This window comes from Mesocricetus auratus, unplaced genomic scaffold (assembly GCF_017639785.1).
Source record: "Mesocricetus auratus isolate SY011 unplaced genomic scaffold, BCM_Maur_2.0 Super-Scaffold_6730, whole genome shotgun sequence".
In the NCBI taxonomy this organism is placed as follows: Eukaryota; Metazoa; Chordata; class Mammalia; order Rodentia; family Cricetidae; genus Mesocricetus; species Mesocricetus auratus.
Genome location: NW_024429184.1, coordinates 32,148,423 through 32,436,780, shown reverse-complemented (window position 1 = coordinate 32,436,780; position 288,358 = coordinate 32,148,423). Strand labels below are relative to the sequence as shown.

Genomic DNA, 288,358 nt, shown 5'->3' with positions numbered 1-288,358 from the left:
AAAAGCCAGTTTTGTTCCTTTTTACTCAGACTTATATAAAAAATAACAATTTCAGCCGGGCGGTGGTGGTGCACGCCTTTAATCCTAGCACTCGGGAGGCAGAGGCAGGCAGATCTCTGTGAGTTCGAGGCCAGGCTGGACTGACAGCCTCAAAAACAATACAGAGAAACCCTGTCTCGTAAAACCAAAAAAAAAAAAATAACAATTTCTCCTCGCTCTAATAGAAACTGCACAAAATTAGCTCACTTTTACCTCAGAGCAGGTGCAAACTTGACTAAAGGTGTTTTGTAAACAAATCATGACTTAAATCTTACAGCTATGTATAAGGTCAGAGCCACATATGTTAACAGGCTTGCCAGTCTGTTAACATTAGAACTGTGTCTCAAAGATATAATTAGGCACCACTTCTCTCTAGTCTCACTTCTGTAACCTTGGACCCTTATGTTGCAATAGTAATGGCTCAACTCCCTATGGCTTATCCTGGGACTGTGTTCTTGATCAATGAGAAACAACTTTTGTAGTTTTTTATTTCTTCAAGACACCTGAGGGAGAACAGTTGTCAGAATAGTAGTAGAAGAAGCTAGGAGGAATTAGAAGTAGGATGGGAGAATTAAAATAGAAGCAGATAAAAGAATTATAAAATGAGAGATTCATTTTTGCCCTCTGATTTTCTAGTCCCCTGCTTGCTGTAGTGTGGCAAGTCCAAAGTATCAGGAAAAGAAAAACCAGAAGTCCCGCTGTTTGTACTAAGAAGGGTCTTTATTTTGCAAGTGCAAAGAAGTCTCTCTCTTGTAGGAGGGATCAGTCTCATCTATAGTCTTAAAACACAGTATAAAAATGCCAGGTGGAAGAGAGCATGTTTTCCTCCTGCTAGATGTTGATGTCAGTGGGGCAATGCGGGGGCAGTAAACCAGGACTAGAAAACAGGATGCACCTGTGGCTATCAGCTGACAAACAACTCAGGGACCCTGTGGGGCCTAGGCCCCAGCACTATAGCATTCTTTCTGAACCCTGAGAGGGCATTGAGACTGGTAATCAAAGGCCCTCATTTCTGAGCAAACTCTCTAGCTCCTAGACACTCATGTATATTTGCATGAATTAGTGCTATCTTCAGTATTCATCAGAGAAACTCCCTACTGTCATGTGGAGTGGTTGATGCAGAAACACAAAACTAAACCGAGTGTTAAAAATGAAGATTGTGTTCAATATTAAATGGAATAGCTACAGTAACTCCTTAAAGGCTCTTGGATCATTCTAGAAAAAGAGTTGGGAAGAATGTAAGAGCCAGTATACAGATAGATGGGTTGCAAAAAGACATATTTTTGTCTCTTGGGCATACCACTTACTGTACATTCAGGAACTTAATGTGTTTGTCATTATCAGTGCAAGAGCTGTACAAAATTCAACCACCAACATTTCATTATGCATGCGAAAGGGCCTCATGAGGCCCCACTAGTCCACAAGAATCTAGTGGAAGTAATGACTGTTGGAGCAGGAAGTGTCACGTTTTTCACTGGTGTAGGCACCAATATCACACATGATCCACTTAATGACCTTTCACCCACACACTCAGTGGGCCATATACAGAAAGTAGAAAGGGGACTAGTTTGAAATAAAGGATGCTATTGTAAGAGAAAGGGACTTGAGAGAGCATATATTCTTCCCAGAAGGTAGAAGGTCACGTTAACGGGCTTATCAATCTGAGGCAAGTCATACATAAGGCTGGGAAAACTCTACAAAGGAATATTAGCCAAGGGGTAAAGGATAGATATGCTTACAGGTGTGTTGCAATAGAATCACCTGTTCTGCTTTCAGGGGAGATTTATTAGGATACTTTCATGGTTTTCACATATTACCTGAAAGTTTGGGGGCTTCATACCAGGCACCATGTGTTCTTAGGAAAAATTTGGGGGAGGTCACACCCACAGTGCCATATACTACCAGTAAAACCAGTGTTTAATTTTATGCTTTTTGTTTAATTTAGTTTTAGAGCTGTAAAAACAATTAAATGGACTTGGAAAGAAACTTGAAGACAGTTTTATAAGAGTTTAAGAGAAAAACAACAGGACAGGCAAGCTGTAAGTTTTAGCAGCTCCCAATAGGAGGAAGATGAACAGAAGAGAAGGCCATGCTATTTATAAGTAGTCACACGGGTGAAGCAGAGACAAGAGAGTATAGTGGACTCTTGCCTGTGAACCTGTAATGGTGGCCACACACCTTTGGGTGTTGCTTCAGGTGGATGGAAGCAGAAAGATGAAAGCGAGAGATGTGTCTGTCTCTCTCACCGACACTTTCTCTTGGGTCAGCAGATCCAATTGGAAGGGCAGAGAAACATTGTGGTGGTTCTTTATTATTATCTCTGCAAGTGTTCCCCCAATAAACACCCATTTATCATTTATGTTTTGTCTAGTAAAATCATTGCCATCACCTTCATTGGAGTTAGCTGCAGAGAAAAAGACTGAGAAAACCATAGAGGAAAATGAAAGATTATGCTTTTTTGAGTAGCTCAGAAAAGTGGAATGGCTTACTAGAGCTATGCTCTGTAAGCAACTTCACCAAGGGAGAGGCTTTAGAAGAAACAAATGCCTCACCTCTGTGGAGATTATTGCTACTTCCATCTCCTTAGCATAGCTTTAAGTATCTCATACTTCATGAGGAGGCATGGTTTGATGACTGACAGTGCACCTGAATTAACTCTTAAGTGATGAGTATGTAATAGTCCCATCTTTGGAGAAGATAAGCATGCCATGTTGATACTCAGGATCAGAACTGACTTTCTTAGGAATGGACCCATCCTTAATTCCATTTAAGGCTACTGATCCATACCTATCTATCTATCAGTAAGATAAGTCAGGTATATATGGACTTGGAATAAAATTAGATGAAGAAAATTAAAAGTGTGTGTCTGAAAATAGTCATCCACATACATTGCTGTTGTACAAAATTCTTTTTCCTATAATGATGCCACCTTGGACTTGGGGCCTGGTAGCCATGGCAACCAGAGCACAATGATACATCAGTAGTTAGGTCTATGGTAACTTTAGCAACTGTACTGACATTTCCTAGTGGGAAGTGGAAGGGCTTTAGATGATCATCATCCAGCTACTGTACCTCCCTGTCTCTGGGTGAAAGTGATCATCAGAGATGCTAGAGAATTAAGAAATAAAAGGTGATGTAAAAGTAGGACTGTCTGATACAGCTCCCATGAGGTCATCATTCATGATGGTCTAGACAAAGGTATTTTGAGGGTCATTCATGATTCAATACATAACCACTCTTCACCTGTGTAGTGTGAAAAATCTCTATAATCTCTTTGGTGTCACTGAGTTGGACTTTGATCAAATTTTGCTTTGGTTCATTGTCAGTACCTATCTGGGATTAATAGATATTTTTCATATCTCCCTAGCAGAAGTTAATGCAACAACAGTGAACAAACTGATTCATCATATTAACTTAGACTAATGGAAAGTGCAATACTGAGGCTTCTATAATAGGGTAGGACTGACATTTTAACAGAAAAACATGCTAGTTGTATCTATAGTTAAATATCTGTAATGTATTTCTCTGGATAATCATACTATTTTTCTCATGACTTCGTTCTATATCATACACAGAATGACATAAACAATGGTATTTTATGTGGTATTAGTCATTATGATAATAAGGAAAAGAACAAACTAGCCCACATATGTATCAACAGGTACATATAGAAGAAAACTGGAAAGTATATGAGGGGGTCGATACAGGATGTAGAGGTGAATAAATTTAAAGATCAAGGTTTGTGCACTTTTACTATATAGGGCTCAATGCATCACAATCTTAAGAGTTTGTGGGTAAAGTCCCTTGGAGGGGATACTGCAGGTTTTCTGGAACTGAAATGCTTTAGTTATGTGTGCTTCATTTTAGGGTCATTGCCAGAATGTAGCTGATGACTATTCTCATTTTTCATTTGTTTCAGGACTTTTGTGTGTGGTCATTTTCATCGTAGTGAACTCCAACTATAAAATTATTTTTACTACTTCATAACTCTATTTTTTTACTGTTATGTGTTGCAATGTAAATATCTGATATACAAGATATTCGATATGTGATCCCTAAAGGTTTTGAGACAGATGGATTGAGAACTGCTGATTTATGTTAATTTTGTATGTTTAAAACTTGCACAAAAACTGCATGCTTTCTTATTTTGAGTACATTAGGAAAAATGAGAGGGTCATTGGCTACTTTGAGACTGGGTTTGCTTAATCCTTCTGGACATTGAAATCATAAAAGAAAACATAAGCATATTTAGCTAATCATAACTAAAATGAGTGATTTGCTGTTTTTCTCTCAAAGTAATTAAGAACCACCAGACATAGCAGGGATGATGTCTGGTACAAGACTGTCCTTATGTGCCCTGTCTATCTTTCTTAGTTGGGCAATGTGGAAACAGTGGTTACTGCTTTCTTTCAGTATCTTCACAATCATTTCTGCACTGAACAATAGCATATAAGGCTCCATTTTAGAGGCAAACATGCTTTTCTGGAAGAACTGAAGCTTCTCGGGGGTCTCTGGGAGAACTGCAGGCATTAATATTTCCTTTTCATACAGTTATGATAATTGGAGGGCCAGGAAGATCACTCAAATATTTATAAACTACCTGCCCATGGTAGTGCCTAGACTCATCAGACTTACGGGAAGGCACAGATCTTGTCATCAAAGACCAGTGCATTCAAAAGAAGAAGCAACACACAGTCTCATACATCTTTAATTGTAAAAAACAAACCTTCACACTTCTGCTGAAGTTGTTTGTCTACAATATAGTAATATATTCTCTATTCAAATAAATGAGGTTGAAACGTATTTTTATTTGTGAAATTTTTTTCCCACTTCAGGAAAAATGACTCTGGGCTTTACTAAGGTATGAGTTTGACTGTGCTCACTAGCTAGACTGACCTCACTGACTAGCATGACACTGGAGCTGTTCAGATACCAGTATCCAAACACACACTGAATATGCCAAATGAACTCAATAGTTTTAGTGCTTAGATTCCAATAGGCATCAGCACTAAGACTGGATAATTCTATCTGTAATTGTGAGCACCTAATGCTTGCTCCCAAACTTTTCAGATCATTTTAATTTATAAACAGTTAGATGAGTATAAGCAAAATTACTAATAAATGTTAATATATACTTTAATTCTCTGGAGTGCTAAATTCATGCATTTAGAACAACAAAACCATTTTGTTTATAATCTTCATATTCTCACATCTCTATTTCAGACTTTATTCATATCTTGAATTTATTCAACATTCTTTCATGTTGTTCTGAGAAATAGAAAAATAATCAACATATGTGATCCTGATTATTGTCATCTGATATTTAAATATAGCATTTTGCATGATTATTTGACATATGTGTAAAATGTGAAGATACTTAATCAAACTAATTGGATAGGCAATGGGCTGGGCAAAGCCCTGTCTTTAGTTCATCCAGTCTATTACTTACTGACATTGTTTCTGTCTCTGTTTTATGCTGTTCAACATTTCCATTTTATACAGTCCTTATCACTCTCATACATAGGATGGAATGACTTCTTAATCTGTAATGATACCTCAAGATATATTTGTATACTATGAGTATAGCTCAGGGGTAGACATCTTGTGTACTATTATAGCTAAGATCCATATGCCAGTGCAACTATCTTGTGATAGCTAATTCTTATGATAAATCTCAATGAATTTAAAATGATCCTCCTAACTAAACTAATATCTGAGAAATCCCTTGTTTCCTTGGAAAGTTCAACACCACCACTCTATGATGTTCTGAATGTTTGGCAAGTCATCAGTTTCAGATTTATGTGAATATTTTTATGTTGACATATTTTTCTAAAATAAAGTTTTGATTGCTGCATAAATAAAAATATTGTACTGGTAATACAATGAACATTTTTATTAATGATGTAATTCTCTCATTTCTTTCATTGATTAAAATTGTTGGGAATCTTGATATTTTTGGCTACTAAAGTGACTTAGTTCTTTAAATATTGGCTTTAAATTTTAATATTTAGAAATTATTATTGCAAGCACAGCTATAATTTAAGATTCTCAAGTTTCATCACATTTTAAGTCATTTATTCAGATGGTTAAGCATAGCTGTTGTGTCTTTTAGGTTATCACTGAATTGCAAGTGTCTAATATGTTGAACTCTGGTTCAGAAGGATTTGCAAGGACAAATTGTCATCATGCTTTCTTTTAAACATGGAATGTCTGTGATCCTAAAGGCCTGAAACTTTTCATCTTATTATATTAGTCATATATGTGGTTAAAGATAATATGTGTGGTCTTTTAAAGCCCTTGATGAATTTCCTGTTATTATTTTTTGGTAATCTTGTTCTAAGTTTCAAATGTTTTTTAAGGAGTTCTTGAGATGTGCACTGTTGAGGAATATTTGTTTATATATGCAAAGATGTGGTGTATTTGTTTAACTATGTAAAGATGTGTTGCTGGTTTGCCTTGACTGTCTATGGCACATGATTGATCTAATGAAAAGATGAATGACCAATAGTGGGGGAGGAAGTATAGGAGGGACTTCTGGGCAGGGAGCATAAGTAGGAGGAATAGTTTACACTCAGGGGATAAAGAAGAAGAGACAACATAGAGATGCCAGGAATCAGTCAGCCAGACACAAAGGAAGCAGGAAAGTAGGACATATAGAATGAAAAAAAGGTAAAAGCCCAGGGGCAAAACATAAATGAATAGAAACAGATTAAATAAAGTTAAAAGAGTTAGTGGGACAAGTTCAAGCTAATACTGAACAATCATAATAATAAGTCTCCGTGTCCTTATTTGGGAGCTAGTTGGTGGCCCAAAGGAAAGTCCAGCCAACAGAGCCCTTCATGGTTAAAGTCTTTAGGATGCTACTTAAGACATATCTTTTCAACTCCCAGATTTGAAGAAGTACACAGAAGTAAGAGAAAGGAGCAGAAGGTGTAAATCCATGACCCTGCAAAGCTGATTATTGATCAAATTCTGCTTTCAAATGCCCTGACATAGGATGGGGGTTTCACAGAGCATGCCAATGTCTTCAAATCTTTCCCCACTGAGTTCTTGAGATTCACATGGCATTGTAAATATAGAAGTCTCACAGACACAAAATGGTTAGATAAACACTGAATGTGTCTCAGAAAAATTAATCAGGATTTGAAAGAATTACACACAAACTTCAGATTCATATTTGGTATGAATGTAATATATAAAAAGCAAAAACAGCACTGAATGATCTCAACTGAAATAATGTTTACTATTTTTTTGTGTGTCTCACTTGGGAAAATTTGTTCAAGACATGTAATTTTAAAGTCTATATAAAATAGTATGAAATCATAGGTTTGCTTCCATCACCATTATTTCAGACGTTTGAGTTAAAAGTTCTGGGCTCTGCTCTAAAATATACCTGCCATTTATTTTCCATCTGAATTTTTTGCTTTGGTGATATATAATTTTTAAACAGGATAGGCAGAATGCATTAACACTCTTCAAAAGGAAAACGGAGAAAACCATTGTTTCCTGATATACTGATCCCAAGAACTTGAAAATATCTTACTAATAACAACACCACCAAGTGTACAGGAAGATGCTTTCTGGCTTGCTAAAGATTACTTCCTGTTTTTCTAGGATATTTAGCAACTTGCTGAATGAAAATTGTTTAATATTTTGTGTCCTATTCCCACTTGAAATAAAGTTGCATTTGTATGTTCAGTGGTGAAATAGTTTTAAAGAGACCTTGCTAAGTTTAGCATTTGTATATTCTGATTTATATTTGTACTAAAAATGACAATTAAGAAATTTTTAGCTCTATAAAGCAACAGAAAATTTACAAAATAATTAATGTAGTACTCAACATTCAAGACAATTGTCATGCACACTGCATAAAAACTAGGAATCACAAGTGATTTAAAATTTATTTGGATCAATAATGGAGGCTTTACATTTCTAAACATTATATCTATGACATATGTTTACAGTATTATAAACAAAAAAAGAAAACTCTGGTCATTAACATTTGTGTAAGTGAAATCGGTATCTTTAAGCTGATAGCCAAAAATTACTGAGTCAAATAAAACATCCAGTCAAAGGAAAAACCACTGTTAGGACTGTTCTCATTTTCTTTTGGTAATTGGTTTTCTTTCTTTATGATTTTGGAGTTAGAGACTGGACAGTAGAAGAAATAGGCACACAGAGAAAATGAGTACATATGGATGGTTGGGGTTAGCGTTGTGCTTTTTCTAGATCTGTTAATGACAGGTATGTTTTCCATGCCCACACTCTGGGAGGTCTATCTCCCTGGCCACTCACCTTTCCTCTTCCTTCTGTTTATGTAGGTCATGTATCTGTCTTGTTTTGCTCACTTGCATTTTCCTTTTCATGTTATTGGGGGAATATTAGTTTTGATTTACAAGTGTTTAAATCATCATTGTTAATGTAGAAGTTGTCTTCTCCTTAGATCAGTTCTTAAACCTGAGAAAATTTACAATGAGGGTAGAGCTATGTCCTTCCTGTCACAATGCTCAGTGTGTTTTTCTGTTGTTTGTTTCCAGTCAAGAATGCCTTGCTCTTTGCAGGAGAGTTTGCAGGAGATATACTCGTTAGAAGACCCCCAGTGTGTGCCTTGAACCACAGATAGCACCCTACTCTACATGCACTGTATTTGCCCACATTCATATGTATTTAAAGCTACATTATGTATTATATTCAATAAAAGATTAAAAACAATAACATAATAAAAAGAAAATGAAGCAATATCAGTCAATATGACTTATGTGAATGTGGTCTTGCTTTTTTTAAGAATCAGAAACATTAACATTTTCAGACAATGGTTAACTGGGTCACTGAAACCATAGAAAATTATGTAAAAGGGGAAGATGTAGTATTCTACAATAGACCCTAATACCTGGAGCCCCTAAAGGAAAATCCTGGGCCTCAAACATGGGAGTAAGGAGTAAGGGAGGTCTGTATCAGGAGCATGACTAAAATCCTTAATTTTAGTGTAAAGGTACTTTTTCATTTTTCTTCGGTAAAGCAACCCATCACCCATGCATCCCAATAGAAATTTGTATTTGATAGTTCTTGAAAATTTGTAATTGAGATTTACTGTAATTTACTTCTAAAATTAAATATTACATTAGCACTGTGTTATTAACATGCTTGATCGTCAAAATAAAATATTTTGGAGAAAATGTGATGTTTGTGTATTCATGTGTGTGTATATATAGGTGTGTATGAGACAGCCAGGCACAAGAATTCTCATCTAAAGATGGGGCAATGCCTCTCTCTCTCTCTCTCTCTCTCTCTCTCTCTCTCTATATATATATATATATATATATATATATGTATGTATATATATATGTTCATACAATTAGTATATAAATATTATTTAGTGTGAAATTTAGAAGCATATTTTGTTTATATAATATCACCTCATAAGACAATACATTGTGGAATTTCTTTTTAAACATGCCATTTGGCAGCTTCCATAATTTGCCTGATTAGTTTCCTCTTCTTGGATTTTTTATTTTTACTGTGAATAACACTACAGAAAATTACTGTAGTTCAATTTGTGGACATCTCCAATTATTACAAGTTGGTTTCTGTAAGTGTGGTTTAAATAAATAGCACACCTGTGTGTTCCTTCACAGGCTGCAAAATGGATTAACAAAGCTGTGGCAAACAGCTTATCTCTTGAAACAGCAGCAAATATTATTTCCCTAGTATCCTAGTCCATGTTGTCACTGGCAAAGCCTTGCTGGTGTTCACTCTATGACTTTACAAGTATTTATTTTTACCAATATAACAGATAAAAAATAATCTTAATTTTTATAATTGTAATATCATTGACAATAAGGCTGAAAATATCAATATTTAATAAATACTTGTGTTTCATCTGATGAATTTGGTACTGTTTAGCTATGTTTTTCTCTGTTCTCATATCTGTAAAAGATTTTTTAAAATAAATTTTCTTTCATATTCGTACATACCAAATGTATCACTGTGTACTTTGCATATTAATTGTATAAGTGACATTTTAAAGGCAAATATCATTTCTTGTAATTAAACTTTTATTACTTATTTATATATTTTACTTCAAGGTTAAAAAATTCACATGGGAAACAAGGAATCATGTAACGTCTGAAAATTTTTCTCTAGGTAACAACTTCTTCCAAAGTACATTAATCAGTTGTGTTTGTTGATTATCACAATCTTCATGTAATTTATCTCATAACGCTTGTCAAAATACTCCAATATTGTCTTTAGGACCTGAATTCATTAATTTTGAGTCAGTTTCTTGGTTCATTTAATTTGCTAAACTTTAGTACTTTCTTAACATTTGTCCAATATTTTCTTTTTTATTAAATTACATTTGTTTTATTATTTTATTTTTTCCTTCTTAATCATATTGGTTTGTTAGCTTCCCAAATTATTCAATATTTCATTTCCTTAATTCACATGAATCTCTGCAATTCTTGCATTCTCTGACTCGAATGTTCATCTGGATACTGGAATTTCAGAGAACAGAGGAGGTTTTGTTCCTCATTCGTTATAGCGTTTCTCACCTCGATGTCAATGCATAAAACAAAACAATTGATGCTTAAGGAAGTTTACTAAATGAATCATTGAAAATAGAAGTCAAGATTCAACAAGAAGTTTAATGGTACAGAGTGAATGTAATAAGAAAAGATGTAAGGAAATGAATGGAGAGGAATGTGAGGCCATCATACATGCCTACACACAATTCCCTAAGTCACACTCAGAACATTTACTTTAGTGATCATAGATTATTTTTGTCTAACATCTAATCATGAAATGTATGGGAAATGCACAACTAGACTTCTTTTCTCTGTGGACATTTTGTGAGGAGTGAGAGCCCCACTTCTGTCCACATACTGCATATGAACACATGTTATCCTCTTGTCCTGTGCTCGCTTCTCACAATTCTCTCACTTTGTGGAGCAATAGAATCTCAGGGGATGGTTTAGAAAGTCAAACAGAATTGTTTAGGGTACTTAAAGAAAGGTTGAAGTCTTTAAATTGGGCTTCATAGAGGGATACATAATTTTTAAGTCTTTGTTTTTCCTTTCCTTTCCTATCCTTCCTTCCTTCCTTCCTTCTTTCCTTCCTTCCTTCATTCCTCTCTCCCTCCCTCCCTTCTTTCTTTCATTTATTTTTGAGACAGGATCTCTCTATGCAGCCCAGGCTGTCCTAGAACTGATTACATAGGCAAGGCTGTTCTTGAATTCATAGAGGTCCACCTGCCTCTCCCTGTGCTATCATACCTGTCTCCCTTTTTTTAATATCATTTTTATTTTAATTTTAAATAGCTTGTTTTACATGTCAATCCCAGTTCCCTCTCCCTCCCCTCCTCCCGCACTCCCCTTCCCCCCCCAGCCTCCCACCCTATTGCCAATTCCTTCCACATAGGGGATATCTAGAGTCTGTCATTTCACTCCGGGTAGGGTCCAGGCATTCCCCTAAGAGTCCAGGCTGAGAGAGCATCCCTCTTTGTGCTATGGACACACAATGACTGTTTGTATTCCAGGGATAGACACTGATCCACAGCTCAGGGCCCCATAGGTTGCCCAGGCCTTCTCGCTGACACTCACATTTGGGGGGGGTCCAGATCAGTACCATGTTAGCCTCCCCGCTGTTAGTCTGGGGTCCAAGAGCTCTTCCCTGTTCAGATCAGCTGTCTCTGCTGTTTTTGCCAGCCCATTCTTTGCCAATTTGCTCATCACTCCTCTCTCTCTGCCACTGGGTTCCTTGGGTTCAGTTCAGTGCTTAATTTTGTGTTTGCCTCTGCTTCCATCAGCCACTGGATGAAGGCTCCCAGATGGTTATAGACATCAAGTTCATTATCAGGAATGCACATTCAAGGTGGTCTCTCCACTATTGCTTAGCTTGCCAATTGGTGTTATCCCTTTAGATCACTAGAGGTCACTCTGGTGCCTGATCCGTCTTCTAACCTATGATTCCCTCTTCCCTCTATTCTACCCCCACCCACTCAACTTCCTGTTCCCCCATGACCTACTCTGTCTTTCTCTTCTCCCCCTCTCTTCTTCCCAGCTCCCACTCCCCCTTACCCCTCACCATGTTCCCCATCCATTCTCAATCCTCTTCTCTTGGGTACTATGCATATATGTATATCTTTTAGGTTCTTTCCTGTTTCCCAGATTCTCTAGAAACCATATATGAGTGAGTACATACCATGTTTGTCTTTTTGCAACTGGGTTACCTCACTCAGGATGGCTTCCTCCAGTGCCATCCATTTACCTGCGAATTTTAAGATTCCATTGTTTTTTTCTGCTGAGTAATACTCCATTGTGTAAATGTACCATATTTTCTCCACCCACTCTTCAGTTGAGGGGCATCTAGGTTGCTTCCAGGTTCTGGCTATTACAAATAATGCTGCTATGAACATAGTGGAGCAGATGCCCTGCCCTTCTTGTATGAATTTGCCTCATTTGGATATATGCCCAAGAGTGCAATTGCTGGGTCATGCGGTAGATTAATTCCCATTTTCCTGAGGAATCTCCACACTGATTTCCAAAGAGGCTGTATGAGTTGGCACTCCCACCAGCAGTGGAGTAGAGTTCCCCTCTCTCCACATCCTCTCCAGCATAAATTGTCTTCAGTGTTTTTGATTTTAGCCATTCTGACAGGAGTAAGATGGTATCTCAGAGTTGTTTTGATTTGCATTTCCCTGATGGCTAAGGATGTTGAGCACTTTCTTAAGTGTCTCTTGGCCATTTTAGCCTCCTCTGTTGAGAATTCTCTATTTAGATCTGTACCCCACCTTTTAATTGGATCCTTTGGTGTTTTGGAGACTTGTTTCTTGAGTTCTTTGTAAATTTTGGAGATTAGCCCTCTGTCAGATGTGGGGTTAGTGAATATCTTTTCCAATTCTGTGGACTGCCTTTTTGTCTTTTTGACTATGTCCTTTGCCTTACAGAAGCTTTTTAGTTTCAGGAGGTCCCATTTGTTAATTGTCGATCTCAGTGTTTGCGCCACTGGTGTTATGTTTAGGAAGTGGTCTCCTGTACCAACTCGTTGAAGAGTATATCCCACTTTCTCTTCTAAAAGTTTCAGTGTGGCTGGATTTATGTTGAGATCTTTGATCCATTTGGACTTAAGTTTTGTACAAGGCGATAAACATGGATCTATCTGCGAAGCAGCGGTTCTTCCAGCAGCATCAGGTAAACAGGCCGGCTTCCCGGCCTGTGCTCCAGTGCCTGCAGATCCCCTGGGAACTGCACAGAGCTCCCAATCCCGGCGGGAGCCAAGCACCCAGACCCCAGGTCTTCTCTCCCACCAATGAGACCAGGAAACCAGAGGACCCAGGGAGACCAGGGGAGTAGCTGTTCTGGATCAAGTACAACAGGACCCAGCATAGGGTCCAGGGGACCAGGTAAGAGGATAAGCGCCCCAGATTCCTGTTCTTCTTCTCCACCCACAGGACCAGCATTCGGACAAGGAATAGAAGAACCACCAGATTATTGGACTTGCTAGCACCCACCAAAAGGGAACGCTGGTCCCCAGACCAGTAAGGGGCTCTTTCTGTACCCACTAGAAGAAGAGATGGGAAAGAGACAATACAAAAACACAGTCAGCAACAGAAAAACAAATATGACACCGCCAGATTCTAGAGACTCCACACCAGCAAGACCCCAACATTCCAATGCGGACGAAGCAGAAGAGAACGACCTTAAAAGCACTTTCATGAAAATGATAGAGGCCCTAAAAGAGGATATTGGAAAATCCCTCAAAGAAATGGAAGAAAAAACAAACCAAAAAATGCAAGAATTGGAAGAAAAAACAAACCACAAAAGGCAGAAAATGGAAGAAGAAATGAAGCAAAAAATGCAAGAAATGGAAGAAAAAACAAAGCAAAAAATGCAAGAATTGGAAGAAGAATCATACCAAAAAAGGCAGGAAATGGAAGAAGAAACAAAGCAAAAAATGCAAGAAATGGTAGAAAAAACAAAGCAAAAAATGAAAAAAATGGAAGAAGAAACAAACCAAAAAAGGCAGGAAATGGAAGAAGAAACAAAGCACAAAATGCGAGAAATGGAACAAAAAACAAACCAAAAAATGCAAGAAATGGAAGAAAGAACAAACCAAAAAATTCATAAAAGGCAACAAACGGACGCACAGATAAACAGAAAATTGCAAGAAGCAATGCAAACACTGCAAGGGTTGAAAACTGAAATAGAGTCATTAAAAAAACACAATCTGAAGAAAGGCAGAAAATAGAAAAGCTGGACAAACAGGCAGGCACTACCAATACAAGCATTACCAACAGAATTGAAGAGATGGAAGAGAGAATCTCAAGTGTTGAAGATACGCTAGGAGAAATGGATTTATCAACCAAAGAAAACCTTAAATCCAACAAATCCTTAACACAAAACATCCAGGAAATATGGGACACCATGAAAAGACCAAACCTAAGAATAATAGGTATAGAAGAAGGAGAAGAAATCCAGCTCAAAGGGGCAGAAGGCATATTCAACAAAATCATAGAAGAAAACTTTCCCAACCTTAAGAAAGACATGCCAATGAAGGTACAAGAAGCCTACAGGACACCAAATAGAGTGGACCACAAAAAAAAATCCCCTCGCCACATAATAATCAAGACCCCAAACATACAGAATAAAGAAAGAATATTAAGAGCAGCTAAGGAAAAAGGTCAAGTAACATATAAAGGCAGACCTATCAGAATTACACCTGATTTCTCCATGGAAACGCTGAAAGCCAGAAGGTCCTGGATAGATATTCTACCTACACTAAGAAACCACGGATGCCAGCCCAGACTACTATACCCAGCAAAGCTCTCAATCACTATAGACGGAGAAAACAAGATATTTCATGACAAAACTAGATTCAAGCAATATGTGTCCACGAACCCAGCCCTACAGAAAATTTTGGAAGGAAAACTCCAACCCAAGGAAGCTAACTACGACCAGAAAAACATAAGCATTAGAGAATCCCTCTCTACCAACAGCCAAAAGAACAAAGGGGTGAAATTCCACACATAATTCCACCAACAACAACCATCGCAAATCGAAGAAGGATGAGCAATCATTGGGCATTAATATCCCTCAATATTAATGGCCTTAACTCACCCATAAAAAGACACAGACTAGCAGATTGGATTCGAAGACAGAACCCTTCCTTCTGCTGCATACAGGAAACACACCTCATCCTTAAAGACAGACATTACCTGAGAATTAAAGGTTGGGAAAAATTTTTCAATCGAATGGACCCAAGAAACAAGCCGGGTAGCAATCCTAATATCTAACAAACTAGACTTTAAAATAAAATCAATCAAAAGAGATGAAGGAGGTCATTACATACTCATCACAGGTGAAACCCACCAAGAGGAAGTGTCTATTCTGAACATCTATGCCCCAAATACAAAGGCATCCACATTCGTTAAAAAAACATTATTAGAACTTAAATCTCATCTAAAGCCCCACACAGTTATAGTGGGAGATTTCAACACACCACTCTCACCACTAGACAGGAATTCCAAACAGAAACTCAACAAAGAAGCAAAAGGGCTAATAGAAGTAATGACCCAACTGGGATTAACAGATATCTATAGAACATTTCATCCACATAAAAAAGAATATACCTTCTTCTCACCACCACATGGAACCTTCTCAAAAATCGACCACATACTTGGCAACATATCAAACCTCAGCAGCTACAAAAAAATTGGAATAACTCCATGCATCTTATCAGACCACCATGCTTTAAAATTAGAATTCAACAACAACACAAATTGCAGAAAACCTACAAACTCATGGAAATTGAATAATGCTCAACTGCACCATCCCTGGGTCAAAGAGGAAATAAAAAAGAAATTAAAGACTTCCTCGAATTCAATGAGAATGAAGACACAACATACCCAAACCTATGGGACACTTTGAAAGCAGTGCTACGGGGGAAGTTCATTGCTCACATGAAGAAACAGGAGAACAGTTATACCAGAGAATTAACATCACAGCTGAAAGCTCTAGAACACAAAGAAGCACACTCCCCAGGAGGAGTAGACGCCAGGAAATAATCAAATTGAGGGCTGAAATCAATAAAGTAGAAACCAGGAAAACAATACAAAGAATCAACGCAACGAAGAGTTGGTTCTTTGAGAAAATCAACAAGATAGACAAACCTTTGTCCAAACTTACCAAACAGCAGAGAGTGAACACGCAAATTAACAAAATTAGAAATGAAAAGGGGGACATAACAACAGACTCTGAGGAAATCCAGAGAATCATTAGGTCATACTTTGAAAACCTGTACTCCACAAAATTCGAAAATTTAAAGGAAATGGATGACTTCCTGGACAGCTATCAATTGCCAAAACTAAATCAAGAACAGGTAAGCAATTTAAATAGGCCTATAACCCCTATGGAAATAGAAGCTGTCATCAAAAGTCTCCCAACCAAAAAAAGCCCAGGTCCAGATGGGCTCAGTGCAGAATTCTACCAGAAATTCAAAGAACAGCTTATACCAATTCTTCTCAAAGTGTTCCACACAATAGAAGCAGAAGGGTCTTTGCCAAACTCTTTCTATGAGGCTTCAATAACCTTGATCCCCAAGCCACACAAAGATACAACTAAGAAAGAGAACTTCAGACCAATATCCCTCATGAACATTGATGCAAAAATACTCAATAAAATACTGGCAAATCGGATCCAAGAACACATCAAAACAATCATTCACCACGATCAAGTAGGTTTCATCCCAGGAATGCAGGGATGGTTCAACATACGAAAATCCATCAACGTAATCCACCATATAAACAAGCTGAAAAACAAAAATCACATGATCATCTCACTAGATGCTGAAAAAGCCTTTGACAAAATCCAACACCCCTTCATGATAAAGGTCTTGGAAAGATCTGGGATAACAGGGACATACTTAAACATAATAAAAGCTATATACAGTAAACCAACAGCCAACATCAAACTAAATGGACAGAAACTCAACTCAATTCCTCTAAAATCAGGAACAAAACAAGGCTGTCCACTCTCTCCATACCTTTTCAACATGGTACTTGAAGTCCTAGCTATTGCCATACGACAACAAAGGGGGATCAAGGGGATACAAATTGGGAAGGAAGAGGTCAAACTTTCACTGTTTGCAGACGATATGATAGTTTACATCAATGACCCAAAGAACTCTACCAGGGAACTCTTACAGCTGATTAACACCTTCAGCAAAGTGGCAGGCTATAAGATCAACTCAAGAAAATCAGTAGCCCTACTATATACAGATGATAAAAGGGCTGAAAGAGAAATCAGAGAAACATCACCCTTTACAATTGCCACAAACAACATAAAATACCTTGGGGTAACGCTAACCAAACAAGTGAAAGACCTGTATCGTAAGAACTTTGAATCTTTAAAGAAAGAAATTAAAGAAGCCCTCAGAAAATGGAAAGATCTCCCATGCTCTTGGATAGGTAGGATCAATGTAGTAAAAATGGCAATCCTGCCAAAAGCAATCTACAGATTCAATGCAATCCCCATTAAAATCCCAGCACAGTTCTTCACAGACCTTGAAAGAACAATAATCAATTTTGTATGGAAAAACAAAAGACCCAGGATAGCCAAAGCAACCCTGTTCAACAAGGCAACGTCCGGAGGCATCACCATCCCTGACCTCAAGCTCTATTATAGAGCTATAGTCCTGAAAACAGCTTGGTATTGGCACAAAAATAGACAGGTAGACCAATGGAATCGAATTGAAAACCCGGGTATTAACCCACACACGTACGAACATCTGATCTTTGACAAAGAAGCTAAAAATATACAATGGAATAAAGAAAGCATCTTCAACAAATGGTGCTGGCATAATTGGAGACTGGCATGTAGAAGAATGCAGATCGATCCATGTCTATCGCCATGCACAAAACTTAAGTCCAAATGGATCAAAGACCTCAACATAAATCCAGCCACACTGAACCTCTTAGAAGAGAAAGTGGGTGGTACCCTTGAACGAATTGGTACAGGAGACAGCTTCCTGAACATAACACCAGTAGCACAGGCACTAAGATCAACAATTAATAAATGGGACCTACTGAAACTGAGAAGCTTCTGTAAGGCAAAGGACACAGTCAGCAAGACAAAAAGGCAGCCCACAGAATGGGAAAAAATATTCACTAATCCCACATCTGACAGAGGGTTGATCTCCAAAATTTACAAAGAACTCAAGAAGCAAGTCTCCAAAACACCAAAGGACCCTATTAAAAAGTGGGCTGCAGAACTAAATAGAGAGTTTTCAATAGAGGAGTCTAAAATGGCTGAGAGGCACTTGAGAAAGTGCTCAACATCCTTAGCCATCCGGGAAATGCAAATCAAAACAACTCTCAGATACCATCTCACCCCTGTCAGAATGGCTAAAATCAAAAACACCAATGACAATTTATGCTGGAGAGGATGTGGTGAAAGGGGGACACTCCTCCATTGCTGGTGGGAGTGCCAACTGGTTCAGCCACTTTGGAAATCAGTGTGGAGATTCCTCAGAAAAATGGGAATAAACCTACCACAAGACCCAGCAACTCCACTCTTAGGCATATATCCAAAAGATGCCCATTCATACAACAAAGAGGTCTGTTCCACTATGTTCATAGCAGCTTTATTTGTAATTGCCAGAACGTGGAAGCAACCTAGATGTCCCTCACCTGAAGAGTGGATAGAGAAAATGTGGTACATCTACACAATGGAGTACTATTCAGCAGAAAAAATAATGGAATCATGAGATTCGCAGGCAAATGGATGACACTAGAAGAAACCATCCCGAGTGAGGTAACCCAGTCACAAAAAGAGAAACATGGCATGTACTCTCTCATATATGGGATTTTAGACATAGATCTTGGGAGTGCCAGCCTACAATCCCATGGCCAGACAGTCTGGGAAACAGAAACTTTATTTAGTGGCTGATCGAAGAAGAGGCAGACTCCCTTGGTTAAGTACTGAGCTGAACTCAAGAAAGCCAGTAACAGAGAGGGAGGACTGATGATCAAAGGGATTAAGACTGGGCTGGTTTAACCCCTAGAAACAGCTGACCAGACAAAGGTTAACTCTTGAATCCCAGGCATTAGCCTGGGAAGCCAGCATGGGACTGACAAGACCCCCTGAATCTGGGTGTCAGTGAAGAGGCCTAGGGAATCTATTGAGCCTTGGGCAGGAGATCAGTACCCATCCCAAGTATACACACGGACTTTCGACTCCAATAGAACAATGTGAGGTGCACTCTCACCCAGAACTCTTGGGAAAGGGTCTAGGCCCTGCCCTATATGAAATGACAGACTATGGACACCCCCATGGAGGGCCTCACCCTCCCTGGAGAAATGAGAGGATAACGGGGGGGAGGGGAGGGTAAAAGAAATACTGTAGAATAGGCTTTCTTTACAAACTCTCTTAAGCCCATTTTTATTAAAGTTTTAAGACCAACAGCAGTTAAGTTTACATGGGAGCAAAATCATTCCAATATGGCAAAACAGTTTGTGACTAATTTCTTCTGTTGTGCTTTATTTAATACAAATTCCTGATCACACCCTGTGAGCCAATGCTAAAGTTGCAAACTAAAAGGCACACACTTTGTGTCAAAAGAGATGGTGTTGCACTGCAAAAGTTTACATTAAACCAGTCTTTATATACAGGTTTCAGTTAGTCAAAAAGTGGTTACAAAGGCCAGTGAAAAGTCAAAAGTTTTAAGTTAGCTAAATTTCTGTTTCTGTTTGCTAGCTTATTTATTTATTTATTCTGAGTGATGGCTTCACTACGTGGCCCTGGCCTGACTGGAATTTTTTGTTAAACCAGGTTGGACTTGATCTTTTCATGGCTTTGCCTTGCAAGTGCTGGGCTTAAACAGACATACACCACCACATCCAGCCCTCAGCCTCCATCATTTTACAGATGCCTTTTCAGGTCAATTTGATGTTTGAATTTTTTAAAAGATTGTTGTCTTCTCAGTGTGTCTCTCTATGATTCTGTTTGTTTAGCAAAAAACTCCAGAATAGCAGGGTGTGCCTTCTTCTCTTGCTGTCCTCTAGTCTGGCAGGTCCTATTTTTCTTTTGCTTATTTTAAATTAGCATACATTGGTTATATATAACAATGCATTGCATTATGGCATTTCCTTACAATTGTGTAATGTATTTTGGTCACCATCTTCCCTATTACCATACCTCTCACTCCTACGGATCACCTTCATTGTGCCATCTTGTTCCTCTTCTATTTGTTGTCTTTTTCCTTGGTGACCCAATGAGTTTCTTTCGGTTTGCTTAAAAGAATATGAATGAGGTGTTATTTACAGAAGCATGATCACCTTGTTAGTGTCTATGCCACTGAAGAAAACGTTACTGTAAGCGTTTTGTTGGGATGGGTCAGGACAGGATGGAACAGGAGTGGGTCAGGTATTCTGGCACTCGGGAGTCACAGAATACTCAGTGTTATACAGCTCAGGTGGAAAGGTATCCTGGAGCTCGGGAGCCAAGGACCACCACAGGTTGCAGTAAGGCTTCTCCGGTGTATCAGCTCCGCTCCAGCAGGACAGGGTCTTCCAGGTGGGGATGTTCACCTAGTGTAGCAGTTTTGCTCCGCAGGAGGTTTCTCGGGCAAAGTTGCTACAGTTCAGCTCTGCTCCTGGAGAGCCAAGAGCAGAGAGCAGGGAGCCGAGAGCAGAGTGTAACAACTCTGCTCTGCCAAGGAAAGTTTCCCGGGCAAGTGTTACAGCGCTGCTCGCTCTGCTCGGCTCTGCCCAGGGTTGCCTCTGCTCTGTCGCCGCTGCAAAAGAAGATCTTCACCCGAAGCTCATCCAAAGGGGTTTATTGGAAGGCTGCTGGACCAGCCAAGCTGAACATACACAGGGTTTATATAGGGATTCCTGGGGTTGGGGAAGTTTTTCCAGAGTAGGGATTGGTCTGATTTCAGTGCTGAGCTCAGATTGGCTAGAGCTCTGCTCCGGGATTAGTTACTTTTTTACACAGGATTAGGGTCAGATTTGGCTCTGGTTTCAGGGCCAAAGTGTGTTTCTTTCTCTGGTCCTTTTTAGCCTTTTGCCTCCAATTTTAGGGCCAGGGAACATTTCTTTCACGGACTCTGATTCCAGGGACAAAGTGTGTTCCCTTGGCACTGGTTTTAGGGTCAGGGTACATTTCTTTGGTTGTGGTTGCAGGGCCAAAGTGTGTTTCTTTGGCTCTGCTCAGGGTGTGTTTCTTTGACTGGTCCCTTTTCCCTACAGTTACTTTCTCTACCAACATTTATTTACTGACTTTTGATTCTGCGGTGGATTGGGGTATAATGTGCTCCCCTCCCTTATCTACCATTGGTTATCTAAAAATGCCCTGAGGAATGATTGTTCTTATAAGTCTATTCCTCCTCCATGTTGTGTTATTGGTAAGTCCAGTCTTGAGCAGGCAATCACAGCTGCTAAAACTTCACGAGTGCACTGGCACTGCATTACTGTTCTACAACATGTTTCCCCACCCTCTGGCTCTTATAGTCGTTCTGGTCTCCATTATATTTTATGAGAGGATGATACACAAGTTCCACTTGTGGATAGACATTCAGTCTTTGGCTATTTTCCTCACTTTGACCAATATGAATGATTATAGTTATTTCTGCTGACTGAAAAGAGAAACATCCTGAAAAAAGCTGATAGAGCTATTAACCCATGAAAATAAAAATAACTATTTAAAATTTTTGTTTGCATTGATTTTTTTCTGGGAATTTCACACATTAGTACTGTACTTACATTATTTCTATCCCACACACTTGCTACCACTTTCTCCTTTGTCACTACTCAACCTCATGAATTTGTCTTCTTTGTTTTACACACACACACACACACACACACACACACACACACACACACACCTCCTACCTCTCTGAGTCCATTTGTGTTCCTCATATTCTTAGAGCTGAACATTTGGATTTGGATAACCTACCAGGGGCTTCTACCTAGAGAAGACATTCTCCCTTTTTGAGAAGTCATTAATCACCTGTAGCTCTTCGTCTAGGGGTAGGTCCTCCTGAGATTTCCATGCTTGGTTGGCAACTGGTGTTATTATACAGGCCTTGTTTAGGCAACCATATTGTAAGGATTTCATGTATCATATGTAGAAGATACTGTATCTCACACTCGGTAACTTGGTTCTCTGGCTCTTACAATTCCCACTTTTGTGCTGTTCTCTGACTCCATTCCTAATCTAACTATTTTAAAGAGAATTTTCTGGGCACATCTTATCTATTTAGCAAAACAATAGTTGTGGCTTGCACCATTGGTCCTATTAACTCTGCAGTTACAAACTTTTGAATGGATTCACAATATTAGAGATGATTTTCCTCCCATGAAATGGGACTCAGTACCTGTCAAAAAGCAGTTGGTTACCTTCATTATAGACTTACTACTATTATGCCAGTGGATGTATCATGTGTGACTGGTTTGTCATGTGGCACACAGTTCAGAGTTGAGAATGACTATTGATGACAATTCTCTTCCAGCAGCCTGCATAACCTCTTCCACGGCTATGAAGGCTAGCTAACATGGATAAAACTTTCCTATCAGTTCCACTGTGATTTGTATATGTCCCGTTACCAGATTTATAAAGTCTTACTTTATATTTCTGGTGGGCAACCAATTATAGTGGCAGTTGCCCATATTGCTTTAGGGGTCTTCTGTGTATGGAGATAGTCTACTCCCAGCACTTAGTTAGATTTTAATTTAATAGCTTGTTTATGGATGTAGCACTATTCACTTACAAAAGATATCTCAACTCAAACTCTTTCACAAATTTTATTATGTGTTTGACTTATGGCACATTAGGCTTTCTTACAGTATTTCATATATCATTCCACCTAGATCCCTTCTCTGCCCATCTCTTTCCCCCAACTGCTTAAGGCTTTATAGCCCATGTATAAAGTACTTTCACATCACATGCATTCTAACCTGCAATGTACTATTAAACCATCTCTCATGTGTTCTTTTCTAGTTTCCAGTTCTCTATACATACTCTCATATAAGTACATGTAAGTAAACCCACACATAGGATAGAACAGGCAGGCCCTGTGTATGTTGCATCAGAGACTTGCATACTTTGTAAATGGAGGGAGGATAGTTCATGGAGAAAACAAAATAAAACAAACAAAAAAATTGAGTGAGATCTGTTCAAGACTATAACCTAGCTATCCACATCATATTCAGAAGACAATCATCAATTGTCAGAGCTACAATGGAATTATGGAACATTGTAGCCAGCTGCTGGTATGTTCGCAGCTACAGTGCTACCATACTTCACAAGAATCTGAAGCTAAGGGCTAAGGATGTAAATGAAGACAAAGACAGCAGCTCATTCTTACAAGGAGAATGGCGTTTATTTTAACAAGAGTGGAGCCTTATACACCAAAGGCAGGTATGGTGGAAAAACACCAAAGTCAGAAGCCTATGTTCCCAGAGCCCTCTAGCAAAAGGGTGGGCCAAAAGTAGGAATTAGAATTTAGACGATAAACAGGGACTTGCATGCAGGCCTTACTGGGAGGAGGGGATGAGAAGTGTTTTGCTAAAAGCTCCTAGTAACAAGCAGTCATCAGACCCCCATAGGGGAAGGGTGCAACAGAACATGGCATTGAAAAGACAATTTGGGATGAGATACTATAAAATGTGAAATAGTTTTAGTGTCTTCTCCTTTGTTTTTTTTTCTTAAGTGAACCCAATGTTACATTTTGCTATCATTAAGACTAAATAAGTTGAGTTTTATAATAGGTGGTTAGCATCTAATCATTCTCCACCCACTCTAGTCAGTTCAACCCATTAGCATAATTCACTTAGATTATTATCTCTCTCTTTTTCTTTTAGTTGGACTCTTTTTTCTTTTCACTTTCTTTTAAAACCAATCATCTACATAACAGCCAGCGTGGCTGCTTCAAAAGGTTGACTAGATCACACGTTTTCTGTGCTTAGCTATCTATGAATATTTCACTTGGAAAAAACCTACAAATGCATTCTTCAATCTTTTCTGACATCCTTCTTTGAGTACATATCTGGCTTTGTTCCCTATCTAGTCATCATTCTTATTCTCAATTACTGGGTTGCTACCACATCGGCTAATCTATGGTCCCTCACTCACCACAAGTCTCCATTTAAGTACATTAAGAAGACTCAATCATTGTTTACAAAACAAAAATTGGATGTTCCCTAAATCTCTGGTGTGCTCTCTCTTTTAATATCATGAATACCCCAATTCATTTCGTTAAATTAATGAAGTCTTCTCTGTTCTCTTTGAGTATAATCAGTCATCTTGTCTTCTTCAGTTTATCCGTGTGATGATTCAATTCTCTTCCTGATGCTTACTGCTAATTAACAATGTTGTACATCTTATCATTTATTATCTACTTTCCCCAGTAGACTTTATATTCTTTAGGGATTTTTTTATTAAAAATATTTGAGATTTTGATAAAAATTTTGAAATGATCAAGACTGAAATCTGATCTTTAGAAATAAATTTTGTCTGCGATAACTAATTATAATATAAAGTCAACACTAGTTTCAGGGTTCTGAAAAAAGTAATCATTTGGAGAAAAATAACCATGTTGTAAATGATATTTTGGGCAGTATTAGACTATAGTACTTTATACCACTTAGTCAAATAAAACAAGTGATGAGTTGAGGTTTCCTAAGAGTTCTGAAAAACCAAACACCATTTTTTTCCATTATAGAATGTTTTGTTGATTTAGTTGTCATTTCTTGGTGAAGATTAGTTGAAATACTACATGGAATTAATTTGTGACATTAGCAGATAGAGACATTGATAGAGAATAAAGAAACATGTGTTATGACCTTATCGTTTTAGGAAGTTTGTCAAACTGGTGTGTGAATGCACATGTTTTGCTACCTGCTAGGTTAGAATTACCTCTAATTATGTATTGTCAATATAAATGACTTCATTTAATGAATAATATTTTATGGTGTGTGTGCGTATAAGAATTGATAAAACTTGCTTACTCAAGAAGGTCATTGATACTAGAAGGAAACATACTATTTTATTAGATGGTCATGGTGACATATTGTCTTCTAAAAGCTTATTTATTAAAAACTAGTGCTGCTTTATGCCTTGATCAGAAAACTTTTTGTTAGCAGTGGACAACAGTCATTGCTTGGAGCTGTAAATTAAATTTCTTTTCATGGTTGTATATATATCATCACAACTGAAATGCTGTGTAAAAAAACAATTGGCAAACAGAGTATCATTTATAGCTGTTTTGAATATAAGTTAAACTGAGAACTAATACTTACAGAAGAACTGAATTATCTCTCAACATAAAAGAAGCAGACATGAACACTCTTCCGTAACTCAGGCTGGTTACTATTATATTATGTAAACATTTACAAATTTGACAGCTTCAAAGAAACTATTTTACAAAAGGCGTGATAAATAATCTTTGTTGTCGTCTTCACTGGGTTTAGAACAAGCCAATGGCATATTTCTGGCCATGTTTAGGACAGTGTTTCCAGAGAAGTTGAAGAACAGGGAAAAACCCACCCTAAATGTGGGCAGCAGCTTCCAAAGACTGAAGTCTTAAGCCAAGCACAAAGGGAACAATGGAGAGTGCAAACTGAACATCAGCATTCATGATGTTCTGATTCTTCCCTGTAGACACAGTACAATCTGTCTCCTCATATGCTTATTGCTATTATTCGCTGTCATGATGAACTGTGTTCCTTCAACTGTGAGCCCAAATGAAGCTATCCTTCTTCAATTTGTTTCTACTGTTTTACTTTTTTTCCCACAGAAACAGGAAAAGTAGCTAACACAGAAGGCAATAATTTTACATTTTTTCAACCTTTCTGAAGCTGAGAAGGCAAAATACATAAGACTATTTTTTAAAGTCAAAATGTTATATTCAAGAAAAATGCATAATTTTGACATAGAGATAATCAATTCTTGTTCAGTTAACTTTATCCCATGACAAGAGAATTTGTAAAATATATAATTCAAAATGTCCTGATCTTCATGTGGTTTGATTGACAAAAGCAATAGCAGATAAATCACTCGACATTATGAAGTCTGTATATGTGTACACAGACCTGATAATATCCTTTAAATTTTCTCAGAGAAGAGTGACAAATACCCCAAATGCACATATCTATCAAACCAAAAAATATATATGTATATATATTTTGTAAATGTGCTTTCTATTAAAAGGCCTGATTAACATTAAGAAAGGTAAAATTTTATCAGCTCAATTTTATATTGATGAATAAAATGAAACTGTGTATCATGATTTAGTAGACATAGTGATATAATTTTTCTTTTGGATCATTTTTTCTGTTTACACTGTTTATTTTATTTATTTATTTTGGTTTTGGTTTTACTAGACATTTATTAAAACACAAGCATTATCTAAAATTTAATATTGTAACATATTTCATAATTTAGTAGCAATGTGAGCAGACCCTAAAAGGATTAGACAGTTACATCTAAAGTGTTCATTATTGCTTATAGGTCCAGACAGAAGTAACAGTTACAAAAAGCCTTGAAATGAAAAGGATCTCTAAGATTGCTACACATTCTTTGGGTATATGACCAAGAGTGGAACGCTGGATCCTGAGGTAGATTGATTCCCATTTTCCTGAGAAACCACCATACTGATTTCCAAAGTGGTCGTAAAAGTTTGCAATCCCATCAGCAATGGAGGAGTGTTCATCTTTCTCCGCATCCTCTTCAGCATAGACTGTCATTGGTGTTTTTTATTTTAGCCATTCTGGCTAGTGTAAGATGGCATCACAGAGTTGTTTTGAGTTGCATTCTCCTGATGGCTAAGGATGCTGAGCACTAAAATGTCTTTCAGCCATTTTCGATTCCTCTATTAAGAATTTTCTATTTAGCTCTGTATCCCACTTTTTTCTCAATATATGTTTTTTATTTAAATTAGAAACATGAATACTTCACATGTCAATCCCAGCTTCCTCTCCCATCGCTCCTTCCTTGTCCCTCCACCAGACCCCCAGACCCCTGCCCTTTCCCTACAACATTCCCCAGGGAAGATGATCTCCAAAGTCTATCATTTCATTCAGGGCAAGACCTAGTCCCTTCCCCATGTGTCCAGGCTGAGAGAGCATCCCTCTATTTGGAATGGGGTACCAAAGATCATTCATACACCATGGTCAAACTGATCTACTACCCAAGGCCCCAGTGATTTCTGTGGCCTCCTCACTGGCACTACATTCATGGAGTCTGGATCAGTCCCCTGTTGGCCTCTCAACCATTAGTCTGGGATTCAAGAGCTTGCCCTTATCCAGTCAGCTGTCTTTGTGGGTTTCACCATCATGGTCTTGACCCCTTTGCTCATCACTTCTCCATCTCTGTCACTAGGTTCCAGGAGTAAAGTTCAGTGTTTAGCTGTGGGTATCTGTCTCTGCTTCCATCAATCAGTGGATGAAGGTTCTAGGATGGCATATAAGGTAGTCATCAACCTTATCATCAAGGAGGGACTATTAATGTAGTCTCTCCACTCTTGCTTAGTTTGCCAGTTGGTGTTATTCTTGTAGATCTCTGGAGATCTCAATAGTGTCAGCTCTCTCCCCAACCCTATAATGACTTGATCTATTATGGTATCTCTCATCTATTCTTACCTTGACTCAATCTTCCTGCCCCCCATGCCTTCTTCTCCCCTCCTCTTATCCCTCTCTCTTTTTCCTGGTTGCCTCTCCCCTCCGCTGATGTTCCCAATCTGCTCAGGAGATCTTGCCACATTCCACTTTTCTGGAGTATCATGCATCTCTCTTGGGAACCTCCCTGTTTCCCAGACTCACTGGTACTGGGATTGTAGGCTGATACTCCCCTGATCCATATCTAAAATCCATATATGAGTGAGTACATGCGATGTTTATCTTTTTGTGTCTGGGTTACCTCACTCAGGATGGTTTCCTCTAGTGCCTTCCATTTGCCTGCAAATTTCAAGATTCCATTTTTTTCTGCTGAGTAGTACTCCATTGTGTAAATGTACCACATTTTCTCTATCCACTCTTCAGTTGTGGGGCATCTAGGTTGCTTCCAGGATCTAGCTATTACATATAATGCTGCTATGAACATAGTGGAACAGACATCATTGTTGTGTGAATGGGCATCTTTTGGGTATATGCCTAAGAGTGGAATTGCTGAGTCTTATGGTAGACTGAGACCCATTTTTCTGAGGAATCTCCACACTAATTTCCAAAGTGGCTGTACAAGTTGGCACTCCCAACAGTAGTGGAGCAGTGTTCCCCTTTCTCCACATCCTCTCCAGCACAAATTGTCATTGATGTTTCTGATTTTAGCCATTCTGACAGGGTATCTCAGAGTTGCTTTGATTTGCATTTCCCTAATGGCTAATGATGTTGAGCACTTTCTCAAGTATCTCTCAGCCATTTTATAATCCTCTATTGAGAATTCTCTATTTAGTTCAGTCCCCCACTTTTTACTTGGATCCTTTGGTGTTTTGAAGACTTGCATCTTGAGTTCTTTATAAATTTTGGATATCAGCCCTCTGTCAGATGTGGGGTTAGTGAATATCTTTTTCCAATCTGTGGGGTGCCTTTTTGTCTTGCTGACTGTGCCCTTTGCCTTAGCCATTGTCCTGAAAACAGCTTGGTATTGGCACAAAAATAGACAGGTAGACCAATGGAATCGAATTGAAAACCATGGGATTAATTCATAAACCTATGAACACTTGATTTTCGACAAAGAATCTAAAATTATACAGTGGAAAAAAGATAGCATCTTCAACAAATGGTGCTGACATAACTGGATATTGGCATGTAGAAGACTGCAGATAGATCCATGCACAAAACTTAAGTCTAAATGGATCAAAGACCTCAACATAAATCCAGCCACACTGACACACTGAACCTGTTAGAAGAGAAAGTGGGAAGTACCCTTGAACGAATTGGTACAGAAGACAGCTTCCTGAACATAACACCACTAGCACAGACAGTGAGATCAACAATTAATAAATGGGACCTCCTGTACCCCACTTTTTAATTGGATTGTTTGGAGTATTGGTGGCTAGTCTCTTGAGTTCATTGTAAATTTTGGAGATCAACCCTCTGTCGGATGTGGGGTTGGTGATGATCTTTTCCCATTCTGTGGTTTGCCATTTTGTTTTACAGGAACTTCTCAGTTTCAGGAGGTCCCATTTATTAATTGTTGATCTCAGTGTCTGTGCTACTGGTGCTGTGTTCCAGAATCAGTCTTCTGTACCAATTCATTCAAGGGTACCTCTCACTTTCTCTTCCAAGAAGTTCAGTGTGGCTAGATTTATTTTGAGATCTTTGATCTATTAGGACTTAAGTTTTGTGCATGGCAATAGATATGGATCTATCTTCAAATCTTCTACACGTCAGCTAGTCATAATGCTGGGGAACAAGCATTGAACCAAACCAAGACTTCTGAATGTAGGTGTCAGCCAGGAGTCCTGGGCAGTCTATGGGAGCTGTAACAGTGGAGCCAGTGTTTATACCTAGTGCACAAATGGACTTTGGTAGTCCATTCCCTATGAAGGAATACTATTGCAGCCCAGATACAAGAAAGAGGGCTAGGCATTCCCCCAAATGATGTGATGGACTTTGATTGTCCCCCGTGGAGAGCCTCACTATCCTTGGGGAGTGTGTGGCGGGTGGGTTGGGTGGGTAAGTGGGGGACATGGGAGGATGGGAGGGTGAAGGTATGGGGCATTGATATGTAAAATGCGATTGTTTCTAAAATAAAAAGATTTTGCATCATATTTATCCAGAATGAGTTCATGCCAGTCAATCAAGTATGAAAACAATGAAGGTATAAAACATACATTGGTATTGGTATGCCTTAGGATGTTACATAAACATCAACAAAATATATTATAAGCACAATGGCATTTTAGATTATGCTCGTGTGTTCTTTTAACCATTGGAGTTCAGGGCATTAATTCCTCTCCACTCACGTCTAACTCCAAGATTCTCTGGCATTTAGCTGCCTTTCAAGGTAGGAATTAGTCTCAGTCTAAAGTTCTCACAGCACAGAACTTTCCTGGTATTGCTTTTATTATGAAATTTAAAATGTTTCTTTCTGATATGAATTCCCCATCTTTTAGAAGAAAGTGTTTATTGTCATTTACAATTGTGAAAGATCACACATCGAGTGTGACTTCGTTTTCTTCTCACAGTCAAATTCTCTGCCTTCATGTGAGTCCTGGCTTCAGTGGAAGCTGGGCACCCTCACCCCTTTCTCCCACTTTATGTCATCTCACCATTTTCCCTAAGGTTTGTCCTTAGTTCCCTCATGTTTTCATTTAAAACAACAGCTTCAAAGCACAAACAAATTTTCCCTACACTCTATTTGTAGTTTGTTTTGAAACATCAGAAATTTAGGAGTCCATTTTTTTGAATTTCCCTATGCACTTCTTTTTCCAAATGTAAAAATGAACCATTTCTTATATATTTTCATTCCTTTGAATAATTTTATACAATGTATTTTGATGACGTTCTTTCTTCTCTTCCACCTCCTCCTCTCAGACTATCTTGTGCCTATCCACCAAATTCATGTCCATTCTGTCTCTCCCAAACATACACACACACACATACACACACACACACACACACACACACACACACACACATAGAGGGGGGAGAGAGAGAAGAGGAAAATAAAAATTAACAAGTTAAAAACAACAACAAAACAATAAAGACAAAAAATTACAAAACAGAACAAAAAGCACACAATAAAATCATGGGGTTCATTTTGGGTTTCAACTACTCCTGGGCATGGTGTCTACCTTGGAGTGTTCTTGATACATATATACCCAGTGACATTCTATTCGCCCTTCTTAGTGCTGGGATCTTGCTGGTTTGAATCTGTGCTGACCTTATGTGTGCTATCACCGTTTCTGAGTTCATATGTGCACTAGTCCTTTAGAGCTTAGAAGAAGAGTATGGGAAACTTTGGACACTCAGCACTGAATTGGATGTCCTTATGAACCCCCTTTTCTCCATACTCAGGTACCTATATGAAAGAGGAAGCATACCTGCCAGTGCCAGTGGTGGGAGATGGCTACAAAGATTTCTCTTTCGAAGTCATACTCAATTGGTGATTAGATGTCCGCTTTTTATTCTGCTCCATAATCTTTCTAAGCATTGTATACCTAAAGTGTGTATTCTTCATTTTGTTTTATGATATCATCGTATTTCCTCAACAATTCTCACTGATCTTTTACAAGTCCCCAAATTACTAAGAATTTATATTAATCCATATATATTCCCTGACTCTATAGATTAAACTATCTGTCTTTCATATAGATGTTTCATTGTATTTATCTCCCATCTTCCCTTATACAATTATGAAATGTAAAATGAGAAACTTAAAAGGATTACACAGGAGTGATCAAGTTAAGGACTCATGTCTTGGGTAGTGTGTCACTGAGAACATCGTGGTTAAACATTAGCAATCTGAATGTGGAAAACTGAATATTCCAAAACAAGTCTATTGAGCACAGACATTATAACATATGCTGAAATTTTCTTATGACCACATATAATGTGCCACAATCAAAAGGCAGGTGTCTGAGAATGCTTCATTATATTAGCTTTAGATTAAATGTATGAAGTATATATGAAACATAACTTGAGAGATGGGCATTGTTGTGTACACCTGTAATTCTGACAGTCAGAAGGATCAAGAATTTGAGGTCAGAGTAAACCATGTAATTAGACAATACCTTAAGTCTCAACTATGCTTATATGTATATAGAGAAATATATGCACATATATATATATGTAATTGGGAGTCCTATCCTCTAGATGTTTCCTAATGTGTGTGCCCATTTACTAGAACAATCCTTGTTTCCTTCTGAAACATCATGAAGTAGACATCCACTGTCTGTTTTTTTTTCTTGTTGTTCCTACTTCCTAACAGAATGGCCCATGAATCTTTGGTGACAGCATTTTAGGACCTTTGTAACCCAAAGTCCCGTATATTCATTCTGAAAACCAGTTCCAAAGATTGCAAACTACAGTGTAACGTGTATGACAACAGAGGCTCTACTTATCAGCACCAGTCCTCTATAATGCCTTCCTTATTACTGTGACAGAGTGCCAGACAAACAACTTAAGGAAGAAGGAAAAGGAAGGTTTGTTTTGACTCACAGTTCTTGGGTACAGCCAATCATAATGAGGAAGTCAGAATAGCAGACACTTGGGGCAGCTTCTCACATTCCTTCACAAACATACTCATATTTTTTTCCTGAAAAGATTAAAAATCCCATTAAGCAGGCAACCGCCACCCTCATCACAGCAGAGAACACCATTCTGAAGCCACTGTAACACCTTGTTCTGTGCCACAGTCAGAACAAAATGGAGGACACTAGACCAACTCTCCTTTTATTGTTTCTCAAGCATATTTCCCATCTTACGTGTTTTATTTACTTCAGCAACAAGAGAGAGTTGCACTTAGACCTGAGACGGATGGATGCATAGTAATTCTCACTTTGGTTAATGTGTTCCTAGGTAGACATCACAAAGGGGAGGGGGGATTCTGATAAAAGACATTTGTTCAAAGACTGTGACACTAACACAAAGAATCTCTCCTCTCTTTGACAAAACATGCAGAGCAAAGAAGAGTTGTTTGTGTAGTCTTTAAAATAAACAGTGTTGATCTTTCCTGCCTACTCGTACTCCCCTCTCATGAGTCTGAGATGTAAAGATAATACATCATACAAGGTTCTCCACTATTGTGCCTAATTCAGAGAAACGAATTGTGAAATCTTTCAAAGAATGACATAAAGCCATATAAATGTTGCCCCGTTAGGGGAGTTAGCTCAGCAAACTTGTTTCTAATATTGCACATAAAATACTAAAGTCATTTTCCACGGTTCTCTGTGTTGCTTTGCTTCCATTTATCAGCATTGTCTGTGAGCAGGAGAAGGTCTCAAAGATGAATATGCTTGGATCACTCTATATGCCAGTGTTAGAGACAATGAATCCTTCTTGCTCTAGTTTAGAGTAAGCTATACCATGCCCATGACAAATGAAAGGTAAGACAAAGCAGTATATATTCATCTCAGCCAAAGTGAACGTTCAAAGATTCGGAGATTGATGACTACCTTATATGCCATCCTAGAGTCTTCATCGAGTAGCTGATGCAAGCAGAAGCAGACACCTACAGTTAAACACTGAGCTAAACTCCTGGAATCCAGTTGTAGAAAAGGAAAAGTGATGAGCAAATAGGTCAAGACCAGGCTGGAGACACCCACAGAAACAGCTGACCTGAACAAGGGGGACTTCATGGACCCCAGACTGATAGCTGAGAAACCAGCATAGGATCAATGCAGACCCCCTGAATGTGGGTGCCAATTAGGAGGCCTGGACAATTTTGGAGTCTGTGGTAGTGGATCGGTATTTATCCCTAGTTTATAAATGGAGTTTGAAAAAATAAAAAAGGTACTACTATGTTGTAAATTTCCATTTCCCCTGTCATTAGTTTTGTAATACTGCTTTCCAATTTCATACTGAAAATAGTGCAAAATAGTGAAAGATTTTCTCATGTCCCCTCTCTGTCAAGATAAAGAAAATAGACAATTTAAGAGGGGGGAATGAAAGAAAACCAGTTATGAACAGTATTTAAGATCAAATTTTAAATAAGATTTTCTTATATTCTGATACTGAAAAGATTTTTAGTTGAAGATGAAATCACAAGCCTTTGTCCATAGTCTATTAAAAATCCCGCATTCTTTTGCAAACATCTCCTGTGTTTTACATGCTAGCATAAAAAATTTCTCCTGATTTTGGGACTAGAAATGATCTGTGTTCTTGATATTTGGAGGTGTTAAATGTGTTTGTTATTTTTCATAGGACCTGAGTTCAGTTTCCAGAACTCAAATCAGGTGGCTGACAATTGCTCCTTACTCTTGCTCCTTCCAGGGTATCTCATGACCTCCATAGTCACATTCCTGTGTGTGAACATGTGTGTGTGAGCACACACTCACACAAAGAAATATACAGATACACAGACACACAGGCATACAGACTCAGGCATGGACATACACACATGGACCAATGTTACAGGATTCCTGCCTGGGTCCCATCGCCGTTTCAGCCCCCAATTAACACATGAGACACTATATTAATTATAAGCTGAAGCCATGTGACTAGGAATTTTTACTGGCTAGTTCTGTTTTAAGTATTAACCCATAACTACTAATATACGTATTTCTACAAGGCTTTACCTTACCGAGAATGCCAGTCTCATGTGTTCTCTCCTCCCAGGATCACATGGTGACTTCCTACTACATTTCTCATAATTCTCCTTCTCTCCTAGGTCACCGATTGCTTCTCTATTGGACAATAGTGTTTTATTCATCAACCAATAAGGTAGACATATTTACAGAATTATATCTCCCATTAGGCAATCATGCATATACTCAAAAACAAAATCTTTAAAAAGTTCTTACTTGTGTTTGAAACACTAGAACAATGATATTTTGAGCAACTTTTTAGAAAAAAATCCTGTTCATTATCCTCAAAGAACACTTTCTATCTGACCTTTGTACTATGTTCATTGAATTGTATATTTCTTAAATTCATAGTTAGAGGGAGAGTATATGCCTGGGATGTACTGTAACACTGTATATACACTAAGTAATAATTTAGGTGTCCTGAGTGGCCATTCTCTGTATTGAGGTGAACTAAATATTCAAAATACCTTTTAGATTTTTAAATTGTTTTTATTTTAATTGTGTGTGTGTGTGCATGTGTGTGCACATAGGCATTTGGGCATGTGAACATAAATGCAGGTGAGTGTGGCTTCTAGAAATCTGAAAACACAAGTTCTAGGAAATGAGTTCATGTCCTCTAGAAAAAGAATATGTGGTATTACATGCTATGTGATCTCTTCAGACCCCAAATAATTTTTGAGGTAGGATCTGGTGTGTTGCTAATTCTGGAATCAAACTCTTAAAAGCATGTGCCACCATACTTGGAGCTCAAAATAACTTTAAAAGTGAAGCAAAACTCATTTTCCCCCTGTGGATTAATGTATAAGCCATTTCAGAATTTTACAGTTGCTGTGGTGATTTTGATTCATATTTCTTCTATGCAGATTATGATATAAGCACCTTTTGTACAAGGGCTCTTAATTTACAAGCAGAAGTTTTACCCTTTTCCCTTGTATTTTCAAGACTTTTTTAAGGGAGATTATTTTCAAAAGTACTTGATCTTAACAGCCTCACTGATGCTCCTGAGGAAAAAAAAAGCTGTATTTGAGCTCATGCTTTTTTCAGCTGTGGTAGCTGTGTTAATTCATCATTTCACCATTCTATTTCCACTCAGTAGGGTGCTGAAAGTGGACATTTGTAAGATATGTTTGTGTCTCCTATTCCTATTCACATACATTCCAGCCACACCCTCAGAGCAGGTTTGGGATTCACCCATTATCCTGTGGCCTACAACTGCTTAAGCCCCTATGCCTACCACGTACTGTCTGCCTCTACTATGTGCACTTTGAAATACCTTCTGCTAGCCACAGATGGTAGAGTCATTCTAACTTTATGAGAAATGCTGAAATGGTATAAATGTAGCTACATAGAGTACTTTAAAGTTAACAGAATTACACCTTTAAATTTCAAATTTTTATTGACATAACCGTAAGATTTAAAGCTTGCCTATGACGTTATTGATGTTCAACTTTTGGAAGGAGGTTTAGGAGGCGAGTATTACTCTCACCACAAACTCAAACAAAATTTTTCTTTGTATTTATTTTTAATATTTTTTTCTGCTGAAATATTCTTTCAGAGAAACCTGGAGCCTTACCTGGTGATTAAGACATCAATTAGAACAATCCATTTTCATCTTTGTTCTTTATTTTTAACATAGGTAATACATAACTGTTGGTGACACTTAGATTATAAGAAAATGTACATTTGCTATAAAAATTCTGGGACTATCTGCTATGGAATATGAAGTGAATAAATACATTCACAAACATCTTATGAAGTGTGTCTTCACAAAAGTTTGTTCAGTTCAGAGTAGCATAAGCAGGAAATCAGTCATACTTTTTATTACATGATTTTTGCGGAGAGGAAAACTATTTTTTGGATGAAAAATATGGAAAAGTGAGGGATATATGTTTATATTAAAATCTAATGAGGTCACATTGAAATTCCTGTTTGTAACCTTGCTTACTTTCTGTAGGACCATGTCCTTACAGAATCAGCTGTGAAAGTTCATATGACTTGAAGGACTTCAACTTGTCCTCAGCCCATGTTTATTTAAAAATGAAATGTTATCTTTGAAGAGTCTATTCTTTAGAGAAAAAGCAGAAATGAAGGAGATGTAGATATCAATATGATTGGGAAGTACTGTATTTTTGTTTCTGGACCAGAAATTTAAACTTTAGTATAGGTCCTTTCCTCTCAGTTCCAGACTTCTTACCCATTCAGGACTTGCAGTGAACCTGGGAAAAATTTTAACATTCTCTGATCTCCCCTCATTTTTCTGGAAGTCTCTCTTTTTGTAACATAAACAATGGAGCTTCAATATATGCAAATCAATACATGTGACACTCCATGTGATTGTTGATTTTACTTGTCAACTTGACATGATCGAGAATATAGGGTTAGTCTCAAATGAGACTTTCAAATAAAAGAACCATCATCAAAAGATAGAGATAACATCATTAAATCAGTTGTTCACAACAGTCAGCATAAAGCACCTGGGAAAATTGAAGTGTCATCCAGGGCTACCAAATGATATTTCTCTCTTTTTATTAATGGTCTTTCAGAGTTTTGTTTATTAGCATCTCTATGTTATAAGTCGCCTATTATATTCTTGGTCTATTTTGCTACTGAGATTGCTGCTTTCCTTGTTAATCAGGAAATACTTTTTTTTAATTTTTATTTTTAAATTTAAATTTAAATTAGAAACAAGGTTGCTTCACATGTCAATCCCAGGTCACTCTCCCTTTCCCTCCCCTCCTCACACGCCCTCCCACCAATCCCTCCAATATCCCCTCATTTCCCAGGGACGATGAGGCCCTCCTTGGGGGGTGTCCATAGTCCGTCATTTCATCCAGGGCAGGGCCTAGACCCTCCCCCAAGAGTCCAGGGTGAGAGTGCATCTCTCATTATTGGATGGGCACCCAATGTCCAGTTGTATATCCAGGCTAAATACTGATCTACTACCCAAGGCCCAGTAGATTACCTAGGATATTTCTCTTTATGAATGAATTTTCTATGGATTAAAATTTGACTTCCTTTTCTCACGTTCAGGCACATTTCTAACCAGGTGCAAACAATAGAAACTTCTGTTGAAATTAAGTTACCATCTAGCTATTCTGAAGACAGTGTTTTTGTTCTTGGGCCGTTTTTGATTTTCTCTTCTATACCTGTGACAGAGTTAGGGGAAGACAACCTATTGTCAGACAAAACCCCCTTTTTTTTTTCGGTTTTTGCGAGACAGGGTTTCTCTATATTGTTTTGGACTCTGTCCTGAAACTCGCTCGGTAGACCAGGCTGGTCTGGAACTCACAGAGGTCTGCCTGCCTCTGCCTCCTGAGTGCTGGGATTAAAGGCATGGGCCACCAACGCCCTGCCCAGACAAAATCCTTAAAGGACACTTTGAGACTACCTTGGGTCTGGAATGAAGTTGATAACTGTCTTCCTGAGCCAGTTTCTCAGTGAGTTCAAAAGCATGCAACAATTTGCTAGTATAATATGTTACACCAAGTTCAGTCTAAATGGAGAAAACTGAGAAAGAGTATTTCCTCTCAAACTGGAAAAAGCCAACGGTTCCTAAATATAGTATTCAGAATTTTAGTTACAGTAATAACATAGGTAAAAAGGAGCAACAAGATTGCAAATAGGTAAGAAAAAATTCTACATGTTTTGTTTATAGATGATATGTTACTATACTTTAAAAACTTTCTGGACTCCACTAGAAAACTCACAAAGCTGATGCTTTCATAAAAATGTAATATACAAAAATTAATATATAAAAATTTGAGTAACTTTTGTACATATCAATAACAAACTTACTAAGAAGAAATATCTCACTCATGATAATTTCCAAAATAATATACCTAAGAATAAATTAAACAAGAGAAAAAATGTATTTCACAAGAAAACACTGAACATATAAACTGAAGAAGACAGTAGCACATTCTTTGACTATGGAATGGCATAATTAATTTGTAGATCAATATGACATACAGATTCAGTGCAATCCCCCATAAATATTCTAGTAATGTTCTTCAAATAACTAGAAAATACAATTCTAACATTCACTTAGAAAATGAAAAGATACGTAATAGACAAAATTATCATAAGCAGAAAGAACAATCGTGGAGGGAACATAATACCTACCCCAAATTACAAAAGTACAGAGATACAAAGCTATAGCTACAGAAACAGCAGAAAAGTAACACAAAAACTGACATGTAAACCAAGAATATATAGTACAGGACCCAGAAATAAACCTACACAGCTACATTCACCTATTTTTTCACAAAATGTCAAGAGTATACATTGTATAAAAAAACATTCTATTCCATTTAGGGCTAGGAAAACTTGACATCCGCATGCAGAATTAAATTGGATATATTGACCTTACCCTGAGCAATAACCAGTTTAAAATACATAACAAAGATTTGAATTAATATAGTGGCAAACTCCTTTAACTCTAGCACTAGGGAGGCAGAGGCAAGTAGATCTCCCATGTCAAGGTCAGTCTGTTATTCAGAGGAAGTTGTAGGATAGTCAGGGCTACACTAGAAACCCTGTCTTGAACAACCAAAATGAAAATGAGGAGAGAAAAAAATGAAGAGAGAGACAGAGCACATGAAATAGCAAAATTTCTAGAAAAAAATAAGGAAATCACTACAAGATTTGAGATAGTGAAGAATGCACTGAAAACAATTCTAACTATACAGTAAATAATAAAGTTATACAAATCCAATTCGACAAAATTAAAAAAATCTGTACAGCCAAAGAAACTACCAACAGAGTAAAGAGAAAAATCTACAGAACAGGAGTAAGTCTTCAGCAATTTACTTTCTACAAGGAGCTAATATCTAATGTATACTAAGAACTATACAAGTTATGAACACCTGATTTTTGACAAAGAAGCTAAAACTATACAATAGAAAAAGGAAGGTGTCTTCAACAAATGGTGCTGGCATAACTGGATGCTGGCATGTAGAAGACTGCAGATAGATCCATATCTATCACCATGCACAAAACTTAAGTCCAAATGCATCAAAGGCTTCAACAAAATCTAGTCATATTGAACCTCTTAGAAAGAGAAGATGGGAGGTAACCTTGGACAGATTGGTACAGGAGATCACTTCCTGAACATAAAGCAAGTAGCACGGGCACTGATATTGACAATTAATAAATGGGACCTCCTGAAACTGAGACTCTTCTGTAAAGCAAAGGACTTTGTAAATCAGACAAAATGGCAGCACACAGAATGGGAAAAGATTTTCACCAACCCTACATCTGACAGAGGACTAATTTCTAAAATACACAAAGAACTCAAGAAGCTCGTCCTCAAAACACCAAGTAATTCAATTAAAAAGTGGAGTACAGAACTAAAAAGACATTTCTCAATAGAGGAATGTAAAGTGACTGGAAGACACTTAAGAAATTGCTCAACATCCTTAGCCATCAGGGAAATGTAAATCAAAACAACTCTGAAATACCGTCTTTCTCCTGCAAGAATGGCTAAAATAAAAAGCATCAATGACAGCATATGCTTGAAAGGATGTGGAGAAAGAGGATCACTCTTCCATTGATGGTGGGAGTGCCAACTTGTACAGCCACGGTGGAAATTAGTATGGTGATTTCTCAAGAAGAAAAGCATGGTATGTACTCACTCAGTGATTTTAGACATGGAGCAAAGGATTACCAGGCTACAACCCACACCTCCAGAGAAGCTAGAAAACATGGAGGAAAGTAATACAGACATACATGGTTCCATGGTGAAGGGGAAAGGGACAAGAGCTCCTGAACAAATTTGGAGAATGGGTGAGGGAGGAGGGAGGTAGGAGAAGGGGGATGAGAAAAGAGGAGGTGGGAGGAGAACTTGAGGGATCAGGAAGATTGAGTTGGGAGATGGTAGAGAACAGTAAGAAAAGAGACAGATAAATTAAGGGAGTCATTATAGGTTTAAAGAGAAATCTGGCACTAGGGGATTGTACAGAAATCCACAAGGATGACTCCAACTAGGATTCTAAGCAATAGCAGAGAGGATACCTTAAATGCCCTTCCCCTATTATGAGAATGATGACTAAATTAAATGCAATCCTAGAGCCTTCATCCAGTAGCTGATGGAAGAAGAAGCAGAGATCCACAGCTAAGAACTGAGCCTTACTCTTGAAATCCAGTTTCAGAGAGGGAGGAGTGATGGCCATCCTGGGAAAACCCACAGAAATAGCTGACTTGAGCAAGTGGGAACTCATGAACCTCAGTCCATCAGCTGGGGAATCACTATAGGACCAAACCAGGACCCTGAATGTGTGTGTCAACTAGGAGGTATGGTCAACATCAGTAAAACCAAGGAAAGCAATGATCAGGATGTGTGGGAAGAGGAGCCCCTTTCACTACTGGCTGTAGTATTTCCTGGGGCAGTCTCTGTGAAAATCAGTAGGTAGATTCTGAAAAAACCTGAAAATATAACTACCATGTGACCCAGATATATGAATCTTTGTATTTTCAGGAAAATGGATGAAACTTGAAATTATGTTAAGTATTCAAGATTCAGAAAGACAAATTTCACATTTTCTTTTATATGTAGATCGTTTTCTTACACCAATACAGACAAACAGACACATACATACACAGGGAGATATATATATATATATATATATATATATATATATATAGAGAGAGAGAGAGAGAGAGAGAGGGAGAGAGGTGATGAAACTAGAAATGCTATCATAAAAGGTGGTGGGGTTTAAATGTGACTTAAGACTAGAAGGAAGGCTACAGATATTCAGTAGGCTATCAAAAGTGAAATGTGTACATCAACCTAGCCACAAAACCTTTGCTCTACAAAGCTTTCATGCCTTTAAAATATGCTAGGGAAATGGGGGTACAAAACCAATGGATGATTTGACTCCAGGTACACTCCATGAGACTGAACCTACAGTCAATACTGCTTGGGTGACCAAGAACCAGAGACTAGAGAGCCCAGATACCTAAGGTAAAAACAAATACGACAGGTCAAAAAAAAAGTAGGGATAAAATGAGTCTAATAATATTCTGGTATGATCACAGCTAAGCATTATCTTATTCAGCCATCATCAGAGAATCTTCCTCCTGTAGCAGATAGGAACAAACAGAGACCCATAGCCAGACATTATACAGTGAGAGACCTTGGAACACAAAATTCTAAATAGGATGACTCCATAAATTTCCTCCCCTCAGAGCTTAGAGAACCCCATGGATAAGAAGGTGTTAAAAGTATGAGTCAGCATAGGGGATATCTAGAGTCTATCATTTCATTCAGGGTAGGGTCCAGGCACTTCCCTAAGAGTCCAGGCAGAGAGAGAACCCCTCTTTGTGTTATGGACACACGATGTCTGTTAGTATTCGAGGGATAAGCACTGACCCACTGCTCAGGCCCCCTTGGTAGCCCAGACCTCCTCACTGACACTCACATTTGGGGGGTCCAGATCAGTCCCATGCTGGCCTCCCAGCTGTCAGTCTGGGGTCCAAGAGCTCTCCCCTGTTCAGATCAGCTGTCTCTGCTGGTTTTGCCAGCCCATTTTTTGCCAATTTGCTCCTCTCTCTCTGTCGCTGGGTTCCTTGGGTTCTGTTCAGTATTTAACTGTGGGTGTTTGCCTCTGCTTCCGTCAGTCACTGGATGAAGACTCCAGGATTGTTATAGACATCAAGTTCACTATCAGGAATAGGCATTCCAGGTGGTCTCTACACTATTGCTTAGCTTGTCAATTGGTGTCATCCATTTAGATCACTAGAGGTCACAATGGTGCCTGATCTGTCTTCTAACTTATGATTCCCTCCTCCCCCTATCCTACCCCCCCAGTCAACCTTCCTGTTCCTCCAAGTCCTACTCTCTCTTCAACTTCTCCCCCTCTCTATTTCCCGGGTCCCCCTCTCCCCCACCCCATGCCGTGTTCCCCATCTGTTCAGAGGACCTTGCCTCATTTCTCTTCTCTTGGGTCCATGTATGTCTTTTAGGTTCTTTCCTGTTTCCCAGACTCTCTATCAGTGAAAGTGCAGACTGGCACTCTCCTGATCCATGTTTAAAATCCATATATGAGTGAGTACATACCATGTTTGTCTTTTGTGACTAGATTACCTCACTTAGGATGGTTTCTTCCAGTGCTGTCCATTTACCTGCGAATTTCAAGATTCCACTGTTTTTTTTTCTGCTGAGTAATACTCCATTGTGTAAATGTACCACATTTTCTCTATCCACTGTTCAGTTGAGGGGCATCTAGGTTGCTTCCAGGTTCTGGCTATTACAAATAAAGCTGCTATGAACATAGTGGAGCAGATGCCCTTGTTGTATGAATTTGCCTCCTTTGGATATATGCCTAAGAGTGGAATTGCTGGGTCTTGTGGTAGATTGAGTCCCATTTTCCTGAGGAATCTCCATACTGATTTCCAAAGTGGCTGTACGAGTTGACACTCCCACCAGCAGTGGAGGAATACATTTTCAATAAAAGGGGGAAATTTGTATCTTAATACTTAGCATAGTTTTTCATTCTCTTACTTTTTTATTGAATTTTGAGATTTAAAAATTTGATCAGTAGATCAGTGATATGGCTCAATGTGTAAAGACATTCACCACAAATTTTGACTACCTGAGTTCAAAACCAACAATCTACACGGTGAAAATAGAGAACCAACTCTTATTGCCACCTACAAACTTGACAGTTGAAACAACCCTCAAGTACACTGAACCACAATAAAGAAAATAAAAGAACATAAAGGTAAAGTTATCTTTATATACTTTTTATGTCCTTTCATTCCAGGTTTTTATTTTATCTTACTTAATCATGTGTTGCTGAGAGCAACAATGCATGAAAAGTTTGAAGCTTATGGGAAGATTGCTAATCAGGTTTAAGTTTAGACAATATGGTGATAACATAGTTTAAAAGAGTTAATTTCATCTTTATCAACATTTTCTGCTTTTTCAGACTTTCTATATGCTTTTAAATAAATAAAATGTCCTGGTGATATACTATTGCAATTTACTCAGACTTCCACTCTTTTTACAAATAAACATGCAAAGCCTAGATGTTTATATATAATTTTCCATGCAATTTAACGCAGATTATTTTTCCTGGTTGGTAGTCCATGCATTTTCTTCTTTGTATCACTTCTGTTTAATGGGAAAAATTGTTACTGCCACCAAAAGAGAAGGCAATCAACAGCCTGCTTCATTTCTATTTTCAAAGATTTTTTGTGAGAATGGAATTAAATTCTCCTGGGATGATACTGCTATGTAAAATGTGAGGCTCTTGAAGGCCAGGGAAATGAAGAGCTTTCTTGGGGAGAAAGTGAAGGAAATTTACAGGGTAGATTCAAATGGAGCTGACGGAGATATTTGGCAGGAAAAAAAGAAGAAGTTAACTGTTGAAGAAGATACCAAGGCTCATATCTAAAGAACTGGCTGGGAAATATATAATTTTTACTTGTGGGTTTATTTATTGCATTGCCTATATCAGAATTTAATGTAGCAAGACTTTAGTTGGGAATTCCTTACACAGCACATTGCGTAGTTTTGAAATGCTACTCGTGTTTGAAAAGTGCAAGTAAAACTTTTGTTAAGGAGTGAAGGGCTGTCAAACCATGCTCTATGAATCTGCTTCACTTCTGCAGATTTCATATCCTTGCTAAGAAATGGAGCATGGCAAAAATCCAGCTCATTTTCAGGAAAACACCAGCCTCCCTTCTGTTGCCATTTCCCGTAGAAGAAAATATGACCAGCCTATTCCAGCCACAGTTGTCCTGTCCCCGGTGCCGAGGCCAGCAGAGTCAGCACCTGAGCCAATAGGACCTTGGGAGGGGGTATAAAGGTAGGTATAAATTCCCTAATAAATGAGTCTGCAGCATGCTCTGCTACTCACTGACTCCCAGTGCCTCAGTCATTGGTGCTGCGTCTTCTCACCCCCTCTGCCAAGGGAAGTTCAAGCACGGTAACACACAATTTTCCCATGTCTTATAATAGTACTATATGCTTTTAAATCCTAGTGCATTTTAATATGTAGCAGTAATTTATTTTCCTGTCCTTACTTAGTTCAGTGAAATAGTGATAGTTTCCTCTGTGCAAATAAATGTCTAATGTGGTATTTGAAGAACATGGAGATGAAAATATAATGTGACACTTTCCCATAATTGGAAAACCTTAAAATTAACATTTGAACTAGAATAAAATTCATGAAGATTGTTAGATTTTACAGGAGAAGGAAATGGGGCTTAGCCATGTTATCAGTGGGCTGATAATACTGAAACATGAAAGACATTTATTAAAGGGGAAAATTCCTTTAGTTATATACAGGTAAGCCCAAATAAGAGTGCAGAGGGAGAACATAGGATAAATAGATAAGACATTCTCCTACATCTATGCCACTGTACTGGGTTGCATACATTATCCCATATGATTTTCATTTCGTCATCTGGAAAATTCTGAAAGCTATGCCTGACCGATGTACTGCCTATTGTTGCCTAGAAAAGCACATAGATGAAGATTATGTGAGATTGTATTCATGACTTAAAGACGATACATCTATGCTTACTTGGTTCACACAGTGGTAGGAAAATGGTCTAGATGTGGGCTTTTTTGTTGTTGTTTTGTATTGAAATGGACTTCATAAAGTCTATGACTCACAAAGTGTCACACTTCAATAATATTTATTTCCTTTTAGCATACTGTCTATAGCTCTTTAAAAATCACATTTAAGGATAGGGAAAGGTTTTTTGTTGTTAATTAGTTGCTAAGCTTCTTGATTGATAGTTATATATAGGTTAATTGGTACATTGTTAGGTTAGGCAGTATTTTGGTTTCAGTGTGGAAAACAAAATTGAAGCAGTTTAGGAGAAATAATTAAAAGGAATGTATGTGTATTCATCCATCTGCACTAGTTTGCCTAGAAATTGTTTCAATGATACCTACTTCTTGATAACCAGACTTTTTATATTGTTCCCTCCCTCATTATATCATAGTTGATTTGTGTGACCAACAAATTATAGTAAAATAATGGCACTAACTTGTGGATATAATCTATAAGGGACTCTGTAGCTCTCACTTCCTCTCGCAGATTGCACAATAGTGGGAGAGTTCTTTCTGATTTGCCATGAAGGCCCTCAAGCAGCATATTGTAGAGTCTATGTTGTGAGATCTGAGCCTTCCACATAAGTTAATGATGATCTGGGGCTTCTCGGTAAAAAAAAAAAAATCATCTGTCCTGATCTCATTACTCAGCTGCTGTTCTCAAGAGACATCTTGTCTTCATTAAGGGAGATTCCAAGAGAGAATTTCCATTTAATCTACTCCTACTTTCCTGACTCTTGAATCAAATGCAAAATAACACACTTTATCCTATTTTAATAAGCAATGTTTAGGAATAATTTGTTACACAGATATGTATTCCCAATAAAACAATTGAGAAATCTCATGTTCCTATGTTACTTCTGCACAAATTTCAGTGCCTTGTTCAGATTTCTGCTCAAGCAACTATGGAATGCCTGGTTTGATAAATAAATAAGATTATATAGTCTAATAAAGTTTACACAGTCACCATGCAGCTTATTATTTAAGGTGATATGGGACCCTTAATAAAGCAGTACATTAAAAGTAGTGATTATGCGTGTCATTATGCAGCAACGTTTACATAAACAATTGAAATTTTTAAATTAAAAACAATTTCATAATTTTTCCCTTACTTCTTCTCCTTCTTGTTGCTCCAAATGCACCTCTTCATTTTCTCCCTTTCAGGATAATGGCATCTTTTTCTTTGAGTATATATGTAGAAGTGGTAAAATTATACCTTTAAGATAAAAAAATTTAGGCAAACAAAAGCAGTCTTATTACACTATTCCATGGGAGAAAAAGTTAAACAACAACATAGTTTTGGGGGATTTACCATATAGAAAGTGGAAGAGATAAGAAACATGTGTAACATTTCATGTTAGATAAATCTAATATCAAAGCAAAAGCCTAGCTCATTGCAAAATACAATGGACAAAATAATTCTAAGTATATCTGAGAAAATCCCAAAATTATTCATTATTTGCTGTGACTTTGAGAAATATGGACCATGTTCCAGAAATTATGATAGGAGAGTTATTTCTGCAAAATAATCATCTTAACCTTGGCTGGTTGGGATTTAAATAAGTGAAACACATTACAGAACAATTCAAACATGCACAGAATTCCTTTCTGACAAGGAAGTTGGCAAAGACATAGGCTACACATTTGTAGAAACACCTCTACTTTAGTTTTAGAATACATAGACATTTTCATGGAAGCATGCTTCATTTCGTTGCTCAGTGTTGTGTGCTTTGCAGGAAGAGATGAATTTCTTTCAACAGCAGCAGAGTGGCATCATCTCACATGAGACCTGTGGTTGTATTTCTTGCTATTCACATTGCCATACTGCAATGCTTAGATTTCAGGTCTGCAGTAGTTTTCTAGAATTCTGGTAAACTAATCAGTATTCCTTAGGACTGAAGTGGTTCTAAGTGATTTAAGTTAAATAGAGTTTGTCAAGACAAAAGAACTAAAGATTGGTCGTGTTTTTTTTTTTGTTGTTGTTTTTCTTACTTGTTTTTGTTCTGCTTTTTACTTTGCAATTTATATTAATATATTTTTGATGAATTCCAAAAATGACTTATCTTTTTAATAGACTCTGTATTTTTTGGTCCCTGTTAATACAAATGGTAAACTCTGACACATAAATTCTTGCTAGGCTTTGGAATATTTCTTATGATGGCTACCCCTGGGTGCTTTTACAAAACAGTTACATAGCAGCCAAATCTTAAGACAGGGTTGTAATGTTAAGAAAGTTTGTAACTTTCAGATGAGTGAGCAACAAATTAAACTCTCAGGCACCCTTCTTTGTGGTTATGTACCTGCCTGGTCATAAAATTTTGGTTCCTACCTGTGAGGATGACTGTGCAGGTCAAGGCTTGAAACCAGAGGAAACAATTGGTTTCCTCCCGTCCATGACTGTACACATGCATAGCTTGTCTCAGTCTCACCTCATCTCAACCTAGTGTTGGTCAATGAACCCTTTCCCACCTTTGGAAAATGTCTTTACCCCAATACCCCTGGAGAGTTGACACACCCATCTTTCTGAATCCCCACTCCTGATAGTATGTGAAACAGCTGACTATGTCTCTGTTCTTAAGTGACTGACTTGTAAACTCCGGGCAGCTTGGAGTTGGTGTTGTTTTCCGTTGTGCCACTAGTCTCCACCTTTTGGCTGGAACTAATAGTCTCAGACATATTTACTGAATCTAAGACTAAATTATGTGACAAAGCAGACACTGTTTTGTTTGTTTTCTGATATAAGACACTTCTGAACTCATGGAAAAAATCAACATTGGTGAACAGATAGAGCCATATATGTGGATTCCTCTTTATTGGTCAGGTAGAAAAGTCTCTTTAGATAAGTTAACATTTTTGATACTCAGTTTACACCTCTAAAATAGTGTTAAATATTCACACAGGTGCAGCCTAGAACAGTCATGTAGTCCTTCATTCTTAGCTGCACAGAGAGAGAATCAAGCTCAAATTCTACCAGTTTGGGTAATCAAGTGAGACCCCATGTGAACAACAGACAACACTGAAACTACAGATAGAATTTTTCATTTAAGCCTTCAGTTACAGAACATAAGTAAAACACATATCACAGTGTGCACATGCAGTATTCACAAAGTAAACTGCAGGCTTATTAGTAAACACGAATGACAATCCATAATAACAAAATCAGGCTATAAGTAAATGGTGTCTCCTACTTTTTGTGAAAGCCTAATTGTCTGTTAATAATTTTTTAAAAAGCTTCCAATGTTCAGTAAAGTGTATTATAGGGCAACATTTTTGTTTGCTCATTTGTTTTGAAGATCTGGACAACTTAAGAGAGCAAATCCCAGGAGTATGTGCTGTATCAGTCGCCAGTGTTATAAAAGATGAAATAGTTCAGTATGGTAAGAGTGTGATGTCTTAATCTTTGTGGGCAAAGAATATTTTGAAAAAAAAAGAAACAAGCTATTAATTCATAGTGAAAGACAACTATTAACTCCGTTTTTTTCTGCAGATGCCTCTGAGGAATGAAAAGGAAAATTGCAAATGCATTTGGGAACTGAAGACAGACTGCTTTTCTCCACACAATTTGGCTTTATGAAGTATTCTAAACTTCATGTGATGAGAAAGGCTTAATCTACTGGTTGCTTTTGTCTTGACATCAGAGTCTCCTGAACAAAGAGAGCTATTGAACAATATTTTCTGCTGACTACTGTCATCATCTCTGTCAGGTGGACTTTTCTGGCTGACAAAGAAGCCCTTTGAGGGCTGATAAATAAGTTCATGGCAGTCTTAATATCAGAATGTTTGTGTGCTGGGTGAGATGCTACTAGTGAAGCATTGTTTAAAAGGCACATGGGAAATTTGTGGGATAAATCTGAAAACATTATGGCTTTGGATGAGTCATACAAGGGTAGGAACATTAATGGAACCCAAGTAAGTTACAAACTCATTGCTAAAGAACAAACACTCATTGTAGGAAGGCATCGGACCACGTAACATGCTGATACTACTTGCTATGTAGCAACACCTGCCATTTTCCAATGGCAGAGGAGCCACTGCTGAATTTATTATATACATTAATTTGATTACATAGTGATATATTCGTTAGACAGATTACCACATTTCTAATTGAAGGGTAGGCTTAAAACCACCTGATTACTGATTTATATTTCATTTATTCTATTCCAATGTATTTGTGTAGATAAATTATATGTAATTTCCTAGCAATAAAGCTTAAGTGGTGTAAAATCTCAAGGTTACTTAACCTCAAGGTTAAGGATACTTAACCACACCATTGAGAGCTGTGAGTTGAAGGAAGCAGTGTATATTAGTATCAAAAGTACAGTAGAAGAACTGCGATAACGATATTTTATGTCTTTGTTTTGTGAGGTTCACATACATTCAAATACCAAAGGACCCCTATGCTTCAACCCAGGGTGAATTTATTTTCATATAGTATCCAGGGTTGTTTTTAAGAAAACTATCAAGATGGGAAGACTGACTATTTGGTGATAGATAATCATAGACTATGACAACTACATCATTTGGTGTGTAAAAAGCCAAGGAAGGCTTTTTATCCCCTGATCTTTCTAGCCTAATCCAAGACCATAAAATGTGACTAGATCAAGTTTGCTTACTTCTGTCACCTGTATATGGAGGTAGTTTGAAGTTTAAAAAAATTTTATTTACCTTAGCATCAATGAACATCTGATCAAAATAGCATAGTATCAATGAACACCTGGTCAAAATACATATTTATTAATTCCAAGAAAATGATTAAAATTGGAATAAAATAATGTATTGTTATGAAACTTAAATTATTTTCTAGTAGCTTCAAATGCAGTAGTATTTGAATTATGAACTTAAATACTCTTTGTAGAAGGAGAGATGGAGGAGAACATGAGGGATCAGGAAATTGAGTCAGTGGAAGAATAGAGAAGGAGAGCAAGAAAACAGATACCTCAATAGAGGGAGCTATAATAGGTTTAGAGAGAAATCTGGCACTAGGGAAATCTCCAGGAATCTACAAGGATGACCCCAACTAAGAATCTAAGCAATAGTCGAGAGGCTACCTTAAATGCCCTTTTCATATAATGAGATTCATGATTACCTTAAATGCCATCCTAGAGCCTTCATCCAGTAGCTGATGGAAACAGAAGCAGTGATCCATAGCTTAGCATTGAGCAGAACTCCTGGAATTTAGTTGTAGAGAAGGAGGAGAGATGGGCAATGGGATACATGTTGGGGAAAGCCACAGAAACAGTTGAACTGAGCAAGTGGAAGTTCACAGATTCCAGTCTGACAAACCAGGCCCCCTGAATGTGGGTGCAGTTGGGTGTCTGTGCAGTCTATGGGACCTCTGGCAGTAGAACCAGTATTTATTCCTAGTGCATGGATGGACTTTGGGAGCCCATTCCCCATGGAGGGATGCTCTCTCAGCCTAGATACAGGGGTGAGGGCCTAGGTCCTGCCCTAAATGATGTGACAAGACTTTGATGATCTCCCACAGGAGGTCTCACCCTCCCTGGGGAGTAGATAAGGGGTGGGATGGGGGGTTGGTGGGTGGGCATGAGAGGACAGGAAGGAGAGGGAGCTGCGATTAGTATGTAAAATAAGACAGTTTTTATTTAAATAAAAATTTACTTAAAAAAGAAATAAGACATGAACAGAAGACTGTCATTCTGGGTTTGATATAGTCCTTTTATTGTGGGTCATTAATGAAGTTCACTACTTTTAATGGTTTGGCCCTAATAGGTTTGAAGTAATCTACTGGAATATGGACAGGCTTCTAGAGTTCTGAACTATTAATTCATGAGGAGTAGATAAGATGGAATGTGGGAGAGGCCAGATGAGAAGGCTGCTGGTGATTGTTCCATGCTCTAGAAAGTGATCGTTCTAGGAACACACCCTACTGTTAGCAAGGAGAATGTGTGCAGGAGTGTGTCCTTTATTGCTTTCCCAGTCAGTCATGTGTGTCTCTATGTTGTATATATGTGTGCGTGTGTGTGTATCCTGTGTACGTGTGTGTTTGTGTGCTGTGTGTATATGTGTGTGTGTGTGTGTGTGTGTGTGTGTGCTTACAGAGAGAGACAGAGACAGTTTAATGTCGAACCTGAGGCATCTGCTGTAAGACATCATTTAAAGCTCCATTTCTCTTCCCTGCCAGAATCTCAAGGCTAACTGTGAAAGTGGTAGCAGCTTCTTGCTTCCTCTGTTTACACTCCACTTCACAATCTTGTTTCCAGCAAGCCCTACTGATTCTGTGTGTCTATAATCCTGTACAGTCACCAGTCTTCATGATAAATTTGTTCATTCCCAAAAATGGTACTTTTATGTTTTTTAAATCACATTACTTCTAAAAGATTCATTTAGATATTGTCACTCTTTTTATTCATGTTATATGCCTTATTTTATCAATTTAATTCTGTTTTCCCAGGTGGCAAGTGCCTTGTGATATATATTAGTAAGTTCAGTAAATGTAGCTTAAAGTAAGAAACTGAGATAAGCCCAACCGCAAGTTTTTGTAAGATGCAGTTTTATTTATTGTCCTTTCGGAAGTTATACTTAATTATTTCCAGTTGAAAATGTTATTAGTAAAATGAATAGAGTTTTTAATTAAGTGGAATTCAATATCCATCAAAGTTAACTGTTCCAAAAACTGGGAAAAAAGAATAGAAAAGAAAAGAAGTTTGGGCTTAATGAAGTATTTCCTCCAAAAGAAAATTTAATAATGTTGATGACTCAAGCTTAAATTTTGCAACACACCATCATATGCCATATTACTACATAAAATATTCACCTCTTAAAGTTTTGGGGTTTTGATATACATCTTTTCTCTTTATATATCGCGAGATACGTATTTTGCTATGATATATGCTACAGAAGAAATGGTCCCATGTAAATCATAGAGGAGAAGTCATAAATGTTTTCTAGATTTAAAGCTAAGACAATATAGGAATGCTGAATGAGATCTGTAAGAGAGCATTTTGATTCAAAGTATTGAGATGAACCAGTAGAGTAGCAATGTTTCCTAGAGCACAATAAGTTTGGAAGCTCATAGAAACACATTTTCATAGAGTTAAACACAAAATTTTAGCAACATGCAAAAGTAATAGATGATTTTTGCTTTACTGAACTAAATATTTTCCAAATGTAATTTTTGATTCTTCCGTGAGTACAAAGAAAGAACTTTGATTAGTAATAGAGAGGATAGGGGGAAGGGAGAAGGCAAAAGAGGGAAGTGAGGGAAGAGAACAGGTATGCACACAAAAGCAAACACAGACAGAGAGACAGAGACAGAAAAGCAGAGAGAGAGACAGAGAGTTAGAGAGACAGAGAGGTGGGGAGAAGGGAAGAGAGGTATGGAGGAAGGGAGACATTATTTTGGTGTTTTTAGGTTAATGTTTCTTTTAGTCAAAAAACATTCTAAATGGAAGCATTTACATTCAAGAGTTATGCTGACAGCATACTAGCTTCTGTGGATATATGTGCCAAATTTTTCTATATTGTTTTTGTTAGTTTTTGATAATCTTGTTTTTGTTTGGCAAACAATACCATATGCAACCATTCTACTCACTGTCTCAATTATATATATATATATGTGTATATATATATACATATATATATATATATATATATGGCCAATTAACACAAGACATCACATACCTGATGGGAGATGTCATTCTGTAAATCTGTCTCTTAATGTTTGTTAAATAAAGCAGCATTGGACAATAGGGACTCATGATAGGTGGGGCTAGGAGTCAAGGAGAATTCTGGGAAAGAGAGACACAGCCAGACACAATGTATCCCGCCAGAGGAGTAAGGGGTCCAGACCCTGTTCTCCAGTAAGAGAAATACTTAGATTAACAATTATGGGTTAAATACTTCAGTCAGAGCTAGCCAGTAAGAAACAAGCAAATGGCCAACAGCTTCATAATTAACATAGTGTCTTGTTTGTTATTTGGAGACTGCAACTGTGGCAGGGCCCAGGCGGCGGGGGGGGGGGATCTTCTATATATTAACTTTTTGACATAATTAACAGAAATTAAACTATAAGGTAGGAATTAATCTCCATCAACACACATCTATACCACCCTTGGGCATATACCCTAAGGATGCTCCATCCTGCCACAGAGTCACTTGCTCAACCATGTTCTTTACTGCTCTATTCAAAATAACCAGAAAATTAAAACCACCTAGATGTTCCTCAACAGCAGAGTGGATAAAGAAAATGTAGTGAATTTATATAACAGAGTATACCTCAGCCATTAAAAAGAACAAAATCATGAAATTCATAGGTAAATGGATAGAAATTAAAATTATCATCCTTAAAACCAGACCCAGAAAGTCCAATATGGTATGTGTTTGCTTGCCGTTAAGTTGCTGATAATCATGGTACAATCTGTAGAAACACAGATATGTGATACAGAGTAAGGTACCAGAGGAGGTAAAGATAAACCACTCTAGGAAATGGAAAGATTAATAGATAGTTATGAATGGATGAGGGGTTGGGAAGAGAGGATCAAGAGGGTAAAAGGAGGCTGTTGGGGGTCAAGTAAGGAAGTACGTTGAAAGAGAACTAAAACTAAGTGGTATTTGACAAGTATGGAAATATAAACAAGTATGGAAATATAATACAGTAGAACATTCTTTAAATATATATAAATGAAGGACATTTAAATAAAGTTGTCGAGTAGTGGAGGAGGCCGAGCCCCAACTGGCCATCTGTTGTCACCAAATGCAGCTTCCAGTACTGGTATTGGCTTAAATCTAATTGAGTTGTTGGTCAAAATTGTCCCATGGGAGTCCTCAAACAATACAGGCTGTTGCTGGGAATATAGGGTATTCTTCACATACTGACAGCAAGGACCATTAATGCAAAAACACCACTACATTAGCACATTGAACATGGAAAAGTTGAGCTGGTTCTCACTTAGAGCCTTCACCTCTACACAGCAGTGCCTTTGGTAAAGGTAGGTACTCTGCACGCTACCAAAAGAGAAACATAAACACCATGCCAGCCACAAAACTTTTGATCTTAAGTGCTGTCCTGCCTGCAAGATATACTAGGGCAATGGTGGCACAAAGTCTATAGGAGCAACCAAAGAATATATGATTTGACTAAGGGTTCACTCTACAGGATGGAATCTATACTTGACACTGCATGGGTGATTATGAACCTGAGAGTAGATAGCCTAGCATGCTAGGGTAAAACCAAATATACTTGTCTAGAATAATAAGAGGAAGAAGACAGCTATAAAGTGACTTAGACTGATATTTGCTATACTCTTAGGTCAGTGCCTTGTTTAACTTTCATCAGAGAAGCTTCCTTCTGCAACAGATGAGAACAAATACAGAGACCCACAGGCAAACATTATACAGAGAGTGAAAGACCTTGGAACACTCCTTTAAATCCCTGTTCTCAGGGCTTAGGAACCCTATGGAAGAGGAGCCAGAATGAGTGTAAGAGCCAGAGAGGGTAGAAGACATCCAGAAAACAAAGCCCACTAAATCAATATAATTGTCTTAGTGGCGGTTACTATTGCTGTGATAAATCACCATGACCAAAGCAATCCTGGGTGGACAGGGTTTATTTGACTTACATTTCCATGTCACGGTTTGCCATCCAAGGGAGTCAGGACAGGAGCTCAAACGGGGAGGGAACTTGGAGGCAAGAACCGATGAGGCCATGGGTTGGTGCCATTTACTCGCTGGATAGTCATGGCTTGCTCACTGCTCCTACTGTTAGAAGTCTCACAAGAAGAGAAAGCTACACAACTGTCACATAATGCAGAGTATCAGGGCCATTCAGGCTCCCTGACTGCTAGTTCATTGTCTGTGAGCCCTTATGAGACCATGTTAGTGATTTTGTGGATTTTCTGGTGATGTCTTTGATCCCTTTGACTCCTGCAATCCTTCCTCTCTTCAGCAGAATTCCCCTATTTCTGCCTAATGATTGGCAGTGGGTGTCTGCATCTATTTCCATCTGTTGCTGGATGAAGTCTCTCCAATGACAATTGGGCTAAGCACCAACCAATCTATGAGTATAGCAGAAAGTCATTAGGCATCATTAAATCAAGTTTCTTTTTTCTTTTGGCCAGTGGTGTTCAGCTCTATCCTAGGTCTCTGGGATAGCCAGTCTCTGGGTGCTGGCACTCCATGCAGTGTCAGGGGTGTGCTCAATTTCAGGACCTCAGGATAGACCAGGCTTTGGTTAACCACTCCCATAATTTCTGGGCCATTTTTATCCTAGCACATCACACCGGCAGGACAGAATGTAGGTCGAAGGTTATGTGGCTAGGTTGGTGTCCCAATCCCTCCCCTGGAAGTTTTGCCTGGTAATATGAAATGGCCAGTTCACAGTATGCATCTGCTATTGCTAGGATTCTTAGCTGGGAGCATCCTTGAAGATTCCTGGTAGTTTTCCTTGTAATAGTTTTCTACTTTACACAAAAATGTCACCCTTTCCAGTATTTCTTTCAGTACTCCCATCCCACCCCCACATGATTCCTCATGTTCCCATCCCCACTTGTTCTTTAGTCCACCTACAAAGTCTCTTCTATTTCCCCTTCTCAGTGAGATCTAAGAGTCACTCCCCCAGCCTCTCTGGGGATGCAGATTGTAGCACGGTTATTGTTTACTTTACAGCTAATATCCACTTACAAGTGAGTACATACTGTGTTTGTCTTTTGGAGTCTGGGTTACCTCACTCAGGATGGTTTTTTTTTCTAGTTCTATCCATTTGTCTTTGAATTTCATGATGTCATTATTTTTTAACAGCAGAGTAGTACTCCATTGTGTAAATGAATGATATGTTCTTTAACCATTTCTCACTTGAGAGACATCTAGGTTGTCGCCAGGTTCTGACTATTACAAATAAAGCTGTTGCAAATATAGTTGCACAAGTGTCCTGGTGATATGATAGAGAATCATTTGGATATATGATGAAGAATGATATAGCTGGGTATTGAGGAAGGCTGATTTTCCAATTTTCTGAGAAACTATCATTGTGATTTCTAAAGTGGCTGTACAAATTTTCACTCCCACCAGCAATGAAGGAGTGGTCCCTTACTCAGCATCCTTTCCAATTTGAGCTGTCACGCATGTTTTTGATCTTAGCCATTCTGAATAAGGTAAAATGGAATCTCAAAGTCATTTTTATTTGCGTTTCTCTGATGGATAAGGATGTTAAACATTTCTTTAAGTGTTTCTCTGCTATATGATATTCTTCTGGTGAGAATTCTGTTTAGATGTGTACCTCTTTTTTAATTGCATTATTTTGTTTATTGATGTCTAGTTTTTTGTGTTCTTTATATATTTTGGAAATTACCCCTCTGTTTGGTTGTTAATCTTTCCCATTCTCTAAGCTGCCTTTTTGTCTTATTCACAGTGTTATTTGCCTTACAGAAGCTTTTCAGTTTCATTAGGTTCCATTTGTTTACTGTTGATTTGAGTGTCTGTGCTATTGGTGTTCTGTCCATGAAGTTGTCTCTTGTTTCAATTCACTCGACATTATTCCCAACTCTTTCTATTAGGTTCAGTGTATCTGGATTCATGTTGAGGTATTTGATTCACTTGGTCTTGCATTTTAAATAGGGTAATAGATACGGATCTACTTGCATTTTTCTACATGCCTACATCCAGTTATGCCAGAACTGTTTCTTGAAGATGCTTTCTTTTTTCTATTATATAATTTTGGATTCTTTGCCAAGAATCAGTTGTCCACAGGTATGTGTCTTTATGTCTATGTCTTCAATTTTGATTGCATTTTTCCTTTGGTCTGTTTTTATAGCTATACGACATGACTTTTATTACTAAAGCTTTTTAGTAGATCTTAAATCAGGGATAGTGATATTTCCAGAAGATCTTTTGTTGTTCAGATTGTATTATCTATCCCAGGTTTTGTTTTTCCATATGAAGTTGAGTATTGTTCTTTCAAGGTCTGTAAAGAATTATGTTGTGATTTTAATAGGGACTGTGTTTCACCTGCAGATTGCTTTTGGTAAGATGCACATTTTTTAATCTTACTAACTCATGAGCATGGGAAATCGTTCCATCTTTTGATATCTTCTATTTCTTTCTTAAGAGACCCAAAGTTCTTGGCACACAGTTTTTTATTGCTTATTTAGAGTTACACAAAGCTGTTTTATATTATTTATATCTATTGTGAAGGATGTTGCTTCCCTGATTTCTTCCTCAGCCCATTTATTATTTGTATCTAGAAAGGCTTCTATTTTTTTAAAGTTAATCTTGTACCCAGCCACTTGATTAAAGGTGTTCTGATGGAATATATGGGATCACTTATACATACTATCATATCATCTATGAATAATGATACTTTGAATTCTTCCTTGACCTCCCTTAGTTCCCTCATTGCTCTAGTTAGAACTTCAAATACTATATTGAATAAGTATGGAGAGAGTAGACAGCCTTGTTTTATTCATGATTTTAGTGGAATTCCTTTGAGTTTCTCTCTGCTTAATTTGATGGTGTCTCTGTTAGTCCTACTGGTGTGACTTGCTTTTTTTTCTGACTGCTGTCCTCTGAACCTCTTCTTTTGACTGATATGGTCTCTACATAAGATGCTCAAGTCCATTATTCAGACTTGTGTGGTCTGTACTAGAGCAGTGGAATCCTTCTGGAGTTTGGGTCAGAGCCTAGCAGAGGTGCTGTTGATGAGGTGGGAGGTGGACGGCCTTGCTGGGGATGAGAATCTGGGGAGTGGGACCCCTCAGTTGGCAGGCAGGCAGGTCACTCACCTGTTCTGACTTCAAACAACTTTGAAATTATTCATTTAATTTTTTATTGATAAATGTTCTACTTTGCCTATGAAAATTTATTGTCTAGTCATTTGGACTAATATTCATAAAAGGTTTTCTAAGCACTTTGTTGTGAAATAACTATGTTTTATGGATATTGTTTTTAAAAAGATTGTGTAGAACTTTTGTGTAAGACATTAAAACTTTTTGTTGTTTTGTTTTTGTCTTTTGAGACAGGGTCTCACTGTTATATAACCCTGGCTGTTTAGGAATTCGATATGTATACAAGGTTGGCCTCGAACTCTTAGAGATCCACCTCTGCCTCCAAATGCTGGAACTAAAGTCATCCATCCATGTTCCAAATCCTGGCTCATGTGCCATTCATCACACCTGGACTTACACTGTCAAATTTTGTGGGAAGTTTTTGAACAATAAATTGAAGCTCTAAAGTGCATTTTCATGCTGTAGATTATTTTTTTTGGCAAGAATTTTTACTATATTTACCTTTCAAGAAATTTATCTATTTCATCTAAGTACAAAACTTGATTGATACAAATTTGTTTACTATATCCTATCAGCAATTTACTGATGCCTCTGGAGTCTGTTATCCAATTTCCCTTATTCCTAAATTTCACATTGTTTTGGGATTACATCCATGAGAACTGTAATTATATCATTGTCACCTCACGACACTCTCTGATGCTACAAGTTCTTTCTGTGACCTTCTCAAATGTATGACTTCTTGTTATTTAATTGTTATCATTACCTTTATATTTAACTACATATATGTATATATATACAATATGATAATTACATATCTCCTAAGTACATTTAGTGTTGTATTTTTAAAATATGTGTTGAGGGCTAACCACTTGGGATTGGGTGTCCTATCAGGAGGCTCAACCCTGTAGAAAATTCTCTTTTATTTAGTAGCCATTAATTGTTTATAGACATTCAACTAGGGGTGGAGCCATATGAATACACCTACTCCATGCACATTTGGATGTCAACTGAAATGTCATTGTGGAGTTCTTCTTTAGGTGATGATATGGAAGATAATATATCATAGCAGTTGTGTTGGTTTCTGGCAATTAGAATCATCTGCCTCCCTATCCACATTGTTTTCTGAGACTTAGGTTTACTTGTGTTTCAGAATTATCAACTAGAGTTAAAATAATATGTTTTCATATAATTTCTTCAGTCGTTTTGGTGTTCTTAACTCCCATTTCCTTCCTGTACCTTAGTGTTGTCCTCTCTTACTCTCTCCAGATACCCACAACCTAGTTTTTACAGGTTCCCTTTCATATCAACTGTGTCATATTATCCCCCATCTCTAGAGATACTTCTTCCCATGCCAATGGTCTCTTTTTCCTTTTATAATTTCTGTAATTGCTCCAGGATATATATATATACATTCAGAGGTAGGTTCTCAAGACAGTAGAATATGCAGTGTTTGTCTTCTAAATTTGGATTACATAACTTTTCTGGTTTGAATTATTTACCTGAAAAATTTATGAATTTATTTTACTTTACAACTAAATAGCATTTCATTGTGTATATGCATAGCATTTTCATTATCCACCCATCAACTGAAGAATATTTAGGTTGTGTCTGTGTCCTAACCTTTGGGCATAGAGTGTCAGTGATCAGTGATCATGGCTGAGAAAGTTAACTGTGGTATATAATGCTGAGTCTTCTGAGTATTTGGCAGGGTGTGGTATAGCTGCTCAAATAGAAGATCTACTTTTAGCTTTTTAAGAAACTTTCAAATTGATTTCCATAGGGGCTGTCTGGATTTGTAATCTCACCAACAATGAATGTGGGCTCCCCTTCACCCACATTTTCAACAGCAGTTGGTGTTGCTTGTTTCCTTAATGTTGGCTGTTCTGTCCTGGGTGGGTAGAACTCACTAAGAAGTTTTAATGAACATTTCTTAGATTACTTGGTAACTTGTTTCTTCTCTTTTTTTCTGTCCCCCATGATCGGTGTAAAAGATATTTTAAGATAATCTCTCTCTCTTTCTCCGAATCTCTCTTCTTTTATTCTCTTCTCCTTCACTCTTCTTTATCCTGTTCCTTCTTACTGCCTGTTATTTGGCATCCTTTCTGAAACACAGTTTATCTTTTTTGCTTATCTAGACTAGAAACTATGCCCTTTCTGAAGATCTCTGGGGTCTTCAGTATCTGTTTCTATGGAATTGGCTATGATTTGCTTCATGTGCCTTTTTATTTGCACGTAATGGCCATTCTGTCAGGAAGATTATTGAATGAACAATGGGTAATGAGTGAGAATGTGGCTTCTAATAATATCTGTTGTTTCTGCTGATCCCTGGTGTTTCTTAGCTGCAGAACTTAAATTGGGCTTTGATATGAAGTAGAATGATTTGTTCAGGTGATTGAATTATAGTCCTTGCACATTGTTCTTTATGACCAGATAATCTGCTTATCGGATTTTATGGATTTCTTCCTAAAATGAACAGTAAAGTATGTAGGAATTTCGCTGTAAATGCTGCTTAGAATTGATTTTTGTCATCCCCAAATTTGATGACATCCAAAGTGCATTAAACAAAAAGTGGTTTTGTTCATGGTGACAGGCACTTTAATAACTATATAATTCCTCAGTAGAATTCTCTCAACTATCATGCTAAAAGCACTAGATTTATGTCCTTTTTTACCTTATCTTAACTATTAAAATTTATTGTGAACCACCTAATGATTTTGAAATTATCTTTATGGTTTATCCATATTTTAACTTTCCTCAGAAGAAATTTTTAGCATAATATTAAGTACATGATTTCAGAAACTGAGATCACAGTATTCTCCCTGAATCTGTTAATAAGCAGTGCATTGTATCAGTGATATTATTCTTAAATCTTAAATGAACTGTTAGTGTAAAACTTTAAATTATTGTAAATGATACATTAAAAAGCTATTGAAATGTCACAGAGATTTGCCAGGTTACCTATAGGCACAAAATCTCCTATGGCTGAGCACCGTAGCTGCAGAAGAGATGAAGATATTTCTGGTTTGCAGGCCACCGCATCCCCCCAGGGAGGGAGACCTTCCATGGGGGATCTCTAAAGTCTGTCATATCATATCCAGGCAGGGCCTAGGCCCTCCCCCATGTGTCCAGGCTGAGAAAGCATGCCTCCATGTGGGATGGGCTGCCAAAGTCCATTTATACACCAGGGATAAATACTGATCTACTACCCAAGGCCCCAGAGATTGCTGAGGCCTCCTAATTGACACCCACATTCAGGAAGTCTGAATCAGTCCAATTCTTGCCTCTCAGTCACCATTCTGGGGTTTATGAGCTCACTCTTGTTCAGCTCAATTGCCTCTGCGGGTTTCACTAGCATGGTGCTGACCCCTTTGCTCATCACTCCTCCCTCTCTGCCACTGGGTTCCAGGAGTTCAGTTCAGTGTTTAGCAGTGGGTGTCTGCCTCTGCTTCCATGAATGTTCCATGAACACTCTAGGATAGCACATAAGGTAGTCATCAATCTCATTATCGGGGAAGGGCATTTAAGATTGCCTCTCCAGTATTGCTTGGATTGCCAGTTCATGTCTTCCTTGTAGGTCTCTGAAAATCTCATTAGTGCCAGATCTCTTCTCAAATCTATAATGACTCCCTCTATTATGCTATCTTTCATCCTGCTCTCCTATATTCTTCCCCTGAGTCAACTTTCCTGTTTCCCCATGTCCTCCTCTCCCCTCTTCTTCTCCTTCTCTCTTTCTTCCAGCTCCCTATTCCCTCCCCTCCACCAATGCTCCCAATCCCCCAAGGAGATCCCATCCTATTGCCTTTCTCGAGGGTACCATGCACATCTCTCCTCCATGTTTCCCAGAATCTTTGGCAGTGGGATTGTAGGCTCCAATAGTCTGTTCCATGAATAAAATTCATATATGAATGAGTACATACCATGTTTGTCTTTTTGTGACTAGGTTACCTCACACAGGATGATGTTTTCTAGTGTCATCCATTTGTCTGTGAATTTCAAGAGTCCATTGTTTTTTCCACTGAGTAGTAATCCATTCTGTAAATATACCATATTTTCTCTATCCACTCTTCAGTTGAGGGGCATCTAGGTTGCTTCCAGGTTGTGTCTATTACAAATAACTCTGCTGTAAACATAGTATCTCAGAATTCTTTTGATTTGCATTTCCCTGATGACTAAGGATGTTGATCACTTTCTTAAGTGTATATCAGTCATTTTAGATTCCTCTATTGAGAATTTAATTCTGTACCCCACATTTTAATTGAATAATTTGGTGTTTGGAGACTAGCTTCTTGTGTTCTTTGTAAATTTTGGAGATAAGAACTCTGTCGAATGTGTGGTTGGTGAATATATTTCCCATTCTGTGGGCTGCATTTTTGTCTTGTTGATTGTGTCCTTTGCCTTACAAAAGGTTCTCAGTTTCAGGAGGTCCCATTTATTAATTGTCGATCTTAGTGTTTGTGCTACTGGAGTTATGTTCAGGAAGTGCTCTCCTGTACCAATTTGTTCAAGGGTATTTCGTACTTTCTCTACTAAGAGGGTCCATGTGGCTGGATTTATGTTGAGGTCTTTGATCCATTAGGACTTAGGTTTTGTGCATGGCGATAAACATGGATCGATCTGCATTCTTTTACATGCCAGCCTCCAGTTATGCCAGCACCATTTGTTGAAGATGCTTTCTTTTTTCCATTGTATATTTTTAGCTTCTTTGTCAAAGATCAGATATTCATACGTGTGTGGGTTAATATCAGGGTTTTCAATTCGATTCCATTGGTCTACCTGTCTATATATGTGCCAATACCAAGCAGTTTTCAGGACTATAGCTCTATAATAGAGCTTGAAGTCAGGGATGGTGATGCCTCCAGACGTTGCCTTGTTGAACAGGGTTGTTTTGGCTACCCTGGGTCTTTTGTTTTTCCATACAAAACTGATTATTGTTCTTTCAATGTCTGTGAAGAATTGTCCTGGGATGTTAATGGGGATTGCATTGAATCTGTAGATTGCTTTTGGCAGGATTGCCATTTTTACTACATTGATCCTACCTATCCAAGAGCATGGGAGATCTTTCCATTTTCTGAGGGCTTCTTTAATTTCTTTCTTTAAAGATTCAAAGTTCTTGCAATACAGGTCTTTCACTTGTTTGGTTAGTGTTACCCCAAGGTATTTTATGTTGATTGTGGCAATTGTAAAGGATGATGTTTCTCTGATTTCTTTCTCAGCCCTTTTATCATCTGTATATGGTAGGGCTACTGATTTTCTTGAGTTGATCTTGTAGCCTGCCACATTGCTGAAGGTATTAATCAGCTGTAAAAGTTCCCTGGTAGAGTTCTTAGGGTCATTCATGTAAACTATCATATCATCTGCAAATAGTGAAAGTTTGACCTCTTCCTTCCCAATTTGGATCCCCTTGATCCTCTTTTGTTGTCATATGGCTCTAGCTAGAACTTCAAGTACAATGTTGAAAAGGTATGGAGAGATTGGACAGCCTTGTCTTGTTCCTGATTTCAGAGGAATTGCGTTGAGTTTCTGTCCATTTAGTTTGATGTTGGCTGTTGGTTTACTGTATATAGCTTTTATTATGTTTAAGTATGTTCCTTTTATCCCAGATCTCTCCAAGACCTTTATCATGAAGGGGTGTTGGATTTTGTTAAAGGCTTTTTTGGCATCTAGTGAGATGATCGTGTAATTTTTCAGCTTGTTTATATGGTGGATTACATAGATGGATTTTCATATGTTGAACCATCCCTGCATCCCTGGGATGACCCCTACTTGATCCTGGTGAATGATTGTTTGATGTGTTCTTGGATCCAATTTGCCAGTATTTTATTGAGTATTTTTGCATCAATGTTCATGAGGGATATTGGTCTGAAGTTCTCTTTCCTAGTTGTGTCTTTGTGTGGCTTGGGGATCAAAGTTATTGAAGCCTCATAGAAAGAGTTTGGCAAAGACCCTTCTGCTTCTATTGCATGGAATACTTTGATAAGAATTGGTATAAGCTGTTCTTTGAATTTCTGGTATAATTCTGCACTGAGACCATCTGGACCCGGGCTCTTTTGTGCTGGGAGACTTTTGATGACTGCTTCTATTTCTATAGGGATTATGGGTCCAAAATTTACAAAGAACTTAAGCAAGTGTTCTGGATTTCCCCAGTGGTTGTTGTTAAGGCCCCTTTTCATTTCTGATTTTGTTAATTTGCATAGTCTCTCTCTGCCTTTTCATTAGGTTGGATAAAGGTTTGTGTATCATGTTGATTTTCTCAAAGAACCAACTGTTTGTTTCATTGATTCTTTGTATTGTTTTCTTTGTTTCTACTTTATTGATTTCAGCTCTCAATTTGATTATTTCCTGGTGTTTACTCCTCCTGGGTGAGTTTGCATGTTTTTGTTTTAGAGCTTTCAGGTGTTCTGTTAATTCTCTAGTGTGGCTATTCTCCAGTTTTTTCATGTGGGAACTTAGTGCTATGAACTTTCCTCTTAGAACTGCTTTCAGAGTATCCCAAAGTTTTGGGTTGTTGTGCCTTCATTTTCATTAAATTCTAGGAAGTCTTTGATTTCTTTATTTATTTCTTTCTTTATCCTGGAATTCATAGAGCACTATGCCTCATATTAAAACAGACTACTTAATATTTTGTCTCCACATATTTTCCTGAAAACAAGCTGTTTTCCATGTGCATTGCTGACATTTTAAAAATTATTTGAGGATTTTTTTCATTTATGTAATTTGATTTGTATACTCATGGTGATATTTTTATTACTTTTATAATCTATATTATGAAATATAACCAGTGTTTTAGTCCATTGTTTGTTGCTGTTAACTGACTAATTGGGACTACAAATCTTTTGAAGAAGCTCCAATCATGTAAACTACTATACATTTATTACTTTGTATGTCAAGCTCTTCAAATTTTCATATTTATATATATATATATACCAATACTTATTTTCATTAACATGCCATAAAAATTACAAAGCTTGTTTACTGTATTTGTCTAAGAGTTTGGTCAGATATCCATTGAAGTGCTTATCTAACTTGCTGAGTAAATTCTCACTTATGCAAAAATGACAGCTACTTTTCTGATGTCTTTTGCTTTAGAATAATTTGAAATATTTTATGTTTGGAATATATTTTGAGTCATAGTATGCCTTTCTTTGAATGTAATGTGAGGACTTCACCAGGGAGAGAAAGTATCTGGGAAGGGAATTACATTGAAGGTGCCAATGGCAAGACTGCCTAGGAAGTGGGTGATATGGAAAACTTCCGTTACAGGATGAGTTAGAAGCAAAGAAGAGTACAGAAAAATTGTGAGGAAGTCAAATATCAAAGAACAAAATGACCTGCTACCAAATGAGGAGTTTACCTACAAATGGACAAATCCGTGAAGGACCTTAGTAAGTGTGGGAGTTTGAGGGGCAGGGGAATGGGGATTGCTGTTTAGATACACTGTAGCTGAATTTTTCCTCTGACATATTTTGTTATTTATTTATTTCTATTATTCGTGATAATGTCAAACCTGGATTTTGAAACTTTGAGGAGTTGGTCAGTGCAGGTAAAAATTCTTTGAAGTTATGTCAACTTAATGAAGCCAATGGCAGCAAAACAGAATTTAGTTGTCATATTTAAGAGAATTCAATGTAAGGAAAAATAATCAGATTTGCAATTTATATCAACACCATTGCATAAAGAATGGCAGAAGGGAGATGTGCTGTAGTGGTGTTTACATTATTAGATGATGGAGGGAAATCAGAAGATAGAATCGGGTGGTTGGAAGATAGCCACAATGGATAAGTATTGAGATTGTAGCTATTTTTGACTCTGCAGGACTAAATTAGAAGACTTAGTTGAGGATGTAGAGAACCAGAGAATGCAGGAAACAAATAACAAAGACTTTAAAGTTAGGATTAGGACAGAATGAGGTTGTCCTGATCTCCATGCACAGAAATCCAGTTATGAATCCATCTAATTGCAGCATTGTACCCATTAAAACAATGATTAAAGAATTTCTGTGTGTACATTACTTGTTGATGCTTAGTTTGATATCTATAATGAATGTGTAGTCTGATAAGTATATTTTTAATTCAATATCAGCATATCTAGATTTGCATGTGAGTGAAAATAAAGTCTGGGGAGATAAATTGAATGTAGTCATTGTAAATAACCAAAACTAACTAATGTATTTTTAAATTGAATTTTTTATTTTAAATATTCACATTACAGGAATCCATTAGGCCCAAATAGAACATCATTATTTACACATCTAATAACTCCAGTGTCAAATCAGTGAGGTATTTACATTGAATAGAGTAAATGTGACATAAGGAAGAGACTCCTTACATACAGGTTCAAATTCTTCACACATTTGCTTCTGCATTAGAATCTTTATGCAGATTGTAAAAACAATTCATTGCTAAACAAAATTTCACAAAAGTGTAGCAGTTGCATCAAATAGATGCAAGCCTCATAAGACATCAATGAACAGCAACATACATTGTAATGGCATATTTTTAAGGGAAGGAAATTTCAAGTGGCAACGCAACTCCAGATTAATTTATGAACAGTAAAATTTCTCCAAATAGATGAAAGTACAGATTTCTTATGACATCTTGCCTTTCATGGCTTATTAAAATATTTGCTTAGCTGCCACAAGGTTTGTTGTTTACAGGTAAATTCAATGAAGGGATGCATGCAGTATCAAATTACAAGACCAGACCAGATGTTTGCTGAGTGTTACACACCTACAGTATCATGAATTGTATTGTCATCCTTTCACACACCTGTAATGCTGTGAACGAATGGTTCTTCCATCCTTTCTGTGGCAGGCCAGGCTGGTCACACTTGTGATAACATTACTGCTGTAGTCATCCTCTCTGACTGGACTAGCAGCCTGTTCATTATTTCAATCAATGCTTTACTTTTGTATTATAGCAGGATTCAGCTTCAGAATTTTGACTTAGAATAGTAAGTCAATAGAGTCAATTTTCTTAGCATTATATTAATTTCACTTTTTCTGTTAAAATTAGACTCCAAAGAAGCAATATTTTGTAAATAAATAAATAAGCAAATAAATAGATAACTAGGGTTTCCATTGCTTTGATAACATAACAGTGAAATCATCTTACAGTCTTGTGAATGTTTTTACTGGTGATTTGAATTCCTGAATGCTATTTTCTACCCTTATGTGTTAAGATATGGATAGGGAGAGGTTGGTCTACACATATCACCTGCTTGAAATTAGGTCTTTCAAAAACACAATTATATTTCTGAAACAAATCAGAACAAACAAACAAAATGCCTAGACACATCCTTCCCAGAATGGCATGAGTTTTATTTTCAGAGATTTCTGTGAATTATCAGCATGTAAAGTCATGTCTCTGTTGGCAAAATTCATACTCCTTCTACATTTTGCAAATTAACAAGAAAGAAAAGATTCAGTCTACTATTTCTCTATCTCTGCTGTACCAATCAGCTGTGATCTGGATAGTCTGTTATTGCTGAAGTTATTGTAATGGAGGTGCAACTTAGTGTTTCTCCCTTTTGGCAGTAGTACTGATTTGGCAGTGTTTCAAAAAATGATAAGCTGTTTTTTGATTATACAAAAAGCTGCCAGAATATTGTATTCATATAATGGAACTTGGAAAATGACTCTGTCACTTCTTCTTACTCTGAAACATTAACTTGCTCTGTAGTCAGCTGTAAGATTTACCAGCAAATTATTTTGTTGTTAATTGTCAGCAACTTCAAGAAAATGTTTTCTGGGAAAATGTATAACACTATGATGCAACGTTGGAAGAAAACCTAAAGCAGAACAGTATTGCACCTTGTCTCAGGGGCTCATCAGCACTGAGAGTCACATATCATTTTGTAAATATTGAAAAGGGACTTGTGAATCATGCACACAGATTAAGAAAAAGCTTGCATGTAAGGTGGCCATGGAAAAGTACACCCCAAAGCTGCAAGATTCATCACAGCATGCATATTTTTCACTTACAAATACGATCTTAATATTATCATATACTATATAACATCTTATTTCAAGCATGCGTTGGCTACTAAAATAAGATTATAAAGAAAAGCTGATGTTTGATATAAAATAATCATGTTTTTTTCAAGTGTGGAAAAATACTCTACAAAAAAATAAGTAGAAAAGTGATTTCTGATCAATGTATGATTTTATCTATAAAACCCTAGATGACTAATTAGTGTGCTTACAACAACCCTGTTGGATCTGAATATAATAACACACCCAGGGAAAGTTAAGAGCATTAAACAACTGGCACAATGCAATGTCATTCTTATAAGAAATAACATGAACCTATGAACTCTACATTTGGCATTAGAGAGCATTTTAAATTTGCTTGAACATGACAATATCATAGTGCAAATTACATTACAATAGTAGAACATACAGTTGATTTAGAAGTAGTTTATGGATTACTGATCCTTACAATTTACATACTGGAAGAATTGGCACATTTTGTTTTACTGTATTTTCTCTGACCTCCATTCCTTGAGGATTAGTTCCTTTATGAAAATAACTTGAATTACTCAAGACAAGCGTTGGCTAGGGTCTACATGGCTACCTTGGACAGAGTCAAGGTGGTAGGCACATTCAATGTTCTTCCTTTGTGGATCTTCACTACAACTTTCTTCTGTAGCAACTTCTTATTCCAAGCTTTAAATGAAATGGTCTGAGTCTTTTTCACTAGTTACAGAACATAGTCACCTGGAAGAAGGCATGGAGAGAAAGTCTAGAATATATGGTAGCCCATATTTCTGATCAGGATTTCTGATCAATGTCCATATTTATCAAGAGTTTCTTAGGTGAATATAACAGCAGTCTATCACCTTTGGATAATAGATGAGAAATCTGTGGCTCAGAAATGCTAACAAATTACACTACAGGTACTAAAAGCTAAAATGGACTTTGATCAAGAGTTTACTTCACATTTTCTTGTTCCTTCTTGATGCTTTCTTCTTTCTGCACACTTAAACCTGGGTCTAAATTTAAACTTGTTACATCTTTATCTTGTGTTCAAAAAAAGCACTCCTTCATCCCATGCTGGTATAGATACAGAATAAACCACATTACTACTGAGAAGATAATAGAGTTTAAAAAATATGGATATTTATGAAAGAGAGTGTTGCCTTTTACCATTATTCTCCACACATGCTTTGATTGTTAGGGACTCTACAAAACAATATATATATATATATATATATATATATATTTGTATTGTCACACTCTATTATCCATGACATGTGATTTTAAGGGACAGAAAAAGAAGACAAACATTGTTTTTTAAACCAATGCATTAGAATCCGTGATAAATCACATGTTTTCTTATAAAGTAGATGGCTTCCAGTTTTATGTAGACAATCTGGCTGTCTGGACTCTAATCTCATTATAGTCCATGGAAATTCAAAATATACTAACCCACATGAGCACTCCTTTGGTGATCTCACATTGACAATAATGTCATCTCCAGGATTGTCGCAACTATGAGCTCAAGGGATTTATGAAGTCAGTTTGAGAAAGGGGGATGAACTTTAACTTTCATATATTGTTTACATAGTAAGTATTCCCAGGTACTTGATATTAATTGAATCTTTGTGAACCATTTTTGCCACACCTGAATATTTATCTTCTACACCTTCATTAATCTAAATGGAATTCATGTGTAGAAAAGTTGACAACATGCTTCTCCAATTTTAGATTATATAGAAATCATCTGTAACACTTTTTTCTCACTTTTTATGCTTTTCACAATTAAAACTATAGTAGTAGTCTCTTAATGTCCATGACATAGTCAACTAATTCAAAATTATTAAGTTGCCTGAGGTTTCAGCAAACCAACTCAAATTTTGAGGTTATCTAATAAGATATAGCATTTCTAATATCTTTTAAAGAAACAGTTAAAAATAGATAACATGCTATTTCAAATATCTTTCCTTTTTACATGTGAAAAATTTCCTCAAGAGTATCTCTTTGGGTCATTCAGTTTAAAAACTATATATATGCATGGTTGAGATTGTTTATGTCAAAACCCTATTTATCATGCAATTTGGAGAATCTTAATCACAGCCTGGCTAAATCATTGCACGTCTATATCACTGAACAAATTAATTTTTGTTTAATGAGTTTACATCTCAACATTTTGACTTTCTCACTTTCTGCAATCTTTAGGAAAGGTAAAGGGAGGCTGGGTTCTCTTGCAAATTAAATTACCCTTAACTAGTTCTGTGCCTGAGCCTGCAACAGTTGATGTGGAGTATTCAGTCAGGTTGTTGGATGTTTCTAAGAGTGACTTCCTCTTCAGAAACTGATCTCTAAGAATATTTCTGCGATTCTATTCTTGAATTTTAGCTGTCTGAACTGCTAGAAAGCTAAATTAATACTAACTTATTTGTTTCTCATAACAGTGTGGAAAAAGTAGGCATGCTTATTATAGGAGATGGTATACTTGCTTAGTGAGACAAGTGATGTCTCTCCATCGCTGCTATCACCCACCACCCCTCCCAATACTCTCCAAAATTTCAGAGATGTCATTGCATGCTTCCACACTATGTTTGTTTATGTCCCTTCTATTGAGTATTTGCCCTTTGACTTGTTTAAATTTTCAGTAATTTTTATGAGCTGCCATCTTAGCATCAACAGGTGATACAGCTGAATTTTTGGTATGTTCCATATTTCTCTTATTCTCTTTTACAACCAAGGGTTTATGTTAGTGGTAGAACACTCACACATGTACACATACCTATTTGGATATATCATTGTCTATTATTTTAGAGATGCATTCATTTTCAAAATAGGCTACCCCTTTTATATACATATACAAAACCTGATACTAACACAGATGAAGAGTTCAAGCACAGCTAGTGAATAGCGTAGCTCATACTTAATTGTAAATACATGATTGTGGAAATCTACAGCGCTATAACTTGTTGCCATGTCCTAACTATCACACAGATTGCTGAAACCCAGAAAAGCAATTGGTCAAAAATGTATGATGCTTTGATGGCTACAAAAGATCCTAATAACTGTCTACCTTTGTTTTTGTGCTGAAAAATTTTTTAAAGTGCATTTAAAAACTAAGGGAGAGAATGAAAGAAAAATTTCCCAGACAAACAGATGGAAATGGTAAATAGTTTGTCCTAAATCATAGGAATAGCTGAAGAAAAGCATAACTGTTCAAAAACAAGTAGGCATGAGGAACATCTTGAGTTATGAAATACGGTAATACTTATCAATATATTTAAGAAGAATTCAAGTGAGCCAAAATAGGGCAGTATCTCATGCCTGTGTTATTTGAATATAGAATTATTTCTAGTTAATAAGCAGGACACAGACTACCAAAGTAGCAACGTTTCAGAATTGTCTAGGGAACCCCTAAAATACAGACCAAGGGCATCAATGGTATATATTATAACAATATTAAAATGATGTAAATAATTCTTATACCATTGATCTAGGGAGTCCCCAAGGCAAATGTGGGTCTGAGAAACTCTGTCAAGCACAGGATAACTTGTACTAATAGCATGGCTTCTTCCTTCCTTTTTTTCTTTTTCATTCATAATTGAAGAGGTTCCAATTGCATGGAACAAGAACCACTTGTCAGTATTATTAGTTATTAGTAAACATCTATTGGAAACTCTAGATCACATGGCTTTGGGCAATGTTTTAAAAGATTAGTGATAGGGAATTTCATTTTAAATTAAAATACATTCGAATGATGTTCAATGAATGGAAATTAGTTAGTCAAATGTTAAAAGAATGAAATTTCTAAATATACACTATCTTATGCCCTCAAACCATATATTACTGTTGGTAAAGAACTGCCTGACTTGATTCCACTGGCTTCCTAAGTTTTCCATCAATAAATAGTTTTATTGTTGTAGGAATTTCAATATTGCAGAAATATCTATCTGAATACTCTAGAATAGGTTACAATATATGGTTAATTTTTACAGGCAATCAAGTTCTCAGAGAGCTCTGTATTACAAAAGACATAAGAGAAGAATATGAAGGGAATAATTGAGCACTTGCTACATTGTAAGTTTCAGGAAAGAAACAAGATTATGTTTTTCTGTCATTAAAGCAATCAGTTTAATACTTTAATTTTTTATATATTGTAGAGAAATGAGAAGCAATTCTGTTTGCAGTATTAACTTCCAAAAATATTTTTAGATGGCCAAGGAAATTTGAAATTTAAATTTAAGGACATATCAATTTAGGCCTTATATTAAACAGCAAGGTGTCAAAGGAATCCTTATGAATGTAGTCTTCCAGAGAGGTTAAGTGACTTTCTCTAGGCTACAATTTGTTGCAGTGATAGCCTAGGGTAGAATTACTTATATTTCTAGTTTAACAGTGTGTCCCATTTAGATTCTATTAACTGCTTGTGAATATGGATGGGTTGAATATGCATTACAAAGAGGGACCATACTTTGGATAGTAGTGGAGCTTACCTATTTTCAAAGTGCCATACAATCTCTAAAGGGGAGATATCCACAATAGAAAAATCACCTGGCTCACTGATATTTGCAGTACCTTCACAATACAACAAATTTAATTAACAAGGAACGAAAGGTAAAACTGTTTTCCCTTCTCACATTTGGCAATACACATTTACTTATTATAGAACTTCATTCTGCATCCTCTTTACATAATATTTTCATTTCTATTAGAAACAATCAGTGAATGATCAATATTAAAATAGAACACCAACAAGTTTCAAGTTTAATCTTTCTTAATATTTTAGTTTCTTGGCTCTTTTTAAAATGTTATATATTTATATTTTATGTATGAGTACTCTGTATGTGTACCTGCATGCCAGAGAGAGCATCAGATCGTATTATAGATAATGGTGAACTACGTTGGCACTGGGAATTAAACTCAGGACCTTTGAAAGAGCAGAAAATGGTCTAAATCACTGAGCCATCTCTCCAGCCCCTCCTGGATTCTTAAAGCATGGTAAGAAGAATTTATCCTGACTGCCCTTTGTACCTAGGAAGCAATGTTAATAGTAAAGCTAATATTTCCATTTGACCCAAAGAAGATGATATTTTGATTACATTAAAATTATTTGCATGTCCACAAATTTCATTGATGTAACCATTTACTATCATTTATTAGCAACCCTCATTTATCAGGAACTACTTATCTTTTATCTTTTAATGTCTTTTATATTCAGTAGTTTGCCTACACATTTTAAGATCCCCTTCTCTTGAGGTTAGGGTTCAGGAGAGTCAACAAACATGATCAAGTATGAAGTAAAAACATGTGGAGCTTAACTTTATGAAAGATTAATGCACACCAAACACTTTCTGGGTAAATGGCCACCATTTGATTTAGTCTGAACGTAGACAAGTATACAAAAACTCAGTTATTTATATCCTGTTATATTATATTTTGTTCCTCCATTTTTATCTCTAATTAGAAGAAAGAATTTAAAGGCTCAGAAAATGATAGCCAAATAATCTGTCATTTTACATCTCAATGGTTTTGGACTAGGCTCCATACATTCTAGGGCTATGCTTTTTACAATAAATATGAACCTTGTAAGCTGTTGCTATTCTCCCACTAAGATTTTTTATATGTTTACTTTATATCAAGTCATGACCATTCTAAAAATATGGCTGTCATAGCCTTCCTTCTTTAAATATGTATATGGATAGATATGGATAATAAAGTACATGTTCTCATCAGTAAGGCTTAAAATAATTATTGACATATGCTTACTAATAAGGCCTGCAATAATTGACAATTAATATTCAGAGCACTGGTGATAATGACTTTCTGCACTTTGAAGGAAAGTTTATCCATGACCTTTTTAGAGCCATTGTTCATTCCCAGGCATATTATCTGTCTTTATTATAATCAACAGCAAGCCAAATTGGCTGCATCAATTTATCTTCCACATGAGTTATCCTTAAAGAAATTGTGAGTCATAGTACTTATTAAAAGAGTAGTCACTGGCATAACTTTTCAGTGGTTATGTCTCAGTTACACATAGCAAAGCTCATTCGTTCTGCTAAAGTTCAACTGCTAAATCGGAAAGACTGCCAACATTAAAATTTTTGTTTACTACATATGTAAAAGTTGAAGTCCCAGAACCTATCATCCTACATGCTAATGTGATATTCACATTCTAGGAATTGGGTCATATTTGTCCAGTACGATGTAGAGGAAGCAGAGACAAACATGAGATTAATAGCAATAGGACCATTAATTTCTAATCTCTACTATCGCTATGTGTGGGGTTCACATGCCTGTCTTTCAGCATGTGTCAAGGATAAATAATGGCTTTATATCTAATTAACTCACAGATTGGAAGAAGTGTTTAACTTCCAAATATGGCTGTGATTTCTTCTAGTTAAAAAGCTGGCTCATTCACTGTTCACTTGAAATTTGGACCCCCATTTTTATGGCTTGGAATTAGGCTCTCAATGGACAGATACACTAGCAGAATACTTGTTGCTGTGGTTTGGCTTATATTACTGGCATTTATTTTTTGTTTCAGTCCAAGAATGAGGTCACACTCTTTGTCAACAGAAGAGACAAATACCTTAGCATCCAGTTTAGTAATGGTGGATGGAAACAATGACAAATACTTTTCAGGCTCTAGAAAAAATACTTCCTAAGCTTGGCTTTGCATCTTTAGGTACCTACATTTTGTGGATCAAAAACATAACGAACAAATGTAAAAGTATGGGATTGACTGTTAAACAAATAAATGCATTACAGAGCTTTTAAAGAAAGTTATCTATGTATGTGCACCATATATATGTATGGACAGAACAAATAAAATCTATGTTGGGTCAAATGAAGAGAAAGAGCTTGAAGTTCCAGCACAGGTTGAGTAGCTAAGCAATTGAATACATTTTCTAGAGGGTTTTTTTCAATTAAATTAGCAATGATTCATACAATCTCCATTGCGAGTCATACAAGATGGAACTTACAGGAATCTCTATGTAACAAGCCCTTTAAAGGCAGTAACAGCATCTTTTCATTTTTTTTCTGTGTTAGTTTTGGGCTGACTACATTACCTGTGCAGTTATGTCTAAAAGAAAAATGAATGTGGGATCAAAGCTTCTGTTTAATTATGGAGATTTTCTTTACTCAAATCATTCCCATGACAGGGAAACTCATTTTCAAATGGGGCACACAGTTCCTGCTTGCTGAACTGACCTCTACCCTCCCTCTAATCTAGAGGGAGTATATGTTCTGTTGATTGTAACAGGTAATAGGAAAATTAGAATGAGCCAAGATCTGATTACAATTGGATGTAATGAGAACATTACGTTTTCTGTAGATATGGACCAGAGTAGAAGACAAGCATTAGGAATGCTTTAGAGAATAATTCTCTCTGAGAGTCTTCAGTATTTTTTTTCTAATCCACTGTATCTGTATATGCCCATCTAACTCCTCTAAACTTACAGAATTTCTTCAGGCAGGTGAAAGTTCATGGATAACATGCCCCCAAATTCAGTGCAATAATAAGTTTATATTGGTTCTGTAAAGCCCTGAATATTATAGCAACATGTGCTATGTATGAACAATTTTTAAAATGGAATAAAAAGATAATTTTCAATTAATAGTCACAGGCTAGAACTGTTCCTTTTTTGAAACAAAAATTATCCCTGACTTTTCAATGCTGTTAATTAATTTATGTAATAAACACATATTGAAATCCTACTCTGTGTCAGTATTGTCTGTTCCTTGAAGGTTTCCACTTTATTATATTAGATACATTGGTAATACATTTTAAATGAAATGATAGACATTTCAAGTTTTATATCTATTCATTATCAAATATGGAAAAGTAAAACTTTTAAATATAGATGCTTTGGAAAATACTACAAATGGATGAAGTAATTAAAATTATGTAAATGGCACAATTTACATATTTTATTTATATTTCCAGATATCTTTTTTGTTATATAAAGAAATTCTTAATTTTTACAACAATGACTATGCTCAAGATTTGAATGGGAATAATCAAATCTTCTTTTAGGTGTTATTAGGCATTAAGAATATCATATAAAATTGTGTGTCTCCAAATTCTTGGATACTTTTTAACTTACAACATTGAGAGTCTTAATTTGCAAAACAACTTAATGAAAATGAATGTGAAGTCTAATAACATTTCTACTTCATATCTTTCTTATTTACTACATGAATAAATGTCTTCATAAATGTGGTAAACAATTAAATACTACATCAGTTACACACAGTGTCAACTCTGAACTCAAAGAGGTTAAGAATTAAGTGATACTCTAATCCTTCTTTGTTACCATTATGCAAGCTAGAATCTAGACATTATAATACTTTGTAAAAATCTTTCATATTTTAGGATACCCATTTCCCAAACAGATCAAAGATCTGATCAATGTAGAAACAACTGAACCATAAACTTACTATAAAATACGAAAAAATAATGTGTACATATGAAAGTGGAGAATAAATTATTTTCAGTGTTCATTATCACATATATACAGGATAATTTAAAACCAAATTGAGTTATTTCTAATTCTGAGCTCTTAAAATTTTTCCATCAAAATATACATGTTACTCAAGGGAGGACAATAAAAATAAACTGTGACACGAAAGCAAAGTGTTTCTCTTCTTATCCTCACAACTTGTATAATGTCACATTAATACATTTCCTTAAATTTCAAAGTGATGGAAACTTTAATTCCAAAACCATTTCTCTAAATTACCAACAGACTTATACTCTTGGTGCCTTTTTACATGATCACAAGCCAAGCAGGCATGTGATTCCCAAAATCGTGGGAGGTTGACAGTGAAATCCTTCCTCCAGTTAAAGTAACTAAGGTACAACTTGTTGTTTTTGTCAAGTTCCTTCAGATATTTTGCCAACTCACTGGGAGAGTTATAATCTTCCACATGAATGAACGAATCAGCTGGAATATAATTCTCATAGTTTTCCCTAGATGGTCCTAGGACAACAGGTACTGAGCCAGCCAAAAATGCATTGTAGAGCTTTTCTGTGATGTAATCTTTGTGAATTGAGTTTTCAAAAGAAAGATAAAATTTACAAGTAGATATGGTGGGGATCAGGTTTTTATCATTCACGTATTCTCCAAAGGCTTGCCCATAGGTGTGGATTTCAACACTCTTGCTGAGTTCGTTATAATACTTGACCCTGGCATGCTCGGGGTTCCAGTTACTCACGACCCAGCACACCAGCTTCTCTTTACTTGGCACTTCAAACACAAATGGTTTTGTGCTCACCGTCAAGAAGCCATAAGGCACTTGGATATCTGAATCACGGCGATAAGTTAGAGTCAGGTTGAACAAGTGCTCAATGCCACTCTTTTGAGGGGTATGAGTGGGTGACTCTAAGTTCATCCAAATCCATTTCTGAAAGGGTGGCCTAGCCTGCTGAGGTAAATTAGCCAGATCCCAGCTAATGTCTCTGTGGTGTATCAGGACCGCATGGGATTTGTTGTACAGTGAGCGGTCTGTAGTGAGATGGCACCCTTGGATGTTGAACATGGCTTGGCAGGATGTAAGGTCAAAAGTCTGCCCAAACGGCCACACCCAAACCAGAATAGTGGTTTCATTAAAATAATCAGTTTTTGTGGAGAAGAAATTTTTCATTTTCAACACAGAACTGGCAGACTCCATTGGACTGAACACCCAGCTGTTGGTGGGCTTGATGTAAATAAGTAGACATGCCATGAAGCAGGCCAGGATAATGCAGACGATTAGAAATGGACGAAGAATGCCTTTGGATGTTGATGTCATAATTTTTTCTGCAGAAAAGAGAAAGACATGGGAAGGTAAAGGCAGGAACAGAAGAGGAAACTATAAATACAATTTAAGAGAAAGAGTAAGAGTAATGTAATCATGAAATCAACTGTAATTTCTTTCACTGTTAACAACCACTGTGAGAAACAAGTTTCATTTCGGCACAAAACTGCTTTAAATGGAAGCTTCCCAGAAACTCTGGTCTGGATAAATAAATTAGAATTCACTCTCACACATATCTTGAAGTCAGATTAACTACTGCTTCAGAGACCTCTACACCTATTCTGGTTTTGTTTGTAAAAACTCTAAGAAAATAGACCACCATTATTAAAACCGTGACTGAGTGCATCAGTAAGTGTAACTCCACACAATTTATAAACACTTCCTAGTTGACACATTTGCATGTTCACAACTATGCTGAAAAACTTCTTTTTAAGGAAGAGAAATAGCATGAAGTTGTGTGGGAAGGGAGGGGGATATAAAAGTTGTTGGAAGATTGAAAAGACTGTGGTAAAATATTTTGCATGAAATTCTCATAGGAAGCATAAAAAGTAAAAAAAAAAAAGAAAGTAACATTCTTTTTTTTCCAGGAAAGTAACATTCTTTTGCCACTAGAGTCAAGCTAAGAGAATATTAAAGTTTGTGACAGAAATGTAATCCTTGATATTTTCCTTTTGTATATAAGTGCATTAATAAATCTACTGTTTTTTTTCTTTATACATTTCACATTTATCTGACAATTTTGTTTCAATATCTTAGTAGTTAGCAGTATTTAATAATCAAGCCCACTGTTGTTGTTAGAACAAACTCTCATTTGTCAGACATTAGAGCTCCAAGCTTATCATTTGGAATTAAATAATATCATAAATAAGATTTTTAAAATAAAGACAGAATTCATGGAGAAAAACAGTAATTCATTGAATTTTAATTGCTTGTGACTAAAACAGTGAGCGATTTGGCTTTTTGTATGTGTCCTTAGAGTTTTCTTTTACATTTGTGTCTCTGTAGGAATACGGACATATGAATGTAACATACATTTACAAGATTATTATTATTATTATTTCTTAGTAGAATCCTTGCTGGTTCTTTGAAATTAATATTGATTTTCCTGAAGTGACATCACCTATCAATCTTGAAATCTTGATCAAATATAGGGTATTATATAAAGATAGTCTTACCTAAATTAGGTGAACATTTGAAAAAAAATCACACACACACACATTTTCTTCACAACCTTTTAAAGAATATGATTTTGTGTAAACTATGAAGTTTGATATAAACGTTGTGAACATTGAATTCTAGAGAATTCCCTGCACAGAATTAGTGGAAAAAATTATAATTTTCTCTCAATGATAGATTCAGTCTCAAAGTCAGTAATCAAAGAAATTGAATGAAAAGCTCATATATAATATATCTAAGACATATTAGTTCGAATGTAGACTACAGAGAGAATTGGGAAGGAATTAAAAAGGAAATCTCAATATTTATGATAAAGTGATATTGCAGAGGCTATGTTCCCAAATTTATAGTTATTGAAAAGAAAACAGTACTTAGAAGAAAGTTACAGGTTTGACAGTTTCCAGGGAATTGATTATTTGAACAACCCAAGAATTCCAACAAAGAATAATGGAACAAAGCTTAAGAAAAACAAAATAAAACAATAATAACAAAAAGAAAATAAATATATGAACTCACTAACATTAGGAGTTTAAATTTGAGGTGACTAGTATAACACCACAGTATCTGAAATATCAGTAGAAAGGCTAAGATAGAAACGAAGAAATCTAGGTTAAATAGCAAAAGGGTAAAGAATGACTGACTTAATTTAGATTAAAATTAGGAATGGTTACTGAGTTAATATATACTAATATATTTAAAGAACTTGATAAAATAAATGACTGTGATTTGAGCCAGTTGAGAAGAACAAATTTGGCATAAGAAAACAAATTTTATTGAAAATGGAATTTGTTAAAGAAGGGAATTTACAAATAACAGACAGCAATTAATTGACCTAGACAGCATTAAAGGACTGAGACCAGTAATTCCTTAGATAGGGATTGTTACCATATTTTTAAAAAGGAAATCTCTTTAGGAAACATAAACTTAAGGATAAGTGATTTAATCCTCATAAGTATCCAATTACAATCTTGTTAACATAATATATCAGAGAAGATATTTTAAATGGTCAATTTCAGTTAAAAATACAGATTAAAAATTACAAAATTTAGCAAAAGAGAGGTTGGTAAATGTAACAGAATTCCACTACAGAATAGATTTATGGAAGTCCACTTACATTGGCTCTTGGACTCATGGAGTCAACACACATTTAACTGTTTGAAGAAATCTTCGTGACAGTCATGCCAAGATACACTGACTTGTTCTCCTACGATGAGCTTGCTGCTCCCTCTATATGATCAGGTTACAGTGACAACCGCCACCATTCAGTAACTGCCTATTCATCCGGGACTGCTGCAGCTTGGCATGGGCCATTTCTGCCAGTCCTCATAGAACTGCTGTAGAGAAGGCCACTGTTTGTCCCCTCTTTACAGGAGAGTAAGTGGGGGCAGAGAAACACATTACAAGTCAGTCACTAGCTTAACCCCTGAGTTGCTTTTTATAATCCAAACCAAGCAAAGTAATACATCAATAATCTGTTCTTATTCAACCTTGGGTTTCGTTTTCTATGCCTTTTAACTTACAGCTACTTGTTAACAGGTTAAATGTGGATCTGTTTGTCTTATCAAACAGTGCCCTACACTTACACTGTGCTTATTACTGCAGAGACTACTCTAAGAGCCAACACTCTTACACATATCAGCAATCTATTACCGCCTATTACCATTTTACTGAGAAATAAACTGAGGCACAAAATAGCTAATAAGTAGCTTGCCTAAGGTTAGTCAGTCAAGAATGTGCAGAGTCCATTTTCCAATGCAGGTTGCTGGCTGCTGGCTGTAGGGTACAAACAACTTGATAACTTGGTTTGATGATCTAAAAGTTTTCTCACTGCAAGCAGAATTTGCAACCCTTTTAGTGATACCAGAGTCAGCCCCTTGATAGGCACTGCTTTCTTCACAGCTGTACCATTAGCACCTGGGCAGGGTAGGTGTTTAATAAATGCTCTCTGTGTTATGTGAATGAATGAGTGAACTGTGTAGCTTCACAAAAGGGTAAGGTGCCATGTCAGAAGTTGCAAATGCAACTGAGTGGAAAGGATCTGGGCGAAATTTGTTTTGGATTTTTCTCCTGTTTCATTATTATTATGCATGCAGTTGATTTTTTCCCCTCATCTGCCTTTTTTCAGTTCAATGCATACAATTTGGCCACTAGGAAGAAAATAACAATGCAGTTGTTTTATCTTCTTTGACTTCTCTGTTTCCTGGGCTTTTTGTATTGCTTGTTCATCTCTTTAAACCCTCTATCTCTAATTTTTCACTGCTGTCAGAGTCAATTACCAAACAATGGGGTAGTGTCTAGTAGCAGTCTCTCCCATGCACAGATGTTGCCAAAAAGTTTGCTTCCTAGAGCCAAGTCGATCTTCCTTTGACAGGAAGTTTCACTTACTCCTCATAACGGACATTCAGGTGAAAATCCTGCTTTGATCTGTCAATCAAGCGAACCCACTTTTTTTAAAAGCCTTTAAGCAGAGTTTCTATATAGCTCTCTCCTGCAACAGCAATGAAAGTGTAGAATATGGAAAAGTGTAGCTTAATGGAGTGTGAGAGATGAGAAAGGCTCGTGATTAAAGAAAAAACCAGAATCTTTGGTAAAAATAAAGCTTGCTAAGATTTGGTGTAGGAAAATATTGTACATTGAGAACCTAATCTGATTTTTCAATACTTTTATAATGCATAATTTTATAAAAACGGAAGGAGCTGGGTGGTGGTAGCTCACAACATTAATCCCAGGATTTGGGAGGCAGAGGCAGGTGGATTTTTGTTGAGTGTGAAGCTACCCTGGTTTCCAAAGCTACACAGAGAAACCCTGTCTTGAAAGAGGAAAAAACAGGAAGGAAACTTAAAATACGAAACATTGGGATTTGCAAATGATAGTGATATGTGGATATTGAGAGGATAACTGAGAAAGAAAGGGAGATGGGAGCTTCTTCAGACCCTGGTGGTTCTACAGAAAGCTTCTATGTGTGAGTTGTTTGCTTGTTTTAGCAAATATTCATCCTTATTTTAAAATGGAAAGGACATGGACTCAAATATATAACAGAATTCAACAATTGCCTAAAACCGTTATGATAAAATCAACGTTTCAGCTTGTAGCTTACCACTTGGGCTTTTTCCCAGGTGATGGCATCTGCATTTTATTTATTTATTTATTATTTTTTTGGTTTTACGAGACAGGGTTTTCTATATTGTTTTGGAGGCTGTCGGTCCAGCCTGGCCTCGAACTCACAGAGATCTGCCTTCCTCTGCCACTCGAGTGCTGGGATTAAAGGCATGCGCCACCACCGCCCGGCGGCGTCTGCATTTTATTATCTTGCCTGCATTACACATAGTGATATCATGTTGGAAGAGATCATTACTATATATATCAGTAGGAGGTTATTCAGTCAACATATTTTATCATCACTGTGAAGTCATAGTTACTTTTATAGTGTGTGTGTGTGTGTGTGTGTGTGTGTGTGTGTGTGAGAGAGAGAGAGAGAGAGAGAGAGAGAGAGACAGAGAGAGAGAGACAGAGAGAGAGAGAGAGACCTTTTTATCCTTGGTTAAAAGAAAAAAGTTGATCAATGAGTACCAGGAGTAAACTACTGGTGGGGGGATGATAGTGGTTTGAGTAGTTATGGCCCGTAAAGACTCATTTGTTTGAATACTTGTTTCAGTACTTGGTCCATAGGAAGTGGCATTACAGGAGGTGTGGCCTTGTTGAAGTAGGTGTGGTCTTGTTGGAAGAAGCTTGTTACTGTGGAGGTGGGCTCTGAGTTATTTGTTATAAGCTTAAGTCTTGCCAGTGTGACCAGACTCCTACTGCCGCCTGTGGATCAATATTTAGAACTCTTATCTCCTTCTCCAGCACCATGTCTGCCTGCACACTGCCATATTCCACCATGATGATAATGTACTACACCCCTGAAACTGTAAGCCTCTCCCATTTAAATGTTTTCCTTTATAAGAGTTACCTTTGGCATGGTTTCTCTCACAGCAATAGAAACCCTAGTTAAAACAGGGGCTACATTAGAAATAGTTTAAACAATGGTTGTCATCAGATGATTCTTTAAATTATTCTTTCTGAAATAAATCGTGTGATGTGTGAAAATTACATATCAGTTTTTATGCTATTATTCTATGGTGACAAATCAGGAGTTAAGTTCTTAGTCAAAACTCACACAATAATAAATCTTTTGTAACTTTTCTGTAGATTATTGACAATTTTAGTTAACTATACATACACACAAAATTCTTCTGTAAGTTCAAAGTATAACTAATGAATTATGACTAATAATATCTAGATAAATTATATTCCTAATAAATATAAAATAATACAAATAAGTTCCTAATATATGAAATTTCTGAATATAATTAGGGTCATTTTATAGTTTATGTAAACTTCTTTAAGGAACAACATTCTAAATATTTGTTGACTTTATCCATGCGGATATAACCCTTGTCGCCCCCACCCTCTGTGGTAAAATGCATTGAGCAATCCAGGCTCTCATGCCTTGTGTATGCTATAGAAGTTCTCACTTCCTGGTTTTCTATTGGACGATTGCTTCTGCTGGGCAAACTTGTAGTGACTACAGAAAAAAAAACTCCTCTTTTTACAAGCAGAGTTGAATGGGGAGTCAGATTGTGCATGAAGACATCTGGGTCTGAGGATGACAATAGGGCCTTCAAAGGTCTGGATTAATGGAGCTACTCTGGGCTCACTTTCTTTGTTATTCTTCAGTCCTAAGAGTTATAGTATCACAATCCAACACTATCGCTTGTGTTATATTAATTATAATTTTTAATTGCTTGAAATTGACAAACCAGAATAAACAATGAACAGAATAACCTCCATTTCAAACAATCAGAAAAATCAATTTATATAAACTAACCTGTAAACCAATTTACTTCTTTTTCCCTCAAGATACAAAGTATATATTTGGAACCTTCCAGAAAACATACAAAAATATCTTGATTAAAAATTTGAAAAGTATAAAATATATACATTGTTAATATTGGAATAAGTCACATCACTTTGTATAAATACATGTATTGACCCTAGGTAGAACTTAGGAATTTGGCAGTGCTACCAAGAGTGAAACTATTATGTGTATGATGAACTCAGAGACCAACTCTCTTCCAATATAAATATGATCTATTAATAGCATCATATAACTTTGGGGTTACCCAAAGTCCAAATAATACCAGTATTCAGGATGTTTTTGCTTGTTTGGTTTTTCTTATTTTGCTTATTTCACAACTTATTTTTTGCATTAAAGCACTTAGACATTTTCAAATGAATACCCTTATTTTATTATATCCCAAGTTATACTCTCCCTTATATTACATAGCTGTAGTATACAGCTGTAGTATTACTTCCCTTGCAAGGTCCTTTGGAATTTAGGGTGTCTTGAGCCTTCCTCATGGACTTACTGACTTTAGTTCCCTCAGTTCTCTATATTTGCCTGGAAGCAGCATACCTCCTTTCTTCAAAGAGATGCTATATATTTTCTGGCAAGAAGACACTGGTTACTTTCTGGAATGCTCTCAGATTTGTGTCTCTGAACCTTTGACAAAGACCCTTAAATATAATCTCTAGTGTTTCCTTGAGAAAACCTTTGTCATGTTTCCTTGGACTCTGGAGAACTTTCCATTAAACTACTCCAGAAAGGACAGGTCACTCAGCTTCCTCCAGTGTCACCAGTGTTTTCCAGAGTCTTCTTCAGAGTGGTTTCTATAGGAGTTTTGTCCTTCTCAGCCTAATGAATGGCTTTCTTTTACCCTGTCTCCTTTCCTTTTTGTCTTCAGATATTTGTTGCTAATAGTAATGTGCTACCAGAAACCATTTTTTTTTCTGCACTGTCAACTCCTTTATTTGGGGTGCTAACAATATTCATTCCCTTTGAATTTCTCTTTCAATTAAGGTATTAGCCTCTTTTCTTTTGCTCTCTCTCCTCTATCACTAGTTTTTTTTATTAATTTTAAATAGTTTGCTTCACATGTCAATCCCAGTTCCCTCTCCCTCCACTCCTCCTGCACCCCCACCATCCCCCCAGCCTCCCACCCTATCATCACTTCCTTCCACATAGGGGATATCTAGAGTCTATCATTTCACTCAGGGTAGGGTCCAGGCACTCCCCTAAGAGTCCAGGCTGAGAGAGCATCCCTCTTTGTGTTTGGACATACAAAGACTGTTTGTATGCCAGGATGAACACTGATCCACTGCCCAGGGCCCCATAGGTTGCCCAGGCCTCCTCACTCACTCTCACACTCAGGGGGTGTGGATCATTCCCATGCTGGCCTCCCAGTTGTCGGCCTGGGGTCTAAGAGCTCCCCATTGTTCAGATCAGCTGTCTCTGTTGGTTTTGCTCATTGCTCCTCTCTCTCTGTCACTGGGTTCCATGTGCTCAGTTCAGTGTTTAACTGTGGGTGTTTGCCTCTGCTTCCATAAGTCACTGGATGAAGGCTCCAGGATGGTTATAGACATCAAGTTCATTATCAGGAATGGGCATTCATGGTGGTCTCTCCACTATTGCTTATCTTGCCAGTTGGTGTCATCCCTTTAGATCACTAGAGGTCTCACTGGTGCCCTATCTGTCTTCTAACCTATGATTCCCTCTTCCCCCTATTCTACTCCCTACTCAACCTTCTTGTTCCCCCGTGATCTACTCTCTCTTCCTCTTCTCCAGCTCTCTTCATCCCAGCTCCCACTCCCCCAACTCCTCGCCGTGTTCCCCATCTGTTCAGAAGATCTTGCTTCACTCCTCTTCTCTGGGGTACCATGTATATCTCTCTTAGTTTCTTTTCTTAGTTTCCCAGACTCTCTGTCAGTGGAAGTGCAGACTGGCACTATCCTGATCCATTTCTAAAATCCATATATGACTGAGTATATACCATGTTTGTCTTTTTGTGACTGGGTTACCTCACTCAGGATGGTTTCTTCTAGTACCATCCATTTACCTGTGAATTTCAAGACCACTCTGTTTACTTAGTAAGAAGCTCTACTTACCAGCTTGAGCTACAGTCACAGCCATCAGATATGACACAGAATGTAAGTGTAGTCTGGCTCACACTCCCAAGAAGATGCTGTAGAGAAGACCAGAGGTTCCTTAATTAAAAAAAAAATTCTCCCTAGAATATGCTTTTCAGTGCCACTGGAGGCGAGTGGTTCTTCATAACTTCTCTGTCATTACCAACTTTCATTATAGTCATGTTTTAGATCAGATAATATAGTCATTAAACACAAGGAAATATTACACACGCGCGTGTGCACACATACCTCATTTTGCTTCGGGATATTCATATTCCTACAGATTTTGAAGATGAAACTCCATTTTATCCTAATGATATGACAGAACAACTAACTCAGTCAATTCTGTTTGGGTGTCCTGAATCCTTTATATCTATACCAGTCCCACACCAAATATTATCTTCTAGGTATTTATTGCATTATTTGATTATTCTTCATTCGTTTAAGTAAACACTTCTTATTTCTTGGCTGGAATACTGGCATTTCTTATAAGTTACCAATTTGGCATTGACTCTTTAAAATTTTATTTTAAATGATTTATAAAAACAAAACATGGTAATGGAATACTTACTGTGTAGTATTCAATAAATCATGCCATGTTTCAATCAGATCAAAATATTTATATATACAAACATTAACCATCTCTTCATGGTGAAAGCTTTCTAAATCTTTTCTTCCTGTTAATATCAACCAATAAGAGAAACACATACAGAAGGACATCCCCCATCAATGCACAGCTGTTGATTTCAAGCCTCTACCATACTTCTCTGCTAGTCAAGCTCTCTTCTGACAACACATTCCCTGCCACTGTCTTCATGCAACTTTAAATAGTAACTAATTTCAGGTTGACTGTACATATGTATGTAGCAAAATGAAAGAGGTCAAATAAAAGTTTCAGTTATTTATCAGTTTTCCACACAGTGCCATCAGACAATACTTAAAAGATTTACATGTCTGAAGTGTAATAATTACTTAGAGCAACAAAAATCCTTTCCTAAAAAAAAGAAATAAATCCTGTGGAATTTCTTCATTTTCACCTGGATTTTATCATAAAAGTTCATGTACTTTAAAAGACAATATCATGGTGGCTGGGTCCTCAGCAGGCTGGCTAAATGTAGTTTTCTTGTATGTTCCTCAGTTGTTGCATTGTTTATTGTTTGGCTGCCAGTAATTTGTGAGTTCATATCTTCAGCCTTACCCTTTCCCATATCCTCTGAATGTGTGGACCCTGAGTTTTAAATCCAACTGTCCCCTGAAGTCTAACCTTCTAGTGGGTAGGCTCATAGGTTTCTGTTGCTCTTGCAGAATCTGCCACCTAAGTCAAACATGACATTGATAAAGCAGCTTTGAGTTCACTGAAATGATTGCATTTCTCTCAGACTTTCCCCCCTAATTTCTCATCCTCTATCCACTGATAGAGACTTTGGCCCTGTTTATATTGGACAGTGAAACCACAGGAAATGAACTGCTTGACCTTCCAATTCTTCCTCACCCTGCCTCTGTCCCTCTTTTTGATACAGGTCCTTGCTATGTAGGACAAGCTGGCCAGAAATTTGTGATTCTTCTAATTCAGCTTCAAAATGCCAGGGTTGAAAGCATACATTACCATCCATGACTTGCTATAAATGATTACAAAGTACAGGTGGGAGCTAAACCATCTACTCCTTGATTCATCCTTGTGACTAAGAAAGTTCTGGATAACATGGAAGAGAATTTGTGACATGGTTTAATCTACCTGTAAACTCAGTAAAACATGGAGTTCCAGGCCAACAAACTAATAAAGTTTGTGGGAAGGATGCTTCTCATCTATGAAACACTTTGCAGAAGTTTTTGGTTTAGGTCTGCTTCCTGAAGAGAAAGCTGAAGTTCCAGAGATTAATGATGTATGGCTTCCTGGAGGGTGCCACATAGTCATTCACATACCCTCACCTAGAAGTCTGGATGAAAAAAATCACAGCGGGATTTTTGTTTTCCTGCAACAGAGATGGTACTTATTCTGGATATCTATTTTTTTTGCCCCTTTTGTCTCTTTAAGTGACTAGAGGCTAATTTCTGACTGAAATGAATCTGATATGATGCTACAGTTTTATACTACTATTCTCAACTGCCATTATGGTGATTATTTTCAATTTCTCCCTAATATAAATGTTTCCACAAATGCAATTTATGCAAAAATTTCCTAGTTGCATTGTTGAGTTTGTTAACAACATCTTAATTCTAGCTTGAGTTCTCTTTAATCTTTCATTTTACTGAATTCAGTTCTCTAATTCTGAAATGTCTGCCATTTCGTTTTTATATATAAAGTTTTATTTAAATTAGAAACAATCTTATTTTATATATCAGTTCCAGCTCCCTCTCCCTACTGATCTCCCATGCCCACTGTCTATTCATTTCCTTCAGCTCCATGTTTGTTTTTCCTTGGCCCTTGCTCAGGCATTCATTGCTATTCCCTTTAAGTTCACTGAGCTCTTTGTTTATGTCTTTTAAACTGTTATTTGACTATACTTAGGATTGTTATTTCAATTTTGTGTCCTGGAATTTGTCAAAGAAATTTCCATTGAAGAACATTTCTATAATCCTAGTAGGGTTTCTTTTTATTTTTTATTATTTAATTGATTTTTTTTACATCCCCAGTGAAGTTTGTCCTCCCTCCTCCCTCCCACATTTCCTCCTTCTTTTTTATCTTTTTTTAATTATAAATAGCTTGTTTTACATGTCAATCCCAGTTCCCTCTCTCTCCCCTCCTCCCGCACCCCCCATCCCCCCATCCTAGCACCCTATTGCCAATTCCTTCAGCATAGGGGATATCTAGAGTCTATCATTTCACTCAGGGTAGGGTCCAGGCACTTCCCTAAGAGTCCAGGCAGAGAGAGCAACCCTCTTTGTGTTATGGACACACATGGACACACGATGTCTGTTAGTATTCAAGGGATAAACCCTGATCCACTGCTCAGGACCCCATAGGTAGCCCAGGCCTCCTCACTGACTCTCACATTCAGGGGGTCTGGATCGGTCCCATGCTGGCCTCCCAGCTGTCCATCTAGGGTCGAAGAACTCTCCCCTGTTTGGATCAGCTGTCTCTGTGGATGTGAGGGCGATCTGGCTGCCACATCTGTCACCCCATTGATTGCCAGGGCTGATTAGGCTGATCTGGCTGGCTAGGCAGGTATCCCCTTCCTCCCTCACGGCTGGACGTGCATCCCTCCCGAAGCTGTGTGCTCGAAGAGGACGACCTTCCCCGAATAGAGGAGGACCGGTCTTCGGTAAAGGGTATAAGAGTAGCTGAGCTCCCCTGCTAGAAACTCCAAACAAGCTCTCAAGGTCCATTTCCTCCTTCTTGCCTCCTCTCATGCACTCCTGTTCTGTGTCTCTTCAGAAAAGAGCAGGTCCCCTATGGCTATCAATAAATCATGGCATATCACTTTGCACAAAGACTAAGAACCTCTCCTGGTATTAAGGCTGGACAAGTCAATTCAGTATGAGGGATACATTCCTTTTTATTGTGGTGGGGGGCACACTTGTGGTGATATCTTTCTTGCACAAATAAAGCCTGTCTTGGGGTCAGAGAATGAAACTTGCCATTATCTAACCATAAAAGTTTGGATGTCTGTACAGACAGACAGGAAGTGATTTAGGTCGGCAGAAACAGATTATAAGCAGGGAGAAACAGGAAATGACTCTCTTCTCTGCTGATATGCTTAGGAGGTAAGGTGTGCTATGGCTTGCTCCTTCTCTCTGATGTCTCAGCGTTTTCCTCTATATCTGACTCCAGCCTTTTATTATCTAGACCAGTTGGAACTCTGTTTACACACACTTTCATAATATCTGTGAACTGATTATGTCAGCTTCTTACTGTGCTTGTGTATCTGATGTGAGATTCTAAATTACCTGAGGAAAGGCTGTTGAGAAAGCAGAGAAGCTGGTGGGTAAGCTGTATGATTAGAGATCTTAAGGTCTGGGGTATGGTAGAAATGACAAATGTAGACTTCCAGTCTTTTCTTGAAGTGTGGACATAAAAACTTTGAACAACTTAGTGCCAATTATTAATTTAGGTATAGGAATTTTGACATACATGCTAATAGTGATATAGATATGCAATTTGCTATAGAAGCTCCCTTAGTTTTTTTCTGTTATTGCTAAGACACCCACATAGAGATTTATATGAAGTAATACAGACATCATAATGGTTTTAACAAATTGGAAGTACAACACAAATGCTAATATTGTTTTAGTGTCCATTTTATGTATTAGGCAGCATTTCAAAAACTTTTGTTGTTAGCCGGGCGGTGGTGGAGCACACCTTTAATCTCAGCACTCGGGAGGCAGAGGCAGGCGGATCTCTGTGAGTTTAAGGCCAGGCTCGACCGACAGCCTCCAAAACAATACAGAGAAACCCTGTCTCGTAAAGCCAAAAAAATTTTTTTTTGTTGCATAAGGACCACCTTTCCTTAAGAAAAATCTTGATTGGACCACATCTCCAATTTCTTTTTTTATTTTTTTTTTATTTTTTTATTTTTGGTTTTTACTAGACAGGGTTTCTCTGTATTGTTTTGAAGGCTGTCGGTCCAACCTGGCCTCGAACTCACAGAGATCCACCTGCCTCTGCCTCCCGAGTGCTGGGATTAAAGGCGTGCGCCACCACCGCCCGGCTCCACATCTCCAATTTCTAATATATTTTATTTATGTATTATCACTTGAGTGAGCTTTAACAACTTGTCTTTCTGACAATTGCTATAGCATCAATTTCTAAACTTTTATAACTTTTTATATTTGCCTGTATATAGTACTTCCTATAAACTAACAACAAAAACCAACATCAGTGATGTATTGTAATTTTGTTCTTATGTCACTTCTTTTAGATTCAAATTTATCTGTCATTCTAAAGATACCAGTTTTAGTCTTACTTTTTTTTTATCATACAGAGGACGAGTGCACTTCATGCATTCATACATTAAAAATCAAATTCCATCAATCCTGTATTTGTGGATTGGCTTTCAAAGAAGTAATTACGGTTAAATGAAGTCTTAATGATGGAGCTCTGATTCAAAAGAAATAGATTTTTTACTACTCCAATATCAGTTGTTCGTTGAAAACTTAAGACAAAGATGAACCTGTTAAACCTGTGTATGTAAAATAAAAGTATACAATGACTTGCCTTGGACAGTTCCCAGCTCAAATCAAGTATTCACTACATATGGACATTATCAGAGTTACAAATGTGTGAGGAGCTTTAAAAATTGTGTCATTTTAATTGATTTCTTATTAAATTTATTATTACATTTCATTTTACATTCTAATCAAAGTTCTCCCTCCTCTCTTCCTGCCTCCTCCCTGTCCCACATTCCACTCCCCATACACTATTCCCAGCAGGTAAGGGCTTCCATGGGCAGTCAACAATGTCTGGCACATTAAGTTGGGACATGACCAAGTCCCCTTCCCCTCTTTAAGACTGAGCATGGCATTCCCTCATAGTGAATGGGCTCCAACAAGCTAGCTCATGCACCAGGGATAGATCCTGGTCCTACTGCCAGTGGCCGCTCAGATAAACCAAGCTACACAACTGTCCTTTTTTAAATCTAAAATTACAACACATTGCAGTAGCAATTTAAAAATGCACCTCTCCTGAGACAGAGCTACAAGAAATTTTACAACAGTTGAACTTGTCACTTAACTCTGCAGCATTATGTCCCTCTGTCAAATACATGACACTACTTGCGCCATTGAGGTGTTGTTGGACACAAGCAAAATTTATTCTGCTCAATTTGAATTTAATTTTATTTAATCTTTTAGAATAATTGCTAGTCAATTATTTTTTCATAAACTTTGTGTTCAATAGTCAAATTGGGCTCCATGAGATTTTAAAAACTAATTTCCACTGATGTGGTTTTCTCAGCTTGGACTCCCAGTTCATGAAAACATATCTTTTCAGATGTTCCCTTTGGAAGTAAGTAAATTTCCACTTATTTTTACTCTCTTAACTTTGAGTGTTCTTAAACACTTAAATTCTATTTTCCTCTTTTACCCAACAAACTAACTTAGTAAGGTTTTGTACATAAGAGAAATATTTATTAGTTCTTTTCACATGCTCATATCTAGTATTACAAATGGCTATCACACTTGCTGTAAGAAAAATCCCTTAAGGAATTCATAAACACAAGTAATACATGTAGTAAATACACAAATTTGGGTGAATAACTCATTCATTTAAAAATGTTCCTCTTAATGATGCTATATTCTATTCTTCCTTTCTTGGAAGATCCCTCTGCCGGACCCTCCAACCCTGTCAGTCCTTTATTAGCTACCTAAAGTATGTGGTTATTCAAATTGAAACTCAAGTATCTAAAGCTTAAAAGCTAACATGCACATAGTATACAAAACATACAACATTCACCGTTTGTGGTCTGAAATACCTCACTAAGGATAACTAACTCCACCCATTTACCCCAAAATTTCAGAACTTAATTTGTCCTAACAACTGAACAATATTTCAATATGTGAATGTAGCATATTTTAATTGCCCATTCATGAGTGATGGATACCTAGTTTAGGTTAGGACTGAAAAAAGTTCTTTAGTTTTGTTAAGTTGCATGCCTACAAACTCATATACTGAATATTTGGTTTCCATTCAAGGAAATTTTGAGACAGTCTGGACTTGGGGAGAAGTCTGGAAATGTAACTAAGGATTGTCTCCATCTTGGAGGGCCAAGGGTAGAAAAGGAGGAACCTCAGCAGATAATACAGTGCTTGCCCCATTTAGTGATGATAGATTTACTTCTTGCTTCATTTAAATCTCTCCCAGGTGCATGAACACAGGTATTTAAAAGAAATAATGCTTTCCACCTATGAGCATATTATTCAACCCTATCAATTTGATAGGTAAGTTTAATCATCAAATTAAGTTGTATGCAAGCCTAAATACTTGTTATGATAAATATAAAATGCTTACAATAATCTTAGTTTAAAACACCAGGTTGAATTTTATTTTAAAGTTAATTCTTTTTTTATTTATTGATCTATTTATTCTGGCTGGCTGACTACTAATGTATGGGATGAGAGTAGTTTTAAAAAACACATTCAACATTTTATCTTCCTATGGGAGCAAATACACATCTAAGATAGGTGCTCTAAAGTATTTGCATGCACATGACTGTCTTACATAAATATGGAGTGATTACCTCATTTGATAACTGAATTTGTATATTTATCAATTATAACGTTAATTTTTCTCTGTTTTAAAAAGACTATATTTACCATATATTGCTTAGCAGACAATGCAAATGGCAATACACGCAGTTGAAACAAAAAGGAAAGTGCTATAGATTGCCTTCTTAAAAACAGCAGAGTCAAATGGTCTAGTCTAGGGGGAAGTAAGAATGATGAAGTGGGGTCTTCAAGAGGCACCCTGTATTTGCCCTTGATGAACTCCAGGGTTTATCTCCTTCACTGTAGCATCTAAGATACAAAGTGGCTTTCTTCAGTTCTAAATACTCCCCAAAGGAATCAATATAATTTCTAAGTGTGGTACCAGGAAGCAAGACACCACTCAAATTCTATTTTTGTAGGCAGCATTATGTTTAACAATTCAGTGGTCCATAGCAGTATGTAGCCTACATTAGAAATATTATATAGGTAGCTATTCTTTTACAATGGGTGAATGACTTAGAGTCTTATAACAAGAAAATGCTTATATATGAAATAGTTTTCATTATTTTAGAGGACTTTGTTTGAGGGTGTGCTAGGTCATTTCCTTTGGAAACTAGAACAGTTAAGCATAAAGAAGGTCTTGTGTCCATGACTGTTCTCAAGTTACTTATTACTTGTGAGTTCTCTTGTCTTTTCTCTTACTTCCATTGTTCCTCACATACCTTACTCTGGATACTTGATTTTTTAAGTTTACTAGATTTTTTTACCACAGGGTTCCATATTGAAGCATGGTGATGGAGAAAAATTGAAATCCCTTCATTCTTTGTCTCCTATTTCTTACTTAACATGGGTTTGCTTCTTCAAGACAAAGTCGTACCTTGCATTTGTCACTGACCTAAACTCCTTCTCTATCAATAACTGACATGTTTGTCTGTGTGTGTCCCTTTAGTTTCTTAATATACATCATTTATATTGTAATATGCAGCTATCTATTTTTGTTGTGTCCCATGTAGATGGAAAACATATGGATGCCTCTAAAAAGAGCATTTTGTATGCTTAAAAACAATTATAAGCAACTGTTAACTTTCTTTAACAGAGGCATAAGTGTCTCTGAAACCTGTGTATATTAGTGGACTGCCCTTTAACTATAAAGCTGTGAATATTGGGATATTGGTTTTGGCTTTTTTAGGGACCAATGAAGAGATTTTCCCTTAGTCACATCTCTGTTACTCACATATGTCATGTGCTGTATGTAGATTTCAAAGTGGTGAGTGATGTTATTTCTATGCACACATAAGTGACAGAAATATGGGCCTTTGGAACTTTGTATGTTCTATCTTATCCTGTGTAAAATATCCTTAGTTTAGAACCCCCATTAGGTATTGATTTCTTTTAATCTTAGTTCACAGAATGAAATTTCACATCTGTGTTTAGGAAATGTAAACTAAGTTTGGGATGTATTATTAACCATTTTGCTATGCAAAAGATTTCTTAAAAATGTTTAATCACAACCATCTGGCAATCACATTCATTTGAAGACTCTTACCAGTGTTATAACAAGACAGTAACTACTGTGAAATGCTAAAGAATACAAAACAAAATCTGTAGGATTTTTCTTTAAACAACCACAGTACATGTTAAATTATATTGTGCATGTAAAAATCCAGGTGCAACATTTGCCAAATTTATAGGATACATGAGAGACTACTTACTCTACACAAGAAACATTCAGTAATATTATCTTTTTTTAAAAATGGACTTTTTTTTGGTTTTTCGAGACAGAGTTTCTTTGTATTGTTTTGGAAGCTGTCCTGAAACTCACTCTGTAGACCAGGCTGGGCTCTGCCTCCCAAGTGTTGCGATTAAAACAAGTGGACTTTAAATGAAGCAAGAATATGAATCAAGAACAACTTTAGTGAATTGATGGAAGAACATGCTCAAGTCTAATGTGCCGTGAAAGGACAGCCATTGTCATACATGGTAATATGTCAATATGTTCAATAAATGATTGGCTATGAAGATCATCTCAAACACATTACACATTGCTGCCAATACAGCAGGTGAGGAAGAAAATCAGGATCTTATTTCTCACACAGCTAATTTCTTAGTGTGCGATAGGATAAATGTAAGAAGTGCATAGACGAGACAGCATTAGCTCAGGTATATTCTACCAAAAAACAAAACAAAACCACCAAAGCATAGTGTGTCTGTCTGCCTGTCTGCTTGTCTGTCTGTCTGTCTGTCTGTCTGTCTGTCTCTCTCTCTCTCTCTCTCTCTCTCTCTCTGTGTGTGTTTGAAAGAGAGTCAGAGAGACATATATATATATATATATATATATATATATATATATATATAGAGAGAGAGAGAGAGAGAGCCATGTTACCATAAACATCACGATAGAGGGTATTTAAGACAAAACATTGAGTCTGCTTCATAACATCTAAGAAAGAGGCAACAAGGGAAACTGAAGGAAATGAGAAACATTTGTGTATATCTTTGCAAGTCCTTGTTTATATTTTTCCCCCAAGAAATGATGCTTTTCCTAACCCCCTTTTCTACAACTTAAAGTTAAACTCCCCACATTCTGAGTCCTCTAAATTCATTCATTTTAACATATTCGTTAAAATAGACTCTTCAATTAAAAACAATGTTTCAATAGTAGTAGGAAATTTCACATCTAATTATGTTTATGAGTCTTCTATTCTAAAATGAGGATTGTGTTCTTTATTTTGCTTTCTGTCATGTCAGTCCCTATGGACAAATGATAGTGACAAAATAGAAATCTTAAGCATTGAAAAACCTAGGAATCAGAAAGCATTTTTATAGGCATATAGGGAAAAGAACATCTAGGAAGATTAATGCCTTTTTCATCTTAACATTTAAGAAAGAGGCTTGGTTACTTCCAACCTCCCAGGAATTCCTAGACTAAACTTTCAAATCTCTCACTAGAGACTTATGGAGCAACCAATCAACTCCTCCATTTTTGTCTGGTTGTCCAAACCCCTCTTATAGTTCAAAGCATCCAGTTCTGAGGGAGAAAATGAATTTATCCCTATGTCAAATATATAAAAGGCTGACTGTCAGAAAAAGAGAGCAAAAAGTCACCTGAAATGGTTTTGGGATTCATACACAATAAGTAGCAGGCATTTCAGAAGGAGTAAAATAGACGAAAATGTTCTGGCTGAATGTGAAGCCAGCTCTATTAGACAGAATTCAAAACTGGCTCTACAAACCTGATGAAGAGCTTTTAGCTGGGGAGGTCATAGGCTATACCTGGGGACCTAATGCTGCTGTTTTTGATAAATGCTCATGCTTTCCAACTGACTTCTAACCCTCATGTTTTTGTTCATAGATAGGGAGGTGTAAAATTTTCATCAGGGAAGTTTTTGACTGCAGTGGGTTGTGGTCAATGTGGACTGGGAGAAATGCAGAGATAAGAGAGTGCTCTGTCATAAATGGGACAGATATTTCATCCATAAGGAAGAAGACTGTGAAAAGAATACAAGAGTGAGAAGATGAGGAGATGTATGTCATAACAATGTCTTCTGGACGTGATATAAATATTGCGCTAGTGAATGTCATCAGCTATGATTATGTGCCAAGACTTCTTGGAAAGATGGGTGTTTGACTCTAGTGTCTGTTCACTCCATGCCATGAACACCACCTCCAATCCTAACTCCTGACTTAGTAAGTTGGCAGGCTCCTACTATGGACTTCAGGGTGAATTTTTGGGGCAATGAGCCAGCTATTTACTCTCTGGAGTCTTCTCTGACTGGTGAATAAGGACTAGTCTTGGAATCCTCCCAAGTATTCATTCATGAGCAAAAAAAAATGCTGGAGAGTTAATACCTGCTTCCTTAGCCTTGTCTAAACACATATGTGAAAAGACAGCTTTTGTCTTTCATCCAGTTTCTTAAAAGCCTCTTAGAAAGTACCACAGGCTTGAATGCTACTTAACAGTGTGTTGATCAGCTTAATAATATGTCCTAGAAGTAGTTACCCCCGGCCCGCCTTTCCCTGTTCTCTTATAGGATTATATCCACCTGCACTCCAACCGAAACCAAAGCAGTAAGGATTTAAACAATAAAACTGCCCAGAAAAATGCATCATATTTAACATCCAACCCTCACAAACGAAAAAGTTACTTCATTTCTGTGTTCATTCACTTCTTTGAGTTGCAAGGATGTGTGGTGATATCTTGTTTATGCTTTAACAAATAGAGACAACAGTACTTAACCATAGTGGTCTGGAGGCCTGTAGAGAAGTGATATGGCTGGGTGGAGAGAGGAATATAAGGAGGAGAAGATAGGAGTTTGCCCTCTTTTCAACCAAGTATGTTGGTGAAGTAAGGTGATCTGCAGCTGGCTCCTTTGTCTCTCTGATCTTTCAGCATTTACTCTTATATCTGACTCTGGGTTTCTATTATTAAGACCAATTAGAACTCCTGTGACAGGAATGATCATAAACTTTTCAGATCACTGGAATATTTTCTCTTTTCATTTGACTTGGGCCAATTACACCATTTTCCAATGTTTTAAATGTACTGTATGAACAGACTACTAGAAACAAATTCCATTTTATCTAACAACTATGACTCTTTTGCAATTATTAGATTTTATTGACTTTTAGTGATTCATAAAAATATTGCCAGAAACATAAAGATTCCAAATGATAATAATATCACCACATATACATGTGAATGGACCTGTATGTATGTGTGAAAACATTTAAAGCTTGAAAATTTGACTTCTGTATAGACTATTCTTTCAAAAACAATAAACAAGACAGTTTGATTTGTACATAGTGTAGCTCTGATCTTGATGTGTTAAGCTGGATTTCTGTTTATAGGCATGTGGTTAGTACAAATAACTGCTCTTAATATTAAATATTACATACAACATCTTTTAATTCAAAACTTGAGTTTTTATATTTATCAAATAAAACATTTATCTCTCAGGGATCATAATATTTATTTGATTTTCAGTGCACACAGTAAGATATTTATATTCAATTCCCTTGTAACCCATTAATCCTGTAAGATTTGGGTGTAAACTTGATTATCCTGCATGATTTCACACCACTGCCTTATGAATAAAAGAAACTTCAAGTGCAAAGTGAGTTTGTTATGCTATAGACATAAATTTTCTTTTCTGAAACAGTTTGTAATCCCATTAGACACCCAGAAATCTATCTCAATGTAAGTGTTTTCCAATATTGAACTTAGATTGAAGAGCAAATGAGTCCTATTTGTATTCAGGGATGATTTTATCTCATTAAGTCAAGGGTATTTGTTTTATGATTGTGTGCAGAAGTAAATAGCCTTTCACAGACTGATGCAAAAATATTGAAACATTTTCAATGTATTTGGTTGTCAGGAAAAAATGTTTCACCCATTTTTACTCTATAATATTATTTTCCTTTTCTTGCACAGTAAAAATTTGACTTGAATTTCCCTATATGTGATTAAATTAAAAATGATCTTGAAAACCAATGAATAAATGGTAGAGAACACATTATATTTTAGAAGAGAAGTGAATAGGTGAATGAAAAGTCTGGGTTATAATAGCTAGACACTTTAAAAAAGTTCTTCAGTTAAACACTCAAAAAAGGAGTTTATTTTCTGAGTTTGAAATGATTGTGCTTATCTGAAATAAGTAGATGTAGTGAAAGAATATATCATAGTTCTGATTTTGAATAAAAAACTCAAGCAAAACGGAGAAATAAAAGCAAATTGACAATAACATGACTATCTGAAAAGGAGTTATGCTTTAATTCCATTTAGCTTGTAACTGCAGCTGCCACTCATTGTTAATTGCACATGTGCCTTTAATATATGTATGCCTAATAATATAATGATGTACCTATATGTACATCATAACATTATTTCATCGAATGCTCAAGTAACTGTCTTCCATGATAATGAAATTATGCTATCCTGTTTTACTGAGGATGGATTTACAAGTGAAATCATCAAAGAGCTCAACTTGAAGCTAAATATATATGCCAGGAATACCTAAATTCAGAACCTCAATGCGTACATAAAAAGAAAGTATAGTCATATATGTTTATAATCCAAGTGATGATGAAGCAGAAGCAGGCAGGTGCCTGGAACTTGCTGACCAGTAAGCAATGGCGACTTAATAAGCACCATATTAATGAACATCATGTGAAGGAGAGACATAGTAACAGGATGACTGAAGATACCCAGTAATAACCTCTGGCTTCTACACACTGATGTACACATACATATATACAATACATACAAATAGAGGTAAAAATGAATTGAAATTTTTATATTTACTCCATAGTCTTCATAGTTTCCATAATCACATTATTTGGTTATTATTTGATGAGTCTATGACAAACACAATAGGGACACCATAAGACTGCTATGGCTGTGAGATTAATTTTTTTCTCCATTGCTATATATTACACAGGTTTTCCTGGTGGGATTTGAAATCTTATTATTCATCCCATGTTAGAAAACCAATGGCAAACCAAATAAACAACTCCATACAAGAAGTCTAATATAGTGAACCAACGAGCTTTCGGGAATTACTTAGCAGGAACATGGACAACTAACAGCTGAATCATTGGAAAACTGAGAGATCACATCTTTACCTGCCAGCATGAAGCAGAGAGCACAAACTGGAATTAGGAGACTAGGGTATATACTCTCAAAGCATACCCTCAAGTGACACTTTTTCAAACAAGGCTATACCTCCTATGCCTTTCCAAACCCAATTACCAACTGGAAACCAAGTGATATAATGTCTGAAACTCTGAGAGGCATTTCTCATCCACACCTATCATGTTTGTACTATAATATCTAGAATCTATAAATTAGCAGAGCTGTCAGTGGCAACCCTTCTCCAGCAGACTGCATATTGCTAATCAGTACTAGGAAAACCACACAAAAGGGACCTACCTTCCAGTACATTCCCTTCTTGGTTTTCCCATGTCCTATAGCCAAATATGTCATGTGCCTAGGATCAGGGTATTATCATCCATCTCTGGCATGCAAACAATATCAAGGCATTATCTGTATGGTTTCTGAGGTACTGGAAGTGACCCTGGCTATAAAGTATTAGAAAAGATTTCCAATTGTGGTACAATCAACAACCTAATGACTTCTGGGAGTTTTATTTTCCACTATCACAGGAAGCTTTCCTTTAAGCTTTTTATAGATCTGTAAAACATTCAAGGCTTGACATTACCTACCTTTTTTACAGAGGATCACTGAAGCACCCTTTGTCTACTCTAAGTAGGCTAAGTAGGTGCCAACTATTCTTATAGCTAAGAAGATACTCTAAAAGACATGTTAGTGAAGTACAACACAGTGAAAAAGAATCTCCTCGCTTATGTCAATTTAGACTGTAATACCCCATGCTAAGAGGCAGCAGGACCATGATATTATCCTTGTACTTGAGCTAGCTTGTTGAAACCCATTCCCTATGGTGGGATACCTTGCTCAGCCTTAATGCATAGGAGAAGAGCCTGGCCCTTCCCCAACCTACTGTACTAGCCTATGTTGACTTCATGGGAGTCCTTACCTGTGAAAAGTGAACAGGGGGTGGGCTACAGGGGAGGCAATGAAGAGTGAGAGGAGGTGAGGGGGAGGAGGAGGAGGAGTGGAAGGGAGAACTGTGATTGGAATGAAATTAAGGTATCCTCTCCACTATTGCTAATATTCTTAGTTGGGGGTCATCCTTGTGGATTCCTGGGAATTTTTCTAGTGCTCGGTTTCTCATTAAGTTCATAATGGCTCGCTCTAACAAAGTATCTCTTTCCTTACTTTCCCTCTCTGTCTTTCCCCCAATTGCACCTTGCTGATCCCTCATGTTCTCCCCACTTTCTCTCCTCCTCTCTCTCCTACCCCTCCATACTCCCAATATACTCAGGAGATCTTGTCTCTTTCCCCTTCTCAGGGAGAAATTTAAAAAAAGAACTATGCTGACACAGTAACATGGAAACATGGGTAGGAGGTATTGCTCCCTGTCATTTCATTATCCAGAGTTATTTTCCCATGAGCCATTCTGCCTCTTCATTTTAATGTTGATGCACTTCAACACCACTGTTCATCTTTCCAACCCTGATAGTCTTGGCACAGCTTGTCCCAACTCAGGTTCCGGGGAGAACAAGGTTGTGACAGAGCCTTCCATGCTTCTACTGCAGACTACTCTCCATTTTGGACAACTCCTAATCAGCATTGTGGGCCTTGTTTTTCACTGGCCACACCTGTCAACTGAAAGACTTCTGGCTGTATGAATAATCTCCACACATGGTGTGTGTGTGTGTGTGTGTGTGTGTGTGTGTGTGTGTGTCCACAACAAATTCTGGAGGATCTCTGTTGACTCCGAGAACAAACTTAATTTTTTGAACTTGAACAGCTTCATCACTTATGACTTCCTTTTTAAAATTTACATGCTGTTCAAAATTATGCAGACCCTCCATAACTTCTCATAGATTGTGTCCCACCATGAAGCTCAGAGAACCCATCAAAACCTTATATAAGTACCATGGGCCCTGCCAAACCAATTTCATTTTGGGTTCTTCTCTTATGCCCAGTTCCTAAAAAATTCCTGGCTCTTCTCTATTTTCTTCCAGGTTACAGTATTCACAAGGGCCAGCCTCAGTAAGTGATGAACAGGTCCTTAATTTCTCACAGGAATCAGTCCATTAGGAATAATTTCTCTCATACTCCTTCAAGTTTTTCAGCCTTTACCTCAAAGAGGGATGAGAAGTTTTATTATCCAGTTTTTAAACTTTCACAAATCCCTTCTCCCCATGCTCTATAGCCTCCGGAGCCATTGTTTGAGTAGCTCTTTTACTACTTAAAGTTTTTCCCAGCCCAATCAGATATGACATGCAGTATTCCCTCATTGTCATAGCTTCCTATAATGAGACTTTATTAGAGACCCCTATATAACTATACTTACTCTCACTCATGGATTCTTGCTTTTTCTATATTAGAGGTTAGACATGGGAGATATCGTTTATCACTTCTATTATTCATTTTATCTCCTCATACCTGGGCTTTCTGCCACATGGATTCGAAGGTTTGGGATCCCATGAAAGGACCTTTGCAGGACTATTTTACACTCTCTTTTGCTTGAATCCAGATAACATTCAGAAACAGTAGCAAATGAACTTTTTTTATCTCATCCTTGCATTCACTTGTCCTGCTGAATCAGAGGCTAATGCAGTAGATGGAATCTGGATTTTCTTTCTTGAATTTTGTTCCCCTCATATGGGTATTTTTTGGAAGATAGCTGAGCCTAAATCTCTTGTTGTATTGTCCTCAACAAAAACCACACAATTGATTCTATAGCCTGCTTATGATTGAGTCCTAAACATGTAACTTTCAGGACTAGCAGTATATACTTTCAAGCCATCAACTATGGAATCCATCTCATTCTCCATGAATATATGCCTCCCTACCACCACTACATAGAGAAGAATGGCTCACTTTGTAATTCCCCTCAAAGACATTCGGATTTCAGATACACTGGCCTTAACCACATATATTAGCACCCATTGAAGGGAACATGAGACTTCCACTGAAGCATGACATTGTGCGATTGCCTTCATGGGAGGCTCTGTACACAGTCATCCTCAGTGGCAGGTCTCATCACTCTTGTAGGTGACATGCAACTACAACTTCCCATTAATCTTTGGTTCTATAGGTAGGAGTTTGGGTACTAACTGTACCATGTAGCTTTTCCTAGGCAGAAATAAACTCACTCTGCATAGGGTGCTGATGAGAGACCAAAGACATAATTCCACCCACATGTAACTTGGTGAATGAATATGCCCAGTGTGGTTACTTATAAGAGTAAGAGTGACTCAAAGGCAGATACATCACTCCTACATGGGTGATGACTCACACAAGTTGTATTCTCAAACCCTGTACCAGCTGCAGGCAGATTGTTTAGTTGGTTTCTCACTGCATCTATTGTTTACTGCTTTTATGTTCTTGGATGGTGCTTCCCACATCTTGTAAAGTTTAACAGCCTTCCAGAGCCTTATGATTTCATTTACTTTCAGAGTTTGATGAACCTACTCTGACCACAGGTGAATGTTTCAGTTCAAAGCAAACAGCCACAATGCTGGCTCGAAAAAGAGAAGTCAACACAGCAGCCTGCTAGCATATTCTGCCTTTAAGCATGTTTACCTAAGTGAACTTTATTCTTATAAATACCAATTATTTAATTAAAAAGTGATTTCCCTCCCCTTTTATTTATCTCATTGCTAATATCACTCAATTTTTATTTTCTATACTATTTTAATGCAGAGGTCTCCCATTTACAGTAATCAAACATGTCTATCCTGTTTGCTGATTTATTCTTGTATTGCAGAATGCCCTCAAATCAGAACTATTCTGCATTTTCACATTCTTCCCTTGTCTGTTCCTAATTCTACTAAATCCATTATAACCTTGCATTTACTTTGCTGCTTGATAAAAACTCTTCTCTGCTTTGCTAAATCCAGTGATCATTCTCCATCATCATTTTCATATATTTTAATTAAAAGAAATATTGATATCTTTACTTATAACCTCAAACATAAACTTTCCTTCAACAAACCATATCTTATTACCTTTTTTACTAGTCACTCCTATTCTATCCGTCCTTAAGATCTCAAGGCTCCAGTATCCCGAAACTAGTACCTAGCTCCAATTTATTTTGTTAAATCAATATATGCACAGGAATAACATGTACGTCTCCAGATCAGATAATTCCTGAATGTCATCTAGTCTCAGGAACGAAGATAACTACTAGGCCTTTCCATTTATCTATTCCACAGATATAGCTCAAATTCTTTCTGAGATCAATCAGAATACATCAAATGAAGAGAAAAAAATAAGTCAAGTCAGGCAGTGGTGGCACATGCCTTTAATCCCAGCACTTGCGAGGCAGTGGCAGGGGGATCTCTGTGATTTCAAGGCTAGCCTGGTCTTCAAAGCAAGCTTCAGGAGGGCCAAGGCTACAAATTGAAAGCTTATCTTGAAATAATTTTTAAATGTAAAAATTAAATAAAAATGAGTTAATTACTGACTTTGCTTAGAGATGGAAGAAAATGTGAAATCCTCATGTACCCATCACTCCTCCATCTTGGTGTCTAATAATTTCATCCTTTCAGACTAGATAGAAGCATCTACTGTTTATTTCCCACAAACACCCAGTTCACTACAAACTCTTGTTGGCTGTATATGTATATGATATTTCAATGATTTCTAGAAACTTTTCTTTACTAGTTCCTAAATCCTTTTGGCTTTCTTTTTTAATACCATATCGAATTCCAAGCACTAACCTGCTCACAGTGGTACTCAGTCCTTCATGCATTACACAGATCATTACCTTACCTGGAAGAGTCTTTCACTCTGCCCCTATGCTTCCAGCCACTCTGCTACATAGTGTTAGGAACTAACTAGATTCTTATCCAACTCACTAACAAAACTCATTGACACTGCAGGCATCACAAATTAATGTTAGAATACTTATAAGGGGCTAGAACTTGTCCAAAACATTTAACATAGACACTTCCCCTAATTCTGATGCCTATTCTACTGCCGTAGAAGTTAACTCATTGGACAACAGCAGTATAACCAAGACTCTGCGACTACATGGTGGGCATATACTAAGGGTTTCACTAAATGTCATATAATATATATCTTGTACTACAAAATAAAAGTTGTACCTGTCCTCATTTTCTTAATTAATAACTAATGTGGGAGGGCTTACTCCAATGTGGTGGTTCTATCCCTGAGCAGGTGATCCTGAATTTAAGAAAGCAAGTTGAGTAGGCCATGAGGAACAAGCATGTTGCCATCTTTTCTCCAAGGTCTCTCCTTCAATTCCAGCCTACATTTCCCTGTCCTCTCATGACTTTCTTTCACAATTAAGTACAAAGTGAAAAATGATATCAATGTTTCTTACCCAAGTTACATTTGCTCATGGTCCTTCATATATCAATAGAAAGCAAACTTGGAGAGAGATTCATATCAAAGTGACTACTGCTATGGTAATCTTGCCTATGTAGATGTTGGAAGAATCATGGAAGTTATTTGCAAATTTAAAGCCACAGCAAAATGTTGTTTGGGATCTGTAATTAGGAAGAGACAAAATCTGGGAATTGTTTCCTCTGGGTCAGCACACCGAAGCTCTAGTTCAGATGGAGGCTGAGGTTATTTTACATTAATCTGGTAGCCAATCTTGATCATGTGTACGAGTCTCCCAGGGGGCAGTGGTTTTAATATGAAAGCTATATGTTTAAACAGGTAGTTGATAGAAGCTGAGACATGTCACTATGAAATGCTAGGAGAGACCACTGGTGAAAGTACAGCCTTAATTGAAGTGAAGATGCCAGGACTGTGGGGAGATTACCCAAGGATGATAGCAAGTCTGCAACTGAGGAAGCCTGTAATAGAAACCAGGCTATGTGTGTTGTAGATGTCAAAAAGCAGAAGAATGGAGCTGTGAAACCTCTTGACACACTAAATATCATGATTCCAAGGTACCAGACATTTTATTTGCAGAGTTTAATTTACACTGCTTGAGTTTTGGTTTGCTTTGAGTTTATCATATCCATGTCCAGATTTATCCCTCTTGGGAAAATAAGTATGTGACTTATTTTCCATTTTACAGAAAGACTTTAAACTTTGAAAGTGATATTGGATACTGTAAAGAAACAACTTTTAAAGTATATGAGAATTTAAAGTATGTGGAACTTTTAAAGTTATACTGTGTTTTATACTGTGATATTAAGAAGATCTTGGGGGACAAACAAGCAGGGTGGGTTATACATTGAAGTGATATGTCTTAGAATCAAGTTGAAAGGACATCAAGTTTGCTAGTTATTACTAATATTCATTTTTTGTTACTTCAGCAAAGGCTAAGATCAAATTAGAGCCTGACATTAGGGTCATACCTATAATCATAACAATGGAAAGTAGAGCTGTATGGATGATGTATTTGAGGCCTCAGATACTGTAGTATTGACTTTTCTTGTTTCCGTAGCAAAATATCTGAAAAAAGCAACTTAAAAAGGGATAGCTGTGACTGGAGTGATGTATCAGCAGTTAAGAGCACTGATTGCCATTGTAGAGACCCTTGGTTCATTTCCAGCACCAACATGGTGATTCACAACCATTCCTGATTCCAGATAAAAGTTGTAGGGGATCTTTTCCCCTCTCGCCATCTCTTGAGGTACAAGACACTCATGTATAATCATGTAGAAAAATATATTAACACTAAATAAATAAATAAATGTGATTTTTTTTGTTCACAGTTCTAAGAGTTCCAAATGGTGAAGAATCCAGGGTATCAGGAGCTTGATACAATTAGTCACCCTGAATACACAGTCAGGAAGTAGAGAGATGAATGCCAGTGCTCAATGCACATTTTTCATTCATGGAGTCTTAGGCCTAATTGACAAAATCAAGTAATTCACATTTGTGGTGGGTCTTCTCATTACCATGAACCTGATATAGAAATATGCCCTCAATATTCTCAGAGGCTTGTGGTCATAATGATTCTAAATCCCATCAAATAGACAAGATCAACCATCAGAGATACAAAACAAATTCACATCCATTCTGGGAAAAATGAGATATCTCAAAAAGAAACTGTAATTTCTGAAATTCAGATGTTAGTGTCATGGTGCATGCCTGCAATTATAGTACTTAGGAGGCTGACGCAACAAGACAGGAAATTTGAGGACAAGTAACGGACAAATGCACACATGCACATACGTTGAAACTTTTCCTAAAGTGAAAATCAAAGAAAAGAAAGTAAAGAAAAAAAGAATAGAAATTCAAGAACTCGGGAGGAGTTTCATTAAATGGAGTAGGAGGTAAATTAAGAAACATTATAAGATAAGAAATTTAATAATAATTAACAAGTTCATGAAAACAGCTTACGAGGGTATTGGAAATATACTTTGAACTAAAGAGAGGAATCTTTAATATCTAAACTAATAATATCAAATAGATCACAGAAAGAAAATAAATGAAGCTATAACACTAAAACACAAATTGTGACCATGAACAAAATAAAAATATAGCAATCACTTCAGTCCTTTCAATAATAACTAATCAAAGTTACTTGCATAGATTTAGAAATGAAATTTATATTTCTGCTACCTACAAAAATGTCATCTTACTTTCACAGATAAGAACCACTTTATAGTGAAAAGAGTGGGAAAAAAGTAGTCTAAGTACCTGAGGCCATAAGATTACCAGGTGCCACTATCATAACATCTGGAAAAGAGTTTTATTTCAAGCTAAAATTAATTAAAACAGATAAAACACTCCATTCTGATTATTGTAATGATTAGGCATAAAGACCCTACAATGTTAAATATATATACACTAATTTCTAGTGCACCCAGTTTCATAAAAACACACTATATGTAAATGTGTACATAACAATAATGATTGTAGAAGAAGAGGTCACAACTTGAGTGGCAGTTGCGGGCAACACAGGAATAGTTGTAGGGAGGAAGTGAGTAGAAATAATGTGGTTACAATACTCATGTTTGTTTTTTCCTATATTCCCAACAACTGTTGCCTTATGTACTTTGATGATATGTTGTCACTTATGTGTGTGATAAACATTTCCCTTTAAATTGAGTTCGTCCCTGTATTATTGTGTGATGTTAATTTAATTTTTTACATTCTAATATAAATATAAATATGCCAGTGGTTATAAATTAAAAGTATAAATACATAGTATGTTCATTGTGAATAATATGAGGCCAAAACTGCTATGTTTATGTTAAACACAATATGATTCATAAAGCCCAGAAATATATGAAGCACAATATTAACATTACACAATAATACAGGGATCAACTCAATTTAAAGTGAAATGTTTATCACACATGTAAGTGACAACATATCATCAAAGTACATAAGGCAACAGTTGCTGGGGATATAGGAAAAACAGACATGTCCAATCATGCAGGGGGAGACCTTAGCATTCTGCTTCAATAACAGGTGAGCAAACAAGCAGAAGCTGGTAGAGGATCTAATTAGCCCGAATAGCATCATAAGTAACACCTGTGGCTAGTGCCTTCTGTATTGAGCAACAGGGTCTTAGTTACTCGCTGATCAAAATGTGGTACTGGAATTGAATCTCATTCCATATTATACATCTACTGAACTACATTTATATGTTGTGCAACACCAAGGTCATTTCCATGGATAATAAACTGAAAACTCATATACTATAGTAGGAAACCTAAAAACCCTCCATGATTTCTCTAGGGTATGTATTGCTGTTAACTTTTGTCTTTAATCATTCACATTTCATACTGCTAAGTGTCACTGGATTATATTTGGATAAGCAAAATCACATCATTTATACTGACATTCCCTGGAGGTTGAGTGGCAATCCCTGTTCACTCTCATGGACAGATACACTTCCAAGTTTCTAAGCCTACCTCTCATCAAATGGCCCCATATAGCTGTGTGTACAATAGATTATGCACATAATTTGTAAAAAGCATCATTATATTCACAGATTCCACACTGAACCAATCAGGATTAGGAAATCTCTGGAAAACATTACATGTTCTTTTCATTGTTGCAAAACATAAGCATTGTGTTTGCTATAAATAATCCAGGCATAATGAAGATATAAAAGACAATGTGCATGGATTGTATTCAAATACTATGACACATTATATAAGAGAGGTGAGCATTAGATGTTATTATCAGAGAGATGGTCCTGAACCTGATTCTTGAGAACAGTTAGAGCAACTGTTCCAGTTTAGATAGACAATGTCTCCTGAAGCCTCTTGGCTAGGTATCCAGCTACTAGGGGTATTGTGAAAGGATTGGATCCTGAAGGTTTGAATTAATCAATGAGTTAATCTTCTGGTGATCTCTGATTTGCTTTCTTTGCCAAATATATCTAGGTCCTTTTCTTTTTGTTTTTACTTAATTAATTTTTATTTAAATTAAAACAACCTTATTTTACATACCAATCCCAGTTTCCTCTCCTTTCTATCCTCCCATTGCCCATCCTCCCATCCCACCCACTATCCACTCATTAGGGAGGGTGAGGCCTGAGTCCTTTTCAGAAATCACAGAACTTTGAACTGAGTGTTCCATTTCTTAAGGGATCTTCTCTGCACCATCAGGGCAGTTTCTCTACTATGGATTTTAGCAAATTTTCTCATAATCCCTTGGAGTTATCTTTCTTTGTTGTGTACTGCCCATGCTGTTCTTTTCTATCAAAGGCAAAAAACTCGTCTCTTCTAATGAGTCCATTCTTTTTGGGTGTCACTGAAGGGTTGTGTGTTTCAGTCAGAGGCAGTTAGTTTGGAGAATGCAAGTTGTTCACTGATAGCAAAGTGCGATACCATATGGGGCATTTGGTCTTACACAACTTTTAATTTTTGATGTCTCTGATGCCATTCTGCATATTAGAAATGGTCGAAAATATACACAAAGGCCATGTTGAAGGTTGTTCTCATGACCTTGCAAACTGCATGTCACTGCATGACGGCCCTGGGAGACTATTCTAAAGTGTCCTCCTGCTCTGGTCTCTCTCACAACACAAAGGTTTCAAAATTACTACTCTTAAGTGAAATATACTAATATTAGACACATCATTAGCAATTCTGTCACACCTTTTAATAAACAAGAGTCTGTGACAATTACAAACAATATTCCATGAGCCTGTTCTGGGAAGGCTCAACAGTTCTTACATTTCATATTGATACTATTGATTGTTAAAAGCATATAACCAATAGCATGGCGCTGCAGAATTACAATAGGGGTGCTAGGGCAAAATATTTCTAAAGGAAAACCTGGAATACAATGGCAAATAATAAAATCTTGAAATACACCTTGAAGCTTTCTATTTTAGTAAGACGTGTGTAGGAATTTCACATGTAATCAAAAAGAGTACCCTAAGATTCTTCACATGTACGGCTCTCCTTTATCAAAGAAAACACCTATTCATGGAAAACATTTTGTCATGCAGAATTCCTGGTATATGTTTTTTTCTTTATATGAGGGGTAGTGGATACAAGCAGACAGGTAGAAAAATAAAGATACTGTTTTACAGCTGGTACTGTGAATGGCTTATACCACAAAATAAGATTCTGTCAGTTGAATTTCTGTTCAGAAACCTTGATGGGCATACCCTAAGGAAGTCAAGCTAGTACAGTGGACATTTCACTATCATAATTTATCCTTGTTCTTCAAATAACTGTAGAGATCACTGAGATCATATGGTGACAATACCAAAGAGGTGTAAAGAAAATTGAAACTCATTAGGGACAAAAGAGACACTTATTTGCATGAAGTTATCTTGCTCAAATGCTTGTTTCAAACCCCAAAACAATTTGGGATTGTTTAAAGTCAAATGTCAAATGCTCAGAGAAGCATGTGATGTCTTAAACTGTCAAGTGAATTATCGCTTTTATGACCAAGAGGGAAAAAGGCCTTACAGACCAAATAAAAAGATACAGAACCTTAACAGATAAGCCAGGCGGTGGTGGCGCACGTCTTTAATCCCAGCACTCGGGAGGCAGAGGCAGGTGGATCCGGGCTGGACAGGACAGCCTCCAAAACAATACAGAGAAACCCTGTCTCGTAAAACCAAAAAAATAGATAGATATTATGAAAATTAACACTGTAGAATTGAAAATGTATTATGTGAAATCAACACCTTATTTAATATGGTCAATAGAAGACTATTTAGAGCAGCCTCTGTCAGGGCACCAAATTCCACTACTGCCAATTCTTAGAGAGACATTTGATCTCACTTCATTCCCGTTAATCAAAGGTTTTGTGTGTGTGTGTGTGTGTGTGTGTCTGTGTCTGTGTGTGCGTGTGTGTGTCTGTGTCTGGGTCTGTGTGTGTATGTCTGTGTGTGTGTGTGTGTGTCTATATCTGCGTCGGTCTGTGATTGTGTGTGTATGTCTGTTTCTGTGTGTGTGTGTGTGTCTGTGTCTGTGTCTGTATGTGTGTGTACTTTACTAAGATACTTAATGATCTTGTTATATCAGGACTGACTTAAAAATTATACAACACAATTCGTATTGAACGGAAAATGTGGCTTCATCATATAGCTAAATAATCGAGACTGTTCTCTAAATCCCACAGGTATTTTGATCTATGAGTATTCTTTCTCTCAGTCTGGCAAACATCTCTAATATTTAAACTCTGCACATATATGTACCTACATTTCTTATTCCATTTGGATGCAGTTACAATATAATCTAGGTTAAGTGGCCGAAATTCAAACAAAAACCATTTCTCATGGTTTTGCAAACCAGGAAATCTAAGCTAAGAGGAGCTGGCATATTATACTTCTGAGAAGAGCTTGTTTCTTGAGGTGTGGGGTGTCTTCCTGTGGAATAAGGATTTATCAATCCCTTTGACCTGTTTTATTAATATGACAGTTCCAGTCTCGTGATCCCTGTATCATGATGGATACCCTTCTGAAGGCTCCACTCTGCACTGCTCTCACATTCAGGTTAGGAGACCATGAGCATTCAGACCAAGGCAAATCTCTAGTTGTAAAGTGTTCTGTGTTATTCTTTCTACTCTGCTGCTACAAAATTTAAAATCTAAATTTCCTCCATTAAAGATAGCTTTCTTTCCATTTACCAAAAAGAAACAGGAGTATTTCTGTGATTAGTTGGTATTCTTATGATGATAGCTTAGGAATATTATGTTATATTCTCTCACACAAATTCACTCTTTCTCTCATCAGCACCTAACTATACTACTATTATTTATACAATAATAAATCATTAAGTAATGACAACATACACATCCAAATTTAACAATTATTATAGGGAAGATCAATATAATCACTGTTGGGGAAGTCCTGTGCATTTGTCAATAAAGCACTGTCTGGCCAGTAGGGACTCTAGATAGGAGGGACTAGGAGTCCAGAAGGACTCTGGGTAAGAGAAACACAGGAGATTCAAGATGTAACGCCATGGGGTAGGAAGCCCGAAACTATTCTCTGGTAAGAAAGACACTTAGATTAACAATTATGGGGTAATTACTTAAGTCAGAGCTAGCCAGTAAGAAACAAGCAAGGCCAACAGCTTCATAATGAATATAGCCTCCTGTGTGTTTATTTGGGACTGATGCAGCTCCAGAACCAGGCTGGCGGGAAGGCTCCTCTCAAGGAAAAAGCTTCTCTTTACAGAATGGTGTCAGAGCGGGATTGAATTTCCACGTAGAATGACAAAAGCTTTAAAGGAATTTTAGAAACAGAAGAACGGAGAGAAGCACAGATTTTTGATAGCAGCATTTTTCTCAGGTGTTTTGCTAGTGACAAGCCAAGATTCATGCAGCTCGCTTAGCGGAGTCTTCCTGACTCGGCAGAAAAAGAAAAAAAAAAACCAGCCAGCAATGTTGTTTTAAGAGACTTTGCTAACGATTTAAAAGTTGTACGTACAGCTGGAAGTGGCAGTGACCACATCTGCAAGCCGGCAGCTGGAGTCACGTTTACACCCACCATCTTGAAAAAAAAAAAGGCAGTTTAAACTGCCGCGGTTTTAACAGATAAAACATGTGGCCAGAAAAACATAAAGATTTGCAGTAAAGTCAGACTTGCTTGAACAAAACCTCTAAAGGTTTACAGTGTGTTTAAAAATATACGTGAGATTGAGAGAGAAAATAGAGAAGCCGGCTGTGGTGGTGCACGCCGGTAGGAATTATTCCAGAGGCAGAGGCAGGCAGATTTCCAAAGAGAAACCGTGTCTCAGAGAAAAATAAATAAAAGTGAAAGAAATAAAGTAATAATAGATAAATAAATAAGCCACATAAAGATGGAAAATACAAAGAGAATCTGGATACTGTACGCTATTGTGTTTTTCAGTTTTTTGATTGCTAAGGAAGGAACAGCTGCTAAAGTACACTTGATTATAAATGCTGCTGAATTAATCGAACTTCTATCTTTTGAAAATGCCTTGACTTCAAAAGTTAAGTATAAGGATATGTTACTCGGAAAAGGAGTTTTAGTTTATGTTTCCACAGAAAATGAGAAGCTGAGGATTCCTTCCAGGCTTCTGTGGTTTGACGACCCAAGACCCCCGGAAGCAGTGGACCAGATGTTCCAATAACTGAAACAGCTAAGATGATGCAGCTTTACAGACCACGAAAATAAGGACTTATACAGTTTTCTGAGTTTTGTCATGATCCCCATGGTATGAACAGCGTCCCCTTCCAGCACGAAGCAGTTTGGAATGAGCGACGTCCCAATTCCCATCTTGTTTATAAATCTTTGTTTTCATTTAAATGGAGTTGTTTATAATTGGTTAATGATCACAACCAATCTCCTTTTAATGGTAAAAAGGGGAATTATGGTATGGGTATTGTTTTTTTATTGATACAAATTCAAGGTCAATTTTATGATGTGTATATTTCTCCTCTTGATTAAGTATTGTGTTTATACTGATCTTTTACAACATAATGCATAATTGAATACAGATTATAGATAGTTACTTATAATAGTTAGAATTTATAGTTAGGTAAGTTAGGTTTTCTAGATATACAGAAATATATTTGAGATAGATAAACAGTCTTCAAACATCTCAAAGACCTTCAGAAAATGGCATTTAAAATTGTTTAGGGTTTTTCTTGACAATGAGAAATGTCTGCTCCTGGCAGCACCAATTATGTCTGAGAGGAAGATGGGCATTGAAGAAACTCGTTATGGAGTTTGCTTTCAACATGGCAAGATTAGCCATTTGGGCAAGAAACTGCTCTTGCCTAGACTGTTTGACTGTTGCTGTATAAACTGAACATGCAGGACCCACAGGAAAGTGACTGCTGAACTCAGTCTTACAGGGTTCCTGCTTCATGGAAGAGTCTACAACACTTTTTGCAGGACACAGAAAAATGACTGACAGACTGCCAATGCAGATGGACAGTTTTGAAATGTCCTGCTTTGCTGAGAAATCTTCTGGATACATTGTGGCCTATGGGCTGAAGATGGATGCCCCAATGTTACAGAGGAACTTTGGGTGACTGTCCAGGCAGTAAGATGTCTCTGTCAATCCTAGTGTTTATATATTATCCTTCTGTGGTCTTTGATGGAGTTGAAGATAGATAGTTATAATTATAGTTTTCCTATGTTATGATAAAAGATAAGCTACATATAGAACTTTGGACTCACAAGGATGGGATAGATGATATTTTCTTTAAATCTTGCTGAATGTTGGTAGACAAAATGTTGTAACTGTGTTCTTACTTGATAACTGTTCTGTTATATATAATTTGACTATGCTAAAGTTAAGAACTTTCTTTTTGTCTAAACAGAAAAGAGGAGATGATGGGGAAGTCCTGTGCATTTGTCAATAAAGCACTGTCTGGCCAATAGGGACTCTAGATAGGAGGGACTAGGAGTCCAGAAGGACTCTGGGTAAGAGAAACACAGGAGATTCATGATGTAACACCATGGGGTAGGAAGCCCGGAACTATTCTCTGGTAAGAAACATACTTAGATTAACAATTATAGGGTAATTACTTAAGTCAGAGCTAGCCAGTAAGAAACAAGCAAGGCCAACAGCTTCATAATGAATATAGCCTCCTGTGTGTTTATTTGGGACTGATGCGGCTCTAGAACAAGGCTGGCGGGAAGGCTCCTCTCCAGGAGAAAGCTTCTCTTTACAAATCTCAATCAAATATATTCACAACTAGATATATCCTTCTGTTTCTATGCTGTCACAAAAGCCTGTGAAGACAGACAATTGGGAGGTACAATGATGAAGATACACAAATGGTAATTTCTATTATGACATCCTGTTTTCCTCAGATTTTCACCAATTTGAGGCAGTTCAGTAAATCAACAACTTGGACCACTTTGTATTACAGCATGTGGCTTTCTAATGGGGCACTGAAACTTTATAACCCTTTCAAACTTCATAAAAGCTTTGAGATACATTGCTCTAGTTATGTGAGCTTCAATTTTCTAGTTACGAATACAAAGTCATAGAATCATAACATAGAAACAGTCAAAGATGGAAATTCTGCAACCTCACACCTCAAGTGTCTTCTACTAGCACAAATAACTAGTTACTGAAAGGATTGGGCTATCAAAAATCTCTTCAAAGTACTCATCATTGACAGTCTTCAGATTCCCACTTTGATTCAGTGGGTTGAAATTCCATTAGTATTGTCCATACTGTTACAAGCTTTGAATAATCTTTCAAACTGGAAACATGGGAGATAATGCTATCATTAAGAAATCTTTCAATAAGTCTGATGGACAAAATTCTACCCAGACCATTTATTCCTATGTAGGTAAGATGTATAAATGTGCTGCAGTACTTTTCTGATGGTATCTGATGTTCCACCAAATACCTAGTGGAGACTCACTCAGATTGACCAATGCCTACAGCTTTTATATCATATATCTTTGCTGTTAATGTGATGATTAAAAACCATCAAACTGATAATTTATTTTAAAAATATATATGATAAAAATATATGCCATGGAGATGAAGAGCTAATTAATTTAAAAGATATTTATATAATATAGAAAACTTAAGAGGAGATCAAGGATACAGTTACTGTAACCATTAGTTATATATTTTTTAATAGTTACAGGGTGTAAAATGCCATTCAAATTTTCATTGTTGAGACCATTACTAATTTTTGTTTCTATCCATATGTATTTCATTACTAACAATTAACCATTGTACATTTTAATTGATAAAAATAAAATATTAAAGTATAAAGAAAAATATCACTAGGTAAATTACATTTACTACGAATGAATTGCTCATTTATATCACCACATTATACAAAGTGTCTATATTTCTCTATCTTTCTTTGGAAAAAGACACTGACAGGTTGAAGAAGAGTGATCTTTGAAATGTAAATGGAGGAAAATATAAGGCAAGGTTATACTGCATTCATCTGGCATTGATATAAATTAAAATTTCAGGACTCAGTAACTGTCACTAATGCATATGTTAACTTCCTGCCTTTGATAATATTTATATAAAAGAGATTATATGAGATATTGAAATTATTAGATTTATAGTCATTATATATATATATATATATATTTGTTTTACAGGGTTTCTCTGTATCTTTGGAGGCTGTCCTCACACAGATTGCCTGTCTGTGCCTCCAGAGTGCTGGGATTAAAGGCATGTGCCACCAATGCTCGGCAACCACTATTAACATTTATGAGGGTTGAATTTGTAAATTTTCTTGCACTGTTTTTATTTGAATAAAATTATTAAGACTTCAATTACCTTTAAAATATCACTATGTTTTCTATAGTAAACTCCTCGCTATATCTTTTAAAATATCAAATATAAAAACTTCAAATTCTTGAAGTACTGTGTTCTCATACCCAGTGTACATATCCTATGAAATGTTTTCTTTTGTGTGCGTTTCTGTTTGTATTTTCTTCTAAAATATAAAGATACTCCCCCAATTAGTATAAAGTTTATGAAGAGATTCATCACCATAACATGTTATTTTATTTAGTGTTTGTTTGATATATTCTTAGGTGCTTAAGGTGCTGCAATACTTTCAGTGATTTTGGTAATTGATTTGGAAACACAGTAGTTAGAAATATATTTCACAAACATGAGAGAAATCCAAGATAAATATTGAACATATTATATAGAATCAAATAATACAGAATCAAATAACACAGAATAAGAATCCGATGAAAAACAATATTTAGTTTAGCCTTTTCAACCAGTGATGGTTTCATAACATCTTCCCTAGGCGTGGCTACTGCTCACTCTGATTCTTTGTTAACAAAATTTAGTTGAAATCTTTGCCTTTTAATTCTCTCACTTTTGTTCTAACAAAGAAAGGGAGTTTTAATGGGGACAGAGGGAATAAAATATTTGAATTCAACATTTTCTAACAGTCATTTTATTTAAAGGGATCACACCTCAGTTCTTTAGGTATAGGCAGTGAAATTTACACACTCAAGTCCCAACTCTCAGAGCAACTGATAAAGGAGAAGTTTCATTTAAATTCCATAACCTGGTTTTGTGAAAGGATGAGATGAAAAGGCATAGGAATGTCCTGAAGGCACAAGTGGAAAAGATGAGATAATACTAATAAATAACAAAACGTATTTGAATGGATCATTGAGATAAGTGATCTGGCTTATTTCTGGAGGATGGAAGAGAAGTTGTTTGACCTAAAATTATATAAGAGCTGATTGTCTTTCCTGCTATGCTATGTAATGGGATGAGAACTAGGTCCCTCTCACTTAGTATAGGCAACATACGTCAAACACTTGTGTCTTACTTAGGTTTTCTATTGCTGTTATGAAACACCATGACCAAAAAACAAGTTGAGGAAGAAAGGGTTTATTTGGCATAGATTTTATTATAACTTCTCATTATTGAAGGAATTCAGGACAGGAACTCCAACAGGGTAGGATCCTGGTGGCAAGAGCTGAAGCAGAGGCCATGGAGAGGAGCTGCTTATTGGCTTGATTCACGTGGCTTGCTTAGCCTGCTTTCATATAGGACCCAGGATCAGCAGCCCAGAGATGACACTACCCACCATGGATTGGACCATCTCCCATGGATCACAAATTGGGAAAATTCCTTATAGCTAGATGTCATGGGGGCATTTCCTCAAATGAGTCTCCTTCCTCTCTGATGACTCTCATTTGTATCAAGTTGACTGGCAAAACCAGCCAGTAAAACTGGCAAATAATTATTTTCTTCTGTGAGATCAGTTACCATTGTAATCACAAAATCTTGAATTAAGCCTGTAAGAGAAAGTTTGATTTTGACCAACTGAAAAAACTAAAATAAAATATAACCAGCTGTAGGGGAAACACGACTCCGCCATTAGCCATGTGGCACTCTAAAGACACATAAAGATGTGATATTGAAAGGGAGAACCTTGCCGCTAACCACACCCACTTTAGGCAGGACTAGAGACAGGGCCGCAGAACTAAGCCACTAGCCAGGCCCACTTTTGTACGGAGGAAGGAATAAAAGACTGAGCAGCAGAACCTCTTGCTCTCTTTTCGGCTTCTAGTTTGGCACCAGAAAAATACTCGGCTCATCTGGGTTGCTTGTTTTTCTCTTGTGAGTAATTTCTACAATAAATGCTTACCTATACTCTCAATAAGTGTGCCGTTTATCGTTGCAGCATCAACCAGCTACAGAGAAAATATACTAAATTTGTCTTTCTGGTACTTGATTGCCACACTCAGAATGACTGTTTATAGTTTCATTCATTTACCTGCAGATACAATTTTTCTTAACAGCTGAATAATATTTCACTGTGTAAACGTACATTTTATTATCCATTCATCAGTGTTTTTCTATTTAGGTTAGAAACAATCTTGTTTCACATGTCAATCCCAGCTCCCTTTCCTTCCCCTACCACCCCTCCCTCCCAAGGTCCCCCAGTCCCCCACCCAATCTCCAGTCCGATCCCCAAGGAGGGTGAGGCACTGCATAGTGGATCTCCAGTAACTGTCATTTCATCCAGGGCAGGGTCTAGGCGCTCACCCAAGAGTCCTGGCTATGAGAGCCTCCAATATTGTGGCACGGGCACTCAAAGTCTATTTGTATGCCAGGGAAAATACTACCCAAGGCCCCATAGATTACCTAGGCATCCTCACTGACACTCACATTCAGGCGGTCAGGGTCACTCCCATGCTTTCCACACAGCCATCAATCCATCAGTGTTTTCTTTTTTGAAATTTAAGATGTTTCCTATTTTGGCTATTGTGCACAGAGCAGCAATGAAAATGGATGAGCAAGCATCTCTGTAGTAAGATGTAGTGTCCTTTGGGTATAAGTCAAGAATTGTATAACTGGATTTTGTGGTAGTTCTATTTTCAGATATTTAAGGAAATTCCACACTAATTTCCTTAGTAGGTATACCAGCTGGCTCCTCTACCTCCAGTAAATAAGTGTTCCCTTTCCTATAGCCTCACCAGCATGTGCTGTCATTTGTTATATTGATCTTGGCCATTGTGACTGAATTAAATAAAAGCAGCCATGTATAGGTATCTTATTTTTTATTTCTGTGATGGATAAAGATATCAAACATTTTAAAAAGCAGTTCTTGATTGTTGATTTTCCATATTTTGAGAGTGATGTTTAGTTCTATATGCCATTTGTTGATTAGGATATTTGCATTCATGTTGTTTAGTGATTCTTGTAGTTGTTGCTGTTCATGTATTCTGATACCAACCTTCTGCTGGATGTGTAAATTTCAAAGATTTCCCTCTATTTATAATGCTTTTACTTTGCTCAAATGGTGGTCTTCTTGACTGTACAGAAGCTTCTTACTTTAATGAACTTCTGCTTATTAGTTTATTATCTTAATGCCTATCCTATTTATGCTCTGCTCAGAAAGTGTTTTCATATTTCTGTATATATAAAGGGATGTTAGTTTTTAAGCTTTAGATGCGTGTGTTTCAGCTAGATGAGACACAGAGGTTATGTATCTAGTAAGACACCAGGAAGAGGAAGGGGATCTTACAAGGTATTTTGGTTAAAAGAATTTTGTGTTTCAAAGAAATGAAGGGGAAAGTAGAATATAAGAATTAAATGAGGAGGGAGGATGGAAGGGCAGAGTAAAGAAGAGATTATGGAAGTGCAACTAACACTTAAAGACCTTTGGAAAAGCCCATGGAAACCTTTTACCATAAGGTAAATTGTGTGTGTGTGTGTGTGTGTGTGTGTGTGTGTGTGTGTGTGTAATTTAAATGGAGTCACTACATAATGGAATATAATATGCCCAATTATATATTTTCTGGCACCAAGTAAAACATCCGATGCTAAGAATTACATTTTGATAAGTCATTGGCCAAAGGATTCCCAAAGGAAACCTCAAACATCACAGGCTTTTGCCAAGATTATTGATTAGTCTTCACAATCTTTAATTTATTACATTTTTTACATTTCAGAGTTAATTTTAATAATAAACGTTGGTGGTATTGGGGAATATATTCCAATTGCGATAGAGCTTAGAGATTCTTTTTGCTTTTTAATATGAAGAAGCATGGACGTATTAAAGGAGTTGATTTGAGAGAAGGACAGGGGTGATTTAATTACATTTTAATTAAGATGTACTTCAAATACTTTTAAAGGATAAATTATTTTTTGTGTATGCAGAGAGGATTTGTGTTTGCGAACAAATCTGTTGAAATGTTAATAAAGTCTGGGTAACTATGAAGATTATCATTGCCTGCTTATCATGCTTGGTCAAGCACCTTGAGGACTGACTTGACAATGACAGACTCTCCATGGCCTCATCTAGTGCTTAATTGTGTCTGCAGGCAGAGGAACTGTCCATTTTTACCACTGAGAAATGTGCATCTCATATAATACTGTTCAAGTCCTGTGAAGTACAGATTTCTTAAAGGGGAATATTATTTTTTCACTTAGCCCAAGATGTTCTCTTTTCATAGTAAATTGATTTGAATGCTACATTCATTGTAACAGATTAATAATGAATAATTCTTTTCAGTGAATAAAAAAGGACCTCATTGAACTACAGAATGATTCCATCACAATGTACTAAAAACCCACTGATATCTGAACTCTACACATTAAATCAATGTCTTTTTCTTCATAAAATGCTGAAATGTACATGTTACTTTTATTATTGTTGCACTTATAGACAACGATATAGTCTTTAAAAATCAAAATGGACATATAATTGAGACTATAGATAACTAATACAGTCAGACAACAACATAATAAGCATTAGCAGTGTATCAGCAAGTGCAAAGTGGTCACTGTTGTACAGTATTGCATTTCCTTCATCTTAACTAATGACCAACTCTAGGAAGCATGATAAATTTTATTAGTCTTACAGTGAGATATTTTTAAGAGTAATATAAAGTACTATTGTTATTACAACCAAGCATTATACATGGGATTGAAAGCATCTATTCCATGTTCTGTCCTCGCTAAATTGGAAACTGGTGCTGAAGTGAGTTAACCAAGGAGAAACACACTGATGAATGTAGAGGAAAGAAACATATAGAATCTCTCCCTCTTGGGCAAGTTATAGATTTAATCAGTTCCTTCCTAAGTTCCCAAACACAACTTAGCAAAAGAAATATTTCTTAAAGGGGCAAAAATTAAAATACAAATGCAGATAGAAATAACAACTTTAAAAAATGAAATGAGAGCAGAGATACTGGTATTCATATTCTAAACTGGTAAGACTCTGGAAAAGATTCAAGATATGCCAACAATGATATGTCTGAAGAAGTCTATCATTTACATTCACACACATAGTTGTGAGATAATATGGAGGTCATAGAAATTGTCATAATTTATCACCCTCTACCTAACCTGGAACTAGGCTGGTGACAAGAAATTTCCAGCAGTCCTCTGGTGTCTGACTTTACCCCACCCCAGGAATGGATTAGATATACACATGACCATAACCAACATACAGGGGATCCAATGCCAGGAACTGATGAGAAGCAATGCTGTTACTCACTGGGACATCTCCAGCCATGATACAGAGAAGTTTCTAGCAGAGCTGACCCACTTGCACTATCTAATCAGAGTTTGGCCTGACTTCACTGACTTAGTTCTCAATTTCCTGCTTAGGAAGATAGTTTCAAAATATCCATTGATGTTTCTTTTGCAAAGTACTAGTAGAGAATATCATACTCTTACAATGTAATGACACACTCTGTTTCCCCAGATCCAATTGGGGAATTAGTTTCATCACCAGCTCTGCAGGAGAATACCATGGGCAACCTTCCCTGCCCCATGCATCTCTTGTAGATCCCAGTTCTTCTCTTTCTAGCCTTCCACCTATTCATCCCAATATCCTAACACCCAACATCAGCAGGCATTCCCTGTGAACACCCCATCTGAGCAAGCCAGGGAAACTTGTGACACACACCCTTTATACTCTAAATATCCAGAGGAAACAGAAACCGAGGAACAAAATACCTACCCAACAAAGACAAATCCAGAAATCACCACCTACACTATAATCAACCCAAACCCAGAAGCCAGTAAAAACAAAAAAACCAACAATCAATAACAGCCAAGGCAATATGTCCCCACAAGAGCCCAACTATCCTACCACTGAAGAACATGAAAAGGACTTTAAAACCCACTATATGAATGAATAAACACAACACAAACTTAGGGAGTTCTGGAGATGAAAAATTTAGGACATCAAACAGGAACCACAGAGGAAAATTTCACAAACAGAATGCAACAGATGGAAGAAAGAGTCTCAGGCACTGAGGATACAATAGAAGAAATGAATACACCTGAGAAAAATGTTAAATCTCCTGACACAATATATTCAAGAAATCTATGACACAATGAAAAGATTTAAACTAAGGATAATAGGAATAGAGGAAGGAGAAGAATCCAAACTCAAAACATCAGAAAATATTCTCTTCCTTTTTCCTTTTTTTTTTTTGAAATGCAGCTGCTCTGTGTATCCCTGGCTATCCTAGGACTCAGTATATATAACAGACTGATCTGGAACTCAGAGATCTAACTGCTTCTGCCTCCTAAATCTTGTGATTAAAGGCTTGCATCACCACAATATTTTCAAATAAAAATCATAAAACAAATTTCTGTACTTAAAGAAGGTGATGCCTATTGAGGTACAAAAAGTGTACAGAAAACCAAATAGAAAGGGCCAGAAAAGAAAAGCCTCTTACCATGTAATAGTCATAATACTAAACATATATAATGAAGAGAGAATATTAAAAGTTGCAAGGGAGAAAGGCCAATTAATTTATAAAGGCAGGCCTATTAGAATTATACCAGACTTCTCAGTGGAGACTCTAAAAGATAGAAAGGAATGGACTGATGTGGAGTAGACTCTAAGAGACCACAAATGACTGCTAACCCTGGAAAAATTTCAATCACCATAGATGAAGAAATTAAGATATTCCATGATAAAGTTAACTTTAAACAGTCCTACAGAAAGTTTGAGAAGAAACACTCCAACTGAAAGAAGTTAACTGTACCCATGAAAACACAGAAATAAATAATCTTACACCAACAAAGTCAAAAGGAAAGGAAATATAGACACACTCTCTCACAGACACATACCAACACATACACCACCACCAACAATAAAAAAACAGGAGTCAACAATCATTGGTCATTTATATCTCTCAATATTATTGGTAACAATCCCCACCTCCAAAGGAGACAGATTAACAGAATGAATGTGGAAACAGGATCCATTCTTCTCCCGAGGCCAAGAAACACATCTCAACATCAAGGATAGACATCAGGGTCAACGGTTGGAAAAAGATATCCCAAGTAGATGGTCCCAGATAGCAAGCTGGTATAGCCACTTAATATCTAACAGAACAGTCACTATATGAAAACTAATCAAAAGAGATAGTATAGGATATAATATTACGCACATATCAATGGAAAAATCTAACAAGGTTACATTAGAAATTTTAACATCTATGCCTCCAAAACAAGGGCATCGAAGTTTAAATAAATACTACTGCAACTGAAATTACATATTGATCCTCATATACTGAGAGTGGTGGATTTCAATTGTCAACAATGGACAACCCATCTAGGCACAAAACTAAGAAGAAATGTTCGAGCTAACAGACTTACTAAACCAAATAGGTCTAACAGATATTTATGCAACATTTCACACAAACACTAAAGAATATATCTTCCTTACCCATCATGGAACTCATGACAAAATTGAACATGTACTCAGACAGAAAGCAAATCACAATAGATAGAAAAAACCTAAAATATTCTTCCTGAATTCTCTCAGACCTCTATGGATTAATGCTCCAAATCAAAACAGAAATGAGAGAAAGTTTCCAAACTCATGGAAACTGGACAACTATCTACTGAATGAAAAATGTGTAAAGATAGAAATAAAGAAATTAAATACTTTCTAGAACAAAGGAAATATGTGCACACAAGAATAGTAGATAGTAAAAAATAGTCAAACTGAGGGCTGAAATAAATAAAATAGTAACAAAGAGAACAATGCCAAGAATCAGTGAAACAAAGAGGTAGATGTTTGATAAAATCAACAAGATAGGCACACACTTATTCAAACTAACTAAAAGGCAAACAGAGAATATCCAAATTTTTAAAAAAACAGAAATGAAAAGGTAGACATTGCAAATAGTGAGGAAATCTGGAGAATCATAAGGTCATACTTTAAAACCTGTACTCCATTGAATTGGAAAATCTAAAAGAAATGTATAATTTTCTCAATGGCTACTTACCTGACTTACCAAATTCAAATTAGGATCAGATAAATAATTAAATAGAAACAGTCATTAAAAACCTTCCAACAAAAATAAGGAAGGAACCAAGTAGTTTTAGTGCAGCATTCTACCAGACTTTCAGAGAGGATACTAACACAGATACTCCTCAAATATTCCACAAAATATAAACAGGAGGAATGTTGCACAATTCAATTTATGAGTCCACTGTTACCCTGATGTTGAAACCATGTAAAAATGGAAAAAGAAAGAAAATTACAGACCAATTTCCCTCACAAACACAGATGCAAAAATACTTGCTACAATGCTTGCAAAACAAATCAAAGAACACATGAAAATATCATCCACCATGATTAGGTAGACTTCATTCCAGAGATGAATGGATGGGTTCAATATATAACAGTAACTATAATTTGCAACATAAACCATCTGAAAAGGGAAAAAAATCCCACAATAATCTCATTAGGTACAGAAAAGATCTTTGACAAAATCCAACACCTATCATGATCAATCTTCCTTTAGAGGTTAGAGATACAATGGATATTCTTGAAATAGGAGGAGCAGGTAAACTATAATCAGTTCAGTATTCCCTAAACATAGATTCATGCATGACACCTGTCATTGGCTAATGTCCTTTTGTGATTTCAAGAAAAGGGATTAGGGAGAAGTAGAGCAGTATGCTGTGAAAGGGCAGAACAAATCATATTGTGATTAAAGAAGTCACACTTTGAATACTCTGATTCGTTGTTGATCAGAAATTGTTCACATGTGTTGCACTACAGAACTGAAAATATATCTTGTCAGTTACCTATTTTAGCTAAGAACTTTTGGAAGTGGCTCAGTTTAGGAGCAATGCATAAGAAAGTAAGTGAAAGATGGGCTTGTTTGTGGTCGCCCCACTTCCTTTTATGGCAATAATTAATGGCTTCTCCTTTCTTACCTAGAAATTTTGTGTTCCTTAGTCCTGCTCCCAAATAGAATTCTACAGTCTCTTCACTGCTAACTAGATGTGTTTTGCATGTACTATGTGAGGTAAAGCTAAGATTTCATGTGTGGGAATACAAACACATTTTATATTATGCTGTAACATTCTTCCCACCAACCTGGTCCCAGTGCTGTATCAACCCCAAATAACACACAGAGACTCTATTAGTTACAATGCTGTCGGCCAATGTCCAGCGCTTCTCATTGGCTAGTTCTGTCTTAAGTATTAACCCATAACTACTAATATATATATTTGTATAATGTCTTATCTTTCACAGGACACCAGCCTCATGAGTTCTTTCTTCCTGGATCACATGGTGACTCTCCACTCTTGACTACATTTCCCAGAATCCTCTTCAACTCCTAGTCCCAACTATTTTGCTTCCTTGTTAGCCATCAGTGCATTATTTATTAATCAATAAGACAAACATATACACAGAAGGACTTCCTCCATCATTATGCTTTTCAGGTTTTGAAGATACACACATTGTTAGCAAAACTGTTTCATAACATTTACATTTATAACTCTTCCAATGTGATGGCCTGAACTACTAAATTGCTTATACTTAGCATAATATACAAATTATGTACAGTAAGATAACTAATCATGCAAAATGATTCCACATGGTGGATCAGAACACTGTGAACTTTAGCACACCAGCCTTTAATTCTGTCCTAGTACAGTCTCTTCATCTTAAATATCGTATCCAGAAAGATTACTTCTGAAGGACATTTTATGAAATGTAATTACCCAAAATTATTTAAGACAAACTCTATTTGTTTATTTGTTAAGGTCTATTGATTGAATATTTGTTTTGTAATAAAGTTAGGACATGCAAAGAACAAAATGGACCAGGCCTCTCAGAGCTTTTGGGCCAGTGAGATAAAGGAGAGAGGCATATACTCAGTGCTGCAAGTGGGACAAAGCACTCTGGAAGCCACAGTTGGTGCCAGATGCCTGCAGGAGGGATGTCTATTGTAAAATCTAGGTCATCACTCAAATTTGAACTGCAAGGATGTCTCAGCTGAATCTGTTTTCTTGTTTTGCCTTACCAGTGCCTACATAAGCAACCCAGTGAAAGATGAGCCACTAAAAGAGCCAATAGTATAGATAAATTCTATGTAGTGCTGGGCTTTCAGTGACAGGTTCCTTCCCTGTGGTGGTTCACAATATGATGGTGATGTCCCCTTATGTGATCTCGGGAAGGATTCCACTGGCAGTGAATTCTTTTGCTTTTTTAACTCCACTTTCCACCCTCACAGGCCTGGAATTCAATGGAATGTATTAATCAGGTGTCTTCTGGTTCCTCCTTTAATATTTGTCAATTTCTCTAAAATCCTTCCTTATATTTCCTTAAATTTCCCATATTTTTCAATCCCAAATTGTAGACACTGAGAGATTTTCTTATGAAAAGAAACTGATTCTGTTGATTTAGCATATACTCTAAGCCCACAGCTATGTCTTTATTACATAATTCCTTTTATATTTATATCATTTGTACTGGAAGGTTGCCCTCTGCAGAAAGAGGAAGGATAATGTATTCCTTAAGCCCAAAATATCCCAACTGGAATTCAAAGTCCATGAGAGATGTGGACTATGAATCTGTACAGAATACAGCTCTGCTTAGAGCTTTCTGTCTCCTGAGAATTTAGGGGAGCATTGTTCTGTGTAATGGTGGGTAATGATTCTGCCAACCATATGAATGTGCTCTCAGGCCATGTATAGAGCAGTGAAGGGAGTAGGAAGACAGGGCTAATGGGAAAGCTGATCCCTTCAAAGTATGTGAACTTGATCTGACAACTGGCAAACAATTTCAATTCTCCTCAGGCAGCAAAGAAAGAACATAAAATAGAATTTCTTACATTCTCTTTGACAGATATTTCTTTTCTTTGTTAAAATAAGATTATCTCTTTTGGACAATATAAATGTATTTGGCAGATTCTATTATATGTAATTATGAAGATCTGGCCTGTGAAGTAGGAGTTACCCTAAGGGTAAGAACAGAATCAACCATAATCAATGCATTTTAGTCTCAAGCAGAGTTCTTGCTTTTCTTTATAGCCTTAATTTAACATTTGTTTAGGAATCATTCCAAAATTACTTTATGGTAAAGCATTTTTTAACTGTTATGAAGTCTAATAACTTAGGAAATCATACCTCCACGATATATATAGCATTCTATTGTCTAATTGCAAACTAAATTATGAAATGGCACTTTTCCCTTTCTGTATCCAAGTGGCGTTGTTCACAGCTCAGTATGAATTAAGCAGTATGAATTAAGTAAAATGTAAAAGAGAACACAGTGAGAATTTGGGAGCAGTATTTGGCACTGTGTTGAACTCTTGTGTGTTCCTTACAGTTATCTGTAGCCGACCACATCTAGGAAACTCTTGTTTCCAGAGGTTTTTAACTCTTCACAGATGGTGGGTCCTCTAAAATGAGGGAGTGGTCTTCCTGTGCTACTTCAGGGGACTGATTAGACCATTTCCAATGGCATATGCATGTTTCTGTAACTTTTCTTTACTTTATGGAGTTGTGTAAGCAATAGCATCTCTTTTAGTCCACGTATAAACAGGGCTGCCAGAATAAATTTAAAACACATCCCTTGTTCTCTTATTCTTGTAGTAAAATAAAGTTCTCCAAGTTTTCCCCAAGTCTGATGATTAAACTCAACATCAGGTACCCAAAGTTGTGGCTTTGTAATGCCTAGTGATCAGTATTCCCTTCTACACATTAAAAACCTCTCTTACAAATGCACATTGACCACTTTCGCTGGAATGTGCAACTCTTCATTGACTACTCTTAACTTTCATGTCTTAAAATGCATACATCATAGGATTGTGTTCTCTGTGACGACTTCCATAATCCTGACACTCCGTGTGAATTTAAAACCTGGTCAGTTCTCCAAGGACTTTATCCAAGTTTCTCATTTATAACATTTCCCTATTTCTGTTGTACTTTTTGAACTTATGTCTCCAGAGAAGCAAGGTTCATGTGGGAAAATGTATTTTTGTGTGAGACATGTATGTATTAAAGTTTCAGGCAAAAAGGTTTACTTTTGGTAGAATTCAAAGGTATATCTTTTTCTAAAAATGTTATACTTGATTTCAGGCAGCCTAATTTCCTAGTTGCAGTGAAATGAGAGTAAAGTGAAAAAAACATTTTGGATTAAAAGAATAGCAGAATATGCTTTAAGTCAAAATTTTTACTGTGTCCCCAAGATATTTAATCTTTTCCTTTTAAAAACTTTGCTACATGTCATCTAAAATAGCAAATTGAATGTACTCTAGTGATAAAGAATTACATTAATTTAACAAAAGCTTTGAGAGTAGTGGTCTTATAAGATGCTGTTAGGGAATTATATAATGAAAACAGTTATCCTTTCTAGCTAAAGTTCCATGGTTTAAACTACAATAATTTAAGAGCAGAGAATGGGACTCTTTAAAGGGGTTTGTGTATATTTATACTCAACAAAAATACATGTAAAAATACAGCCCACAGAATGGGAAAAGATATTCACTAACCCCATGTCTGACAGGTTTGATCTCCAAAATGTACAAAGAACACAAGAAGCAATTCTCCCAAACACCAAAGGATCCAGTTAAAAAGTGGGGTACAGAACTAAATAGAGAATTCTCAATAGAGGAGTCTAAAATTTCTGAGAGACACTCAAGAAAGTGCTCAACATCCTTAGCCATCAGGGAAATGCAAATCAAAACAACTTTGAGATACCATCTCACTCCTTGACAGAATGGCTAAAATCAAAACACCAGTGATAGTTTATGCTAAAGAGGATATGGAAAGAGGGGAACACTTGCACACTGCTGGTGGGAGTTCCAACTCATACAGCCACTTTGGAAAACACTATTGAGACTCCTCAAGAAAATGGGAATCAGTCTACCACAAGATCCAGCAATTCCACTCTTAGGCATATACCGAAAGATGCACATTCATACAACAAAGACATCTGTTCTACTATGTTCATAGCAGCATTATTTGGAAAAACCAGAACCTGGAAGCAACCAAGATGTTCCTCAATTGAAGAGTGGATAGAGTGGTACATTTACCCAATGGTGTACTCCTCAGCAGAACAAAACAATGGAATCTTGAACTTTACAGGCAAATGTATGGCAGTAGAAGAAACCATCCTGAGTGATGTAACCCATTCACAAAAAGGCAAACACTATGTATTCACACATATATGGATTTTAGGCATGAAATAGAGGAGTGCCAGTCTACAATCCCACTGCCAGAGAGTCTGGGAAACAGGGAGAATCCAAAGAAAGATATGTATGATACCTCAGAGAAGGGGAATTGGACAGGATCTCTTGAGGGGAATGGGAGCATGGGGGGAGTGGAGAGGGCGCTGAAAGAATGAGAGGGGAAAAGAGGAAAGGAGAGGAGGATATGGGGGAGTAAGAAGGTTGAATCAGTGGAAGGATAGAGGAGAGCAGGATGAGAGATGCCATAATAGAGGGAACCATTTGGGGTTTGAGGAGAGATCTGGCACTAGTGAGATTTCCAGAGATCTACAAGGATGACACCAACTGGCAATCTAACCAATAATGGAAAGGCTACCTTAAATGCCCTTTCCTGATAATGTGACTGACGACTTCCTTGTATGCCATCCTAGAGCCTTCATCCAGTGACTGATAGAAGCAGAGGCAGACACCCACAGATAAACACTGAACTGAACTCTTGGAAACCAGTTGCAGAGAGATAGGAGTGATGAGCAAAGTGGCCAAGACTGGGCTGGTGAAACCCACAGAAACAGCTGACCTGGACAAGGGGGAGCTCATGGACCCCAGACTAATGGCTGAGAGGCCAGAATGGGACTGATCCAGACCCCTAAAATGTGATGAGGCCTCGTAATTCTTTGGAGCTTCAGGCAATATGCCAGTATTTATCACTGGCATCCAAACAGACTTTGGGAGTCCATTCCACATGGAGGGATACTCTCTCAGCCTGGACACATCGGGGAGGGCTTAAACCCTGCCCTGGATGATATGACAGACTTTAGAGATCCCCCATGAAGGGCCTAACCCTCCCTAGAGACTGGAGTGGGGACTGGGTGAGGGGTTGGGGAGGGTTCATGGAGAGCGGGGGAGGAGGACAGGGAGTGGGAGCTGGGATTGACATGTGAAGCAAGCTTGTTTCTAACTTAAACAAAAAAATAAATGAAATATGTGGTTAAATTTTCATGTATTAAGTGGTGAATTACAAATTTCTTATGTTTATATAATCTCAATCCTTTTAAAAAATATATGCCTGGAACCTCATATACATTGAGCAATATAAAATTTTTGCGACTTAAACTCTCCCACACCAACTCCATGCTTTGGAATATTTAACCGAATTTGTCAGACTGGTGTAAATGTAGAAAACCCAGTAATAAACATCCTTCACTGAATGTTTCCAATTCTCATCCTACTGTGTAATTTTACCTGAAAGAAAACTATAGTTTGAAAGCTCAGCAGTTTGAGTTGGTTCATTTAAATAAGCCCTCCACAACAGATGAACTTGATGATTATTTGCTTATATCTATTATTAATGACAGCTGTTGACTAGAATCTGTCATCCAAATCACTCAGACATCTATGGAGTCCACAGAGCCAATAATTGCTGGAAACAGAAGGGGCTCTGGTGGTCCACCTGAACCCCATTTCCCATTCTGTGGGTAAGAATCTGAGTCCTTGAATGGCCTGAGTACAAGGACATTTACTCATTTATTGTAGAACTGACATTTTTTTTTTGCATCTCTAGCTCATTGAATAATTTGCTGCAATTAGCGGTAAGAAAATAATTATGATTAGTGCAGTTTGTGAGATATTTTGAATGTTGCAAATGGTTTCTAATGCAGGGCTGGCCTTCAACAAACTGTAATTGATTAATTTTTTTTCAAAACATAAATGTTTCTTTTAAGGTATTCTTCATTTAGTAGAGTTTAAAACTGCTTTTGCCTCCAGTGTTCCTTATCTCATGCACAGTATTTCAGTACCTTTATTGTCCTGTGGTACAGTATTAAATGTACTTCTTTCTTCTAAAATACTGACTACATCTCAGCACCTGTATATATTTTATCAACACACACCGCCCATCTTTTAAGAACATTTAAGGGTTAATTAGACAGGCATTTCCACCCTGACTAGCCTTTCCCAGGTAGTGTTGCATTGTGCATACCACAATTATTTGCTGGATGTGATGGTGTGATAGGAATGGCCCACAAAGGGTCATATATTTAAACGTTTTGTCATTTGGGAGTGGCCATACTTGACAGGGATTAGGAGGTGTGGTCTTGCTGGAGTAGGTATGACCTTGCTGGAGGAAGTGTGTCACTCTGAGTAGGCTTGGGGGTTTCAAGTGCTCAAGCCAGGCCCAGGTCCAGGGTCTCGGATTTTCTCTCTCTCTCTCTTTCTCTGTGTGTGCTTTTGTGTGTGTGTGTGTGTATGTGTGTGTGTGTGTGTGTGTCTATCTGTCTGTCTGTCTGTCTCTGTCTCTCTCTCCTTCCTACTTGCCCAACTGACTGTAGAGTCTCAGTTACCTATCCAGTACCATGTCTACCTGCATGTCTCCATGCTTCCTCTTGTGACAATAATAGAATAATGTCTTAATATAAGTAAACCCCAATTAAATGTTTTCTTTTTTTTTTGAGTTGTGTAGTCATGGCATCTCTTCACAGGAATAGAACACTTACTAAGACACTGGATGAACCAACTGGTATCTTTCCCTTCTAAATCAGCAAGGAAGTAAAGAGACCAGACATCTTTACTGTGGCTGCAATACATGGCAAGCTTCACAGTGATCTGAAACATGAGAAGACATATGTCTTTCTTTAGGCTTACAGCGATAAACTCTAATACCTTTAATATTTTGTATCCCATGGTGTCCCTTTTTTTTCTTTTCTTTACAATCAATTTGGTAATACTATGCATGATGCAAGTTAGGAAAAGGACGGTGCTATTAAAATACAGGGATTTGGAGAGGGCAGCATTGCTTCCTTTTTATGCAGATGGTAATTATATTTGCACTGGCTATTATTCTGGGCTCTGAATTTTCAGCTTTCCATTTAGTGTCTGGAAGAAAGGCATTTGGTTGTGAGATTCCTTATTTTTTATTATGAAATAGTAAGGGAGCTAAAGTAAGCCTAATTAAATTTCTGCTATTCAAAGACAGTAAAATTTCAGCTCCAAATTTAGTGCTATACAATTAGGATTGTCAATTAACAGTAATAAAACTGTGGCTGGAGCAGACCTGTGAGCATATTTAGCTGGTTTTGGATGTACTCTGAAATAAATTAAACATTTATTTTAGCACTGTAGAGTAAAATTTTTACCAAGTTGTAAAGCTGTTTTTATAATAATGTGGAAAAAATGAAAATGTATATATAATGCAAAATTAGAGACATTTCTTTGACTTATATATTTATTAAAGTGATAACCTGCAACTAATTTGCTTCCTGTAAACGTAATTTTTCAAAAATTAGAAACAAAAATGCATATGTAGGATGCTTGAAGAAAATTTAACTGGCACCAATTGTCAGGAAGTGCAGGGATTTATTTATGTTTATGGTCATTATTTATTTTATATCTTTTAAAATTTTTTATATTTAGTCTTATTCTTTTCCTCCCCCAACCCTTTTCAGGTGTTTTCCTTTTTCTCTGCCCACCTAACTTTAAATTCTTTCTCTTGAATTAGTATTCTTCAGTGAGGTGACAATGTATCAGCTATACTCTGGGGAAGGTCCCATGACAGCCAACACAAAGTGGACTCCATGCATTGTTGGTCTTTGTGAAATATGGGTGTTTATACTGAAATGCAAAGATATAATCTTTCACGGTACCCTTTTCAATTCGAAAATTTGTATGTCAAATATACATTAGGTATTCATATTAGATTTGGTATATGAAACATCTACAAGAATGGTTTACAAATACAAATATTAACTATAAATAAGAAAAAAATTGTGGTTGCTTTTACAATTATTATTTATGCAGTCTTCCTGATCCCTCTGTGAGAGGTGCTGTGTAAGGATACAGCACAGGAAAATACACAGAGGTACATAGTCCAGGGAAGTTCATGGCATTTAGAAACTCCCAGCTGACGATACTGGGAGAACATTCATTCTTCTGCCGAAAGCCAACCAAGTGATTCCTTTCTAAGTTTGATTGGGATTCAGAACTCTTTCTATGATCCTGGCCTATAGCATTCCTGAGTCCTATCCCTGCCTTTCTTGTGATTTACGTTTCAATTCCAGCTTTCTGATTGTTGCCTCCACTGCCTCAGGATACTAGCAAATCTATTAGAGGTTTTCTACAGGTTTTACAAGGTACCCTCTTTCATATGATTCAGATTTGATTTTGGAGTTTCTTTGACAATTCTTTCTAAAATGTGCTCCACTCATATTTTGGATAATCTTTATGTGTTTCTTCTTCAATTCCCTTACTTCCCAGTATACTGTAGATCAGACTTACACGTTTTTAACTTTTTCTGCTTATAAAATGATGTCTTCTGAATTCATTGAAATGTCCAAAATTCCCCCAAACAGTGCATGTCACACAACAGGTACTAATGGTATATGCGTAGATGGCTAATATTCATAAAGCAAGGATGCATCTCGTAAAAACTCTGATAGGATAAAACACGGAGAAAGTGATAAAAGGGTACATTCCTTCTGTCATGGGACTCTGTGCTCGCTTTCAGTGTGAAGTTCTTTCAGTCCATTTTCTGTAAAACAGTTTCTCTCATGGTATGTACTGATAGGGCACCATCTTTCCTTCATATTCTTCCCATTTGAGCGAGAAGATAGAAGTGTATAATTTTCTGAGAAATTGTGAAAATACATCTATAATTGTTATAAATAAGCCCATGTTTAGAATGTGGAGTATATTGATGATAGATCTTATATATGAAATTAATTCATTCTTTTTTAGTTAACTGCCTATTTAGACTCGTAATAACTGAAACAACAGAGATTCACTGTGTTCTTAATCAATTTAGTAAAAAGAGTTCTATCTTTATTACCTTCCATAAAAGCCTATTCAGCTTATATAAGGACTCTGAAGTTTCTCCAGGCAATATTGGGCCATGTACAGGCTGCAATGATTCTAATAATAACCAGTTGTTGGAGGGTAAAGCTGACTGATTATATCTTCGCTTCTAATTCAGCAATCTGTTTTTCCTGTTATTTCAATAAGGCATATCACTCTTTTTCCTATCAGCAGAAAAATACATTAAAGCCTTACAGAGCATCAATCACATAATCTTCCTGAATGAAAACCTGCTGTTCTTTGTGGATAATATTGGAAGCCACAAATATCAATCATTCAAGTAATTGAGGAAAACAATAATCAAAAGAAATTAGAAATTTCCTACAAAAGCAAGAGTCATGAATTATATAATAAACTGGCTCACCCTGGTGTGTGTGTGTGTGTGTGTGTGTGTGTGTGTGTGTGTGTGTGTACACAGCCAAAAAGTTCATCTTGAGAATACATCCCGGGGAGTGTGCTGAATAAGAAGGGTGAGCAAGAGACCCAGAGAGAAGAGGAAGAGCCGGTCGATGATATAATGCAGTTGTCTTGCTGCTTAAGACACTATTGAATTTTGCTTTTCTGAGTCAGGTGCAGAAACAAGAAACATAAAACTAGGTAGATGGGAGACCATCTTAAATAATTTATATGATTATCCTTTCTTCTTCCCTTTATCACATGAGTTTCTAATGTGTGACAAGGCACATTTCCCATTTGTTCATAAAAGATAATGACTTAGTCCTTGGTTCTAAAATCTCAGCTCACTGTCAAAATTCATGTCTTTATAGTTTGAAATGACCTTGTTGGACAAACACCGATAGCTCTAAAGTAAGTAATGACATTGTAGTCCATACACATATAATCAGAAAAAATAATTCCTGAGAGTTTGTGGTTGAGAAATGAAAAAAATGGAAGCAAAAAGGGACAGGAATGGAGGAAAGAAGAAGAAGATGAAAGTAGGAGAGGAAAGAGAAATGGAATAAATAGTGGGAGTAAGAAGGAAGGGAGGAATATATTATGATATAGTGTGATACTGTGATCTTTAAGATTCATTTTCTGCCTTAACTACCAACATTTGTGAAATAAGCTCCAACTTTCTAAGGACATGACAGGTAGTTCTCTCTTGTTGCTTCATCTCATATTCTTCCTATATGGAAAACCACATTACAGAGAATATTTGCTAAACCTCTTGACATTCCCAGATAACTCTCTTCTGTTGGGAATTTAATGTGCATGAATACTCTCATTCTAAGGCCCAGAAAGCTCTTAGGATTTAGGTTTTTGTTTCCCAATATCTAAGGCAGTGCCTTGACCTTTCTATATGCACCATATAAGCTTACAGAAAAAAAATGCTTGTAGAGGATTTCACCAGTGTATCAAATATATTCCTGATGTTACATATGAGAAATGGCTGTACAAGATGGTTTTTGGAGGCCCTGAAATGCAGTGATTCATTTGCTTGCCCAAAGGGGCAAATGGTTATGAAGATCACATGACATACCTATGTGATATGAAATTACAGTATGAGATTTTAAATAATCATTGTAATCAAATATGGGGATCTTATATGCTGTCCCGGATAGCTCTGCTCCTTCATTGTTTTTGAGACAGGATCTCACATTTGGACAATTATGATCTAGTTCTTACTTTTCTACAATTAATTTGAAAATTTAATAGGCAATTACATAGTAATTATATTACTTCTACCTTCTTCATATTTTCTCGTGCCCATTTTACCCTCTCTCGTATTCATGATTGATATACTGTAATTAATTTTGTTATACACACACATGCACATAGCACATTTATGTTTGAGACAGAGTTCATTTTGAGTCCAATTAGTGTTGTTCTTATCTGCATGTGTCTATAGTTGACCACATAGCATTGAGTTCTCAAACCTGATAATAACATTTCTCTATCTCTGAACAACCACTGACTGCCTACAGCTCATAATCTAGGATTCAGGCCTTGCAAAATTTCCCTGCATCAATGTTGGTATGATCACTGGTGTAGTCTTTGTTGGTCTTGTGCAGGCAGCCGTGCTGTTGAATTCATGGGTTCAACATACTTGTCCTGCTAGAAGACATTATCTGCCAAAGTTGTCAAAGTTCTCAAGCCATTCAAAACTTTCTGTTCCCTCTTGCTTATATTTGGCTGGGTACCATAAGGTCACTAATTATCTGCAGGTTTTCATCAACATGATTTTTGCTTCAGTCATTATGGACTTTCTACATATGATGACAATTCAGGAATCTGAATTAATCAACCATTCATTTGCTTGTATATTTTTATTTCTCTTGACATGTGTTCTCTTATTTTTCTTTTCATTAGTGTAAAGTTTCTTGAAATAAGTACACATATGGTCTATCACAAACACATTTGCTTTCACCTTATCCCTTATTTGGGCTTTGTTCTGTTGTTTCACTGAAAGTAAGCTGGCCATAAACACTTAGCAATTAGTAAATCATTATTAAGCTCAATTTATAGTGTTTGATATATTTATATTACTTAATATTTCCAATGACACTGGCAATCTCTCCTTTCCTTTTTTCTTCACTTAATATCTTTGTCTCTGTACTCTGATGCTATTCTAGCTGTAAAATATAGTTATCCAACATTTAATTCTTGCTGATATGTGTTACTCTATTTCACATCCTGACTGGAATCTCTGAGGGACTTCCTCCATTTCTGTGACTCTGGTTGCTTTATGTGCTTGCATAGGTCTTGGGTCTAGGCTTTTCATTGAATTCCATGATTCTATATCACAATATACACATATCCATATATATGAATCTATCTGTCTATTTCTTATCTTTCCTTTAATAAGTCTTAATTTATTGAGTTATTCTGATATTCACAAATACTTGTATTTAATTCTAACCCATCAGTATACATCCAACAAATGTTGCATACTGAAATTTCTCTCCAATAAATTTTATCTATTTTCCAATATTATTATAATTATCCTCATTCCTTTTAGATAGTTTATTTTATTATGGAAATTTTCATAAGAAAATTTCTAATTTTACCCATTACATTGCCACCAAAGTAGTCAGTCACAGAAAATATACTTAAAAAAGCATTGGCTTTTTCAATAAGACTTAAAATATTCTTCATAACCTGGGCGATATTGGCTTTTAAAGCTTTCTTTTAATGGTTTCAAAATGCCTTTATTTTTTGGCAGATATCTCTCCTTTGATATTTACCAAAACATTTTTTTTGTTAGAAGCAAGAAACTTAGGTAACGTTTCTTAATCTATGTCACTATAAAACACTGTTTTTCTCCCATGGAAGAGTTGAGAACCTTAGAACTGACAGCATTGTAATATTAAGGAAATGATGAAGTAGGCATTGCCTGGATTTTATTATCAAGATAATATTATAAAAACATGAATAACAACAATAAAATGTATTTTGAAAGAAAGGAATAAACTATTGTTTCCACTGTGTGTTGTACAGTGGAACAACCTGCTGGAAATATAAGACTTTTTGAAGGAATTTCAAAGTCATAATTAATTATAAGTCAAAAAATTAAAATAAATTCATGTATGTTTAAATTTGGCAAAGAGTATACATTCTTTTAGAAAAATATTCTCAACACAGAAGTTGGTGTGTGTTTACTGTTATTTAAATATAAACATAATATAGGACAAAAAGAAATTGCTTATGGCCAGAGAGCTGGTAGGAATTCAGTTCCTAGCACTCACTTGGGATGGCTTACTGCTGCCTGTCACTCCAGCTAGAACCAATGCTTTTGCATTCTTGGCATTCATACACTTCTATGCACACACACACAGTTGTATAAACATATACATACAAATAAAAATACAACAAGTAAGTCCTTAAAAATAAAAGGACACACCAGTTCTAAGAGTACAGATATAAATCCATATACCCAAACACAACTTCCTTTTAATAAAGATGCCAAATTTTTACATGGAAGAAAACATAGTATCTTTAAGAAAGAATGGGGACCAAGAAAGGCCTTACCCTCCCTGGGGAATAATTTGGGAATTGGATGGGGGGCTGAAGGGGCTGGTGGAGGAACAAGGGAGGAGGGGTGGGAGAGGGAGCTGGGAATGACATGTGAAGCCTTCATGTTTGTAATTTAAATAAAAGCATATATTGAGGGAAAAAGAGTGTGGGAAAACTGGATATTTACATGTACAAAAAATGAAACTTGATCCTTATCTTTCATCCTGCACACACGTCAATTACCAATTGATCAAAGACTTCAAGTTAGACTGGAAAACTTGAAAGCTCTATAAAAAAGAGGAGAGAATATATTTTTAATATATGATTAGTAAGGACATTCTGGGTAGGTCTTCTCTCACCAAGGAGATGGACTCTCAGACAACCTATGGGGCTTCATTTAGAATTTGCTTTTATTTAGACTTCACTGTCCTTTCTGTATTCTATTATGGATTTCAGATGGACAACGTATTTTAGCCAATCATATTTCTTAAAATTAAGCCCACACTCACTTTAATTCCTTGATATTCATGCAGTCACTTTCCCACTGAAAGCATAAAGGGTGGATGGGTATATTATTTAGCCCTGGATTTGATCATACGCACAATGTATCAAAATGACTTCTAAGCATTTGTGTTAACACTCATAGATCGCGAGTGCCATTAATTAACCTTGGAAAGTCATGAAAGAAGATACCCCTTGTTCCTTCTGACTGTAGTGGAATACAGAAAGGTCATGAAAGTCTTCCAAATAAAAGCACATGTATAAGGAAGGATTTAGGAGTTATACATGAGAGAAACGTATCTTTGAATCTTTGCAGAAAGGTGTCAAGTCTCATTGTTCTCATGCCTTGAGACTCCTCACAGTTTTGAATCAATAAGTTCATTATAAATATGTGTAGGCTGATCTTAGAACTCAACATCATATTCATTAGCTGGTGGCACCCCTTTGTCTCCCCCCTGTGCCTTCCTATCAGCAGCAAGCACAACAGAGTAAAGAATAGCAGAGTTTTACATTTTCTGGGCACATCCTTACCCATTATAGTATCCATGACTTTTTTTTTATATCACCAGTGGTCAGCATTTCCTTAAATGTTGAATGATGAGAAAAATTAATTGGATTGGATTGTCCTGCAGCTAGTGTCTCTAACTTCAAGCTGTCTAAGTATTGGTGCTAATGTATAGCCTCTGCCATTTTCTTATTAAAATCCTCCCTGGAACAATATAAGTGGTCCTCACTCATTTTTCAACCCAAAGGAATATTGTCTGAGGCTAAAACACTTGTCAATGCTCTGTTTTCTTGGTTTCCTTTCTTAGGAGGCAGAAAAATTTGTTAATCTGAAACTATTTTAATCTCACATTCTTCATCTATGTATGTTCTTTTTCTTTCTTTCTTTCTTTCTTTCTTTCTTTCTTTCTTTCTTTCTTTCTTTCTTTCTTTCTTTTGGTTTTTACGAGACAGGGTTTCTCTGTATTGTTTTGGAGGCTGTTGGTCCAGCCCAGCCTCGAACTCACAGAGATCTGCCTGCCTCTGCCTCTGCCTCCCGAGTGCTGGGATTAAAGGTGTGTGCCACCACTGCCCAGTCATCTATTTATATTCTATTACAATATTTAGCAAACATAATATTTCTAGCAAAAATTCAGGAAAACTGAATTCCTTTCAAATGACATCTTATTACAATAAAGCAAACTTGTTTCCTACTTGGTAAGTTGTTGACTTTGAAAATATTAGCCATGCAAGCATATAAAACCAGGCACACTGAAAGAAGACAACTTATTGTAGGTAAGTTGTAGAGATACTGAGGCAATTTGTTATGCATGAGATAACCATCTGAATCATGTCTCTTAATTCTGCCCAATACCTAAGGAAATTTGGAGCTTAGCTTCATATTTATCTCAGACATGAAGATGAGCAGATAGTTGATTAGTAACATTGCTCAGCATTTCTCATCAGAAAATTCTTAGAGCTAAGTTCTGAATCTAATATTTATTAGTGGTGGTTTAGGAAACTACTAATGACATTAGTAACAGCAAACCCCAATCATTGACTGCTTAGATGTTTTCATGAAATTAGACAATGCTATATTCCTTTGCTAAGTTTTCCTGAATCTTGTATTCTGAGCTTTGTTTTCAGCTATAAACAGGGTTTCTTTCTAGTTTTCTCTTTGTTTTTTCTTGACAATGACATTTGATTTTCACTATGGTCTACATTAAGAAATGTATTTTATATCAATATGTAGAATGTGTGCACACAATAATAGAGTAGAACACTTGAACACATACATACACACCTCTTAATAAACGCATCCTGAACCAAACAAAAGGATCTTTCTGTATTTGCCTTGAATCTATAATAAGCATCTGATAATGGAATTTAGTTTAGAGCAATTCTGATTCACAATGTTTTTAAGATTACTCATGGAAATTATTATAGACCTTTTAAATTTTGGAAAAAAATTAAAGTACCATAAAACATATCATAATATGTTTAATCAGAAAAGAAATGGCTATGTCCAAGTCATTAAAACATACAAAATAAAAGCTCTAATGATTTACAAAAGTCCTCTGTTGCCAAGATGCCAAGCTAAAGTCCTTGTGTTGCCAAACTGCCAAGTTATGTCCTTCCATCTTTACAACTTTGTTGGGAACAAATACTAAAAACATACTCTATGTTATATATTCTGAACAGTAGAAGTAAGCTGATGTATTATCTGAATCATGATTCTGATAGGATGCGCACATTTCCAACAACAAAACAAGATATGCATATTCATAAGATAGGTAGACAGAAAGCTGGTTAAGGGAAGGGCAGCTAAGATATAACTTTTTAGGACTTTTATGAATTACTCAATGCTTGAAATCATTATTCCCCCTGTACTGGAAATCAAAACCAAGACCTTGTGTGTCAAGCAAATACACTACCAGTTTACCAGTTTGATATATCTGTAGCCCATGGCATTTCTGTTTTTTTCCGATAGAGTCTCATTACAGAGCTCAGGATAACCTTGATCCAAAGATCCTTCTACCTATACATTGGAATTTCTAAATTTACCAACATATACCACCATTCCCAGCTACTCTTACATATGCTGCATTAGAGGAAATGTTTCAAAATCTAGTTTTATCAAGGAAGAATTACTATAATACAGAAAGTATTAGTAGTTATCGAAAAATATTTAGTATGTAACAGAAAAGAGTTTTATATTTGTTCTGAAATCAATTGATGTAATGTTAAGGTAGGAGAATGTGTCAGAAAGAATGGATTTGGTAGGGAGAAAGCATTGCTTGATGGTTTCTTTTGTCTCACGGGTTTTAGATAAAGATGGGCAAATCTCTAACTTTAAAAATGTATTCATATGAGAAATACATTTTAATACCTATTCATAAAAGTATGGTAATAGTAAAAATAACTCCATTAATTTAGTGACCTGTTTTAGAGTCAGTCAAGCACATTTGGGTCATCCACCCACTCATGCACTCTCTTCTTCAATTCTTCTCCAGTTTATAGGGAATTGCATACTTGTTTGGGAATAGGGCATGAGTCTTCTGTATACCTTCCAAACAATAGGATACCTTTCTCACCTTGATTTCTTAGGAGAGTTTGTGAGAATAAGCCCCTGAGGATCCTGTGAAAGCTGAACTATGTCAGGCATCCAGATATGTTTGATCAGTTATGTATATTTGAGACGTGCCCATGAGTCTAGAAGTGGCAGTACAGAAATGACCTCTGCAAACCTCCTCAAAAAAGAAACTTGCAGCAAATGTGGGAATCTTCATTATAGCTGAATAGTGATTATTAAGATCAGAAAAGATTGGAAACAGAGGGCTGTATATGGGAAACAGGCTGTAATGTCACTGCTCCTGCAGTCACTATAGATTTCCTTCAGTGCCACAGTCACTTAAAACATAGATACATAAGGAGAGGGAAAGAACACAGGAAGAAGGAAAACCAAGCACTCCTCCACAAGATAACTGGTTGAATAGTAGGCAGCTGTAGTTTCAAAAGTCATTCATGACATTATCTATACTTTATTCACACATTAATATAAATGGCATATAACTGAAATTAAAAGAGGGCGATGCCAATATGCATTCGAAGAAAAGAGACATAGTGACTGATAGACAAAATGTTGTGCTCAGTTTAAATTTACTAAGGACTTTGCATAATCAGGGACTAGGCACGGCACTAAAACGTGTATAATTGTCATCAAACTGACACATTTGAGGCTGATGTTATGCTTCACATGATTTACATCTGGCCCCCAACACACACACACACACACACACACACACACACACACACACACACACACACAGTGTCAAGACAAAGCTAAAAACAGGATATTACGGTTTCTATTCTCACAGTGCATTTGAAAATATTCATGGTGCTTAAATAAAATCATATAACGTGCTTAAGAAAAATGTGTAAAAGGTGGGTTGAATATTGATTATTGGATAGGCTGAAGTGTATGGGCTTCACCTGTGCTTATTGATTGCATCAACTACCCATTACACAAGTGTCTAACAACCAATGACTTATGAGGGTGTTTAAACAAGGGAATAGGTGTCTACTCAATTCTTAAAAGCAATTCTAGATACATAGACTTTATGTTATTTATACAGTCAATATTAATGTTGGACAGACAAAGGCAGCTGTTGGTGAAAATAATGAAACTTTAATTTTCCCATCAGGTTTGATGGTTCTTCATTTTATCTATTTAGAAACATCTCACTTTTTATATAATATGGTCAACTTGATTCCACTTGAATTCTTTAAGTGCCGCAGGCATATGCATTTGCTTCAATCACCTACAGTTGCATAAAGCTTATGACTGACAGTGCTGTCTGTGGAATAATTTATATTTTATTTCCTTCCTACTGTTTAAAGAATAGTTATAAATTATCATGCAAGCTGCCTCCATAGCCATAAATCATAACTTGGAATTCATAAAGGAGAGTGAAAAATCACTTTCCATTTTATGCCATTTAGTTCTCAATGGTGAGCATTTTCTTCCCTGTACATTTTCTCCCAGATGTTTAATGTATGGCAAGTAGAAAGCTTTTATTTAAAGTGCTTATAAAGTCTCTTTGTTTCTCTTCTCCTCTTCCTTCTATTCTTTTATGATCTTTCTGCCTCAGTCTCCCTAATGCTGCAATGACGCTATCCCTCCTGTTCTTCCTGCCCCTCCACGTCATCCTTCTCCATTTATTAAACCACATACACTCATTATCTTTCTCTTAAGATCGCAGATCTTGGATAGCTTTACTGGATCATCTGCCCGCAATTTCACTCCTTCAGTTTCAAGCACAAGTCATGGCCATAACAATGCATCATCATCCGAGGTTGGCTTAAGAAAGGTCTCAGGACAAGTGCTCCTATGCTATTCACTTTTTTAAAAATCCACCTGTAGTAACCTCAGGGATCCCGGTGACTCTTGCTGTAGGTATTCTCCAGTATGCTACTGAAATGGTAGCTCAGACGCTGAAGGTCAATCTCCTTAGGGACTCCATTGCCTAGAAGGAAGTCTTGTAGATATGCCAACAGAACTGGAGTAATAGCCTATCATTGCATTCAGATAGAAACACGAGTTGTGGGAGATACCTCCTTACTTTTACTTTATTTTACTGAAATGAGTGAGGTAACTTATAGCGAAGTGATCATACACTACACTAAATACTCGAGCCAAGGATAGTTGAGGGTTATCTTAAGGACTGCCTGCCCCAGCTGTCATCTCTCCTATGTCATTCTTACTCTTTCAGCTCCTGTTTTCATCTGAAACCATAATGATATATAAAAGTATGCCCATATAATATTCTAAAATAAAAAATACTACTGACATTTTATATCAGTCATAGACATACATATTATTTTATGTAAGTGTTTTAAATAGAGAAAAATGAGCCAGTTTTGCCTGCCTATGGAAGACCAGAGTGTAGAGTGACATATAGATCCAGTTCATTAGAAATCGGGGGGCAGGGGACAAAGACTCTGCTGGAAGTTCCACTAAAAGCCATTCCTGTTAGAATTTTGCAAGTAATCATTCCTCATTTTGTTCATGCCTTGATAACCTGAGCAGAGTTAAACACACAAGTAATGAACAATTTTATTTGACAAAAGAAATGCAAATTTCAAGACAGGAAAGCTTTTAGGCTATGACATAGATACTGTTCATTTATCTTATTAAGGCCTACGGTGAGGGTGATAGATGATAGATGATAGATAGATGATAGATAGATAGATAGATAGATGTAGATAGATGAGAGATGATAGGTAGATATAGATAGTAGATAGCAGAGTGATATGAAAATTGTACAGTTTAATGAGTAACAAAGTGTCGCTAAGTTTAAAATTTTATTTCTTATCAACCATTGCTTTAGATTTAGTTTGTGCTTGCTCTCTCAAGCATTGATGGTACATCATTAGATCATTTATGTGATATTTCTCTGATGTTTAAATCTACTTGTTCATAGCTGTCTTATTTATTCTTTTAGTTGTATTGGTTACATCACAAAGTTTTGGTAAGTTGTACCCTCGTTTCCATTTGATTATAAGAACTTTTGCTGGCTTTCTTTCTTTTCTTTTGTTTTTTTTGCTATTGATTGTTTTGGATTACAGAATCTTTTAAAAAATTATTCCTGACATCTACAATGTACATTTCATGTACATTTCAGTCTCATATTGTTTATATGGAGTGTTTTCTGTTGATGTCTAGTTTTACTTCACCAAGAACCAATAGTTTAAAAGAAATAATTCCAGCTCTTTTATCTATTTTAAACCTTCCTCTAGACTCAAGATGTCTTTCAGAGAAAGTACCATGGGCTATTGGGTGGAGCATGTATTCTGTTTTTGTTGCATGCGTGTATTATTGTACTATTCCATGGATATGTTTTACATCTATTTATTCTATGATATGTTTTACTTCTGATGTTTCTGTGTTGGATTGCTTTTTTATCTAAATTGAAAGTGGAATACTGAAGAAACCACTAGAATTGCATCTGGACCTATCTGAATTTTAAGCTCATTAATACTTATCTCAGGAAATTGGGAATTCACCAGATTCACTCAAATGTATTTACAGGTTTTACATCATTTTGATGAATTACTTTCCATATCAATATGGAAGCTGTTTTATTTCAGATATTAGAATATCAATATCAGCTTATCTTTGGCATTCGTTCACTTGGGAAATTGATTTCCATCTTTTGACTCTCAGTTAGTAGGCATTTTTACCTATGAGGTTTACTTTTTGGAGAGAAAGAACAAGAGAATTTAGTTTTATTTTTTAATGAAGTTATTCAGACTGTATCTTTCCTTTTAGAAAATTATTTCCTGTATTTATGAGATTAGAATTATATCAGTTTTCTCTTCCCTTTTCTTCCCTTTCCTTTCCTTCAAATGCTGTCATCTATCCCTCCCTGTTTTCTTCCAAATTGAAATCCTCTTGTTTTATTAATTATTGTTACATGTATATATATATATATTCATACACAAATATTCCTAAATATGATGTGCTCAGTTTGCATATCTATATTTTCAAAGCTGGCCATTCCTATTGCATAATCAATTTGTGATCTTTTTCCTGGTAAAGACTATTTCTCTTCACATTCCTAGTTGTATGCAGTTATTTTTGTAGGTTTGAGGCATATTAGAGTTTCCTCTACTTACTTTGGCATGCCTATTGCTGTCATCCTTGTTCAGCTCATGTTTAGTCCATCATATTGATGAGAGTTTATGGGTGTAGCTTTTGACATTGCTAGAAAACACGGTTTCATAGTAAACGTCTTAATTAAAATCTTAAAATCTTCCCATCAATATTTACTCAATGTTTAGTGAGAATTGGGTTCATGTGTTGTTTTATAAATGTATCCAGTATTAATGAGCTCCACAACTATGCATATTGATTTGCTGTTATTTCCTGTAATGATCTTTGTATGTTGCAAAGATACGTTTCGTAGATGGGTGGTGCGGGGAACTACACTTATATCTGAAAATTTGGAGCTCAGGGCCTCCAGTGAGAGATACCTCACTCAATATGATCTTTTCTAATTCCATCCATTTCTTGGGTTAGACCCTAGAAAAGAATACAAAGTGGATTTTTTCATGTGACTTAGGGACATTTACATTTAAGATTATTATTCTTATTACGGATGGTTAATTAATTCCCTTCAATTTATTAGTCACTTTCTTGGATTACTAGCTGATTGATACACACACACACACAGAGATAGGATTCCCTAGAGTAGTAGTTCTCAAACTTCCTAATCCTGCCACTCTTTAATTCAGTTCCTAATGTTGTGATGACTCCCAACTATAAAATTATTGTGTTGCTGCTTCACAACTGTAATTTTGCTACTGTTATGTATCATAGTATAAACATATGATATGCAAAATATAACAATGACAAGACTCGAAAGATTTTATTTTGTGCTAAAGGCCTGGAAGTTTGTCTGATAGACTCCTTAGAAGACAAAGAAGCTATATTTTGATGTAAGGACAGGATGAAAATCAGTAGCATCAGCAAAGTAGCTGTACCCTACTAGTAAGGAACAAGAGCAGGTAGGGGATAAGCAACAGCTATTCCATAGGACCTCTTACTCTGTGACCCATTTCTGTAAGGTGTCACCCACTCTGGGAAAAGAGCTTTAGTCCTGTAACTATTCTTTCCAGGAAACACTGTTACAGATTCTCCCAATGGAATTTGTCTTATTTGATTCAGGTTTTAATCAGGTTTACAGCAAACGTAAGTATCTTGCTAATATGTAAGTATTCAGGGGATGGCTGGCTTTCTAAGATGGGGATGATGGATACCTTCTGAGTCTCCTTTGTTCATTAGTAATTTCATGAACTTTCTTTCCTCTGCTCTTGTGATTGAGAATGTCTTTTCTACTCTGTTATGTACATGACTGCTTTGATGACGCCTTAGTGTGTGCATGTCTTGAAATATACTTACAATTTTCCTAGATAAGGCAAATTTGGTTAGCATTTTTATGTTCTCAGGGCTTGAAATGTATTCATCCATGCTTCTCCTGTTTCAAGTGTTGCTAATGAGAGATATGATACTCTCATGCTTTTGCCATTGCTGGTGCATTGGTATTCTTCTTTTCCTTCATTCATTTGTTCCTTCCTTCTTTTATTCTTCCTTCCTCTCTTTTTTGCTTTTGGTTTTTTGAGACAAGATTTGTCTGTGTAGTCCTGGCTGTCCCAAAAATATTTCTGTAGACCAGACTTGCCTCAAACTCGGATATCTCCCTGCTTCTGCTTCCCAAGGCATGAGCCATCACGCCTGGTCCCTTTATGGCCCTTAGGAATATTTCTTTACTTTGTATTTTTGGCAAATTCACTATTACATATCATGACTTGTTCTTCTTTTGCCATGTATGTTTAGATTTATAAATGTTTAGTTTATTTTGCTGATGTTCTTGTTCATTTTGTAGATGGTTTTCTCTAGGTTGCTGAATTTCCCTGCCTGTCTGTGATCTCTTTGTGATCACTGATCATTTTTACTAAGACAGTTTTGAAATTTTCACACAGCATTTAGCCTACAGCATTGTCTTTGAATTTACTAACTGAAGTTATGATCTTTTGGAGTAATAAATTGTTTTTCTTCTTAATGTTAATCACGTTGTGAGCTACTATGTGGATGTGGAACCCAGGTCCTCTTCAAGAGCAGCAAAGACTCTTAACTACTAAGCCATCTCTCCAGCCTGTTGTGTTGTTGTTAATATGGACTTTGAGATTAAATTGATAAAAGTGTAAATAGTTTATACAGGAAAGAAAGCTACTGTAATCTCAAGTAAGGGCAAGCATGATGTGACTCTACAACACTCTGAGAAGGCTTATTAGAAACAACAGAAAAAGAACTTAGTATTGAAGAAACTATGATTATTAGTCCTGCTCAGAATTCTGGACACGGAGGTGGTAGGTTACAGGAATTCAAAAATTTTCCCTTTCCAAGCTATATATCCTTGTCTCACATAAGGAGAATATTACCTGCAAGAAAGTTGTGTGATTTAGCCTGAAGCCAGTTACTATCTTGCACAGATGTAGCACGCATGCTGACAGTGTTTGTTGCTTTAATTATTATGCATAGTTTTACCATTGCTGTCTTTCATTTTGGATTTTTATTATTCTCAAATGAGAAAAGTTAGTTTACCTGTCTTAAGTGATAAAGAGTCAGGTAGCTCCAATTAGTGTTCGATACAGAGTTGCATAATTCCTTTAGTGAAGAAATTAGTAATAGAAAATGGGAAATAACTAATGCAAACAAGATTTATCTTTTTTATGATTTCTCCTGTGAATGAAGTGGGTGCTACATATTTTCCATATATAATTTCACTATGACATAGCTATCTTCTGAAAGAGGGTTCTTATGAAGTGTGAATTAGACAGGAGATGTCATGTGAGCCAGTAAATGGAAAAGATGGGAATCATTTATTATTTTGAAATTATCTAATCTTGAAATTCAAGCTCTCTCTCAAGGTTGACATTGGAGTGAGTCATCAGCTGATAGTGCAGCAAATAATTCTCCAAGAGTGAAAGAGCAGGGTACCCAACATCATGTCAGCTAGGGTCCCTTTCACTGCCATATTTCTCAAGAACAGGAAGAGCCCTTTTTGGAAAATGCAGGACAAGAGAAGAATGAAGTTATTGTTTGCATCATGAGTTAACAGAAGCCTGGAATTAGAGAAAGCGAATCCAACATTGAAGGAAGAAATTTATATTTAAATTTATATTTAAAAAAAAGAAGTGGACAAGAAAACAGAGAAGGATGAGAAGAAGGAAAGGATTTTGTATTATTCTAGAATAAATTCAAAGAGTAAAATTTGTAATAGAGAAAGAGATAATGCAAAAACAAAAATATTAGCACGAAATAAAGATCATCAAATACCACAATAGAGTAAGTTTTCAGAGAAAACCAGCACCAAGAACTAAGATTAAAAATAATTAATATTCATGATTACAGCAATGGACAGAGTGGTAAGCTCTGCTTCTTCAGAGATTGAGAAGGGAAGACCTTGAAATCAAGGTCATTCTGGGTTATATCAAGAAACCTTATCTCAAAAATGTATGACTCTATAAACATACAAAATGTTATAAATTTTTATATTGAAATAGAATGTACGTTTTCTTGTATAACTTTATTAATTTATAAAACATGTTCGCCTTTCCATCTTATTTGCACTATCTTCTGGGTAGTAACTTTCTGTATTCATTGCACTGTTTGACACCTGCCAAAGCATTTCTTATCAAAAGTTCAATCCCACATATGAAAATCCATTCTGTCCTTCACAAATGCAGAGAGCTCAACTGGCTCCTATTGTCTCTAAGACATTAGCTTGACGGCTACAGGATGCCCTGGCCGCAGTGGTGAATGACTCCTATCTAAATAGCAATAAACTTGGGTCCAGGTAGTTTTACTCTCACCCTGAAGGCTGGGTGACACATGCAGTTATGTAGTGCCTGAAGACCAAGTAGTACATGCAGCTACAGAGTGTTTTCACATGATAGTAGAAGTCTTCTGCCATGGTTCCCACCTTTGGTTGATTACTGGATATGGTACATGAATAGACTGAGGCACACTCAGGATAAACTGAAATTGCCCTCCTGACAGCTACTCTGTGTCTCTATGACTTTTAACTTTCTTAGCTAGCCTTTCCCTCAACCACACTTTCCCCACTCAGGAATGGACCTGGGACTGATTAGCTGGACCCGACTGCAGCCCCACAAACACCAGTCCACAATATCCTACTTTTCCTATTGGAAATTGCTCCTTGGTAGTCTTCATCGTTGCTCGGCCTTCCCCACAAGTTTATTTTTTTTCTAATAGGGTTGTATCAAATAGCTTGAGAACAGAAAGACCTCAGGCTCCTGGGAGACAGTTGATTTTTTTTCTGCAGCTGTGGTAGCAAATTGTCACCTGCAGTAGTTTTTAAAACGCTGACTTAATCAATGACAGCTCTCTATGCTATCAGAATGGATTTCTCATGCATGTGAAGGATGGATGGCAGTACACCTCAGTGAACACACATTTGCAAGTCAACCAGATAGGAACAACACACACTTCAAAAAGTCACTTGATCCAAAGAATACACTTCAGAGAGTTCATCAATCAATGGCATTCTCATCTCAGGTACCACGTGTTTACAAGGGAAATTCATAGAATTAATTCTCTCCAAATCTGACAATCACTGCATGTTACTATTCCTCAGGAACCTGGGTAATTTTACCAGCCTTGTTTTCTCTGATAATCTTCATGATTTGTATATTCTACTCATTCGTATACATTCAAAAATTTCAGGTTTACGCTTTGGCTTGAAATTAAGGGTTGGTTTTTATCCTTTTGGCAACTAAGAATTCTGTGGCTAATAATCATGTGCAAATACAGAGTAAAAGAAAAATGGCCAAATAGCTGTAAATTCTGGCATAGTAGGGTTTCGAATGAAATGTATTTGGATTGGTCTTCAATAAGTCTATAATTCTTATTGTAACGAGAGAAATGAGGATAAATTTCTGCATTCAATAACTCTAACCAGCCATCCCAAACTCTATAAAAATTCTAATGCCCTACAAGATTTCTGAGAATTCCAGGGATGTCATGATTCCTTATATTTAGGGTTCTTGGCACTTGCCTGAAAATTTATTTTTAAAATTCAATCCTGTATTATCCAACATAAATATTGCCTTCCCTCTGGTTGCTTAGACCTGACATGGAAATTATCTGTTAATCTTTCTCTCCATTTTATACTGAATATTCACATAAGACATGTAAAAGATTAGCAGATGGTCCTAAAATTTTAGGGCAAAGGATCTCACATCACAGCAAAGAAGCTACTATGGAACACAGACCATCATGTTCCTAAAACTCTTATTGCCTCACTAACACCTCTCATTTCCTGCTGAAGACGCCACATGTTCTCACTCTATTGCCTAAGATAGCCCTCCGTCTTCAGTGTAGCCTCTGAGAATAAGTACAACTTGGCATGGTATTCCATCATCCTAAAGCAACATTGTGATTTACTTTGAAGGCAGTATTGCAAATCCAGGCATGTAAAATACACTGTATGTATTTTAGGAGGGAGTCAGTAAATAACATTAATTTAAAGTTACAAAATTTAGATTATTATCATTTTTATGCCTTTTGGCTAAGGTCAAGGGAAGTATCTGTTCTTATCAGTTTAAAATTTAGATTTGTATCCTGTTATTTTAAAGTATTAAAACAAGGTGGATTTAAAATGTCATAGTATACAGAATAGTGAAAATTAAGATTTTTTTGAAAAGATAAAGAGAAACCAATATAATATTATTTATCTCTTCTCCTACTTCTTCCTCTACCCTATACTCTATGTAGCAACTTCAGTTTAAACTTTACCATTCCATCATTCCCCTTACCTTTTTACATGAAACTTTCATAATTTAAGTTTTTGTAATAACTAAATAATATTCAAGTATGTAAATATACTATATTTTCAATATTCATTCACTAGTTGATGGACGTCTAGGTCATTTATATTTCCTGGATGTTGTGAATATTGACAAGCAGATAACTCTATAAGGTAGGAGAGTATGATATGCACTCTTTTATGTAATATCCAGGATTGACATAGCTGGATCACATGGTAGATATATTTTTAGCACTTTGAGGGACATCCAGACTGATTTTTTTTCCAAGAGAGACTGTCCTGGAACTAGCTCTTGTAGAGCTAGTAGGTCTTGAAATCATACAGATTCACATGCCTCTGCCTCCTGAGTACTGCGATTAAAGGTGAGTGCCACCAATGCCCAGCCACACTGATTTTTATAGTAACTTGACAGTCAGAGACTATTGCTGAAGATACTTGAATCATAGAACATGGCTAAATTTAACTCGTATGGACTTAAAACTTTCATCCCTGCTGGCTAGCTTTTATACTTCTAGAAAGTACTATACATGCCACTAGAAGACAAAAGTAATCATTAATGGCACCCACCTGTGAACACTCTTAGATACAATAATGACTGACCTAACAAGACTTACTCAGTGGTGAAATAGTTGCATGAACATCAGGGCAATCACCAATTACTTTCCAAATAGATATGAGCCCTGCTACACAAGATGAAACCTATACCAGACACCATTTTTGGCTCAAAAAGCTATGATTATGCAGGTCAGTGGCCCTAGAAGAAGACCTATTTCTATTGTTCTGCTAAATGGACATAGTATTAAACCGACCCCTAATGGCTTTTAGCTATAAACATAGATGAACACATTTCTTAACTCCCACCTAAGAAGTTTCTATTCACAAATAAATGACTATTGATAGAGACTCACAACTTGCCAAGGTAAAGAGAGTAAGAGACCACATAATAGAGAATACTATGTGGAGTATACATATACTACACTGCCCTGGCAAGACTCAGAGATCATTGTGAAAAACAGGACAGAAAATATAAGTTTCACAGATGGTAGATGAAGGAAGAAGTCCCCTCTAAATATAGCAGGGCATATATGCAAATATGAACTCACAGTGATTATAACAGCTAACAAAAAAACCTGTGCAAGCCCAACCAAGATCAATTTCACTATGGAGAGGGAAGCTTGACAAACATTCACATTCCTAGCCATAGAACTAGTGACTTTGTTAGCTTCTGGGAGGAGATACAGTTTTCTCTATGAGCATAGTCCCGGGTTATGTCAGTCACTATCCTCCAGTGGAAGACCACACATCCAACAATATTTAGTCAGCACAAAAAGCATCTTGATGGGATTTCTAAACTGGGCATAAAGTTCAGTGGATTTGAACAGGGGTTTTAATTGGGAAGAATTGAGGGAAGAATGTGAATATGACCAAAACCCATTGTTTGAAACTCTCAGAGAACTAATAAAACTAAATAACAAACAAATGAAACCAAAATAAAGGAAGAAGAAAATGGTTCAAAGAAACTGAAAATCTTGAAGGATGGTTCATTTCACAAGCTAGAAAATCCATATGACAAATACATGGCTTTAAGTAATTGTGGTTTTAAGCAAAAGTGGAGTATTTTTTAATCTGCTTCTACTCATTCTAAATACAGTCATATAAATATTCACTCACATTGCTTTCCATAGAAGGGTTTGGTGACTGTGAAGTATGTTTTTGTCTCTTTATAGTGTAGCTACAGAGAAGCCAAAGGCTCCTGTAAAAATTTAAGACCAACTTGAAAGTAATAAAAGATAATTTCTGAATATTTTGTTGACCAGGCCTTTATTTCCCTTGACACATATTATAAAGCATACACATTGAGGTACTTATAGCTGGCTACTAAAATAATAAAGTATCATTAGAATACATAATAAGCAAACAAAATAAGATAGTACAATAGGTAGTCCTTCTCAGCCATTGAATTTTACTCTACTTTTTTGCATAAATTAAATAAACTAGTAATTTCTTTAGGAGACAAAACATAAATATAAACTTAGTTGTCTGCCAAATATTCTAGGTTCCATGGTACTGTGTATCTGGAGCCTTGTTCCTTAGCTCCTTTAAATGAACTTTCCATATATGGTTATGACTTGTTTGTGATGTGTATGGTATAATTGAAGAACTTGTTATATGTTATCCATTCAGTTCCCTCCTCCTCATTATACCCTATGAATCTGTCTGTATTTCCATCTACTTTTACAACAGGAATTACATCCTGATATATGAAAGACACTCAGTCACAGGACTGCAGATCTCTCTCATACTCAAAGTCCTTCCCAGGCTTCTGATAATTCATGAAATAGCTGTCTTCTTAAGGAAGGCAGTTTTCTGAACTGAAAACAAAATGTGCCTCATGGCAATGTGCTTAGGAATTCAACACAAGAATTTTAAGTGCATATTATCCACCAGACAGCAGAGTAGGAAAATGCAGTATGAAAAACTTTTGAATAATCTCTTAATGAAACCAAAAGAATGTCATGAATAAATTGAAGTAGGCTTTAGCACAGAAGCAGGGGCTTGGAAGAGTGAAAACAAAAATACTGGTAGTTCTAAATATTCAAATACATTGGGAGGTAGATTTGAGAACATTATTTGCACAGCATCATTTACATTTGGCAGTTACTAGGTAAAATTTGCATTGGGCTGACCAGGCTGAACTTCTGTCTCCCTTTACCTGCTTGCTTTTCATGCTGTCAAAGACAGGTTTCAAGGGTATATGCCAGCATGGGACCGATCCAGAACCCCTGAATGTGAGAGTCAGTGAGGAGGCCTGGGCTACCTATGGGGTCCTGAGCAGTGGATCAGTGTCTATCCCTCGAATACTCACAGACATCGTGTGTCCATAACACAAAGAGGGATGCTCTCTTTGCCTGGACTCTTAGGGAAGTGCCTGGACCCTACCCTGAGTGAAGTGATAGACTCTAGATATCCCCTATGGGGAAGGAATTGGCAATAGGGTGGGAGGATGAGAGGGGGGATGGAGGGTGTGGGAGGAGGGAAGGGAGAGGGAACTGAGATTGACATGTAAAATAAGCTATTTAAAATAAAAAAAGGCTATAGCAATCATGGTGATTTCCCCATTGTGTCTATTTGATCAGATGAGCAATACTGTTAAAGAATACAGAGCTACATGGGCTACAAAGGAATGGAGACTGAAATTTTTCATAGCTTAGATAGTGTGTTATTAAAATGTAAACATATGTGAATAACTTTAATAACTATTACATTTTAAGTCACAAAGGAACACCTATATAAAAGAGTAAAACAAGAGGTTGTAAAGAAACTATGGTAAACGGAGCAAATGATAAAATATTTCTACTGAAGAGTAGAAAGGTTTATATTTCCCATAAAATGACCTTTATAGTCATAGTGTTACCATTTGTTTTTTAATTTTAATTAAACAAAATTATGGAGTGTTAGTGTCATGTTTTCATATATGTATCTAGTAGGTAGTGATAAAATCAGGGTCACTTACACTACCTTCTCAAACATTTAAAACATATTATTTTGATCAAAACTTAATACACTTTTACCAAACCTAGTGTGGTATTTCAATGCAAATATTTTATATGTATTGATCAATTCGGTAGAATTAATACATCTCTTCTTATATATATTTGGAGAATATATGTGACAGGCTACAGTGAACTCTAATCTCCACTGCGTGCTGTAGATACTAGATTTGACATTGCTACCAAACAATGACTCTATTATTATTATTAGCCATGGAGAAGGGCAATCACAATGTTTTCCTCAATATAAGTTAAAACTCATTGCATGTTATATTTCCGTGGGCACCGGTGATCCTCCTGTCTTGGATTCACCAGTAGTTGGGATTGTAGCTATGTAACCACACTTAGTACTTTAATAAGAAAAATACCCAGAGACTGATATTAGGGTTCAACTTCAATCTGAATAACAGAAAAGCAGAGCAGTTGGCTACTAGCTTTCATCTTTAGCTCAGGATGAAAGGGCTGATGCACGAATGAGCTCTTTACCAAGTCTTAAACTGCTGTCTCTCCTAAGTGTGGATGAAGAATGAATACCTGATACTGACTACTAAAGATACTATGTCTATCTTTTATACCCCTCTAGTGCTGGAACTAAAGGCATGAAATCTGTTACTCTTTTAGACTGATTCATTCTTGGTTATCACTGGGTGGCCTTGAACACAGAGAGATCCATCTATCTCTTAATCCTGAGTCTATGATTAAAGGTGTGTACCACCACCACCTAGCTTCTGGATGCTGGGATTAAAGGTGTGTATCATCACTGTCTGATCTCTACAGCTTGAAGCTGACTTTGCTTTTCTGAATTGTCAAGCAAGCCTTAATAAACCATAGATAATATATCACTATATAGTATACTATTTTCTAGATAGTCATCTATTTATCTGCAAATTACAGGATTTCATTCTTATTTACTGAGGAATAGAATTTCATTATTTATGGTGGCACATTTTCACTATCTACCATCCTCTAAAGAACACTTAGGGTGTTTCTATTTTCTCTTCTAAATAGTCATTCTAAATATAGAGTAATGGATTGGATGAATAAGTATCTGTAAAATGGATATTCAGTCTGTTGGGCATATGCAAAGAAGGGGTATAATTGCGGCATACATATATGTATGCTGCAAAGAAAGGGTATAATTGCATCATATATATGTGTGTGTGCATATGTGTGTGTGCATGTGTGTGTGTTGCATGCACATGCTTATGCATGTATCCTAACACCATCCTAAAACCTACAGCAGATAGAGACTATCACAGAAATCCAAAATTGGTCAGAATGTATAAAATAAGTGGCCTTAGGACAACTCCAACTTAACATAGCTACATACACCTACATGACTGACCTTCCCACAAAGTATATTCATATCCTTTTGTTTTTCAAGTCTTTCTTTTGTTTCATATTTTTAAGATATTAATATTTGAATGTTAAGCCTGGCCAAGTAATTTTGCAAGCAGAAACTTAAATTAAGAAAATGCCTCCACCATACTGTCAAGTCTTTAATGTGATTTCTTAATTAGTGACTGATGTGGGGAGAGCCCAGTTTACTGTAGGTGGTATCACCTTTGGGCTGGTGGTCCTGAGTTCTGTAATAAAGAAGACTGGGAAGGCCATGAGGAACAAGACAGTATCAGCACCCTCCTGTGACCTTTGCATCAACTCCAGCCTCCAGGTTCTGGCACTTTTGAGTTTCTGTACTGACTTCCTTCAGTGATGGCCCCTGATGTGAAACTGTAAAATGGAATAAACCCTTTTGTCCCCACATTGCTTTTAGTCTTTGTGTTTTATCACAGCTTATGGAAATCCTAACTAAGGTAAAGATATATAGACCATTCTCTCTATCCCTTTCCAGCTTCTCCCATTGTTAACATGCCATAGTGCATTTATCAAACTCAATTAACACAATAACACTAAGGAAGCTACAGGCTTCTTTCAGATTTTGTCAGCTGTATCTCTCAGACTCGTTTTTTTCCTGTAGAACCAAACCAAGAATATGCCATTGGATTAAGTCATGCTTTTTATTTGCAGCCTCAACTGTGAATTTCAGTTCTTCCTGCCATTACCCTTGAAATTTCAGGTATGTTTAGTTGTTTATTTGCTACTTTTAGTTTTGTTTAGTTTTACTATTAAAACATCATTATACTACTTCTCCTTTCCTACCGTAAATACTTCTGTATACTCCTCCTTGCCTTTTTTATAGCCTCTTATTTCACTGTCATTATATGCATATTTACAAAGTAACCATTACATTTTTTTGTATTTATAATGAGAACCCTTGTTAGCTCTACCAGTGCTTTGTTTACTCATGTATTTTATCTAACACATGAAAATAGTTTCAGAACTGCTTATGTATATTCTTTTGATGAAAAAAATTCAATAGGAATGGAAAACATTTACTCCTCTTTTTTTTGCAGTTGACTGTACCTTACTCTGTTCAGATTTTGCCCAAATACTATTTTCCAAAATAATTTAGACTAGATATCCTTCCTCTGCAGCCTTCAATCATAACTTACCTCTGTAATTCATATCCAAAGTTGTCAGTTTTCCCCTTTGCCTTGGAGACACATTCTACCCACTTTCTTATTTGTATTCTGCATAACTGAACATTGTATTTTAGTGTTTTACGCATTGCGTGTAATTTGTCTCACAGTTAAAGAACATACAGAACAGTCTTGTATCCTCACATTTTCCCATGCATTCAAAAATTATTTTTAAGCAGTTATCCTGTGTAACTATGCAAGCAAACTATGGAGATGCTTCTTCCTGTCTCAGATTTGCCTTTTTCCTGAATTTGAATACTTGATATCACACAGCGCTTAGACATTTGGGGCTTCCCTGTTTTACTTAAAGTAATGGATTTGGGATTTATACAAGGGTGCCTGTATATACAGCTCACTGATAGAGTACTTGCCTAGAAGGCACAAGGCCTTGGATTAATTTCTCATTATTGAAAAGAAAAGATAAATGCTTATTATAGTCATGAAATCAATAGCTCTTTTCTATAGCAGAATAGTATGCTATTGATATTCTAGTTTGTTCTTCAGTTTAGCAATTAAATACAGCATTTGTTTGTTTATTTGAAACAGTATTGCACTATATGGGTCTAGATGGTTAAAGATAAGCGTTAAAGGCATGTGTTACTGCACCAATAACATTTTGGCTATTTTTAAAATTTTATGAATGAATATTGCATTGCTACAAATATTTATATACATTTCAAGTAAAATGAGTATTCTTTTCATAGAAATGGAATTATTGGGCCATATAGTATATGTATAAAATGATTTCTAATTTATGATCGTTCCATTTGTGATCTTGGAAAATTTACAGCAGTTTAAAAATAATATTCAGATACTAGAAACTGTATTCAAAGTTTGACCATGTTTTAGTGTAGAGGAGCAGTTCTCAATCTGTGGGGGTCAACCACTTTGTGAGTCAAAGGACCCATTCACAGGGGTTCTATGACCTTTTGTAAATACTTAAGACCATTGGAAAACACAGATATTTACATTACTATTCATAACAGTAGCAAAATTACAGTTATGAAGTCACAACAAAATGAATTTTATGGTTGGGGGTTGCCACAACATGAAGAACTATAATAAAGGGTTACAGCATTAGGACAGTTGAGAACCACTGGTGTATGATATACCCTTTCTAGAATACTGTCCCAGTTTGAATTTCCATAACAATGAATGAAAGTCTTCATGGCTCTAAATGCTTACTAATATTTTATAGTGTCAGATTTTCATTTCAGTATTTTTAAATGGTATTTCAGGTTAGTTGTGAGCAAAATATAAATATAAGGGCAAATTCTGATATTTATACACTTTTAAATTGAGTTATTGATATTCTCATCATGTTAAGAATTATCAATTATTTAACAGGATGTGATCTATAAATCTACAGCTCACTTTTTTATGCTTCTATGCATCTTTGGAAACATATTTTGAAATATTGTATTTTATATTTAAGGATGATTCTTTCATTATACCAGAGTATATATGTCAAAGGAAAATTTTAAAGCTCCCCAAATCAATGATGTTTCATTGCTTGAAAGTACATAACTTCTTAGGCAGACACTCTCATAAATTCTGTGGATATACTGATCCTCATTTTAAGTTAAAGATTGAAGCTTTAACTTTTTTTCATTCACAGAAATGCAAAGATTATTTGCTCCTTTTTTAAGTTTTGAATTCACCCTGCGTAGCTCACTGAGTAACTGAATTGTATGTAGCAGCCTTGGAGCAACAGTCCTACAAGACAGAGCAGTGTTTGACTATTCTTTAGCCACACACTACTGTTAAGTAGTGAAATGTTGTTTGGTGGGCCTGAACAAGTTAATGTCAAGACTATTACTTTATTTTCATAGTCAAAGCATTTTGAATATGTGTAAGCAAATTATGTTTATTATTATCTGCTTACTAGTTACAAACTTTCGATTTCCCCAGATGCATCAAGAATATACCAAAAAAAAAAAAAAGAAAGAAACAGAAAAAGAAAGAAAGACCCCAGAAAGTAAGCAAAACTGGAGAGGCTACCTTAAATGTCCTTCCCCTATAATGAGATTGATGACTACCTTACATGCCATCCTAGAACCTTCATCCAGTAGCTGATGGAAGCAGAAACAGAAATTCACAGCTAAGCACTGAGCTGAATTCCTGGAATCCAGTTGTAGAGAGGGAGGAGTGATGAGCAAAGGGGTTAAGACCATGATGAAGAAACTCACAGAAACAGCTGACCTGAGCAAGTGGGAGCTCATGAACCCCAGTTTGGCATCTGGGGAACCTGCTTAAGACTGAACCAGGATCCCTGAACATGGGTGTAAGTTGGAGAGATTGGGACACCTATGGAGCCTCTGTCAGTGGAACCAGTATCTATTCCTAGTGCATGAATGGGCTTTTTGGAGCCCATACTCTATGGAGGGATACTCTCTCAGCCTAGATACAGGGGGGGAGGATCTAAGCCCTGGTCCAAATCATGTGACAGATTTTAGTGATCCCTCATGGGGGCTTCACCCTCCCTGGGGAGTGGATGGGGGGTGAGATAGGGGATTTGTGGGGGGGGGGGTATAGGATGATTGGAGGGAGAGGAAACTGGGATTGGTATATAAAATAAGAGTGTTTGCTGGGCATTGATGGTACAGGCCTTTAATCCTACCACCCAGGAGGCAGAGGCAAATGGATCTCTGTGAATTTGAGTTCAGCCTGGTGTACAGAGCAATTGCCAGGATAGGCTCCAAAGCTACACAGAGAAACCCTGCCTCACAAAACAAAATTTAAAAAAAGATTATTTTAATTTAAATGAGACAATTAGTAAAAAATAATGCTTATATCTTTCTTCTTCACAGGAACACAAAGATACCTAAAGAGTTTAAAAATTTAAAGATATCACATATCATTGAATGCCAGTATATTACTTTACCATAACTATTACTCCACGTTACAAATATGAAATAGTATTAATTCTAAATTTGCAAAACATCTCCTTAAATCAGATAATCTAAGTCTGTTATACTTTGAATGCTGTATTGCTCATAATTTTCCAAAACAATATGAAATATCTCTAATTTCAAATTGAATACATTTTAGACACCACCAAGCTAAGTAGAAAAACTGAACATATACTCACACTGTAGAGAACAGCATGGGAAGCAGAGACGGATGTAGAAATACTCCAGATACTTGAGTTGTCAGATACTTGAGCTGTCACATTCTAAATCTGTTGAATGGCAAATAATCAAGGAGATAAGTTCAATGTACTGAGTGAACTGTACAGGCTTCTAGATATCAAAAACATGGTGTGGGATCAGCTACCCCACTTTACAAACATCTATGTTTTTATACAGTGTTATTCTATCTCTTACTTGTGGTTTTCTTTTTCAGTCTTAGGCAAATGTTATCAAAACACATGGAAAATACCAGCCGTATTTGGTCTTTATACAATATTTAAAGAAAAAATGTTGTAGAATGCTAAGAGAATGTGTAAATCTTGAGAACCAAACACATATTTCACACAGTATGCTTTTTATTATGTCCATTATTAATAGTATAAATTGTAGCCACAGGAAAAATATAAAATAGATAGTTATTAAATTATCTGAATGTTTTCATTGTATGGAAAATAAATGTCAAATTTCTAGATGACATGCATAAACATCTTTCATTTTCAAGCTAATATTTGTCAGTCAAAATACATGATTCATGTAAGTAAAGGAAAGTGTGTTTTTATTTTTGAATTACACATTTTATTGTGAATAAGATTACAATTAATTAAAAATGGGAAGTCAACTTCCTTGACCAGCTACAGTAGATAGTAAGCAATATCTTTTTAAAATTTAGAGACATCTGTCAGTGTAGCTATGAGCAGCTACAAATGTAATTCTGCTTCACCATCCCTCTCTTTCCACAGCTCTGAGGTTACTGGTGTATACCACCAATTCATCACAACAAACATCCTTATCAAGTAAGAAAGATTCAGATTTCACCCTAAGATAATAGCTCCTTAATTTGCACTGCATACATTCATGTTATATCTAAAATATGTCTTTATTATAGAATCAATAAGTTGCTTATCCTTTGAGACCACTAAAGCTATTTGTTAGATGCATTGCACACTTATACATACACATATATACATTCACACACAAATTCACACATTACATACACACATTTCATACATACAGATATGGGCACATGCATACACATACATAATCACATTTTACACTCACACATACACACACAATCTGTTTTTTGTATTCCATGTTTCATAAAATATTAAAGTTTACAACCTTGAAATTAATATACTGAAAAAATTTTCTTCTGATCGTAGTGAGGAAATACACAGTCTTCAGTTATGTATACTAAAGATAAAGATAATTTAAATTTATGTCAAATGTAGTGCTCCCTCTCCCAAATAATACCCTTTAATATATACCCAAACACATTTTCAGAAAACACAAATATAAAGAAAGGTTCTGTCTGTTTATAAAAATGAAATTTTACCTAAATGTTCTTTTCTGTTTTATCAAATATATGAGAAAATGAAATGTGCCAATTCATAGTTTGCAACATTTTTCAAGGTGTTATGGGTGTCACATTCTAAGCAGAAGTCTTAGGAAAGTTTTGTTTTCCTTACTTTTCACAGTATTGATAATTCAGTCCTTTCATGTATATTAATAATTAGGAAATACTGAGGCTCCTGGAAATATAGAGCTGACCTCACAAATCCTTGTTTGTTAATTGTAGATTTCAATTGTACATGGCTTCCTGGGAATCATTTTAAAGATTATTTTGCTAAGGTATCTACTTTCAAAATTGTTCATGCCTCAAATTACAAAAGAATAATGAAAGTGCTGTAGCTGGTAGAATTTGTTTTGTAGAAGCATATTATCTTATGTTTAAAGGCTATTTAAAGATTAAAACCACAAATCAACACTGTATTTTCATAAATTATGAAATGTGTTGTATGTAAGTCTAGACATAAAGGACGTTAATAAAGAGGATGGTTCAGTCTAGGAATGCAAACCTTATGACAAATCCTGTTTGAATTTAAAGGACCTGACCTAACATTTTAAAACCTCTAAGCTGAAAAGCATAAACTATCAAAGACCAGGGTTCAGAAAAAATGCATAGAAGTATTTTTTTTAGATTTATCTAATGTGCATGACTTTGTATGAGTGTGTGTGTGTGTGTGTGTGTGCATGCGTGTGTACAGATGTGAGTGGGGATGTACCACAGCATGTGTGTGGAGTTCAGAGAACAGTTCACTTGACTTGGCGCTTAGCTTTCACTATGTGATCTCTGGAACTCAAAGTAAGGTCATTGGGCTTGTGGCAAAGCATTTTTACACTCTGGGACAACTCACAGGTTAAGATATTGATGCATTAACATATGGTACCTCTTTTCTGTATTGATGTGCTTATTCAAATAATAGAAAGTGATTGTTTACACAGGACATTTCCCAAAGGACAAAACTAGATACCAATTAGTGCTATATATTTTTTCAATTACTGCTCATTTAGTTGATCAAAGTGACTGAAAACCATCAATCATATCACTATATTACATATCAATCAAAAGAATGGAGAAATAGAAAGGAAACATTATTTCGAAAGAAGAAGACTTTAGAGGACTTTAAGCAATGTTTCTGGTACCATTTTAGATATATTCAAAACCTATCTCTGTTAATGGAATCATGCCCCTTGATCTACATCACTAGATGTGATTAAAGGACAATGACTTTTGAACAAATAATGACAATTACTTTATGCCATTTACAGCAATAAATGAGATTTGCCTCCAGAAGAGGTCACAGAGTCAATTCCTGTGGCTGTATTTCAAATAGAATTTTATGGTTTCACAATTACTCAACTGGGTCTTCAAACTCACAATAATTCAACATATATTCTTAGAAACAACTTCTATGCAACCAAGAACATCTAGGTGCTATGAATATAAGGGTTTCTAACACATTCTCCTCGCCCTTGAAAGGTTCATATTTAGGGGAAGAAGGAGAGGATGAATAATGAAGAACTTTGTGCAAAATGCGTGTCTGGGGACACAGATGTAGCAGTGCTCCATTTTCCCTGGCAGGGACTTAATAGAAAATACACTGTGCCTGATGAATGCTGAATGGTGACCCACAGTGCAGCATTCTCAGATACAAGAAGGAATGATAATAAAGTACGGGACTAAAACATCATCTGACTTTGGTGGAGCAGAGACATATAAAGTGCAACAGAGGACACGCAGAAAGTGCAGCAGAAGATATAGAGGAGGCAGGGAAGGTGAAAAAGAGCTCATCTACTGGCAAGCTTAAACCTGTTAACAGTAATGTCAGCAAGTAATTAAACAAGATTTACAATATACAGATAGTTTTAAGATGAGTGTGTGTGTGTGAGAGAGAGAGAGAGAGATAGAGAGAGAGAGAGAGAGAGAGAGAGAGAGAGAGAGAGAGAGAGAGAGAGAATCTATGGTGTATATCCTTGCTCATTCCTGTAAACAGTTCCAGTTCCATGCATCAATGCTATTCACATATGGTGATCATTACATATTCAAAAACTAAATAGCTTAGACAAATGTCTGAGTTGGCATTTATATTGCTTTTAGGAGAAGCCATGGCCACAGAAACTCTCATAAAGGAAAACATTTTATTGGGGTTGACCTACAGGATTAGTTTTAGTCCATTATCGTCATGGCAGGAAGCCTGATGGTGTGTGTGCAGGCAGACATGTTTCTAGAGGAGTCAAGAGTTCTACATCAGATTGTCAGACAGCAGGAAGAGAAAGTGCCACTGGGTTTGTCTTAGGCACCTGAAACTCCAAAGCCTACTCCAGTGACACACTTCCTCCAACAGGGCCACATCCTCTAATGTCACTCACTAAACATCAACTATAAGTCTACAAGGGTCATTCATATTCAAACCTCCATACCAAAGTCACCAAAATAAGTGGTGTAACTACACTGTAATTTAGAAAGTTTATTCCAGAGTTACACTCTTCACTTGCAGGTCTGCCTCATGGACAACATGTAATGGCCTAAACTGTGGTTCTCAATATGTAGGTTATGACACTATTGTGGTAAAATGACCCTTTCACAGGGGTCACCCAAGACAATTACAATTCTAATCAGGAGCAAAATTACAGTTAAGAAGCAGCAACAAAAAGTTTTATGGTTGGGAGTTACAACAACATAAGGAACTATATTAAACAGTTGGAGTGTTAGGAATGTGTCTGCAGATGACCAAAACTCCCTTAGAGCCCCCATATATTCCCCGAACAGTCCCCCACTTATCATCACCATACCCAGGCCCACAGCTCCAGCAGAAGCCCCCTCTTTTATCAGCGGTCACACAGACAGCCAGATCCCCAGGGATCACACAGGAATCTAGAAAGCAATTAGGGGCAGCCTGCTGGACAGGAAGACAAAACATCCACTGGAGCCATAGGACACTAAGGACAAATACCAGGAAGGAAACAGAAACCAAAGGAAAGAAACACCCATCCAACAAAGACAAACTCAGAAATTGGCATCTAAACTTATATAATCTCAAACCCAAAAGCCTAGACTCCAGCATAAAAACAAAATCAACAACAGCCAGGGCAATAAACCACTACCAGACCCCAGCCATCATACAACAGCAAACCCTGAAAATTCCAACATAGATGAAGAGCAAGAAAATGACATCATCAGCAATTTATAAAGATCATAGAGGTCCTAAAAGAATAAACGAATAAATCATTTAAAGAAATTGAGGAAAATAGAAACGAAAAATGTTGAAGATAGGAATTAACACCTTAAAGAAAGCAAAGAAAAAGAAACAAAGGAAGAAACAGATGAAGGAAATGAGTAAAACTGTTGAAGACCTGAAGGTGGAAATAGAAGCAATAAAGAAAACACAAACTGAGGGAAAATTGGAGATGAAAAATCAAGGTAATTAAATAGTAACTGTAGATGTAGGCATCACCAACTGAACAAGAAATGAAAAAGAGAATCTCGAACAAAGAAGATATGATAGAAGAAAATGATACATCAGTCAAAGTAAATGTTGATTTAAAAAAATTATGACACAAAGCATCAAGGAATTCTGGAACACTATGAAAAAAATCTAAGAACAATAAGAGTAGAAGAAGGAGGAGAATTCCAGCTCAAGCCCCAATATTTTTTAACAAATTCTAGAAGGAAATTGTTGTAACCTAAAGAAGAACATGCCTTTAAAGGAAAATAGATGCTTACAGAACACCAAATATATTACATACAGAAGGAATAAAGGCTAGTAAAATCTACAAAGGGAAAGGCCAAGTAACACATAAAGGTAGAACTATTAGAATTTAACTTCTTAGTGGAGATTTAAAACCAGAAGGACCTAGACAGATGTCCTGCAGACTCTAAGAAACCAAAAATGTTAATCTAGACCAGTATACATAGTAAAACTTTCAAACATCATCAATAAAGAAAACAAGATATTCAATGAGAAAGTCAAATTTATACAATGTCTATTCACAGATTCAGCCCAAAGGAAGATACAAGAACTTAAGGTTAACTACACCTATGAAAAAAGTAAGTAAATAATCTCACACAAGAAAAACCCAAAAGAGGGAAACACACACACACAGACAAATGCATGCACACACGCACACACACACACACACTACCAACAACAACAACTACAAAACAACAGGGAGTAGCAATCATGAATCATTGATATCAATGAAATGAATTTTTCACAAAGAAGATACAGGCTAACAGAAAATGCTCAAAAACAAGATCCATCCTTCTGCTGCACACAAGAAACACACCTCAACATCAAAGACATTGTCTCCAAGTAAAGGGTTGGGAAAAGATTTTCCAAGCAAATGGTACCAAGAAACTAGTCTATCCAATCTAATATCTAACAAAATAGGCTTCAAACCAAAATTAACCAAAAGAAACAGGGAAGGAAACTTCATACTCACCAAAGGAAAGATCCACCAAGATAACATCTCAATGTTAACATCTATAACCAAAATACAAGGTTTGTAAAGGAAATACTGCTAAAGATTAACTCACCTATAGAATATCACACACTGACAGTGGATGACTTCAATACCCCACTATCACCAATAGACAGGTCATGCAGACAAAAACTAGATGGAGAAATCCTGGAGCAAATTGGTGTTATGAACCAAATAGACTCAATAGATCCCTACAGAATGTTTCACCCAAACCAAAACATATACACCTTCTTCTCAGCACCTCATGGATTATTCTCCAAAACTAACCATATACAAGGTCACAAAGCAAGTCTCAACAGACACATTAAAATCTAAATAATCCCTTGCATCAGACAAATTAAAATTAGACTTCAACAATGGAAACTACAGGCAGTCTATAAATTCATAGAAACTAAACAACTCTCTCCTGAATGACTCTAGGTCAAGAAAGAAATAAAGAAAAATTAAAGACTTCCAATAGTTTAATGAAAATGAATACACAACATATTCAAAGTTATGGAACACAATGAAAGTGGTGCTAGCAGCAATGTTTATAATACTACCTACATAAAGAAATTGGAGAGATCTTACAGTAGCAACTCAGCAGAACATCTGAAAGTTCTTAAAAGAACAACTAACACAAGAGGAGTAGAAGGAAGGAAATAAACTGAGAAATAAAATCAATAAAATAGAAATAAAGAGATCAATACAAAGAATCAATGAAACCAAGAGTTGGTTTTGTTGAAAAATCAAAAGATAGACAAACCATTATCCAAACTAACTAAAAGACAGAGAAAGAATATCCAAATTAACAAAAATCAGAAACAAAAGCAGGGACATAACATCATACACCTAGGAAATTCAGAAAATCATTAGGTCATACCTTACTTTTAAAAACCTGTACTCCAAAAAATTGGAAAAATATAAACTACATGGATACTTTTTCAATAAAATCCACTTACCAAAGGTAAATCAAGATCAAATAAGTGGGCTCTAAGAACAATAATAAAAAATGGGACCTCATGAAACTGAGAAGCTTCTTTAAGGCAAAAGACACCATCCACAGTACAAAAAAGAAGAAGACATATGGGAAATATTTTGACTAACTCTTCATCTGATACACGACTAATATCCAATATATATATATATATATATATAACACAAGAAATTAGATATCAACAAACAAAATAATTCAATTTACAAACAATGGGGGTACAGGTCTAAACAGAATTCTCAACAGAGGAATCTCAAATGGCTGAGAAACACTAAAAGAAATGTTTAAAATCCTTAGCCATCAGGGGCATGCAAATCAAAATTGCTCTGAGATTCATCTTATAACTGTCAGAATGGCTAAGAGAAAAAAACACAGTGACTGGTGATGTGGGTCAAGGTGAACACTCTTTCATTCCTGGTAGGAGTGCAAACTTATGGGTCTCTCTGGGAAGGGGAAGTACAATAGATTTTGTTGGGAGCAGGTGGAGAGGGGTACAGGAGGGATCAGGCAGCAGGTGAAATTCATAGAGGGAGAGAGTACTGGGAGTGATGACTGGAATTGAGAGGCATTTGGGGGACAATGTAGAAACCCAGCGCACTGGAAGATCCCTGGAAACTATGAGAGTGACCCGAATGAAGTTTCCTATGGAGCCTGAAATGCCCATCTTCTATAACCAGGCAAGGCTCTTACCCATGGGACTGAGACATCAATCTAGACACAAAACCTTTGACCTTCACTGTCCTGTCAGGGTGGTGCAAAACTTGCCAGAGTGCCCAATTGAACCAATGATGACCCATGGTAAGAGAAGGAGTCCATGCCTGACACTGACACTGTGTGGATCGCCAGGAACCAGAACCAGGCAGTCCAGAGACCCAGAATAGGACCAAACTGGACTGGAAAGAGAGAGACAGACAGACAGAGAGAGAGAGAGAGAGAGAGAGAGAGAGAGAGAGAGAGAGAGAGAGAGAGAGAGAGAGTATAGAACAAAATTTCTAGCTTGATTGTCATTAGAAGATCATCATAGAACAACTGATGGGAAGAGAAGCAGAATCCTACAGCAAAACACTAAACATTACCAGGGGGACTCCAGAGAAGATGGTTAGGAAGGATTATAGGAGCCAGTGTCATTAAACACACCAAGAGAACTCACAGAATCAACTATGCATGGCTCATAGGTGCTCGCAGGAGCTCATCGAAAATGAAGTGGCAATCAGATTCCATATGGGGTGTGAGCTAGTTTCTCTGCATGTACCTTATGGTTGTGTAGCTTTGTGTTCTTGTGGGAACTCTCAACAATGGGAGTATGGAGGTGGGTTTTTCTGACTCTTTTGCCCATGCTTAGGACAGTTTTCCTCCTACTGGGTTGCCTGGTCCAGCCTTGACATGAGGATTTGTGCCCAATTTTAATGCAACTTGTTAGGCCATGTTTAGTGGATATCCCTGAGAGCATTTATAATTAATATTGAGTCTCCAAGCTGGTTATGTTGGAAAGAAAAGTTCAACTACAAAATACTGCTCATTTTTGAAGGTAAATGGAGGAGGCATGGATCTGGGAGACAGGGGATGTCGGGGAACAACTGGGAGGAGTGTTGACAAAAGGGAATTTGCAACCAAGATGTAATGTATGGAGAAGAACAAAAGTTTAAAGAAAAATAAATAAAGAAGCTAAATTTGCCCCACATGCCTGTAAATTTCAGGGGAATGGGGTTGAAACTCCAGGGAAAGCGATCTCTGAATGTGGTTGAATTCTATACTTAGCTTCAGGAGACAGAGAATAGTAGTAATAATTAAGTTTCCAAACATCTGTATCTCCAGGACCTAAAATTTGCTTGAGTACAGGTTAGTGAACGTTGCAATAAGTATTTCAAATTGATTTGACTTAATTCGCATGTACAGGTAAGTGTCAGCATGAAGTTCAGCATGGGATTCTGGAACTGATAGGGATGCTATGGTCTTTTAAGACAAACTCACAAAGAGACTTAAGGAGAGTGCTGGATAGTTTTACATCAACTTGACACAACTACAGTCATTTTGGAAAAGGAAAACTCAAATGAGAAAATATATCCTCCACATTTCCTGTGCACAAGCCTGTGGTACATTTTCTTGATTTATCATTGGAGTGGGAGAGCCCAGGTCACTGTGGTAATCCTGGGTGCTATAAAAGAGGCAGCTGAGCAAGCCATGAAATAGCAACTGAGAAAGCAGAGCTCCTCCATGGCTTTTGCATCTGTTCCATCATCTAGGCTCCTGTCATGAATTCTAATTCTTGTTTCCATCAATGATGGACAGTGATGTGGAATTGTAAGCTAAAGAAAATCCTTTCTTCTCCAACTTTCTTTTGGCCATGGTGTTTTACCACAACAGAAGTCCTAACTAAAACAGAAATCCATACTAGAAACTGGGTTTGGCTGTAACTAATATGACCACATTGTTTTGTGGAGGACTAGAAAAGTATTTTGAAACTTTATGGTAGAAAAGCTGTTGAATTATCTGTTATCTATGGGCTGCACTGTGGGAGTTTGGCAGATATAAATGTTAAGAGCATGCCAGTAAATAAGCATCACTCATCCATAGGTCCTGCTTTGGTTCCCTCATCCAGGTTCCTGCCCTACCTTCCCTCCATGATGGACTATTATCTAGAACTGAAACCTGAAGTGAATTATTTCTTTTATAAGTTGCTTTTAGTCATAATCTTTAACAAAACAGCATTAAACTTAGACAATGAGCCTCTCCCCTCTGGGACTTGTAGCATATTACAAGCATCTTTCCAAGGTATGAGCTTTATTCAAGGAGTCAATGAAATTACTTTCTTCTGAAATAGGAGCATAGCATGAATAAAATACAGGAGGCTACATTCCTAGGTCAGAAGGTAGAGGGTGTGTGTTCTAAAGGTAGGTGGTAAACATTGTAGGTTCTCAGACCAAGGGAAAAACACTGAAGTTGTCCTAAAGGGGCTCATGCAAGTCTGTTAGTATTATTCAATACTCTTATAATGTAGGATCTAACATGAATAGTGGGCTAAGTAGAAAAATTATGGTTTACACATCTCTAATGAATTTTTTAGTTTCAATTTTATTAATAAAATCAAAAAACAAGCTAATTTCTGGTCATTGTGTTTTGTGAGTTTAGTCAATACAATCTAAACACTCATTTTTGTTCTATATTTCTGAGGAACTGTTTAAATTAGTAGCTAGTTCTGGGGTCCCGATGCATTAGGCCTGGGAGAGGTAGATATGTCTACATTCCTGGAGCTTCTTGTGAATGGGTTGATGGTTATGCAGAGCTGAAGTGGGTATCCACAATAACTGAAGGTCCCTTCCTCTTCATTTAGATGGTTCTTGAATTAATTTTGAATAGTAATTTTGCAATAAGGATCTGGAAAATGGAAATAAGTAAATTCAAAATAAAGAAACTGTGTGTGTGTGTGTGTGTGTGTGTGTGTGTGTGTGTGTGTGTGTTCAGTACCTACTGATTGCCATTGTCTTGGACAGTTGTTAGGATAAAGAGCATACAACCTTTGTGTGGGGGCCCTTGATAGATTCCGTGGCAGGTAAGGCTGACCAAGGCAGACAAACATGCCAGGCAGACAGAGCTTAAGTGAAAATTTTTATAAGAAAGAGCAGGAACTGGGAAGGAAACAGAAATGAGGTAAAGAGGCACAGAGAGACAGATACAGAGAGAGCACAGAAGAGAAGACGGAGACAGGAAAAGCCCTATCTGCCCCTGAGAACATTGGGAAAGAGAGAGAGAAAGAGAGGAGGGGGAAGAGAGCTGGAAAAGAAAGAAGAAAACAGAGCATAAGTGTAGGCAGAGGCCTTTCTTTTAAAGGCTTATTAAAACTACAAATTCAAAGAGTATATTTAAGGAGAGTCCCTTGAAGATAATTTTGGGACCATCGTATTAAAAAATAGATTAATTCCAGGATGTTCACAATATTGATTTGACTAAATGGACTTTTGAAGAATAGTTTGGTGAAAAACTCATTTTAATAGTTTAATACTTATTTTTATATGCTTTATATGAAACATAATTAAATCAATTTTTTCATATTACATTGTAGAATTTTCATTTAGAACAAAATCTGGAAAATTATATCAAAATAATAATAAGGTATGGGGCATAGTGCATTTAACGCTTATAGAGTTTTGGGTTCGATAGCCAACATTAAAAACTAAGGAAATAAAAATTAAATCTAATAGAGTATGTTCCTGCTATTTGTAAAAAGATATACTAACCTTTACAGAAATTTAAGATACATACTCATTAACCACTAAGTCAACTTAATTTGAAATATTATTTCCTCTCATGTATAGTTGTCTTTTACTGTTGAAGAATTTTAAAAATTGGGATTTATTATTAAACTCTAGATCCCAAACAAATAGTGAATGCTGTGGGAGAGGAAAAAAATGTCCATTCCAATTTTAGCTCTAAATTACACATTAAATTCTAGTGGTTTGGGCTCTGTGTTGATAATATATAATTTACAGTAAAAATTTTCAAAAGCTTGAAAAGTGTCCTATTGCTTGTAATGTAAGACAAGTTTAATACAGCACTGAATTCTAACTCATTGAACATGAGGAAAAACAATGTATCACATTTTAATGAAAATTTTATATAAAATCTGCTTCATTTTGCACACCATCTCCAGTTTCCCCTCCCTCCCCTGCTTGCACTCTTCTCAGCTCCCTCCCATTCCACCCCCAAATCACTCCTCAGAGTGGACAAGGCCTCCCCTGAGGAATCAAGGAAGTTTGGCATACCAGGTTGAGGCAGGACCAAGCCCTTCCCCTGCATATCAAGGCTGAGCAAGCTGAAGCAATGTTTTTAAGTGCAGCGATATGGCTTTGAAATATTTTGAGATGTGAAATTCAGGACTTAAATTGCATAAGCAAAATCACACATTATTCTGGGATCAGATTTTCGAAGGCTCAGTGTGCCACAACGGTTAATGGATACTGACTAGGGATCAAGCACAAAGGAATGCTGGTTACCTGGCATAAACCTTGAAAAGGTTATTTTATTCTTAGAATTCATAAAAATCAAACCTGACCCTTAGCATTTGTGTGTAGCTCACTTTCTGTTATCAAAGCTTTTCACCATTGTCCATGATTTTATATGTTTTTCAAATGTGCTCCTTATACATGAAATATAAAGATATTAAATGTGGTATGTGATTATAATACAGTATAATACAGAGTGAAAAAAATCATGTGATTCATCAAACCACATATATGTATGTATATAGATGTAAATATACACAGATATACATACTTACATGTGTGCATAGATATAATCCAAAGGTATTAGATTAAGTGCAAAATGCTAGGCACTGAAAGACAAGTTCTTTGAGATAACTTATATGTGAAATTTAAAGAAAAAACAAAAGAATCTTATAGACACAGACAGGTATTGCCAGGCATATCAGGTTAGCAAGGAAAGCTGTGTACCATAGTACATATAATATGGAATCTGAACAAAGATTTTAATTGCTCTAATATACTGTATGCTTCAACTGTATAATACTCTCAATTCTTATTACAAAAACAATACTAGTAAGGTGATGGTTTTGAGAACAGCTTGCTTTTATAGTCAAATTGTACTGTAAAATACACATATTTATTTATCAGTTTAAAAGAAACAGACTAAAATACAAGAAGATACAAGAAAATCTTGGTCCCTGCACTATACTAATTATGTGCTATACCATTCAAAAATGCTTGGATATTTAATGAACATCTTTAATGTTCATGTTTAATAAACACTAGAGTTTTATCAAATTGAATGCACATAGAAATTACAGTAATTGATTTTACTGCAAACAGTCTACATACAATGAGTACCCTAATGAGGGTTAAAATATGTCTGCTACAAAATTTGTGTTGAAGACTCCTTCCACAGATCCTGTTAACTAGGAAATAAGGATTTTAAACATGTAATCCAGTTAAGAAGCTATGTTAATCACCTTGATTATGGTAATCATTTTAAAACCGTCAGTGTATATACCTTAAATCTATACAACTTTTATTTCCCAGGAATGCTCCACTGTGTCAGAGGATGCAGGTCAGTGGTACAGTGTTTGCCTAGCTTCACTAGAGTCCTCGTGCTATCACTATCACAGCAAAAAAAAAAAAAGGAAAAGAAAACAACCTCAGTAAAGCTAAGATGATGATAATGATGTCACATTGGATTGCTATGGTCCCTAAATTCACTATTTAATTTTCTAGAGACAGAAAAAGAGTACATGGAGATTGGAAAGAGACAAAAGATATGAAACATGTCAAGGATGACTGATGATTGACAACTTTCAGAAGACCAGAAAAGTCAAAGCAGAAAGTTCCTAGGGGGTACTTCTATCTTGAAGAATTGTGAGATAATAGAGTTGTTTTAATCCACTATGTTCTGTAGTGGATTACAGTAGACTTGGAAAATTAATGGATCCCTTGTCAATTTAATAAGGATTTGAGTAAGAAGATCACTTGTGGAATAATGGAATCCTGTAATGCTGAGTTCCTGCATACAAAAAGGCAACATAAGAATGGGAAAATGGAATCTGGCAAACTAGAAGAAAGGATATATTTAAGAAAGACCTCTACATCTACCATCATCCTGATACATCCTGATAGATGATAAGTAGATAGATAAATAGATGGATGAATATATAGACAGACAGATAGATACATAGGTAGATGGGGACAAATAGATGATAGACGTTAGATACACAATAGGCAGACAGACAGACAGACAGATAGATATAGGATAGAACATAGAGGACAGAAAGGTTAGAATATAGACATAAATAAAATTTGTTGTAACTGAAAATGAAGTCACCATTACCTGTAGTATTTCTCATACATTACGGTCTGCTCTTGCAACATTTAAGCCTTCAGGGTGAGCTTGTTTACTGAGAGCATAGGTTACCAGACCGATCTTGAGTAACTTATGCATCTCCTCCTGTTACTTTTCAAGAAGAAACCTAGGTCCTGCCTTCTATTCTGTTGGACTTGCTCACTGTTTTCAGCATCAAAGTCACATGTCAGTGGTCTCAAAGTGTGTTCTCATATGAATGTTCACAGGCTTATGAGATGAGGCACACATTTTTCGTGAAGCTAGATGGAGAAGAATGTAAACTTAACAATATGTTTTTGGTTAACGGACCCAACTCTATCTATCAAATGACTTGCAATTTAAATTCAAAGAATCATATGTGAGTATGGCAAGTGAAATCTTAACATTGCTCTAAATTCAAGATGATTATAGCATCAACATATCTATAAAACATACTCATGAAACATCTCAGGAATCTTGAGAAAGAGAATTTAAATAGCACTTCTTTCTTTTAAAGATTCTATGTGTGTGTGTGTGTGTGTGTGTGTGTGTGTGTGTGTGTGTGCATGTGTCTGTGTCCGTGTAGTTGAACATGGAAGGTACAACTGTATTATCAGACCCTCTGAGACTGGAGTTTTTAGTGATTGTGAACTGTTTGATCTCTGTTTTGGGGACCAGAGTAGGGCCTCTTTTAAAGAACAATATTCCCAATTTTCACCATCAAATTCTGAGTCTACAAAATGACTTAAGGAAATGGCAGACCTTAGTATTTAAATAAATGGAAAAGAAACAAGTATAGGCAATTTTCTCAATAAGTAATAAAGGGTCCTATTTTCTTGTTCTGTTAAATGACTGGCTAAGACTTGGTATCAAGCTTTATTTTTTTATTAAGGTAAAATTAGTTCTTGGAAAGTTTCTGATGTGTAGTTATTACTTTGACATTCCAGTGAATAAGGTTATATGTGTCACCCTTTGCACACACAGGCAAAATAAAAACTGATCCTTGTAAGGAAGCTTCTAGCTACTCCTTCATTCGAGTTCATTACAGGCTAAAAAGATAGAAGAGTTTCTGAGATGGTGATTAGGTAAGGAGGAAGAGTGTGGAAGGAAAATGTTTCTTTTCTCTCCAATGAGAAAAATGTCCATCCCAGTAATGCAATTGGACGTACAATAAATAAAATAATATGTTTTTTCTTAAAATTTCCATAAGATCATGTGTGTGTGTGTGTGTGTGCGCGCGCGCGCGCGCGCGCGCTTAGCATTATTTTTAGTACTTAGACTGTTCATTTTAAAATCTAATGTGGTTTTTCTTTTTCCTTGTGAGCTCAGCTTTTGTGAGACATTTTATCAACTCCATGCCCTCTGGGCTCAGGGATCTATGCTACAGAGGCACAGAAACACTGTAAGAGCCAAAGATGCTGGATGATGCCAATGAAACACCATTTTCCAGACATAATGGGATTGATAACCATAGGAATTCACAGAGACTGTGACAATACCCATAAGACCTATACAGGTTCAAACCAGACAAAACTCCAGTATTAGATTTTGAGACAAAAATTCCACCCATAAACAAGAAACTAGGTGTAATTGATTACTGGGAAAAAGAAAACCAGGATTCTCCATGCTGTGTCACTTGGAATATCAATCACACTCCAAGGAAAGCCTCATGCCCAGGAGTAATTGACTGACACAAAACTAACTGCAGACATTTTTGTTTTGTTTCCTTTGGGTATTTTTTCTTTTTTTCTTCTATTTTTGATATTATATTAAAATGACAACATTTCTCCTTCAGAACCCTTCCATGTGCCCCTTCTGGATATTTCACATACAAGTCTCCTTTTACCATTAGGTGTTGTTGCATGATTACATGTCAATACATATATCTATAAATGTAACTTTCTCAGAGTTTTATGCTCATTCTAACCTTTAATTTTTCTCTTTTTTCTGTTTTTTCTTAGTTGGTTTTCTTTTCTTTTTTTATTTTTGAGTGAATGGGAGAGGGAGAAAAATAAAGCAAAGAATCAGAAGTTGATTGTGAAGGGAAGGAGGATCAGGGAGAAGCTGGGGAAGTGAAAGATTTAAGATCAAGCCACCTCAACTTTCATCTACAGACTAAATCTCAATTCTGACTTTTATATGTCTCTCCATTCCTTTCTATCATACTTGGACAGGCTCACACTATCACTTGTATTGGGACAACCATATGTCTTTCACCTTCTCTCTTGCCACTGCTATTTCCCAAAACTGAGCTCCTCCTTCCAAAACAGACTATCCTGTGGATACTGAAGGGGATGCTAAAGTCTCCTCTCCTGGATGTGGAGACAACAGGGTTGTCTTCAGATTTCACCTGCACCCATCCATTTAGTCTCTCAGTTACACAAGTCTACCATTTCACATTCTGTCTTCAGAAAATTTTAGAACTTTTGACTGTATTTTTAGCCTTAATATTCTCATTAAAGTTTATGGAATTCCTTAACTTGCTTATTAAATTTCATGCCAAACCCTCTCTTCTCTCATAATTTTATATCCTGTCAAAGGATTTCTTGTAATTTAGCTTACTGTAATGCACTCTCAATATTATGCTTCATCACTATATCAAAAGGGTTAAGACCATAGTAGATTTAAATTAAATAATATTTTCATAATTTTAATTATAAAGTACTTAAAAAATCTTATGATAAAACATGAAAAATATGTTCTATTCCCAATGTGCCCAATGTGCCCAATGCTTATATAAACTCCGGCAATTTTCATTGCAAATGTTTTGCCTGTAAACATAAATGGCTGAGTAAGAACAAGTAATTTTTTCTTTGCTATTGGATTGTAATAAAATCAATCCATTTTTACTCAACATTAGCATTTTGAAAACTAATTCACAAATCCAAGAGGATAAATTGGTATTCTTTTTGAAAAATATTTTTTATTTAGGTTAGAAAACATCTTGTTTCACATGTCAATCCCAGATCACTCTCCCTCCCCTCCTCCCCCACCTTCCCCACCAGGTCCCCCAGTCACACCCAATATCCACTCTGATCCCCAAGGAGGGTGAGGCACTCCATGGTGAATCTCCATTAACTGTCATTTCATACAATTCAGGGCCTAGGCCCTCCCCCAAGAGTCCTGGCTGAGGAAGCCTACCTTATTGTGGCATTGGTACTCAAAGTCTATTTGTATGCCAGGGATAAATACTACCCAAGGCCCCATAGATAACCTAGGCCTCCTCACTGACACCCACATTCAGGGGGTCTGGGTCAGTTCCATGCTTTCCACACAGCCATCAATCTGGAGTCCAAGAGCTCACCCTTGTTCAGGTCAGCTGTTTGTGTGGGTTAAACCAGCCCACTCTTAACTCCTTTGCCCATCAGTTCTCTCTTTCTGACACTGGATTCCAGGAGTTAAGTTCAGTGTTTGTCTGTGGGTATCTGCCTCTGTTTTCATCAGTCACTTGATGAAGGGAAAAAAATGGAATCTTTAAATTCGCAGGCAAATGGATGGCACTAGAAGAAACCATCCTGAGTGAGGTAACCCAGTCACAAAAAGAGAAACATGGTGTATACTCACTAATATATAGACTTCAGACATGAATCATGGGAGTGTCAGCATACAATCCCACTGCCGGAGAGTCTAGGGAACAGAACCTTCATCCATGTACATGGCAATAGACATGGATCTATCCACATTCTTCTACATGCCAGCATCCAGTTATGCCAGCACCATTTGTTGAAGATGCTTTTTTTCCATTGTTTATTTTTAGATTCTTTGTCGAAGATCAGATGTTGACACATGTATGGGTTAATATCAGGGCATTTAATTCGATTCCATTGGTCTACCTGTCTATTTTTGTGCCAATACCAAGCTGTTTTCAGGACTACAGCTCCATAATAGAGCTTGAAGTCAGGGATGGCTATGCCTCAAGATGTTGCTTTGTTGAATAAAGTTGTTTTGGCTATCCTGGGTCTTTTGTTTTTCCATACAAAGTTGATGATTGTTCTTTCAAAGTCTGTGAAGAATTGTGTTGGAATTTTAATGGGGATTGCGTTAAATCTATACATTGCTTTTGGTAAGATTGCCATTTTTACTATGTTGATCCTACCTATCCAAGAGCATGGGAGATATTTCCACCTTCTTTTTAATTTCTTTCTTTAAAGACTTAAAGTTCTTGCTATACAGGTCTTTAACTTGTTTGGTTAGTGTTACACAAAGGTATTTTATGTTGTTTGTGGCTATTGTAAATGGCGATGTTTCTCTGATTTCTTTCTCAACCCATTTATTGTCTGTATATAGTAGGGCTACTGGTTTTCTTGAGTTGATGTTGTATCCTGCCACATAGCTGAGAGTATTTATCAGCTCCAGGAGTTCCCTGGAGGAGATTTTTGGGTCACTTATGTAAACTATCATATCATCTGCAAAGAGTGAAAGTTTGACTTCTTTCTTTCCTATTTGTATCCCCTTGATCTCATTTTGTTGTCTTATTGCTCTAGCTAGAACTTCAAGCACAATATTGAAGAGGTATGGAGAGAGTGGACAGCCTTTTCTTGTTCCTGATCTTAGAGGAATTGTGTTGAGTTTCTGTCCATTAAGTTTGATGTTGGCTGTTGGTTTGCTGTACATAGCTTTTATTATGTTGAAGTTAGTTTCTGTTATCACAGATTTCTCCAAGACCTCTATCATGAAGGGGTGTTAGATTTTGTCAAAAGATTTTTCAGCATTCAGTGAGATGGTCAACTTGTTTATATGGTGGATTACATTGATGGATTTTCATATGTTGAACCAACCCTACATGCCTGGGATGAAGCCTACTTGATCATGGTATATAACTTTTTGGAAGTGTTCTTGGATCTGATTTCCCAGTATTTTATTGAGTACTTTTGCATCAATGTTCATGAGGGATATTGGTCTGAAGTTCTCTTTCTTAGTTGTGTCTTTGTGTGGCTTGGGTATCAAGGTAATTGAAGCCTCGTAGAAAGAGATTGGCAAAGACCTTCTGCTTCTACTGCAAGGATACTTTGAGACGAATTAGTATAAGCTGTTCTTTGAATTTCTGGTAGAATTCTGCACTGAGGCCATGGCCCTGGGTTTTGTTTAGTTGGGCGACTTTTAATGACTGCTTCTATTTCCTTAGAGGTTACAGGTCTATTTAAATTGCTCATATGTTCTTGATTTAATTTTGGCAAGTGATATCTATCCAGAAAATTGTCCATTTCCTTTAGATTTTCAAATTGTATGGAGTACAGGTTTTCAAAGTATGACCTGATGATTCCCTGGATTTCCTCAGTGTCCATTGTTATGTCCCCCTTTTCACTTTTGATTTGGTTAATTTGCATGTTCATACTCTGCTGTTTTGTAAGTTTGGATAAAGGTTTGTCTATCTTGCTAATTTTCTCAAAGAACCAACTCTTTATTACATCGATTCTTTGTATGGCTTTCCTAGTTTCTACTTTATTGATTTCAGTCCTCAATTTGATTATTTTTTGGTGTCAGCTCCTCTGGGATGAGTTTGCTTCCTTTTGTTCTAGAGCTTTCAGTTGTGCTGTTAATTCTCTTGTGTTACTATCCTCCAGTTTCTTCATGTGGTCACTTAGTGCTATGAACTTTCTTCATAGCACTGCTTTCAAAGTGTCCCATAAGTTTGGATATGTTGTGTCGTCATTCTAATTGAATTCTAGGAAGACTTTAATATCTTTTTATATTTCTTCATTGACAAAGGAATGGTGCAATTGTGCATTATTCAACTTAATGATTTTGTAGGGTTTCTGCAATTTGTGTTGTTGTTGAATTCTAATTTTAACGCATGGTGGTCTGATAAGGTGCATGGAGTTATTCCAATTTCTTTGTTCCTGTTGATATTTGATATATTGCCAAGTATGTGGTCGATTTTTGAGTAGGTTCCATGTGACGCTGAGAAGAAAGTCTATTCTTTTTTATTTGGGTGGAATGTTCTATAGATGTCTGTGAATCCCAATTGGGTCATAAGTTCTATTAGCTCCTTTGCTTCTTTGTTAAGTTTCTATCTGGTAGTTCCATCTAGAAGTGAGAGTGGGGTGTTGAAGTCTCCCACTATAAGTGTGTGGGGCTTTATATGTGATTTAAGTTTTAGTAATGTTTCTTCTATGAATGTGGGTGCCTTTGTATTTGGGGCATAAATATTCAAAATTGAAACTTCATCTTGGTGGATTTCTCCTGTGATGAGTATGAAGTGCCCTTCTTCATCTCTTTTGATTGATTTTATTTTGAAACTTAATTTGTTAGATATGAGGATTATTACCCCCGCTTGTTTCTTGGGTCCATTTGATTGGAAAATCTTTTCCCCAACCCTTAACTCTGAGGTAATGTCTGTCTTTGAGGCTGAGGTGTGTTTCTTGTATGCAGCAGAAGGATGGGTTCTGTCTTCTAATCCATTCTGTTAGCCTGTGTCTCTTTATGGGCGAGTTAAGACCATTAATATTAATATTAACATTAATATTAAGACCATTAATATTTAATGACCATTGATTGTTCATTCTTGTTTGTTTTGGAATAGTGGATTGTACTGTAATTATATGTGGATTTCCACTTCTTTTCTTTTGGCTGTTGGTAAGGTGGTGATATCTATTGCCTATGTTTTTCTGGTTGTAGGTAACACCTTTGTGTTGCGGTTTTCCTTCCAGAGCTGTCTGTAGTGCTGGGTTAGTGGATACATATTTTTTTAAATCTGGTTTTGTCATGGAATATCTTGTTTTCTCCATCTAAAGTGATTGAAAGCTTTGCTGGGTATAGCGGTCTGGGCTGGCATCCATGGTCTATTATTGTTGGCAGAATATCTATCCAGGACCTTCTGGCTTTCAGAGTTTCCATGGAGAATCAGGTGTGATTGTATGTTACTTGGCATTTTTCCTTTGCTGCTCTTAATATTCATTCTTTATTCTATATGTTCAGGGTTTTTATTGTTATGTGGCAAGGAGATTTCCTTTTGTGGTTCACTCTATTTGGTGTTCTGTAGGCTTCTTTTACTTTCATTGGCATCTCTTTCTTTAAGTTGGGAAACTTTTCTTCTATGATTTTGTTAAATATGTCTTCTGCCCCTTTGAGGTGGATTTCTTCACCTTCTTCTATACTATACTTCTATTCTTAGGTTTGGTCTTTTCGTGGTGTCCCATATTTCCTGGATAATTTGTGTTAGGGAATTGTTGGACTTAAGATTTTCTTTGGTCGATGAATCTATTTCCCCTAGTGTATCTTCAACACCTGAGATTCTGTCTTCCATCTCTTGTATTCTGTTGGTTATGCTTGAATCTGTAGTATGTGACCGTTTGTCCAACTTTTCTATTTCCAGCATACATTCAGACTGTGTTTTTTTTAATTGTCTCTATTTCAGCTTTCTGTTTGTACTTTCTGAATTGTTTCTTGTACTTTTTGCTTTGTTTTTTCTTCTCTTTGTTGCATTTGTTGAAGTTTTTGGTTTGTCTTTGCTTCCATTTCTTGCATTTTGTGGAATGTTTTTTCCTCCATTTATTGCAGTTCTTGTATTTTTTTTGGTTTGTTTATTCTTCTATGTCTTTAAGGGATTTTCTCATATCTTCTTTGAGGGCCTCCATCATTTTCATGAAGTTGATTTTAAGGTATTTCTCATCTACCTCTTCCACAATGGACTGTTCAGGTCTTTTGGGTGTAGATTCTTTAGTTTCTGGTGGTGTCATATTGGTTTTTCTGTTGGTAGGTGTGTTTTTGTATTGTCTCCTTCTCATCATTTCTTCCTGTGGGTGCAGAAGGAGTCTCTCCCTCCCCTGGTGGTTATGTGACGCCTTTCCAGTGGGTGGGAGCAGGTCCAACACCCTGATGGCTTTCCTCTTGCACGGATGGAGGCTGTCCTAGACTCGGAACCTTAGCAAACTCTGGGTAGGCTGGACCCTCACCTCACCTGTCCCTTGGATGGAGACTGGCACTTGGAAGCTGGCAGTCTCTGGACGGGCTGAATCCCATTGGACTGGGATCTGGATCTGATGTGAGCAGTCCTCAGGTATCTGGTGATACTGCTTAGGCCCGTGGAAGTTAGGCTTGCCTCACTCCCCTGTCCCATGTGTGGAAACTGGGACTTGGAAGATGGCAGTCTCTGGGCAGCCTGAATCCCGTCGGGCTGGGATCTGAATCTGCTGTGCGCAGTCCTCAGGTCTCCGATAGTTTTGCTCAGGCCACTGAAAAGAAGGCTAGAGACAGACCCACACTTACCTCACCTGTCCTGTGGGTGGAGAATGGACTTGGAAGTTGGCAGTCTCTGGGTGGCCTGTCGATGTGGGATCCGGATCTGTTGTGTGCAATCCTTATGTCCCCGGTGTTTCTCTATCTATTGGTATTCTATTGACCTTTTTCTAGTAGCCTGGATAAGAATCTCAAGAGCTGGCTTAGAGTTCAATTAATAAAGATCCCATATAACATTCAAGGTCATTGTGTTCTCATTTCATTGAATTTTTCAGTTTTTGTTTGAAACTAATTACTCCCTCTATGTGCAGGGACGCTACTATTTATTGATGAGGCTTTCATTGTAGGAACTTTGCTTAAATACCACACAACTACAAAACAGTGGATCTGTCTCTGGTGCTGAGAGGGCACACATGAGTAACCTCAGGACTGGGTATCCAGTAAGGAGAGTTTCCATGCAGAGTTTTCAAGTCAGAGTATACAGATATTGAGAAGCAGCATGCTTTTACTGCAGCTTGTAATTCATGTAATTTTAAGGGAGGTACTCCAAGTATTATGTCTCTCTAATGAGTGTTCCTGACATTTAAAAAAGAAATGCAAAGGTGTTTTATAAAAGGAATAAAATAGGAGAAATCACAACAACTTGCAGTTGTGTTTGTAACGTTGAAATTTTCTTTTGGTTACAAAACTGACACAGCCCATATGTTCATGAAGCTAAAATAGTATTTTAAGTGAGACGCTAGTTTCCCTCTTCCCCCAGACTGTTGTGAGTCATTTTTAGCAATTTGCTTCCTACAATAATTTCAGAGAAAGCTGAAAACTTTTTTCCAGAACTCCATTTTTAAGGTGAAACTATTAGAATTTTTGTTACTCATTAATTAGGTAAGCATTTATCCAGTAACTTCTATGTACAAATTCTAATAATAGAGATAAATGAATCCCAGATTCATTCATATAGGACTTCTCAACACTTGATTCAGGTGTGACAGATGAAAGTGGATATCATGCTACATTGTAGTAAAGATTATGCCAGGAATTTGTACCGAAGTCTGTGGGTTACAGTGGAGAGGCATACAACTGATTTATGTGTCATGTAGATTTCAACAAGGTCTTTGAAATAACTCCTATGATATTGCTGTGGAAGAGCTATATGCACATGGAAAGGAAAATTCAGTAGTTTACTTACTACTGGCCTGGGATACTTGCTACCAAAGGAAAGTGGTTAATGGTTCAGGATCAGACTTTAGAAAGTCACAGATACCTACTAGGAAATCCGTCTTCATGCATTTAAAAGTAAACCATGTGGTCACATGTATCGGCATGTTGCCTGTGAACCTGTAACAGAGGCTATACCCCTTTGGGTGTGGCTTCCTGCATGCATGGAAGTGGAAAGAAGAAAGCATGAGGCATGGCCGATCTCTCCCCCCCCCTCTCTCTCTTTCTCTCTTTCTCTCTCTCCCTGTCTCTCTCTCAGGATTGGATTGAAAGGGCAGAGAAAAGGCTGTGTGGATGTTCTTTACTATCCTGTGTAAGTTGTTCCCCAATAAAACATCCATTTATCATTTATCTTGGATCTAGTGAAATCATCACACCCATTCCTTCAGTCACATACAAAGCATGTCAGTAATTCTGGGGATGGCTTTAGCTACTATGTAATACAATTTTCAAGACTCTGAAAGACAAGAGCAATTAGTCTAAACAGACAATGGATGTAAATAATAATAGAGTTACATCTGAAATTCAGTAAGGCAATAAATTTAAAAGGTCCAGTTTACTATTTTTTGAGGTAAAAAGAATCTAGAGTTTAGCAAAATGAAATACTGTTCTGAATCATGATTTTTTTCCTAGACATTAATGGAATTTAAACTCTGACAAGAAATATGTATTTTGCAGTTCATGTGGCAAGGGCATCTGTGTCTTTTCCAAAACATTGTCTACCGAAGAGGTTAGTTACAATTTATGGTCTTTGAAGTTATGTTTTAAAAATACATTGAGAAAATAGATACTTAGCAAAGGGGAAGACCTAAGGTGCAGTAAGAGGCATCTAAGGTAGCTAGTTATTCTACTCAGTTATCCAATTTCAAGTCTTGTATTCATTTTTCTCCTTAAATGTTTTTGACACAAGCTAGGAATAAGAAGTGAATGGAGTAAATAGCTTGCCTTCAAGATCTTATCATTTTTATGTAGAGCTCTTTAACCTGCAAAGATGCTTGGAAGCCCAGGATTGTTCTGGAATATTCATCTATATTTGGTGCATGTTTGTGTCTTTACTTGGAGGTGATTCTCTTAAGTGCTGTTTTTATTATAGTTGATGGGTTACAGTGCAATCCTTTTATACATGCGTACATGCAGATATCATCCTTGAAATACATCCACCTAACCAATGATGCTTCCTTCATTTCACATACCTTTCTGACTCACAATCTGCTTGCCCTTCTCTAATAGTGCTTTTACTACTTTGGAATTCATGCAGACACACACATTTGTTGTTGTTTTGTTTCAAGACAGGATTTTACTGTATAGCTCTGGCTGTACTAGCACTCAGACCTTGAATTCACAGAGATCTGCCTGCCTCTGCCTTCCAAGTGCTGTGATTAAACATGTGCATCACTACTCTTCGATTAGTTTGCTTTAGTTTCTACATTTGAGTGAAGGCACAAGATACTTGTCTTTCTATGCTTGACATGTTTCATGGAAAACAATGTCTTTTGCTCCATTCTTATTTCTAAAACTAGGGAGATTGTTTGTTTGCTTTTGAAAACCATTCCATTTGTAGACAGACCACATTTTCTTTATACATTAGTCTGTTACTGAGTAACTTTTTTTGATACTGTGTCTTGGCTATTGTGAATAGTGCTTCAGTAAAGATGGGGACTTTTTGTCTTTTATTCCCTCGGGACATAAACTCAGAAATGGGATATCTGGACTATTTAGTTTAACCCCCCTTAGTGTTATTTGCATTTAAGAGCTTTCACAGTCTTTTACATAGATATTCTACTATGTTATGTCTTTTTTTTTAGCAATGATAAGCTATGGTCTTGTTAGTGAGAATAACAACACTGGCTCTGAATCTTTAAGACAGGAAGTCATAGAAATTTGAAAGTAGAGGATACATTTGATTTAATTTATCTTTTATACAAACATGTTTGAGATGAGAACACAAAGGTTTAGGCAATAAATGAGTTTAAGTATTTTGATGGTTAGAACCATGGAGAAAAAAACACTTTAAGTCAAAATAACTTTACATTTGATTGTTACTTGGTGGCTTAAAAAAGAAGTCAAATATGCTTCCAATTCTCTTAGTCTTTGCAATCAGATGTGGTTTTCATTTAGTAAGTTCCCTAGATTGACAAAGTTTTACATTTGATGCATAAAAGTATGAGATATACATTGAAATTTGAAGTAGAGCACAGACTCCTAGTACAAGTAGCTAGATGTGTAGCATACAGTGTCATTGTGAAAATCTGTGCTTGTAGTTTTATAAATCTTTGGGGTAGGGCTGGAGGGATAGCTCAGCCATTAAAGGCTAGGCTCCATCTAAAAATAAATATTTGGGGTATAGATAATAACCCACATAGTGATATATGGCACTGGGCGTTAGCTTTGTAATTTTATAGATACTAAGATATTTAAGGTTCTGAAGTTTTATTCCATGGGTACTGGTCCAATTCCCAGGTTTTTCAAGTGAAGAAGTTGAGATAGAAGTAATGAGACATGGATCACTATATCCCACCCCAACTGCTTATTATTGAAAAATAATTAAGCTGTCACTTAAAGCCAGGTAAGCAGGTACAAAGTTCAGTGGGCTAAAATATATGATCAACATCAATTATCAATGTCACAATCACAAATGGCCAGGAAGAGCTAAGTGTGAGAAGCAGAAGCTATGGAGACTCACAGACTGAACAAACAAGAAAAGTTGTCAAAATAGGTGTTAAATAGGTTTAAAGTTTTTTTAAAAACCTTTAAAAAGTGCAATGTCTTAGAAGGAAGGAGAAGAAAGGAGTTTGAGTTTCCAACAGAGTAGTGACTCCCCCAAATGCTGCAGAAAGTTTGAGGAAACTGGGAACTGGACCATTTCTTTGTTTCTGGCATCATAAGTTTAAAAATAGTAGTGGACAAGAGAAAAAAAGAAACTGTGGTGAATGGTGGGATAAGCCTGACTGGAATCAGTTTAAGAGAGATAGAGTAAAAGATTCAATCAGGATGTACAGACATCTGTTTGGAAGATTTTTCTCTTTTCAGAGGAATACTATGTTATTTCAGGGAAAACAAGAGTTAATGATCATCATTACAACCATTAAATCAGATGTTAATTTAAAAATATTTATTAATATGAATTATGTATGTGTACATACACACAGACACAGATACACACACACACACACATATGAGAGCAGATGCCTTTAGAATTTAGAATTCAAAGATGCAAAAGCAGATGTTGGATATCCTGTCCTGAAGCAGGAGATACAGATGGTTTTGAGGAAGCTAATATAGATTTTGGGAACGAAACTTGGATTCTCTACAAGGCCAGCAAGTGCTAAGCCATTTCTCCACCTGATTTCTGATGCTTTAAGATGGGTTTTAATGAAGGACTGTATCCAGCCCAACTTTCAGTGCCCTGCACACAACCAACTGAGGCCTGGGGACTGTGCACCACAGTTCCCATCCAGGCAGGAGTCAATCCACCCAGAGACTGCCAGAATCCTTGTCCCTTTCTCTGTCAACAGGACTAGGTAAGCCTGGTTCTGACTCTGGCCCGTCATCATGTACCCTGACCAGAACCACAGGAGTCCTGGGAACTGCATACTGTGGATTCATCCAGATGGGGTCCAGCCCACACTGAGACTGCCCAGGCCCTGGTACTAGGACCTCCTCCATCCACGGGAAGAGGAGACTCAACAGAGTGTTGAACCTGCTTGCACCCACTGGAAAGCAACCCTAATTCTGTACCTACCAGGAGAGGAAGAGACTTACTCTGTACCCACTGAAAGAAGTGGGAAGGAGACAATATAAAAACACACTCAAAAACAGAAAAACAAAATAACACTGCCAGAGTCTAGAAATGCTACAACATCAAGACCTGAACATCCCAATGCAGATGAAGCAGAAGAGAATGCCTATAAAAACAACCTCAAAAAGTATAAGAGAAAAGTCCTTAAAGAACTGTAAGAAAAACCATCCAAAAATTCAAGAAATTGAGGAAAAGACAAAGCAAAAATTACAAGAAACAATTCAAACAGTGCAAGGGTTGAACGCTGATATAGAGACAAAAAAAGAAAAAAAAGAAAAACCCACAGTCTGAGGAAATGCTGGAAATTGAAAAGCTTGGCAAACAATCAGGTACCACAGATGCAAACATAACCAACATAATACAAGAGATGGAAGAGACAAGATCAAGCATTGAATATACACTAGGAGAAATAGTTCCATCGGCCAAAGAAAATCTTAAGACCAACAAATCCCTAACGCAAAATATCCAGGAAATATGGGACACCATGAAAAGGCCAAACTAAGAATAATAGGCATAGAAGAAGGTGAGGTAACCCGGCTCAAAGGAGCAGAAAACATATTCAACAAAATCACAGAAGAAAACTTTCCCAACCTGAAGAAAGACATGTTAATAAAAGTACAAGAAGCCTACAGAACACCAAATAGAGTGGATCACAAAGAAGTCCCCTCAACATGTAATAATCAAAACAGCAAACATACCGAATAAAGAAAGACTATTAAGAACAGCCAAGGAAAAGGGTCAAGTAACATATAAATGCAAACTTATCAGAATTACACATGACTTCTCCATGGAAACTCTGAAAGCCTGAAGGTCCTGGAGAGATATTCTATAAACACTAAGACACCACGAATGCCAGCCTAGATTACTCTACCCAGCAAAGCCTTCAATCAATATAGATGGAGAAAACAAGATATTTCAGGCCAAAAAAGATAAGATTTAAACAACACATATTCACTAATCCAGCCCTAGAGAAAATTCTGGAAGGAAAACTTCAACCCAAGGAAATTAACTACAACCAGAAAACCATAGGTAATTTACCAACAGCCAAAAGAAAAAAATGATGGAAATCCACTCACAATTCCACCACCAACAACCCCAAAATGAACAATAATGAGCAATCAATAGTCATTAATTTCCCTCAATATTAATGATCTTAACACATGCATAAAAAGCCACACAGAAACACAAATATGAAAGGCAACAACAGATGACTATCCCTCATGAACATTGATGCAAAAATATTCAATAACATACTGGCAATTCAAATGCAAAAACACATCAGAAAAATCATCCACCATGGTCAAGTAGGCTTCATCTCAGGGATGCAGGGATAGATAAACATGAAAATCCATCAATATAATCCACCAAATAAACAAGCTGAGAAACAAAAATCAATGATCATTTCACTACATGCTGAAAAAGCTTTCGACAAAATCCAACACCTCTTCATGATAAAGGTCATGGAGAGATCAGGGATAACAAGAAGACACTTGAACATAATAAAAGCAATATACAACAAACCAATGGCCAACATAAATCTAAATGGAGAGAAACTGAAGGCAATTCCTCTAAAATAAGGAACAAGACAAGGCTGTCCCCTGTCTCCATATCTCTTCAATGTTTTACTTAAAGTTCTAGCTAGAGCAATAAGACAACAAAAGGAGATCAAGAAGCTACAAATTGGAAAAGAAGAAGTCAAAGTTTCACTTTTTTCAGATGATATGATAGTTTACATAACTGCCCCATAAATCTCTACTGAGGAACTCCTACAGCTGATAAATATCTTAAAGAGAGTGGCAGGATATAAAATTAACTCAAAAACATCATTAGCCATACTATATACACACATTAAAATGGCTGACAAAGAAATCAGAGAAACATCACCCTTTACAATTGTAGCAAAAAAGAAAAAACATAAAATACTTTTGGGTGACACTAACCAAACAAGTGAAAGACCTGTACAGTAAGAACTTTTCCCATCCAAAAATGTGAGGTGCACTCTCACCCTGAACTCTTGGGGGAGGGTCTAGGCCCTGCCCTGTATGAAATGACAGACTATGGACACCCCCATGGAGGGCCTCACCCTCCCTGGGGAAATGAGGGGATAATGGGGGTGTTGGGGGGAGGGCACAGGAGGAGGGGAGGGAATGGGAGAGGGACCTGGAGCTGACTTGTGGGGCAACCTTGTTTCTTGTCTGAATTTAAACTGAAAAATAAATGAATAAAAAAGAACTTTTAGTCTTTAAAGAAATAAAGAAGAAATGAGAAATTGGAAAAGTCTCCCATGGTCTTGGCTAGGTAGGATTAAAGTAGTTAAAATGGCAATCTTGCTAAAAGCAATCTACAGATTCAATGCAATCCTCATCAAAATCCCAGCACAATTATTCACAGATCTTGAAAAAAATTCTCAACTTTATATGGAAAATAAAAGACCAAGGAAAGCCAAAACAACCCTGTACAACAAAGAAACGTCTAGAGGCATCACCCTCCCAGACTTCAGGCTCTGTTATAGAGCTGTAGTTCTAAAAACAGGTTGGTATTGGAACAAAAATTGTCATGCAGATCAATGAAATCGAATTGAACACATTGATATTAACCCACACACCCATGAACACCTGATTTTTTAAACAAAGAATCTAAAATTATACAATGGAAAAAAGAAAGCATCTTCAATGAATGGTGATGGCATAACTGGATGCTGGCATATAGAAGACTTCATGTAGATCCATGTCTATCACCATTCACAAAACGTAAGTCCAAATGCATCAAAGACCTCAACATAAATCTAGCCACACTTAACCTCTTATAAGAGAAAGTGGGAGGTACTATTGAAAGAATTGTTATAAGACATGACTTTATGAACATAGCACCATTAGCATAGACACCGAGATTGACAATTAATAAATGGGACCTTCTGAAAGTGAGAAGCTTCTGTAAGGGAAAGAACACAGTCAACAAGTCAAAAAGGAAACCCACAGAAAGGGAAAAGATATTCATTAAACCCACATCTGAAAGAGGCTGATCTCCAAAATTTACAGTGAACTCAAGAAGCAAGTCTCCAAAACACCAAAAGATCCAAGTAAAAAGTGGGGTACAGAACTACATAGAGAATTCTCAATAGAGGAGTCTAAAATGGCTTATAGACACTTAAGAAAGTGCTCAACAGCCTTAGCCATCAGAGAAATGCAAATCAAAATAACTCTGATATACCATCTTACTCCTGTCAGAATGGCTAAAATCAAAAACTCCAATGGCAGTTTGTGCTGGAGAGGAAGTGGAGAAAGCGGAACACTCATCCACTGTTTATGGGAGTGGTAAAATGGAAATCAGTCTACCACAAGATTCAGCAATTCAACTTTTAGGCATATAACAAAAAGGATGTCTGTTCCACATTGAACTGAACTCCTGGAACCCAGTGACAGAGAGGGAGGAGTGATAAACAAAGGGGTCAAGAATGGACTGGAGAAAACCAGAGAAATAGCTGACGTGAACAAGTGGGAGATCTTAGACCGTAGACAGAGAGGCCAGAATGGGACTGATCCAGACCTCCTGAATATGGGTGTCAGTGAGGAGGCTTAGGCAACCTAGGGGGCTTTGCATAGTATATCAGTATTTATCCTTGGCACTTGACACACATATGGACTTTGCATGCCCATCCCACAATGAAGGATGCTCTCTCAGCCTGCTCACTTGGGGTAGGGCTTAGACCCTGTCCTGAAAGAAATGACAGACACCACCTGGGAAACTAAGCAATATTGGAGAGGTTACCTTAAATGCCCTTCCCCAATAATGAGATTGACGACTACCTTATATGCCATCCTAGAGCCTTCATTCCGTGGCTTAAGGAAGCAGAGGCAGACACCCACAGCTAAACACTGAACTGCACTCCTGGAACCCAGTGACAGAGGGAGAACTGATGAGCAAAGGGGTCAAGATCAGGCTGGTGAAACCCACAGAAACTGCTGACCTGAAGAACGGGGAGCTCATAGACCCTAGACTGATGGCTGAGAGGCCAGCATGAAACTGATCCAGACCCCCTGACCATGGATGTTAGTGAGGAGGCCTCAGCAATCTATTGGACCTTGGGTAGTAGATTAGTATCTATCCCTGGCATAGAAATGGACTTTGAGAGCTCATTCCACATGGAGGGATGCTCTCTCAGCCTGGACACATGAGGGGCAGAGGCTAGGTCCTGCCCTGGATGATATGACAGACTTTGGAGACCCCACCATGGTGGGCCTCAACTTCCCTGGTGAGCAGAGTGGGGATTGGCTGTGGGGTTCTGGGGGCAGTAGGGGGTGCAAGAGAGAAGGGGAGGTTGAGGAAACTGGGATTAATATTTGAAGCAAACTTGTTCTAATTTAAATAAAAAATTTAAAAGAATGGGTTTAAATGTAGTTAATACTCATTGATGATGCATATTAATGACATTAGGTTTTACATTTTTATTCATGTATTTGGCTGTAAGCATATGAATGTATGCTGGTGGGAAGTTGAAAGGAGCCATGATGTTCCACAGATGATATATTTGAATTGTTATGTAAATATGAATTCACTGTATAAAAGGTAGTTGTATGTTCTAGCAAAGATAACAACTAGAACTTAAGGAAAGGAAATACGGCCCCGTTAGAAATGTCTTCGCAAAATACAGATCTACATTAGATGAAAAGTGATAAAAATGAAACCGAATAAGAAAAAAAAGAAAGGAAGAAAAGGAAGAGATTGCAAAAGAAAAGTAAAGGCTAGGAACATTTATAGCTCCCTCTTGCAGAGAAACATTTCCAAGAATATGCTACATTTCAAAAATAAAAGCCTGCTTAAATGTCATTCGGGAAGTGCTGAATTAAGCAATGGAAAGGCGCCTTTTCTAAAGGTTTTCTCAGAACTCAATGAGGACATGGCACCACCATTTCCAAAACTTAATGACCTTGGGGTTTTCAGAGCAGAGCATTACTTCTGAAGGAACACTGGGCTAGATCAGGAAGACTCAACTGTCTACCGCCAGATGTTCATCTATTTTACTGCAGTACACAAGACTTTTGCATCATACAGAAATATGTTTTAATTGGGGTCCTGTCATTAGGCAATGCTAAGAAAATGTCTAAACACCTTGGCCCACAATTAATTTTTGTAAATGTACAGCTGACTCTAGAACTCACACATAAGAAGGCAGAGTACCAGATGCAATCATGTAGGTACATGTCATTGCATTGGAGCTTCACTGGCAAGTCTCTCTGTCTTTGGATCAAAACACAAACAAACAAAAAAACCTCCAAAAGTAGCTCTTGTCACAGTATTCACATACTTGATGCACAGGAAACAGCCATTGCACAGAATAGTAAAAAATGTTAAAAAGAACTAGCAAAGTTGTTTGACTCACTTTGTATTAAAACTTGCTAAAATAATACTGCCAAATTGTACTTTTGTGAATTCTTATTTACTCCACATCTTCCAAGTCATGTTACTTTCTTCTCAGGGAAAATGATTCTATACTCAGAAATAATTTATCATGAAGAAAGCCAATTTAATTCTACTTTGTGTTTCAGAGACATTTTGTATTACATTGGTAGCATAATTTATTAGTTCTCTATGCAAGTTCCTAAGATACACTTAGATATATTATCAAGATCAGCATATCCTTCCTCCTTGGACATGTTCCATTCAATCTCTATGGCCCTTAAAGGTGCTATAAATCATAAAGCCCAGCCCATGTTAGTCACAGAGAGTTGCTTAAGTCATAGTTGACTACACAGTTCATGTGGGAAAAATAGATACGGGTGTAGAAGACACAAGAGAAAGCTATTGCAGAAGGAACATGACCACAAAAAAACATTCATATAAAAGGTGACTTTGTCAGTTTTCTCATAAATTTAACAAATATTTGACATATGCCCTGACTTTGTGAACTTTGAGCTACTAGGAGAAGAATGTAAGGCAAAAAACCAGTACTCTTGATTCCTGAGTATGTAGAAAGACACAAAGGTAGCAAAGATATAGATAGTGATCATTTGAACTATCAGAGGAAGGAGCTAGGCCCAATATCCACACTTTGTATTTTTTCTGTTTATATGTACCCAGAAATAAGATACAATATTTTTGTTTATTTTTAAATTTCACAAGTGTGGTACCAAGTACTACATGCCATTCTTTGACATGTGCACTTAAAATTCTATGTCTGATATAAATCTGAATTAGATTATATAGAGAGATCAAGTTCAGTGGTTTAGTATTACATTGTAAAGGAATTTTTTAAATGTTGCTGACATTCTTTATATCTAATCATAAGTTTGATAAGTATTTCAATAAAATTGTACATTCATAATATTTTTAAAATTCAGGATAAACTGTACTGTCCATGATGTATTTTTCATTATATGGTTGCTATAATTTGGTGATACTTTATCAAATATTTTATTGCATTCATGTTTATACTAGTATAAAAAACTTTGAAATCTCTAAAACTATATTTTTATGTTTATGTTCATATATAAATTAGTTACAAACCAATATAACTGGCAGCCAATATTTTAGATGCTTTCAAAACATTCTTACACACAAATTCTGAAAGAGCTAATAAAACTTGCTTGTAAAGCCAACTAGTTTTACTGAAAGACTTTCCAACAACTATTTATTTGAAAAATGAGTTAACACAAAGAACAACTGCGTATTCCATTAATCTTCATCAACAGGGAACACGATGCCCTATTCTAATTCCCTCACTCCTTTCTTGGCTATCTACAAATATATTATAGATATTATAAGAGTTCCTCATTAGTTTTTTAAAGAACTTTTGAGAAAAATATTTCCAAGAAGAACATTATACCACATGATAATATCAAGACAATAATATTACATGTCATATTGTATAATATTGAGCCTTTGTTTACCTTTTTCAGTTACATTTCAAATGAATTTAAACCTTTTTGTTAACACTTGGGATTGTAGTAATGATTCAGAAATTGCTATTGACTGTTTAACTTTCTCTGCATTCTTTGATTTCTTTATTTTTCTGTGTCACAAAAAATAAAATAAAACTAAATTTTTAACATGATGATATATTGTATTATATAAAATATTGAGAATCAGTGTTTGACTTTTCTATGATTATATTCAGTCTAAATATTCATGGAAGAATAGATAGGAAACACTTTGCATTTTTATTGAATTGTATCATGAGTAATGCAAGATTGCCTTCAACTTCTGAAGTCAAATGTTATTTAAACTTGGAAAAAATAGTTTTATCTCGCCCTGCACCTATGCTTTAAAAATTATCAACTATATCTATATTTTAGTCATTGCATGCTTTTTCATTTTCCTTAGACAGCTTGAAAAGTGATGCCTTTTCCAACCTTTTTTCTTGTTGATATATATATTTTTTTTCTTTTATATTCTGTTTTATCATTTTTTACTATACATTTTGGATAGATCTAAAACCATAAAAAATTAAGTAAGTGTAATCAAGGAATTTAAACTTATGTAGTGCTTTTAGCTACTGTGCATTAGATAGAATGGCTTTATCTTGTAATATGTGCATTAGACAATATTGCTTAGTTTGCAAAGTAAAGGATAACAAAATTCCAAAATAATATATGGCACACATAAGAACTCTGGAGATTCTGGCTAAAACTCTGAGAAAAAAAAATATTATGGAGGTGAGCTGTGGTGGTGAACGCCTTTAATCCCAGCACTTGATAGGCAGAGGCAAACGGATTTCTGTGAGTTCAAGGCCAGCCTGGTCTACAGAGCTAGTTCCAGGACAGCCTCCAAAACAATACAGAGAAACCCTGTCTCAAAAAACCAAAAAAATTATTATGGACAGATCACAATTATTTTAAAAATAATTGGCATATATCTACCAGAAGCAAGGATGCAGCTAACAGGGTGCGATGCCTTTAATGTACTGAAACCCAAATGCTTTGCCTAGTGAAAGCATCTTTGGCAGTGGAGACAAAAGGAAGACATTCTCATATATACAGAAACAGCAGTTGCAGATACATCAAAGGGAGACTGCAGAAAGAAATGGTCCTGGGAGGATATACACATCAATGGATGAATACTGCAAATAGTGGGTAGAGACGACGTACACCTTATCTCTTACTTATAATACCTGTCCTAGAAATATAACATGTGGATAAAAATAAAAATGAATACTGTTAGATTTAATATGAATAAAATATGTGACAATAGCTTGAAAGTTTATGGGAGAAATTAAATCCACTGTTACAATTTTTGATATCACTTGGTTGATTACAATAAAGTTCAAAAATAAGCTATAAGCCATGAAATGGCAAAACAAACAAGAATTTTATTAATCAACTAAAAATGGAAATGATACTTTCTTTTTGTCATTTCTTATTTACCTTCTGTCCTGTGTGTTCAAGTGTGCTCCTGTGCAAATTATTCAGGAGGCACAGATACAACCCAAAACCTGGACAGGCTCCTGAACTGCAGAGACCTAACCTCACTCAAATAATCCCATACCTCCTGTTATCTTATTGCAGTTGATTCTTATCCAGTAAGTACTGATACAAAGTAGAAACAGGAAGAAATTCACCAAAAGAATGTAACAAAATTTCGCAGAGACATCTCAGGACTCTGTCTGCAAATGGGACATTCAATATGATGAAAATAAGAATGTTGGGTTCCTGTTTACTATTAATCATAATATTAAAGTCCAGGAGGCTGTGGGGGGGGAAGGGGAGTGCGGGAGGAGGGGAGGGAGAGGGAACTGGGATTGACATGTAAAACAAGCTATTTAAAATTAAAATAAAAATGATAAAAAAAAGAATGTACAAAGAAGGCTAGGCATAGGTGGTACACGCCTTTAATCCCAGCACTCGGGAGGCAAAGGCAGTCGGATCTCTGTGAGTTTGAGGCCAGCCTGGTCTACAGATCGAGTTCCAGGACAGCCTCCAAAACAATACGGAGAAACCCTGTCTAAAAAAAAAAAAAAAAAAAAAAAAAAAGCCGTACTCCTGTCAGGAATGAACTGTAAAAGGCCTTCTTCAGCAGCTTGGATTATAGAAGAAGTGGTCACATAGAAGCTTAAGGTGACATTTTGTAGTAAGTGCTTTCTGTTTCCCAAAGTTCTAGCATTTCCTTCCTGAATGGGTTGTTCTCCTTCGAAATTCTATGAAACCAAGTTCTGTTGGCAAATAAAGATGAAGAAATAAAGTGTAACTTCCCAGCTGGGTATGGTCACTCACACCTGTAATCCCAACAATCAGAATATTGAGGTAGGAGGATTTCCACAACTTCATTACTAGCCTGGGCTACGTAGTGAATTCCATTCAGCCTGAGCTATAGAAGGGAAAGCAACAAGATGATTATGCTCCCTAGCTACTTGATACAAGCTAGAGTCATCAGAGAGGAGGGTGCTTCGATTAAGAAAATGCATCCCTAAGATCGGGCTATAGGCAGACCTGTAGGGCATTTCCTTAACTAGTGATTAATGGGGGAGGGCCCAACCCTTTGTGGGTGGCTGGTGGCTTTGGGATCTATAAGAAAGCAGGCAGAGGAAGTCATGAGGAGCAAGTCAGTAAGCAGGAGTCTTCCATGGCCTCTGCATCAGCTCCTGCCTCCAGGATCCAGCCCTGTTTAAGTTCTGTCCTGATTTCTTTCAGTGATGAACAGTGATTTGGAAGGGTAAGATGAAGCAAATCCTTTCCTCCACAAGTTTCCTTGGTCATGGCGTTTCATCACAGCAATAGAAACACTAACACCGTGGCTCAGTGAGCAGGGCTGCCTGCCATCAGCTGAACAACCTGGGCTCCACTCCCAGGACCTATTTGATGAAGGAGAGACCAGAATCCCACGAGTTATCCTCTGGCCTCCTTGCATATGCCCTGGCACACACACACACACACACACACACACACACACACACACACACACACACACACACACACATTTATTTTAATAAACTTGGTAACTAAATGAAACATAAGACAGAACAAATGTTTGGCTCCTTCCATTACCACACCCAGAAAGGAGACCACAAGGAGAGTTGCTTGGGATAGGGACAGGAAAAAAAAAAGTCCAGGAGGATTATGTTCTGTGTTATATAAAAGGAAAACATACAGCTCATGAGATGAAATGTAAAATAATGTTTTGTTACCTTAAGATTGGGAAACAATTCTTAATCAAGCTACATATAATGTTCAACCTAAAAGGTGAAAAACTGGTTAATTCATTACATCAAAATCATGGATTTTTAGTCACAAAGTAAGTTAATAAATAGCTGAGCGTGAACGGAAATTCTCTTTATATAAACTTGAAGACTAATCAATGTTTATAATGGGAAAATGAACTAAAGCTTCAAATTACAAATAAAAAGCATACCTATATAGCTAGCAAATAAGTGGACATACATGGATATGCAGAGAATGCTGTTTTGTCAAGACTCAAAAATAGACATTAAAAAATGCAAAATGTCAATAGGAATGTAGGAAAAAGAGTCTCCTTTTACAATATGAGACCGTTTCATGATGCCAAAAGTATGTGTGTAATTCAAACAAACATATACCTTTCTTTATCCAGGTTGGTGGTGTTTTAGTATAATAATTATAATAGTAATTATTAAGGCCCCATCATTCTTAGATGTGTTATTCAAGAAAGCCATTCAGGCTGCAAGGACAGCCACATGTACATCACAGTAAAGTTCTTACTAGTTAGAAATTGGATGTAACATCAATATCCATATCTTCTGAATTAAAAACAAATGAACCCAATCACGAGCTGTTATAAATTAGATGGAAACAATGTACTCATTCTCATGTGTGTGTTCAAATGAAATAGACTTAAATACTAGAAAACCCTGTTATGATTTTTAAAGCACATGGTGTTCCATTGTGACTCAGCTAGTCAGCTGCAGTAGAATTTACAATCTATTTGAGGCTCTCAGGGTGAATTCACTTCATCCACTGGTGTTTCATAGGGCCGGCTTTTTTATTTGTTCCAAAATACACAAATGGCTTTTTTTTAACTTATGTTTTGATATGTATGGGTTTAATATTTGTTGCCCTCACAAGTCATATTGAAATCCCAACCTCCAAGACTATTATAGTATTAGAAAACAAAGAATTTGTGTGGTAACTAGGGCCCGCACAAATGGAATTAGTGCTTCATAAGGGACCATGGACAAGTAGCCTGATTCTCTTTCATATGGGGACCTTTATTTTCTGCAAATTATGGTTCAATCTGAGATATCACTGGGACTTTTCATGCTGACTGTGCTGTTTCTTTTGTTATATTTTATATATTACACTTAAATAAAAGATTTAGGTAATGTGCTCTGTGGAATCTGACTATCTTCTTTAAAAAACAACAACAACAAAAAAAAACATTTGAGCACAATGATTCATATATTAACTACCTGGGTAGAAAGTGTTTTATAAATCAGAAAGCTGAAGAAGATATTTTACCATCACAATACTTAGTATAAACTAAAACATAAGTGCAAACAAAACAGAAAAATTTTGTAATGATAAATATATATGTAGGGACATATACTAAACATCAGAGAATATGTCAATAAAAAACATAAATATACAATGGGAGTATTTCAAAAGAACTTTATGATTGGAGAGTATTTCTAGTATCTACCTGAGATTCTAAAATAATTTTTCTGACACACTGTTCAAATCATGTTAACATATATTTAGAAGACTGATGATTCCTTTAAAACTAAACATTTCAGTAAAGTTTCTATAGACAATTAATTCACAAGTGGCTCTAATTGGCTAGCAGCTGCACATTAGAGTGAATTGTCACAAACAGATATACAACAAAATTAACTTTATATTCTGAAAACCTTTGTAGACTACAAGGTAGATCATCACCTTACAGCTTTAATAAATGTAGTTTTGATTATGTAAATATGCATAAAATCAGTGGAGCCCATTCTAAGTGGTGAATCTGCAACACATTCAAGACTCAGGAATCATTGCAGAAGACAGGTTAGAAAATTTATGAAAAACAAAGGAACAAAGTTTGCTGTCAGAGACTGTGTTCTACAAATGTCAGAAGTCACACCTGTGACACACTGCCTAACCCTGACCTGAAAAAGAATAAAACCAATAGACATACTAAGATAGAAGGGAGCGATCTCATGGGCCCTCAAGCCTACACAAGGAGCTACAGGAAGCAAAGGAACACAGAGCAACAGAAATGCTCTTCCTCAGTGAAAGGCACACTAACTGATTTATCTGATGTCAAATGGGCAGTCCAGATAACATATTACAAGTAACATTACATAGGCTGAACGGGATGTTTTATATGTATTCAAGAATGTGTGGGTGTGTATGAACAGTTAATGAAGAAATGGCTGTTAGTTTGAAAGAGAGCAGCAAATGGGTTACACGGGAGGGCTTGATGGGAAGAAAGGGAAAGTGAAATGATACACATATAATTTCAAAAGATAAAAATAATTAAACAGAAAATGAAGTAAAAAAATGAATTGAGGCAAAATTGAAAAGTAAGTAAAAGTTGAAACAACTCTTTTGGGATTTGATTCTTTACCCCAAATCCCTTCTTCTTAGTCAGAGACCAATGTCTTGTAGCTTGAAATAACACATAACACGGATGAGATATGCCAGATGGTCTTTCCAGGAAAGTTAGGAACATCTTTCTTTTTCACAAAATTTTTTGGCAAATCAACTCAAAATTACTTTGCCTGTTAAAAGGAAATAGAGAGATGCCATCATCCAAGCCTCAGGATTTTAGTGAAATTAAACTTTAGTGTTATTTTTAAAAGAAGGATGCTAAGCACATTTCTTTATATAACCAGCTCCAACTCTAACTTCATGGTTAGAATTAAAAACATCAAAATTCTCCACTGAGTACCTACTCAATTAACAGGTGTTCTCTGACAGGCATGCTATAAAATAGTTTTCTTAATTCTTAGAGAATTCCATATACCGTATTTTGAACATGTTCATGTATCTCCCAGACACTCCAAGATTTACTTCCATGCCACACTCACTCAACTTTGTAAACATCATGTCCCATCAGTGACACTTACACACCTTTGTTACGTGACTAGGCACTGGACCATGTTAGCCAAACTAGATACCACACCTATAAGAGAAACTAATTCTCCTCTTCATGGCAGCTATCAAGTGCCAGCAGGTCCTTACCACTCTACAAAAATCAAAGCCATTTCTTACATTTTGGGGGCTAAGAACAAATGACAAGGGAGGCAATAGGCTCCAGGGAAAACCTCCCATTACTCCACTGGGAGTAGAACAAACGGAGTCCTAACCATTGCTCATTGTACCCACAAATCAGTTCCTCTCTGGAAGCTCATCTAGACAGATTCCTTTTCAGTAGATGACAATTAATATTGAGAACTACTCTGGTCATTTCAGAGAATGAGTGACTGTAGAGCGACCATCTCTTTAGATGATACCATATCACAAATAGAGACACCTGTTGAAGCTAACTTGACAATCTCATTAAAATTGCTTCCTTAGAATTTAGCTCCAAAAAAAATTTAATGTTTCCTGAAATCTCAACATAATTTTAGAAAATACCATTTGCTTTGCAAAGTACAAACATGCAAGCAAAGTTTTTGTAGTTTTGGCACTTGAAGCAAGTATAGACCCTGTGGTTCTATTTCTGAATATCATGGGCTGTTATCAACCAAGAAACTTAGTGCTGTGAGTTACAGCTTCCCTCAGACCACTAGCCCATTGTTTATAGTAAATAGATAGGCAGGTGACAGCTGTGAGCTTCACAGCTGGTGTACCTGTCCTTTAGTGTGCACTGAAGAAGAAGAACAAAGGATGCTCTAACAGCAGGAACTTTGATGCTATAAATACTTGGTAAACTAACTGGAAAGCGTGTAGGAAGAGAAAAGCAATGCTAGTCTCTTACGGATCTTAGTGCATAGGATACATATTAGACTCTTGCAGGCCTTCCTTGCTGACCTGCTGTAAAATGCCTTTGTAGAACTCACACGAAGAGAAAGAAACTCGAGGAAGCAATCACTGAACTGGATAAGTCTTTAAAGTTAAAATTATTAAATTATAAAAGTTTAAATTATTAAAGAAACTTTTAAATATGAATTAACTCCTATTAGTTCACTTACACAATTCTATAAAAATACCGTGTTTATTTGTGGTGATATATTGTTTATGATCTAATAAAGTATGCATGGAAATCAGAATGCAAAGCTAGCCACAGCCACAGAGGCCAGACAGTGACTGAACATACCTTTAATCTCAGGGCTCAGAAGAAAGGCAGATGAATCTCTGTGAGTTCAAGGACACCCTGGCCTATAGGAGAGTGCATCAAATTAAAAGAAAAACAGAGCTCACACGAAGCCGATCTCAGCATTGGTGAGCTCATGCCTTAAATCCAAGCACTAGAGATGTAGATAAGACAGGAAATCAGTGTCTCATGCTAAATTTTGGCAGTTAGGGTCCAGTCACACTGAGGACATTTAGAGGATACCTTGTATTAATGCATCCCAAATATAACAATTACATTACTAAAAGTTTAAAAGGCAAAAATTATACATAACTTAAATATTTATTTAAGTGAAACCTACTTTGGCAAGAAGGCTAGTACCTTTATTTGTCAGAAAAATAGACATTGAGGCAAGGAAGTGCTGACGCATTTTAAACTAAACTCTTTTAACCCCAGCATTCAGAAGGGAAAGGCAAGCAGATCTCTTGAGTTCAAGGCCAGCCTAGTCTACAGAGCCAGCTCCAGGGCAGTCAGAAAAATAATTGTTTCAAAAGACCAAAAAGACAATGTCAAACAAACAAAAAAGATTTCATTTTTAAGGGAATAATCTCATTTTCATACAGATGCAAAATCTCAAAGGGAAATTTGCAAGAGTTTGGGTTCCACACCTTTCTCAGATTTTTGGTATCACACTCTATTCAGAAACCCCATTGCTAGGGCATCTCTCAATGTGAAGAGGAACCCTGAATGCACCTCTTTTAACCTTTCAGTGACCACTAGTCTCAAAGTGGAATCAACCCTTAATAGGCCTTTTACCTTTCCTGAAATCTGCACATCATTAATAAAATATTGGTTGCTATGGTTTTGTAGTGTATCTTAAAATCTGGAAATCACTTCAACATTTTTCCCTTCAGCATTGCCTTGGCTATCCAGAATCTTTTGTAGTTTCATATGAAAATTAGGATTTTTCTTCTATATCTGTGAAGGCTATAGGGATTTTGGTTAGAAGTGTATTGAATTTGGAAATTGGTTTTTGGTAGAATAATCATTTTGATAATCGATTAAGTGAAGCCCACAGAGTGGGAAAGACTGTTTTACAGCTACACATCAGATATGGAATTAATAACCAGGATATATAAGGACTCAAAAAATAAAATTTAAAAATATATCCAAATGCAAAAATGGTCTTTGAATCTCAACGAAGAGTTCTCAAAGATTAAATAAAGATTTGGCTAAGATATATCTCAAAAAACATTCAACATCCTTAGCCAATAGGGAAGTACAAATTAAAACAACTCTGAGGTTCCATATTCCCAGAGTGAGAATGATTCTGTCATGAGTCATTATGAGAATACAACTCACATCAGATGTTGGTGAGAAAGTGAGGAAAGGGAAAGCTTTGTTTACTGTTGTTGGGATTGCAAACTGGTGCAGTCACTCTGGAAGTCAGTGCAAAGAATTATCAAAAGTCTACAAATTAACCTCTCATAGTCCTTACTACAACTGCCCTTGGCATATGTCAAAAGGACCGTTTCAGCCATGTCCTTTGCTGCTCCATTAGCAATTATCAGGAAATGGAGTCAATCTAAATGTCTTGTATCTGATGAATAGATAAGGAGAATATGTATGATACATCTACAATTGAACATATTGAGCTGTAAAGAAAAGTGAAATCATGAAATTTGCAGGGAAATGGGTGAAACTTGACAATATTATGAAGAGTTTGTTGGCACAGACTAAAAAAGAAGGTTTTGTGATTCTTAATCCCAAGTTTAGGAGTAACTACAGCAATCAGGAGAGGAAAAAGGAACCACAGTAGAGGGGTACTCTCAGGGTATGAGTACTATGAAAAACAGAAGTGGGAAAATAGATAAATCTTTAATGGGGAAAGAGAATGAGAGTGAAATTCAAGAGTAGGAAAATAATTAAATAACACTGAGGATGCTTGAAAAGCTATAAGGAACCAAATATAAATGTATGTATGTATGTATTATGTGCATATACTTAGTTATGTGTATGCATGTGAGTGCTTATTGAAAACACACTAGCAGAGGCAATGGTGCTAATTAAAAGCCTAGTAGTAGAGGTATTGTTATAGATTTATCAATTATGGTTAGACCTCTACCTTTATGTATGCATAAGCTTATGTATGTATGCCTATTTTAGTGCTCCTACGATCTAAGTCTTTCTAACTAATCCATTGTCAGTCATGAAATTACAGTATTTGATTATTAAAGGAAAAATTTATTTCTGCCGAAAGAATGTGTTTTCTGTGTTGGTATCCAGATTGTTTCCAATGCCCAGATTTTAAGCTCCCGTGTCTAAAAGGACATGAATAATATTGCCTGGGGTTTCTATATGAAGCAAGTGGTGAAAATAAGTGTGACCCCACTTGTTTCACAAAGAAGAAAAGTGATACATTACTGGGATAATTTTAGCTTTTCTAAGAATCATAATTAGACAAAAATTTGACTCCCACGTGAATTTGACTCCCATTAGTGAATCAGGCTTCATGATGAATCATAGTAACAACTTAATATTAATCTCATTATGTTTTATATCTTACAAGAAATTGCTCTGATTTTAAAGTTTTATCTTAACAAGCCAAAGAAAACAGGTTTCATCACATGTAGTTGACAGTCTCCATGTATGCTTAGACACAGACAGACGGCATATATTTTATGTAAAAAATCAGTACGGAAAATACTCATTGGCAAAACAACAATGGCTTCACAGAACTTCAAGGGCCTCTCATAACCACCTTTGCTAATTGATGTAAAATTTTCTATTGTTTGTATTATAAATGACCTTTTTTATTATAAAATAATTTCAAGCCAAAAAATTAAGGATGTAAGTCAAGAAAGAATATCCATTGTTACCTTGTAATATTGAAAATTTCTGTGGAGTGAGATTTTGTTAATGCTATTCAGAGCTCACATCTTTACAACACCTCTAATTTGTTCCTTCTGCCACATTTGGATAGAAATGATGTGTGCCTACTTGCAAGCTTGAGGCAGACTAGCTATCTACAGAATTGGAAAGAACATTAAAGCTCAGTAGAGGCAAGTTCCAGGACAGCATCCAAAACAATACAGAGAAACCCTGTCTCAAAAAAACCACAGGAAAAAAAGCTCAGTATAGTCCCTGCAGCTCATTTGTAATTTCAGCACCTTTACATGGCAGGACTTATGTATAGAACATAATTATAAGTTATTAAAATGTTAGAAAGTTTTAAACAGCTTTCCTCATAATCAGAGTAATCATAAATATTAGGTGGCTATGTTTGTGCATATCATGTTAAAATATGTTAATTTGAATATGATATAACATAATAATAACTGCTGAAAACATTACCTTGCCTCATTTCAGGAATAAAACTATAATTTTATGCATAGAATTGTGTAATATAGATGGCTATACTAAACTTTTCTCAATTATGGGACATTAATGTTGCCTCTAATAGACTGATATCACAAATCAACAAATATAAATAAATGTCTTCTGTATTATTGAACTATTACAGTAAGTCATAAAATGATAGGTGAGACTAAGAATATAGAATTTTCAAGCATGCAATATTTGTGACAAATATAAAAATAGTTCCCCTCATGTCAGCTAATCCAAAGATACAGAAATATTTCTTATTGCACTTTTCTTAAAGATTTATTTATTTTGTGTTGTGAGTATAGTGTCCCTGCATGTATGTATGTGCATCACATATGTGCTTGGTACTCTTAGAGGTTAAAAAAAAGACATTCTGTCCCCTGGAAGTGAATTACAGCTATTGTGGACCATCATGTGGGTGCAGGAAGTCAATGCTAGCACCTCTGTAAGAGCAACAAATACTTTTCACCCCTGTGCCATCTTTCTAACCCCACTTATTGTACTCTTACATGCCCATGTCTTTATTAACTAATGAATTAAATGCTCTGTAATTCATGGGCTTTCGTATATATACATTAAAGAGACTTAGAATTTTTATTCACAAGCTATACCTGTGGAGATATTTGACATTTCTAGGTTTTAATTATTTTGTTTTTTCTTAATGTACTCTAATAATTTCTTCTGTTCTCCCACCTTTCTCAAAATGTTATCAGAAATTTGATATTTATGTGAATGTTAAGATTCTTTTTAAATTTTCTAAGAATGTTCAAATTTTAATTGAAAATAAATTATATTTTCCAGTTTTCTCATTCATGAATTTGTATAATAATTACACACATTGAAGTAAAATAATATAACTTTTTATATACTAGTATTTGAGTTATTATATTTATTATCATTCCCTTAAATATAATAATTTTCTATTATAACGTCAGCAGGTATGACCTTTGCTTGGAAAGATCTTTAGGTTTTTAGTTGCTTGCATTCAATTGGGTTATTTTTTTTTTACTAAAATCTTTGACATTTTCCCCAGTTAATTTTGGTAGGCTTTCCAGTGTTTTCTTTCTTCATGAACAAAACTACCTGAATTGTTTGTCATTATGGTGCAGATAAAAACAAGAGAACAAGCTCTTGGACATGCAGTTCACTGTGAAGGGAAACTGTACCAATTCTGTTGGTAAAGTAGTATAGCCTTTACTACTGCTCCATTGATAGCATGGCTGTAGAATGCAAATTTAACACACCACTCTCACCACTAGACAGGAATACCAAACAGAAACTCAACAAAGAAGCAAAAGGTCTAATAGAAGTAATGACCCAACTGGGATTAACAGATATCTATAGAACATTTCATCCACATAAAAAAGAATATACCTTCTTCTTACCACCACATGGAACCTTCTCAAAACTCGACCACATACTTGGCAACATATCAAACCTCAGCAGCTACAAAAAAATTGGAATAACTCCATGCATCTTATCAGACCACCATGCTTTAAAAATAGAATTCAACAACAACACAAATTGCAGAAAACCTACAAACTCATGGAAATTGAATAATGCTCAATTGCACCATCCCTGGGTCAAAGAGGAAATAAAAAAATAAATTAAAGACTTCCTCGAATTCAATGAGAATGAAGACACAACATACCCAAACCTATGGGACACTTTGAAAGCAGTGCTACGGGGGAAGTTCATAGCGCTAAGTGCTCACATGAAGAAACAGGAGAACAGTTATACCAGAGAATTAACATCACAGCTGAAAGCACTAGAACACAAAGAAGCACACTCCCCCAGGAGGAGTAGACGCCAGGAAATAATCAAATTGAGGGCTGAAATCAATAAAGTAGAAACCAGGAAAACAATACAAAGAATCAATGCAATGAAGAGTTGGTTCTTTGAGAAAATCAACAAGATAGACAAACCTTTGTCCAAACTTACCAAACAGCAGAGAGTGAACACGCAAATTAACAATATCAGAAATGAAAAGGGGGACATAACAACAGACTCTGAGGAAATCCAGAGAATCATTAGGTCATACTTTGAAAACCTGTACTCCACAAAATTCGAAAATTTAAAGGAAATGGATGACTTCCTGGACAGCTATCAATTGCCAAAACTAAATCAAGAACAGATAAGCACTTTAAATAGACCTATAACCCCTATGGAAATAGAAGCTGTCATCAAAAGTCTCCCAGCCAAAAAAAGCCCAGGTCCAGATGGGCTCAGTGCAGAATTCTACCAGAAATTCAAAGAACAGCTTATACCAATTCTTCTCAAAGTGTTCCACACAATAGAAGCAGAAGGGTCTTTGCCAAACTCTTTCTATGAGGCTTCAATAACCTTGATCCCCAAGCCACACCAAGATACAACTAAGAAAGAGAACTTCAGACCAATATCCCTCATGAACATTGATGCAAAAATACTCAATAAAATACTGGCAAATCAGATCCAACAACACATCAAAACAATCATTCACCACGATCAAGTAGGTTTCATCCCAGGGATGCAGGGATGGTTCAACATACGAAAATCCATCAACGTAATCCACCATATAAGCAAGCTGAAAAACAAAGATCACATGATCATCTCACTAGATGCTGAAAAAGCCATTGACAAAATCCAACACCCCTTCATGACAAAGGTCTTGGAGAGATCTGGGATAACAGGGACATACTTAAACATAATAAAAGCTATATACAGTAAACCAACAGCCAACATCAAACTAAATGGACAGAAACTCAACGCAATTCCTCTAAAATCAGGAACAAAACAAGGCTGTCCACTCTCTCCATACCTTTTCAACATGGTACTTGAAGTTCTAGCTATTGCCATACGACAACAAAGGGGGATCAAGGGGATACAAATTGGCAAGGAAGAGGTCAAACTTTCACTGTTTGCAGACGATATGATAGTTTACATCAATGACCCAAAGAACTCTATCAGGGAACTCTTACAGCTGATTAGCACCTTCAGCAAAGTGGCAGGCTACAAGATGAACTCAAGAAAATCAGTAGCCCTCCTATATACAGATGATAAAAGGGCTGAAAGAGAAATAAGAGAAACATCACCCTTTACAATTGCCACGAACAACATAAAATACCTTGGGGTAACGCTAACCAAACAAGTGAAGGACCTGTATCATAAGAACTTTGAATCTTTAAAGAAAGAAATTAAAGAAGCCCTCAGAAAATGGAAAGATCTCCAATGCTCTTGGATAGGTAGGATCAATGTAGTAAAAATGGCAATCCTGCCAAAAGCAATCTACAGATTCAATGAAATCCCCATTAAAATCCCAGCACAATTCTTCACAGACCTTGAAAGAACAATAATCAATTTTGTATGGAAAAACAAAAGACCCAGGATAGCCAAAACAACCCTGTTCAACAAGGCAACGTCCGGAGGCATCACCATCCCTGACCTCAAGCTATATTATAGAGCTATAGTCCTGAAAACAGCTTGGTATTGGCACAAAAATAGACAGGTAGACCAATGGAATCGAATTGAAAATCCGGGTATTAACCCACACACATACGAACATCTGATCTTTGACAAAGAAGCTAAAAATATACAATGGAATAAAGAAAGCATCTTCAACAAATGGTGCTGGCATAATTGGAGACTGGCATGTAGAAGAATGCAGATCGATCCATGTTTATCGCCATGCACAAAACTTAAGTCCAAATGGATCAAAGACCTCAACATAAAACCAGCCACACTGAACCTCTTAGAAGAGAAAGTGGGTGGTACCCTTGAACGAATTGGTACAGGAGACAGCTTCCTGAACACAACACCAGTAGCACAGACAGTGAGATCAACAATTAATAAATGGGACCTACTGAAACTGAGAAGCTTCTGTAAGGCAAAGGACACAGTCAGCAAGACAAAAAGGCAGCCCACAGAATGGGAAAAAATATTCACTAATCCCACATCTGACAGAGGGTTGATCTCCAAAATTTACAAAGAACTCAAGAAGCAAGTCTCCAAAACACCAAAGGACCCTATTAAAAAGTGGGCTGCAGAACTAAATAGAGAGTTTTCAATAGAGGAGTCTAAAAATGGCTGAGAGGCACTTGAGAAAGTGCTCAACATCATTAGCCATCCGGGAAATGCAAATCAAAACAACTCTGAGATACCATCTCACTCCTTCAGAATGGCTAAAATCAAAAACACCAATGACAATTTATGCTGGAGAGGATGTGGTGAAAGGGGGACACTCCTCCATTGCTGGTGAGAGTGCCAACTGGTTCAGCCACTTTGGAAATCAGTATGGGGATTCCTCAGAAAAATGGGAATAAACCTACCACAAGACCCAGCAACTCCACTCTTAGGCATATATCCAAAAGATGCCCATTCATACAACAAAGATGTCTGTTCCACTATGTTCATAGCAGCTTTATTTGTAATTGCCAGAACTTGGAAGCAACCTAGATGTCCCTCACCCGAAGAGTGGATAGAGAAAATGTGGTACATCTACACAATGGAGTACTACTCAGCAGAAAAAAAATAATGGAATCATGAGACTCGCAGGCAAATGGATGACACTAGAAGAAACCATCCTGAGTGAGGTAACCCAGTCACAAAAAGAGAAACATGGCATGTACTCTTTCATATATGGATTTTAGACATAGATCTGGGGAGTGCCAGCCTACATTCCTATGGCCAGAGAGTCTGGGAAACAGAAACTTCATTTAGTGGCTGATCGAAGAAGAGGCAGACTCCCTTGGTTAAGTACTGAGCTGAACTCAAGAAAGCCAGTAACAGAGAGGGAGGACTGATGATCAAAGGGATTAAGACTGGGCTAGTTTAACCCCCAGAAACAGCTGACCAGACAAAGGTTAACTCTTGAATTCCAGGCATCAGCCTGGGAATCCAGCATGGGACTGATCAAGACCCCCTGAATCTGGGTGTCAGTGAAAAGGCCTAGGGAATCTATTGAGCCTTGGGCAGCAGATCAGTACCCATCCCAAGTATACACACGGACTTTGGACTCCCATAGAACAATGTGAGTTGCACTCTCACCCTGAACTCTTGGGGAAGGGTCTAGGCCCTGCCCTATATGAAATGACAGACTATGCACACCCCCATGGAGGGCCTCACCCTCCCTGGGGAAATGAGGGGATAACAGGGGGGGGGTTTGTGGGGAGGGCACGGGAGGAAGGGAGGGAATGGGAGAGGGACCTGGAACTGACTTGTGAAGCAACCTTGTTTCTTACCTCAATTTAAACTGGAAAATAAAATTAAAAAAGAAAAAACAAGAAAAAAACAAAAAACAAAAAACAAGAGAACAAGCTCCTGGACATGCAGTTCACTGTGAAGGGAAACTGTACCAATTCTGTTGGTAAAGTAGTATAGCCTTTACTACTGCTCCATTGACAGCATGGCTGTAGAATGCCAATTTAACACCAATCAACAGCATAACATTTATTTTCTACTTATTCTAACTAAGATAAATCAGAACACAAGGAAAATGTATTCCTATGTAATCAATTATCTCAAAATATTGAAGTGTATGATTACTACATTCATAAAAATGATTTGTTCAGTTACACTGAGCATCCATTTTTATATGTTGGAAATATATTTTTGACACTCATCTTTCTTAGTAAGTTCTATATTTCATATTATATTGATATTTTCATATTCTTTCATTGTATATCAAATATATACAGATGCTGGAATGGATTTTTGTTGCGATTATAATTACAATAATCCTCCTTTCCTTTATCTCCTTCCATATCCTCCCATACTCTCTTCTCCCCACTCTCCTTGAGATTCATGACCTCTTTTTCACTAAATACATAAATACAATATATTCAGTACACATTATGTTACTCGTATGCATATTTTCAGGGATGACCACTTGGCACTGGAAAACCAATTTGTGTGCTCTTTCTTCGAGAATGCCATATTTCCCATGACCTAGATTCCTCAATTGCCTGTAGTTCTTAATGTCAGGTTGAGTCCTCATAGACTCTTATCTGATATTTAAATACTAGAATATTTTAGAGGAATATTTTGTTCCTCACATATATTCTTATAGTTCTTTTACTCGTTCAAGTTTTACATAGCCTCAGATGTGACCTACAGGTTGCTGACTTTCAAATTTCTCTGCCAACCATACTTTCTTTCTAGAACTACAGTTTTAAAAGATGTATTCATTCATTATTTGTATAATAATAAATTATTAAATTTTTATAATTTTTATAAAAATTAAAAAAAAATTATAATTTTTATATAAAGCACCTGAGTAAAAGTTTCAGAAAACTGACATTGTCTGTTGAGTAGGACTAGAGTCACAGGAAGTTATAAGCTTCCATGTACATGCTAAGAAAAGAAATCAGGTTTTCTCCAAAAGCAACAACAAATTTTAATGCTAAGAAATATCTTCAGATCTCACTATACTTGAAATGACTTGTTTGTTTGTTACTCTTATCTGGAAGTTTGTCTGTAATATTAGATATGAAAGAGACATTCATGGGACTGGATAAAAGCTTCAGTGTTTCAGAGCACTTGCTCCTCTTGAAAAGGACCTGGGTTTGGCTCCTAGCACCCATATACTAGTTCACAGCCATTTGGAAATCCAGTCCCAGAAGATCTAACATCCTTTTCTGGATTCCATGGGCACCAGACATGCTGCAAATACACAAATGTATATATGGCAAATGTTATAAGGCAAACACTTCTAACATGACTTTGAAAAAGTCTTTTTAAAAAATAATCTTCATTATTTTCTAGAAACCCTCATCTTTGTAGTTGCTCCATGATAGTAATATTTCACGGTAGCAGTAACATAACAGAATTGCAAACATTTATTCATAAAATTAATTTGAATGAGTCATTATAAGACCATTTATAACACATTTACCAGTCATCAGTTGTTCTTTAAAGTAATATTAAAGCAATATTAAACATTGTGCACATTTTACAAGAAAATAAATACAAAGAATTTGAATAAATTGCCTAAGAATGCTCTTATGAAACAAAATGGTCAAACCAGCTCTTTAGACTCACTACAAAATTTTAAATCCATACCTCTGTATTTCTAATCTAAAAGCAATGATAGTACTCCTTGAGTCACTCCTTTTCTTCTATCATTAAATGATTTATGAAAATCTATTGGTCTCATAAATACTCAATGATATTTTATTATTTCTACTATACTTTCATTTTCCAGAAATTACTGGTCTCAAAATATAGCAAAAATGCTAATAGTTTGTTTCTATGTTACTTCCAGTATAACCAGGTCAAATTCTATCATCCCTCTGTTTAAAATCTTTCTGTAAATTCCCATTCCTTACACTATAAAATTCAAGATTCTCACCATAATACCCAAAGTCCTTTATAATCTAAATTAGTATGACATTCACAAATGTTCTCCATTTGTTTCACAATCGTGTATAAATATGGTCCCTATCATATTGAAACTCTCTTTTGTACCCAGACATCAGTATATATATTTATGTATGTATAAATGTATTCACATATTTCTGTAAATATGTACTCAAAGCCCCATGCATATACTGTTATTTATCCAGAAATCTACATATATTTGTATGAATACATTCATATCTACTGTATTTATACAAATATATAATATTTCACTTCTTGCAGTCTTCAATGGGTTTTTCTTTTGAGAGAACAAATGAAGGAACAGTAAAGAATGCAAAGCTTCTAGGCAATTATGTTTTAGGAAGCATACTATTTATTGTTGTCAGTCAATCTCCTAAGCAAAAGATTTAGGACCTTAGAAAGAGTTACTTGCAGTCTGTAGGGGGAAGACTGAGGGAGAGTTTTACTATATCAGTTCTTCAATAGTGCCATAAAACCATGGTTTTTAGTTCTGACAGTAAGGTATAAATTCTCACACATCTCAGTACATAGAAATTCACTGTTGTTTATATGAGTTATAAAAGTTTTTCGCATGCTTTATCTTCTTAATGATTACTTGGCTTAGATATAAATTTGAGGAAGTTGGCCTGAGTCCTATAGTTTGAAGAAAGTAGATAGATTCTGAATTCATGATCATGGTTGAAAGATGGGAAAACATGGGTACAAAAACAGATTTATTTTAATTACTTGTGAACTATAATTATTAGAATGACTTGTAGCAAAAAGGATTGTTAATATATACTAAAATTATCACAAGTTTATTTCTGTAGATGACACTTTCCATGTATACATTTATAAAGCCATCAGTATATATACTAGAATCATTAAGATTATAGTAATATAAGTATAATTTCCCTTGATTCTAGGATCCTATATCAATTTGTTCACTATTTCTTCAGTAAATATACAATTAAATGTTAGCAATTCTGAGTAAATTCTTAATTTGTTTTATTTTGATACTGTCTTACTTCCCCCCTACCAAATCCTACCATAAGGCTCTCTTTAAAATGCATGAACATTTTTTTCATTAATTAGTGAATGCCTAAAAATTTAGTAGACAGAAGAAATGAAACCTATTGAAATCATCTAACTTCGTTTAGTATTTTCTTACTGCACAATATTTTAGCATGCTAAACAAAATGATCACTCAAAAATGAAGGTCATAAAACTCTAATAATCAGTGGAGACCCTGGTGATTTAGCTATACAAACATCTAGCAGGTAAATGACAGCATCTAAATCAAGAATTAGCTAGGCTAGGGGAAAAATTGAAACTTTTTTAGAACAGTTGCTTGATAAATGCTTCTTGCTTTTCTTCAGTGTTTGTTTTTGATAAATTGCCAGGCTTTGCAATGACTTTGTCTTGACATTTATCTCACAGTCAATTGCCATTATCTTGTGACAACCGGTGCCTTTCTTTTATCTTACATATCATAATTGCATAGTCTTCTCCCTGACCTTCCTATAAATTTTTAAATGATGTTATAAAATTCCAAACTTTCTGGGAAAATAACTTAAGAAAGTATGGGAATGAATAACCAAATAGTAAAGGTCTTTTAGAAAATAATATGGAAACCTATCACTGCAGAAGCTTCCTAAAAAATATATTCACACCTATATAAAAATACATATATCTTTGCCAGAAATGATTTACCTCTTTGGAGTAACTAGAAAATAAAGTATAACAGATGTCTAAAATTACAGACTATTGTCAATACTCTTGGTTATGTTCTAGAACCTTTTGGTAAGACCTTAATTGTAAGAAACCACACAGTTGACTAATAGACTGCAAAAAAAAGGTTAAAAATGGACCTCAGAAATTCTTCTCTATTGACTATCTTTCATTGTGCAATTCAACACTACTTCTCCTTTTTTGTGACTGATATTGGTTTCCTATGGTTGCAGATTATTCAAATTTTGGGTGAATAATTTAAGTAAATGAAAGGGGGAAAAAGAAGAGCCTGATATCATATACACTCTACTGTAGGAGATGAGTAATCATAAATCTTACCCAACTATGAACCCTGAAAGCTAAAATAACCTCTGTGATAAGGTTTGCCCACTGGTACAATAGTGGCATGAATGTCATAGGAATAACCCACCATTTTCTCACTGGATTTAAGGCTCATCCCACAAATTGAAGTTTGTAACTGCCACCATTATCAGACATGAACATGTGATAGACAGATCATAGATCCTAGAGGATGACCTTCTATCACTCTGCTAAATGAGTGTGTTACTAAATTTATTCCTAATGTCTTATTATCATACCAACAGATTAGTGCAGCTGCCAATCCTCATCAGAAGGGTTTTGTGTTGTTTGTTTGTTTGTTTTGCTTTTTTATACCATTGGTGTATGTCAATTAACACAGACATATACCACTTGTCAAATGCAGAGAATAAGACATCACATGGCTTCCTCTTAAAGCTCTGTGAAGGAGTATAAGAGACATGTGTGGTTGGTGACTTCAAATAAACCAGTGTTTTCTGGACACAGCACAACAGTTGAAGATTTGGACTCACAATAGTTATGACAGCCTGCACAAAATCTGTGCAAGTTCAAGCCTAAAAAAATCCCAACACAGAGAACAGGAGGTAAGCTCAAGCTTCCACTCCTACCTAAGGAGCTATTTAATGGCATATCATAGATGCTAGGAGGAGGAAATGCAATTCTCTTCCAGGGTGTTATCCCACATTGGTTGACTACATTCCATTGAAAAACCACACATCTAAGAGTATAAGGGAAGTTCAGGGGAAAGGGAGTATCTGGGAGAAGAAGAGAGGGGCAGATGTTGGTCAGTATGCAAAACCAAACAAACAAACAATAAATGAACAAATAAGAATATAAGGGCAGCACAAAATGTTATCAATGGGTTTAAAAAGAAAGGCCAAAAACTGGGTGGGTTGGAAAGGGGCAAGATATTTTGGATACAGTGGAGTGGTTTAGCTGAAATGATCGAAGCACACTGTGTATAATTACCAATGTATACTGAAAGATAAATAGTTTATTAAAATTGCTCTTTTTAAGCTATTCTGATGTATTCATGATATTAAGCATACCAATTAAAAGCAATATATCTGTATTTATATGTTGTAAAATTAATTTTTGTGTTATTGCTAAATGTTCTTTGGAAGATGAAGCAGCTTTAATGAAGTAGTCTTGTTGTGTATAATATTTTGGATTATTCATTTATTAAAAGGGCATTTATTACTGCAGTTAAGGAAATTATTCACCCTGTAAAATGTTTGCTATGCACCATGTATGTATAAAGAAATGAGTTCCAGACAGAATACCTACATATAAAAAGCCAGATAGAGCAGCAGCAAGAGCTTTTAGTTCCAGCATTTGAAGAGGCAGACATAGATAGGTAGCTAAGGATAGCTAGCTTGTTCATCTAACCAAATTTATAACCTCCAGGATAGAGAATCCCTATAAAAATTAAGGTGAAGGGCAGTTAAAGAATGTAGCCAACATTGTACTCTGGCCTCTACATTAAACATATATTCTCACAAATAGGACACACGTGTGTGTGTGCATCCACCCACCAATACCCCCCCCACACACGTCCATATGTTTATATCTGTGGGAAAGCCCTCCATCTGTGAGTTTGTAGTATTCAATTTGACAGTAAACACAGAGCATTAATTCAGAGCAGGCAGTTCTTGTATACAGATAATTAATGACAAGAAGATGGAGTTTTGTCAGGTACTGCTTTCATAAAATGAGCTCTACCAAGAAAGAAATTAGATTAATTCTCTATGTTAACAATAGACACATTGTGCTGCTGTGTATTCTTCTAGTATTACAATTATACTTAACATGTGATTATGCCAATGAGATTACTAAATGAGTACAAAATCGCCATTTGAAGTATTCACCTTCAGCTAGGGAATAGCTTACTGGTAGAGCCCGTCTTAGCATGCATAAGGCTCTGAGCACAGTCCCCCAGCACTGCAATAAGACAGAAAAAGACAAACAATGCCTTCCAAACTAGCTCCTTAAAAGGCCTCCGCCAACCATGATGCTGTGACATGAAATATTTTGGAGATGCCAACTGAGGAACTGTTTTCAGTGATTAAGATATGACTCAGAAGAAAATCAGCCTCCTTGTTTTATATTATCACTTTGAAATAAAAGAGGTAACTTTTTTCCATTTGGAGAAGATACTGCATAAATATATTGGGAGATTGTCCTAAAAATTAAATCCAAATGATGTCCTAGACATGAGCCCTAAGGCAGCACCAGTTAGTGATTCACTCAGAGTGAGGGAGGAGGAATGAGATGCATAGTCTCCTTAGATAGTTATTAAAAGCTTTCCAAATATGATAGTCCTATATATGTATATGTGTACATACACACACCCCATATATATGTATATGTATGTATGTGGGTATATGTATATGTGTGTATATTTGTGTGTATATGTATATGCATATGTGTTTGCATATGCATATATGTATATATAGGTATGTGTGTATATGTATATGTATGTATGTGTATATGTGTATATATATGTGTATGTGCATATGTATGTGTGTGTGTGTGTGTGTATTCAGGATCCACCAAGTTGCACCTCATCAGTCATTCTTCAACATTAGAAAGGTGTATTCTCAGTAACTGTCATCCAGAGTGAAAGCTATAGCCCAAAGTCAACCAATGATAGGTTGTTAGTAGGAGGCATGCAAGTGTGTATGTTTGTGGTTAATCTTGAATTTTCCTCTGGATACTACATATGGGGTGAGCACAGATTAAACAACAAAGTTAAGGCTAATGAGAACTGATGCAAAATAACTACTGGAATTCTAGGGGAATACTCCTGAAGGCATGAAATCAGGATGTAACAGACTATATACAACTCAACAGAAAGGAGAAGTTACTACAGCTTGATAAATACTCAGAAATTTCTGTACTGTAGGTCTCAGCCCTCACTGTCTTCTACACATTTGTTTTTATATGAAAATTCTTCAAATACCAATGATTCTCATACCTAGAGTTGATTTGACATGAATATTCAAAACTAATACAGTGCTAAAACTTACTCTATATAAGCTCTATTTCTACACTTTCCAGGAAAGAGGAAGACCATTGGCATTATTTTTAAGTTATGCATAAGACAGTTTAATGTTATTATTAGTCACAAATTTAGATAGTAGGAATCTTTTATATTTACATCAGTAACAATTTTTCCAAAGCCCAAATTTATTTTTCAAGTGCCAAAAAATCTACTAAGCAAGCATAATCAATAGAGATAAGATTATCATCATAAACTGGATAAAGCATTTGAGTAACAAAACAGTAAGAGGTAAAACATTGCCAGGTTTTATTTTGTCTTTTACATGCAACAGCATAGCTACTGCACAGTGCACATTACAGAAGGCCGCTGCTGCTTGGTCTCGCTACATTAAACATTTATAAATTCATCACTTAGTCCTTAAAACATTCACTTATATTTTCCTACATGGAATTATCACACATTTAGATTTTACTCATTTAAAAAAGTTCCACTGCATTAGGTCCTCAAAGAGATTTCCGAAGTGTTAAATTACTCCTTCTAACTGTGGCTTTTTCTGTTGCTTTGGAGAAGAGCCAGGTTCCCAGTTTTTGCACTTTGACTCTCACTGTCTTTCAGGCACTTGTTCCACAGATAGTGAAAAGAGGATTTCTTTCATGACTGCCTCAACAGTGAGAACTCCTTTCCAGCTTTAAAACAACCAAGCTTAAAAAAAAAACTAAGCTGGCCTCTTTACAATGCTGGAGCTTTTGCTCAGTGAGAAATCAAGCTTTCTGAACAATGAATGCTTGTCTAAAGCAACTATTCACAAGAGGTACTGCCTTCTGAGGACTGGGCAAAGTCTTCACCTACTGAGAAACGGGTGAGGCATACCAGAATGGAACTTGCCAAACCCAAATGTTTAGGTGTCCTGATCAAAAGTAAGGAGATCATTTGCAACCTCCCTACTTCTGACCCATGATTTAAAAAAAAAGTAAGCAGCAAAGAATATCAACTAAGATGGAGAGGCAGTCCAGAGAATAATGTGAAGTGCTGTCAATGTATTTAATTTACAGATTTAGAAAATGTTCTGAGATGTGAATGGAACTTCAGCGAGCTCCTGAGAAATAAAAAGCGTGATGTCGAGAAAATTGTCTAGTGTATATAAGTTAATTTGGATTTAGATTTTTATTGAAGTCAATAATTTATATATATATATATGTATGTGTGTGTGTGCGCGCGTGTGTGTATGCATATATATATGTATAGGTATACATATAAATATATATAATAGCAGATTTGCTTTGAAGTTTTCTTCAGAAAACTTCAGAAGTAGAATGTATTTTGATTTTATGCACTAACTACAGTTCACATGTCAAAACTTCCAAAGGCCTTTCAATAAACTCAAAATATATATTCTATGACCAGGACTCATACTATTCATTAGTCCCTTTCAGGACTTTGAGCTGTAAAAACTATTTATTAAGAATTGAAATTTGTTTTGTTTTCCCATTGGAAGATGGCTCTAGTGTGGCCACTGCTTTTTATTAAGCTGTGACAACAGTTCCTCTTTATGATCCCATCCTTGCTTTTTGGATGACAAAGATGGTAGAGCTGTATGAAGAAACTGAACTGGGATACTTTACTTTGGATTTGTAGAATATCTTGTTTGCTTTCCACTGTCCTGTTCCCATCTCAGGTCCATCTAAATGTACACAAAATTCCTAGTCTCAAGAGAGAGAATGAGGGAGGGAATAGAGGAGAGAAAGAGGAAAAGGGAAATGGGGCATAGGAGGATAGAGTATAAGTGTAAATAGACAAATATAAACTTTCAAAAAGAAACAAGATTTTACAATAAAGAATCTACTACATTTGAACCTGGCACTAACAGTGTAATCAATGCCAGTGTGATGACATCAAGACCCAGGGCTCTTAAAAGGTGGTGGACCAAGAGAACTTTCTCATTAGATGGATGCAGCACTTACAAAAGATTTAGTGCATCAGTGACTGATTTGTTACTTGGGTGGTCTGTTTCCTAGCACCTCAGGACACGTCTTCCTTCCTGTTCAAGGATGAATCTTGGAAACAGAGGTCATCAAACATGGAGTAAGAGGTGACCCTGGATCTCTTCTGATGTTGAGTTGTTCACAGCACCATACTTAGAAAGTGTAAGATAAGGAAATGGCCAAGTATGTAAATTGATTGATGTATTAATTTTCTATACATGCATCCTAAAACAGCATATAGTACACCTTAAGTATACAGAACAAAAAATTAATTTCAAACACTAACAATTTTAATCTCTTGTCTCCTGGAGTGTAAGTACATCAGTTTCATAGATATTCCTTAAACATATGAGCTAATTCTTAGCAGCTGTGCTCTTGAAAAGGAGGAAATTATTTCATGGCCTTGTATGTATCTACTTCATGTCCAGTGCAGAAACTGGAGAGGACAGTTCCTTTGTTTTAGGTCTTTCCCATTTACTTTCAGCTGTTTATATTGTAGACATTTTATTTCCTCCCTCACTTCTCAGGCTCCAATTTGTTCCTCTTCCTTTTTACAAAGTTTACATTGCCAAAGTTGCATGTCATTTTCTCAATTGTAACTTTCCTGCAGACAGCATGTAATAATAGGGAGGTAACTATCTGAATTACCCTCTTCAATATTTCTCCACATAACCGGTCTACTCCATCACCTGGAATTATGTCTTTTTTTCTGCTTCCTACTATAGCAGCTTTCAATACAAAATATGACTATACGTCCTGTATTTACATTACATTCATTTTCTACATCATAATTTTAACAAAAATTCACTCTTATTAAACAATCTAAGCAATAAAATATAATATAGCCTAAATTTACAATATTTGAAATTAAATTTATCTATGAAATATCTAGGAAGATACACCCATGATGTCATAAAACACGACTACCTAAATGAATCTGATAAGGGGGCAGCAATAGATATACTAATATGGAAGGGAGAAAATCATTCTATCCCATATCTAGACAAAGTACTAGAGGCAGTTAAAAAATGCTGACTGCAGGAGAAATTGTATTCCCCAGGGAAGAGACCCCCAATTGGTTATCCAATACTAAGTAGTAAGTAGGACCTGAGATCATGTACAAGTAACATTACAAGTATCAAACAAGTAACATTATAAGAAGTAAGCAGCACAGAGAAACCCTGTCTCGAAAAACCAAAAGAAGAAGAAGAAGAGGAAGAAGAAGAAGAAGAAGAGGAAGAGGAAGAGAAAGAAGGAGGAGGAGGAAGAAAGAAGAAGAAGAAGAAGAAGAAGAAGAAGAAGAAGAAGAAGAAGAAGAAGAAGAAGAAGAAGAAGAAGAAGAAGAAGAAGAAGAAGAAGAAGAAGAAGACAGGTTGCATACATATTTAGGAATATATGTATGTAACAACAGATTAAAGAACGAGGTCATGATTTTGAGAGAGAGCATTTTGGGGTTACATGGAAGGGTTTAGATGGAGGAATTGGGAAAATTATGTAATTGAATTATCAGATCAACTTCTGAAAATAATGTGCATTATTGCTCCTGACATGACTGAATTTCTCATTCATGTTTTGGTGGTACTCAGCTTACATTTTTTGACATTTTTTCCAGGAAATGTGTATAATTGTTTGCTTTGTTCCGACTTTTCCCCATTTTCCTTCCACAGTAATTTAATTCAGCACTCCTTAGCATTTCTGAATGCCTCTAGAAATAAAGAAAATGAAAACTAAAATATTTTTTGCCAGTTATGTAAACTTTTAAGAAAAAGAAAATAAATTGATAAAGGAAATAAGACAGCTATTTTATCTAATTAACTTCTTCCCATTAATATCACATGCAATCAAGAACTACACACACTGTAAGTATGTAATATTATTACTATAGATGACTAACTAGATAATTATTTCTAATTTATGATTTCAGATATCTGAAATTTTTACATGTAATAAAGTTTTTTCTCCACTAAAAACCTTGAAAATTCAATCAGTAGTACTTATTAAAGATGTCTTATCATTCACTGTGCTTTTTACTAATCCAAACATCTTTTTTTATTTTTTTAATTTTTTTAATCTTTTTTTTAATCCAAACATCTTAACCTATTGATGGCAGATATCCTTCTGTACATATGTTTCTCTTATTGGTTAATGAATAAAACACTGTTGGCCAATATGGGAGGAAGATAGGCAGGAGTAGGAGAAGAGGAGGATTCTGGGAAAGTTAGGCAGAGAGAAACTTCCAGAGACAGAAGACATGTAGCCGGCAAAGGAGGTAGGTAAAGGTTCAGGCATTTTCTGATAATCCAAGACCACATGCAATTACATAGGTTTATAGAAATGTGTTAATGATTAAGACAGAGCTAGCCAATAAGAAACCCTAGTCTTCAGTCAACAGTTTTATAATTAATGCATCATCTCTGTGTATTTATTTGGGGCTGAGAAAAGTGGTAGGATATGGTGGGACAAAGAAAACTCTGCAACAATCTATTTTGTAAAAAATCAGTAAATTTACAGTGAAATTGAGTATCTTCCGGTGACTATATCTCACATCTAAGACTTTGTCATAGAAGTGAGTCAACTTATAGTTGCCCCATTCAGTGAGAGTCAGATATGCATGTACTTGAGAGATTTAAAGCAAAAAAGACACTCATTCTACTTAAGTTTAAGAAAGACAAGCTGGAAGACAAAAAGAAGGAAACACCAGATAGGATATAAATGTTTTCTTTTAGTAATAAAGAGATGTGTAGAGTTTAATACTACTGAAATGTCAAGTACTGGAGGAGAAACAAGCAATGTATCTAACATGAATTCTCCTTGAGCAGTTTGAGTTTTTAAAAAGTAGAATTTATTGAAAACTTAACTTCAAGCATAATCTTATATATTTATAGATTCATTTGTAATGATCTTATATATTTGGAAGCTCAGTATCCTGTATATCAAAAGTATATGATATGATCACAGCTGAGGTACCAGACTGAATTGAAATAAGATAACATTTCTTGAAAGGGATAATATTTTCTTAAGTTATTTGGTCACTTATAAGTTGCCCTTTATTTAGTAAATATCCTCCCACATATGATAGTCAAGAAATTAAATGCAATGGGTCACACACACACACACACACACACACACACACACACACAGAGGAAAACGTGAAAGTAAAAGGGAACTTATTGAGAAGTTTTTCCTAGGGAAGAATGGGTATGATAGGGTACTGGAGATGAGAATGACTAAAATTCACTTAAATGTGTGAAACTATCAACTTAAAAAAGGATGAGATTATAGTATCTGTCTCTCTCTGTCTCTGTCTTTTTCTCTCTCTCTCTCTCCTGACTACATATTGATTCACTAACATTTACACCTTCATGCTTTCTCTAGTATCAAGCTTTATATCCCAAGCTGTCAACCAAAATAAATCTGCCCATTGCTTAAGTTACTTTTGCCAGGTATTTCATCACAACAGGAAATGTAACTATTGTAACAAGATTAGTACACAAAAAGAGACATGACAACTCTTTATAGACATATTATCCATAAATGAATTAAAGACTTTCAGATAATATTCATTAGTTTCTTATTGAGAAATAACCCCCAAAGTAATATTTACCAGGAGTGGATCACTGGTAAATGCTTATCACACGAACATAAGAGTTCAGATCCCCAACAATCATGCAAACCAAATAGGTGTTACAGTTCACCCTTAATCCCAAACTTTAGGAGGCAGAAACAAGGGATTGCTTTAGCAAACTGGCTAGTTAAATAGTCTGACTGATGAGCTCTGCATTCAAATGAAAGATCTTGCATTAATATAAAAGGCAAAAGGTAGTTAAGGAAGACATTTGATGTCAACATAGAACCTTAACATGTATTTCACCCCCCCACACACACACATCTACTCGCAAAAATGAACATGCATAAACATACATGCAGGACACACACATATGTACATTTAAAGAAAACCACCTTAATAACTGAAAAGAAGACATAGGATTTTCCTTATGTGGGAGCTTCTAGTCATAACATTTGTGGAAATATTCATCTCCAAGTCCTATTGAAGTAAATTCAAACAGACAGAATATGCAGTATTATGGTTGGATAGTAAAATATTCTTCACAGTCATGTTTGAAAACAGTATCCTTACTAGTGCATGCTATTTGGGCACTTAGCACATGGGACCATGGGAGTGGTACATAAAGGTTACAAGCTTGCCTGCCTCTTGCCTGAGCTCTCTGATTATGACTGTGAAACAATAATACCAGATGACACAAGCTACCACCACCAGGGATCATGTCTTTCCTACCAGGAGTGACTACATCCTCTTGAGCCTTGAGTCAGAATAAACAAACTTCCCATAGTTAGATGTGGTGACTTGAAGCTGGAATCTCAGCATTCTGAAGATGAGCCAGAAGAATTAATCCAAGCGGGAAATCAATCAGCCTGGGCTAGACTACACAGTAAGTTCCAGACAATCCTTGGCTACAATGTGAGACTTTATCTCAATGAATTTAAAATGTGAAAATAAAATAACTTCTTCTCTGAAGTTGCTTCTGCTAGGCGTTTTGTTACAGTGACAAGAAAGGAATTCATTCAGGAGGTGCATACTTTCATCAGATTTGACATGAGTAAAACCAAACAAGGAATTTTTGTGAAAAAATCAGTTAGTGATGGACTGAGGGGGAAAAAATCTCCTGTTAAGAAAGCTTTAAAGCACTGGGATAGATAATGAAGAGAATAGTTGTTCATGACCAGAACACTAAATGAGCACCTGAACACAGACTGCATCTGTAATTGGGAAATGATGGAAATCAAACCACTACTTCCATTTAAAAATGAAATTTATATAACATAAAAATAACTTTACCTAAGTTAGGGTACACTAAACTGTAAAATAGATTTGTGGGTATGTGACCTGTGTCTTCAATCACTCACATCACCACTCTCAGAACCACCTCATGTGGACTCATTGCGAATTCTTAATAACAATGCAGAGGAGATGTATGTGGATTAGCTTGGCCATTCCTTGAAACCCTCTTTGTACAGTATTTCAGGTGCCGCAATGGAAACAAATTCCTACTGGAAAAGATCCTGGCCAAACATGTTCCTTTGTTTCTGATTCCCAATTTTTCAAATGAAGATCACATCCTCCTGTTGAATGATACTGAGAATATATAACAGTAGCGCGTGCGCGCACGCACGTGAGTGTGTGTGTACACATATCAACTTGTCCACATCTATAAGACTATAATGTCAAAAATTTCACTCTTTACTATTGTTTTGATATAATCAAAATTTCTTGTCTTCCTCTTTTCTGAAGATAAAATTAGGGAAATGATCAAACAATTCATCCCCCAAATTCCAAACATGAAATCATACAACAAAGGTTAATGAAAAGATAAAATCAAAATTGTGATTTAATTAGTGTCTCAGTCCAAAATTGGAATTGATTGTACAAACATCAGGGTCTTGGAAAGCTTATTTCCAGTGTTTATCACAAAATAAGAAAGAATTAAAATCACCCTTTTTCTTCAGTTCCCTGTATAAGATTTTATCTTGGCTGATCACTGTTTTTCAAATAAGATGGCCTTATATTAGACTCAGAATAAACAAGGAAAGATTTTTAGAATGTCTGAACTAATGTACAATTCCTTTATTGATATGTCATATTTAAATTGTACATAAATATTTTTTATTATCCATTGAGCAGTGAATTATAATAGTAGCTTTGGACATTCATTTTTAGAATTCCATGAGAATATATGTTACTAACTCATGTATCATTTAGAAAGAGATTCTAGAACTATAACATTGGAACTAGGGGTTCAGAGGATCATACACACCCAAATACAAAACAACAAGAAATTGATGTATGTTCTCACGATGAGAAATGCATTTTCTAAGAACCTTTGTATCTTAAAAATTTCCTATGCATCACTTTCCAATTCACTTAGACCCACCAAAATTTTTCTTAATGAATACTCTTGGCATCATTGTCCCTTGTCTCTGCACCATTCTAGGTAGTGTTTATCTAAGTCTTTCTATATATCTGCTCTGTACATTTCATATGAAGTAATTCATAATAAAGTTTTGAGGATTTCACTTTGATTTTATCTGTCTTATAAAAGAGAAAACCGAAGTGCTGAAAGATTAATTGCCTGTAGGTTACCTAAATAGGAAGGATCAGGCTGCTGAGGGGTATCATTTCTTCAACAGCTAGCCTGACTTCTTGTGTGCCTTATCTACTGTAGAAAACCAAACTCTGAATCATCTCCAACAATGCATGGCAACTTCTTCCCGCTTGCTTCTTATAACTGCTTCATAGCAGAGCTGTAGAAATGTTTGATGAGTAAGTGAATGTGTGAATCAAAGACTCCAATGCAATTCTATTTTTTTAGCTTTATATTTTCAAGAATGCATGGGTCTTCTCTCAGATGAAACATTAAGTATTAATGGAACTGTAAGTCATCATGACAGTAAGAATTCCATATCTGTTATCTCTCTGCTAACTTATATCTGCAGGAACACAATTACCACTTATTCCTCTATTGAGTAGCATTTTCCTCTCCCTGTCTTAGTTTCTTTGCTATATTTTACTAAATGTTGTACACATCAAAGTTCCATTCTCAGCCTACAAATACTTGCACTGAATTGCTATGGTAGCCATTTAACTGACTCCAATTTGGATGCCAAGGTTTTGACAAACATGTGGGTTTTTTTAAATCCCAATCTTTATACATAGCCACTATACTATACAGAGTACATCCTCCTCCTAATACATCTGGGTAAGGAAATGCCAAACATGTAAACATATTACCTATTAACATACGTGAAAAAGGATATCTTGAAAATATGATTAACTTAAGATGATCCAAAAAGATATTGGATTTTTCTGGTATGCTACCATAGTCAGATAGGTTTTAGAAAACATATAGGTTGGTAAAAAAACAATAGTCAGAGTAGTTTGAAGAAAATTAAAGGTTAATCCAGACATACAGGGAAGCTAGGTAACAAGGAGGACCCTCAGAGGGATGCATGGATCACCCTGGGATGGGGAAATAGATGAGATCTCATGGGTAAACTGGGAGTGTGAGGTCAGTAGAGGGGAGGGAATAGGGGATGAGAACATGAGGGAATGGGATGGTTGAGTTGCGGGTGCAATGGAGTGGGAGAGCAATGAAAGAAATCTTGATGGAGGGAGTCATTATGGGGTTAGGGAGAAACCCAGTGCTAGGGAAATGTCCAGGAATCCAGAAGGATGACCCCAGCTCAGACTCCTAGCAATAGTGGAGAGGGTGACTGAACTGACCTTCCATGTATTCAGATTGGTGAATACCCTAACTGTCATTGTAGAGTCTTCATCCAATAACTGATGGAAGCAGATGCAGAGATTCACAGTCAAGCACCAGACTGATCTCCTGGGGTCCAATAAAAGAGAAGCAGGAGGGATTCCATGAGCAATGGGGAGTCAAGACTATGACTGGAAAATCTACAGAGACAGCTGAACCAAGCTCATGGAAACTCATGAACTCTAGACCAATGATTGTGCAGTCTTCCTGGGACCTAACTAGGCTGTTCATGTGTGGGCAACAGTTGCATAGATTGGTCTGTGTGAGGAGTCTCTGTCAGTCGCACCAGGATATATCCCTGTTACATGAGCTGGCTTTTTGGAACTCATTCTCTGCAGTGGGATGCCTTCTCAAACTTGATGCATGAGACAGGGTTGATCCTGCCTCAACTTAATGTGTCAAGCTATATTGTCTCCTTATGACATGCGTTACACTTTCAGAGTGAACAGTGGGGTGGGTTGAGCAGGAAGAGGAATAGGAGGTTGAACTGTGGTTGCTTTCCAAATTGAATAAAAAAATTTAAAAACATAAAAATGCTAGAGGCAGATGAATTCATCACATAATTCTAACAATACTTCAAAGAAACACTGATGCTAATATCTCAAATTATTCTGCAAAATAGGAGCTGAAGTAAACACTTAACTGAACTGAAACCCAGTTGCAGAGAAGGAGGAGTGATGAGTAAAGTGGTCAAGACCTGGATAGTGAAACCCACAGAAACAGCTGACTTGAACAAGGGGGAGGTCATGAACCCCAGACTGATAACTGAGAGGCCAGCATGGGACTGGTCCAGAGCCCCTAAAGGTGAGTGTCAGTGAGGAGAATTTGACATTCTTTGGGCCCTCAGGTACTAGATTAGTATTTATCCCTGGCACACGAATGGACTTGGGGAGCCCATTACACATAGAGGGATGCTCTCTCAGCCTGGACACATGCATGAGGGTCTAGACCCTACCCTGAGTGATATAACAGACATCGGATATCCCCCATGGAGTGTCTCACCCTCCCTGGGTAGTGGAGTAGAGATTAGGTGGGGGGTTGGGGAGTTAGGAACTTAAACGCAAAAATTCTTAATAAAATATTTACAAAGTGAATTAAAAAATTTATCAAAACCATCATCTACCATGAACAAGTTGGCTTCATCCCATAGAACCAGAATGGTTGACATTGCAAATGACAAAAATATCAATTCTTCACATATACAGACTTAAAAAAACAATAACCACATGATCATCTCATTAGATACAGAAAAGACCTTTGAGAAAACCCAATACCCCTTCATAATAAAAGTCTTGGAGCGCAGGAAGCATGACCCTGCCTAGAATCATGATGGACTGAGTGGAACAACAAGACCCTTCCATTTAGCAGCTGTAGCACTTGGGAAAGTGGGCCTGTACCTCATCTGTGCAGCACTGCAGAGCTGACCCTGAGGGCATGAAAGCAGGAGAACTGTCTATACCCCTTGCTCATTCCTGCAAGGAATGAGGCAGCCAGGACAATACTGGGAGCTCACCTTGATGGTGAAGACAGGGGAGAATTAGTGGGCTGATTAACCCTCCAACTGCTCAGGCCCAGAACCAGGGCTATGATTTGGCCCACTCCATCTGTGATTTGCTGGAGCATGTGAAAGGGCTAGTCCTGCAGACCCAAAGCTATAGTATCTCCATGACACAGGGCAGCAATAGGATATCCAAGAGGAGTCCCAGTGAGAACCCTGCATTGATAGTGTAGGCCTAGAACCTGACCAATGACTGTTTGCAATGAACGCTTGCAAGTAGAGACCTGGATAAAAGTGCTTACTGCATGACTCACTGTGTCATACTACAGCTTCCATGATGAAGTTGACTGTCCCTTTTTTATTTCTTTTAAATCTTATTTCATTTCATTTGATTTTGTGGTTGAGGTTGCATGGGCAGAGGGCAGACACAAAGGGATGGAAAATGAATTGGACAAAAATGCATGCTGTGAAAAGCACAAAGAATAAATAAATGGAAAGGTTTTTTTAAAGTCTTGGAGAGAATAAATATATAAGGGATATACTCAATGCATTTATTTCCACTAAAAGTAGAAACCGACAAGGATTTCCATGCTCTCCAAATCTATTCATTGAATTTTCAGCTAAAGAAATAAGCAACTGAAGGGATACAAATGAGAAGGGAAGAAAATCAATGTGTCTTTATTTACAGATATGATCTTATACATTGTAGAGCCTAACCACTACACAGACAAACTTCTAAAGTGATAAACACCTTTAGCAAAGTATCAAGACATAAAACTGATACATAAAATCAGTAGCCTGCCAATATGTAAATTAAAGAGATTGAGACAGAATTCAGAGTAACATAATCTTTCACAATAGCCTCAAAAACAGTATAAAGTGGATAAATCTAACCCAGGAAGTGAAAGACTTCAAAAAAAAACTTCAAAATAAGACAGCAGAAAATGGAAAGGTCTCCCATGCTCATAGAATGGCAGAATTAATGTAAGTTAAAATGGCCATTCTACCAAAATCTATCTACAGATACAATGCAAGTTCCATCAAAATCTCCACACATTATTCAGTGAACTTGAGAGAAACAATTTTCAAAGCAGAACACTCAAAATAATCCTGAAAAATAAAATAACTGCTGGAGATAGCACCATCTCAAATGTCAAGTTGTACTACAAAGCTTTAGTAATGAAAACAGCATGGCATTGGGAAAAAAAAGAAATGTTGTTCAACAGAATCAAATTGAAGACACAGATATAAACACATATACGTATGAACAACTGATTTTTAATAAAGATGCTGGATATACACACTGGAAACATAAAGTATCCTCAACAAATGGTCAAACTGCATGGCTGCTAGGATAAGAATGCAAAGAGATCCATACATATGACGCTGCACAAAACAACTCCAAATGGATTAAAGACCTCATCATCAAACCAGATATTCTCACCCTGACAGAAAAGAAAAAAGTCAGAATAACCTTATACTCATTAGCCCAGGAAAGGACTTTCTGAACACACACCATTACCACAGGAACAAAAATCAACAATTAATAAATGGGAACTCATGTACCTGAGAAGCTTCTGCATGGCAAAGGACGAATTCACTTGAACAAAGAAGCAGACTACAGATTGTGCAAAGCTATTTTTCCAACTCGCATCTGACAGAGAGTTAGTATTGAAAATGTATAAAGAACTCAAGAAATTAGAAACTAAGAAAACAAATAATCCAGTTAAAACATGAGGCACAAATCTAAACAAAGAATTCTGAAAAAAGGGAAACTCAAATGGTTTGAAAACATCTAAAGAAATGTTCAATACTATTAGCCATCAGGGAAATGTAACTCAAAACTGCTTTGAGGTTTCATCTTACACTTCTCAGACTGGATAAGGATAACACCAACAAAAAAGTCACAGCTCATGCTTGGTAGGCTGTAGAGTAAGCAGAACAATCATCCAATTCTGATGGGAGTGCAAAGTTGTACAGTTGCACAGTTCTTTGGAAAATTGATAATCAATCTACCTCACCATCCACCTGTCAGTCTTGGACACATATTCCAAGGACACTTCATACTACCACAGAGACACTTTGATAACCATGTTCACTGCAGCAGTTCAATTACTAATATCCAAACATTGTAAACAACCTAGATATTCTTCAACATAAGAACAAGTAAAGAAAATATGGTGCATTTACACAATGGAGAATTACTCAGCTGTTAAAAAAATGACATCATGAAATTATAGGAAAATGGGTTCATCTAAAAAATAAATAATTCTGATTGAAATATCCCAGATTCAGAAAGACAAATGTGGTATATGTTTGCTTATATGTGTTATTAGCCACTGAGTCAACAATAACCCAAGTACAATCCATAGAACTGCAGAAGGTAGGAAAGCATAAGTGGCTGGAGGGAACAGATGGATCTTGTTATGAAATGGAAATAGAATAGATAGAAATGGAAGGGGTATTGGAATAATCCATAACCACACTGAACTCAAGTTTATGATATGCACACTAACCTGCAAAAGGTGAAATTTGTTGATTTTTAAAATGTTTTACATGAAAAGTGACTGACAGTCTGACATTGTAGCACATGCCTACCAATCCAAGCATTCAAGAGACTGAGGCAGGAGGATTCTGAACATGAGGACAGCCTGGATTATATAGTGAAGCCCAGTCTCAAAAATAAAACAAGCAAACAAGAACAAAGAAAAACCCCACACAAAACAATGGACGGATAGAGATGATTGTGGCATTCAAACATAAAGCAAAATAACATCAACTCAGGTTTCAGATCTTGGTCTAGCATATACTCAAAATTCTTTCAAAACTGCTGTTCACTAACTTGAAAATAATGCAATGAAGAAAACAATAAAGGTTTACATATTTTGAAAAAAATGACTTGAAAAAGGAGACCAGTGTGACTGCTTCACACAGTTTAAGTGAGAGACCAGTCAGTGAATACCCTCGCCATAACTTACTTTCACTGAGTCATACTCGGGTTTGGGGCAACCCCTACTCATGGGGTCAGACAGTTGCCCCAAACCCAAGTGTGGTGCTTTGAATAAAATTGGCCCCCATAGACTGATTGGGAATGACACTATTAGGAAGTGTGGCCTTGTTGGAGGTAGGATTTTCACCAAACAAATACTACTAGATACAAAGACAAATATTAAACCTAACACAGCAAAGACAGCTGACTTTATTAGCCTTTTTCTCAACACACATAGGTCATCCTAATAAAAATATAAACAAAAAAAAACACTGGAGTTAAGTGACATCATAGATAAACATATCTGACATAAAATAGTCCAATTCACACAGACTAAAAAACACAATTGAATGATAAATGGGTAATTGGATAAATCAAGAAAAGATTTTAAAAATTACTAGAATTGAATGAAAAGGAAAACAGATGGCATAATTACAATGAAGGTAATTCTAAGAGAGGCATTTGTAGTCCCCAATTTAAAAAGAGAATGAGAGAACAATATTTAACTTAATGATGTACCTTACACTCCTGAAAAACAAGAAATCACCTAATTCAAAGCAATAAGTAGGGAGAGATATTTAAGGTTAAAGACTAATTAAATTGAAAAAAGCAATGAAATGTGCTGTAAGTTCCTTTAAAAGTTAGAGCTTAGAAAATGGTTAGCCCCAATTAAAAAATGGGGTACAGAACTAAATAGAGAATTCTCAATAGAGGAGTCCAAAATGGCCAAGAGACACTTGAGAAAGTGCTCAACATCTTTAGCCATTAGGGAAATGCAAATCAAAACAACTCTGAGCTACCATCTTACTCCCATCAGAATGGCTAAAATCAAAAACACTAATGAGAGTTTATGCTGGAGAGAATGTGGAGAAAGGTGTAAACTCCTCCGCTGCTGGTGGGAATGCCAATTTGTGCAGCCATTTGGAGATCGGTATGGAAATTCCTCAGAAAATGGAAATCAGATGTACCCTCATACAATAAGGACATCTGCTCAAGAATCTTCATAGCAGCATTATTTGTAGTAATCACAACCTAAAAAGAACCTAGATGCCCCTCCACTGATGAGTGGATAGAGAACATGTGGTACATTTACACAATGGAGTACTACTCTGCAGAAAAAAAATGGAATCTTGAAATTTGCACACAAATGGATGGCATGAGAAGAAACCATCCTGATTGAGGTAACCCAGCCACAAAAAGATAAGCATGGTATGTACTCACTCATATATGGAACTTAGACATGGAGCAGGGCATTGCCAGCCCACAATCCCACCGCCAGAAAGTCTGGGGTACAGGGAAGAACATAAGGGAGATATGCATGGTAACCCAAAAAAGGGTTAGGGGATGAGATCTCCTAATTGGATTGGGGGGTGGAGAAGAGGAGGGCAGAAGGAGATGGGAGAAAGAAAGGGAGAAAAGAGGAGGGGAGAGGACATGGAAGAGCAGGAAGGTTGAGCCAGGATAGAGGAGAAAAGGATGGGAGATACCATAAAAGAGGGAGCCAGTATAAGTTGGAGGAGAGATCTAACACTAGTGAGATCTTCACAGATTTACAAGAATGACACCAACTGGCATTAAGGCTACCTTAAATGCCCTCCTATGATAATGAGAATGATGACTACCTTATATGCCATCCTAGAACTCTCATCCAGTGGCTGATGTAGGCAGAGACAGACACCCATAGCTGTGAACTGAATTGAACTCCTGAACCCAGTTGGTAAGAGGAGTGATAACCTAAGGAATCAAGATTGGGCTGGCAAAACCCACAGTGGCAGCTGACCTAAACAAGGGGGAACACATGGACCCCAGACTGATGACTGAGGGGCCAGCATGGGACTGATCCAGACATCCTTCCCACTGAACCTGGGTGACAGAGAGGAGGCCTTGGCAATCTGTGGGACCTTAGAGAGTAGAGCAGTATTTATTCCTGGCATACAGAGGGACTTTGGGAACCCACACCATGTGGAGGGATGCTCTCTCAGCCTGGACACATGGGGAAGAACCTAGGCCCTTCATGGGATGATGTGACAGACTCTGAAAATCCCTCATGGATGGAGTGAGGGTGAGGGGTTAGAAGGATTCGGGAGTGGGGGAGGAGGGGATGGAGAGGGAACTGAAAATGACATGCGTAAAATGTTAAATAAAAAATATGGAAAAAAAGAAAATGGTTAGATAAATTAATAAGAAAAAGGAAACATATTTTAAAGAATTAAATTAAAGAAAAGGGAATATATTTCAACTAATATTAAAGAAAATTTTCAAATCTTTAAAATCTGTACTCAATTAGAAAATTTGAAAGAAATAGATGAATTCCTAGTTGCATATGACCTATCAAAAATCAACAGATTAGCTAAATAGTGTGAACGAGTATATAATACACATCAAAATGAAGCTGTAATAAATGTCTCCCAAAATACAAACAGCTTTCTCAGAATGAATTCCATGCACAAGTACACCAGAACTTAAAATAAGAGCCAACACCAACACTTCTCAATTATTCTATAAAATACAAATGGAAGTAATGCTTCCAAAGTCACTATTGTCCTGATAGCAAAATTGAGGCAACACCACAAGAAATTTCTGATCAGACTTCCTGTCAAACATAAACATTTAAACTCTTGACCAATCTTGGACACTGAAATAAAAACATCAAAAATTTTTTCAATATAATCAAATTGACTTCAATCCAAAGACACAGGGAAGGTTCAGAATCCACAGTTCAATTAACATTACTTATCACATAAATGTGCTTAAGAACAGAAATCTCATGATCATCGAAATACATGTTAGAGAGAAGGCCTCTAACAAAATTCAGCATATCTTCATGATAAAATATAAGAAGAGACTAGAGATGGAATATATGTATGCATATTAACTACATATTTAAAATCTATAGTCAACTTCACAACAAAAAGTGTTTCAGGAACAAAACAGTTTTCATTTTCCCATTCCTATTCAATCAGGTGCTTGAAGTCTTATAGCAATAACACAGAAAATGAAAGGGATACAAATGAGAAAATAAGTCAAAATGTCTTTATTTTCAGATGATATGATTTTATATGTAAGGATCCTCAACATTCCATTAAAAAATGTCAGGATGAAAACCAGTATCATTAGGTCATACTTTGAAAACCTGTACTCCACAAAATTCGAAAATTTAAAGGAAATGGATGACTTCCTGGATAGCTATCACTTGACGAAACGAAATCAAGAACAGATAAGCAATTTAAATAGACCTATAACCCCTATGGAAATAGAAGCAGTCATCAAAAGTCTCCCAACCAAAAAAAGTCCAGGTCCAGATGGCCTCAGTGCAGAATTCTACCACAAATTCAAAGAACAGCTTATACCAATTCTTCTCAAAGTGTTCCACACAATAGAAGCAGAAGGGTCTTTGCCAAACTCTTTCTATGAGGCTTCAATAACCTTGATCCCCAAGCCACACAAAGATACAACTAAGAAAGAGAACTTCAGACCAAGATCCCTCATGAACATTGATGCAAAAATACTCAATAAAATACTGGCAAATCGGATCCAAGAACACATCAAAACAATCATTCACCACGATCAAGTAGGTTTCATCCCAGGGATGCAGGGATGGTTCAACATACGAAAATCCATCAACGTAATCCACCATATAAACAAGCTGAAAAACAAAGATCACATGATCATCTCACTAAATGCTGAAAAAGCCATTGACAAAATCCAACACCCCTTCATGATAAAGGTCTTGGAGAGATCTGGGATAACAGGGACATACTTAAACATAATAAAAGCTATATACAGTAAACCAACAGCCAACATCAAATTAAATGGACAGAAACTCAACGCAATTCCTCTAAAATCATGAACAAAACAAGGCTATCCACTCTCTCCATACATTTTCAACATGGTACTTGAAGTTCTAGCTATTGCCATACGACAACAAAGGGGGATCAAGGGGATACAAATTGGCAAGGAAGAGGTCAAACTTTCACTGTTTGCAGATGATATGATAGTTTACATCAATGACCCAAAGAACTCTACCAGGGAACTCTTACAGCGGATTAACACCTTCAGCAAAGTGGCAGGCTACAAGATCAACTCAAGAAAATCAGTAGCCCTACTATGTACAGATGATAAAAGGGCTGAAAAAGAAATCAGAGAAACATCACCCTTTACAAATGCAACAAACAACATAAAATACCTTGGGGTAACGCTAACCAAACAAGTGAAAGACCTGTATCATAAGAACTTTGAATCTTTAAAGAAAGAAATTAAAGAAGCCCTCAGAAAATGGAAAGATCTCCCATGCTCTTGGATAGGTAGGATCAATGTAGTAAAAATGGCAATCCTGCCAAAAGCAATCTACAGATTCAATGAAATCCCCATTAAAATCCCAGCACAATTCTTCACAGACCTTGAAAGAACAATGATCAATTTTGTATGGAAAAACAAAAGACCCAGGATAGCCAAAACAACCCTGTTCAACAAGGCAACGTCCGGAGGCATCACCATCCCTGACCTCAAGCTCTATTATAGAGCTATAGTCCTGAAAACAGCTTGGTATTGGCACAAAAATAGACAGGTAGACCAATGGAATTGAATTGAAAACCTGGGTATTAACCCACACACGTATGAACATCTGATCTTTGACAAAGAAGCTAAAAATATACAATGGAATAAAGAAAGCATCTTCAACAAATGGTGCAGGCATAACTGGAGGCTGGCATGTAGAAGAATGCGGATTGATCCATGTTTATCGCCATGCACAAAACTTAAGTCCAAATGAATCAAAGACCTCAACATAAATCCAGCCACACTGAACCTCTTAGAAGAGAAAGTGGGTGGTATCCTTGAACGAATTGGTACAGGAGACAGCTTCCTGAACATAACACCAGTAGCACAGACAGTGAGATCAACAATTAATAAATGGGACCTACTGAAACTGAGAAGCTTCTGTAAGGCAAAGGACACAGTCAGCAAGACAAAAAGGCAGCCCACAGAATGTGAAAAAATATTCACGAATCCCACATCTGACAGAGGGTTGATCTCCAAAATTTACAAAGAACTCAAGAAGCAAGTCTCCAAAACACCAAAGGACCCAATTAAAAAGTGCGCTGCAGAACTAAATAGAGAGTTTTCAATAGAGGAGTCTAAAATGGCTGAGAGGCACTTGAGAAAGTGCTCAACATCCTTAGCCATCCGGGAAATGCAAATCAAAATGACTCTGAGATACCATCTCACTCCTGTCAGAATGGCTAAAATCAAAAACACCAATGACAATTTATGCTGGAGAGGATGTGGTGAAAGGGGGACACTCCTCCATTGCTGGTGGGAGTGCCAACTGGTTCAGCCACTTTGGAAATCAGTATGGGGATTCCTCAGAAAAATGGGAATAAACCTACCACAAGACCCAGCAACTCTACTCTTAGGCATATATCCAAAAGATACCCATTCATACAACAAAGATGTCTGTTCCACTATGTTCATAGCAGCTGTATTTTTAATAGCCAGAACTTGGAAGCAACCTAGATGTCCCTCACCCGAAGAGTGGATAGAGAAAATGTGGTACATCTACACAATGGAGTACTATTCAGCAGAAAAAAATAATGGAATCATGAGATTCGCAGGCAAATGGATGACACTAGAAGAAACCATCCTGAGTGAGGTAACCCAGTCACAAAAAGAGAAACATGACATGTACTCTCTCATATATGGATTTTAGACATAGATCTGGGGAGTGCCAGCCTACAATCCTATGGCCAGAGAGTCTGGGAAACAGAAACTTCATATAGTGGCTGATTGAAGAAGAGGCAGACTCCCTTGGTTAAGTACTGAGCTGAACTCAAGAAAGCCAGTAACAGAGAGGGAGGACTGATGATCAAAGAGATTAAGACTGGGCTGGTTTAACCCTCAGAAACAGCTGACCAGACAAAGGTTAACTCTTGAATCCCAGGCATCAGCCTGGGAATCCAGCATGGGACTGATCAAGACCCCCTGAATCTGGGTGTCAGTGAGGAGGCCTAGGTAATCTATTGAGCCTTGGGCAGCAGATCAGTACCCATCCCAAGTATACACACGGACTTTGGACTCCCATAGAACAATGTGAGGTTCACTCTCACCCTGAACTCTTGGGGGAAGGGTCTAGGCCCTGCCCTATATGAAATGACAGACTATGGACACCCCCATGGAGGGCCTCACCCTCCCTGGGGAAATGAGGGGATAACGGGGGGGGTTAGGGGGAGGGCACGGGAGAAGGGGAGGGAAAGGGAGAGGGACCTGGAACTGACTTGTGAAGCAACCTTGTTTCTTATCTAAATTTAAACTGGAAAATAAAAAAAAAAAGAAAACCAGTACAGGCACCCTCTCCACTGATGCTTAGGGTCTGAAGTGAGGTTATTATTGTGGATTCTGGGAAATTTCCCTAGTGTCAGATTTCTTGATATCCCCAGAATGACTCCCTCAGTCAAGATGTGGGGTAGGTGGGAGTATCGAGGGAGATAATAGGAGGAGAGGAGGGAACTGGAATTGGTACGTAAAATGAGAAAAGATTGTTTTTAAAATTAAAAAATGATTTAAAAATTCCAGTATGATAAACACTTTCAGAAAAATGGCAAGATAACAAAATTTATGTACAATGTTGTAGTTTTCTGTTTGCTAATGAAAAACATTGAAAAAGAAACCACTTGGTATAGTGTATGGTATATAGTTTTTGACACTGACTGAAAGTACTGTGCAGTCTGCTAGGTTATAGAAGACATTAATGTTCTTATCCATCTTTGTACAGTGTAAACTACAATGTCAATTTCCAAGCCAAGTGTGCCCAATAGTGTGATAGTGGCACAACTTTGGCCCTGTAGCTGTACCTAATTGTTTTCAGATTGATTTGAGACTTGCACTAGAGGAGGAAATTAATGCCTGGTACAGTGAATCTGTCGAACAATTCACAAGAGACCAGGAAGAAATCAGTATTGTTCTTTAGCTGAATTGACATGGCACATCTTGAACACTTTAACAGACAAATGTTCCTTTCATCCTTAATTAAGAAGCTTCTTTTTGCAGTGAATAGTAGTGAATATAGACTCATGGCTTTTCAGTGCTTAGAAAATGATGGTTACATGCTCAGCCTTGAATATGCAGCAATCTCCATCTGTTGCAAAGAAAAGTTTTCTTGATGAGAGGTGAGGACTCCACTTATCTATGGATATAAGGACAAATACTTAGATTATTCCCAAGGATTATGCTGGTTCAGTGAAAGCAGCGGTTGTAGATTCTCCAATATCCATGACTTGAGCTGTTGGTTGCCATAAAGATATGTGTGCCACTACTCCACCCTTCGTGCTATCCTGTCATGCTGATCTGATCCACAGGTGCCATAGCTGGGTAGGATGACTCATTGTTCCCTCCTTGGGAAGCTCATATGTCTTCTTGTATCGTGAAAGGCAATCCTCAGGGAGGAAGAATTTAGGTCAGGACAAGATTGCAGGTCTCTGCGCTGTTGAAGTGTATGGTGTCTCCAGTGATAAAGACTAACTGCTGCCTCTGGTGGGCAACCAATGCCAATAGAAATAGGATGTATTTTTCGAGTTTCTTAGACAATTAAGGTCAATAATTACAACTTGATCTTCTCAAGGCAAGTATTGGGGAAGTTGTTGGGTGGATTTTAGCTCTTGAAAGGTTTCTAGTCAGGCCACATGAGAAAAAGTTTGACAAAGTTTATTTATACACAGAATTAGAAGTATCATAGTGTTTTGTTTAGTTAAGTAGGTAATAGTATGATTACTTGTAATATTTTCAGTCATCCCCCTTGTTATTTTACTCTCCTTTCTCTCTCTGTATTTACCTCCCTCTGCCTCCCTAAAGAGACACTCCTAATTTCCTCATCAGACCACTTGTATCTTGCTATTGCCCTCTCTCTTGACCCTAGGTCCCTATGCTGTCAATGATGTCATTTTGCTTTCCTGGTTTCTACAGTTACTCCAGGCTGTGAACTCCTATTTGAAGACTTGGAGCTTAAGATGTGTGCAGATAAAACTTAATGATTAATAGTGACATACCAGCACCAAGAAGAGGTAGAGGAGGAGGAGACAAAGTCTCATTTCATTCAGATTATGCAAAAAACTTTTTGGATAGTTTATTAAACTGAATCTGGGTGTCAGTGAGGAGGCCTAGGTAATCTATTGAGCCTTGGGCAGCAGATCAGTACCCATCCCAAGTATACACACGGACTTTGGACTCCCATAGAACAATGTGAGGTGCACTCTCACCCTGAACTCTTGGGGAAGGGTCTAGGCCCTGCCCTATATGAAATGACAGACTATGGACACCCCCATGGAAGGCCTCACCCTCCCTGGGGGAATGAGGGCATAACGGGGGGGGGGAGGTTGGGGGAGGGCACGGGAGGAGGGGACGGAAAGGGAGAGGGACCTGGAACTGACTTGTGAAGCAACCTTGTTTCTTATCTAAATTTAAACTGGAAAATAAAATTAAAAAAAAAACTTAAAGTATTAACCAAAGACCTATAGGAAATATTAAAGAAACAGAATAAGAAAGTAACTGAAGTCATGGATAGTTGTTCAAATGCTATCCTGACATCATTTTACTTGCATTTGTTGGTAATGAGAATTGACAGGACCCCATAAGAATTTAATTCTAAATAGGTCACAGGAAGCCAGTGGAAATACAGTAGACTTTTTCTCCCCTGCTTCCCTTTAAGCAGACACTTATTTTAACAATGTCAAATAACTTCTGAATTCTTCTAAATATCATTTAATAATTATGCAGCAATTTCTAATATCACTCACATTGTAGATTCCAACATGGCTTGAATTCATGTAACCTAGATATGGTAATGATAGTCACCAATGAATATTTGCAAACTTTAGCTATCATTCCCTTTCTGAAAACCTGTGCGTTTCTTACATTATTCAACAATTTAGAATTAGATAAATGGAAAACTATAACTTTAAAACCTTACACTTAAAATTTGTGTTTCTTTTAAATGTGGTATCGAGTTATACTTTACAGCTTTTCCTGTGGCCTACTGACCTTTGGTACTGTATAAAATGTTTTTCTCTGTTCTAGGCAGTAGATGTTCTGAGGATCCATGATTAGATGTGATGTGTGTTTCAGGGTTCTGTGTTATCTTTAACAGTGTCCATTGTCTGGAAATTTCAAAGAGCATTTGGAATTATAGTACAGCTTGGAATTTTTACATGTACACTTCATGAGTCTGTCAAAACAACTACTATATACCATCTACCTCCCCCACGATGGGAGGAATTCTTCTAACAGCAACCATGTTGTTACAAAAGACTCAGAAGAGTAAAAGATGCATGATTCTGGAGGTTCCACAATGTTTTTCTTCAAATTGCACTAGCATGTGTATACCAAGAGTTTGATTGTCACTGAGTCATCAAGAATATCACAGTTTTGTCATTTGCATGTAAAACAATGAATTTGTAATGTTTGTGTTAAATAAAATAAACTAGACTGAGGAAGACATATATTTCAGTTTTCATTCAAATACATAATTCAGATGTTTTTAAAGAAAATTAAGTAGAATGGGGAGAGAGAGGGAGACAGGAGGTGGAAGGAAGAAAACAAGAGGGAAATAGTTGTACATTATATACGTTAATGAAAATATAATTTCTAATCCTATCAGTTACACCACTAAAATGTTAATAAAGTTTATTTCAATGAACATATACTGTTTTCATGTTTTCTTTGCAAAATCCTGTTTTAAGTACATTTTTTGTCCTGAAGATGCAAAGATTTTCCACTTTTTAATTTTCTTAATATTCAGTGAAAATTTTAACTTAATATGAGTACTTGAATATACAGCTTTATTCAGATAGAAAATGATTTTAGATATAATCTCTGTCCTAAAGGATAAATATTCTGATTCAAAGCATTGAAATGAAATTTAAAAAGAAATATTACTACACAGATATTAAACTTGATTTTTCTGTCAGATAAGGATAAAACTAGGATAAATCTTAAAGTTTTTTTTTCTGAGCAAATGCATGTTAGTCTATAAAATTGTGAGCTTTCTCATGACTATTATTCAAATCTTCAACCTAATCTTCAGTTAGTACTTGGGACTGAACTCTGTTTTGAATATTCTAGACAATGCTCTCCCACTAACATACATTTCTAGACCCCAGAACTAACTTTAGCTTTGAACGTTGTTGCCTCTACTTTCATAGGCACAGTCTTCACTTTTCCTTAGTCTTCTGACAAGGACATTATTTATTCATGGCATTATATGTTTAACAGTTTCCCATATAATTTATGACAAATACCCTTAAATCCTTAAGGGATTCAGTTACCTAAATGTATTTATATTCTCTTACTTTTTCTTTACTGTCACTTACTTACTACACTTTAAATTTCCCTCTTTCTATTCAAAGACTGAAAACAGTCGAATAGTACTACAAAATTTTCTGCCTTGGGTCTCCAAAAGTGAAGACAGGTCCAAGCTTTGTAGCTAACTGTCAATGTTTCAGATATCTTAGTCCTCTTGGTCTGCAGTTCACTGTTCTAAAATGGAGTGAATTGAACAGAAGTCACATAAGTTATAAGCTTCTCAAACAATCTAATAAACACTCCATAGATATACACTCATAGCCACATACATATGAATATCCTGTGAATCACAAAATCATAAAACCTCTCATTGAATGCTTTGGGAATACAGAGTCATGCTTAAGGACCACTGAACTAGATGGTTTTTCTGTACAGTTTAACAAATCCTTACCACTTTGTTTCTAGAATGTCAGTCAACAGGCATTTGTCAGAAATCTCATGTCCCACACAATATTAATTAATAAGAATTTGTTTTCTAATAATATTTTGAGGTAGTTATGAAGAGATCATGTATGGCTAGCCGTAAGGATTGGTTTAAATGCACTTCCTGTAAAAGATCAGACTCCTAGGTGAGGTTTATTAGTATTCATCTTTTATCTCTTTCCCAAAGTCCCATAGAACCAAGGTACCACACCAAAATGGTGACACTGGGTTTCTGGTTTTATAAAGAAAGGATGAGTGCAAATGTGAAAAAAATAACTGTCTAGAAGAAAACAATCTTTATAATGTGCTATGTTATCATGATTAATTATGACTGACATTAACAGAAGATATCACCACTAATGGTGATAATGATGAAATGGAAAAGAAAATAAAAGAAATCCCAAAATTGGCATAATGACAGCCAGTTATGCGAAGCACTTATTTAGTCATGCAGCACAATAATGATTATGCTGTTCGTGATAATTCCAACATACCAAATTAGCACTGCTCTAGATGTGATTTAATTAGTGTAACAAGTTTCAGGATGTATTCAGTCTTTATAATCTATTATTATTGCAGTATGAGAAATCTGCCTAGAACCTTTCATAATTAAGGCAAATATTATTTTAAAAGAATATCTTAATGATTAAATTAAATTTCTACATTAAACTACTTAGTTCATAGAATCTTTTTGAAGTGTAAAATATGGCTCAAAACACACCATTAAAAAAAAGAAATTTAGAGTTGTGTGTTTTCATTCACAGATGTTAGACTAAAATTTCCTATAAGATCTGTCTAAATTTAAAGTAATTTTTGAAGTTCTGAATAAATATCACATTAGTCTACAAAAGTATGAGAACGTATATGTCTAAAACTGCCTCTTAAAAAGGCAAGAAGCTAAATGATTTAGAGACCAAAGGGATTAAGACTGGGCTGGTTTAACCCTCAGAAACAGCTGACCTGACAAAGGTTAACTCTTGAATCCCAGGCATCAGCCTGGGAATCCAACATGGGACTGATCAAGACCCCCTGAATGTAGGTGTCAGTGAGGAGGCCTAGGTAATCTATTGAGCCTTGGGCAGCAGATCAGTACTTATCCTGAGTATACACACAGACTTTGGACTCCCATCCAACAGTGTGAGGTGCACTCTCACCCTGAACTCTTGGGGGAGGGTCTAGGCCCTGCCCTATATGAAATAACAGACTATGGACACCCCCATGGAGGGCCTCACCCTCCCTGGGGAAATGAGGGGATAATGGGGTGGGGTTAGGGGGAGGCCACGGGAGGAGGGGAGGGAAAGGGAGAGGGACCTGGAACTGACTTGTGAAGCTACCTTGTTTCTTATCTAAATTTAAACTGAAAAATAAATTAAAAAAATAACTAACTAAATAAATAAATAAATATATGAGAGCGGGAAAAAAGAATTCTATCTCTATGTATATATGTAAGTGTATGTGTGTGTGTGTGTGTGTGTGTGTGTTGTGCTAAGGAATAAGTAAACATTGAGGTAGAGTGGAAAAATGAAATTGAATGACAAATGAAATGAACACAAAAGGAGAAACTGAATTTTCAGGAAAAAAAATGTCTGGTGATATTTACTGATCCAATAAAAGAAACAGAGTGAAAGAAGGCATGACTGTTCAGTGTTCCTAGACTCTGCATGATACAGTAATAGTAACTCAATAATGCTCCAAAAGTCCATGGGATACCCTCTTTTCCTCTCTCTTTCCATTCCTTTCTCACTCTCCTTTCCCTCCATCCCTTTCACTCCTTACCCCTTTTGTGTTTTACTGGGATTTTTTTGGTTTTATTTTATCTTTATTATTATATGAAAAAATCTATTTTTAGTTAAAAAAAAACAGTGTCCATACAGAGATACTTCATTATTCTATGATTTTTGGATATTCCACACCCAACAGTCTACTTCCTTTTTTCAACCTTCAGGCACTCAACTAATAAACAGGTTTCATTCCATTGTATCCCAAATTGATTCATGTCAGTTGATTCATTTAATAATCAAGATCATTTATCTTACACTGAAGGCTCACATACAGATTAATAGCTGTTTGTTGAATGAGGCAGTAATTCAAGGAAATAATGTTAGAATGTCAACCATTTTTTATATAAATTGCATTTTACAGTCTGTTTACATGCTGATTTATTATTTATTTTTCCTGCCATTTTGCTATAGGTTTGATATCATGTTGACTATCATTTCCTCTGTACAGCAGGGACTGAGTGGGTTTTAGGGCTTAATATTGCCTAATCAAATGATCATTCTGCGAGAGTTATGATGATCTACAGTCTTACTGCTCACAGTGCAATGTTGCTTCCCTTCCGAAAATTGGTGGTTCTGCCCCTTCCACTTCCTGGTGCCCTCTCATGAATTAATGGAGAAGGCAAACATGGGGTGATTTCTTGGAGACTAAGAATGAAGCCAAAATTAAAACAGATATTTGTCACTGAGAGAAACGAGATAATCTCTTTTGATTAGGTCTTTATAGTTTTATTGTCTGTCTCTGTGGTTTTCATTCCTAATAAACCCTTTATGTTATTATCTACAACAAATTTAGAACATTTAATATGGAACTTTGGGAATTTTAGTAATTTAGGCATATTGTAACTATATAATTGCATATATATATTTCTGAGCATATTAAAATATGTATATATGAATATACGGATGTTTATATGTTCATATATGTGTATATAGTATTTCTGAATCTATCTACAAATGAAAGGCCTATATATAATTATAAATATGTGTATACTAGCACATTTGAATGTATATTTTATGTATATATATTTTATACATTACATAGTTTTTGTATCTTTATACACATACATAAATATGTTTACCTCTATTTGACTGTATTTATGAATGCCTATACTTTGGTATGTCAGGCAGAGTTGAGTAGTATATTACTGATAGTTGTTTGTTAGGAAACTAGAACTAGATATGTTCTATTTATATTCCTGATCTAGTGCAGTAAGTCTTTAATACACTTCAGGATAATAATTTTAAGTCTTGTTGGAATTGGGTAATTTCCAAACTATGTAAGCGATTTTGACTAGCATATTTGTGGACACTGTTGCTTCAACTAAAAGACAAGTCATTCCATTATGTGTTGTTATTCTTGTTACAGAGATAGCTATCCCATCAGGACAATAGGTAATAGTCAATAGAAATTCACTATCTAGAGGATTATTTTGTGACCAAGTTTTCAGATTTGTTACACATAAATATACAAAAACTGAAAATTGGTAAAATTTTCTTTCTTCAGAGAAATACAACATAACATATTGAAGTATTACCAAAACGGCTGATAATGTAAAGTTTAGATATTTTTCTTATTTTTACATACAGATCTGTTTTTAGACTTCTTTGCTTTTTTCCCATAATGTCTAATAAATTATACAGAACTTTATCTCTCATTGTAAAGGCAGGAAACCACATCATTGTTCTGAATAGGTTCAGTTCTTTTCCTGACTGGCAACACAGAGATTTCTTTCTGGGAGTCAAACACTGTCATGCTGAGTAGAACAACATGTAAGTTTGACCTGAGAATTTTCTACGGTTGTTCTAATAATGTGTACTGTTTGTCCCTCCTCGGGTAGTCACTAGAAATATAAACATATTATTTCAATGGGATGTTCTTATCTTTCTGGTTTCTCAGCCTGTAACAGCCAGGTCTGCCTGAACTTGGGACCTGAACATTCTCAGACCATATGAACTCAGAGACTGTAGTGAATTTACACCCAGTTTTCATAGCTGGTTAATAATAAGGGGTTATAACTATAGAAAGAATGGGTAAATTTTGTTGCCTATTTTCATAATTAGAAAAATTATGCAATTTATATATGCGTAATGAATAAACAGACACACATACACACACACATAAGTTCTCCACTTAAGTTTCTGAAAGAGTATTATTATTATTATTACTTTTGGACAGGCTTCTCTGTGTGACAGTCCTGACTAGCCTAGAACTCGTTTTGTAGACCAGGCTGGCTTCAAACTCTCTGAAACCCACCTACCTCTGCCTCCTAAGTGCTGGGCTTAAATTCTTGCACCACCGACACCAAGCAAGAATACTAATTAAACAAATAATATAATATAAACTCTGAATTTACTCTTTACTACACAGTATACAATATATTGAGTTGCATGCCCTTCCCTCAAGGCTCTTTACTTCACTAAAGATTTGAATGTACTATAAGGGAAAACATTCTCTACTAATGAAATAGGCTTTTTAAAATACAACCAAGAGCATGGGTAGAATGGATGTCAAAAGCGAATGCCACTGATTTCTCTATACTTAAGAGGAGAAAATTATTCATTCAGATTAATACATAAGAAACCAAGTATGACTGCTCTGGGGTTCTGGGGAGAAAGCCTGAAAATATTTCTCCTGCACATTACCTTAATACATGCTTTCATAAATTCTTCACTTTAAACACAACAGTGTTCTTGAAGACTCAAATGTGACTGAAAACATAATGGTCAAGTATAGTTCCTTAGATCAGTGGTGGAAGAGGCTAGAACAAAGCAGACCCAGCACACGAACTGCAAATTAAATATCTGAATATTCAACGAGAGGATTGCAAAATGGTAAGCCATATGCTAGGTCTGGCTAAGGTGACTGCTTAGTTTGGAAACGTGAAGGATCTGTGGTTCACATACTACTGCAATAAACTACAAGTTTGAAATGGTCCATAAACCATCCATGTGTATGAAGATGCAGCACATTTTCCTCATTCCAAGTTTCTCTCTTGACACCATGAATTCATCTTCAGCTTCCCATTCTAAGTCCAAAGAAATTACTTCTTTGTGGTTTGTTTCTATGTTTTGAATTTTTTTTTCAAAAAGTCATGTACATTTAATTGTGTAACATATACCCTTTGGAGGGAAACTTTTCACAGTAGAACAAATTACTGCTGAAAAGTATGTGAGTACTGTGATTTGTTATGTATTTAATAATCCATGGCACTTAGGCTTATTTAATTTTCCCAAACTATGGATGTATATTTATTATAAACCTTCGCACAGGTATTGTCACATTACTAAATGTAAGATAGACAAATGGTATTCTTGGTTCATATGTATGTGTATATGTTTCAGTTTTATAAAGAAACATCTACCTGTTTTCCAGTGGAAGATGGCATTATCAATTTGCACTTCATGAAGCAATGCAGGAAGCCCAGGCTCTGTACATCCTTCTCCTTCTTAGCAAGGACAAGTGTTTGTATTGTTTTGGGTTTCTATTCTACTAGGTGTACACTGGCTTAGTACTTTGATTTTAACTGGCTTTAAATTTCCTAATGACTGCAAATGTTGACCATTTTATCACATGCCTTTACTAAGCATACATGTTTGTATTGAACTGAGTTCTCAAAAATGTGCACCCTCTTTTATTGTGTTTTCCCCAATAATTGACTTGTGATAGTTCTTCAAATATTCTGCATTTCGTTCTTTATCATGTGTCAGACTCTGTTCCACTTCAATGATATGCTCTATAACTAACAGTTACATCAAGCTGATTGGAGACATGTATGACACTGTGTATACTCTTATTTATTTCTGTTCATCTGTGATTACAGAGACAAAGAGTTGAAATCTCAAGAGACTTTTGGATTTTTCTTTTTATCTTTTTAATTTGATCAACTTTGATTCTTGTCTTAAGGAATTATTTTACTGAACACATATTGAATCTTGTAATTGTTTTATGAAACACATTCCCATGCACTTTTTAAGTCCAGTGTTACTTAACTGATATTAAGACAAAAACTCTTGTTTTACTTTTCATTAGATATATAATGCATCATTTCCTACCGCTCTATTTTCAAGTAACCTATGTTTCTAAATTTTGGCCTTTTAAAAGTAATATATAATAATGTCTTGATATAGTTGTTTGCTTAGAACATGTTCAGTTAATAATTATAATGAATTACTTTTATACATTTTTAATTTTTATTTTGTATGTTGTTAGCAGATGGTTTTTACAGCAACTTTAGGCTCAACATAAACTAAGAATTTTTTCCTATATAACATTCAGTCCCATAAATTCGTGACTATTATCAGTATACCCCACCATAGGAGAACAAACTTAACAATTGATTAGTATTCTTTGAGACATAAACTATTGTCACCAAATAGTTTACAGTCTGCATCAAGGGCTTCTTTCCTTTCGGATATCCTTGTATACAACGTGGCTCACTCTTTTCTTCTTTTAGTTCAGATTTTTAACTCACTAACCTTACTCAGCAGCTACACTAACCGCCTCCTGTTTTCTCCATCTTTTCGTTTTTCTGCTCAATTTTATTGGTTTCTGTTCTTATGATGCCATTTTTCTCTACCGCGGGCATGATAGTTATATGTATTCAAAATATTTTTACTTGACCTAAATTTTACAATAACTGTAAGTAACTTACCACAGACTGCATCAAAGTAATATTATGCCACGTTAGGTAAAATGCAAGAAGTTTACAATGTATCTTCAAAAATCCAGGAGTCTCTACTCCTGACTTGCGCTAGCCTCGAGTCTGGAGTCGCGGCCTGAACCTGTACTACAGTGGTGACAGCCTCGGCGCAGGTGGCGATGACCTCGAGGACGAGGCGTGGCGCGAGGGGGAAGGGAAGGCCGACCTGCTGCCCAGCGCGTGGGAGGTCATTGGCGCGGAGGACCCCGACGTCACTGCGTGCCCCGGCAGAGAAGCGGCTGCACCGGTTGCCTGGCCTCCTTGCCATGTGGCCCCAGGAGATGGCCGCCACCATCATTTCTCCCAAAGATGAGCGCTCAGCAAGCGGTCGGCCTGGCCATGTTGCCCCTGCTGCAGGGAGAGCTGAGAGAGGACCAAGAATTGTACAAGCCGGTCACTCGAGATCATTGCGGCCTCAAGGACAAGAGGCTGCAGGACGACGGTGTGTAGCGCAACCACCAGACGGCCTTCTGGGACATGCTTCTGAAAATGTACATTAAAGGCGTTTGACCGCCTGTTGTCTTTAAATTGTAAAGTGGTTTGGTGACACAGACTAGACTCATAACCATGGTTCTCTTCACAAGGTTTGCTTGTTTGACCCAAATTTAAGCCTGGTGGTGTCAATAAAACAACTATGTATTACTTTTCTACTAATGATTGCCAAGCTTTGTTTTGAATTTCTTTGTTAGTCTCTAAATGTCCCACCTGTTGTATTAACCTTTACTTCCTCTCCTTTCTTTACACATTGCCTTGTTACAATCCTTCTGGTCCCTCTGCAGACATAATTGAAGTCTACATTTCTTCCCTGGAATCCCTACCCTCACCCTCCAACTAAGAACCTATGGGATCTCCCTCCCAACCTATCAGAGTCAGCAGAACTTTGTCTCCTTAGAGGGTAGTAACACTTCCTCTCTGAGCCCTAAGACCAACAGTAATGGGTATGGGGGGTGAAACTCCCTTTTCTTGGATTGACATCTTTTCCACCATTTATCCTACTGGTCAAAAGTCCCCTTGGGAATTTCAGAAGTTGGAGTGAGCTGCATCATACATATAAGCTTTTTCGACAGTTTGCTCCTAGTATGAATGTGCTCACTTAAATTTAGAGAAAGGTGGGTTTTGTTGAGCCTCAGTTATATAATAGCCACTGGTAAACTGAGGTGTTTGTTTGAGCTAGGGTCATTTGAAACTTTTCTCACAATGTGGCCTTTAGTCAGGACTGCAAATAAAAATAGTCATGAATCAGATGCCCAAGAAGGTAATGGAGAAGAACCCTCCCATCTCAGCCACAGGTCGTCTTGCTGGAGCTATTTGTACCCAGATTTATCCTTGGTTATAAATTCCTTGCTTATGTTTATCTCTTGGACTTACAAGTACTTTATGTAGTTTAATTAACCCTACAGGTTAAGGTGACTAAAAGGCTAGCGTTCCATATCCAGTTGTGCGCATTTGTGTTTATACACACAGGTATTTTAGTTCCAGGGCCATGAAGACTTGCAGAGTCCAAGTGGTTGAGAAAAGGGGTTTTTATTTAGAGATGAGGCACATGGTCTGAGTGCTCATTAGCTGAATAGTCGAGACATCCTCCAAAGTGAAAAAGGAGGAGCAGCTTAGAAAGATGGCTCTCCTCAGCAAATTCTGTTTGTCTTACACTTCTCTCAGGAAAAACGAAAAACAAAACATGTAGTCTTCAAGCATCCATATACATAGTACCTGGGGTGGTGAATACCTTCATTCTGGGAAAACCAGCATTTGCAACATCTGTTCCCAAAAGGGTTAGGATCAACTGCAAGTTAATGTTGGTTGTATTAAAAAAATAAATAAATGTGTTTCCCTAAGTTCTGTTTCTTCTCCAAAGGAAAAAACAAAACAACAAAAATTTTTTTCTCCCCTTCCCAAAAAAAAAAAAAAAAAAGGAGTACTGACATATACTTTACATTTGTAAACAATTAACTTATTTGGAGCAGCAACAATTAATAAACATCCCTAAATTTACTTTGATTTTACTGTACCTAGGATTTCTTGTCTTTAGGAAAAACCAGGTTTCTCTCTGGATATTAGTTTCACCTGATAGAATACATTTAAATGTTCATCATAGTAGTCTTTTGTTCTCATATTTCCTTTCTGAATTTGATTTTATTGAAACATGTAGAGTGGAGCATGTATTTTATTGTTTGTTAGTTATTGTGTTTTTAATTCTTTTTTCTTTAATTAGTATTTCTTCTTTTTGGAGGGCCACCACCCAGCTCCCAAATAAATGCATAGAGCCTTATTCTTACTTATGAATGTCTGACCTTGGGTTGGCTTGTTTCTAGCCAGCTTTTCTAACTCAACTTCAATTATCCCATTTCCCTTTAACTATGTTTTTTTTTCCTTTCTATATATCTTGATTTCCTTCTAATTCCGTGTCGCACCTGCTGTGCGGCCTGCATCCGAGAATGTAGCGAGGTGGTCGGGATAGATGACACAGAGACCGGTCGGTTGCTTTAAGAAAACTTTATGCTTCCCAAGTCAGCTTAGGAGGAGATTCCAAGTCCGCTTAGGAGAGAGAAGTCTCAGGAGAAGTCTCTCTAAGAAAAAGGAACTTCCCTTTTTAAGGACTTCTGCCATTCATCTACATACCATTCTTTCCACTTCTCACCCTCCTGGCTGGTGGTTTAATCTCTGGCCCCAGAATCGGGGAGACACCACAGGGGGGACAGGAAGAGGCATCTAGCCATAGGGGGTGTGAAAGGCATGGTATTTCAGTGAGCAAGCCCTTATCTGAGCCCTATCAAGAGCTTTAGCACTGAATTGTTTTCAGTAAACATTACACAGATGCCTGCTCCCAGGCCGAAGGGGAAGTGGGTTTCTGCTCAAGGTCTGGTGTCCCCACAATTCCGTGGTTGACTATGTGGCTGGGTGGCTGGCACCTGGAGTTCTTCTCTCCTCCTTGTCTTGTTCCTCCCTCCTCTTCTATATTTCTCCCCTATTTATTCTCTCTTCACAGCAGCTCTGCCTATCCTTCTCCTATCAAGCTTTGCTGCACACCTCTTTACTAGACCAATTAAGTGTTTAGACAGGCAAAGTAACAGCTTTACAGAGTTAAACAAATGCAACATAAAAGAATGCTGCCCGTGTTTGCATCATTAAATATTCCACAGCATAAGCAAATATAGCACATCTTAAAGTACTATTTCACCACATTTGACTCTTTACAATTAGGATTTGATTACTACTTAGGAAAATACGTTTAAAAAGTCTAGTCCATTTCCTGTTTCTGTAAAGACATAGTGTTTCTTATTTTTATGTCTCTTTTTCTCTGAAACAATTGCAGGTATAATGGTTTGACACTGTCCTGGAGTTCCTGGAAGTTGCTTCTTAAATTTTTGCTTATGTGTTGATTTTCTTTCTTTCCTCTTCTGGTTCCTCTTTCTCTTTCTCTTCCACCTCCTCCTCTTCCTCCTCTATTTTTTTCTTTCACTCTCTCTGTCCTATTAGTCACCTTAATGAATTTACCTCACAGTTCAACTTCCATATTATCTCTAAATCTAGTTGTATATTTTTAGATCCTTGGCAATTTGTTTTTATTAAATATATAAGGCAGGGTAAACTAAAATTTAGAGTAGTTGTTTATGCCTGGACATCACTTACGCATTTTATGTTCTCAGGCCATTTATTTGAGACAGTGGGTTATTCTAACCAGACGTTGACCTTTTGTGTATTGAAGAACCCACTGAATTGTTTTGAACTTAAAATGGAGGTTAGGAGAGGTGCCAGGGGATTTCGTGTAGAACCTAATGTAGGAGAAACCATGGCTACCCAACATGCAGATGCCCAGACAGGCCTGCATGAGCATGCAAGGCAGGCACTTCCTCCCTGAGCCAAGCCTGCCTCTGTGCCCAGAAACTGCTGACCAGGAGACACCAATGAGGAAAGGACATACAGCAGAGTAAGTTGCCTGAACCAATGGGACCTTGGGAGGGGGTATAAAGGCGGTTGTAATTTCCTTAATAAATGAGTCAATGAGTCTGCAGCATACTCTGCTACTAACTGACTCCTGGTGCCTGAGTCATTAGTGATGCATATTCTCACCCCTCCCCCAAGGGGTGTCCGAGCAGCATCATGCTCAAAAATTCTAACCAGAAGTTGACCTTTTATGTACTGAAGAACCCACTGCATTGCTTGAAACTTAGAATGGAGGTAGGAAAGGTGCCAGGGAATTTCATATAAAACCTAAAGTCTGATGGAGATTCCTTTCTGGCTCTCAGTTTGATTTAACATTTATCACAAACAAATGCTCAGTGGAGGAAGGTCCAATTAAAATCAGGTTGAGTCACTTCAATCTGCCTTCCCCTGCAGATTGTTAGGGGTTTCATTCTATTTCTATAGATCTCACTTTCAATTTTCAATTATTTGTCAAAACCCTATCTAATGTATTGCTAGATGATATAGATCTTACTGATTTTATCATCACCTCTACTGTGATCAGATCCTACTCTGAGCTTTTCCATACTTAGCAGGAACTGATAACCCATTTTATCATGGAATGACCTTTATACACTGTGGACATTTGTAGACCCCAAGATTCATTATTTTTCCAAAGTATTCTATCAAGAGAGGCCCTCATTTAGCTACTTTTACTAAATGTGAAAAGCATTGTACCACACACACAAGCTTAATAAAAATTAAAAAAGAAAATTGCTTTTTTAAAACCTTAATTTTTTCACATAAATATGATTCTAATTATATTTTAACTACATATTATATGCCATTTTATACATTATTATACACCCACCAGTCAAGCCCAAATTTCCTTAGTGGCCCAAGAGTTGCTAATTACATAATTGGATTATCTAAATATCACTTCCTAACTGTTTAAGCAAAAATAGAAAAATTTCCTCTGACATTTATTGAATGAGAATTTAATGTTAACCAGTATTTTAAGACTTTCTAAATATTATCTAATTGTACATTTTTAACACATGAATGTTTTACATAAAGAGTAAGAATCTTAGAGTGCCTACAAAATTTAACTTTACTCTCAACTAGTAATTTTATGAGACTTTGAGTCCGTTTGTATGAAGTTACAGTTTACTCTTTTGTCTATACATGGTATTTCTATGGAGTTATATATGTTAGATAGAATTTTGTCTTTACCATGCTGTAAATAATTTTATTATCTCTTCCCTATATACTGTTCAGCTGATCATATTTTCACAAGATTTTCAACAAAGTCTTCTATCAGTGTACTTATTACCTCACCATTCATGGTTCCCACAGAAACATACTGTCTTCTAATTTACTCTAACCTTTATATTCTCCTAAATACCACACATTCTATCATGTTTATGCAGCTCCTTGATAATCTTGTCAGGAATGTAATGAGACAATGTACAAAGAATGCAATTATCAAGGATATATTAATTATGAACATTATGAAAATAATAATTCCAATAAAAATGCAAGAACTTGCAATTTTTAACTTTGCATAATAGTGTAAAATAAAAAAAAAAGATAAACAATGTGAATTGAAGTGACTACACCATCAACCCATAGCAGCCAACAAAAGAGAATGAGTGCCAGAGACAATCACTTCAGGACCATCACTCTCCCTTCACAGAAGAAAATACTGTGTTTTTAGAGGCTGATATTTTATATTGTATTTTTATGGTTCATAGAGTGTGAATACCTAATTCCAAACATAACACTGGAAGATAGAATGTAAGAAGGAAAAGGCTTCTTCAGATTCTAGAGTTAGTGCCTTGGTGAAGAAGATGGGCTTTTGTGAGCAGCAGATTTCTCAGCATAAGAGCAAAATTTGTAAGAAAGAATTGAAGAAGGAAACTATGGATCACAGCAAAGAGAGACAAAAAAATTATCCTCATCTTCAGTTTGCTCTGAGAGCAGTAGAAGTTTGCAACTGTGGGATTTCCAGCGTGAGATCTCAGAAAACTGAAATCAATCCTGGATGACATAAGTCTAATCACTCATTTGCTTTTGAATCTTACCTCGATTTCTAAAAGTATACAGAGTGAAATAAAGCTTTCAAATTTAATTATGTGCCACAAATAAAAATTAGCATTTATATATGTAACTATTACTAAAAAAATGGTCATTATGAACCCCGAGGCATTATTTCAATTCTAATATTCTCAAGGGACATAATTTATTTGCTTTTGATTATTTGGAAGACTTTAGTCTAATTTCTAAGGATAACATATTAAAGAAATTAAAGGACATGATAACATATAAACAACAAATCTTTTAATGAGTTTTATTTATAATCTACACAGATAAAATATACATTCTTATCGTTTGTGGTTGTGGTCCAAATTTGTACTTACTGGCACAGGAATTTTCACTGGCATAATCTCTGTTTAACAATATATAGTCAGGAGAAATAATCTAAAATCTAATACTGCAGTTTGGACACACCAAACTTTTTCTAACAGCATAGTGATGCAGAAACTTGGTCATCCCATGTGAAAAGGATTCTTATCACCAGGATGCTCAGGTAGCATATGGTAGAAAGGGAGCCCAGCTAAAACACGCATTTATCGAAGTCCTTCGTTATCACTGAGATAATTTCCCACGAACCTTACATGTTTCTACACATGTTATGGATCACTGACTAGCTTGGTTTCAACTGTTTTGGGGAGATGTTTGTAAATCAAACATTCTAGGAAAGTAAAAATAGAAACTCCTTCTGGAACAAAGGGAGATGCTTTTACTCTCTATTACCAAGATTTGCAATTTTTAAATTGTTGTGCCTTTCTTTTAATATGTAGGCATGTGAGAGTATGTTTAGTGAAAATTGAGCACAAGAAACCACTATAAAAATGTAGAAACTATTTGCTATGTCAGTAAATAACAAGCCCCTTTCTCTCTAGCCTAGAAATCTAAAGACATTTGTGAGCATCTATGAAACTATGACAGGTTTTTGAGCTAAAGAACAAGGAGAGTTTAAATCCCAGACTTCAGAGATGTTGTCAGTGATAAAGATAAATGCTGATAGTGACATCACTGGCATTCTTTCTGCATGAGGATGGTTGGGGTCCTTGCTGGCATTTTTCATGGGATTGAAAGAGGCCTATAGGCGTTAATAACAAACACACAGTGAACAATAAGTGGTGTTTTTTTTTTTGTTTTGTTTTGTTTTGTTTTTTTTTTGCCTGTTACTGACTAAATCAAGGGAGTTACTTCAGTGCAATGAATACAAAATAAATAAAATCAGATGTCAGGATATCATCACAGTTGTTTCTAATTCTCCTATTAACAGAAGAACACCCTCCTCAATAGAATGAACAGTCTCACATGTGCAACCTTATTAATAGTAGCAGCAAGATTTGCCCTTGATAGGCCGTACATCCACTGTGAAGGGGGACTTTACTGTGTGAATCATGAGAACCTTGATTGTTTCCTGTGAGAAGAACCATTAAATAAACTACTTCAAGTTAGTATTATATTCAAAATATAAATATATTTGCTAAGATAAAATGGCAAACAATACAATGTATTATGCCTAAATCCCACCTAAGCTTATTCTAACATGGCAAAAAAGGAGCATTTTATGAGTGACATAAGGGACAAAAAAGTTCTTACAGGTTTTTTTATTTGATTGCTTTGTGTGTGTGTGTGTGCGTATGTGCATATGTGTGTGTGTGTGTGTGTGTGTTTATGTGTGTGTTTAGGGACCTTTTCCAATATCAGTGACTGTCTTCTCAGGTTGATTGTCATAATTCAAAAACAAAAAATAAAAAAATACCACCTGTGGAAAACATCGATGTGTGGTGATGTATGTACACATGTACTAGTATTTGAACTCTATGTCTTTGTCACTTGAGTTAGCATTCAGATGAAGATGACTCACTGGAAAATCAGGCTGATGAAAGAAATCTAATTCTTGGGATCACTATCACTGTGGAGCCATGATAATGCTTCTTCCAGCCACTGATATGGTGGGAACTTAGATGGCATTTTCTCAGATATACAAGAAAATCCATAAAATAAGTGAATATGCATACACAAGTGTACATATAGTCATGGATCTCAGTGAGGAGAGGGGTTGGGTTTGTTGGATATAGTTGCTCAGATATCTTTTTTACCTGCACCTGTAGCAAATGAATGACTTGAGGTTCAGTTCATGAGTTTATACTGGGATCATTACAGGAAAGGCAGGGAAACAACATCTTGTGATGAAGTTTCGTGGGTCATTTTAACAATGTTGTATCATTAAAAAAATAAGTAACATTTCATGTGCTTCTGCGCTATCATATTTGAGACTACCAAAACCGGGCCAACACACATGTCATATGTACTAACAAGACTTAAGTAGCTTGTAGGATTTCTTTTTTTTCCCTTCCCATATGGACACCAATGTGATTATAGACTTTAAGGGGTCATTGACAGCAAGTGAGGCAATATCCTAAGGTAGCAGCTTTCCAAAGATTATGAGAGAGTTAATCAATTTTATTAGCTCAGAGTGGATTATCTCCCACTGAATCCAGCTGCTGGTCCCTTAGTCCCAGCTGTTCATGCAATTGAATACACGGCACAGATTAAACTTCTAGAATGGGTCTTGGTCTCTGTCAAAGGCCATCTTTTCTCTACTAAAGGCTCCTAATGGTAAAAGATCAAATCACATTCATGCCACAGAGTCACCAATATACTTCCCCACATTATTACAGCTTGCTGTGAGGATTTCTTAAATTTGTTCATACACACAGACATATATACACACATATGTGGGGATATGTGTGTACATATACACAGACATTGTATACATGCATACACACATGTATGACTCATGTAAAAATCAGATTCATTCTTTTTTTTTTTTTTTTTGGGGTTTTTCGAGACAGGGTTTCTCTGTGGCTTTGGAGGCTGTCCTGGAACTCGCTCGGTAGTCCAGGCTGGTCTCGAACTCACAGAGATCCGCCTGCCTCTGCCTCCCAAGTGCTGGGATTAAAGGCGTGCGCCACCAACGCCCGGCTCAGATTCATTCTTATTCAGTGGTTTTGAACTTTGTGAAACATATTTTTCTTCCCCAACTACTCAAGCTACTCAGTCTATGGGAGACAAACATCAAAGTGAAAACTAAGCACACAGATGTGGAAACTTTCTTTGTAGTGAAATGAAGATTCAGTAAACACACAGATGAAACTGCAAGTTCAATTCTGCTCCTCACTTAAAGAAACTAGATTCTGCTTTGGGAATATCATCTTCCAATCAACTGTCTATGAGAATTAAAATAGAAAATACTTATGGTATACTATTATTACACTGTATGAGTGCATAATTGATTAAGGAGAAAATGACAATAAAATATGAAATACTTTAGGGAGTTTAGTTACTCTGCAATTGTAAAATGTTTCCCAAAATTTAACAATAAAGTGACAAAAGAGTGTCAGGAAGCCTGGTTACCTTCAACTGCAGAGATTAAAGGTTAAGCATGGAGGTGAATTGGGAAGCAGTAAGGACCTTTTCCTATTTTCTTTATTGTTGAAATTGAATTATTATCAAAGAGGGTTATTGTTTTAATGCCATAGAATGATAGACACCACAAAGAAAGAGGAAACTTGGATTCCAATCCTTTGTCTATTACTTAGGAATCTTAGGTAAATCATGAGTAAAATAATGGAAATGGAATGTCTTCCAAATACTCTAATCAATATCTGAATTCTAACAGTCATTTCATTTGCAATTAAATAAATGAAGGCATATTTCAAACAGACTCAATTCACACCACAAAATTTAAATGTCTTTTGTTGCTGTGTGCCTTTGTTTTGTAGTTTTGAGTGAGTCACTGCCTATTCAGCTGAGGTTGACCTTGAACTCAGGACCTTCCTGACTCTGCCTCCCAAAGAATGGAATTACAGGCATGTGCCAAGAGACTAAATGAAATGCTCATTTACATAGGAATCCTAATCACACAGCTTAGAAAACTGTGAAACTTTGGTTGAATCATGATGCTAGTTTTGAAATGATCACTATTTTGTTCCCTGAGAAGGCTTGTCGTTAAATGTTACTGTATAGACTGAGGCTAGAAAGAAAACCCATTATCAATGCTTATATAATGGTTTGCTATTGCTATTCATATTAGTAGTTGCTTTTTGAATTCATAAAATTTGTATTTTTAATACATAGACTACTATGAATTAAATAAAGTCCAAATATATATAAAATTAAGAGACATCCACCAATATAAATAAGCTAACACAAGACATCATAAATTCATGTATTAGTTTATATATTCATTGTCCAAAGTTTTGGCTATAATTTATTTGTCTGGAATTTAGTTCAATTAGATAGTTTACATGGTTCTGCCTTTGCTTCTCAAATGTTAGTGAAGGAAATTAAATAACTACTTCTTCATAAGGGAAAATTGTTGCATTTTCATTCCTGAAATTAAGAACAGTTCTAAAAAATCAAGTTGGAAAATGCTGTTACTTAAGCACCACCGTAATAGGAAGTGTATTAAGTAATGGTTTCAAGCCACGATTCAATTTCTGTTTTTCCTCCCTGCTTCCTTATTCTCAGCCTCTTTTTCTGTTTACCTACCACTCTTCTCAGTAAAATCAGTTCACATGTAGCATTCAAATAATGACAACTTGTTCATGAATTACCTATGTCATTTATACAATGGTTAATGTGTTTTTCCAAGGCAAGTGTTTACTTTAGACCTACTCTCTTGGTGGTACATCACTAAAAGCATTACATACTCAACAATGTACCAGTCCAATATTGGTGTGCCTGTCTCTTCCTTACCTGTTATATTTGATTGCTGGAAATTTCTTACTAACTACAGGAACTTTAAATCCAGGACTGTCTTTAGTTCTTTATAAGAATTTTTACAAATCTCTGCCATATTTTATGACAAAATAATTTATCTGTTCATAGATAATTCTGAGACAATTTTAATATTGTGACATAAATTAGAATTATGTCAGAATACATGGATTTGAACTTATGCTTCTCACAAAACAGAGCAGACAGCATTAGTCCTTGCTTTACTTTGCTCAACTGTGAGGTGTCATTTTAGGGAAGACTCATTGTTTTTGGATATAGTCTACATTTGAATTATCCCATTACCACAAAAAAGGTAAATATCTCTGGAAGGAAATTTAGAGCTCCTTTGATTCAGGTTAAGCCTACCTATTGTTCACACAACACACCACACATGAACATCCTCAGCAAATGCAAACTTAAATAAGGGTGTAGAGTATTCTTAGTCTAATACTATGTAGAATTAGGAATTTTTTCATATTTAGGAAACCAACAGTAAAGTTAGTACTCATGCCCCTGTGAGTTTTGATGCAGCTGAACACATTTACTGAAAACTACTGCTGGTGGCTGTGTTCCTGCCCAGAGGACACAAGACAAGACACAAAGAAAACAAAATGAAGTAAAATGCCTGGTAATGGGAAAGGGGAGGTTTTTAAGGCAATCCTTGCTAATCAAATTCCCTATGTAATTCATTAATGTAATGTAGAATCTAGAACACATCCTCTCCATCAACTGCAAAGGTGAGGGTGGCAATTTAAGTTTTATTCCCCTGAAGTTGCTCAGAGAAATACCAAGAATGGTACATTCACAGAGCCCATGCTTAAATAGCGAACAGTGCAAAGTTTCTTACGTTTCTTTGAATACTCCTAAGTGTATTCTTTAAACATTAACCCTATGTTGAAGAGTTCTGTGCAATAAAATGCAACCATAAAATTAATACTTTACAAATTATTTAAATCGTGAGCTGTGTGGGACCTTATGTTAAGATTATACGTAAACAGAAATCGTGATGCAAACTGTAGTGTTTAAATCACCTCTCTCCTTCCTTAAACCCCTTTGTCACATTCATTGACTGGGCACAATAGCTATTTTTCCTCAAGCCAACCACAAACAACCTGGCTTAGGCAGGAAAGGCTGCTGCACTCAAGAAGCTCACACAGAAATCCCTTAGGACAAGAGGGCAAGAGAGACTACGACACACCTGAAGAGCTTGTTGTGGAGGTCATCGGTACAACGCTCCCCTCTTAGGCACTAAACACAAAGAGAAGCAGGGCTTTGACTTAACTCAAATTTCAAAAATGATTCCACGGGGTAACTCTGCTGCCACCTTGTCCTCTCTCAAGAAGAATCTGTTTAACTGCAAGAGTTGATAGCCTTTGGGTGGAGGCAATGCCCTAGGGACATTTACAACTGGACTATGTGGGTGTTGTGCTCTAGATCTGAAAGCAAGACCAATTCAGGAAAAACAGGTAAAATAAGATTCCTTCTCTGTGGTCAGCCAACAAGCCCACAGATAAGATGGAATCTAAACACAGTAAATAGTTATGCACTTTGAAACAATGACAAAAAGTTTAGTCCCACAAGCTTTGCTGTTTTTGTCCTAGTCGTTCCACGGTTTGAGCATGCCCCAAACGGTCCAGATGCAGAGACACAATACACAGAAGGCAGGATCAATGTGTGTCAGTGTCAGTCTTGAGGTGAGTGTCAGAAAAGCTAGGAGGCAGCATCATATGGAGAGAATGAGGTCAGAATTTACTATGACTGAGAAGGGACTGGACTGCAGGACGGGTGGCCCTGTGGTCAGACTTGGAGGGGAGGTGGGTCAGGGGAGGACTTCGTGGAGAAAGCTGGCTCTGCTAGAAGAGGAAATTCAGAAAGAAGAGGGGACAACGAGGGCAGCAAAGACCCTGTTTGAAGTGAGGCCGATCAGGTGCTATCTGCAGGGGGAGTGAGAGTAGCAGCCAGAGGGCTGAAGGGTGACAAGGGACCAAGATCTACAAGCAGCTATCTCTGAAAGAGAAAGGGTTCAGGTGTCCAGCTGGTGGAGTTAAACCAAACGTCCCCGGAGACCTGGGGGAGACACTGTGCCAGAAGGACACCCAGCAGGTGGTTGGGGTTCCTCTCGCTTCTAAGGATGTTTTGTGGGACCTCAGCTCTGTCCCTGACACCCTGGACTCTCTGGTACTTACCGATTCCATCCCAACGAGGGAAAGCGCCATCCAGGGCGCGTGAGTGTAGCGCAACGCGGGAGGGACGAGGGCTTGCGGCGGTGGCGGCGCTGTCCTAGAAGCAGAGCTGGAGTCGGGGGACAGCCTGGCGGCGAGAGCGGCGGCGGGGGCGCAGGGCACCGGGGGCGGAGAGAGCGGTGGCTACAGAGCTGCAGCGCCCCGCGCGCTCTCTGCCCATCTCCGGGGCTGCTGAGGCTGCTGCTGCCCAGAGCAGCCAGGCGAGGGGGAGGGGAGCAGGCACGCGGCAAGGAGGGAGAGCAAAGAAAGCCGGGAGGGAGGGGGGAGGGATGCGCGAGGGGAGATAGAGATGATCACTGCGAGTTGGGAAGAGAAAGGAGGAGCATAGCAGCCGACTACAGGTTCTCACCAGAGAAGCTCCTAGCTGAGGCTGTGGGTCTTACCCCAATCCCCTGCCTCTCCATGCTTCCCCCTTCGCGCCCTTTCCTTTGGCTCTTCCTCCGGCGCCTGTGGCTGGGAGTACCCACTCTTTGCCGCCGCTGCAGTTTCAGCAAGCTGCCGCTTGTGCTGAGCCGGGAGGCTGCAGAGACAGAGCTCTGGGCACCAGGCCTGTGGCACCTGTGCATGCTCTCCTAGCCGCTGGTTCCACCGCAGAGGTTCCCAGATACAGACTCTCAGGGTTTCACCGTCCTCCACTCTCCTTTTTGGTCAAACTGTGATTCTATACGTGTATCAACCGCATCTACCTAGTGCTCTATTGCTGTTTGTTTCCCTGGGTGCTATTTGACACCAACTGTCCAGCCAGAAGGGGACATCAGGGAGCTCAGTATGGGCAACCTTCTCTTGTCCCTTCAGTCTACTGTGTGGTCATGGATGGAGGTGTTTGTTCTAGACTAGGGTTGACCAGCTCAAGATGGGTGAAAAAACAAAACAAAACAAAATTGGATCAGATTATTTTAGTAATTTGGGAATGTTGCACATGTGGAGGACAGGGCTGCAATCAGTACAGGTTTTCCTCATTAACTAACATTAAAAAACAAATAGATAGGTAGATAGGTGGATAGCTAGACAGACAGACAGACAGACAGACAGACAGATAGCAAGGAAGGGCTTAGCCTTCATTACCCCTCCTCCCATTTCCCTGGGACGGGTTTGTTTACTTATTGGACTACAAATCCATCCTGAATATTTGTTCTTAAACTACAGTAATTCAAATACATACAGAAACTATATTTAGCACCTCCTCCTACTTACCAAGAATCAGGAAATGAAGTCACACATTTAGAAAATACAAAGACAATAAGAATAATATTAACTGATTCCTATGAATCTTGGTTTTCATAATCATCACTAATTGGGGATAGACAGCAATCAGGGAACAAGAGGATGATGTGTATAGAGATACAGGTAGAAAGGGAGTCTAAGAAAACTCTCCTCAAATAATACAGGAAGTGCCTCTTTACCCCTTAAGGGAGCACTGGAGGAAGGAGGTTCTGGTTGGTGTGTGTGTGTGTGTGTGTGTGTGTGTGTGTGTGTGTGTATCTACATGCTGCTTTTTTAAATGTCGTAATCTTTCATCTGCAAAAGGAATTTACTCCCTAGAATAATTTAAACATTTTATTTTACATACCTATATCTTGTCTTATATAACAAATGTACTCATAATAAAATAAATGTACTCTCGATCATAGATGCGGTATGAAAACACTTTTAATGCAACAAGCCAGTCCTAAAGATTAATGAAAACCTTCTATATCTTCTTGTATCTTTTTATATGAACAAAAGTAAGATTTTAGTGACAAATTAATATTTGATTATATCCTGACTTGTTAGTCTCTTTCCTGTTGAGCATGCATGCTAATAAAAATATTTGGTTTCACATCTACCTAGTGATGAGTCAGAGAAACATCTACTTAGTAAGGGCCAACAGACCATATGCCCCAGACTCAAAAGACATATGCAATCTGCAACAGTTAAATCTACTGACTGGTAATCTATCAATCACATAAAAAACATAGAAGGAAAAAGAGTGATGAAGCCTAATATCCAATTCAGCACTCTTGTGTTTATCAGAGATGAATGATAAAGTTTGCAAATGGTGTTAACTTCTTAGTCAAGGGGTAGTTACTGAGAATTAACTAAGATACAGATTTCTTCATATATGGTTAGGATATCACTATTTTCATTTTAACATAATATATTCATATAATTTAATAAAATGGAGAAATTCACACATGTATACAGAATAATTTTATATAAACCATTACCCTTACTCCTTCTATAATGCACCCCTACCGCTACCTCAATCCATGTGCTCTGACATTGGTTTTTTTATACCCGTAGTTTGAATGATTGTGGCCTCCACAGATTCATATATTTTTGTCACTGGGGGTGAACTTTTGGTTTAAAAAACCACCTGACATCCCTAATGTGCTCTGTGCTCCTTGCTTGTAGTCTAAGATGGGAGTTCTCAGATGTTTCTCTCATCATCATTTTGCTTCACCATCGTGAACTCTTATTCTCTGGAGCCACTATCCCAATTATATAAGACAGGGTTGTCCATTGGTGTATGTTCATCTTATTGGTTGATGAATAAAGCACTGTTGGGCCAATGGGCAAGGAGGAAATAAGATAGGCAGGACTAGGAGAGAAGAAGTCTGAGAAAGGTAGGAAAGAGAGCCTGCCAGAACAGTTGCCATGTAGCAGGCAAAGGAGGTGCAGGTCAAGGATTCCCTGGTAAGCCAAGACCACGTGGAAATACATAGATTAGTAGTCATGGGTTAATAACTAAGACAGAGCTAGCCAGCAGAAGCCCTAGTCATCTGCCCACAGTATTATAATTAATATAAGTCTCCGAGTGTTCATTTGGGGCTGACAAGGCCGTGGGACCAGGCTGACAGGAAAGAGTGCTCATAATAATATACTTTCTTTATAAACTGCCTGGGCCATGGTGTTTTACCACAACAATGGAAATGTGATTAATATAATAACCCACCAAGACAGATTTGTACTCATGGGTTAGAGGCTATCCACTAGAGTATGGTTGACCTACCAGGGGACACACCCTTAAAGAAAACACACTGTCTCTCCTTCAGCACCTCTCAACTCTCAGCTTCTCAGATTAGAAGTATTGGAAGTTCATGGCTAGCTTTAGTGGGAATGCTGCAGAGTTAAAATGTCTTCTGCAAGCAATTTCAGCTACTATGAGTTCATGTGTGTAGTGACCCTGTGATGTCCTAAAGACACTGTTTCTCCCAGATGTTCCAAAGCCTGAATCAGTCATAATGGGGCATCTTTATCATACTTGTCTTAATAAGATAATTTGCCTTTGGGAAGCTTTAGTGTTGTCTCCATATATTTGTATCATCACTTGGCAATAGCAATACTTGTGTAGTCTCATTCTATAGTTGTGAAATGGAAAAAGAATGGAAGCTAAAATTCCTTAAATCTAAGCAAAGAGAAGACAAGGAAACACAGTCTCATTTCAGCTTTCTTCCTCGGTCATGTGACCCACTAGAGGCAAGAAGAAGAAGAGGAATATAAAAGAAGAAGGACACTCTGATCTTCTTGCCTGTGGACTTAGATTTCAATCTTTATTTGGGGGTGAATGAATTTTCATCTCTACCATAGAATTCTCTCTTCCTCCTGTCTTGTTTGACCTCCATTACTGCATAACTCTACCATGAATTACAATAACAGAAACCAAAATAAATTGATTAATAAAATAAAAATTTGTTTGAATAGCTTGGTACTTTGAATTTACTTATTTGAAAACAAACTCATCTGAAATTTTCTGAAACTGGAGCTTGCAAGGGCCTTGTATATGAGCTATTAACACACATGTAGTAGGAAATATTTAGTGCAGTAAAATCCTGTATTTATACAATAGATACTAGATGAACACACTGGTCAAGTACTAGCTAAAGGGTACTACAATGAAATTCTAACTTTGCCATGGAAAAACTTATTGACCAATGAGTCAATAAACTATTTAATCAGTAAAACAATATGATAATGACATTAATGGTATGTTTTAGGCCTAAATAATAAATAAATAATTTTATTATAGTCAATAAGATGTATAAGAGGTAAATGAAGAAAGATCTTGAGGTTCTGCTACAGTGAATTTATGTATGAACTGTAGATGGAATTTTCTTTGGGCCACCAGCTCACAAAGAACACCAAGGAGATTTACTATTAATTATAAAGGCCCAGCTGGTAACTTAGATTTGTTTCTAACTAGCTCTTATTACTTAAATTATCCCATTTCTATCAATTTACTTTTTGTCTCATGGCTCTGGACTGCCCGTGAGGCTTCTTCTGAGTCCTGGTGTCTCCTTGTGACTCTGCCCTTGTCAGCATTCTTTCTGCCCTGAAAATCCTGCCTATCTATTGGCCATTTAGCTTTTTATTCAACCAATCAAAGTAAAATAACTTCAAACCATTTAAAGGAATATTCTACAACCATGAGCTTATAGTGACCAACCTCCCTGTTTTAGCAGCCAGGACAGGCTACCATGTGTTTGAATGACCTTGCAGCTCCTGTCCTGGTCACTAGGAGGTCAGATGCCCTCCTCATGGCAAGAAGCCAATCAAAAGTTAGCTGGCAGGGTTGTGCTTTATGACTCTGGGTGTGCTTTACGGACAGTGTACAACAGTGATGTATAGAGCATAGCAACTACCCTCGGAGGGCCTATGGGCTATAACAACCAGTTAAGTAGCCTGTCATAGCTGCTAAAATGGGGAGGCTGGTCACTACATTCCCCCCTTCTCGAAGTACCCATGACAGGACTCAATCCTGATTCCTGCCTGTTAGGGGTTCAAAGGGGTATTAACAAGCCCTGTCATTAGTGAACAGAGTTTTTGAGGGAGTGACATTTGCATCTGTTGTCATATTATTCCCTATGTAAGGGAGTTTCCTTTTGACTTATCATCTTAAACTAGGGAAAGGGAGCAATGTATTCTTTCCCATGCTACTTCCTCCTGACTTTGGGATGCAGTTAGGGACCCAAGAAGGCTGAAATGCTAGTCAAAAGCAAAAAGGGAAATCAGGCAATGGGGTATCTATCAGGAACAGCTGCTTGGAAGACTCTGTTGAAGAGATAGGGGTGTCCACATCAAATAAACTGGTTCACAACCACAGCAAGTCCAGGGCTGCAGTCTTTAGGAGCCAGGTGTGGTCAGCAACTGATGCTCAGATTCGTCTGCCAGAAGCAGAAACCAGTTTAAGACATTTTAAAACGGAAGTTAAAACTTATTAGTGATCAGGAAGGGTGGGAGTCCCATGACCAGGGGAGAAAAATCCCATCTTCAGGAACAGACAGGTGGGATGATATAGGCTGTACTTATCTGAAGTCCTTTTGACTTGTGAGAAGCGGATCCAAGCTGTATGACTTTTGATCCTCTGAAGTCTGTGCAAATTTTATTATACAAAAGGACATAAAGGTTGTAGACACAATAGTATTATCAATCTGTACTGAAATCCATATTGCATTTCCAGTCTTAACAAAAACTACAGATTTGGGCTAGAAGTGTACATTTGTCTTCTGTCCAGGGAGCCAGGTATGAATTAGACAGAGGTATGTTTGGCCTGATGAAAAGCCCTTTAAGTTTATATTTATTTGACAGCCAAAATAAACCTAAGAACCTTGAGCTTGTGATTGAACAGCAGATCTTATATTTTTACATCCTCTGATGCCTACTGAGGACCCATATTAACACTTGATTTTTACATAAGTAAAATGAGCTACCAAGCTGAGTATAGTCTTGTGGATTTGGCTGCCTGATGTTGTCAGACTGATAACAATTAATACTTTCAGAGATCTGAGAAGGATAAATTTTATACAGTTTCCAAATCTATTAAAAAGAGACAGATAACAGTCCATATACAGCCATACCCAAGTCTCCTGCATTTGTGTTGGAAGCACAAGTGTCAAGGAACAGCACCAATCTTTGTCAGGCCTGTAAGGTGAGAGTTTTCTTTCTCTGTGGAAGAGAGACATGGAAAGACTGACCTTGTTTTGTCTAGGCAAAGGGGGTACAATCAATTTTCCAGTGTCCAGCAGCTTTGTCCACATTCTGGGCCATGTCCTGGCAGCAGCAGGTGTCACCTTTGACCATCTTGCTCACTGGTCAGCATTGTCATAATCCAGGTGTGGGAATCGGGGTGCATCATTATCTTCTTTGGAGACTTTGTGTAACCAAGATTTTGCAGTCTGTCTGATATTATAAACTTTTAAATCAACATTTTAAATGCCATGTTCTGCAAGTCTCTGAAGAATTAGAGATTTGTCTACCTGAGGCCTATCTATTGAAAATATAAACTCTGTTTACTTGTATTTTTTAACATCTTACATTAAGTTAACAGTTTTTATAAAACTAGAACTTTACACTGTCAGGTTTAGCTTAAAAAAACAACTACTTTAAATTGAAGCTCTTTAGTCAAGATAGCAGTTCAGGTATCTCTTTTAACTTTAGAAAAAAATGGCTACCAGCCAGCCATGTGACTGATTGCAAAATGGTGGCCACCTGCACCATTTTTGTTTTAGTTCTATGCTTGTAACAAAACTTAGATTTTGCCAGAAAACACAGACAGAACTTTTTAACAAAACAAGCATATATAATTTTAAAGAACTTTTTAAACAACAGAATTAACAATATGATCAAAAATTTTAACTTTCATCACCGATTTTTAAAATTTATCATTTGTAGACATGAAACACCACAGCAAACAGTTACATTCCCCCTTTCCTGTTGTGGTTATGATAACTTTAAGGCCATTCCATTTCTGCAGAAAGACTGTATCTGGCCAAATAGCTTACCTGCCCTAGCACTGTGTGCCTGGGTAGGGAGTTCTGGCGGAGGGGAAACCTGGCAGATAGCTCCTTGTCCATGTGGCAGATAGAGAGATGTCCCCCCATCCTCACATCCTGTACACCTCACAGGTAGGCAGGTGAGGACAGAGCAGGCTCAGCTGTGAGGGCTGCAGCAGCAGTTGGAGTTCAGAGCAGCCACCTCACTGTGTATGTGGAGACAGGAGACCCTGATGCAGCACGCTCTAACATATGGCACATGGCAGGAGGGACTCCTGCCCTGCATGCCACGTGGCTAAAGGCAGCAAGAGAAGACCCCTGACCCGCGCAATTAGCGTGGGCAGATAAGGACAGAAAGAGAGAGAGATAAGATGGGCCAGCATCTGAATAGGCTCGGCCAAAGTCTGCAGCCTCAGTACCAACCTATCAGAAAAGCACCCAGCTGAAGTCCAGAGCAGCAGCTGTTTCATCGGAACTCCGGGGTGCCAGAGTCAGGACAAACAAAGGCTTAGACAAACACATAGCACATTACAAACAGACTAGACAGATTAGGGCCATCTTCAGAATCTACGGAATCTTGCAAGAACCTTCAGTCAGATGGCTAGCCAAATGGGGTAATTTGTTCCCTTGACCAAGTCCCCTTCCTACAGTCTGGGCAACTCTGGGCCACTTTTCCTTGATCCCTTTTACAGACTGGGAGACCCTGGGCACTTTTCCTCGAGTCCCCTGATTCCTTGTAGGCCTACTTACAGATCTTGCTATTGTACCCAACAGAAACACACAAACACACAAACTGACACAAAACGTAGTGCTCAGGACCCACCAAGCCTTCAGGATGAGGATTGCAGCAAATCAGATAACACACCTGCTCACAATAAGAATCCTGCTCATGATAAGGAGCCTGCTTGGCTAGTCGGGCTCCAAACTAGCTGGAGATGAAACACACAACCCGTTCAGCCTCTCCCTCAGGGAACTCAATTCTAATCCATTGGGTCCCCCAAACCACCAGCAGATTGCAGGATTCACAGAAACCAGAACTTAAACAATCAGAAACAAAGACCAAAGTTTCAACAGTCAGAGACAGAAAGCAGAATTTAAAAGACTTACCCAGGCAAAAATAGAAAGTTACATGACCTGGTGCCACATGACTCAGCAAAAGGGGGTGTTGTGATGGATTTCAGGGATCCCAGGCAAGGCCCCAAAAGTTGTGCCCAAATTCTGAACCCCAAAATCACCAAGAGGCCCATTTCGATGCAAAATCCAAGAGTCTTTTATTGAATTTATTTAGCAAACTAACCCATTAGCTCGGCTTCTCATCCTGCCACCTTGGTTGGTTGATGGTTGGAGAAAGACCCCAAGAAACCTAGAGGCATGGATCTTAAAGGACAGTGGAGAGTGTCTAGGGATATGAAACAGTCTCAGGATTGGTGTGCTTCTAAGTTTGGATGACCTGCTCTGTGTTGATTGGTCAACTGGTTGTTATGGCCTATAGGCCCTCCCAGGGCAGTTGCTATACTCTGCATGTTACTGTTGTGCACTGTCTGTAAAGCACACCCAAAGCTTTAAAGCACAACCCTGCCAGCTAACTTTTGATTGGCTCCTTGCCACGCGGAGGGCATCTAATCTCCTAGTGACCAGGACAGGAGCTGCAAGGCCATTCAAGCACATGGTAGCCTATCCTGGCTGCTAAAACAGGGAGGCTGGTCACTATAGGCTATGAAGAGAAACAAGGAAAAGAGACCTTACAAACAAAAATAAAACAAACCAAACAAAAAAAAAGAAAAACAAATTTACACAGTATGAGTTCACAGTTTGCAAGCAAGTGAAAATTTAGTCACTATTAACTTTTTTAAATGGGTGCCCTGGTAATTCATAAAATAGTGTAAATGAACTACACTAATATGGAAATGATGTCAAAAGTTGCAAATTTTCCTCTCTCCCTCTGAAAAATATTCCAAAGCCACAATTAGAAGGCAAAAGAAAAAACTTGGTTATTTCTATTTTCAACAATTCAGAAGGTAGACAGGCTGCCATTCCCAACATTCTTAGCTGAGTTGTCAAAACTGCCAAGATCCAATGTAGATGTTACAGGAGGGGAAAAAAGAGTTGAAAGTGGTCCCAGTGACACCTTCGCTAAGAATACACCAACAACCCAGTACTTCAGAAAAGTGAGAATCGCATTTGCAAAGAGAAAATTTATTTTTCTTGACACAATACATTCAAGAACAAGAATTAGCACATGGACACAAAAGACAGAGGAAGAAAACAGCATGGGCCTCAAAGGAGTAAGCTCAGGCTAGCTGCTCACATTGGCTTGAGAAACCAGCATTTCTTCCTCCCAGGGAGCTCTGAGGTTTGCAACACTACTTGTAAGTCTCAGAGGAAATCAGGCTATGTAATGATCAGATAGCAGCAGGGATTGCAAATAACTGTGTTATCCTTTAGTAGCAACAAAGAAAAGCCTTTGGAAATCCTGGGATACTGTCTTTGTTTCTCACTTTGAAGAAAGTTTTGTTGACTTAGTTAATTATAAGTAGCTAAAAATAGACGTAGTATCAATATAGAAACAAGAAAATCCTGGAGAAGAACTGAAGTGAACCAGTGGTTGAAAAATTTAAACCATAAAAAATGTTGCTATGGAGATGTTGAAAAATTGTTTTAATATTCTGACATGAATTTCTATAAAGGCACAGTAAAGGAATTGCCTCTAAGATTGAAAACCACAGGCATAAATGCAAGATTTTGGAGAGAGATTATTGGAAAATAGTAACTGGTGATATGTGGCTGTCAGAGTTCAGAAGACAAGTGAGAAGAAAAAAGAGCAGTTACATGTTAGGACAGAAAATGGAAGAAATACAGCATAAACTAGACATCCAGGCAAAAATTAAAGATGGGACAGAACTTTTTTTTTAAAAAATCAGGAAAAGGATGAAGTGACAATATCAAGCCAGTATATGTTGTATAACAGGTCCCTGAAGAATAATAGACACATAAAGTCGCTGAAGAATAAGAACTGGCTATGAAAAGAAGAAATATTTTTAAAAACACTAAGAATACTTTCTGTAAATGAAAGATTTCAATTTTCATTGGACAGAAGCAATGATTAGCAAAAAAATTTCTCTAGAACGATAAACTCTAACTTCTAAGGAAAATGTTTTATTTATTTAGTTTTTAGGATTTTCATTGTCTGCTTTGTTTGTGTATTGTTTTGTTTTAAACACATCCCAATCACAGTTCCCTTCTCTACTCCTCCCAGTCTCCATCCTTTCACATCCACTCTCCCTCAAATCCACTCCTCCTCCATTTACCTTCAGAAAAGACCAGGCATTCCAGGGATATCAACTGCATAAAAAGATACAATAAGACTAGTCAAAACCCTTCTATCAAAGTTGGCAAGGCAGCCCAGTAAGAGGGAAAAGGTCCCAAGAGTAGGTAAAAGAATTAGAGATGCTCCCACTCCCACTGTTAGTAGTCCTACAGAAACACCAAGCTACACAACTGTAGCATTTATACAGAGGAGCTAGTGCCGCCCCATGCAGGCTCTGTGTTTGCAACTTCAGTCTCTGTGAGCCCCTATGAGCCCTGCTTGGTTGATGTCTATGAACCTTATACTAGGTCCTCCACCCTTCTGTCAATTCTACCTTCCCCTTTGCAAGTGGTGTTCGCTGATATTCAGCAGGAGAGACCGAATGGAGTTCTCCCATTTGGACCTTCTCTCTGCCTGAAGTTTGGTTGTGAGTCTCTGTGTCTGTTCCCATCAGCTGCCATGGGGACAGCTCTCTGATGACAATTGGACTAGACACTGACAATATTTGTCTTTCTGGGTCTGGGTTACTTCACTCAGGATGATTTTTTCCTAGTTCCATCCATTTGCCTTCCGAGTTCATGATGTCATTTTTTTTCTAACAGCTGAATAATGTGCTATTGTGTAAATGTATCATGTTTTCTCTATCTATTCTTTGACTGTGGACCACCTAGGTTGCTTATAGTTTCTGTCTATTATGAATAAATCCATAATAAACATTTGAGCAAGTGGTAAAATGGAACATCATTTTGGTATATGCCAAATGGTGAAATAGCTGCTGTGTTTTGAGATAGATGAATTCTCACGTTTTTGAGGAAACACTAAATTAATTTCCATAGTGGCTGCACAGGTTTGCATTCCTACCAGCAATGTAGGAGTGTTCCTTTAGCTCTGTTTCCTTGCCAGTGAGCTGTGACTAGGGTTATTGATCCTAGCCATTCTGACAGCTGCAAGATGGAATCTCAAAGTAGTTTTAATTTGCATTTAAGGAGAATTATCAATACTATTCTTAAAATTCTGTCAGTTTCAGCAATGCAGTACAGTCATTAAACATACAAAATCTACAGCGGGATTAAGAAAAGAGAGGCAGCTAGTATTTATTTGTTTTGTTTTTATTTAGTTAATTCTATTTAGTGAATGCTATTTTGTATAATAAATACAAACTTTTGAATTTGTGAGTATTCCAGAAATACTGTTCTTAGGATCACATTTTCAGAAAAATCACTTAACTAGAAAACAAAATGCAGCATTCTAAAATAAACAAAAGTAATATGCTGGATCAGAAACTGATTGTTCAAGTTAATAAATAGGAAGCATTTATCTATTGATCAAACTTCGTAAAAATATGAGAAATAAGGCAATAGACTACAATGTAAGTTCATTGATCTGCACATTGTAAAATGATACATCTGAGCAAGCTTTGAAGAAAAAGAGGAAAGAAGACAGGGTATAAAGGTGGTGATCAATTGATGGTTAAAAATCCAAGAAATCATTTAAAGCCACAAAAAATCAAAATAATAGCTGAAGTATATATTCAAGGAGAAAGACAGGAAGAATAAGAAAAATTCTGTATACATGCATGTCCCTAGTTATTAGTGTGTATGTGTCTGTGTTTGTGCATGCATGTATGTATGTGTGTGTACACATGCCTGTATGTGTGAGTGTATGTGTAGGCCATAGGTCAATGTCAGATTCTTCCTCAATTTCTCTCTACCTATTGAGTATGAAGCTCACATGCTCAGTTTGAATGGATATCTGTCATGTCCCTGGGATCCTCAACACTCATTTCCTGAGGGTGTCACAATCACACATGTGTGCTACACAGGTATTTTATGTGGATGTTATGGATCTGAATCATGATTCTCACACTGGTAGCAAGTACTTTAGTGATTGAGCTATCTTCCAAGGTCCAAACACTTTATTTTTATCACTGATTATTTCAGTAATCTAAGGTACTGAATCTATAAAACTAAAGAATTATTTATTCTCGATTTTCTCAATATATACTCAATGTATAAAAGAATGCATTTTAAACTAACAAAATACAAAATAAGAACTGTAACAAATGTAAAACATATATATATAAAGAAATAATAATATAAAATAAACTATACTTCAAAGAATATTCATAGCTATAAGGAATAGAAGAATCATAAAAGAATATAGCATAGTCGAGAGTGATTATATCCATGTCAATAAATATGTTTCTATATTTATATTTACATGCAATAGGAAATATATATATTTCTAGATTTGACTACAAAAAGGAGTTCTATTTATTTCTCCCATAAGTGAAAGCCAAGAGATTGAAAAAGAGAGGGACTGGAGTGCACACAAGAGCTAAGCAAGAATTGCAAACAGCCAAGGACACAGCTGTACCAAGGTCAAATTATGTTCAGCAATAAGAAAAGTGATCTATGATAATAAAATAGCTACTTTTCTATTACACACAAAATCAATAAATTATAAACTTTTATTTATATCCCAGATAATGTAACACTAACATTGTTATATGATAAATTACTGCATTAAGAGGGTCAATGAAACTATTATTAATAGGAAACTTAAAGTTACATTCTGTGTCTATATTAACAGAAAATTAGAAAGGAGTTAAAGATGAAATATATATATTTCTATATCTATATTATCTATATCTATATCTATAGTAATGCAAATCTTGCAAGGATCAGTGAAAATTTTTAGTTATAATTGATAAGTCATACTGGTATATCACATGTCTTAATATGTATCTGACAGTTTATTAATAAAGCAAGGATGCATGTATATGCATATATATATATGCTTCATCATTTATCTTATTTATAAGACAGAAAGAAATGACCTCTGCCACATGGAAGTACCTTTATTAACAGGGCACATTCATTTCATACTTCCTCTGTGTCTGGCTGGTTTCTCCTGTCTCTTCTCCATCCTTCCTATCATCATTTGTTTTGTCATCCCACCTATACTTTCTTCCCAGCTATTAGACAATCAGCATTTTATTAAAGCAATTTGATCGACACATCTTTCACAGTGTACAAGAGGATTATTCCACAGCATTTTCACCTTTTGTCTAATTAAAAAATGAAGACTTTAACTTACACATAGTAAGATTATATACAACAAAAACAGTTATCAAGTAAGAATTACAGCTACAATATCCAGTCAATTTGTATTTGGTAAAATTAGAGAAAATACTCAATGTTATCTTTGTGAGTCCAAAGTTTTCTACCTAATTTAGCTTTTGTCATAACTAAATATAACTATATCTATAACTATAACTACAATTATCTAGTCTTCAACTCCATCAAAAACTCCAGAGGGTGAACTGTTATCTAATGACAGGGTCCAGTCATTGCCTGAAGAGTCATGCAAAATTCCTCTGTAACATTGGGGCATCTTTCTTTGGCCTATAGGTCTAGCATATCTGACAGACTTTCCTGTGACATAGGAAATTTTGAAGGATTTGCTTACCTTCTCTTGGCAAAGTTCAACAGTCTTTGTACAACAGCATAACTGGCCTCTCCAAGAAGTTGGTCCTAGGAAATTTCAATACCTATAAACTAGTTTGTTGTTCAGTGGGCCTAGCCTCATCATTCTACCAGGTCCCCCACTGAAATTCAGGACCAGGTTACTGTTGTAACCAAGTCTTTCCCATTTTGTGAGATAATAATGTTATTGGTTGACCATGAATTTCACATCTGCTTCACAAAAGATGAATGCATATCATATGAGGCTATCACTGCCTAAAATCATCTCAAATCTAACATTTCCACAGGAATCCAGTTAACCCCTCCACAGCCTTGGGAATATCTGTCATTTGGCAGTTTTTATCTGTATGGTAACTGGACAAATTATGGTTGTTTGTTTGATACCTTGGGCTGTTCTTCTGTAACCTTATAAGGTAATGCTGAGTTTGATTTTCCTTTGAATTCTTCTGTCTTTGCATATCTCTTAAGGCTTGTAGCTTGCCAGTCAAAATGGCATTATTTTCTTTAGTAACTTTTTCTAAGGCCTGTATCTTGGCACTCATATCAACCAACTTGGTACTCAAACCAACCAGCTTTCCTAGGGATAAAGCAAGAATTATCAAATTAATAATGTTTATAATTAGCATTACATGAATTCAACCTAACTTTATTATCTCCCCATGTAATTGTTCTACTTTTAAACTATCCATTTTGTAATCATACAGAGACATAACTCTCCTTCTACAGCTAGGTTTTGTCATAAAGTAAACAAATTCCAAGCAGAGTTTCTTCGATACCCATCATATTCTCTGAAGAAAATTGGTTCTGCCAGGAGCATGCGCTGCCTTCACATGTTTACCTATGTCCGCTGTCCAGGAGGCTGGATCATTTGCTCCTTTGCCCATGAACTGTGGGCTTTCCTTGCATCCTCTTCTCCGGCTGTTGATATGCAATCAGTGGGAGCTATCCTCAGTCAGGCTGTGCAGCATCTGTGTTTTCTGCCTAGAAGTGCTGCACATTGACAGCCAGAATTGGTGAGCAGAATTGGAATTCTTAAGAGGGTAATTGGTTTTAAAAAGGGAGAGGGAGAGTTCTTTCCCATACTAAAAAAATGGGAAACAACATTACAATGGAGGGAATTGGAAGCACAGAACTGTGTGATGTCAGAGGTGGCCAATGGTAAGGAGGCTAACTCTGGTGATGTTTGGAACCCAGTTGGCTTTGGAGATTGCTGCAGAGAGGCTGCAACATAAAAAGCTTCGAGAAGAAAGGTAAAGCCAGCCTGTGGTGCAGTGACTCTGCTGGGTACAATTCCCACCATGTCCAGCTCTGTCAGGGGCTGATGACTACAAAACCACAGATAAGGAACAATTTCATGAATTTGTGCTTCATGTTGAACACTAGGTGAAGCATTATTCTAATTAATCACTATTGATAAAAAAAATCAGGAGTCAAATATTGTAATAAGATCAGAAAACCGGGAGCAGCTGCTAGATGCTTGCTACCTCTCTCATTCCTGTATCCAAAAGGACCAAGATTCTCTCTCTCTCTGGTTCACATCATCACTTCTTGTCTCTCTGCCTACAGTCCTCCAAACCTCTATGGTTAACTGTGGGTAGTTCTCCTCTCTGACTCCAAGCAAGCTGTATTTGTCAGAACACAAACAAACTATCATACACAGGCTGGCCTCAAACTCAGAAATCCTCCTGCCTCTGCCGCTTGAGTCCTGAGATTAAAGTCATGTACCACCATTGCCTAGCCGGGTTTTCTTTTTATAATGTTTTAACTTATATTCTTTTTTTCTATTTTCTTTTAATGGAAAATATTTTTTCTCAAACTATATCCCTGTATTCTTCCAAATTTCTCCGCACTTCCTCTTTCATCTGGATCCAACCCTTTTTTATCTCTCATTAGAAAACAAACAGGCTTCTGAGGGATAATAATAAAAGTAAATAGAATATAAACATATAAAACAAAAGCTAGCACACTAGAATTGGAGAAAAAACAAAAAGAAAGAAAATAGCCCAAGAGGAGTCATAAGAGATCCACTCATGTGCACACTCAGGAATCTCATAAAAATATTAAACTGCAACACATATATGCCAAAGATATGTAGGGTAAATCAGAAGAAAAGTATTTAAATAAAATTAAATATAAATAATAGTGTAAAATTATATACATATACATATATATGCCTAATATGATTTTTATGAGACAAGAAACCTCAAAAGTTGTCTTTGAATTCATTTTATGTTGGCCATACACTATTACCATTATAAGTAGTTTGATTCCCTGTGGATAGGGGAATGTGTCCACTATTTATTATAGTTCTAGGACTCCATCTGGTACAGACCCCTGTGCATGCTCTCAGTCTCTGTAAATTCATATTATCTTTGCTCATGCTGATACATATGGATTGTTTTAGTTGGTGTCCTCATTCTTCTGGCTCTTGTACTTTTCCTACCTCTTCTGCAGTGTTCCCTGAGGCCCAAGGGGAGGAATTTGATGGAAAAGTATTATTTAGGGCTGAGTGTTCCAAGGTCTCTAATGCTCTTCATAATGTCTGGCAATGGGTCTCTGTATTTGTTCCAATATGCTTCACCAGAACTTCTTTGATGACAGCTGAGGAGGGCACTGAACTGTGAGTATAGAAGAATGTCTTTAGGAAGTACACATTGCTACATTTTTTAAGACCATAGTATTTGGTTTTACTCTAGATCACAGCTCTGTGTGAATCATTAGAATTGGGGACAGAGGGGATGGGGAAGCAGTGTTGGTCTCTCACAGAGATCAGGGTAGAAAGAGAATAGGATTTGTAAGACAGGACCAAGAGGCCTACCTGTTTCCTTGGCCTTTGTGCAGATGTGCTTCCAGGGAATGCCTCCTTGTGTTGGAGACTGGGATAAGGCAGTGAGTAGGTCAAAAGAAGTTTTCAGGAAGTGATCTATGTGATCCACTGGACTTGGAGACACTGTAGGACTGTGGGGTGTGGGGGAGGGAGGCTGCAGCAGGTAGTTTGCTATAGAGCTGAAGATAAGGCTGAGGACATAGATTTGGAGGATTGATTGGAGAGGTGAACCTCTGCATTTAACCTACAGTTTCTCTGGCCAGATCCTCAAGTTAAATTCCTAGTTTAAATTTCTCATTTTTCTGTTCCTATTTAATGTTCAGCTTTTGTTGTTTTGTTGCTAGTGTTTGTGTGTGTGTTTGTTAGCTTGATGGTTGGAAGAAGCTTCACTTTTAACTGGATTACAGTCACTGAAATCATCCTTACTTCAGAGTCTGAAGCTAATATTGCAGATTAGAGTCTATACACCAATATTCTGGGTAATTTTAAATCCTTTTTTGAATTTATTGCTCAATTTTTGATAGGTTCATGCGACCCCTGGAGGGGACCCCGACCCGTGGGGATGAAGAGATGAGGGTCGCTACTAATTTGGTGGGTCTTCACGAGCAGATCCGATCTTAAAAAGCAAACTTCAAGAGGTTAAGGGAAACAGGCTCAAGCCAACTTTTGCTGATTAAGAGCGTTTATTCTTGGGGTGAAATAGTTTTTATAGGAAGAGAATCTCAGGGGGCGGTACAAACATGTCAATCAAGTCTCAACTCAAATATACACCAAATAAGGTAAAGACGAAGCTGTAATTTTCCATCAGTTGCATTCCGCAAATGCTTGTCAGAGTAAGCCAGGTGCAGGAATTAGGGAGGGGTAAAAAGTATTCAAAGGAACACATTAACCTTTTGTTAACAAAGACAATTGCTCTATAAGGATTACTTTCACCAATATTATGATAAAAGGATCCAAAGGAACACATTAACCCTTTGTCAACAAAGGCAATAGTTCTATAAGGGTTACTTCCCCCTGGCTAGGCGGATGGGCTGCCCTGTGTAAATTTAACTTTTGTGGTTAGCTTTTTCCTTTGTCTCAAGGGCATGTGTGCCCACAGTCACGTAGGCTGAAGGCCAAGAAATGGCTGACAGACTCCATTTTGTTCAAGGTTCTTAGCAGTCTCCAACAGGTTCATTTGTTTGTGATGTCATTTACTGCTGAAGCTGCTGCAGGCTACATTAGCTGAGTTACCAAGGCAGTCTGGAAATCATGTCTGGGTAGTGATAATGAGGGAAAGTTGGTGGGCTGACCAACCCAGTTACCACTCAGGCCCAGAACCAGGGCTATGAGTTAGCCCTCTAAACATCCCAAATAGCCCAACTAAAAATGGGGTGTAGACCTAAATAGAATTCTCAAAAGAGAAAACTGAAATGTCAGAGAAACACTCAAAGAAACAGTCTAACCTAGAGATCCAAAACTGCAAAAACTCCATGGCACAGATTGAGAAACTACCCAAGATGAGCCCCAGAGAAAGCCCATTATCAAGAGTGTAGCAGAATCCAGAGACCTTGCAACAGATCAATGAATGATAGCAATGAATAGTTACAAGTAAAGATGAGTAGACTAAAGGGTAAATTGTGTGACTCAAAAGGCAACACTACAGCTTCCATGACTAGATTCTTCTTTTTGTTTGATTTTTGTTTGTTGCTGGCTCCCGGTCATCACGGGATCTCTGTGAGTTGCTGGTCAGCCAAAAAGTGCATTCTGTTTTCTAGTCCAAGTGCATCCTGTTTTCTAGTCCTGGATTACTGACCCAGCATTGTCCCACTGACATCAACATCTAGCACAAGGAAAACATGTTCTCTTCCACTTGGCATTTTTCCACTGTGCTGTAAGCCTGTATATAAGGCTGCTCCCTCTCTACAGAGACCTCTTATCACTTGTAATAAACACACACACAATCTCTCTCACAATAAAGGCATTCACACACAACCTATTAGTACAAACAACTGGACATCTTGTCTTTCATTTCCTGATACCTCAGACTTGCTCGTGATGTGGGCATCACAAGTGGAGGTCCCACTGAGATTTGGAGAGACTTGGAGAGATTGGGGAAAATTGGGAAAGAAAGGAGATTGGAAAGGAAAGGAGACTCAGGAAACAAAAGAGAGACTTTGGAAAGAAAGGAAGTGAAAACAGGTACCTCAACTTCTAACAGTTAGTAAAACTGAATGGTTAAATATCCAGACTTTTGCCTTAGAGATCACCCTCGAAGGCTGGCCAGCAAGTAAGGTTATGAGGGTGTATTGAAAGTGGTACCAAGTTCGAGGTACCAGGTTAAATCTCCAGGCTTTTGCCTGTCACCAAGGTTGGGAAAGAAAGGGGAACCTGATAGATCACCCTCAGAGGATAGTGGTGAATTGGATTAAGTCTCCAGCCTTTCACATGATCCACTGAGATAAAGAAAGGGGACCCTGAGAGATCGCTCTTGTAGGCTGGCCAGCAGGTAAGGATTTGTGAGGGTGTACTGGAAAATGGGTACCTCTGCCTCTAAGGCTGTATTGATAGACCAGTTAGTAGAATTATTAAAGAGACAAGGTACCAGCACTGAGCAAGAGACAGCTAAAGATTTTATTTTAACTTTGGAAAAGACAAGTCCATGGGTTTTTACACTATGGAGGTATTAATATACCTGATTGGGGACAAGTTAAAAATGACCTCCAAAGGGCCCTTCAAAAAGAGGGACTGGAAACTTTTCCTATTGCAGTCTTTCCCCTCTGGAGATTATTGAAGGAGGCCCTATTGAACGATTGTGCTAAGATGAAAGAACAAATGGCTAACCTTGAAAAAACATTTAAAAATGCCCAGAAGGAACAGTTAGTAAATTGCTGCCCATGTTTAGCTTTAAACTGTACTCCTAGTGATTGGCTACAATTGTGCCTACAAGGAGTTGGTATGGCTTGTGCTCCTGAGTGCAGCTCAGAACTTCTCAAATGGAGAGATGATAAGGGGCTAAGAGAACTTTTACTACTCAACCAATTGCTTTAAGAAATTCTGCTAGCTGTAAGTCAAGAGATAGGACAAGGCTGGGGCATTTTTAGCTGCGGCCTTTGTGACTAAGCCCCTAACCATATGGCCTATTCCAGTCACATGGAGGTCAGAGCAACCCATGTTGACACTTATCTAAAATAAAATTGGAGGCTGCTTATCCACTGGTGCAGGTGCAATTGGAGGTTAGACATATTGAACCTTCTACCTCCCCTTAGAAAATACCTATTTTTGTTATAAGGAAAAATTAGAAAAATGGCAACTGTTACAGGATTTGAGAGAGATCAGTTAAACTGTGATGGTTGTGAGTGGCATACAACCAGGTTTGCCCACTCTGGTAGAAATTCCAAAAGATTGGCCAAGGACCTGATGTGATTGTTACCCCTTGCAACTGCTGTCAAAATTTCTGGCTACAACAGAATACTGACAATTGGAAATGGAAAGATTATGAAGGCCATGGGGGCCTTTTTCAACCTTTTGTTTTATTTCAAGGATTGACTGGAGCTATTCTGTCACAAAAGATTTCAATTAAGGAAGTCTCATGTCCACATACTAATCATGACCTAGGGAAAAAAAAAGATGACTAAAAGATATATGTATGTGTGTGTATGATGTGGCCACATGGGTGTGTATGAAATGTGATTGTGAATTGGTGAATGTGAACTGTTTAAATTGCTTTGGCCATGATTAAAAGGATATAGTCAAAAAGAGCATCCATCTAGTCAATGTTGACGATTTCAGTCCTCAGAGGCAGCCAATGGAAAAATAACAGAAGCCTATAACATGGCCCGATAGAAGGTGATACATGATTTGAAAAAAAATTTTGAGAAGAAAGCTCAGAGAAACTGCTGCCCTGTTAGGCTCACCTACAAAGGAGTCAATGTAGATGGAAATTCAGCCATCTCAGTTAAGATACAAATGATGCATTGTCAGCTAGCGAGAGCTTTATAAATTGGATTAGAAAAACAATATTCACAAACCTCAAGTAATTTTCAAAAGTTATATGGGACATATGTTATAGCCTAAAGAAATTAAGCATCAGATTGATTAACAAAATTGGTCGCTTTATCCCAGGTTAAAAAGAGCTCTACAGTCACATAACCCTCATCATCAAAATAGCAGAAGTCTAAGAAAGCAATTTGGTTTTACTAGAGAGACTGCTCGTCAAAATTTTCAAACAATGAAGTAGGCCCACAATATTTATCTGTAACTAAGAATGAACCCTCAAAGCTTAATCATTTATAGCAAATGGTTATTACTCACATTACAGAATTTGGCAGTTAAAATGTGTACACATGACAGTTAAGAGGTATTCAGGTTTGTCGATGGTCACTGCATAAACTGGAAAAGCCACCAAACATAAGCCATTGTTTAAAAATGTTTTGCTTACATTAGAGTTCCAAAAATGATAAAAACAGACAACGGGTCTGGATACTCAGTGAAAAATTGATCAAAATGTAACTTCAAAAGATAAAAAAGGACGGGGGCAGTAATGTCCCTGGTCTCCACATGATGCAAATCTTTATAAATGTGGATGCCAGCGAGCATTCTGCTGCAGACAGATTCTGGCATGATGGAACTCAAGTGACTTTTGCTCAGATCAAATGGAGACATCCACACACTAGACAGTACAGAAGACCCAATCCTACCCTAATTTGGGGTCAAGGATGTGTCTGTGTTTTCTTTCAGGAAAAGAATAAAGCTTGGTAGTGGCCAGAATATTTGGTGAGATCCATGAAGCACACTTTCTCCAATTTATTTATGCATTCCTGGTAGATTTTGTTGCTTAATTTTTATGAAATATGGATTTTTCAAATGATTTTCTTATAGTAAAAGCATATAGATAAATTATTTGTCTGCAAACTGTTATTTTTGAAACTTGCTTTATCTTTATACCTATAAAGATTCAGTGATTGATTTTAATGGATTATTTTAAGTTGCTCACTTTATTATCTGAAATGAATAATCATTGTGCATTTCTAATCTTTCAACCCTAATGTAGCCATTTCTCCTTTTATTTCCCCTTGTCTTTTAAAATTAAGCTTAAATTAATGGAAATAATCTGAGAAGTTGTCATATTACTAATGTGGATGATTTTTTGTGTTATGTTTTGCTAAAAGGTGATATAAATCACAAACATCTCTGTGAGTATGCTTTTCTATGACAAGCTATTACTGTATTGGATAACTTATCATGGACAGTTCTGAAATCACCTGTTTTTCATTAATCTTTAATCTAAATTAAATTGATTTTCTGGGAAAGTCTGCTTGATCATCAGTCATTCATCAGCACATGCTAGATTTAACTTGATAATATGTCATACACTATATTTGCTCCCATTTGTGGTTTATTTTCTTTGTATTTTATTTTTTAGATTGAGTTTTGAATTCACCGAAGGTGAGTTTGGTTGATTTTCCACAATTTGTATATTCTGAAAGAAAATGAATGTTTTCAATATCCATTTTTATATGGCGTTTCCTCCTCATGAAATCAATGGCAGATAGAACTTTTTGCTTGAATATTTTCCTTTAGCTACAGGGAAATTTTTCTTAAGATTTTGTTTTAATTTTTATTTATGTGCATTGGTGCTTTGTCTGCATGTATATCTATATGAGTGTCTTAGGTGCCCCATAATTGGAGTTACAGACAATTATGAGCTGCCATGTAGGTGCTGGCAATTGAACCTGGGTCCTCTAGAAGAATAGCCAGTGCTCTTAACTTCTAAACCACCTCTCCAGCCCTTTCCTAAGATTTTTAAATATTATTTTTCTTTTTTCATTGAATCTTTCTAATATTGAGAATTTTTAATTGAAAAATTTCTTGTATAAACTATTCTGATCTCACTTTTCCCTCCCACAGCTTCACCAGATCATCTCCATCTTCTCACTGACCCAACTCCACACATAGAAACAAGGAACCAGAAAAACAAAAAAAAATATTAAAACTAGGAAATATGCGACAAAAAGTCTAAATAAACAAATACGTTTGTTTTGTGTTGCCTAACTTTTCTGCCTAGAAAACATACTGCTACCTCTCTCTAAATGGCTATAGACTAATTTTCCCTCGCAAGCATTATCAATCTGGAAGATACTCTGTACACTACAATGGTATTGTACATTATGCCTACTTACAGTTAAGTAATGTAATGTAGTGGCAGCTGATGTAATAGTGGCAGTGATATTTGGAAATAACCAACTGCTTTCTAAGTGGGTTTATGGCCCACTCCATGAGATTTACTTTATTTCATTGGCTTTGTTTTCATACATTTCTGGCTGGCATATTTAGTGTATAACATATCTTAATATTTCTTTGTTCATTCTTCATGGCTGTCTTATAAATGACATATGAAAGAATATAAGATATTTTATAGGAAACATAAGCATTCTGTAATTAATTTAATTTTATGAAGTATGTTATAGTTCAGCCATCATATTTGATAATCACTTTGAGTGTAATTGAACCACTTTTTAATTATTCTTTATTAAATTGCATGAACTTTATAACATATCATTTGCTAAATGCACATTTATCTTCTCATTTTTTATGCTAATTATATTCAAATCCTTAGCATCAATAGCATAAGTTCGTGTAACCACATTAAACTAAAATTTGGTATTAATGATATTTTGTCTCTGTAAATACAAAAATGTTTTCTATGTTTCTTTGATGGCTTGTTTTTATCTTAGCATGCTTCCATCCTTGCTAGCCTTGCTTTTCTTGGCTCCAAGTTTATTTCTTTTTGTTGCTGTTGTTTTCTTTTTGTTTTGATTTTTTGAGACAGGGTTTTTCTGTGTAACTCTGTAAACTAGGCTGACCTCAAACTCACAGAGATCCACCCAGTCTCTGCCTTGTTTGCAAGTAGATTTCAAGTCATAATTATCAACATTTTTTCAAATGTTTATTTATGTATATATGTGTTTCTCTATGAGTTTCTTGCACATGTACGTGGGTTCCCATGGAGAGCAGAAGAGGGAATCAGATTCTCCATTACTAGTATTACAAGCAGTTGTGGATTATTAGATATAGGGGTTGAGAATGAACAGAAGTTGTCTGCAAGAGTAACAAATGTTAATGACTACTGACCCACCTCTTTAGTTTGATAATTGCAGTGAACTTTATTCAGGTGTTTAGCATTTCTGTTTGCATAATTAGATTTAAGATGTTTGCTGGGAAACATGTTGCTATCTTTCTCTAAATGATTATATAGACATTTAATGAATGAAATGACCCTTCTTTTCAAATAAGACTTTTATTTCTGCTTGGTTCTTAAGTTGTGGAAAAATAAATTCCTATAACATAATTCTCCATTCACTACTATATCATTTCAGAGTGTGAAAAGCACTGATTTAGTTCATTGTTTACTTATATAAATTTGTGCTCATTGTTCCTTCCTTAGAAGTAATGTTAATGTTTAACAATGTTTGGCCGCTGTTTTTTTCAAACTTCTCCTCTTCTTGCTCTTGATGTTTGAACAAGTTGTATATCCTTGACTAACAGTTTGTCATTTTATTATATAACTAGCATTTGGAAACTTTTTATTTAATTTTTAATTATTTATTGTTTAGAGAGTTTCTACAAGTGCTTTGATTAAATCTGACATATTCCTTCCCTTCCAATTCCTCTCTTACTTACTAACACTTTGTCTTCTCAGCATCATGTGCTGTTCTTATTTGTTTTTTTCCAACTGAGGTGCAACCTATATGTGAACTGATATAGGGCCATCTACTGAATCATGGGTAGCCTGTCAGGGTCCACATCCCAGATGAAAACTGACCCTCCTTCCTCTAACAACCATCAATTACCAATATTGCTTCAGCTAGAGGTGAGAGTGCTGATCAATTACTGCCTCTATGCTGAGATTTGTATATAGCTTGATCTTGTGAAAATATTGTTCATGCATGTTCAACAAATGTTGTGAGTTCATGTGTGTTGATTAAAATTTGGACATGGAACTAAACAGAGTTCTAAACAGAAGAAATACAAATGACTGTAGATTTGTTTTTACTGTTCAACATGCTTAGCTGATATAAAATATAAGTAAAAACTAATATTGAAATTTACCTTACCCCAGTCAAAATGTCTAAGATTTAAAAAAGAAGCAAATGATAGCAAATACTAGTGTGGATATGGGTACAGGGGAATATTTATTCACTGTGGCTACAAATGAATTGTGGTGCAGCCAATAAAGAAATAGTGTGGATATTTCTCAAAAAGATTGAAATATATCAACCATATGATTCAACTATACACTCCTGAGCATATTCCCACGTGACTCTAGATCCTATGTTCCTTCTTACATTATTCACAAAAGCCAGGTGTTGGTAGAATCTATCTGTTCATCAACTACTGAATGCATAATAAAAATATGCTATAGTACACAGAATACCCAAGTTTCATTCCCAGAACTCACATTGGAGACCTCACATACTGTATATAATGTCAGGTCTAAGGTATCAGACACATTTTTTTCTTTTTTAAAATTTAAATTAGAAACAAGCTTGTTTTACATGTTAATCTCAGTTCCCTCTCCCTCTCCTCCTCCCCTGGCCCCTACCAATTATGAATTCCTGCCAATCAGTACCTGTCTTGTATTATATATGAATAATTTCTCTTTTCAGATTTCACAAACTACATGAGAAAAAGCAACTGTCTATCATGCTTTAATGTCTTCATCAATAAACAGCAGAGAAAATGTTCTTCAAATCCTTATAGATTAAAACTGTGAATGGATCTGGCCCTGAGGAAGTTAATTCAATGAATCTTTCCAAACTCTTGTAACTGTGTATAAGCTAAAGGTTATTTTAAAGTGTTGCAGTGGTGTTCCAATTCTTTTCCCCATCATTAATCTATATGCTTTTTAAATTAATAAAAGTGTTGGCTGCAAAAGCTAAATTTTTCTTTGAATGATGGTTCTTATGGATGTGAGGACTAAGGGCTAAGGTAGTTGGTGAAGATAATGATGACATTATAACAATGATTTCTTTTATAACCAGCAGCTCCTTGTGATTCTAATACAATAAATTACAAATTCCCAAGCACTGAAATTTCAATAAATATTTGTCCTTTCTAAATCAAGGAAATACTACCTACACCAGATGAATGTATAATGTATTATGTGTAAAAGAATTAAAATAAATGTTTTCCAAAGGCCCTCTCAAATTATGAATGCTTGTTTAGTTTCTTATTTTAAGTTATTAAGTGTAAATTGTTATTATGCACACAATTTCTGAGAAGGTAAAATTAATAGAATATAGTGAAGTAGGACATAGGAAGAATGAATATATTTTTGTCACTCTCCAGAAGACCAGAAACAAGAATTTCACAGTGATCTTACATTTAAAAAGACGGAATCTACAGTCTTTCCTAGTGACTAAAGAGAGACTTCCCTGGGCTTGAAGTTCTTGGCAAGTCTATGTCGTATTCTGTAGGAACCAGCTGCATGTTATCTTGCTGAGTAGACTTCAGAAGCAAAGGAGGATATATCTCAACAATATTCACGTGGTCAGCTTTCAGCCAGATGCTTAAAAGAAAAGGCTGGGACTCTGCTACCCCCAGGAGGGATAAGTGCTGGTCTGACTTTACAAAGGGAACAGACACATTGAATGAGAAGGACAAAGTTGGTAGTGGAGTCAGAAAACATTATTGAAAAAAAAGAAGAGGGTACATGTGGAAGTGTCACTTGCCAGTACACAAAAGTAGCTTGTACTGTAGAGCCCAGCAGGAGTTGTTCTCTCTATCAATAATATCATTACTTTTACTTTCTGTCCTTCGACCTAATCGTGAGATCAATCAAGTTTATTGACTCAGGAAAAAGAGGACATGAGTGAGAGGAGTAGTTCCTTGTGTTTCAGAGGCACATTGATTACAAAATTATAAAGAAAACAAGTAAATTTATAGAATATTTATACCATGTAGACTGGCGGTAAGATGTTAAGTGTTTTATTCTATTAGAATATTTTGATGTGAAATTTTAAAAGTAAATCTCAATGAGTATAACACAAAGTGGATTCCTTTAGCTCAAAAAATAATTAAGCAATATGAAATGTATGCTATAACCATTATGATGGAGCAATTCATGTGTTATCATATTAGAAAAAGATTGATAGAATGGAATGACCTCTACTTTTTTTCCTGTTTTGATTTAAACAAGAAACAAGCTTCTTTTACATCTCAATCCCAGTTCCCATTCCTTACCCTCTTACCCTGTCTCATCCCTTTCTGCTCCCCAGGGAGATTGAGACCTTCCATGAGGGATCTTCAAAGTCTGCTATACCATTTGGAGCAGGGCCTGGACCATTCCCCATGTGTCTAGGATGAGAGAGAATTCCTCTATGTGGATTGGGCTCCAAAAGTCCATTCATCTACTAGGGATAAATACTGATCCTCTACCAGAGGCTCCCTAAATGAACCAGGCCCCCAAATTGACATTCTCATAAAGGGAGTCTAAAATAGTCCTATACTGGTTTCCCAGTTATCACTCTGGGGTCTATGAGCAACCCCTTGTTCTGGTCACCTGTTTCTGTTGGTTTCTCCAGTCTGGTCTTAAACCCTTTTCTCATTGCTCTTCCTTCTCTGCCAGATGGCCTCAGTGCAGAATT

The 288,358-nt window shown here is 36.7% G+C and overlaps 1 protein-coding gene and 1 pseudogene across 2 annotated transcripts; one reads left to right on the top strand and one right to left on the bottom strand.

Annotated features, from left to right (window-relative positions):
* Window positions 1-65,747: 65,747 nt before the first annotated feature.
* Window positions 65,748-261,530, bottom strand: Fut9 (fucosyltransferase 9). 2 transcript variants are annotated; one of them, XM_013110434.3, is made up of 4 exons: window positions 261,300-261,530; window positions 160,451-160,540; window positions 85,514-85,590; window positions 65,748-77,352 (listed from the first exon to the last, which is right to left on the bottom strand). In XM_013110434.3, exons 3-4 carry the CDS (start codon window positions 85,536-85,538, stop codon window positions 76,265-76,267), a joined length of 1,113 nt encoding a protein of 370 aa, XP_012965888.1. In that variant the 5' UTR covers window positions 85,539-85,590; window positions 160,451-160,540; window positions 261,300-261,530; the 3' UTR covers window positions 65,748-76,264. The 2 variants fall into 2 exon arrangements, with proteins under 2 accessions (XP_012965888.1, XP_012965889.1); XM_013110435.2 differs by lacking the exons at window positions 160,451-160,540; window positions 261,300-261,530 and adding an exon at window positions 79,641-79,888 and having other exon boundaries at window positions 85,514-85,596.
* On the top strand, window positions 150,991-151,106 carry LOC121139084 (annotated as a pseudogene).
* Window positions 261,531-288,358: the final 26,828 nt, after the last annotated feature.

What these genes read in the sequence shown, in the direction of transcription:
- Fut9 (XM_013110434.3), bottom strand. Translation starts at nt 85,538, where the DNA reads ATGGCTGTGACTGTAGCTCAAGCTG. An exon ending in TGTGACTGTAGCTCAAGCTG is followed by an intron (nt 77,353 to 85,513) that starts GTAAGTAGAGCT and finishes TCTTTTCTGCAG; the next exon opens with AAAAAATTATGACATCAACA.